Consider the following 268,880-nt stretch of genomic DNA (forward strand, 5'->3'; position numbering starts at 1 on the left):
TGCATTATGGGGAGTATGATGGAGCTGGTGCCCCTTCTTCATGCATAGACCCAAGAAAATTAGTCAAGCATGTAGAAAAAAACATTCTGACTCCTTGTTGATTATGAAATGACAACATGATAATTCTGATTATAAACTACAACCACACTCTCTGAATTCACCCTAGCATTTCTAGGCAAAACCGCCTAAATCAGTCCCATTTCTTACAGTTCAATTCACACACCTTCCTCTTTGGGAAGGTTCCCATGCCAACTGTTCCATCCACACTGACATCTTACAGTGTTTGGAGTATTGCTATGGAAAGATAGAATGAGTTGCCTGTAAGTCTTAACAGCTCAGGAGACAGAAGGCATGCAAGGGCAAGCTAAACTCATTTGATATTTGGTATTTTTCAGGTCCTGTGAGTTTGTAGGTCTCTGTCAAATTTGGAAAGGTTGTGCCTTGCACTGCTGCAATAAAGGTCACAAACTCAGAGATGAACTCCCTGGGCTAAACCCGGCTTTGCTGGCAGAACCCTTTCCATGCAGCACTACACGTGAAACAATGGTCTAATAGACTTACAAAAGGATTACATCTAAACATGATATTCAGCAAAACTGCAAGTAGAGATAGATGCCTTTTATTCCTAAATCACCAAGCCCTGATGACATAATACATGAGAAAAATGTAATGCTGAAGCACAGAGATACCTATTAAAGGAGAGCTTATAGAATCTCAATTTAATTCTTCTTCTGTTGATGTGAGTTTAGACATGGAATAACGTGTTCAGGACAATATGAAAAATGAAATCTGACCCTCCACATCCATCTTCAAGGTGGATGGAGGGTCATATTCTTTAGTGCCAGCAGATGGCATCCATACACTTTGGGATCCCTGATTCACACTTTCCACTGCAGCAACGCAACATTTTCCTTTCATTGGAGGAGCCTGAGTCTCACATGAGAATATCTCCCAGACTGGTAAGGAACTTTGTTTTTATAAGGGTCAGAATATTTCCTGTAATTTTCCAACCTGCTATTAGTGGACTGTGAGGATTAGATCTATTATCTCAGAGATGGAAACTGAATTTAGATCTCACAAAAATTAACTACTATATACAATCTGCCATTTACAAGACACTTTGATGGAAGCTGGGAGGTTTTCATGCAGCTACTCTTTCTTGCTCTTTCATATGAACTTTTCTAAGGTATGTCATTATTCTGAGTTCTTTGGATTAAGCAGAGTATATAGAAATCCAAAGATTTTACAAGATAAATAAGGGCATTATTTATCAAGCATTGCCATGGACAGTTTGCTTGGAGGAAAACAGCACAAGGATGCTTTAGAAGTAGTTTTTCAAGAGTGAATGCAAGACTAGAAAAGATACTATTGTGTTTCTAGTTTTTCAAGATTCCCAGAAAAGAGTAGGAAATAGCTGAGGTTTGACTGGCCAGCTGATTTCCACCTGCAGAGCAATGAATCTCAACAAAAGGAATTAAATATTAAAACAATTTTGATATGACAAGGCCTGCTGATAATATACTAGAAAGCAAAATGATTGATGGATCTCACAGAAACCAGACAGATTCTGAAGGACAAACTAAGTATTTGAAACACTCGTAAACGTAACATGAGAATACGTTATTTCTGCCCTCTGTATATCTTCAAAAGAACACAGTAATGAGGGAGACCAAAATTATTTCTAATCTTTTGGGGAGTGAATATTTCATTAACTTTAGCAAGCTCCAGGTTCGACTGTACACAAGCACAACCCACAAAGTCAAATGCCAGACAGGAAAAAGAGAAAAGCTGCCTCGAACTTGCCAAAGATGTGTCTTGGTAAACCCAGTGTTACTGCAAAAGGCTTAAGTGAAAAACCTCTGATGGAACTGAAAGTGAACAGTGCAATACTTGTGTATAGAGCTAGATGGCTCCAGTGGCACACTAAGAATGTCCAGATTTGCTAATTCATTGCGGATGTACTTTTGTTTTGTATTTTGCTTCATGTAAAATAATCTTTTCTGTCTTCATTTCTTGACATTTTTATTATGTACAAATTCCATCTACTTTTTTCCTCTGTTTCTTCTAAATAAAGTTAATCAGCTTTAAGATTTGCATCAAGTGGCTTTGAGTAATGACACTTAGAAGCTGAGACTATTTAATCTTAAAGTAAAATGTTCAGTCTATTTTTTTTTCTACAAAGCTGCTTCTTTAACTACAAAGAACAGAGAGAAGTAAAAAAAAAATTAAGGTAACGACACATATTTAGAGAAATATCTTTTTTTAAAGGGAATTTTCTGGCAGGCAACCTGCTTTTATCATCATTTTATAACGTTGACGAATATTATCTCCCAGGAACTCTATTATTACCTTAGGCAGTAAATTGGCACAAAAGAAACTTAACAAAAAGATGAGCAAAGTGTTGGTGGGTGTGGGAGGGTGAATACATTTTACTAGCTTACACAGGCATTTCAGAAATTTTCTTGGGAGGAGGGGGGTGTTCTGTGTTAGTTTAAAAGATTAAAGTTTGCAATCTGCACTAGAGGAGAGTTCTTGCTAAAGTCTGTATACCAAAGCTGGCTTTGAATTGAAGAACTGTTGTAATTAGATTACTGTAAATACAATAAGAAACTCACTCCTGGTGGTCTGGGGAGGAGTGTCATAGGGCACTGGAGAATTGTGTTGGCAGGATTTGGGACAGTTTGACTGAAAGCAGAGAGTACAATCTCAAAATCCTTTTAATCTTCCCCCCACCTCCCCAGTTCTTTGGAGATTTGTTTGTCATTAAATAACAGTCAAAAGATTAAGGAAGTATAAAATGACATTAAAGCTCACAAGTACTTCTATAAAATTATCAGTGCTAGCATAGTCTTCAGCAGGGTTTGCTTCTGCCAAGACTGTCTAAAGCCAGGCAAAATGGAAAGAAAAGAGGCAGGCAGGCACAAAAGCAAACACCGGGAATGTGGGCTGCGGTGCCCGTTGTGTGCTTGCGCCGCAAGCGCGAGGCCTCGCAGAGCTGTTGCTATGTGTCTGGGCTCAACAAGCTTAAACTTTGCATGGCCCATGCTAAACTAATTTGAGTCAATTTGTCTACATCATTTCAACAATCGTCCTGTGCATTTTGAATCGTACATACAACACTGCATGATAAAGGCCCACTGAGCAGATGCCGACTGCTCATTCTGCCGTGGTCTGGCTGTTGCTAGCTCTTCACCATGGTTTCTCCATATCCTAGTGACAATGTTAGTTTTTCCATGTTGAGGTTAAGTCTGTGCCTGGCTAGTTAAGACTTTTCTTTACAGAGGACAGCTCCTATAACAACTGCCAGCTCTAAGCATGACCTTTAAAAATGAAATGAGGGAGTGTTAACTGGAGTTTTTGGTTTTTTTTAATCTCCCAGGGGAGTTCAAAGGAATACAAGGAGATTTTTCAAGAGAAGTTTTAAGCCTGAATAAGAAAGAGACACCAATATCAGATGTTATCACAGGGAAAGCTGATCTAACCTGCTTACAATTAAATAGCTTCCATGTAATGGGGTTTAACTCACTTGTAAACGTGTACTTTGTAACACAGTTTTATTTTTGAAATTGAAATCAAACAAGAATAAAGAATTAAAGCAACTCTACTCTGTGCCTAGGTAATATAACAGGACTGATCTGCAGCGCTGCATGATCCCATTTTCTACCAGCTAAGGATTTAGTCTTTGAGAGCATCGTGTTTGGAAAACTCCAGTATTTGATGAGTAAAAGAGCAAGAAGGAGCAGTAAAAGTATACTACATTCTCATGTGTGATAAATCCCTGCAAGAGGCATTAAAGTCCATGTGTTCTGTAGGGAGACAAACCCTATAATTAATGCTTTTATTATTCTTGGATTGCCTTGATAGAATTTTCTGCATACCTCTGCTGAAAAAGGATTACCTGGTGAGACTTGCCAGTTTGGAGCCCTGGATAACTCCAGGAACAGACTGGTTGTTTTTCTCTCTATCTAATGAGCCATTGAGGATTTTTTGTGTCAACCACTAAATGTGGCAGCCATTGTCCTACAGCAAACTTTGAGAAAATTCTCAGTTTTGATGGCGTTTCCAAAATAACATAGCTCAGCCCAAATAGTCAAAATCTTAGTTGGGATTTAAATTTACTGGGTTTGCTGGGGGGGGGGGGGGGGGGGGGGCACGGGGGGAGTGGAGGAGGGTTCCCCCCTTTTTTTTTTCTTTTTTTTCTTAAACCTTAGATATTTAGGGTAGCCTCTCTGAGTTAACCAAAATTTTATTCTGATGAAAAAGAAACAAGGATAAGGAGTCACTTTTTCCCTGTGAGAGAAAAATGCCAGTGAAAATCTCTCAGATCTCTCAGTGAGGTCCATGTTTTGGAAACTGTTTTAATGCAGAGGTTTGGGTTTTTTCAGTATTTGCTCTCCACATGATAAAACCAGAGAGATGGGAGCATGGACAGCTCTAAAAAAAGAGCTCAGAGGCTCTTTTAAAAATGCACATCCTCCAGGCGTGCGCTCATCACATTATGATTTGAATTTTAGGCCTTAAAATAAAGTTCAGTACTTCATTCAAATTCAAATGAATTGTGCTATGCTCTGGCAGCCTCCAAGGATGCAGCAGGCCTGCAACACCTCAGAAAGTGGAGGGGGCAGCAGCAGCTTGCAGATTAAATCCTGGCTGCATCAAAAAAAAGGTATTCTAAAATCTCTCTTTTCAGGCAAGCTGAGCAAAGAAAAGGTGCACATGAAGATCTGAGATGTTCTTTCCTTTGGTGCTATAGCTAATAAAGATGCAGCAGAGAGGTACATGTTAGAAAATCTGAGTTTGAACTTCCTGCTGATGGTGGTGCTGTAGGAGTGTTACAGCATTATGGTAGTTCCTGAATTTTGGGAGGGGGATAGACACACTGGATATAGATGCTGAACTCCCCTACAAGATCCAAGGGAATAAGTGTCTGCCACTATTGATAGAGTCAGTCACACAAATAAAAGTGAGTTGATTGCAGATAGGTTTACCAAGAGACTTTGAAAGACAGTATCAGCAATAAATCTGAATCGAAGCAACATGGGTTTATAGGATAAATGTGGGAGATTGTGAGTGCCTGAAGTTAAAAAAGAAGCTGGGCACTGCAAGGACTGTTTTACACCTCAACCCAAAGGAACATCTCTGGCCTGAGCCTTGGCTCCCTTTGTAAAGCCCTCTGGGAATCAGAGACAAAAATTTGCTTCCATTTTTTCAGAGGGATAACTCAAGTTAGAAATGTTAAACCCTACCATTTCCTGGGCATAGATGCCATGACAGGTACAACTGCTTTCATCGTAGAGCAGTATCTCCCATCCTCATAAGGCCATTTTTGTTCCCATGTGTACAATGCAGTTCAGCACAGAAAGCCTCCATCCAGCCCAGTGTTGTTCTAAAACAGATCCTTTTCTTTCTAAGTATTACTTAGCAAGCAATATGCTTCTCAGTAAGCACTCTCTTTCAGACTGCTGATATTCCTGGTGTCAGTAAAAGTGTTCATGTCAGTATTAGAAAAATCATCTGAGCATCCATCTCTTCCAAGAGCTACCCAAGCACAATTTTTACCTTATTTATAATGTTTTTTCACCCAGATTGATTTCCCAGTCAACAACAGATGAAAGCAAAAGGAGGTTCACACAGGACGAGTTAGTTATTAATTATTAATCTACAAATTATGCAACATCCATAAATCTTACCAAGAAAAAGGTGTCTGGCCTTAGCACTGTGCTGGGAGCTGCAGGACCTGACTCATTCTGTCCCTGACTTACCCCTTCTGACGTGGGAACAGTCACAAATGTCAAGACAGAAAAGGAAAAAATTTGCCAGATTTTTCTCTGAAATGGACAAGATCCCCATAGGGAGCCATGGGCCGCCCAAGCTGGTCTCAAACAGCGCTTTGTTCCAGGGGGAGCAGCCCTGTCAGAGTGCCAGGGCAGTGCTGGCCTTACTTTCTGCTCTGTGCATCAGCCTCTTCAGCAGGTTGGGAATACAAATATGACAGGGAACCTCAATCCCATGAGCACAGATCTCAGCAGAGAGCTCTCTCTGTATCCCAGCAAGGGTAAACTTTATGCTGTAAGCCAGTGCTAAGTGCTTTTCTGACAATGTCACAGCCAGCTTGCTGCAGGCCAGGCTGCCACTCAGAGGTCACAGGGAGATGGGGACAGCCTTAAGTCTCCAAAACCAGCCAACCTTACCCAGGGCTGATATTGAAGTCACCAGTGGGGAAGCACTCCAGGCTGAGAGAAGGCTGTCCATCCACTGGGCATCTCAGCTGGCCACTGTGTGAAGCAGCGGCAGGAGCCTCCTCTGAGCTCCTGGTGCAGATCCTCATGGGAGAGGCAGTCCAGTGCCAAAAGAAAATGGACATCAGCCCTTGGGCCACAGTGCTTTGGAGGTATTATAGTCACAGGGGCAAGCAGCAGCTGGTTCTGCCAAAAAATGAAAATGTGTTGAGCATCTATGAAAAGGGAATTTGTTTTCACAGGATATTGCTCTTCTAAATGATAATGACTGCTCTGAAACTCTCACAGATTATCAGGTTTTTTAATCAGATTTGTCCTTACCTTGTAGCTTCAGTGTGACACCCCACAATGAGCAGCAGTTGTTACATAAGCAGTACCCCTGTCCCAACAGGCACAATCATGAGGAACAGATGCTGCTCTTTGGCGTAAACTGAGTTACCCTAATCTAGTTTTACAAAACAACAATTTAACCTGTTGGTGTCATTCCCTTTTTGTCATACAATGAGCATAAAGCCATGCAGTTTTGCACAATAAGGCTGAAGTGCTAAAGTTTTTAATGCTTCCTAAGCTGCCTGGGCCTGGTCTAAATGTTATATTGCAACTTATCTGGGGAGCAAAGCACTCCCAACTTTTCCCAGGACTTGCAGAAGAATCCTCTTGCACTGAAAATCCCCAACTAACCAAAGACTCACTTTTGCAGTTAGTGGCAGCCAAAGCCAAGAAACAAAACAAGATGGGAGACTCCAGCAAAAGCTCTCTGTTTACTGCTGAAGGAATGAGGCAAGATGGGGGAAGAATGATGGTGCTTTGAGGATGCTGAAAGGGAAAGGAACAGTATTTTGGCCCAAAATGGCCAAACCCAGGTGTTTCTGTCAGCCACTGCCTTGTCCTGTCCCACAGTTAAAGTCAGGTTTTAGAAAAATGCATTTGTGAAATGTGAAATTCCTCTTGGCATCTCTTGCTCTCTAGGCTAAGCTTTAGCAGGGTGTGTTCTTATTCCCAAGTGCTGGCCAGAGCACGCCTGGAGCACTGCAACAAATGCGTTCTCGTGCTGAGTTCCAACCCTGGTCTTATTTACACACACAACCCCTCATATCTGAGCTGTGTAAACTGCTTCTAATAGTTCCTTTTCTTTCTTTGCTCAAGCAGACAATGGTCTTTGGAAATTTATTTTAATGCTGCTGAGACAAAATTGTAATTTAATTTACAAATTAATAATTATCTTTTCCAAATCCCCTTTAGCTCTGCATGCATATTACTTAATAGCTTATCTTTATGACTATCAAATTCTTACTACTCTGAAAGAATATAAGTGACCTTTTGCTTGTACAGCAGATCAGGAGAGGGAAACAGGGATATGGCTTCTCTCTTTGTTCCCATCTTGCAGAGAAAGGACAGAGTTTGGTTTCCTATGGACCTGTTTGCCTGCTTTTTAGATGGCAAATTAGGAGCTGCTTCTGGGAAGACCTTTGTGGTAAAGAATGCAACACATGAAACCCTGCTAATTGAATAAATTATAAAGCTACAACTTAAAACATCATTCACCTTAAAAGTTACTGTGTTCTGTTTTCTGCATAGAACTCTCCACACCATCTTTTGTGGCAGCACTAGTGCTGGGGAACTTTGCTTTCCAGAGGATCAGCCATCTACCCCCATAGCTGAGCTGGGTGCCCAGGCTGCAGTGAGGTGAGTCTTTTCTCACCTAGTCTCTGTAGCCTTTGAGTTCCTCCACTCCTGCAGATGAGGGCAAGCAGGAGGGGATGGAAGTGTTGGGTAAGCTAAATAAGCTCTCTGCCTGTCTGGAAGGGATAAAAACCCAGAGGTTATTTAGGGATTCAATAGGCTGAGTAGAGAGGATGGGCAACACAGCTCAGCTGGGTGAGACCTTGTTGACTTGATATGGAGCCTGCGTGACTGTGGTAGCTTCTTAGTGAAGCCAAGTGTCAGGACACCTGGCATCTTTCATGTCTTTACTAAAAGTATTTGTGGGGCTGAGCATGGTGGAAAGCAGCAGCTGAGCTGCTCTGCAGGTGTTTTAGGCCTTGAAAGGGTGAAAAGGTGTCTAGGGGGGGCCCAAGGAGCAGCACCAGGAGAGCTGTGGGTACAGAAAGCACCTCAACCACTGAACTGCAGGGTTTTCCTTATCCTTTCACCTCTCCAGCTTCTTTTCAGTCTCAGGCCAACTCCTGGTTTCATTCAGCCCCATTCCTCAGATCAACAGAAAGCATTTTTCCAAGGCTTCTGCCATTTTCCTTTGCCATTTTAAAAACGGCCTTCTGAATAAGTGAGACAATTAAATAATACAGTAGGACCTACCATGTCAAATTATAAATTAATTGAAAACATTTAACTTTGAGAACAAACACCCCATCACACACACACACACACCCTCCACCCTGCAAAAGGCAGCATTAAAAACATTCTTGTATTTAGGTAAAATGTGAGGCCCAAGCAGTTAAAAGGCAATGTGCTCCAAAGCCTCCCTAATCTATTTTCCTCCAATTCTTTCCACCTCTAAGAAGCTTGTGGAGTTAGTTGTCGATTAACATTCAGGAAGATTGTACTCTGTCTCCAGTTCATTGCTCTCTTGTTGGCTTATTGTTATTCAGAGCCCATTTATTGTAGATGAGCCATTCATTTTCCTCTAATTGGATGGGATTGGATTTCACTTTCATTGTTGGATGCATTGAAAACCTGGAGGGGCTAGAGGGATCAGCCCAGGGCTGGGGAGATTTAACTTAGCACAAAGTTTAGATTTCAGCTGAAAGAAGCCACATATTTTTTTTTTTTTTTAATTTGGGGTTTTTTTACACACAAATGCCTCATGGCTAGATTTTGCAAGGTCTCCCCTGTGACCTCAAACACCTCACTGCATAACATAATTTTTGTATTTTTAAACAGTTCCTCACCAAAATACTCATGACATGGGGACTGTTAGGAAGATTTCTGAGCATCAGAGACCCAGCAAGGGCTTTGCACCAATGTCCTTCCTGTGAGGATCCAACAGGCTGACTCTTAAATGTTTGGATTAAATCCTTTCACAGTTCTGGGATCCTGCACTGTAACATCCTCCCTTGGCAATCTCCTCAGATTCCTTTGGGGCGACACAAGGAAGAAAGAATTTTCAGAACTGCAGCTCCTGCAGCTGCTCTGTCCCCATCTAAGGGCAAGCTGAGGGTGGAAGAGCCTGCCCAGCATTGATTTACAACCTGGATTTGTGGCAGGGACACAAGTCTGGACCAAATCCCTCTTAGCCATCTCATATCTCGCTCTGAAGGGCTGGCAGCAGAGCTAAAAATATACCTGGGCACCCACGTGTGCATGCATGTGTGTATCTCTCTCAGGTTCCTGTGTATGGGAGCTCCCTTCCCAGCTGGAAACATGGGGTGACCATGGCAAGGGTGGCACAGTCACTCTGGGCTCCTTGCTTGCAGCACCTCACACCTCACTAGACAGCTCAGGGTTTGCAGCGGGGCAGAACGGTCCATCTTGTTCACCTGGAAAATCTGCTGGGACCAGGTCTCAGGACTTAACTACCAGAGTTAGAGGCAGTATTAAAATTAAACTCGAGGGTTTGATTGTCAGAAAAACAGGTCTGTGATCTGCTGCAGGTTGCTCTGGAGCCAGTGTTGAAATAGGAAGCCTTGGAGGATGAGTAGTTCCTCCCAAGACAGGTCTCCAGGTGGGCTGACCTACATTCTAGAGCAAAGAAGCCAGGAGATCCCTGCCTTAGATGCAGCCCTGAGCTCTAGCACATCCCCCAGGTGTCCTCTAAACATCTCTAAACTCCTCTCTAAACAACATCTGGCAAAGTAAAGCCAGTGACTGTCTTTGTGGGAGAGAAGTGAGATGAAAAGGAGCAGGGAGGAAGTAGAGAAAACCTACTGTAGTGTGTTGGAAGGGTTAACGTCCAGCCTTCTGCAGATGTTTGTCTTATGGGGGACCTGGGGGCTGGCTGAGTTGGGGTATTTGCATGGGAAATTCTCCAGCAAACTGCAAGCATGTACTGGAGCCTTTCCCTTGGAGGGGGCCTATTTTGCACCTCTCTTTTCTTCTAGGGCACAGATTTTTATTAAACGTGGGGTTGATGTATTCTGACATCCTCACTGTGCTGACAGATGCATTTTAAACTGGCCAGAAGGTTTAAAACCACCATAAGGTACACAGGAAAAGGGTGGGAACACCCACGTGCCTCCACACAGTGCTGGTGTTATTAGCAGGATGAAACAATTACCGAATGAACTGTTGAAAAAGACCCTCTGCCCCTGCGCACAAGAAAGCAAAACCATTTCCTACAAATCTGTGCCCAGGTCTTGATGGCACTTAAGGTACCAGCTTGATCCTAAACCCTTTCTCCCATTTTATAAAGGCAAAGGGCATGCTTGAACCCTTCCATCCCCTGTCTCTGGCTCCTTTAGTATCCTTTAGATACCTCTGAGAAGCCCTCGTGCAGTGGAAGGAGACCAGCAGAGAGCGGCAGAGCCTGGAGGGGGACAGAGGCACCCACACACCCTGTGGGTTGAAAGTAAGAGAACTAACACCAGTCCCAAAGGTCAGGCTCTGACCTGAAAAACAATATACTGACAACCTTAACCACTAAAACTGACAGACCCAGAAATGAGGACAACATCCAAAGGTGCCCAAAATTATAAATAAATATTAAAAACAAGAGGTAAAGTTTCATCTGCTGCTTGCTGAGATTTTTATTTTGAAGGACTGTGGAAGACACAGTATATGAAAGGCTTTAACACAAAAACCTGAATTAGAAGTCTCTGGTCAAAAGCACAGATATTTTGAGGGTCTCCAGACCCCTCACAGGATATGGAACAATGGCAGCAGCAAGCAGGGCTGCCCAGGTTCAAAAGTGAGTTGACCAACCAAAGAGCTTCAGATGACAGCAAAGTCCACCAGAGCTCACAGTCTGTCACCTCAATGCCTAATTATGCACATGAAATATTATTTTGAGCAGTTTTCAGCTCCATTAAATAAACGAAAGTTTTACATACCTTCTTCCTACAGAGATATTTAGTGGTTGTCAACTTCTGGTTCTTGGTGGCTCTTGGGGTCTCCAGGCCCCTATTAAACAGTCTGCAAATTATAATTAAACAAAGCAAGTCTGTGAGCTCAACACCCATTATCCTGGGATTACATCTCCCCTGGAAAATTGTGCTGATCTACAAAGAAAAAGTTACAAAAACCCATCTGCTCTGGCTCCCACACAGCCTCCTCTCAGCCTTCCCCTGAGTGTGCTGAGCACCACTATTGTAAGTCATCTCCTTGGGTTTTCCAGGCCTCTATAGATCCATGGGTTATGGGCAGAGAGCTGGTCACGGCCAGGGTCTCTCTCTGTACAGAAAGATCAATGTCTCCATGGCACATTCACACTCTCCCTGTGCAGGGACTTGTTGGCTTTTACCCTCACACACCAGCTTTGTGATATCTCCAGCCCCTTCAGGTTGTTTCCCAAATCATAGGTACAGGTCTTACAGAACCCTGTTGGACATTTTCCTTTGGAGAATGTTCTCCAACATCAGCTCCAGCTCAGATACAGCTGAGTTACTACTTTACAGTCATGCTACATGTGCCACACCAGCTTGTGCGTTACTTCTCATAACAACCCCTTAGTCCAGCAGAGCTCATGTGTTTCCACCTTTAGCCCAGCTGCAGGGTTACCTTTGCCTGTAGAATCATCCCAACCCACACCAGTGAACACACCTGTCATACCCCACACTCAAAGTTCAGGCATTTCTCTCTTCTTTTTCTCCATTTTTTCCCACGTGTCAACTTCAAAGAGGCAGTAGGACTCACAATGAGTCACTGTCACAGGCAAGGTTTGCTTCCCAAAGTCAGTCCCAGTTGTGGGTGGGGGAATCTCTCAACTCTTCTGTCCTTGGGCACAGCAACCTTTCAGTTTTTCTTGAAAAATCTGAAAAACTGTGGATACAGCACATCAGCCATACCAAACTTCTCTCTCTGGAGAAAACCAAAGCCAAACTGGTCATCCCAGAAACACAGCATCACTGGGAGGCATTGATCTCCAATGGTGCAAGAGTTTTACCATGTGAAATCTAGCAAGAATAGTAAAAATTATGGCCTTTGAAAACTCTTTCAAACAATTACAGAAAGAAACAAGAACTTTCTATGTCATTTTAATGTCCTGCTGCTTTAGTAAAAATTTGACATGACTGGCTCCATTTAACTTCAGGATTTTTTTCAATTTCCTGATTTTGCCTTGTCTTCAGTTACTTATTTTTCCTTCCTCCCATTTTTAAGAATTTGCAGAGGTTAAATACACAGATGCATACACAAATGCAAAAACTGAGGAACTAAGAAAACAGATAACTCCTATTTCCCATTTGACTACTTTTTCCAGATGTTCTTGAATGGGAAAAACATGCCAGGAAAAAAAGGCCTTGAATTAAATTTTAAAAAGTGGTGAGAGTAAAGAATGACAGAAGTGGGAAAGTGAAAGAGAAGAGTACACAGTTCCTCAAAGCAGGATATCCCACCCCAGACTGCATCTCCTACCCACTGCAGAATCAGAGGCTATCTGCAGGCTCACCAGCCCTCCTGGTCTTCTCGCCTGCTGCCAAGGGTTTATTTTCCAGGAAGCCTTTTGCAAGGCCCAGAACAGGCAGTGGTTATGCCTGGACCCTGGTTCTCAGCAGGTGAATATAGCAGCTCTGGTGGCACTGGTGCAGCCAGGCCACGCTCTCAGGACACCTCTGATAAACACAAGCCACACTTACAGAGGCGTTTTGCCTTAGGCGAGGAAAAACTGTCCTCATCTTCTATAACTGTCCAAGAAATGACAATGAACAAATGGCTTCCTGCCACTTGTTACTCTATTAGGAGTTTGCCTCCATGCAAACCAGCTGCCTCATGACCTGGGGAATGAAAAGCGCCTGATTCTTGCATGTTTGCACCCAATATTGCCATTTCCTCACTGCATCAATTCCAGCTGCCCATCCCTGCACCCCTTCCAGCCCTGCTGTTGCTCTCTCTTTGCCTCAGGAGCGGCCCCAAGCTGCGACTCACTGGCCGAGCGCAAGTCATGGCACAGCCCAGCCCAGCTCCCCCAGGGAAGGACATCCACCATCACCCCACTGCCCTTGTGTTCCAATCTTACTGATTTGATATGAATAATTCCAGCTCCCCTTTTCCCTCCCTGGCACAAAGCTGCCTGCTCCCCCAAAGGCGGTGGTGTGTAAAAGTTGCTGCATCACCATTAAACTGTACGAGCTCCGCCCGCCGGCCGCAGTGCACTTCAGATAATTCTTTGATGCAATATATTTTCCAGGATAGGCTTTTGTTTTCTTTCTTGGCTGCTCACCCTCTTTCTGTGGTCAGTTTTTCTCATTTCTCTTGTAAGCTGTCTAGAGGCAGAGAAAAGGCTTTCAGTTTTAAGCAGTTTCCTTTTCAGTTCCCTTTTAATGAATTCCAACCTCCATTTTTTTTTTTTTTTTTAAAGCATGGGGACATCATTTATCTTGGACTTTAAGTTGCAGGGGCCTTCAAGGGGCTTCTTTTTTTCTTTCCCAGCTGCATTTGTTGACACACAGTCAATCTGTTTTTTGCCTTCGTTCCCCCTCTTCCCCCCAGCAGGCCATAAAGTATCGACAGCTGTGCCCTTTATTAGCATAGCCATTTTAAGCACAACAAGGGGGAAGAGACTAAATATATTACAGCCATTACCTCTGTCAAAAAGTGACAATTTTAAAACATTTTAGCTTTTCACTGGGAAAGCTGGCAGCACAAAAGAAAGTGCTATAATTTTATTGTAAATGCTTTTTAAATATGGGTCACTTGGCCATAATCAATAGAAAGGATGGAAAAGTTCAAAGCTTGAGAACAGTCCAGGCATATAGCAGAATTTTTCTTTAAAAGGCTTGTATTTAAAATATGCTAATTAGGGCAAAAATACTACAGTGAGAAGCATGCAAAATAAGATCTTGTTCCTGGTGGTTTTGTTTTCTTTACAGCACTGTTCATGCTTCTCCCATCTACTTATAAGTGTGTTTTACAACTTGGATGGGAATTATTCCTCCCCAACAGGGTATTATGAACATTTGGGGACTGAGAAAACAGGAGGGAATCCATACAGTCACTAGTCTCTTCTCAAAAAAGTAAAAAAAACACTAATAAACTACTGTTTTTTTCTAATGCCTTTGGAAGTGTCACAGCACTTTGATTTACCAGGCAAGCTCCCTTCTTGAGCATAAAATAATCATGAAGCCACAGAATCCTGGTAGTTGAGGTTCGGGTTTGAATTCTTGTTGGCCGAAACTTGTATTTTAAGTTTCTAGAATGAAGAATTGGGCTTCTTGATTGGACAAGGACTAACACCCACAGTCAGCATCTGTTGCAAGCTCTAAAATGTAAAAGAGAGCTACAGGATGTCCTGAAGCCTGACAATCTTGCCTGCTTCTCTTTCAATTTGTAATGGGTTTTTCAGGCAAAGAGGAAGAGGCAAACTCAGCAGGGTTTATTTTGAATGGTTTCACCTTCCTCTTCATTTGTTAAAAAACCAGGAGGGAACTTAGAAGTCTTTTCTGTTATCTTTCCCTCTCAAAAAGTTACAATTTTCGCTAGAGGTTTCACTTTGGTTTTCAAATTTCAGAACATATGTAAAACTTAGCTTATACCAAGGCAAGTTTTTAAACAGGCTCCCAAAAGTAAAGCTGCTTTAAAGAACCCGTTCAAGCAGGAAGCCAGTGAAATCCTGCACACAGCATTATACAGTACCTGCCAAGAGATGTGATACAGCCTTTGTCTTGTGGTGGCCCCTGGAGGTCCGTATCCCGCTGCACTGAGCAATCTCCAAATTTGCAGGAGAGAGCAAGCGAGCACACTGCTGTGGGAAGAGTGTGGCCCAGGGCAAAGGGGAAACTGGAAGGAATTCTCACCACCCATCTTTTGGCAACCAATTTAGCAGTTAAATGTAACCAGCTGGTCTCCCCAGGCTCCCTCTGTGGTCGAGGGAGGGAAAGCAAAGCTCCTGCAGAGGGTCATTCAGTGCACCCAAATGAGCCTTACTCTGAATTGTCCTCCCTCTCATCTGTGACTGGAAAAGGAGTTAGAAGAGACTACCGGGCAATTTAGCCAGCTAAGATGGGTGGTCTGAATAATTCCTTCCCCACCAACCTCTAAAAGCCTGCCTAGGTACCCCACAGAGATTGGCATGCTGTTGGAGGGATCCATTCCCAGGCACATCAGCAGCTCACGATCTGTGCTCTTGCCTGCTCTGGAGAAAGCCGGGATGCTCGAGGATCTTACCTGGTCCTGTTGGACCTGTCATTCCCAGACACGACAGAGCTGAACCTGCCCTTGTGCTGCCAGCGCGGTGCTGCTGTAGGACTGCTTGTGGCAATGGTCAGATTTGGGGTTTGGGGTTTTTTCTCTACCTGACAGACTGCATCCGCTGTCCTCGAGTCTGGCCAGAGACCACTGTGTGGCAGCAGCTGCAGGCCAGCCTGGCCCTCAGAGCTGTCTCATGGCGGAATTGAAAGTGGCTCCAATGCTGCACAGAGAAGACAGGGCTGCTCCTACCTCCTCCCCAAGAAATTGGTTTGGTCCATCCATCCCTGCGGGACCCCGTCCTCCTCACTTGCACAGAACCAGGAAGAGGGGCTTGCTGGCAGGGAGGACCGAAAGGTACAGCAGCACGGGCACCTCCCAGTGAGGGATTGACTGCAACACCCGCAGCGCCACTGCGGCCTGAACCGAGGGCGATAACCTAGGGTGGCACTGTCTTCCACAGCAACAGGGAAAAGCAGGGGAGTAACAGGACTCACCTGCATTGCTGTGGTGAGAGGAGGAGCCCTGACAAACACTCAGCTTTACTACAGTCGCCACCTTTTGCCTCACCTCACACCCACCTGGGCCTCCCGGCAGCCTCATGCCTGCCCTGCTTCCCTCCGGCAGCAGGGGAAGACGGGATGGGCTCCCAGACCCGGCTCACCCCAGCCTCCCTCCCAGGCACTTCCTCCAGTGCTGAGGGAGCTGCTTTCCAGGCACAGATGGAGGATACATGGAAAAGCCAAAAGGACACTGATTTGCCCCAAAATTCCCAGTCTAAATATTGCATCACCAGAATGACATGTATTTTGGAGATAAACAACTTCAGGATGAACGAGAGCTTTTGCGTGGAGAACAAATGGTCCCTGACACTTTCCATAAGGGCCAGATCCATGCAAGTAACTAAGATGTTAATGCAAGAAGAATTTTCATTTGTAGGATTAAATAGCACTTTTTTTTTTTTCTGTGTAAAAGTGAGCCACATCTTTGCACTACTACTGAATCAGTGCTTTTCCTTGCTTGATGAGAAAAGAATCTGACCTTGGCAGCTGTTTAACTTGCTGCTCAAAGACCAGCAAAGTCTGGCTCTCAACTGTTTGAACAGTGGAAGAGACTTTTTACAGCCAGCCTTATTAAAGCACAGGATTTTATTAGCTGTTTTGTGGCGATAAGTTGAAGTACAATGTTGTGGAATGCTCCTTCAGTAGATTTGGGATCTTGTGTACTTTGGGGTTTACTTTCCTCTTTCTGACTAGGGTGCTTAGCAACCCACTAATGCTACAGCTTCATTGTAATGTTCTCTTCCTTAAAGACACCTTTGTCAACTGATTTTTCACCCAGGTAGGGGAAATTTACCATTTGAAGAACGGTTAGAAAAATATGCTATTGCCTGGGGTTGTTCTCATTGGTTTTGTTTTGTTTTTGGTTGTTGGTTTCTTTTAACCTTTGCAGATTTTCAGGTACTTGGAAACACTCAAAATATAGGCTGAAAAACCACACACAATACAGCACTGTGGGACACTCAAAACAAAGCTAATCTGGTTTTCCTCTTTGGCAAATTTATTTAAAGTTCTGGTAATTATATCACAGAATTTTTAACGACCCTTTTTCCTGAAAACCACTTTTGGGGCACATGAAATTTCAATTAGCATTTGGGAATACCTGCCAGGAAGTTTTCACAAACATCTAAACAAATATGTATTATTTTACAAAAGGACAAAGTATTCTGACAAATTTCAGCAATTTCCCATAATCTTTTGTTTCATAACTCTAATGGGAAACAAAGAGAAGCAAAGCTTCCAAATAATTGATGAGCTTTAACGAGAACTGTGTTGCTTTGGACTATTGATGCCAAAGTAAAGACTGAAAAACAAGATTTTGGGTTTGGGACTGACTGTGGAAGACTTTTTGCAAGTGAAAGGTACATGTCCTCAAAACCCACTGGGTAACACCATTATGGTCACCACTAGAAAACCTACTGACATTTTACTCAGAAGGGAGTAAAATGAGACATTTCACTTAGAGATACTTCCCAACACTGCCCAGGTTGCCAGTTTAAGCAAGACTCAGTTGCCCAAGCCTCCAGTTTTGGAGGTTCAACTTTGAAAATAAATTAAGGAGCAATATTTCACAGTATATAAAAAATTCCAGGTAGTTCCTTTTTTTAACCTCAATTTTTTCCAGACTCCCATCCACGAGAAATCCTACCACATGCTCCATTACTCTGAAAACACCAGTAAGCACAAAAGGAAGCAGAGGCATTGCTGATTTGAAGGACCTTGATCCCACCATATTCCCAGATCTCCAGCCAGTGCAGCTTAGGTTGGACCTATATTACATTGCAAAGATAAGCCAAAGCCAAAGCAGCAGCCTTTTTACAAACTATCCCCTTGGAACAAGAGCTGCTCTTGCACTAGTGCAAGTTGTTCATTTATCTACATTTACTTGCACTAAAAGAAACCCAGCTATGACAGCCACTTGAGCTGGAGGATTCAGGCCTATGCTTGGTCTTTACTTTTTTCTTTTTAATTTAAACAGCATCCATGTCTGTAGAACCTTCTACAAGCACTTGTTTTCCAAGACAAACTAAACAGAACTATATCTTGCAAATGTTGCCCTGTGCCAAATGACAGCAGCACAAGAGCCTCATGCTTTGTAACAAGGTCCCTGGAGGCGTTATTGTTTTATTAATCTCTTTAGCCAGCTAATTGTAGGAGCATATTCTACAGCTTGTAAAGCAGCAATTGAGATTTTGCTCTTTTTCATGCTCTGTACTTAGTGCTCAACAGCAAGAAGCCCATGACTGAAATAATTCCCTCCCCAGCCCCAGCTGATACAAGACAGTTCCTTATTAACAGGGCCAGGGGAGTTTTGCTCCTCAGAGAGGGAGCACAAATTCTTTGCACCTGTAGGGCACACAATACTTATCTGTGCTGGGCTCAGAGTAGTCAGTGCATGATGCTAAACCCAGAATTAATTTTTGAGACCCAGCTTAGATGCAGCCAAGCACATTTCTTGCTCTTGGACAGTTGGTCCCTTCCACTTTTGGAGTCATAAAGAAGAGGTATGACATAACATATTACATATGTACCAAGAAAAACATTTCTGTGGCTGGGCAGTGTCCTTTGGAAACACAAACTGAACCACTGAGAGGACAGCAGTGCATTATTTTTTCTTTTCAGTTCTTTTGGAAGACTAAGATCATCTGTAGAAGCTCCTCACATAAGTAACCACAGCACAATTTCATACCAAATCCCCATTTACAGGGTCTCTGAACACCAACTTCCTCAGTTCAGAGAACCAGTGCCAGGTCATAGGAAACAAAATGGAGAACCAACACCAACCTCTGAAACATTCCCAGTGAACGGCATGTTGAAGCTGCACAAAACACTGAATTCAAACTAGGGCATGGATTATTCTTTATGTAATTAATGCTGGTAGAAACACAGAAAGAAACCAAGCAGGCAAAGAGGCAACAACAGCAGTGCAGCACGCCTAAAACTTTAATCTTTGTTTTTAAAGAGTACAGAATTGAAAGTGACGCTTTCTTCTCCTTTCCACCCTCCCCATTCTCTATTCCATTGCTTCCTAAGTTCTCTCTAAGAGGAAATATTTCTTTGTTGATTAGTTTGACTTCCCTTCAAATGAGGCATAGCAGTTAATCTCCAAAAGTAGGCCCCAATTCAGTGAAACACTGGCATATGCACTCCAGTCCCCTCCCATTCATGGCATCACTTAAGTGAATTCTTGAACACCATTTTCAATAGGGATGTTTTTACTCAACCAAAGAGGGGAGGAGGAGGTATATTCGTGTGGTCTTAACCAGGGAGGGAGGGAAGACATAAAAAATCCATCATCTTGTTTCCCAATTTAAAGGCAGTTTCAGAAGCAGTCTGTCACTGACACATTGTTAAAATCTTATGCAGCAGCTTAACTGGAGAAGTTTGTAGCAGTAAGAAACCCCAGGGCACTTCAAAAACAGTACCTTTGAAATCACTGCTCAATGCCAGCTAAAGCAGCCTCACAAGGTCAATCAGACTTCTAAGTCTAAACACCCTCTGCTCCTAATGCCATTAAGTAAACACACTTCATTAATACAATTACATAAAGAGGAAGACTGGCAAGACAATACAAAAGGTTATCAAGAATGGGAAAACCTACAGAGTTTAGAAAACAGGATTCTGGAAAATGAAAGTGGACTTTATTTTACACTGCTTTCACTTTTTATCCTTTTGAAACTAATTTAATTTTAAATTAATAAAGATAATAAACTAATTAATTGATATGTTCTCTAAACAGACATAATAAAAATTCAGACATTACACCACAGGACCCATCATTTAAATATGCCAATAATAGAACAGTAAAGTGATGTTGGCTAATGTGAGGATAAAAGATGTGGCTCTAAGGAGAAGTGTGGATTAGAGGAGAATTGAGAATAAAGCAGGCGATGCCTTAGTCTGAATCTGAGCTCTCTTGCTTGCTGATATGGTACTGGCTGACTGCTTCCTCCAAAGGAGCCATTGTCCCATCCGGCCGCACTCCCATTGGCTTTATGAGCTCATCTCTGTGAGGGATTGAAAGAAAGAATCCATATTAGCATGCACACACAAATCAATTCACATGTGTATAATGCAGGCACATACAGTATGTGCTTTGGTACATAATGAGCCTCTAAAAGGAAGTTATTCCTGCTAAAGCCTTCTGTTTTGAAGAAAAAGGCACAAAAACCTTCCCAAATAGGTGGGAGGGGAAGAGCAGGACAGATAAAGACTTCATTCATGTAGGCCAAACCTACTTAGCCAATTAAAGACACCATGAAAAGTCAGTGCCTAATAGGCTTAAGACAAGGAGCAGGTTCAGTGCTTTGGATACACAAACTAGCTTTTCTTCTGAGAGTTCTCTAACAGCCAGTTCTTCCTAAAATTTCACCTGCCATTCTGGCTAATATATGCCCAAGCAATTAAAACAATGACTTTATACATATTAATCTTGTTGAAGGAAATAAATCATTTAAGAGAACAGACTTTGCCTACACCGCGACTAGGAGTGTGTTAAGGACTTGCTGATTCATTTAAAAATAGCTGACTGATTCTAATACTATTGCTTTTGTTTGTGGCAGTTTAATTACAGGATTTACAGCCATTTTAATCTCTTCAAAGCTCCAAAGGCCGCTCAGTGGTTAATCCAATTATACCTACTCCAAAAGCTACAGCCTCATCTAAGAGATGATTAATTGATTAAGCCAATCAAAAAGTATTAGCAAAGATTTATTTAATCCTTACTTTTTATCACCTCATTTATATGTAGATTATGGCAAAAGCTGTAAGGGCAAAGATAACATTTTGATTTTATGCAGAAAAAAAGGGAAAATACCTCTAAATATTCAGGAGTCACCTTAAATAAAAGAGCAGAGGTTTGATGTTAATGTACCCCTTGGTTGAATGGCAGCCCAGTAAAACTGTCAATTTAACACACATCTACCACCCTCCCAAGCCACAGACAATAAAACTGCATCACTTGGTGGGGAAGAAAAGCCATCTCACCAGCTCTCTGCCTGGTCTGTACTACTACCTTGGTTGAAAAAAGGGACAACAGTTCCTTGAACACAGCTGGCAATCAATCCAACCTTGATGCACCCACAGGAACAGCAAGAAAGGCAACATCTGAGACACATGGCATGCATACGCCAGACACTGTACAGTCAAGATGCAGTTAAATCACATCTCAAAAAGAGACCAGCAAGATAAATACAGCTGTTTGTGCAGATGTGACAATCAGATAAAGGATAAAGAATTTGTTCATGAAAAAGGAAAGAGAAACACATGAAAACAAGGTCCCATGGTCCCTTTATGTGGGGACCTCCCTCTCTTCCCAACAATTCTTAGGACTCTAAATATTGTCAAGAAGTCCTATCTCATCATTTGTCAATTACAAAGGCAAAGCTCTTTCTCTGATGCTTCTCTTTTCCAGCCTCACTTTCACATCCTGCTGAAGCTTTAGGCTTTAACCATGGGAGCCAGGCTGAGCTCACATTGCAAGGAGTAACAAGGCTGCTTATCAAGTACCTTTCTGTTCCTACCTGAGCTTCCTGCTTTGCAAGTCCCTGAGCAGGATGGGAGAGGGCTGGTAGGGGTTTGTTGTTCTCTGCATTAGGAGGCTGAATTCCACTCATCCTTCCTCAGTACTTCCATAAGTGCTACACAGTAAAATTGAAATGTGTGAAGACAGAAATATGCCAAGCCACCAAAGGAAGAAGGAGGGGAAACAAGGATCAGCCTATTTTGTTTCTAACCACAATCTAGACCTCATTTGTGCTTTGACACCCTCGGCTACCTGAGGATGTGCTCACTGTCCACAGAGAGAGAGAAAGGTGGGAAAGGAAGTGCCAGGAACTGACAGGCAGAGCCTCAGAAAACAGGTCACTGTCCAGAAACTGGATGTTTATAGCATATCCATAGGGCAGAACACTGCTGGCCTCAGCCCAGTAGATGGCAGTGGGAATTCTTCCATATCTATGAAGTTCCATACAAGCACACAGTGTGTGTATTTATACATGTTTGAACATCCTTAGGTGACCTTCCACATACTCAAATGCAACTTGTAACACTCATTTTTCTAATGCAAATAAAGCATTCTAGTCAAGTGTACTTAGGAACACACCATAATTAAACAGTTGGTAAAATGCATTCTCTTCTTCCACTTGCAGATCTCCCAAGAGTCCCTTCAAATATATCTATACAAGTTCAGCCTTCCTGCTTGCCATTTAGCTTGATAACGACTCAAAAATTGCCTTGTTTTGAAGGGTGACTCTCTCCTGCTCGCTGTCTGTGCTGCAGGGCAGCACTGCCACACAGATTTAATGATAGTGTCTGTAATCAAACAGCCATCATGTAAACACCAGCCTGCCCCTTTGATAAAACAGCATCTTGGGGACCTATTCACCTCCTTATAATTGAGTGCCACATAATAGTTCTGATCCTTTCAGGGAACACTATTTTGTTCTATGATTAAAAAGAGGAAGAAAAAAACAAACTCGATGTAGCATGGCCTTCTTCATTGATCCTATGATTAATTTTGTGTTTTTAATGAGTACAGTACCTTATTTAGACAGGTTCTCTTACTCGTTTTGTTGACTTCTGTTCAATGTACAACAAAACCCAAGCTGTGGTAATTGGAGACATTTTATCAGCAAAAGGATTCTTGCTATTAATACAAGGTTGGCTTGGAAAAAGCATCCTGACATTCTAAATTAGTCAATTAATATACAATTCTACCTATCATTTATAATAGAAAAAATGTTAGCATTTTTTCCAGACATTTTAATTAACATGGAGTATTCCAATAATCTATTATATGGACAGAATATCACACAACACTGACTTCAGGTGGCTAACAAGATATTCTGCAAAAAAAAAAAAAAAAAAAAAAAAAGGAAGGCTGAGTTAAATCCTTGAGGATCTGGGGACTTCTTCAAAGGTCAAAGATGTGCATCATGTGCAGAGGACACTGATTTAAAGTCATCAAATAGTTCTCAAAGATATAAGACACTACTGCAGACAAAACCCACAAGTTACATCAGGGCCAAGTTCAGGCATCCAGGATCACCCAAGAAATGCAGTAATCAAGATTTCTCATGTTCATTTATACTTATAATTTGTATATATTTGAGGATTTTAAAAAAGTAATCTCACTCAGTCAAATTTCATCAAAATACTCATTTCTATAAAAGCCTTTGCAGAATCCGACTCTATGTTAAAATACTGGCATGGGGAAATGGGTTCACAACAATATTCAGCTTTCCTACAGGTATTTTGAGAAATCAAAACTGGGTGATTAATTTTAATTTAGCCTTGTTGATGGTCGATTACCTCATGAACAGGCCCAAACACCAAAAACCTAAAAGAGTAGAAAAGCTTGGGAAATATGACCTGAAATGACCAAAAGAGTCAATCAGTTTTACATGATCTCAGAAAGTTTCGATTTTTCAGTGCCAATGATGAAAATAAAAATAAACCTGAAAAGTAAAAATCCACTGGCATATTACAGAACTAGGAAAAAGATGTCTCTTTGTACTTATAGCTTCAATAAAGCTTTAGAAAGGGTACAGTGCAAACATTCAGCAGCCATTAATGAAGGCTATAATTTCCCAATGAAGTAGTACTGCCCAGAAAATTTGTTTTCTGAGTTCTCATACTCAGCCAGTCAAATTCAAATCTGAAGTGCCCTAGTGACAAACTGGCCTAATTATTATCATCAGTCAGGGAAGGAAGTTGACAAGTTTGTCAGTCCTTCAACTTTTTTTTTTCCATACTTTATTTCAATAAAAGTGGGGCAGCTCTTTAAAGCTCAGCTTCCACTGCTGGGACAATACCAGTGAACCAGTAAACCTGTTTTGCTGTACATCACACAAGTTTACTCTAAGCTCCTGTTCAGGTTACAACAAATTATATAAACTTGCTCAAGAGGAGAAGAAGTTATTTGTTCCTGTTCCAACTTCCTCCCCTCTGCAAAGCACTGCGTCAAACTGAACTTGTTCATGGCTCATTTCCCCTCCTATGATGATGAGAGAAAAGCAGAAGCAGGAAACCTGCTATGAGCTCCCTGCCTTAAACCCCAGAATCAACCAAAAACTCCAACCAAGCAACCTCTGCTTTGCGTCTGCAGGGTACAAACCAAGGGTAAGAAGTGCATTCCATGTACATTTAAGTCTGCAAACTCCCAGCACTCCTCAATATGGAGGCAGCACAAGTGTGTTATTCCAAAACCATGGAGGGACTCCCACTACTATCAGCATGGTACTAACTCTTTGTGGTATGCAAGACTGGCAACTTCCCATGTTGTTTAACATCTGCAGGGCCCACAATTGCAATCAATTATATTCATGAAAAACATCCCACAACTTCCCCATTCCAAGTCTTACTTTCTTTTTCCTTCCTGCCAGCATTTCCTCCTCCCCTATTTTTAGTAAAACAAAAAGTGTGGGAAGAACAGTGAAATGATTTTATTGATGTTATCACAGCACCTAAAGGGGTCACATCAACAACACTGTCCCACAGTAACCACAATACAAAACAAGAAAACAAAAACCCTACCACAGAATGCCAGCCCTGAAGAAGTGTAAGTGCTGTAAAAGAAATTACAGGTGGATGTAAGGGGCACAGAAGGCTCAAGGAGACAGCAATGCTGCTGGGCCAAGAGGATAAGTGGTGACACAGGGACAATAGCACAGCAGCTGCTCAGGCATTGTCAGCCTGTGGCAGGCACTGCAGCAGGTGCCTCCAACCCTCCAAACTGAAAGGGCTCTTGTGCCACAGTAACCACTGGGAGTTTTTGTGTAACTGCTGCAGTGACAGCAACTGCCTTCAGTCTCAGCTTGTCTGCAGCCTCAATCTTACTTTCAAAGAATGTTTTAGACCATTTAGTTATTTTATTGTGGTACCCTTGATGCTCAGCATCTTAATTCTCTAGCTTAACATAGCAACGATTCAATTAAAATTACACGTGCAGTGCATTTTCTTCTCTTTCCTAAGAAGACTATGACATGGTACAGTTGTGTTCCCTACAAATAATGAGAAAAAATATCCAATTACTTCGTTGACAGTCTCAGATCAGTTGCTCTAAGTTCCTTCCCTGCTTTCAGTCCTGCCTGTAATTCAGTTTTTGACAGCTAATGTAAAATCCAGATTCTCCTGTATCTTTTGCTATACTCCTAATCCTTAAAAGAGATGTAAAAACTTGTTTTGCTGAATTTCTCTCAATAGATCTTGTTACCTGACCATCTACAGACTCTCACAAAACAAGCACATTTCTAGCTGATGAGTTTTTTCTACATTTGGAGAATGGACGCCCTTAAATATTCACCTCCTACAGCTCAGTTCATGGCAAATTAGTATCACATAAGTGTTTCTCAAGAATGTAACTTTACTTATGAATCAAAAAAAATACATCCAATATGGCTTGAAGTATGGGGAAAAAAGCCCCAGTAATTCTAGGCATGTTGAGCCAAAGAGAAAAAAAACTAGAGATAACAGCACAGGTCTATGTTCTTTTTTACATAGAAAATTATGAACTGAAGATCAACTCTCTGTATCAATACTGTAACACCATTGTGTCACACTAAGTACCCATTTCTTTCATGGCATTACCTTTGTCACATAAAACAAATTACGAAGGCTGATTTGTAATCCAGTCCACACTTAACCTAATCAATCCACAGTAAGTCTTAACTGTAATTCCCCTTTTAATTCCTCCATTATACAATTTATTGTTTCTGACAACAACTATTTTCACACTGTATTTGCTCTTCATACAAGCAGCAGGCATGAGTAGTTACAATGAGATGCTGCTCATTAATTTGGGGAAAATAACCATGCTTGTCTTGGGCCTAGATTGTTTCCCATACTTTAAAATAAGAAATTCTCTTCATTACAATCAGCCTATCTATTTAGGAGGCAGGTCCCCTGACCACCAGATCTTTCCAATTCTGTCCAATCCTCTCCAAAAGAGGTTTCCTCTGAAGTCCTACAACATATCACTCTTTCCTTTGAAGTGCTAAACATTTTTTCTGCATTTAAAGTGGTCCTAATTCTACAAAGAAGTCGACTCTAGCACTATTTTGAAGCACTAGACCTTAGTAAAGAGTCAGGATACAAGCTGCCTCTCCAAAGCAGCTATAATACAATACCTGGAAAGTTTATCAAACATGTTGACAAGCTTCATAGCTTCATATTCTTTTTGTTCTTCTGTCATTTCATCCATTGGATTGGGCATTGGTTCTTCTAAGTGACCAGTTATAAGGTTAATGCTGGAGGTGAAAAAACAACACAGTTTACATTTCTGCAGAAATAGGTACATTTTCTATCTTCTTAATAGCAGGAAACAGGGAGAAGTCATAGAAACCATCAAGACTAAAACTGTCTGAACTGCACACAGAAGCTTTTGTTACAAATAGACAAAGTTCATATTTATAGCGTATTTTCTCATAAATCGTGACTGAATCTTTGTGTGGATTCACTGCAATGATGTCTTGTCAGTGCTCAAAAAGGCACAGGCTGGTAGTTCTTGTTGTTGGAACTCAGAGAAGAACAGTTTAAAACCAGGAGAATGATGATGGTAACAATGACAATGTCATTAATATTAATGACATAAATAGGGAACTGGATGACAGATACATGTCTGAAACTAATTCTGTACAGGCTTAATTTTAAAAATATAGACAGGTTCCAGTTAATTTTCCATTAAATTAGTTAAGTGTTGCCCTTCCATGATGATGTTTTTTTGCTCAAACCAGATTAAGTTATTTTACTTTGAGCATTTACAGAGCCAGCTTTATTTTCACTGTTAATACAAATGAACAGTGATACAGAAATGGTAAAGAAAGCAGAGAAGTAGTTTTAAAGAAAACTTTCAGGGCACATTATCCTTTCAAACATTTTAATCACAGATATTTAAGAGCAATAGAGAAAATCAGATGCATAAATCAATTGACAGTTATCTTGAATTTTTCATGTATGTGCTAGCTTTTAACTAAATGGATGTTATAGCTTTACTTATATGCATATAAGTCAGGCTTTTGAAAGAAGAGCAGAGAGGAAACAGCAAGAAAAAAAATCCAGAAGTGCAGAAATAAAAAGAAACCTCCTGGTTTAGAGCTAATTTCTTTGCACAGAAGCAACGTAACTCCTAAATATCAACCATTTAATCCTGTCCTTTATTCATGTACCTTAATAGGGATTTTTCAATAAACCACAAGCACCCACTATACACCTAATCATGTCTGTGTAATTCAAGGAAAACAGAGTAAAACAGAAGAATAATGCTAACACTTCAGATGTCCACGAGCAACAATTTCAGAACATATTTAAAATGGCACTGAATCCTAGACTAAAACGACAAACTAAAACCTACAGCACCCAATCAATTACAACTAATAAAAATAAACTAAGCTTCTACATGGTCACTGAATTCTTCAAACAAATATATTGGATTCCTGTTGCATGACTTCTATACAAGTTATTTTGCTCCTCCCATATTTACCTATGTGACCTACTTGGTTTTTCAGGAAAATTTTAGTACCAGGCAATCTAAAACTCAGTCAAAACCAAAACTAAACCTTACTGTTTTTCTCCTTTTTAACAAAGTTCTGGCTAAAATCTTTAGCCATATCTGACACCATTACTTTCTCCATTACAGAGATATACCCCACAAACTATAGTTAGCAGCTTGGCAAACTTCATGTGAGTTCCTCAAAAGTCTGATACAAAACCCATCCTTGCTAAGTTTGCTACTAAATTTTTTTCCTATCAGTTCCTTAAAAATCTCTTTTCACACTTGAATTTTAAGTAGTTATTAAAATGTTAAATGATTCTTGTAGTAACTTTTTTTCTCCCCTGCAACCATATCTGACTACATGATGGTCACTATTAGAGGCTATTTCATGGTCTAATTATTTTCTCAATAATTAGACCATGAAATCAGCAGAAGACAGGAGTTAATATAAGCACATATCATTCCAAAACTGGCCTCTCTGAAAAAGGCAAAAACCCCCCAAAATCACATCAAAAGAATCCAAAATGCAACAGGATATGAGAAATTGAAAACAATACCATACTTTGGCTTTGCAGATTTGTATTCTTCTGTGTCTGTATCCTCATCATCTGAGTACCAATGATCTCCTCTTCCTCCTGCTAGCAGGCCCCTGGCAGCCAGCAATCCTGCTGCGTTACCATAGCCTGTGTATTTCAACAAGCTATCAACTGCAAAGAGGATACAGAAAATTATTCAGCTATACTCAGCTACGAAACAAACCCCACCAGAATACTACACAAATTAGGAGTTACAGCAAGAGGCAAATATACCAATTACAGCAAGACCTTATACAAAAGGGAGAAGTAAAAGTAATTTTTACCTCTCTCTTTACATAGAACAAAAAGAAATTCAGCTGCAATTTGCTTTACTCCAAGGTCAACGTGTGTCATAAGGCGCACAAGTTTGTTCCTCACTGTTGTGCCAACTTCAGGACGGTTTGAGACATCTCTTAATGGGGGCAGTACCTGGCAGCACACAAGAAAGAGAAGAACAGCATTAAATGCATGGAAATATCTTGCAAAACCAATATTTGCAAAAACAATTGTAGTCAACAGAACAAAAAAATACTCTGTCCTTCAAAAACAAAAAAGCAATAAAATCAGACAACTATGCCCACATGCATTAATGGTGACTCTTGCTTCTTATTATATTTAAGTTTTCTCGTCTGTCATTTTGGGCAGAAAAATACTGTCTCAAATGTAGATTTAAAAATGCAATTATTAGGAGTATATGAGCACAAATGGGTGTCCCAGGAGAGTTGGTCAAGAGGCAACCATAACCTCATGTTCTCTGTTTCTTCTTCTATGTTTTCCTTATGTATCTTGTAAAAGTATTAGAAATACCAGTCTAAGGAAGCTTACACTCTTAAAATGCTCTGTAGTTTATACAGAACAATGATGTGCTTAATGAAAAAGCAGGAAAATAAGTACATTGCAAGTTCTACTACTGTATTTCAAAAATAGGCTCTACATAGAGAGGAAACATACTTCAACCACAAAACACTTTTGAAAGCTCAAGCTAATTTTCAGAAATATTTTGGAGAAATCACTATTTAACATTTCCTCAAATACACTATCTTCTCATTAGAGGTCATTAATATTGTTAACTTCAACCCTCAAAAAGTTTGCATCATTCATGCACTACCTGCCTTTCTTATGCCTCCTTGTGTGAATGCCTTCAGACTTAAAATCTATGTACATTTTTTCACACTCAAAGGATATATTACATGATCTGCAAACAAATCTGGGCCATAATATGAAATATTTAATGATCTGAAGACTCTAATAAGAATTATGGATCTTCAATATTTTATTAAGGAATAAAACAAGTGTGTCACTATAATAAGAAATTGCAAGTCCTTTGTTTTCTAGGTGTCTAATGTAAAGTGTCATGTCCTGTGCAAAATTACAGCACAATTACTGAAATTGGACTCACTAGGAACTGATCCTTACATTAATGCTACAGTACTGACTGCTTTGGATTAAATAGACCCTCTCTTTTTCAAACCAAGTATTCAAACAATTAGCAAAACCATTTTACTTTGTCCCTGCTTACTTCCCCCAATGGGGATAGTACCATGACTGCCATTTCCCAGTGTGTTGTAAGAATGAATTAACGTTTTAAAGTACTCTAATACTAATACAGCGATGAGTGCCATAGGACAGTCCATGAGGAAATCAATCATCCTGTCTTCAGATCACAATTTGAATAGCACACATTAAATAAAGCCCAAGGCCAGAACTTAACAATGTGGGTAATTCAAAATATCAAACATCCAGTCATGCTGTTAGCAACATCCATCCATTCTCTACACTATTTGAGGCAGTGGTCCTGTGGCAGGAGTCAGCATGCAATTATATCCTGACATTGAAATGCCCAGATGTTGTAAAAACACGCAGACAATTTCATTTTCTAGCTTCTGTACACTTGGCTCTGAAACTTTTTTTTTTTGGAAGCTAACAGATCAGCAAAGTATCCTAAAAACTAACTGCTGTGAACAAAAACAAATAACAAGTTTCTTAAATTCCTCAAGAACACTTTTCTGGTATCAACGAAAGAGGCAGGAAACATATGCCCTTCTTAATTTTAAATTCTATTTATGAATTCAGGCACAGCTTTGATCTGGGAGCAGCATCTAGGGTGCAACTCTAGGATGCAGCTTAGGAGAAGGACAGCAGAAACCAGAGAAGCAATTTCTTTCTTGTGCTCATCTTTTAACTTCTTTCCACTCGACCTCAGGAAAAACAACAAAACAAATAGAAAACACCACACTCAACCACCAAGCTACACAGATCCTTCAGGTCTTTAACCATGGCACAGAAATCTTCCCTCTTAAAAGCCACAGTCCATACTGTAATAAAGAGCTCTTATAAGAGACAAAGTGATGAAAGTGATGGCCTCTGTCCAGGGACACTTTTAGTTTGACAGGATGGCTGATATACACTGGTACACAAGTCTTAATCCAAACAACTTCCTGCTGAAGTAAAACTAAACCTCAAGCAGAACCCATCAAAACACCTGTATTCTCACTTGCCACCACACAGCTCTGCAAAGTCTAATTAACTGCATTGAAATGTTTCTTATTTGCTGAGTGTAAGGGAATAGACCTTACTGAGTTTTTTACCCATCTCATCTGATCCATGGTGACTCACATTGACACAGCTTTACAATACCCCTGATGTTATTATTTAACAGCTCTACAAAATGTATCATGGAACTCAGGCCATAATATCTAGTGATTTACATGACTGAAAAATTATTTCTATAGCATTGTCCTGCACTGATGTACAAACCTCAAAGTTCATCACCAGCTTCATACGCAAATTTCAATGGATTCTACTTACCTGAGCTTTGATAAACTTCCTGATATTCCTGTGAGTTCGGCAGCATTCAGTTAATAAACTAAGAACTGGAGTCAGACCTTCTCTGTAGCTGCTTCCCTAAAATAAGGCCAAATAAAAATAAAACATTTTAAGAGCAAACTTTCATTTTCAAATTCTATGAAGGCTTCAATAAAGTTGTATATGAGAGCCAAAATATGAACTTTACACAAAGAGCCAAATGTTCACCCTCAGACACACAGCAAATAGCTTCAGATATTCACAGGAATTTGGGAGTGTTTCACAGTTTAGAAGGACATCCATATTTGTGCTAAGTACTGGCTGAAAGGTTTATACAAAATTTGATATATGTGCACTTTTTCCTTAGTGAAAGAGGCCCCTTTTGATAAAAATCCCTGCAGTCCATACCTTGTCTATTCTCTTCTCCATGAAATCCAGTAAAATCTGAATTGCTCCCATATTCATACCATTGTATTTTATATCTGTTTCCTCTTGGGATGATGGATTAATAAGAACATCCAAGCAAGAAACAGGAACATTGCTTAAGAGGTTGACTGCATTGCTGAAACAGATTTTAAAAATTCATTATTCATTTGGAAGAAAGAATTAAAAACAGAGTACAACTCACCATAAACTGCTTGTACAACTGCAATCAAAAAGAGGCCCTACAACTCAAACAATGCTTTATTTTCTCCTCTCTGGGTTTAAAAGAAGGTGGCCTCCATTATCGCCTGAGTTCTGGCTCTTGGAACAAACAAAGAAAAAGAAAGACAAAAAGTTCCAAAAGCAGCAGCGCAGGATTACTTCCAGCCCCCACAGTGTCTCATCCCCTGGATAAGGCACAGCTTCCAGCAGCAAGCTACAGCAGCTGATCTTGCAGGACAGCAGGGGGAACTCTCACATTGATTTTCAGTAGTCAGAGTTTTTTTCCTCCTTGAAACTTAAAACATTTTACCATACATCCACATTACCAACATTAGTGTGGCAAAATACAATATGGACATTTCCCCCTGGTGTAACAGGGGGGCAAAGTGGCCTTTTCTTAGGTCCCCTGAAATATTTTTGTTTTTATTTAGCTTGCAGAAGGCTTTTAATACATTAAAAAAAGACTCAGGTTTATTTATCAAGCACTACCCTTCAGTAAGTGGTCGTGTTCTCATTCTAGGACACAAAGAGGACCGTTCCCAAAGAGCCATTAAATTATTTCAATTAGACCACAGGGTCCCTCCCTCCTCTTCAACAAAGTAAGGTGGGACTTACTTTGCAAGGATCTCTTGCAGGGTACACACGCCTTGAGTTTGCTATCTACCCTGTTCTCATTGTACAGACTTGGGCTTGTACTGTTCCTAAACACTGGGAGAAATTACGCAGATGCTTCAAAAATTAGAATTCCATCATTATTTACTTGCTGATGTCCAACTAAACTTAAAAATTGATGTATTTAGAAATAGCATGAAACTATTCAGGTTTACCCATGCAGACCTCAAAGCTATCAATGAACCAATGAGCACTCATGTTTCAAGGACTGGTGAAGTGCTCCAAGAATGGAGAAACCTTTTCAAACAAATTCATTTAGGACTTTTAATAATATCTACTTAGAAGCTGCCCTGTTTTCTAAGTTATTAATACAATTCTAACAAAGAATTATCAAAAGAGAAAGCAAACCATGGCCATCTGACCGTAACAGGATTTCTAGCAAATGTGCTGGTTCTGGTTTGATCAGACTGGGTGGCTGTTCCCCACTGTGCCATCTCCTTTTTGCTCTTTTAGCAATTGAAATTCAGACCACTATTACTTTTGGGAATGCCTGTTCTCTTTGTTTGGTTTCTAAATCCTGCTCAAGATATGTCTTTTATATCACGGAAGTTATTCCTCTCCAATAATTCAGAAATAGTCAGAAACAAAACAGAAGAAATTCAACAAATATTTGATGGCTTCAGGCCTTTCATCAAAAGTTCTCTTTTTACCAGTTTTTTATTAAACAACCAAGTTCCCTAACACCTACAAAATTAATTTTCTGGATCACTGTGCCTGAGCTATTCTTTTCAATAAATGAAGCCCAGCTTTCTGATCTTTGTCACTCCACTGACAGTTTTATTTGTGGCAGAGGAGTGTATGAAATTCTCCAGCTACAAGGAAGTCAGTGACTATGCACAGATATGCACAATAGTGTTTGCATTCCTACTCCAGGGGGTAGAAATACTGCTTATATTACTCTCCCCTTTTTGGCTTCCTACAGATCATTAATCACTGGGACATGACATCCACCCACTCATGCTCCCAGCACCCTCCTGATATGCAAATTCAGAAGCAAAGGCCTATTTAGAGCCAGTGAATGCCTTGATTAAAACCTTGTTAGTGGGGAAAAATGGCACTCACTCTAACATGTGGTACTTTTAAGTTGTTCATATTCAAACATTAAGCAATGCCACAACAGAACCACAACAACAATGCTGGGTACTAAAGTAGTTAAGATATTTTATGGCTAACTTCTGCTTTTTTATTAGAAATAGTCACACTGACAATCAGTGCATCGTGGCTCAGGGCATGTGTCCAACACTCACTGTTCACCTAAAATAAATCCTCAACTTACACATTCAGAGCACAGGCATTCAAACTATGCGCTATAACAGGCTGCCCAAACCTTTCACTGAAGCATCTTAGGTTCTGCAGATTTACAAACTTCAGGAAGTGCAAGTAATCAGCAATCCTGAGAAATATATTTATATCTCCCTGATGCCTCACACAGTTTATTCTGCATTCACAACTGTTTGTATTTAATTTTATTTTTAACACAGTTTCCATAACTGCCTTAGTGATAGGCTCCAGGAAGAAAGCAGAGCTGGAAGTTGTGCTCTGCTGTCTGACTCACACCTCATCTCTAGCAGTAAAGATTGCATGGTCAGAGTCCAGCATGCTGAATGGCCCAAATGATGACACAGGCCTCTCTTTTAGCTACACAGTGCTAACAGCAGTTTACTCATTTCTTAGTGCAGCTCCTATCAGGAATTGAGTTTTGCTTGTTCAAATAGATCAGCGGACTGAAGTCGGGCCCTTGGATGCAGGCCCCAATCCATTTGAGGATTTGCAGGGGCATTACTTCTGAGTATAGTTTTTCTATTCCAGAGCTGCCTTGTGATGAACAGTCTTGGTGGAAAAGTGTATTCAAATATTCAGCTTTTACTGCATCCTTGCAGCATTCAAAGACAAAACTCAGGTTCAGCAAAGTGGCTGAACTATTCGAATCGCAGCAGTCAAATCCTGCATGGTGCTCTTGCAGCACATAAATCAAGATCAAATCCACAAGCAAAGATGCTATACTTGCAGTCTTTATTCGTCAGCTAACTTAACCAGCTACAGTTTGGTAACTGAGGGACAAAGTTGTTTTCTCAGCATAGCAGAAAGACTAATGCAGTGCTACACTGAGTCTCTGCTGGAGAAGGGGGAACAGCTGGCTTGATACAAGGCAATGATGTGTGTCCTCATTTCTTTCCTGCTTCCCCCTCTCAGAATTATGGAGAACCTTTGCTTTGACTTTGTGTCTCCATAAGGCCCATGTGGGCAGCACGGCGACAAAAAATCTCCCTTGACAGTGAAAAAAGCAAAGACAGAAATCACACCAACACTACATCAACTTCACAGCTGCCTACTTCTTTATGTAAAGCCCTCTTCTGGATCTCAGCTGCAAGTGTGTGCAAAAGCTAAAACCAAAAGGATCTGCATAACTTGCATGTTTTGCAATAGCACAAGACAATTAAATTTTACAGGGCAATATATTTAACAGGGTGATCAGACTAGTCAGATTTCTGGACAAGGGAACAGATCTTGGGAAGAGCATCAGCTGTATAATAGTTCTTGTAGCTCTCTCATAACTGTTGATTTTATCCAAAATTTTTAAATTCTCCCAGCAGTAGAGATTTTATTCCTGCCAGTCCCTCCCTTAAAGGAGGCTGAGAGCACAAAGCACCCACCATAAGCAGCAGGAAAAAGAAAACACTAACCGCCCTTTAGGACACAGCACTAACTTCAGTCATGGCAAGTACTGCAGCAGTATCCTAAATTATTCTAAACTAGTCCGCACCAACTGAGAAGGGCTCTGATGTAGGAGTTTAGTAGTCACCTCCTAAGAGTGTTGATCTCTAAGAGCTTTCCAAGATTTTAATCAAGGTCATTTAACACTTTCAAGACTGCTGGGTATAAAAAGCTGTATCCTTCTTCCTAGAGACTGGCTCAGCAGACCTTTTAAAAATCCTACAGTCAGATATACAGACATCTCTGAAGAAGAAAATGGCAACATTTTAGCGGTGAGGGAAGCTACTGTACTGTCAGGCCCAGTGAACAGCTGACGTACTCGGTAAAAATAAGGGTGTCATAGAGAAAGAACAGTAACACTAAACAAAGACCCACTACCTCACCACAATTAATCTAAATTTTGATTGATTTATTGGCTGCCAATACGTAACAGTTGGGTGCAGGACTGAGGAAAAAGAAAACCAAACCACACACCTAAAACTGTGTGATTCACTCATCTTTGAAAAAAAAAAATATTACCAAGGGAAATTATTGGTACTTCCAATAAAGCAGCCTAGAACTATTGGGATAAAATATCAACTTGTTACTTCCACCCCAATTCATCAGAATTGGAAAGCTTACATACAGAAATCTCAAAATGTAGTGTTTTCATTAGTTTCTGGGCAAAACAACAGAAGTTGCATTCCACTTCAGTTTGAACTACACTTACAACTTCCACCTGTATTTTCATCCTCAGATGCACACACGTGAACATAAAACCAAAATTTAAAAGAGGTGAGCTTCATTATCAGTGACAGAAAATAACAATCTTACCAGCCACCTTCTCTGGAAAACTGGATATGCTCAAACAATGTCTGAAAACAGCTTTCGTCAAAAAAAAGATCAACAATATTAAATCAAAATAAATTAAGTTTTCATTGTTTCTCAGATTTCTGCTTTAGATTTTAGGCAAAGAAATTTCTATTTAGAAAAACTAACCAAACAAAAACCTTTTAACATATATTGGTTCTGCAATTCTACCAACCTGTGCAACTCTTCAGTTTTTTCTTCAGTAGGGCCCGTGGTTAATAAGCAGTGTCGAAGGATGGCAGCCATGTAACGAAATTGATGAGATTCATTCTATATAAATATAAATTATGAAGATATTTTTTCATTTTGAAGATTGCAAGTAAGGCTTTCAGGTCACTAGAATAATAAAAGTTAAAGATGGAAAATACCTATTAGATCATAATATCCATCCCTATCAAAAAAAGGACTGTACCTTAGTTTCACTGAATGCTTAATGCTACATAATTCTTTTAAGGTGACTTTGAAAAAGTCAGGCCTTGTAAAACTCACTGGGGAGGTTTTTCCAGTTAAATCAGCCTTCATTAGTAGAAAACCCAGTTACAAGTGTTTGCTCAATTCCATACCACTTTTCCTAACACACCACTCTCTTACTTCCTGTATTTACACCAGGTCACCTCTTCATCCATTTAGATTATGCAAGTTCTTCACTTAATTTGTCTTCTCCTCATCCAGGCCTTTTGCTGCCAAGTTTCACTTCCTCCACCTAGTCTATTTTTTCTAATTCCTTTGATACCTTTCCTCCATTCCATTAATAACTTCTCAGAAACCTTACTTGCCCTACCTTTTCCTCTCTCCAAGCAATCCCCCCCTCCCAGTCTCCCACCAGACAGCAGCCACACAATAGTACACCAGTAACTGCAACCATTTAATTCTGTTTCACTGTCCTCACCCTTTTCAACAGCTCTTCTTGGCATCTGTCCTACGTTCTAGAGTGTCTGACCTGGCACAAAGCACCCAATGCATCTTTTGAAGGATCAGCATCAAAATCTGCCAGCTGTACCATCTGCAGCTCTTGTCTGGCTTTGCTACTTTGAAACCATCTCCAGTCATTAAATACTGGTGTTTCAAATGGTTGTCTCCACATTAGGATAGATCTTGCTTAGCTTTCACCCACATTCCCGACCTCTCTGCTCTCCTTTTATTTCCCATGTGTTCCGCTGTTTGGAATTTCTTCAAATTCTGTGTCTTCAGCCCACTTCATTCACATGCCTTTCACTCTTCTACCAGACCATTAAAATTACCACTGGAATATTCACTAAGCAGAATGTCACGTAACATATCTGGCTAACAGCTGAAAGACGCTAAAAAGATAATTTAAAAGTTCTCTGCTTTTAGGAATTTCTAGTAAAGAGTTATTATCTAAGCTTTATCTCAAAATGCACATAAGCTTCTCCTGCATTGGGATGTCTTAAACTCTCAAAAAAAACCAAAAAAAAAGTGGGGGGGGCTACATGCATGCTCGGGATATTAAGGAGGAAAAGACAGTGAACTGGGCTTTATATCTCTCCAGATTCTATTTTTTAAGAGTAAATCAACTTCCAGATATCAGGAGTTTATCTCTCAAGAGGTGAACAAGTAATACAGTTTCTTTTTCAAACTTTCCATATAACTGTGTTACATGCTTTTTTCCCTCCAGAACAATGACTCATCTATACAAGGAACTTTGACAAAGTTAAAGATATTTTTAATAAGGGTCTAAGTCAGGAATATAATCAGAAGAAAGAAACCTCACTTTCTTTATATTTCCTTGAAACTCAAATATTGGCTTCTCTGACCCCTCCACAAGGTTATCTTAAATTTCAGGATTTCTTATTTAGTATATTCTTGAGACATTAAAGCAAAGAATACAAACTTCCAACTTTGTTCAAGTCTTAAAGTTATAATCAATATCTGATTTGCTGTTTAGTCCAATGCACTAAAAAGAGTAATTATTTGCAAGTTTTAACTAATGCAGAATTTTGATCAGCTTTATATGCTGCATATTTACCATGTCTAATGGAAAGTAAATAACACTGTTTTAGAGACTATGATGTGTACTAAAACGAAAGATTCCCTATATAATTCTCCTGCTTTAGCACAGACTCAGATTATTCAGAAAAGTTACCCTTGTAATTTCTGTTTATAAGTTTAAGGATGCAACATATAGGAAGCATATATATCTGAGGAAAAAAAAAGATATGACATAATAACAAAACAAACCAAGATAAACCTTATTCATAAGACATAACAATGAGAGTGTATTTTGTTCTTGTACTTGATCTCATCTAAAAAGACAATGTTGAAGTCCAAAGCTGGTGTTGGGAGGATGGGACAAAGATTTTAACAACAGTAGCACTCTTTCATCAGAGTTATTTGTTAAAAATAAGAATTGATGTACTTATCACGCAACAGAGAAAACCTAGAGAGTTCTCTCAGCTCCATCTATTGCCCTATTGCCATAGGCTCCAAAGATGCAGCCATCTGGTACACTTAGAATTTTTTCCTAGCCAGCTAATTAGTAGTGAACAACATTTATTTTCTTTTGGAAATCTAAGACTTTTATGAAATAATATTTTTTGCATTTTTGTATCCAAAAACATACAGTTTAAATTTGCATTAGGCAAGCCAAGCAGATCTCCCAATACACAGAAAATGTATGGATAAGATTTTCTGCCCAAGTTGTAGCAGAAACAACAACTGCCTGCTGTGTATCTACCTGCTGGTTCTTGCAGGCTAAACAAAATCGATTGAAAAAAGCACTTCAGCTAAGCCTTACCTTGCTGTGGACATTCCAACTGTCAAGTGTTACATTAAATAGAGCCTTTAGTGCCTCAATGGCACAATCTGTCTCTTGCAAAGAAAGAGGAAGCCTGTCACGATCTTCTGCTGCCTTATACTCTTCTGTCCATCTTACACTCAGAGAACTCTCCAAAGCCTGAGTCAAAACCTGCACCCCTTGTAGCTCCTGACGCAACTGTGCTCTAATATCTGTGTGCAGAAGCGACAAGAGGAAGAGGAGACGCAAATCAAAGCATTTAATGTCATCAACAAGCTGCCGGTCCTTACATTTCTGCAGAAGATTGCAGAGCATTGCTGCAAGATTCAGTTCCAAACTGAGCTTCTGTGCAACTGAACTATTAAAAATTATGTTACAGAGGCATTTTAAGGCTTCTACTATCACAGGAAATTCAGATACTCTCTCCAATGGATCTTCCACAGTGTCCAGCTTTGCTAGCTTCATAAGGATCTGCATGTTCCTCTTTGTGGTTACAGGCACTAAAACCTTCTTGTCCCGGGAGAGAATCCGGAGGGCCTCCAGGCAGGCAACTTGACATGAAGTTTTTGTGTCTTTTTCAAGGATGTTTAGAATTCCTTCGCACAGTTTCTAGGCAAACACAACAAAGAAAAGGGGAACAGTTTTAGTGTCAAAATATTGGTGGCAATAAGAAACTCATTTGCTAAGCTTCCATATAATTTCTGAGGTTTTATCTGACTTGAGAAACTAGGTATTCCATATTAGCACTTCAAAATACGTACTGTTACCAAAGGCCTCCAGAAAGCACCAAAAGCAGCTTTCCTCATGGACACAATCCAAATACATCAACATCTGCAGAAGCATTAAGCCAAAATGGCAGCTGCTACCCACCACTGCCAGTTACAGTATCAGGACTAAAAACTCCAGAAGAATAACAAAGCTAGAGAAAAGTGAAAGCAAAAATATGTCCAAGTACAACAGTCACACCTACAGCACCTGGAGAATTTTAAGTCAAGGTTGTTGTCAGAAGGCTGGGAGAAAAAGAAACCAAAATAACTGCCACTTAACACACAAGGATTAGTATTCCATGTTTGGTAGCAGCTTTAATTTATGTGGCCTCTTCAACCTAATTGACAGACTTCTCCCATTTTAAGTACGACTCTCAGAAATAACACCTTTGACACATAAACATAATGCAGTTTTCCTTGAAGGCAGACTGCAGCAGTTCTACCAAAGCAGCAAAGCTGCTGCTTTATCAATACAAATTGTTCATGATGTCAAAATAGTTCACAGATTCCTTATACCAACAGGACTGCAGGGGTAAATCATCACATAAATGCAGCATGGGAAAATACAACACTCCAATAATCTGCAGGTCAGAACTGTAACATCTGAATTACAGAAGCATTACCTTTTATAAGACAGAAATGGACAACCAATCAATCAAAGGGGAGAAAAGAGAGGCCATAAGAGATTTCTTGATGTGAGAGGACTGTGTGGGTTTTTATGCCTTACGCTCAACACTACTACTCATGGGTACTAGCATCAGAAGTATAGTAACAAAGAAATTCCCAATACAACAGAAACTGCACTGTACCTCCTAGGACACAGTTTCTCTATGCTCCTCTCCTCCCCAGCTTGGTGTCTTGACCATCAACATGAATAAGTTACTGAAGAAGCCAGAGCAGCCACTGAGTGGAAGAGCTCTAGTGCAGAAGTCTACTTAGGACCCAAAATTCATATTGTGATCTCAGGCAGTCTGTGTCAAAAAATCATTACAAAAAGCATAGGAATACTAGTAAAGTATAAAATGGTTCTTGGTGAATGGTCTCTGGAATTCCACTTTGACTATCAACACCACAATGAAAAGGTTAGGAGCAGAGAAGCCCATGACCCAGACACAAAGTTCAAAACAAAGGTTCCACTTGGAACATGTAAGCCAGTATTAATACTGTGATGACTTACACCTAAAGTCAAAATAAAATAATGAACAAAATCAAGAACAAACATTAAATCTAAAGCATACCTAGAACAGACACTCCAGAAGAATATGAGAGCAAACAACCCAGGACTTAAACTTGTTTTCTTTTAACTTAACAACAAAAATGTGTAAATGAAGTCAAACAGTAGAAACTCACAATATGACTTCTAGGAAGCTTGTCCTAAGGTTAAGACCATCCAAAAGCACCACCCAGACAACCAAGATCTTGACTGCATTTCCACAGCCCTGACTAGACAATCCAGTAAGAGCCTGAAAACAAGGAATGAGCCGCGCCTCTTATCACATATGCAACATGAGAAATCTTTTATCAGAATCTTTTATTAGAGACACGACAGCACTAAAAACCCCACATGTGACCACCTGTACAGGCAAATAGGTACTTACTGTGGCTGGAAAAAGACACTGAAGTACAGAGTTCTTCACCATTAACCTAGTGCTGCTCACACAGAACTGCACAAGTCCCTGATTTAAGCATGGTAGACCTGCACTAAATGTTTCTGAAGGTGGCAGCTTTGGAGTGTTTTTAAAAATGCCCAAAACAAAAAATGACCGGTCTAGATCCACAGTCAAATTACCTAGTCACAGCTCAACTTCTTACAAGAGTTCACTTTCCATTGCTGAGAGTTTTCCATACAATTACCTCTGCTTTGCAAGCTGAAGTGTGGAGTCTGTTTGGTTTTGAGGAATCACATAATCACAGAATAATGAGGTTGGAAGAGACCTCTAAGATCATCAAGTCCAACCTATGCCCTAACACCTCAACTAGACGATAGCACCAAGTGCCATGTCCAGTCTTTCTTTAAACACATCCAGGGATGGTGATTCTACCACCTCCCTGGGAAGAGCATCCCAGTACTTTATTATTCTTTTGGTGAAAAACTTTTCCTAATATCCAATCTATACCTTCCCTGACGTAGCTTGAGACTGTGTCCTCTTGTTCTGCCAATTGCTGTCTGGTGGAACAATCTCCCTTCAGGAAGTTGTAGAGAGCAACAAGGTCACCTCTAAGCCTCCTCTTCTCCAGGTTAAACAACCTCATTTCCTTCAAACATTCCTCATAGGGCTTGTGTTCCAAGCCCCTCACCAGCCTTGTTGCCTCCTCTGGACGTGCTCAAATGTCTCAACCTCCTTCCTAAGCTGAGGGGCCCAGAACTGGACACGGTACTCAAGATGCGGTCTCACCAGTGCCAAGTACAGGGGAAGGATGACCTTCCTGCTCCTGCTGGCCACACAATTCCTAATACAGGCCAGGATGCCATTGCCCTTTGGCCACCAAGGCACACTGCTGGCTCATATTCAACCGGCTGTCAACCAGCACCCCCAGGTCCCTTTCCATCTGAGCACTGTCCAGCCACACTGCTCCCAGCTTGTAACATTGTAGGGGATTTTTGTGGCCAAAATGTAGAACCCGGCACTTAGACTTATTAAACTTCATCCTGTTGGACTCTGCCCATCCATCCAACCAATCTAAGTCTCTCTGCAGAGCCCTCCTTCCTTCCAATAGATCAAAACAAGCCCCCAGCTTAGTGTCATCTGTAAATTTGCTAATGAGAGACACAATGCCCTCATCCATGTTATCTATAAAAATATCAAATAGAACTGGCCCCAGCACAGACCTCTGAGGGACACCACCGGTGACTGGCCGCCGGCTGGATGCAGCACCATTCACCATCACTCTCTGGGCCCAGCCATCCAGCCAGTTCCTAATCCAGCAAAGAGTGCTCCTGTCCAAGCTATGGGATGCCAGCTTTTTCAGGAGTATGCTGTGGGAGACAATGTCAAAGGCCTAGCTGAAGTCTAAATAGACTGAACAGACAGTTCACAGAATTTCAGAAAAATGCTAGTTTATACTGTATTTAAGCACTTTTCAACCAGACTTAGCAGTTATTGTCTTCCTTGTTGGTAACAGCTGCTACAAGGTGGTCTGTAACAATTTATCCAAATTATGAACACTTATCTGTCAAATTCTGACTTTAGGTTTCACCCACCTGCGGTTATGAAAGTGTCACTGGAAAATGTCAAAACCACTGCAGGAGGGGTGCCAAAGGGCATCAACCTCCTGGTGAACTTGCTGTGAGAGGTGGAAGTCTAACCTTCCCTCCCTACAGTAAATGACATGCAATTTAATTAAAAACATATAAAATCATCTCTTGGCTTCAAATCATAGTGAAATGCAGCACCAGAAGAGTCTTAACTCTGAGTAGTTGTACTAAAGATAGATATTAAATATAACTTTTTTTTTTTTTAGAGACTTAGCAACCTGATTACAACTTAACTGCTAAAGTTCTCTGGAGTTAAGACCCAGTAAGACATCAAGAGTGATTTTAGAGGAAGCAGCAATCACTTAGGGTATCTGTGACAGTGAACCACTATTGGCTGATCCCAAGAGCCATCAGCAGCTTAGGAAAAGCTAGAGTATCTGATTATAATTGCAGAGCTATCCATGGAAAGATTCACCCTATTAGGAAATTGCCTCGGAGACAATTAAAACCAAATGTCATTAGCACATTTTCTGTTTTAGCCTTGATGGCACAAGGGAAATGATGCACAGAGAGACGAGAAACAGGAAGAGATGTGACCACAACAACATTATTATGCTTTTCATTTTCTTTAGGTGGTGCTCTTTCTACCACCCTGTAGGCCATTAGCATGGCAAAAACTAAGGGGCACAGATTTCATTTATGTGGTTGGAAATGAAAGCAAGTGAAAATTCAGACAGGAAGGTACTTCCCCCTTTACAACACATATGATGATTGTTCCAGTTTCAGGGCCTTTGTTTGCTGCCCTTTAGGTTGCTGCAAGATTTTAAAATTTCTTTGTTTGGTGTTCTATCCTGTCAACATCGAGATAACATTTTGACTTTCATCAATCATGTTACAGCAAGCAATGTTTTTCATATACTTTTTCTAAGACTCAAGGCAGTTTCTAGTTTTAATGTTTTTTATTGTAAAATCCATTCATTTCGCTGAAATTCAAGATTTCTCAGCTTCTGTGCTAGTATTAACACAGAAAAATGCACACCATTCCTTTTGTCTAGGCTGTAGTATTAAATCTTGTATCAAAACAGGAAGGCCAGAAAAATCCATTTGTCATCTTGTTTTGACAAATAAACTATTAACCTATTTTGGTCCTTTATCCTGACAGCGTAAAGTTTTGATGCTAAGAAGCAATACAGCCCAGTAGAAAAAGACCTCACCTGAGACACAAGAGATCTCTGTTTTCTCCCTTGCTCAGCCACAGACCTGCTGTGTGACTCTGGGCCGAATGCTTCCATTATCTTCCACTATCTTTGTTCACAGGTTGATTAGGCTGGGGTGAGGGGAGGAGATGGAAAGGAGAGCATAACTCTTCAGATTCTGTGTTTAAATGTCTATTAGGTTTCAGAGCTAAGCATGCTGGCAGTCAGAAAGCAAGCCCAAGAATATTTGAAATGTTAGTTACAACTTTCATTTCTCTGAAAGTCAAGACAACATTTATACGACAAGTATCATCAACTGTGCTGAGTAACAGGACAATTAGATAACCTCCCCTGAGAGGACTGTGCCAAATTTTTGCCTAGTCTTTGTGGACAGATGTGCATGGGAAGGTGTATACTTGCATTCCTTGAGGATTCAGCCTGCTTTATTTTGAGCACTTCATTGTTGAGCCCACACTGACAGCAGGAAGTTAGCTGCTTGGCAGGAGCCTGCTAGCTCTGACATGGCACAGCTCCAAGCTGAAGGTTTGAACACATGAGAGCAGAACAGTTTTGCAAGTGAGGTGAGGAACACACTGAGCAACCCCTGTTGTCAGAACTGGTGGATTGAACACTTGCTTCAGAGTCACAGAAAGGTTAAATCCTGTGTAGCTGCACTCACAGTAGCCCCTCATTGGACAGGGAGAGGGAGAACCCTTTTATCTTCTGTAATCCCATAGTGAAAGAACGATGTTAAAAGGAGAGATGGGTTTCAGGAACCTTAAGAGGTTTCAGTAAAAGCTGAAAAATGCTGGATGGGAATGGGCAGGACTAGAGGGAATTAGAACAAATGCTCAGTATTAATGCAATATACTTAGTACTTTTTTTCCTCTTACAGATTGGTACTCCCTTAAAGGGGTCTTGGAGAAGTCAGAACAGTAACAGCAGTGACTAAGATACCACACAGTGTGCCCACAGGAGAACCTGAGCTTAATATTGTTACAGGACACTCACTAATAGACTATAAAAGCTTACTGAAGCATTACAGCATCAACAGCACTAACTTAAGAATGAGGTTCTCTAAGATTTAGAGTGTGACGGCATCTTGCTCCATCAACATACTTCACTCCTTAAAATATGGTACTGTACAGAGACTTTGAGAATCACCCCTCACGATGAATTTAGCTGGTAGAGAAAGTCCTGCATACATTTGATATGATTTACCACCAGCTATTTCAACACCTTGGAAACACTCAGCAATGCAAGACTGTTTCGGGCATCTTCCCACTGAATTTCAGATCTATCATGTTCAAACTGAACCTAGACAATAACTCAAGAACACTGGTCTCAAATTCTCAAGATTTCCATTAAGAGAACCAACACAGTAAGCTGAACCTAATACAGCAGAAACCTGATGCTGCAAGTACTACAAGAGGTGAAGCAGACAGAAAGGTATGGAGCTAAAGAGGAAATAGTTCAGTCATGTCAAGTAAGAATATGGCTTGTAAGTCATATTCTTACATTGGGCTACTGTTTCCCTTTTTTCCCCCTTCCTCTTGCAAACTCAGTGCCTTCATCCAAATTAAAAAGCCCTACTTGCCATCTTGGACAGATTTACTTCATCTGTTATATCACAGCAAATGGTGCTGTGGGAACTTCCAGCTGTGGAATACTATGATCAACCAGGCAATCAGTGCTGAGAGACATTTCCAGGGCACAAACAGTACTGTAATTTTCTTACTATCTGAAGTCTGTAAACAGCACAAATGTGTTGCTACTTCAGAAGCAGCATTTGGCCCCAACAAAGTATAAATAATGGAGAGCAAAGCTATTAAATACAGATTAAGTGGTCCAAAAAACCATTTCTTTATTGTATTAGCATGGGAGCTTGAGCTGAAGCACCTGCTCTGCCAGAGAGAGCGAGACACTATACCTGACAACTCTTTCCAAGGTGACTGGTCAAGTTAATAGATACCACTTTTCTGGAGTGGACTCCAGAACAGACCAACAGTTTGTCTCAACCATGGCATGGTGCTGTGAAGTGTTGCAGTTCTAGACACTCAACTTTTCCCAGCAGAACTGTCAAAAACTTCTTGACTGCTTGAGACAAATATTGTAGATTTTTAAGTGCTCATTAAACTCTTCAAAAACAACACCACTGCCTTTATTTCAGTTGCTATTCCAAAACACATTTACTTCTGGTTGGCAATTTCTATACTGTTTACATACAGAAACTGAAAACAGGCTTCCATAAATTCTTTTTTTTTTTTTAGTATATAACAAGTTCAGAAGGATTGATACTGACTTGATGTGCCTGGTATCTGAGTGGATCTTACAGTACAACATAGATTGCCATCTGATTTATATCCAGAACACTCATGACAGATAAGCCAAGGCAGACACATACATCATGAAACAACCAGGAGAAATACAAGGACAGCTCACATTACAATCTTGTGGTTTTATCACCCTGTGATGTATTACAGTTCTGTGGCTATGTTCAGACAGACAAACTTGACAGCATTACCTCTCTTCCTGTCTTCTAGAGAACACAACCTACTTTCTCCTCGAATTCAGTATCACAAACTCACTGCTGATTTAGTTAGGTTATAGCCTAAAAGCATGCTTTGATAGTCATATATCACTGCAGAACAATTTACTCAGTCCGATTAACCAGCTTCTAGTCAAGCCATAGTTTTGGCCTTTCTATCTTTTGTATTTTCAGCATGTCACTGGTGTGTATGGGTTGCTTAAAAAAATAAAAATCCTTATACTGTGTAACTTACATTCACCTCTCCAAACTCATTGTCTTTATTTGGCTTTTGCCAATTTCGCCTCTGCTCTCTTGTCCTTTTCTGTGTTCTGCAGCTGGCAATCCATTTTTCAGAGCAGAGATTCACTCAAGCACAGTGTAAAAAGGGATGGGAGGGATGGTGAGGGAACAGAGGTAAGCACCACGTCCAGATCCCAGCTGAGTTCTTCTTCAGATCAGAAGAGACACACACAGTCCATCACCACATCACTGAGTGTCAGCTTCCAGTAAAGCCATAGATAAAGCAAAGCTAAGAGGTCTTAGAGTCCTCTGTGTAACAAGGAATTGCAACTGAAGATTGCAGTACAAACAACTGATGGGTTTGCCAATGCAAAAGACTGACAGTCTTATCATCCCATCCATTTCTACCAGAAAAAAAAAAAAACACCTTAAAATATTTAGATTTAGCATAAGATCATGGAATTAAACAATGTGTGCCCAATTTCAGACAAGCTATCCTTGTAGGAACCTTGCAATTCTGATTTCAAGCTTTGAGTTTATTCCAGAAATAGCACAATGATACAGCCTCATTCACTAATGAACGTTTTCTGAATAAACATGCAAATCAGCCTCAAAGCTAATTACACAATAGAAAGGAAGGGCCTTGTTATTACATCTAACATCCTAAAAATAACAGGAAAAAATAAAAAATTCCATGTCCAAGCTTTAAATGCAAGGCTGTGAATGGATCCCAAGGGATGTGCTAAGCCCTATCACACCTGGACAGCTCAATTCACATTTCCCAGCTTTGACACCTGACATGCATGTACCACATCTCACTGATACTGCACTTTTGGAATAACAGGCTTCTGCAACCTTGTCTTCCTTACAGCTTAATAGCTTTCTTCTCTACTTATCCCTTCATCTTAATCCCTAGTGTTCTTTAAGCATCTCACGTAGACAAGAACTACATCTGTTACTTGCTGAGAAGAGAGAAAATTGAAAAATCTATGGCAAAATTTTACCTCAGTAGATATAGAAGAGTATCTTTACATTTATTCCTCCACATCATCTCAAATCTGTACCTAGCAGAATAATTTCTAGGCTTTTCTGTAACTACTTTCATTCAACACTGGGGGCTTTGCTAGGGGCATTTCTCTTTCAGAGAAAAAAATGTGTAGTTGTCATGTTTATTGGACTGAAGAAGCAACAATTAAAATATAACTTCATACTCACTGCTTGCACCCTTTTACAATGGCAGCTAAGTTGAGAGACTGCCTTTACTCTTTTAACTTCTACATTGAGGTATGCAGCATAACAGCCTATTTTACTCACCTTTCTTTTGTCTTCATCTGCAGGGTCAAACCTGAAAGTGGCCCGATTCTGTAAGCAAAGACAAGATTTTGTGTTTGTTACATGCACAGCAGCTGCTGAGGATGTAATACCTGCAAAACTGTTCAAAACTCCAGGGGTCTGGTTAAACCCAGCCTCAAGATAATGAGGCTACAACCATGCCCTCCTCTTCCTATCCTCCGCAACAGAAAAAGCTTCAGTAAGTGACTCCAGCAAAAAGTTTCACAATTACTGCTGGTGCAGAGCAAGCTTTTAGCTGTAGGATGTGAGTCAACCACCTCACACATGGCACTTAACAGGGTAAAAAATGAGAGAGATTGCCTTGTGTTTTACACATACCTCATTACCAAGATTCTTCCCAAGCAGATCTAGGTTACAAGCTTTTGACTGCTCTGACTGTTCCAAACCAGAACCCCCATGGCATCATCTTGCCCAGAAGACAAGTACTATAAATCAAAGTACTATCAATCCTTGCTACAAAAGCTATGAGTTTTCGTGTTCTGGCAGCTTCCAAAACACCTTTAACAAGGTATTTGTTTCTCTGGTACAGTTAAGCAAAAGATAGACATGGTCTAACTACAAGTCTTTATTTTTTATTAAACACTTCAAATAGCAGTCGGGCCTAGTTCCACCCTGAAGTCAGGCCTGTTAGCACCCTGAAGAACGCTTTTAGTGAAATATTACTCATCAGACAAAGAAAACAGTATTAATACCAGACAGTTCTCTTAACATTTTAAATCTTCCAATCTAAATGATCAAGCATGATTAATAGCTTCCAAAAAAATAAAAATATCAATTTCTACATCTAACATGCAACTTGCTACATCATGCAAGTGACTGGAAAACAAAAGTAACTTTCCATAGCACTTTCTTGGGCCTTCTTACCTTCCTTGACCCAAGCTCACAATTTCACATAAAGGCCTTGGACATCTACCCAACCACCAGAGGTTACCAACATCAATTAGAGCCTTGAGGATGTTAGGAAAATCATTACCCTCCTCTCTCAACAACAGGCAAATAATCCTCTTCCTCTCTCTTACAACTAGACCACAGAAGTTCAGCAACACACCAATCAAAAACAGGTGAGCATTGAATGATGAGCAATTAACCAAGAGAATGCAACCTTTATGTTTGCACATGAACATTTTAGCAAGTTTACAAAAAAAAAAACAATGTAGTGAGAACAAGCCTAAGCAGTAAAGCAAGAGAGATTTGGAATAATCGCTGCAAACTGGACAGCACAGAGAAGCACCAATAGACCTATTAATTTCTCTCATTATGGTTATTCTATAGGCACTTGCACTTTGGAACTACACTTGATCCATCCTTTCTTTTCAATTAAAGCATATTTAATTCGGTATTTGGAAACAAACGAAGGAAACCTAAACCTCTGGAACCTGGAGTACTCTGCCCAGTCTTTGCTGGCCCATAGACAAAGTGTCAGTAACAAAGTGTACAAAAAAGAGGCGGAGGAAAGATGATTAAAAAGTTTGAACAAGAAATGCAGTTGTGGTTTTGTCTACAAGGGTTTCAGGATGAGGGAAGAGACGAGAAAGTTGACTCTATGTTTCAGAAGGCTTGATTTATTATTATATTATAGATATTATATTAAAACTATACTAAAAGAACAGAAGAAAGGATTTCACTAGAAGGCTAAGCTAAGAATAGAAAAGGAATGAATAACAAAGGTCTTCTCTCAGACTGAGACCGGCCGGACAGGTGAACTGTGATTGGCCCGTAATTAGAAACAACTTAATGAGGCCAATCACAGATTCCCCCTGTTGCATTCCACAGCAGCAGATAAGAATTGTTTACAATTTGTTCCTGAAGCCTCTCAGTTTCTCAAAAGAGGAAAAATCCTAAAAAAAGGATTTTTCATAAAACATGTCAGTGACAGCAGTAAGTGTAATGTAATACTGAGACACCATTAAAGCTTCTCACCCACTCCAAAAAAGTATTTAGCTACACACTTAACTCCAAGACTTCATGCAAATATTTGAAATGTCAGAACACAAGGTGCACAAGCTCTCACTCTGTCCTTGTGGATTCAATTCAAGCCTAAATAATTCATCTGGGAAAGCTGCTGAGAAGACATAAAATCCAGTACAGCAAAATTAAGATATTATGCTTGTGAGTGCTTTTTGACAGAACATTTAAGACAGGGTCATTTTGAAGAGTAAAGACAAAGACAAAAGGCTCCTTCAATCAGAATCCTTCCTCTGTACCTCAGAGGTCAGCAAGTTAAAACAGATGTGTCCATCAACTCCTGATCTACCAATCCTTCAGATAGAGTGCCCTGCAGCTGCATCAATTTCTACCTTTGAATCTCACCCGCACAATGGCAGCTTATGTCAAGACTCAAGGTTCTTCTATACGCCCAAGTTTGAGTGAAGAAATCAGTTATTGCCATTGTTAGGTGTAAAACCTGTTGCACTTGAGAGAGCAAATTTCAAGACACCTCTTAGAGGCTGAATACCCATATTACATCCACATTCATTTGGCTTCTCCCCTAATCACAAAGCAATTTAATGAAACTTTAACTAAAGATCTGAATGTTTGTTCCTGTAACAGATTCCTAATTTCAGTCAATAATTAGTTCAACATGACTGTATTTAAGTTACAGCCAAAGCCAAACTCTGAGTCAGTATCAGCTTTAGAGACTTGTGTACCAGTCACACAAGCACCTATACAAAGAGCAGACACCTTATGGGTTGAGACATAATCTTTCAGAAAGGACTGTGCTGCTCTACCACAATCTAAGTGTAAAAATGCCCCGGGGCGGGGGGGGTGTGGGGGGGGGGAATAAAAATATTAACCCAAAATGTATTTTCACTCTAATTTTCACGTCCCGACATCCGCAGGAAACACCTTCACCTCTTGGCTGAACATACCCACATCAGACTACAAAAGCAGCAGACCCTTACTACTACTTTGTACCCGCCAGCATTAAAAGCTCAACCTGATGTAAGCTGTCTTCCCCTTCCGCTTTGCTTGGCCAGAAACATTGAAAAATGAAGCGGGGTCTGTCAGCCCATTTCATACACACCCTCTGCCCCTGCACACTGACACGGTCTCTATCCAGGCGATGGAAAGCCCTCTCCGTTCCCGGTGACAGAGGGCTGCCCACAAAGGGCAGCACCTCAGGCAGGTGGGCAGGTACCAGGAGACCTCAGTGTTCTTCTGTCCAGCCCCAGCCTAGCGGTATACGTAGGTTAAAAGACTTGTGACGCAAATGAACGCTACCGAACAACTCCTTTTACAGCCCATCACCGATAACCCACACTACCCACTGGGGCGCGCAGAACGCAAGACCGAATGTGCCGGGACCCGAGCCACCCACTGGGTTTTGTGTTCCCTTGGAAGTCTGCTTTTCTCCAGCTGCTGCCCCGGCTCTCCGCCCCGGCAGTGCTGCGGTGCCCAGCACGGCCTGCGGGCGGGGAGCGCACGGGAAGGGCGGGAGGCTGCGCCGGGCAGGGGCCGTGAGGGGCAGGGGGCATGGCGGTAGAGCGGTGAGCGCTGGGGACCCGCAGCAGAGCCCAGCCCGGGGGGGGGTCCAGGACGCTGCTGCCGGGGCGGCCGATGGCGGGCGGGGCGGCGACAGCGCCGGCAGACAGGCGCAGAGGGGAGGGGGATGGGACCCGTTACCTCCTCGTTGTACCACGCCAGGACGCGCTCCACCGCCTCGGCGCCGCCGCCGCGCCCCTCCACGGCCTCCAGCACCGCGCCCAGCTCCGGGCCCGGCTCGGCGCCCCGCTCCATACCCGACCGTCCCGTCCCGCCCGGCACCGCCGGCAGCGGCCGCACCCCGCCCGCGCGCCGCAACCCGCGCCCCCTGACGCTCCCGACGCTCCCCGCGGAAGCGTCCCGAACTGGCAGGCAGCGTCCGCGCGCCATTGGCTGGAGGGGCAGGCGGCGCGCACTCCCGAGCCCTCCTATTGGCTGCCATCCCGTCTGCCGGCTATTGCGGAGAGAGGACTCTATCTCCCAGCATGCCCAAAGGCGCGGCGGCCGGCGGGGTGTGCCGTGCTTGGTTGCCGCGGGGCACGATGGGTGCTGCAGTCCGTGCCCACTGCGGCGGGGACTCCCACTGGGAAGAGCGGCAGTGACGCGCTTTCGGGACGGTCGGCGGCACCTGGCAGTGCCCAGCGCTTACCTCCTTCCTTAGGCTTGGCCGATTGTGTGCTCTCTGCGGCCTGCTCTGTGCACACCTTGTCAGTCCCAAGGCGAAGGGCTGCCACAACCAGGGCTGGCCGCTTTTTCTTAAGCTTTTACACGTAAGCTTTTGAGCTCCCATTGCGGGCGAAGTCTGTGAGTGTTCCCTAAAGCGGGACTTCGCCACAGCGTCTGACGGCAAAACCAGTCTCAAGTCTAACCCACCAGAGCAGTGGTGGTACACAAAAATTTTGCGTTTCGTTCAGGAGGTGGCAGGAGGGGAAGGTGCATCGGCAGATCCAGGCAAAGGTGATCCGTGTCTCTATAAAGGTTTTGCAAGACCGGAGTGTTTAAACCACTCCGAGTACATGCACAATATTTCCATACTCAAGGTGCCCTGTAATTGAAATTCATTGTCCAGATAGCAGCAAATGATATATTGAAGTTAACAAAACCCACCCCTCCCCAAACATGTTCATACGGAGCTGTGGCCGGTCTGTCCTCAAAATCTTTATTCCTTCAATTCAGGAATCCGTGAGAAAGAGAAACTTTTAATCTCACAAATGACTGGTTCCATAGCAGAGAACGCCACGGAGGTTGCACCTGCAGATGAACAGGGCCCCGAGGTGGTCAGAAGTAACAGTGCTTGTCTGCAGTGTTTAAGATGCAGACCCAAACGAGAACCTGAATTTTCTCCTTAGGGGTTTCTTGCCACAAGAACTGAGATATTAATCCAGAACAGCACAGTCACTGGACTGCAAGGAGTAACATAATCCAGTCATCCAGTGTGCAGTTGGATCCATCTGTAAACTAACGGAGCTTTGGAGAGAAACCCAATGAAAAGAGTCTTTTGCTCTTAGATTTACAGCTCTATAAAAAAGTATAAGCCTGCTTAGATTTACTTCACAGCACAGCAAAACACTCATTTTACTTGTGCATAGCCTTTTTTTTTTTTTAAACTTGAAAAATAAAGATTAGGAAACTGTTACTGCCCTTTAAAGGCACATTGTTATTCATTATCAGCATGTTTTAGGTTCCACTTTATGTAGCATATGAAGGATTAGGATTTCAGTGAAAGAGAAGGACAGAATAAATTGCATCCTCTACTAAAGAATTGCTAGACCTTTTCAGATGGGTGCATAACACAAGTCCTTCCCATGTTAGTCAGCTTTATCTAAACCTTCCAAAGCAATGTCTGCCCCTGAATTTCATGGGTTTCAGGGTCAGTCACAACAGAATTGTGGGGCTGGGGAGGTCAGAGGCCATTTTTGTCAAAGGGTAGTGACCTTAGCAGCAAGAGGTAGCCTGACAAAAACAGAATCCATGCTACTGAATGGAGTTCTCACTGCTCTTCCCCCGCCGAGTCTTTTTTCTACCTGGTAATGAAAAATCTTGAAGAATTGTAGTGGATTTTTTTAGGCATACATACATATATACATTTGTATGTGTGTGTGTGTGTGTGTGTGTGTGTAGATTTTTTAAAAAATATTAAATGTGTTATTTCAGTTATACTGTAATGTATTAGTTTCTAGTGTACTGTATATATTATATATCTATGATTTATTATATGTTAAGCCTGTGAAAAAGATCACATCTTTATAAAAATGTGTATTTGTTGCTAGGAAAAAGAGAATGTAAGCAAGAAATTTTTAAAAAAGGGAAAAAGAAAAGAAAAAAATAGAAAAAAGAAAGGAAAGATAGGAGAGAAAGAAGAAAATAGGAAAAAATAACAGAAGAGAAACTGCAATTGAGACTGAATATTTCAGAATGTGGTATAAAAGTTTCATCAGCAATGTTTGCATAGTCACATATTTACTTCACATGCACATAAATGCATGGCTAGGCAAGAAAACCCAACTTTTACTTTCCATGCTCAAGGGAAATAATTAAATAACAACCTGCAGACTCTGACTCAGGAGGTTTGACAGTTTGTACTGGGCTGATTTAAGACATTCTTGCCCCTCACCAGACATTCTGCCTAGAGGTTATGGTGCTCTCCCAAGCTGCTGCACTCTGCAGCCTGGTGCACAGCCTGCCATGGTTTGTGCTGCTGTGGTGGGGTCTGAGCTGCAGTGGCCCAGGATGAGTTCTGCTTTACTTCGCAGCTCTTCTCATGTAGGAGGTGGCCTCTGTTACACCATTCAATACACTGCCCCCTGTGAATGTCTGCTTTAAATTTCAAAGACCTCATCAGGAAACAGTTCAATGGTAGTCAGAAGTGCGCACTCCTGAGGCATCAACATAAGTTTCTAAATTAATTTTTAAAAAAAGAAAAAAAAGAAAGACTGTGGAGGCTTTTTCGTAAAAGACTTTCCAAGCCCTGTTTGACTGATAATGTTCTTGCCTCTTTTTTATGAGCAGATTTGTGGTGCTGCTGTTGGTCAGAATTTCCTCTCCCAAGATGCCCAGGACGTTGCAGTTTTCCATTCAGAAATGTTTTATTATTTCTGGGTCTCATAGTGTGTCCAATATCCCTCCTCCTTCCTGAACAGTCTGCCTGAGCTCTTGAAATCAGGGTAACAGAGTTGTCCCCAAAGGTGTTGAAGGATATGGAATATTTGTATGCTAAAATAGTCTCATTTTGTCCTCTTTTATCAGTCAATAGGGATTAGGCTTCTTTGGTTTAAAAATTTACTATAAAAAAGAGCAGAAGTGCTTCAGGCTTCCCTTGAGTGGTGCTCACCACCATCCTGATCCTTCCAAAGATCCAGGCTTGAGCTACTGGTTAGTTCTACCCACAGATATCTCACCAAGGTATCTGGTCTTTGGAGGGACCTTGGCAGGTCATGATCACCAGTCCATCAGGCAAGTGGAGGTGCATCACCCATTTGCCACAAATTGTACCTGTTGTCCAGTCCTTCCTTGGATAAAAGCATGATGATGTCTAACATTTTTTGAAGGTCTTCAGCTTGTAGAAATTTTTGTATTTAAGTAAATTTATCTGGCATCTATTTACTTTCAAGAACTTTTTTTGGGTGTGAAAATCCCTCATATATTTTGCACAACTGTACAAATAACACTTATGTCCATTTTAGACATAAACATGGTTATTGTCACACTGAGTGCTATCAAAGATTTTATTTACAAAACAACTACTAAAATGCCTGTTGTCATATTTCCATTTATTTATTTCTTACCCATAGGGTAATAGGTCCACCATAATTGCTTGGTGCATTTTATAATACAGAAGAAAAAGCTATGTTAATAAAAACTAACAAAAACTCACAAATAGCTACAAATCTGAAGGAAAATGTCTAAGAAAAATTCTCCCCAAAATACAATACATTTTTCCACACATACACAGTACAGAATAACTTCAAAGGCACAGCTTTGAATTTTGCTTTTGTAGACGTATAGAGAATTATCACCACGTGAAGGAATTGAGAGAACAGTTTCATACCTGACAAGAGATAATTAAGCAAATAATCATGTTTGCATTGTCATTTTCTTTATATAATTGCTTCATATCATCATATTTAACATACGTGGCTCTGAATCCAAAATCTTCCCAGTCCCCAAGTCCCTTCTTACCATGTCATTACTGACCAGAGAAGTTAGATTTTTCCAGATTGTGCAAACTCAACACAAATACATATATAATAAGAACAACTGTCAACTTAAGGCAGTGTATAATTCAATGCTACATGTCTTCTCTTTTGTAAAGATCAAACTTACTAGATCAGCAGAAAGGTGCATCAATATACAAAGTTAGGTGTAAACTGAAATCTACAGCAACACGTGTCCTTTTAAGGAACCAGACAGAGGAACTGATATGAGTAAGTGATGACTTGGCAGAATGGTTTTTAAGGAAAGCATTAAGAGTTTAAAAGAAGAACAGATGACGGAGTTTTGCTGAGGGCAAATTTCCTGTCTTTAATTCAAATTATAAATAGGTCCTCTTTCAGTACTTTTTTTTTTGTAAGACTCATTGACGTTTGTCAATAAGAGAGGGGGTAAAACTGGCTCACTCAAACTTAGAGTACACAGGGTTGTGCCAGAATTAAAAAAGGCACCGATCGGCCCAAAAAGTGGTCTAGAACAGCCCAAAAGTATTTTTCGGCTACAGAATGTTCTGTCATACTGGTCTGAAATCTGCCCATGTTAGGAACTATATTTATCTGCCCGGGATCTTTTCCATTTTCACCTCCCTTGAAAAACGTCCACAAAAAGTCCCACATGGCACGAAGCTTTTGTAACTCTTGTAAGTGGGTGGGCTCAGCTGATACCATTTATCTTCATTTAGCCCAACCTGTAGTGGCTTCCCCATTGATGTATGCAAAGCCAGGAAAGTGTTGCATGTGCTCGTATTCAGAATTCCTGCGTGTTGTCAAGGGCGCGTACATGTCACTGGAATTGCTGTATCTTGTGGAGTGCATGGAGGAGCTTGTGTAGCAGGAGTTGGCAGCTGGGACCTCTGGCCAGCGTGGAGTCACTGGTGTGGGATGCAGCCTGGGAGTACTACTCATCAAACACGGCTCCATTCTTGATGTTGGGCCATTGAAGGGGTACTAGAATTAAAAAAAAAAAAAAATGAAATTGAAGAATCATCTGCCACATCCTTCATTTTAAAATAAGGGCTGGTGGTGTCACGATTCCGTGTTTAGAAAAGCCAAAATCATATGAATTAGCAGCTATCCAACAACAAGGTACCATACTGAAGGTGAAATATCAGATAACCATTGTCTGCTGTAAACTGAAGTTTCAGGGAAAGTCTTGCAAAACAGTCACTGATTTTAAATACTTAATTAATTTATCGAAGAGCTGAGTGTATCTGGGAGGAAAAAACCAGACTGAATTAATATATCTTTTTTCTACCACTTTTACTCAAAAACTTGATATTTATTAATAATCATAAAATAAAATGTCCTAACTCTTCCACACTCAAGTGAGTTTTGAGGGAGAGGAGCAAAAGAATCTTTATTTCTGGGAAGGTGCCTTCCCTTTAAAGTGTTCACATGACATCCTGACAGTTTCTTCAGGAAAACAGTGTGGTCTGGCCCCAGAACCAGCAGCTAATTGGAGAACTTATGGAAAGAGGCAGGCAGGAGGAGAATCCTTCTAGTCCCCAGCTGTTCACAGCGACACTTGGAAACTAGAAATCAAAGTCTGACAAATGGATTCCACTAAGGAAGGACAAGATAGGAAGGAAAACAGAACAGCTTTTGCCCTCTATAGCTACAGAATGCCCAGCAACAGAAAGTAAATTGTGCTTATGAGGGCTTGCTTAGCATGTATTTATCTTATTGCCTGTCCCACAGGAGCAGATCATCTGTGTGCTGAGGAACAGCTCTCTCTGTTTTGTCCCCCTGTTATCCACACGCATCACAGAGACGGTAAGGATCCCTGTTACTCTTGGCCAGCCATATATCTTCAGAGCTTCTACATTTTACATCTTCATACCTTTTCTGGAAAAAAAGATCACATTTAACATTTCTATATCTTGGGTTGTTTGACACTGTGGTATTTCTTTAACTGGAAAGCTGTCACCAAAGCAGGACTATCACTTCTGATGCTTACAAACCTTACAAGCTGTATGCCAAAGCAGGGGCATCACTTCTCATGCTTTCAAGCCTTGCAAGTTGCATACCTAAGCTTTCTACAGCTGCAAAACCCCTTCCTCATATTTTGGAGGCTTATGGAGAGAACAGCTGGAGTAGGTATTCCTAGGAGGAGAGGTAGCAGAGATTCCCAAGGGTCTCATTACATTACCCACAGTGGATGGGCCCAGGGTTAATCAGTTGCATAAGCAACTGTTACATAAGCCCAAGGCAATTGCTGCAGTGTCTCCATGAGGAGTTTGTGCAGTCTCCCTTCAGACCACAGCCAGGAAGGCAGGCCAGCCTTGACAAACATATTTGAACAGTTCACAAGCCTCAGGCAGCTCAGAGCCACATGCTGGCCACTCCTGATTAGACAGGAGAAAAAGACTTTTTGACCAACATACTGTAGTTAGCGATTTAGCACATCGCAGCATGTCCTGGGGACACAGGCCAGTAGGCAGATGAGAGGGAAGACATCAAAGGTGTTAACTAGCCTGTACTTCTTCCCATCATCACACAGGCTGGATCTACCTGTGCTGTCACAGCTGCTGAAACGGGGTGTTAAACTTCAGCACCACCCTGGAACACGTACATTTCAACACTCTTCTGCTAATCCAGCTGCCAGAATAAGCTGTCCTGGCAACACTGACAACAGGTCTCTACAGCACCATTTAAATGTCCATCTTCACCCCAGAGAAAGTTTTTTTCAGTAGGAAAGTTCAGCAGAGCTTACATACTGAGCGGAAAAAGCTTTATATTCCTTTGAAGGAGAACCAAGTCTTCAGACTTGTTGGCTTTCCAAAAGCTTTCATTGAAGATGAGAATTTCCAATGACCAACAACGAAACTCAAGGTTTGAAGCAATATGTGGCCCAAGCTAAAAACTTTCTTTCTTGTCTTCAGTAGTGTTTTACTTGATACCAGTTATGGTGGTCTTTGCCTTTATTACCCATTGATCCATACATGAAATCACTGTAGATTCTTGTACTAAAGAGTGGTTACCTAGACTTCTCCCATAATACACCAGTGATTCTCTCTTGTCTTCTTCACAGTGAGATAATTGAGCTATTCTGTTGTTAACCGTAACAGAAGCCTTTGCCATCCTGACTCAGTGCAATTTTCCTTTGAGGTTTTGAAACAAAGGTTGTGACTTCTAACAGGGGAATTACGTGCTTTCATATTCCTTACAAACGCCAAAAGAAATCTGTCTTCAGCCTCGATAATTTGCTATTTGAAAATTTGTAGACTGCAAAAACATTCACCTACCATCAAGAAGAAGAAAATGAACTCTGGGAATATTGTGGTGGGTCCCCTTGTTGTACACAGCAATATGTGGGGAAACCACATGATGTCTTTTTGGTCGTTTGGAACCACAAAACTTGTGCCAGTGAGCCAATGAAATCTTGGCTCCCAGAATTAACTTCAGGATGCACCAAAAAAGAAAGATCTTCTTCCTCCAATGTGCAGCCCAGAGGCCATGCTTAGGCTTACTGAGAAGGCAGGGGAATGGCTCTGCATGAGGGGACAGGATACAGTGTTCTGCTTTTCCTTTTCATTGAGCACACCCGATGCAGCTGTGTTTATGAATGTGCCATGAATGTAAAAAGAATAATTGCTTGGAAATAACATGGACTCTAAATATCCAGCATTTTACAATAAATTCTGTTATGACTGAATGCAAGATGGAAAGTTTTGTAATGGTAGGTCAGCTAATCACAAATGACTCAGTGGCTTCTTTTTCCCTACAGTGAAGAGACTATTGAAAGACAATATTTTTAAAGTACTCGTTGGCCCCTGCCTGACTATTAACTCACCCAATGAAGCATCTATTCAGCCTTGTTGGAGTGTCCAAAGCAGAGCCATCTGGGCGGATGCCTGCCCATGCTGCCTGTATCACCTTTCACACTCTACATCCGGTTTAATGAAGAGTGCTTAAGCTGAACTCAAAACACTGGGGCCTAGTGATCTTTGCTAGATATAAAAGCGACATTTGTTGGAGGACTCTTGACAGGAAATTACCATTTTCTGGGTTGACTCACACTTGTTACTACTGCTGCCATTAGACCTAGACAAGAAGCCCTTTAAGCCTGTGAGACTTTGAGCAGATTATTGTTAAGGCCGTGCCCACAAAAGTAAAATTAATTCAATTTATTTTAGTATTATTTTAGAAAATACAACATTAAATATGTCTTCCCAAGAAGTGAAGGCTGAGGTTCTACAGTGAAAGGATGGAGAGTAATCGCTTTATTCTTATTTTCAACTCACCAACCAATTATTAATGGAAGTGAAAAGCTTCAATGTCCAAACAGCAAAATATTTTCCTTATGAATGTGGCTCTGACTTTACATTGTATTAGCTCCCACTTTGCTGGATGCTGTAAATTAATGTTGCATGTTAGCCACTACTTTAGGACTTGCAAGTAACACATACCAGAAACTACTGAATTGTGGAGAGCTGGCTATAAATTAACTTCATAAAAATATGCTTAAATCTTATAAAATGACATAATTGAAACTATTGATTAAAGGCATCTTTATCACCCTAAATTTACCCTTTTCTCCACAAATTGAACCTTACTGAATCTGTTAATTAAGCCGAGTGAAACTCTGAAGTCCATCTAAGGGATTTTGGTACTTTTAGGAGTGGCATTTGGAGCCTTAGAAAAATGCTATTTGTAATTATCTCAAAAGAAGACATCTGTTTCCTGTTGCATTCAATACATAATTACTTCAATTACATGCTAACAGTCTCGAGGCCCTTATGAAGCCATACAGTTGGGGAACAATGACTCTTGCTGCATGGGTGGTATTTGGGCAGTATTTCTGTCTTTCTGTCATTACCAGCTGTTTGATGACAGAGTGGTTATTGGGGAGGGTGTTATTCTTACTGCGCTGGTATGGTCATGAGTTTATAATGTGTATATGCTGGAAGATTAAGAACTTTTCCCCTTTTTTTTTTCCAAAGTAGATGAGCCAGAACAACATGAATGGACACTGAAGCATGGGCTTTGTCTGAGAGAGGATTTCTTTGGCTCCCCCATTGTCACAAACTACTGTTTTCCAGTACTGCTTCTCTTCTAGAAAATCCTGCTGCAGAGGTCTATGAAGACATGATTTAGTGGAATTGCGGCATGCAGTATTTCACAGAAAAACTGAGTAGTGCTGCATGCTGCATCCTGGGAAGTTATATGAGACCACTGCACTCCCTAGAGCAGTTCAGGAGAGTCAGAGTGATAACACTGCTTAAATTTCCTTTAACTATGGCCCAAACACTGTGCTCTGGGCCTCTGACAGGTGCAGACCTGATCTACTGCTGAACTGCTGAACAGCAGACTGTACTGCTGCAGCATTTTCCAGAGCGATTTGTTCTGCCCACGCCATGGAAGTAAATTATGATCTTCATAAATGCAGCTTAAAGGCAGCAAAAATAAACAAACAAAAAATAAATAAATAGATTCATTCTTGTCTTTAAGATAGAAGCAGCATGGTACAAAAGAAGGAATGTTGCTATGCTGCTTCTATGGCTCTCTGTCACCTGAGATCAATTGTTTGGAGATGGTTGCTCCATTTTGGAAGCGGTAAAGGAGAAAAGGTAAAATGAGGCTGTCTTTAGTGTGGCATCAAGGAGGGATTCTCAGATCTAGCTGGCTAATGTGGCAGCTTCTTGGCTGAGTCCCTCCTACCTACTCTGAGAGTCAGGTTTGCACAGAAAAGCTGGAGGGGAGCTCCAGCTCTGTCAGATTCCATGCTCAGCCCAACTGAGAGAACAGGTCATTCACAGCCTTCCCAGACTACACCTGCCCTGTAGTCCTTGGATAACGCCTGTGCACAGAGCAGCTGTCACAACAGAAACTAAGGAGATGATAACTCTAAATTCTGCAAGAGATGACAGAGAGGAGGTGAGGAAGAAATGATGCAGAATTATAATGTCTTGAATGGTGAGAGTAGATAAACAGGGAATGAATATTCACTATTCCTCATCACCCAAAAAAACCCAGGGCACCCAATGCAATAACAAGAGAATGAGTGTTTCACGCAATGCCTGACAAAGTCCATATGTACCAAAAAGCTCAAAGACAGGATAATGGAGAGTGGTTTGCTACAAAAACATCATTCCAACTGCTGCTTCCTACTGAGGATATCCTTAGGTTAGCTCTTGCCAAATGCATCATAGCTATGCTGGTAAAAGGACTGCCTGTTATTTACCCTACTTCTAAGACTTTTCCCCCACACACCTGTTTCTGTTGTTGCTAGAGATTAGACCTGGATAACTGAACGTACAGTATGATTCACTACAGCTACACATTAGGATACTTACAGTTAAAGATGTGCATCTTTATATGTTACCAGATATGTTAAGATGCATACTGCTGCAGATTATTCTAATTGTTAGTAGGTTTATTCTTCCTACTAAGAGTGTTAGCATTGAAATTTACAGATAAAGGTTACTGCAGCATGAATTAGTTTGTATCTAAGTAAAAGGTAGAACTATGTGAATTGAAATACTTTGGATAGCCTGAAAGAGGATTTAGACCTGTCCAGCCAGGATGAATGTTGCAGATAAAAGCTGTGCTCAGAAGCCAGTCAAGCCTACACTGTGACTTTGTGAAGGTGTTGTAACTCTCTAAACTCAACATAGGTTGATGAGACCTCTCAAAGGCTTACGCAAGAGTTGTTGAGTATCTTCAACCCTGGAACCTGGTACCTAAACTACAGAAGCAGAAGAAATAAAGAAGTGATGAAATAAAATCTCTGCATAGATGTGTTTATGTGCACACACACACACAAAATAATCCTCTTTTATATGATGGTGGAGTAGCATCAGAATATTGTATGCAATCCTGCACTATGACTTAGAGAATTAGGTAGTAACAGATCAATCTGTAGATCACTTTTCAGTTGTCTGCCAGGCTCCTGGCCAGTAAGCCAAGTCAAGAAATGAGCAATCAGGCCTAGAATTACAAGTAAAGAACTGTTCTGAGAATTACTCACAGATGGTGAGGGAAGAAGAAAAAATTTGGATTAAGACCAAGGTTTGAACAGACTGTTCCTGTCATCAAAAAGAGTCTTAGCCATCAGTGGAAATTAGTCAGCCAATACTGCCAGACCCCCACCTGCACTTTTTGAGATCTGTAAAGTAATAGTTAATGATAAATATTAAAGTAGTAAATACTAAAATATCTACATCTGTGTGACTTCTTCCCCAGCACAGCCTCACTCTAAAGATTCCAATGACAAAATCAAAGTTCTCAAAGTAGCTGATAAAACCTGGAGTGTGTTACTTTCTTTCATAGAAAGAGGTTGGATATGATGTTCTTCAAGACCAAAGTAGTTATTAATAGCTGCAGCTTAAACCCCACCACAACTACATGCCACCTGCTTTGGATCCTTGTCTGGGACAAGGGTTCTCCCTGAATCTATGTTTGTAGAGAATTCACCACACACACACAGATATTTTTTTTTCCCCTGTAGGAGTTAATCCCTAGACACTGTCCTAAAGAGCATGGCAGAATGGTTGCTAAAGTTGAGCCAAAGTTCTATATCTGGCCAGAATGTAGATTATAGCAAAAATTCTTTTGAAAATTATGGTCAAAGCTTCCTCTTCACAGCTGATTATACTCCCACAGCTCTGCACATTGCAGTCCCTTTGGTTTCAAGTATAGTGGCAGCTGCTGATATATTAATTGTAAATTTGGCTTCCTGTATTTTTATTTTGCAACATCACAAGTCCTACTGCAACTCCTTTCAACATGTTCCCCTCACAAAGACCACTAGAAAAAGAGCAGTTCCCTAACATCTTATTAGGGACATCTCCTGAACTTTTTTTTTTGTTAAAAGTAGTTAATAAAGGACTTATTATCAGAGCAGGCATTTTACAGATGCTAACTTAGCTTTAAAAACACTGTCAGCAAATTTTAATCAAATGTAAAGTACTTTGAAATAATTTTTCAAAAATAAGGTTCCAGATTGTAACTCTTCTCAATACAGAACAAGCACATTGATATGGTTTTTTTGGCTGTGTCCTGCTGTGTAATTCCATCTCAATTTATAAGCAGAATGAGAAAGAACATACCACATAGAAATTTAAATAATTTTTCTTTAAAGTGTGATCATTAAAGTGTAGCTGTTCTTCATATGTGTTCAGGACAGTTCAAAGACTAGCAAGAGAGGAAAAAATGATCTGACGTCTGCACTTGCAGAGACAGCCTACTATGGTATGAAAGATATTTGCCTGAGTTCAATGTTTGCTACTGCTTGCATACTGCATGTTAACCAGGATATGAGTAAACTAAAAATGTGTTGATCTTGATTTGCTTTACTTGTTTCTTGAGATAACAGGGTAAGACCTATACTGACAAATGGAGGAACACAAACCTGTCCCAGGACACTGCACTTCAATGTTCATTCACTTTCCTGCTGAAGATAGAGCAGCTGCAAAAACCCTCAGACAAAGCCAGACACCTCATGTAATCTGACAGACCAGGTGCTACACAAATGGGTGAGAAGTTGAAGCTTGTCCTTTCCATAAGCCATTGTTGAGCCGCTCCAAATGAGCATCTTGGGTTTGTACAGATCTCAAAAAGCTTTAAGGAGATCAATACCATGTTTCTTATATTAACGCTAGGAAAAATGAAGCAAAAAAAAAGAGAAATAACTCCTCTAAGGTCATGTGGCAGATTGACTCCGAAGACCAGAATAAGATGCAGCTTTTGTGTGCTCAGTTTCAAAGAGCTACCAAATTCATTTGCATCTGGTATGAAACTGTTGTAGTCCCGTGATGACAGTTAAACATGGCAGTGTCTTATACTCTTTTTTAAATTTTGGGCAGAGGGTAAGTGGTGCTATGTGAGTGGAAGTGGAATACCCCGATGCCATCACCTTCTGCCTGTGTCTGCCCTTTGCCAGTCTTCCAGCAGAGAGCAGCTGCCTACACTGAGGAAGCACCAACTGCATGAGGTACTAAAGCCCTCCAACAGGGGCACTACTTTGGAACTCTTGCCAGATTTGATCTTCATACCTCATCTGTGCTAGCTCCTACTGGCTCAGCTTTGTGAGGTGGAAGAGTTTTTGGTATAATTTCTAAGCATTTTAGTAGGAGACCATAGGATACAGATTAAAAAACCTCTGCAGTGGTGTCCTGAATTTATTCAAACTATATGCAGAACTCACTGTTATGGCAAATTCCTAAACATGGGGCAGCCTCAAAAACAGAGACCCCACAAGAATTCACTATGGCCTCTGCATATTTAGCTAAATGAAAACACTTTTATATCTTCTTAGGGATTTCTTCCTGCTCCCGACTCCTAAGAATTATACAAATAGTTATATTTGTTTTTGCTTTAGCTACTCCTTAAAACAGAAACAGATCCAGACTACTGGATTTTAGAGTTAACACTTTATACTGACAATCTAAAGCTACTTCTGATCTCCACTGAAATTAAAAGATACCTAGGTAATATTAGAAAATCAAAAAAAGAGGAGCCATCAACAACTAGATAGCTTATTGATTCAGGCAGCTAATATGCTGATAAATTTAAAAACTGAATTATTTGAAATGTTATAACAACTATCATCAAGTAATAAATGGAGATTACCTGTGAAGAGCTTCTGTGGTAAGCTGAGTAGTGAAGTGGTCCAGAAATAGCTGTATCATGTGATAAGGATGGATACTGACTCTGCATTGGATGAGGATGCTGGTTGCTATAGCTACCATAGTTGTAACTTCCTGTGTATCTAAAATACATCAAAAACCACTTTTAGTATGCACAATAATTTATTCCCACTAATCATTCCCCAACTTTCATGAAACATACCTTTTTATTTTTTTAATAGGAGGATGATATTTAAATCTTTTTTTAAAATTATATTTTCCAGCTCAGATGGGAAGCAGATGCCACTAGTGAAAGTGTGTGTCCAGCACAACATCAAATAGAGAGATTCAGCCTGTTTCTGTGACTAATTTTAAACTGCAGACTCAGTTCTGCACTTTCTGAGAAGAAAGTGTCTTTCCCTTTTATCGTTATCTAATGCCATGTTCCCAGTAAATTGCTATCCTGGCTGAGGAAGTATGGTAAGCCCTGACTTGAAGAACTACAATGAGTTCAGCCACCTCCTTGTACTTTAGTCAGATGTTCCTTTTTGGGAGGGAGAGAAGTGAATTAGTTTGGATCTGAAGCCTACAATCTTCAACTTTAGCACAGCCAACTCAATAAGGGAGAGTGATGTGAGGTTGGAGAACCTGTCTACTTTCTTTGTTGAATCCCAGACACCTGCCTAGAGACATCCAGAGGCATAGGAGGGAGCAGTTTCCTTAGCTAATAAGTCAGTGTTAGCTTCTGTTGTTTGAGCCATTCACTAGCAGAAGATGCATGAACACTTTCTGCAATCTCTCCAGTTTTGTGAACGTGTGACCATCTAATCTTTGTTGTCTTTCAGAAAAGACAACATTTTAAACACCTAGATTAAAATCTTTCATCAAATCACCATAATCCAACACCAGAGGCAAGAGATACCTGCAGAAGCAACAAATTCTCACATATACACACAGATACATGTAACATAGACACTGCCTTACTGTGGTCTGTTCTAAGTCTTGAACACTCTTAGCTCCTGAACCTCTGTGCTGCTCTATTTCTGCCTCCACCTAACAGTCATATTTTTGGATAAGAAAGATATTCCCTCTCTCCTTATCCAGGTTTTCCCAGTAAGAGCTTAGTAATGACATTCAGATATCTAAACCTAATCACATCCAAGATGGAATAAAAAGCAAGGTTCAAATTAATCTACCAATACCCTTCCAAACAGTTTAGAGTCTTTCACACTGGGAAAACACTTCTGCAAAGTTAATGAGTTTGCAACAAGACTGAGGAACACAGTAAAACCTTTTGAACCTCTTGCATCATAGCACCACCTGGGCATTTGCTGATCTTGCTACATTGTCTATTCCTTCTCCATCAATCAGTTTGTGACTTGTGTTTTAGTTATGGATATCTGTGAGTTATGCACTGAATCAAATGAGGATGGCACAGAAGAAATGCTGCTAACTGAAAACAGCACTGAGAGCTTTAGCAACTGTCTGAAGTTTTTCCAGAAGAAATAATGTTACATAAATTTATACCTGTAATTGTTTTCATGGAGAGCCTTGAGCAAATTTTGGTGATGGAGAATATTAGAATATTATGGTGATAATGTGTCTGTATGATCAAACTGTGGACATTTTTTATCTGCAGGTTAACAGTAGTCATTGAATCACAATAGTAGTCATTGAATCACTGAGGTTGGAAGGGACCTGTGAAGTCTATCTAGTCTAAGCCCCCTGCTCAAAGCAGGGTCCATGAGAGTAGCCTGCCCAGAATCATGTCCAGCTGGAGTCTGTACATCAGCAAGGATGGAAACTCCATAGCTTTTCTGGGCAGCCTGCCCCAGTGTTTGATCACACTTATATTAAAACAACATTTTTTGTTTTATGTTTTAACAGAATTTCTCGTACTTCTATTTGTGCTTGTCCTGTCATTAAATATTGCTGAAAGGCACCTGTCTCTCTCTTCTTTACATCCCCCCAGCAGGTATTTATATACACTGATAAGACCCTCCCTAAGCCCTCTCTGCCTGATGCTAAATAACCTCAGCTCTCTCAGTCTCTCTTTGTATGACAGATGGTCCCGTCCCACCATCATCACTGAAGTGGCCCTTTTCTGGACTTAGTCCAGTATGCCTGCGTCTGTCTGATACTGGGGAGCACAGAATTGGATCCAGATGTGGTCTCAGCAGTGCTGAGCAAAAGAGAAGAGTCACCTCTCCCAACACATGGTAGAGTGGGGCTGTTCTCTAGGCACATCTAGTTTTTTCAAACATGGCACAGGAAAACAGGAATCAGAGTAGAAATCTACTTAAGCCTTCTCTTTTAGAAAATATCCTCCAGGCCTACTGCAGTTTTGAAGAGAATTAAATGAGATTATAAAACTAAGACATAACGTAATTATAGAATAGCAACAACAGCCAAAGAATTATGATACCAGCTACATCAAGAAACAGCTTTCACTGTACTTAAAAAAAACACTTAAGCAGAATTTCATCCAAATCCCACCAAAAACACATCAGAAAACCCGAGGCACTGGGAAGTGCCTTACCCATGTTCTTCTCTGTGGGGATAAACAGGTATGCGGTGGGTGACGGATGATGAAGGTACGTGTGGGCTCCTCATGCAGGGCAGCTGTTGGGAATTCTCAGCAGGTGACCCAGCAGCTGTTGTCACAGTGTAGGTGAGTGACCATGTGTAGGATTGCATAGCCCCTGCAGACAGAGAGGAGCCAGAGGAACACAGTAAACATGGGCTGTCATCCACAGAGGTGCCATGCCTTGAGACAGTTATAGGAAAACAACCAAACAGGCAATGACCATGGAAAGTGCACTGACCGAAGTTAATAGACCAGTCGTATCTGAGGCATACATATCAACACATATACATCATTTGGAGCATGCAAGGATCCAGAAGAATGAAATGCATCTGGAATGCTCACACTGTGGACTTCCAGTGTGGTGTTGAAATAATTTTGCAGAAAAAAACCAAAACCCTAGAATAGGACTTAGAAATGGAAGAACACCAATGCTAAGATTTCTCAGGCACGATGCACCAAACCCTGGGGTCTCTCTCATATGGAGAGGGCTGCTGGCCTGCTCAGCTCTGAGGCCTGGACTGAGGCAGGAAGTACAATCAGAACAATGAAGGGTTAGAAAAAAATTAGTGTTATGCAAATAAATATCTTGAATCCTTTTGCAGTTTGTGTCTGTTCCACCCAACGAGGTACCAGCCCTTGTAGTGGCAACACTACAAAGATCCCCAAATTAGGACAAGTAGACAGACTTGGCTAGAAATAGCTAGAAATAGCCTAGTCATTTCCTTCCTGCAAATAATGTTTCTTTCTTTTAGTGGCAGTAGAGGCTGGACTTAATTTGTTTTTGTCATGTAGAGGGTTTGTGGGAAGAGCAAAGCAAAGAAGTGGGTTTTCCATTTGCTTAGAAGGTGCTGAGTTTTTTAATCATCCTGATCCCTTCCAGGCAGGAACTCCAGTTTCATGAGCCAGCTGCTGAGAAACCTTTGTCCTTTGCACACACCCCTTTCACTCAGGAGGCTGAGAGATCCATTGTTCCAGTATAACATAGCTCTTGCTGGAGGTCATGACCATACTGGCTGAGATTACCCTGCAAATGAGGACCAGAACACTGAATTTAACCCAATAAGAACACTAGTTTGGGGGTCTCTGGGCATTCTTGACTCTTTTTCTTCAGCTAATAGGAATTGCAGGAGGTGACTCAGTTTTTTTCAGTATGGATTCTAGGACTTCCTGTAGCATGAAAGGGCTTAATTCAGAGGGGGAAGTGATTTTACTCCCAGGTCTGTGTCTACTCCATGGGTTTAGGAAATGAAAAGCCTTTCGAATTTGCATAATTTTCTTCAGGTGTATGTGATTTTATTTGACAAAATCAGGCAATTTTTTTTTTTTTGTGGGAAATGCTTAATTCTGCAACTGAGTGAAGGCATTCTGAGCTTTGCAATGTAAGTCCAACTTGAAATACTTTAGCAGGATGTGATTTGGTGCTCTTACAATACAAAACCTTGGATGTGTTATGGCCAAGAGTATTTGTGATAAGTCTGTTGTCACATGCCTGCATTTTCTGCCACTGACTCTTGAATTTTCTGTCTTCATCTCCTCCCAGTGCAGAGGACCACTGAGATCCCCAAGACCCGAGAAGAAAAGCTAGCTCCTGTTGCCATGGTCAAATAAACATTCATGGCTCCTTTAGTTGGGAAAACATTTAAGGAAGCCTACCTTTACTAAAAAATACAGTTTAGGTGCAAGGGACCAGATGTACTTATGCAGTTACCAAAGAGCTTCATTTGAAAACAAAAGAGTTTTGAAACTATCAACAACTTGTCTACAGAATATCTTAATGAAGTATTTCAATTTCAAAAGGTCAACATATTTTCCCAGTTTTATCTTCCAAAACAAAATTTGCAACGCTCTTTCAAAGCAGGCCTAAATGCAAAAGGCAAAAACAAAGAGAAAGGAAAGGACAACAAGGAAAGAGGGTAAAAAACCCCAAATGTTTATTTTCAGGTACCATTATTGTTTGGGGGTTTTTTCCTACTTTTTCACTTCACTATAAAACAAAAGTTTTACTTTCACCTGATTTTATTTTTTCCAACAAAAAACTGGCTAATGATCCAAAAATCTCATGACCTTCCTACTTCTAGTAAGTAATAGAGCCAAAAGACCCTTTGCATTTTATCAAATATAGTGACTTGTTTCAGACATTGTGACAATCACCTTTTCTTTTTTTGAAAAATAGTGGGGATCTTATCATAGTCTAATGAAAATGAGAGAGTCCAGGACAGCAAGTTGTTTCATGTGTGACCTGTCAGAAGTCAAATTCCTTGGATGAGAGATGTCACTCCTGGTGTCAGCCACCTCAGTTCAACTTTAAAATAAATGGTTGGAGAGTAACAAGCTTTGTGCTTGTCCAGATGTCACAGAAACAAATGTAGAAAGTAGGTCTTGCACTGGGAGAGCTGTGAATATCTTTGTTTAATTCTCCTAACCAAAAATTGTTTGAGGTACTACAGGATAGTACCTTACACAGCTGCTTGAGGGAATACTCCCTTTCTTTTGCAAGTTATGGATTAGAAACAAAAGTACGTTGGGTTTTACTCTGGATTTACAGAATGACAGAAAGCAGTGCAAATATTTTTCTCAGAATGTCCCGGTGAACCTACAGTTGCCTCACCTCTCTTTGCCTTTGTGGAAGGGATGGTATTATTTTCAGGGACCTTACTATGAATACAGTCAGGAAAGATGGAAGATGGCTACAGATTTCCAGACTGTGTGTAAGTACATATGAGGTCAACCAGGATACTGCCAATGTTGTGGTGGGTGGAAGAGGAGGAATGAGTTAAGTGTGAAAGGTTTCCATAGTTAGCTTTCTAATATCTGCCTAGGTCTCGGTCCTTTATGACTAATCCTCAGCTGGTTGCAGAATTGAACTCCAAGAAATGAAGTCTCTTTTAGATATGACTGAACCCAACTGAACTGCTTTTTTGAAATAAGCAGAAACAATAGCGATTGAGCAACGATTTGCTCTGCTTTGTGTTCTGAACATGCAGGGTTTGATTAAAATAGGAAAACTCATTTATTATCACTCTTTTTTCTTTTCTCCTAAAAAAAGGAAAAGTTATTTTGAGGATACTAACCAACAGGCCATTTGATCTGTAGGGGAGCCAAATATAAATGGAACTGCTATTAGTCCTACAACAGCCCTGTTGACGTTGATGCCATCATGTACACCAGTGCAGAGAAAACCCAGAAGATGCTTCACAATGCTGCATGTTATATCTGCTTTAGGCTGGAACAAACGACCACCAAGACACAGTGAGACACTCCCAGCACTGTGCATTATGCCTGACAGTCAGCAGTACTGCCAACTTCAAGCAGTCAGAAATCCAGAGTCAGAACCCCATTCTGTTCCCACACAAAAAACACATCACCTATAAAGCTTCAAAAAAACACAAGCCCTTCCATTTGAAGGGAAAAATTGCCTTTTGAAATTGAAACCTTAGAGTTTTGCATTCTGCAGCTATGAGAATTGAATTCTAATTGTTGAGAAAGAGCTGATGTTCTCAAATACTCATATGAGTCCAGGAGCTTAAGCTTTAGGAAAAGAACCAAAAATTTGTTCTACTCATACACACAAATATAAGAGGGGCTAGATCTGTGCCAGTATTCCCAGAATTTTAATAAGGCCAGACTTGGAAGAACAGTGACTTTTAATGACCATTGCTGACCTGATGACTTATTTCATGCATAGATTTCTTAAAACTGAGCAGCAAACTGCACAGATTACTAAGATATGAGGAACTAACAATTTAGAGTTCATTTTGGGTTGCCTAAAAACAATTGCATTGGCAAATGAGTAATCAGAGCTTTAAGAGAGAACAGCATAGTCAGCCCTATAGCTATCACTTTTACTACAATATTGTTGCAGTTTCAACAATCATTAATCTGGCCTTTGTAGCTTCGAAGGGAAGAAGGCTAATTAGCCTTTTAACTGTCTAGTAACCTAACAAAAAGTTTTAAATAAGATGTTACTGGTGCCATGAAGGATGCCACAGAGTGATACATAGGATTTACCTTTCTTTTGCTCAGTATCATGTCATTGCAACAGTTTAATTTGTTGGTTTTGTACTGACCACTGACTGAAGGCAAAAAGGTTAAAATACAAGTTTAATAGTTAACTTTTATTGCTAATGTCACAAGCAAGAAAGAGTTAATGATGCCCTAAAGAGGGAAACTGAGAGCTAATGGTGACCAATGGAACTAGCTCTCAAGATCTGCAAAGCATTTGTAGAATTTTACATTTACCTCATAAAAGACACATAAGAAAATAAATAGTGTGGTATTTCCAGAACAGACATTCTTGTCTCAAAATATTCTACATAATGCCACAGATCTGTATGTAAAGTAGTTTGAGTGTATGTAATACATCTCAGCACTCCTATTTTAAAGTGTAGCAATCTCCTTTAGTTGAGATACAGTTGTTATTTTTGTGTTGCTTTATGTGAATATAACACTGCATTCCACAGTTTACAAACTAAAAAGCAAACAAAAACGAATCCATCTATACGATGAACATGGGAAATAGAGGTACTACTAATTAAGAAAAAACAAATAGCCACATATTCATATTTAATGTTAACCAGAGCATTACTTGCATTGACAAATTTGGCTTGTGCAAGTAAAAAATTATTTTCACTCTCTCAAAAGTGAGACTGCACCAGACCATAGGAGTAAAATGCAATTCAACCAAATGAAAGCATTTAAAACAAACTAAAAATGAAAAGCAGAGAAAAAAAGAATGAAGATGATCAGAAATAGCTTTCTTGCCTAAAAAGTTCTAGTATGGGAACAACTGTGGTCTTTCAATACCTGAAGGAAAAGATGGAAAGGGACTTCTTACCAGGCCCTGTAGTGACAGGACAAGGGCAAATGGCTTTTGGTTAACTGTTATATGACAGTCACATGGAGTTATGGTATCTGCAGCCCAAACACAAGTCCCTCAGACCTCCATTCCAGTCAATGGCCCTGGAGAACACACACCCTTCTTTCCGGTCCTTTCTTTCTGCATATAGCCCTGCATCATACTAAGTTCTGGTTCTGGCACCACAACCATCCCACAATGCCTACAGATCAAGTACCACACAACATGAATGTTTCAGCAAGAGTCAAACAACCTCACCACCTTCACTGTCACCTGGACCGAAGCCGTGTGGTCACCTACCCTGTCTATGAATCATCTGTCTCTTGTCTATTTATCCTGAGGGATAAATACTTCCTTTCCCTCCTAACTATTGTATTGCCTCCAACAGTGAAAAATCTTAAGTTGTGAAGCAGGGACAAATATTTTTAAATCTCATTCCAGCACAACATGCATTGTGCTTCCCTGTGGCGCCTTTGAAAACATGAAAAACATTTTTCAGAAAGATTTATTAGTTCTTTAGCAACTGCCAAATTCTCTAACATGGTAAATCATCACTTTATGACATTCTTTCAAGAAGATCTTGTAACTTTTCTAGTACATCACAAAAGTGATAGTTTCCACATTCTGATTATACATCCTATTTAATGAGGAGCAGCAAAGCTGGAATTTCACTGCCTGAAATGCCTTCTGAAAGTCACTCACATTTTTGGCTTTTTTTCCACGAATTAAGAGAACACTGTCTTTTGATCATACAGAAAGACTGTCCTACCCACATCCAAAAGGTAATGAGTTTTGCTCTAGAGGACAGAGGATGTTGGCCATTTATGCAACTCAAACAAAGAGCTGGCTTTATTCTTACTATTTTCTGTCAATCCTACCCACAAGTTTAAGCTGTCCCTTAAGTGCAGATTTTTCTCATTTGTGGGCCCATCAGAATACAACCACCTTATCAGCTGCTGTAATTAAGTATGACACTGAAAATAGGCTTCAAACATGTAATTCCTTATCTCTAACATCAATTGATGAAAGTTGTCAGCAATGTGATTCCCAAGAGAAAAGTGCACAGCTATTTAAACATATTTGGATGTTAAATATGTTGAAAGATACCCATCTGTCCCTTTACCAGCCAGGAATTTCGGAACCATTAGTGATTTTGGATTTTGCAAACCTCACTAAACTTGCAATATTTGGCCTGCTTCCTTCAGGCATATAAAACATCCAAACATTAGATCTTTTTCCTGGTAGACTACACATCATGTGTGGATACAGTGAGAACAGATTTCTGTCTTCAGAAGGCTTCTAATATCTTGCAAGCCAATACACCATATTCTGAGGCTCAGTTTTAGGAGACCAAGCGCAAAAGCCCTCAGGCAGATTTATCTGACAGAAGCCAACCTACCTGTAGTAGCTGTTATGCTGCCATACTCTGGGGACTGGTTATTGATGGGTGATGGGGCAGAGGGCACGTCCACAGAGGTGGCAGATTTAGCTGGGGAGAATGGCGCTGGTGAGGGAGTTGGAGCAACTGGTTCACTGAGAATAATTTCTTCTCGTATTTCTGCTGCAGAACGAGAGAAAACCCATCAAACATAGCTAAAGGTAGAGTTAAGGAACACTGAGAAACTTAAAAAAATAATGCAAGCAGTTAGGTACTGCAGTGTGTATTTCAATAAATACAGAGCAGGAACAAATCTTTGAAAGAAGTACTTCCATAATATTCACCATTACAACCTTCATTGTACCTCCAGAAGACCTCTTAAAGGAAAGAGCAATTTTTCCTGTTGCATAGGCAGGAAACTGGTGCATGGACAGCTCAAGTGTTATACTCCTATAATGTACTATTACATATCTAAAATTAGGAGTCTGGTCTGAGTTAGGCATTCCTATGCTTTCTAGAGACATTGGAAAGAAACAGAAGTCTCTAGAGCATTCCTGTGACTTTGGGCCATGATCTTCTTCCTTTGTTGACTAAAAAAGGAGGATATTCTGGATAGGTTAAACTGCTAAAAGTATGTGGAAAATATGTAAGAATAAGCAACTTGTTTGTCAAAACCTCAAGAGGTTATGGCAGGGCAATGAATTAAATTCAAGTGTTGCACCATTCAGAAGACAGTACCCTAATCACTGAATTGTTTTTCTTCCCATAAATCTACAGGGTGATAAATTAAGCCACAGCTAAAATGGAGAATGAAACTTTCAAAGATGACAGAGATGCTTAATGTGCCAAAATTAATGGGAGATGGAAGTAAGGAAGATCACAGAGGACCTCTCATACAAGGGGTTGCCCAGAGCAGAAAAAACTAAAAACGATCCCTGCTTGCTTCTGTTCTGGCAAGGCATTGTAGAGTGGAGCAGGACTCAGAATCTCCTCCTGTACAGCCACTTAGAACGTAAGTGTACCAGAACAACAGCTTTGCCATTTGTCTTTTCTCAACTCCTGCTACCTCTTCCTCTTATTTAGACTGGTACAAATCCACTGATATCAGTGAATGTATTAACACTGAGTCCATTGAAATTCAATGGCGGCTTAGAAAGATTAACTAAGATAAAAGGTTCAGTACAAAAATTTCTTACTGAAACACAAAGTAAGTGCTTAGGAATGGGGTTTCAGACATCCAGAGTGACACTGTGAGGCAGGCAGTTCTCTTTCAGAATTAACCAGGGATGCTTCCCAAATAATTTATTTCATGACAGAAGTGCTTTGCTCCTGGATAAGCCTCAACAGGTTAGATAAGGATAAAGATATGTCATAACATAAAAAGTAGAAAAAACAGTGGAATAAAACAACAAATAGTGAATGAAAGAACAGATTCACCTGTGCTTCCTTCTCCCTTCATTGCTCTCATTAGATCATTAGCTTTCTCCTGACAATGGAGTGATTCTAGCAGGTACAATACGTAGTCATCGAACATCAAGTGAATAAGGTGAAAAGACCCTGGTAATAAAGTGAACAAATAAAAAAAGCCATTGACTGTCTCAATACACTCATTAAACCAATTATTACAGTACTCAACACAAACAGCCCTGAATAAGGCTCTCTCCATGTACTGAAATATCTCTCTTACTCAAGGTAAGAGAGGTCAAAGTAAAACAAGGGAGTAGCAAACTGTTCATTCCTAGATTTATACTGGCTTCTACAACCAGGTGTGGTTTAGGGTGCAAGAAGACTACCTAACTGAGAGCTGCCACTTGAAGGATTCTTCTTCTCCTACATTAGCACTGAATTTTTTTGCCAATTGCACTACAGTAGAATTGTTTCCTACTGTTTAAAGGACGTATCATTTTCTGTCAGAAGTAGAATCTCAAGCTGGCTGCCTGGTATGAATTTTGGAACTACCTGCACAGAAGGAAAGTGAGTTGCTTCCCATAATTTATAAAGCATACGTATCAGAGATGGTGAAGAAATGTTTGCCCTAGATCACAAATCACAAGGAAAAAAAAAAAAAAAAAAGATGTGTAAGAAGAGACCGCAGATATATTTTGGGGGACAAAGTAAGAGAAGCACAACATCAGAGCTAAGAAGCTAAGACATTGTGCTGTGCCCTCCTGAAAGGACTAACACCCATCTGCAGGGGGACACTGACAAGTATCACTGACAAGTATCAATTTATGCAACAGACTCCATGACATTATGTACCTGTAGTAGTTCCAGACAGGACTTTATCATACAATGGGTTTGGTTTTTTAAAGCTCTTTTGTTCATTTAGACTTTCCCAGAGTATTTAACACATGTTCATTTACATCACTAAGTAACTCTGACACATAAAGTACAATGAGGTTAAAATAATAGCTCATCCAGCAGCTAGCTTAAATCAGAGGAAAGTTTCTATCTCATCATCTGAGACAGAAACAAAGATCAACTGCTGCCAGACCAAAAAAAACCCCAAAGTACCTCATGTGGAGGTATTCCTTTGCAAATTCCGTTATTGTATTTGAGGAGAAATATTTTCGTGGGGAAAAAAGTTTGGTTTATTTTGAGATATTAGCTTTTATCACAATGAAGCACAACTACCCCTACTCCAACTAATGTATTCAAACATGCTGTTGTAGGGCAGAAGTGGTTTGAAAGATCAATAACCTTATTCAATTCTAGCAGGCAGTTCAGCTTTCAGAGTAGGTTTGAGCACATTCTTTTTCTTTGTGACCCTGATGGTCTTTGTGTTTCGTTCTCCCCTTCCATGCCTGCATGGTTTTGTTGTCACTGATATGAGCTGGGCACACACACTGGGACATGAGCATGTGCCCCTGTGCTTTTAGGAAAGGCAGCACAGAAACAGGATACACCTGACTGCAAGACCTTTGCCAGGGGGAGGCAATCTCTGGCTGCTGGTGAACCTGAAGCATCCAGTTATTTGTTTCATGTGACTAAGCAGATCAAAATGGTAACAGGTTTCGCCAGACTTTCAAGGGTAAAAAGTGGGGATCTTCACTTAAGTACTGCAGAGAACCTGTTTTTAAAAATCCTGTGGGCTCAAAGTCTTGCTGAATGAAGTCCTATTCAATTTAGCAATGCAATAAAGACAGCAGACATGGCTGAGCACCTTGTTACTGACCTAGGATTTCCCCAGTTGAAACCGAGATTTTCAAGAATCTCCACAAAATGCTCACTCTTCTCTTGACTTTACAGTTTTTCAGTGGGAAGTTTCTATTGACTCTAGTGCAGTTAATACTGAGAAGTAACTTCAAGGTAAGAAAAACAGGCTAAAATCCTGGCAAACTTCATGTAGTGGTATAAAGCTCAGGGTGTTTAATATTTTCCATCAAACATCTTACTCACCCTTTATTTGAAAAAAAGGAAAGTTGCTTGTATTTTCATAAAAATATCTGGAAGTGCAAACTCTAAACACTGTAGTGCTAGCAAGCAAACAACAAGAACCCAAGATCTGGTATTTTAAAAAATGTCTTTGTTTTTGGGGGGTCTAATGCTTTATGTTGAAGACTTGGGGTTGGCAATAGTGAATGCAGCATTTAAAAACACTCCAGTGCCCTTGTCACTCTTTTGAATTTCTCTCTTCCTCCCCTATTATTTCTCCCACTGTGTATTTTTAAGCTCTGCAATGGGTTTTTGAGCCCAGAATTTGCATGAAAGACACCAGACAAACAAGGTTTTGGTACTGAGTGCAATGAATGCAATATTTTTATATTTTTGAGTAAGTCAAATGAAATGTAAGCTATAAAGTGAAACTGATATCAGGGCATGCATTTCAGTCTCACAGCGAATGGCTATTCAGCACAGTGTACCATAATTTATTCTGTGTTTGCAAGCTACTGTTTCTCACATGAAACTGTCGGGTTCTTTCAAGACTAAGTACAGAAACAGATCCGGTTGTAAGCAGCAAATCAATAATTTCTTTAGGAAAAGGTAAGAAGTCATTCAAGAGACTGTAGGTACAACAAAAAATAGCACTTGGCTCCAATTTTCAGGGGTTAACAGAAATCATGGCAATGCCCAGCTAAGGCACAGTAAGTATCAGCATCTATAAAGAGATACAGCAATTATGTGTAAATAGCAAAACAACAGTGAGCTTTCCAGATCTGGAGAAAATAATGGAGTTTCTTACTAATTAGTTACTTTATACACTGGGTGTATTACCCAAACATTGCCACCAACTGTGCCTTTGATATGCATATACAGAAAAGAGGGAGGCAGGCAGAAAGAGAAAAAAGAGAGAGGAAGCAAGAGAGAGAGCAGCTTTTCTTTTCTGCCAGAGATTGTTTCAACCTGCCCATGTCACATTGCTTAAAAGCTTTGCAAATCAAATCTTTGTGCCAGTCACTCCAGTGCCATTTCCTTCAATCAGATTTTGGGATCATCTGTTTCAAAGGTAACAATATACTGTACTGTACATAATAAAGATCCAACCATCTAACACATTATTTCACTTTAAAAAAAATTACACTGTGAGCATCTGAGTCTACATTTGTTTAAGGTAGAAAAATTAATTACAAATCAGTCCACTGAAATAGTTCCCAATGCAGTAAAAATGCAAAACTTTTTATCTAAGTTAAGAGCAAAGGTATATTATGTGTGAATATTTAGAACAGTAAATCAGTCTTTGTTTCTCTCCACAGAACTCACTTAATAGATAAATAATTCAGAAAACCTAGAAAGAACTGTATAAATTATGTGCAGGAAAGTTTCTGCCATCTAGCTCTGAGCTTTTTACATTCAGGGGTTATTCTTTTGGAACTTGCTCAACTCTAATTCACAAACAATATGTCAAATGGCTTTGCAGTGAAAGAATAGCATCATTAATGTAGATTATTATAAATTTGTGTCCATAGCTAAATAAAATTTATGGCACTTGTGTAGGGATAACCCAGGCTGCTGCCTGATAGGATAAGGATATGGTTTTGATGTTCAAAACTTCAGGGCTCCTCCTGCCTCCACTAGCATTGCACCTGAACATGTTTGTGGTTTTTGCTGAAAATTATAATCACCTTGGGGACACTCACTACCCTGATGTCATTAATGCCTGTTTGGAAAACTCTTTTACAGTGGAAATGAAAAAAATTTATATATATTTTATAATATATAAACATATTATAAAAATAAATATTACACGTATTATAAATATATAAAATGTATTAAAAATTTCATATTATATCTCACTGAGAGTACCCCAATTTATACTACTAGATGGTTCTAAAAGCATAAAGGACACCAAAGCTCAGCCAGCAGAAAACCTTGCAGCTGTTGTTCAATGCAATACCCATATAAAACCATTCTTTATTGCTCTTTCTAGAAACATATTCAGACAAATGTGCATTTGTAAAAGGCATCCCTCATGCAAAGTCTGGTCCCGAGTGACTAAATGTTCACACTCATGGCACACCAGTCGAGTCATTCTTGCTTCTAACTGCTTTTAATCTGAACTTTTGTATACGAGGACAAAGCCCCCTTTCAAACAGGGTGGAAAAGCAACATGATTTTTCATTCAAAAAGTAAAAACCTATTTTTTCATCCTAACTGACTTCTTAAGAAATGGAAGACACCCTCTCCAGGTTATAGAAGCACACTCACGTTGCAAAGACCAGTTTCAAATGCTATGTCCTTTAAGAGGAGAGCTGGCAAAGTGTTTCACTGGAGAGCTTTTCATCCACTTCAGCACAAAGTCACCTCTCTTGGCTCAACACGTGGCCAGAGTGTTTTGGCTAAGCAGGCTCACTTTGCACTGAAGTGCATTAGTGAATGCTCCTGTAATGGACTCCCCCAGCTGCCATGTGACTAATCCCTGCAGCTCCTAACAGCAAACAGGAGGAAGTAGCAACATTTTCATCTCCCCTGGCTGCGGCTTGCAGACAAACATCTGTCAAAGTGTTATTTCCAAATGTCAATAGCCCCAATCTATTTTTCAGTTGAGCACTGGACATGTGAGAACTGATTATGTTTTCACTTTAAATGTACATTACAAGCTGGCATAGAGATTTTTTTTGACTGTGGCATGCAATTATTGCAACAAAATCCAGGTACCAAAGCTGGGTGCACTGTGCAAAGTCATGTCCCGGATCACTCGAGTGCCAAAACAGGACCACATCAGGAGAAACTGCTGAGCTACTTTCTTCAAAGAGCCTTGTCTCTTAGCAGCTACCTGCAAAAAGAGAGATGTGCCTGACATGGAGAAACTGTTATTTCTACCAGCAGAACAGCTGAATGATGCATATATCCACCTTCTCTTTTTACACTGAAAAACTACTTTCCACTATCTTCACATTAAAATATACACTACAAATTAGAAAAGCCAAACTCAAAATGGCCTTAAACAGAAAACCACCTTATAACCATGGACAACCTTCAGAAAGAGGAAACAATAAAGTATTGTTCAAGACTGGATCTCCTTTATACATGATAAAAGGACTGCAAAAAAATTGCTCTGATCTTCATCTTCATCTAACCTAATTACTAACATGTTCCTTCTCGCTTCCTAGTCAAGGAAGAAATTTATAATCAATTTTTGATCTGCACTGCAAATTTATATTACTATTTCAAGTGAGATTTAATATTGAATGTAAAGTTTTTGGTTCCTTCTTGCTTTTATTTTTGTGAATTCACTTAGTCATTTTACTAAGAAAAATATTTTCCAGAAAGCACACTTTAGGCATTAACTCTTCAAAAATGTATTTATTATAGCCATATGTGAGTTAAAAGATTCACCATTCAGCTACTAAAATTATTTTATTACAATTCATGCCAAGTTCTTTATTAAAATTAACAGCTCTAGCCTGAATTTCAAATTGCATTCCACTGACTAGAAGAGAAGTTCCCCAAAACAATCATAGTATTTCAAGTAATCTGGACAATTATTTGTTTCCTATATGGCTATTTTGCAGCAGAGGGAGAGGCAGCATATTTTGGTTTGTTTTGGATTTACTTCAGAACCCTAACAACTGGAATGAAGAGTTGAAATTCTAACAGAACATCCTAATGCAAAGAAGTAACAAAAGGTAAAATAGTCAGTTATACATTTTCATACTCTATGTAAAATTATGGTGATGCCGGATCGTTTTTGAAAATACATTTTAAAGCTTTGTTAGGAGGTTTCTGCATGTACTTTACTGAAAATAAAATACAACTCTATGGTATTCCTTATCAGCTCAAAAGGAACATAAATGTGTCCTTGACTGGATGGTAATGTAGACTTTCATTCTCACATTTGACTGTATATAGATGAATTAGCTAGCTTAAATATCCTTTTCATTAAAATCTTAAAAGGCCAGATTATGTTTTTCTTTGCACTGTACCATTAGGATGACTCTGACTCTGAATTCAACTCTCCATATCCCTGGAAATATTGATTTGATTGGAAACCTCAACCCTGTTCAGTTTTAAATACACTCTTTTGGAATAAAATAAACAAGAGCAGAATAAAGCAAAATCCTGAATTTGAGCTATTCTCCATGAAAACCGGTGAGATTTTGCCCACTACTGCTTTAGTCCTGCTCATTACCAACTCTATTGTTGTTGTTGTTGTTGTTATTTTTGCTTTTTCTAAAAATGTATTACCTGAATAGAGATCATAATGCACATCAGTGACTCACTCCTCCTTACCAACCTTTACAACACATCTGTCCACCATGGAATCCAGCCACTCAATGTATGACTCAATGGGGGATTGCTCCTCCAAAAGGTGATCAAACTCCTGATACACTGGCACACAAAACAAAACAAAACAAAGAGCCCACCTTAGAACTTGAATTCTGTTTCAAACAAAAGAAAAACAAATCACAAAAGGCTACCAAAAGAATCACAAGTTTACTGTGGTTTTTTATAATAGATTGCTTAACTGAAATAAATGCATCTTTCCTGGTGCTGGCCCAAAAAGTTTGCTGGGTCTCTTATTTTGTATCTACTGAAAGTGAATGCGGTCACTGAAAGTTTTTTTAATGCAAGCCAATCAGAACCTATTTTTAAATTAGTGGTTTTAAGTTGTCTAGTGTGCCCAGAAGTTAAATGTTTGTGGTGTTCTCTATGAAGAGTGAGAAACTAGGCCTTGACCCCAGTGATGAAAAAATGTCATGCATAAAATTGATTAAGAAATGCATAAAGAATCTTCTCGGCACCAAGTGAATGAGTATTGTTGATAGGGCGCTCATCTCTATAATGCTGTAGTTGCAAAAATGATTTAACTGCTGCAAATCATCTATTTGCAATCTCAGACACACACACAAATGTCCATAAACTTCTTCAAAACAAACTGCTATCAGTGCAGAAATACTCTACTTATTATGAAGAAGAGTTGCAAAAGGCAACCTGTGTACTCTTTGATGTTTTCCAAGTACACATACTAATATTTCAATACAAAAAGTTAAAAAGTCATTCAATAGCAGTCCTTAAAACTTCAAGCCTCATTTACATATAAGAACCAATGGCCGGAAGACAAAGAGTCATGGGCTTTGACACCTTAACAAACTAATTCTTCAACTCAGCTAAGATAAAAGGCCCAGTAGGTCAAGATGAAAGATACTTCCTATCTACTGTGTTACAGGATGATTTCAGTGCGCTAAGCAATTCCATTTACAACTAATTATAAATAACAGGAAAAAGGAATTTCTCTCCATAGGAAAGATAGTTAAGGGGGTGTAGGAGGCAAAGCATAGAGATGATAGCTAAGGAAATGAGCCAGAGAGGCTGTACAAAAATAATGCAAAGAACACCTCCCTGATTCTGTTGGATCAGGAAGATGAGCAGGAATGCATTTGCTAAACACCTGACTACAACTTTGTTTAACTGAGACTTGGAAAGGCTGAATTACCAGAAACATTAGTGGAGGAAGAAGGGAAATGATGTTTGTGCCACCCTTATCTTCTTTCATTCTTTTATTGAATGGGCAACTTCCCTTTATTCAGAACAGGATCACAGAGAAATCTAAATGTTGTCTCCTTACCTGAGTATTTGGCTGGACAAAAACTGCCTGATACAACAGATGAAGTAATTCATATGCTGTGCAAAGAGGGGAGCAAGAGCAGAAAAACAAATCAGTTGCCTGCTTTGCTGCTGGAGCAATGCAACCGTGTACAACAACCTATTTGAGAAAATTAGACGTTTAGCCTTTAGTGATTGCTAAAAATACCTCAACAGGATCTGAGAATGAAGGAATAAAGCAGAAATCATGTCAGAGGTAGGTAGTCCAGCAGAATAGGAAAGAGGCTGTTTTATACCCGGTGATTTTTCTCTGTTTCTTTATCAGTTTGTTCATAGGCTTATAAACCTGGGAGTTTTTTCTCTAGTTATAGTAGCTGAAATTGTACTTCCTTGATTCTTAGTAAAAAGAGTATGAAAATAGGCCTTAAATTGATGCCATATAAGTCATACTAGGCATAGTGAAAAAATTTTTGGTCAAGCAGGATAAACATCAAACATGGGGGGGAAAATCTTAAGTTCCGGAATATTCTCTATACATATCTCAACACCTCATTGGCATCCCATCTTATGAGCTATTAGCTTCCCATTTCTGAATAACTTCTTATTGGACTATAAAGGTCTAAAATACAGAAAAACTTGCACAAATCCAACAGCATTCAGGAAAATTCTGTTTGGTTTTATTACGCTAATAGCACATAGGCAAGAAAATTCCTTAAACATTAAGGATGCTCTGAATGCCAACCAAAAATGTTGCTGCTACTAAGGAATATAACTTTGAAAACTCTTTTTTTTCTTTTGCCAGTGGTAGGATGCTGGATAGATCTTGTAAACATAACAGATGGATTTACTCAGCTTCTGGACTTCAGTCTCACTGTATACTACCTTCTTTGCTGCCATGTCGAATTCCTATCTCCTCAAAAGGGAAGAAGGCCATGAAATGAATCAAGAGTGAAGAAAGAGAGGAAAGAATACCAAGAACCTCTCCCTGGAAAACAGAGCTAACAGAGAATGCAAAGCCCATCACTGAACAAAGGAGAAGAATTCAAGTGTTAACGCAGTAGGATGACTGCCACAGTCAACCTTGCAGGGTCCAGGGTACATGTGAAGGTGTTGCACCTTGTCTTCCTAGCCACTTCCTGAAAGAGTTACCTCACTAGCAGACCCACCCTTGCTGGGCTCCCACAAGTGGTTGCCTGGGTTGTGCCCTGTTCAGGCAGATTCTGGGTAAAAGATGATTGGTCCTCTTCAGGAGAGAGATGGCAATACAACAGGTAGGTTCACAGGAAGTGAGGTTATGTGAAGGATGTTAAAGACATCTGTTGCCTCAAAACAACAAAACTCAGAGTGCTTTGGGTTACACCTGATCTTATAACTATGCAACAGTTGCTGCATGCTGGAAGGAATATTTTGTATTTGCAAAAGCTCTTTAATTGTAAAACCAATTTGCCAAAATCTGCAAAGTCACTTTCAAGTCCATACCCTTCACTATACTAGACAGAAACTAAATTAACCAATGAGCTTGTCTGATATGGGACTTTTATTTAGTCATAACAGTTCAGGGCAAAAGCTTAACCCACCAAATGCTCTTGATTATGAAAACACTGTGTAAAAAGGAGCTTTTTATAAACAAGTTTACAAGGGACTCAGATACACAGCCACTTAAGTATCAAAGCCATTCAAAAGACAATTCTCCTGCAATTCTATAGCAGGAAAGATTGGACTTTTACACAGTCAATGGTTAACTCATAGATTTAGTCAGGTTCATGGAAAAAAAAAACCTCCTGAATTTGGATGCTAGTTTTGTGCCATTGTTTGTTCTGGGTACTAGAGAGGAATGCATCATGGAATGGTGCCCAGATCTTTGCCCCAAAACATAAGACCTTGACAGGGCTTTGCCTTACATTTTGGTAAATGTCTTTATATTTATCTTAAGCCTCCAAGCAAACCAATGGCTGAAACACCAGCACTACTTTCTCTGAGCGTTTTTCGCAGCAGGAAGCCAAGTTGACCTGGCTTTATTTGAAGATTCTGCTCTTACATTGTATGATGAGCTTTCTGTGCTCCTCCCGTGAATCCTCCATAGTATAGAGGGTTTGTTTGGTAATGCTATTCAGATCCACATTCCTCCAGTCCTCCAGCATTTGAAATGTGATGTCTGCACTGTGGATCACTGTTCTTGATGCCTGTAATCCAATTCAATCTATTCATTAGTTCATGCTTTATTAGGTTAAAAAATAGGCTTTATCCCCTTTTATGCTTCCTTAGCTGGGCTCACTAAGTTCATTCTCCTCATGGACCCCCACCCACCAAATTGATGTCTTATGGATATTACAGGGCCCTCTAACAAGAGAACTCTTCAGTCATTTTGCCTGCTTTAATCAACTGCAAGTATTTTGACTGCATCCACCACAAACCATAATGAGCAACACTAATCTGATGCTGTCATTGCTAGACCTCTTAATCTCTAACAGCTCTGCTGGTTATCATTTCAAGCTTCAGAAGAAAAAAAATCAAACCAATACCAAACAAACCCCACTCAGGTTTGCACCCTCCCCTCTCCCAATCTATGAAGACTCTCATTCTTCCCTCAGGCACATGAAAAGGTTGTAAGGCGTCCTCATCAGGTCTGTGTCTTGGCTGATTGAGACAGGGATCTGCTGCTGGTAATGAGGAGGATGGACAGAGTAAAGGAACTGACACAAGGCCATGGTCATATACACAGATCTCTGTAAGTTAAGCAGAGATGATAACACACACCAAGGTTATCAGCTTCCCCAAGGGAGTGATGCACTTGAAGAGTTCTTCACCTAAGAGATTTGATCCCAGGTTTGAGGCAGAAGGTTGTGGTTTCTTTATCTTCATTTCCTCTGAATGGGTATGGACCTCCAGGTTGCAGTGATGATCTATGGTATTTGGGGAACGGTAGCTCAAGTATCTTTGTCTCCACCACTAAAATAATGGCAGAAGAAACCTACAAAAAAATTCCTTGCAGGAGTCTTCTCTATTTCCCTAGAGCTTCTTTCTGTGGGATTCACCCCTCACAAGGTTAACCTGGGGTTTTGGATACACCTTCCAAAAGTGGAGCTTTTAGGTGACAGGGAAAAAACCTATTCCCGCCAATAAATGCATGAAACATTATTGAATTCAACGCATTCTCTCCCTCTTTATACTACACAGAATTTGGCTTCATGACTTTTTACAGGTAATTCTGATGTAAACTGGGGAAAACCAAACACTTTGGAGCAGCTTCTCTATTCACTTGCTGTGGTTACAAGAACAAGTCTATTTAAAACCCAATTCAGCTGTTTTCCCTTTTACTAATTTGCATTTTATTTATAACATACAATTAGACTTGGAATGTATTGTTTGGCATGTAGAAATTTTTCTTGCTTTGCAACTGGCCTAATACGAGCAGCTCTGAATTCAATGGAATGTCTCTAATTTATTTCCTGGAAATGTACCATCTCTTCAAATCAAATAATAATTTTGTTTCATGAAAGTACCCTGCTGAATTTAATGATCAGGGGTTGCCAGTTGTCTGGAAAAGCTTTTTTCAGTGATTACTTTTGATTTTGTAGAGGTAGCCACAACAAATATTGGAGACAAACTGCTAATGTGATCTCCTTCTCTGAATAAAGTCCAATCTGTCAATTCATAAAATTATTTGAAAAGTCTGTAAAAAGGACATTCATCAAACCTGAGAAACTGAAATACTTACTTGGCAGAGATGATTTAGTGATGTCTGTCGCCGTAGTATTTGTGAAAATCTTCTGGACACTGCAGAAAAGATGCATGTTTACATACTGTGCTAAATAAGGATAATTACTTCAGAAAGTATTAAACAAGAACAACAACAAAAAATATATATCCAGTTTCCTATACAAAATTGTGGCTACATGAAATGCACTCAACTAGCCCAGCTTTAACTTAATTTAAACCTTGACCTAAACCCTTAAATCTGGATGCTCAATCAATTTTACAGAGGCATATTACAAGCAATTATTTATAGATGTTGTGAATAATGACATGACAAGAGAAACAGAGGACAATGGAAAAGCTTTGCTTGTTCAGCATAGCAAATTTTCTCTTGCTACACAAAGGAGCTAGAGAACAGAAAGAACTATTTAACAGAAAGAAAAATGTTGGTGCAAGAATAAGTGCACATAAAATAACAATGACTACATTATGGGTGGAAATGAGAAAAGGTTGCTAAATCTTCATGCAATTAAGTTTTGGAGGAGTCTTTTGACTGGACTAGTAGGGGCTAAACTCTGATCCAGTTTCAGGTAGAATTTGATCAAAGTTTCTGAAAACAATTTGCATGACATACTAATACATTATGGGCTAAAATGGTCCAGGAGGTACTTGCCAGTCCTCTGTTCCCAGTTTAGCTCTTTGTTTGCAAGTGATAGGGACCTTGTATTAAAATATTTCCTATTCTTGGAAAATGAACATTCTTTTAAAATGCTGTATTGTGCATTTCTTTGTCTGAAATCAGTGCCTTGGGAACTGCAAAAATGACCAAAGCTTGCAGTTCCTTGTGTCAGTACCTCCATTGGCAGTGTACCCTATCACAAATTCCAATGAGGAGGAAGCAGCTGCAGAATCAACAAAGGCCCGTGTAGAAGGCAGGGAGCACACAGTATTTTCCTTATATCAAAAGGACCATATTTGCAGATCTATCCAAAGAGAAGCTAGATGTGGTCACAGAGTAAGCTTTCCCTCCATACTGTGCATAAAGGCAGTTAAAAAATACAGATTGAGGACAACTAGAGAGTATACTGTCCATCTCTTTCTGTTTGCCTGTAAGATTGGCAAAGATTTTGCTGTTGAAGATTCTTGATATTTTTGAATGGAAAAAAGATGTGGTAAAGCGTATTTTCAGTTCAGACTGTTTAATTTTTAAAACAAATTAGTAAACAGTTCAAAACACCCTGAAATTAGTTGTTCCAACTTCCATCCTGACTGTTCTCAGTAACATATACACCCAATTTTCCACACTGATCAAAATAGTTAATCCTTCTCCTAAATTAGTTTTTTTTCCCCCCTTTAACTTTGTGGTGTGGAATTTAGTGCTCATGAAAGGCGAAGAACTGAGAGCTGTGAAATAAAGCAGGCTTTATCAATAGGTGATGTGCACTGCAGGCATCTTACAAAGCACATTTGAAAAGGACTAGTGCCCTTTCCTGTGGTGACAGGGTAATTTGATCTCCTTCATTTCTAACTCTGGCACTTTTTTGAGCAAGGGCCTCAAGCTGTATTCAAACTCTGCTAGCCTAAGGGTTTGTTTAATAATTTTCTTTGCCTAATATCATCCTTAATGTTTGCTTACTATCAACAAAATTAATTTCTTATCAGAATACACAAGAAAGGAAAATAAATTCTCATTTTGAGCGGTGCCTCATTTCACTAAATGAGATTAGTTCTCATTAACGAGTAGAGATTCTAAGTGAATGCAAGATTTATAATGATGACAGGTTTTAATTCCTAAAAGAACACTAGTCTCACTTCCAATTAATTTGTGATCAATAAAGATTATCCTTCCCAGTTTAACAGGAGAGATATTGGGCAATACATACACTCAAATTTAATATTTCGTAGGTTTTCCGGTAAATCATGAAGAGCTACTTTCAGCCACTCATCCAGTTGCTTCGCAAACTTTCGGATCACCTGTGTCAAACTGAAAAAAGAAGTCACAACATCACACCGTGTTTACTCTGTGCATTGCACTACAAAAGCTGTGAACGTGTGAAGACCATGAGTCATTTATTTACACATTATTATGCAGAGTTGCTAACATATTTTGGTTTGCAGGCATGAAGAAAAATTTCTGAAACTTCTGACAACTTTTGCAAGAAAGGCAAAATTTATCACCACGGTCAAAACCTCCCATCTCCGTTCAGCAATTTGATACTTACAAACAGTATTTTTATTTTAAATACAATCATTCCCACTCTCTACAAATATGAATTCACAGCTGTTTAAAGAAGACAATAAATCAAAGCTGGGATTTCAGCTCAGTTATGCCCACATTTACATAGATGTACAAGGGGATATTCAAGTGGAGCAACAATCTGCTGCAGGCCAGAGCCAGTTAGTGAGCGGTGATGGCGGTGGGGAGGAATTTTCAGGCCAAGCACACACAGGTGTGGGAACTGGAGGTAGAGCAGGACCTGCCTGCTTAGCCCTGCACAGGACTGGAACCTTCCCACACAAGTGAAATTTCTCTCTTCTTTCTTGCTACAGTTTCCTGATGGTTCCATTATTTCCTATTAAACTTGGTAGGCAGCTCATTCTGCCCTTCTCATAGGAATTCTCAGTAAAAAAATGACAGTTTGCAGGAACAGTGGCAGAGTGTTGTGCAGAGGATCCTAAGAGTTGGCTCTGACAGACAAAGCTGCGCTGCCTGTAGCAATGCTAGGAAATGCACAAATGAGAGAGAAAAGATACAAGGAACTTCTCCCTTTCAACCAAGAAGCTTTTTCTGTTTGTACTTCTAGCACACTGCATGGACAACAAAGCGGTAAAATAAACATGGCCATCAGCCTGCTCTGCTCCATAGAAACACCCATAGAGAACAGAGGATGGAGGACAACTGCTGGGCTCACTAAAAAGTGCCTTTTCTGGATAGCCAGAATTTGTTCCCTGGAAGTATCTCAGAGGATTCTGGTTGAGTCAGCAAGATTTCCTTCAGGAGCTTCCATTGCAATGAGACCCTTCTTCACCCCCTCCAGTGCAGGCTATGGCTTAATAGCCACAATCTGGCCCTTTATATGCATTACAAAAGTCTATATTCACACTCAAGTCTCTCCTTATTTGCTATGAAAGAACTAAGCAGCTTGAGAAAAGGACTGCTGTTCTGTTTAATCCTTCCAATGAAATAGACTGGGGAGGGGTGAGGGGCAAAGACTGTAAAAATGTATACGTCTTATCAAGAACAGCCTACGCTTATAGCAGATGTCTTGTGTAAAATACTTTCACTTTTGCAGTCATGAAATGCACATAGGAGAGAGGAACAACATTGTAAAAACATTTTCCTTGATTAGAGAAACTTTAAAATCTTAAGGGCTAAACACACAGTACCAATAAAAAACTCCTAGAGCAATATTCTTAACAAATTACTCCATGTCAAGAACACATCAGTCAAATAATATTAAAGGTGCACAAGACTATTTAGAAAAAGATGGCTTCCTGAGAAGCACACAAGTAAAACCAGAGGGGAAAACATGTTGACTGCACTCAGTGATTACACTTTTTGCTGTAGATTATCGATCTCTGTCCTGCTTTACCTCTATGAACAAGAATTCTTAGACTTTCATGAACTCCAGGTAGGAAGAGACCAGCTGAAATCTACTACATGAATTGGAATAGTGAATTTAGTTTGGGTTTAACTGAACATTAAGAAACCAAGAAGAAGATGGTATCCTTCATCACATAAAACCCCCCAACACTCCAAGTCTTTCATAATACAAGTCTTGTTAAAATCTGAACATCTTTTCGGGAACATGTAAGCTCTTCAACTCCTTTCAAATGACACTGTGATTTAAAGTCAGAAAACGAGTGGCAGCAAGCAGCTGTCTGAGAACTGGTATCATTCTTGAAGAAAAGGAATATTAACAAAGACAGCTGAGCTAGAAGGGGTCAGTTACCTGTCAGGTAAGGCTTGTAGTACCGTTGGCATCAAAACTCCAGAAATTGCCTTGTACAGAATTGAGTCACAAACTCCCACTATATTCACTACGGTTGAAGAACCCAGTACGGGCAGCATATGAGGAGGCATCCCTTGCCAAAAGTGCAGAAGAAAACTTTGAACCTGCAATCACGAGAAGAAGCAGGAATGTTAAAATTAAAATAATCAAAGGCCACAAATACCATTCCCTTTAAATTATCATGCTTATACAGCTTTTGTTTTAGAGATGGGCTAATGGGGTGCAACACAGGCAAGGCATGTTCCTTGACTACATAGGCTCATACTGTAATGCAGCACAAAATGGGATAATCAGCCAAAGGGTGAGGAGACACTCGAGGTTGGTGACAGGGAGTCTTTGTGTCACTGCAGTAGAGACACCCATGGGAATCACTGGATTTTTATCTTCCATCAGTGGCTGATGAGTTTAGCTCTTTGGCTTCCACATGTCAAGCCTTTTTCTCTCTCTTTGCACTACGTCCCTGTGTACAAAGGAATGCAATCTAGGACGGGAGGGAGGGAGGGAAAGATAGCAAATGGCTTACAAGGGTCAATATATTCTGTCTTTCCTTTGGAAAGAAACACTACACTTTTGGATTTTATCTTTCCTCCACTATGAAGGAAAGTGGAGAAAAAGCGGTGAAAGGCAAAGAAAACAAAAAAAGGGGAGAGATTTTGGACACAGCAAAATATACCTCTGAAAATTTGAATGTAGGATATAAAGGTGTTATTAAGAGAATGATATGATCAGTTCCACAGGGGTCAGAACACCAGCACTCACGAATTATAACTTTCTGCACACACTCTGTAGCGAAGTAAGCAACCACACCATGTGTAACTGAGAGTATTTGCCATTTATATATCGCTGCTGCTCAGCCCCTTCCCTACCCTAGATCCTGATATAACTAATAAAATACAGCATCTTGCTCTTAAGAAACTATTCTGAGACTCACCCACCTAAATGTCCTGAATGAGTCAAGTATTTTTCTCACATGGAAAATTCTAGACTCAGCACAGTGGTGCAAAACACGATTTAATCCAGAAGAATGTGAGAATTAAAGAAGAAAAACAAGGAATTTTCTCCTATTGTTCAGAAGAGAGAGTCAAAAGACCCATTTCCTTCGATTTGTTTTTCTCCAGGATCTGAACATCGTATTTTAATCAGGTCCTCAGTATCTCCCTAGCCAGATTTGTTATGCTAGATAAGAAGCCATTTTCCCATGCAATATAAACCTGCTTGCATTCCAGTAACATTTTATTTTTCAGGTCTAATTATAGAGCTGTCTGCGTCGAATGCCAGCAACCCCTCAGATTCAGTAAGATATGAACAGGCACAAGCCTTATCCATCCACAAGAGATGGTATTCACTGCTGAGCAGTGTGTGTGCGTTCCTAGCTGCACTGCAGTACAACAGAGCAACTGGAGACTTCCACTATGGCTCTCCAGGATATCAGGGAGGCTGTAATCCCCCCACCACTCTGCATTGCTGTTAACAGACCAGAAGAGCCCACTGTTGTTGCTGTGACACCTGCCCTGGCTCTGCTGACCACATAGAAGAACTCCTTCAGACAGCTCAGTCCCAACAAAAAGCTTTGAAAAGTTTTGGTGGACACACTTCTCAAGTTGTAAGAAGTGGATTGTCCAATATCTTGTAAGGGGATATTGCTACCTTAATCCTGATGGAGAACAGAGAGCAAAAACATTCTCATTGCTTTTGTTCCTCCAACTCACCCAGCATTATAAGTGAGATTTAGTGCTATCAGTCACATATTAGATACTCAAGTACAGCTACTGTTCCTTGATCCTGAAAAGCACTGAGCATCACAAACCCCTAAGTCCGTAATATAACATAAAAAATGAGGTCTAAAATCCATTGATACCTTATGGATCATAAAACTGCAACTGCATTTTCTAACCATACCTCATCAAAGTTTGCTCTTATTACAGTGTCCAGTATCCTCTGACAGTGAGTCCTATACATCATAATAAAGGTAGAAACCTGAAAAAGAATGAAGGAGACACACAAAAGTTCATTCTGCTTTAAGAAATCCTCTTTTAAAATACCAGAACACAGAGCACAGAAAAAGCAAGTTTTTTTCCTTATTGATGTGCAACTTGATGTGCAAAAATAATCAGTTAAATTGTATTTAGATTAGCTGCAAGATGAGTTTTTTTCTCAAAAGTAAATTCTCTCTTTGAGTTAATGGATTTTTCTGTCAATAGGATTCTTCAAACGTAAGAGGAGCAAAAAGCCTCAGTGAGATCAAAGACGAGAATGTGGCCCTAATTAGGACATAAAGAACTAAAAACCCTATTCTTTTGTCCACTTCACATTGATACTACGCATGTGAATAGAACCAGAAACCTAGCAAGCTCAGCCAAGAGGAGCCAGAGCACTTTTGTCATATGTGTGGATAGGATTCTCTGAATTTCTACTCTAGAAGAAGAAATTCACTAAGTCCCTCTCTACTCAAGAAAGCATTAGAACTGTTTGTCAGTTTGCCATCAAGTGTGTTCACAGATTAGAGGGCTGCAACATATTTTAAAAGTTGCCCTCAAACATCACATAATTTTAAAAGTTGCCCTGCTGTATGTAATGTAACTTAAAAAAAAACTTGCACAGGCATTAGAAATATTGTACAGCTGATAGTGTCAGCTCCCTTTTTTAAGGGAAGATATTTCTTCCTATTAGATGAAGTAATTCAGCCCCCCATAAATCAAGTCAAGGCATTATTAAACTTACTCCTGTTTTAAGTCTTTATATATTAAACAAAGCTTTCATCCAGTGCAGGGGAAAAAAAGAAACCAAGACAAGCTGAGAAAAGATTTCCAAAGTGTTACCTTCTCCTCTGGCAGACTAGCTGGCAGATTTAAATCTTTGACATTTGGAAACTCTGGCAGCAATGTTCCCAGTTTGGATCGTGGTGAATACGCCACTGTCTGTTTGGTTACTTCTTTTTTTCCCGTTTCGTTGACCCAGGCTGCTCCTTTTTTAGAATACATCACATCATAATACTGGGAGTTTTCTTTCACTGCAATCCCATAATAATGGTACCTGATACATAGAGATGTGTATTTTATAAAGCATATTGTTTGAAAATTAAAGAAAAATATATGGAGGCAAGGGAAACTGATCATGCAAATGATTTCTACAGCAAAAAAGACTGAGCAATAGTTTATACTTTATTAACAAGCCACAGAACACGGTGGTAATTATTGACCTTCCAATCTTCATTCTTTATGGCAAAAGTAAGGTGACTCTCTTGTAGGGCAGGAAAATGATGTTCTTCCATTTTTTTACCTTAGTAAAAAAAAAAAAGGATCCTAAAGCTACTTGTTAGCAGAGCTCTGCTATGCAGCTGCTCCTTTAGTTCAGCAATAAGCAGAGGTACAGACCCTCTTCTGCTGTTATTTCAGCTCCCTGATTCTTAGGCTGTTGAGGGCTGGTTTGGTCCTTGAAATGCACAAGTCTTTAATGCAAACAAGTTGATCAGAAACATTTCAAAAATTGAAAACACCTAAATTTTCAAAAAAAAAGAGGGGGGGAAAGGCTTGTGCTGGAAAGCAATGAATGGCAGGAAATGTACAGTTCCAATTATTTGCTTCACACCCTAGCATCAGCAAGGGGCTTTGATCAGCAAGAGATAGGACACAGCATTAACTCTGTCTGTGAGGCCACTTGGGAATTACAGTGTGGCTGTGCAAAGGAAACAGATCAGTGGGACAAGTTTGTACTACTACTCAGCTTTATTAAAGGCGCTGGTGGAAGCACTAGTTATCAAGCAAAACTCTTGCATCAGAGCAGCAGAGATTTTATCTTAGTCCTTCTGTAAATTCCTAACTTTTATTTCAGTTTCTCAGCCGCAGGCACCCAACCCAAATTTGTAGTGATTACAAAATGCACCACAAGATTGTACTGCTAGTATACTTTTGCTTCAGCCAAATCCTACACAGATTTTTCAGTGATCCTCCACTTCTCTCCTTACAGCCTATCAGATCATCATGAGACTCTGTCTTCTGGATCCCACTATGATGGCACAAGAAATTTCCATCTCTGGATGCTTCTTTGACTCTTCAGTCAGTTACTATTTCAGAGTGCCGACACCAAATCTGTTCATTCAAACAGACACAAATTCACTTGAGGCAGTTCTACAAAGGTCATCAATTAAATTAATTAAAGAGTAGCATGTAAGTGATGGTAGTTTAAAATAACTGGTGACTTTTCCTTTTCCACAGATCTGTGCATGTCATAATCCCAAGCAGAAAATAGTGGTAAAGAGCTGGAAGCCCAAACTCTTCTATCAGCAGACGTGGGCTGAGAGGAGGCCTAGGGTGATGCAGGAAATTTCTAGTACATGGTTTCTGGCCATACCTACTGAGGACATTCCCTACTTTCCATTAAAAATAAAAGCTATCTTGAACTCAACATTGAAGAATCCAAGTGACATTTCTTAAAACATTCCACTGACACGGTATGAATGGAATTTCCTAGCTTCAATACCTGAGAAAGCAACAGTATTGGCTCCAAATTTTCCCATAAGAGCTTAGATCAAAACATGCATTCCATACAAGAAACTGGGTTCCAGAATGTTCCTGTTAGAGGTAACTCATGGAAAGGGGTTACAACACCAGATGTAGAAGTTTGGCTTTTTCTAATTTATTTTTAGCTTGAAGGGTTAACACCTCCAGCTCTTGGTTTAAGTGCCCAATTTAGTACCTGACAGCTGCCAGTTGAGCACTGCACATAAGGGCCATAAAACTCACACACGGCCTGTGTGCTGCATCTGGGGTAGGGGAAGCCAAAAGGAAATGCTGTGGGGAGCCAGCAGCACAAACTGCTCAGGGAAGGGCTGGAAGAGGGAAAAAGTCAGAACAAGTGGGACTGAAAGGCTTGTATAATTTAAACTTAAATTCATTTAAACATAATTTGAACTTTAAAAATTCAAGGGGTCAACCTTGTATGAAGTTTTGTCTAAAATCAGTGAAAGAAAAAAAAACAAGCCTGGAAAATGGAGTAGATAGAATTTCACTGTGCAGTGTTTGATTCCTGGTATATTTCATTTGGTAGTAAACTGCATGAAAGAGATTTCCATGTAGCTTCAAAATCACTTAGACAGCAGCAGCAAAATTAACTCAAAAATTTTTCTACATGGCTTCTTTTTTCATTAGTTTTACTATCCTGAAGTGCAAAAATTCACTGGAGTAGTTGACACAGATTATTTACCGATTATTTTTTGTATTCCTATCAGTAAAAAAACCCCTCAACTTAGTTCAATAAACAGGGCTTTGATATGAAAGTTTGATATGTAGAAGAATAATATGCAGACAACAAAATCATTTTTGCGTTAAAGTGAAATACTTTTTACCCTCATTTATCTCTTATATACATCATTCCTTTAAAGAAAGAATAAAAATTCCCTTCACACCATGTGGCTTCCACTCATACCTTGTGTACCAAATTGAAGAGTTTCAGAGTACAATCCAGAAAGAAATTGGTTTTTATGCTGAGCTGCCTTCTCACGTCTCACCTGTGGTGGAAATGTTTCTAAGCTCTGTGTGACAGAGAACAGCTGCATGCTCACATCAATAAACCAGCTGCAAAACAGAAAGCTCTCAGCTGATGAGCATGAGTACAGCACCATTGCAGCTCTGAACTTAGTAATGTTACAAGGCAGCTGTGCTATAAAAAGACTGAAGGCGGAACAGTGTGAAGTGAGATAATCTTAACCACTTCTATGACTGAATTCCCTTTGGCAGTTGCAGGGAGGTGGAATGAAAATAATACTGGCAGCAATTGGTCAGCACAGTTGGTGATAAAGGGACTGAAGTGTTAATGCTTAAAGTAATTTCTTTACATAACACTTAACTGGAATGCAGTCAGGTGTTTCTGAAAACAAAACCAGAGCTCAGTTACAACTCTGCTGGGTCTACCAAGGAGAGTATTTATCTTAAAATAAAGCATACAGGTAGTCTCTGTGTGTATGACAGAAACCCCTATTTGCTAGATAGGGAGCAGGACCATTGCACAAGTGGCGTGAAAGGAGTATGTGACCTGAAAGCTGCTCTGACAGGTGGGCAGGTGAAAGGGAAATTATGCAAGAAATATTAAGTCTCAGTGAGAGTAAAGAGACAGCTTTTGGAGGTGCAAGACATCCCTAGTCAGCAGATGAAGAGTGTCTTGCCCTCTGAGAGACTCCTGGAGTGGGGGGAGCTCTGGTTTGGAAATAGAGCAGTGCTCACTCCTTTCACTAAATGGAAGGACAACTAACAAAAGCTGTAGCTGATGCCAGGATGATTTGATGGCCAATAGGGGGTACTCACATGAATGTGCCCACAAAGCATCTTGTACACACTTTCACTCTGTCTCCCAGAACTTATATTCAGTACAAAATCCTAACTCTCTTATTAAAGTCCTATCATGCTTTCCTAGTATGCTGTTGGGCTAGCTCAGAATTTCCACCTGAGAGATTCCTGGTGGCTTTCATGAGTGGTGTTACGGCAACTCTGAATTTCCATTTGGAACATTCCTGAAATCAAATTTCAATTAGCTGCTTAAATATGTCTGCTCTAGAAAAAGAAATCTTAGTTATAAAAACTAAGGAAATATCAGTCTGGGGGGAAGAACATTTTGTCCCATCAAAGAAATACTGCTTTGCACGGACCACTTAGTAGAAGAGCACAGTAAATCTGTCTTTAATGGCATTTCTTTTAGCATCTTAGTTTCTTTTTTTCTTTAAAGAGCAAGTCATTCTAGCTTCAGTATCTAAGCTCCATCCTAATAGCATATTTAATTCTCAGCATTTAGCCATATTGTGTTTTACAGGCTTTATTTTGAAAGAGAAACTTTACCCACAAAATTTTTCAAATACACCATCTCCCATTTTCATTTCCATAGTTTTTCATTTGTGATCTATAGACACTGCACTTTTGCTACTCTGTAGGATTCTGTGAAAGCTAACCAAGAAAAGCAGATATTATTATGTGAGAGGCCTTATGCTTGCTACAAAAAGATTCAAAGTTCCTCTGGAAAAATTTCTTGGAGTCCACAAGCAGAAAAAAAGTGTAAAAACACTTCTGTATCCTCTACATGAATTGGTAGGATCACAACTTATAAACAATTGGAAAAAGTCATATCCAGACTTTAACGCAAACAAGTTGATCAGAAACTTTAATGCAAACAGTTGATCTGCAATCCCAGAAAGCACATTTTATATTCTGAATCAGTTTATCAATCTGGAATTAGGATGAACTGTTTTCAGAAAACATCATCTTTTGGGCAAGGCAATAAGTTAATTCTTTAATCACCCAAAGGTATGTTGGATTTCATTACATGGGAAAAATGGTGGTTAAACACAGGTTTGTGGGCAGTTTCAGTTTAGGTCAACGCATGTTCTTCCTAAATTTTAAAGAGCATTCTGACACTTGTTCTCTAGCCTGAAACACAGTGCTAACCAGTTGTTATTTCCCAGCCTCCAACAGTAGGCTCCATTACTCCTGAGTGTGAATGTCCTTTACATTGTGTAAAGTGAGTTGGGATGAAAAACAGTATGAAAAATATTGCTAATCAAATCAGTAAAGGGTTCCCATAGACCACCTTTGCAGGATCACTGCTGAACCTGTAAGACAATGTAAAGACTACAAGAGAACCTTCAAAGTTGCTTTTAAGTTCCCAACTGTACAAATTATTGTCTGTTCTCATTCCCCATTCAGTAAAGCCAGAGAGAGATGGGGCCCTGTGAGAGATGATAATAATACCATACACTGCTTACTTTGACTGGCCTCTGGTTCCAAGTCTTCTTGTGGTTAGTTGTGGAAACTGTTGTCTTATTATCTGGAAATAGATAGAGCTGATATTAAGACAAATGGAAACACACACTTAACAATGCTTAAATTAATATGAACTTTTAAGACAAAAAAGCAGAAAAACTGTACTGTGATGTCTACAAAACATGTGGTAGGAGAAACAAGATATAAAGCTCTTGTTTATTCCATTTCTGAAAGGGGGGAAAATATTTTAAACTTCACTATAATTTCATTAATTACGAATAATTTAAATACTTTCAGAAGTTACTGAAATAGAGCATATTTCCTTTAAAATCTAGAGATCAGTTCTGCCTCTTAACTAAGGAGCACTGTAATTAGAATTGGCCTTATGTCACTTTGCAGGATCAACAAAGTTCTCTACAGACCTTCACAAACCAGCCACTAAACACATCTTGTTCTGAAATATGATTCTCTAAAAGGTTTTGATGCTTGACAGGGGCATCACGTCTACCAAGGAAAACTCATTATGGCATTTGTAAAGATACCTCATAGTCAATTTTTCCTCTATGGAAAACAAGTGGATCTCAGAAACAGCACTCTAGTGTGTCCGCAGACATTAAAAGAACGTTGCTACTGCAACCAAAACTTCTTCAGGGCCAGTTGCATTTAAGGAAATAAATCAATGAATGTAGATTGTGCCTTAAGTCACCAGAGCCTCCATCAACCAGGCTAATCCCGATGAAAAAGCTTTGCTGTTGTTGCTGGAAAGGAGATGCTCAGCACCACCCAGGACTGAACCAGATTCTCACTGGGGTCTGCAGTAGGAGGAAAAGTTTTCTGCCAGAACAGTCATGCAACAAAAACTGCAGTAAGCCTTGAAGATTTACTTGCAAAGGAGCTCCTTCCTTTTAAAACTTGTAATCCATTTTAATTGTGGTTTTGTTACATAAATCACTAAATGCTTCCTCTTTGGGGTGTAACCCCAACCCATATTAAAGGAAAACAAGCCTGTAAGATAGATAGAATATAACTGTTCAACTAGGAATAAAGTCAATTAAAATTGATTAAATAATATAGATTTTTTTTCTCCATTGCCCATTTTGCCCCCATGAAAAATATTTAATCCTGATTGATGACTGAAAGCTTTGGAACATGCATTCAGATCAAAAGGTGCTATATAAATAAAGACATTACAATGTCACATATTTGACCATTTCTTCAGTACTTTTTGTGGGGTTTTAGCAAAGGTACATCTTCCCTTAGTATCATGTAAAAATTGACCTGTGTTGGTTTCAAGAGGTTTGCACAAGGTGGCTGATGTCAAAAATGCAGCAAAGACTCACAGTCGTTAGGTTGTTCAGCTTTAATTTCTGGAGCAAAACTTCAGCAAACAGTAAAACACTTTTGTGGAGCTGTGAAAGTTCAGCCTAGCTGTTTGATAAATGAGCAGACAGGCAAGCAGCCCTTCTTTCTTTTTTTGTATGGACTCAATGAAGCCTGCCTAAAGAACACCACATGCTGTTCCAGCTACTGATCTAACATTCCGCAACATCTCAGCCTTCCAAATTCCCTTTAATTACACATTAATCCCACCCCTCTCTCTTTCATTTTCTGCAGACAGGGTTGGGGGCTCCACAAGACTGTGGGAAAAAAAGCAGTGTTGAAGAACTGCTTTCTGAGGATGGTTTTTTTGGGCTAGGGGATTTTTGAAAGATTGGTTGTGTTAGTTTTTTGATTGGTTTTGGGGGGGTTTTTTTGTGTCCATTTTCATTCAGAAAATACCACCTCTCTCCAAAAATGGCTCTTACAGCAGTTTATTTAATATTAGAAATAATTTTACTCTATTTTTCCTCTTGGAACAGCATCAAACCATATTACTTTCAAGTCTTTCTAGCAGCAGTGAAGTGTTACAATGCAAACTGTAAATGCTACTTTATGAACCGTATGCTGTGGGAGCTACTGGGATTTAAATAAATCAGCCAATTTCTATATACCAGGGCAGAGGTGATCAGGAAAACCGAATAATAATGAAGCAGTGTATCAGATGATCTCTTTCTTTTCTTTGTTTCTTGTTTAAATCCAGCACATTTGAAATAACTACACCTCTCAGAATGTATCTTAAAAGTATACATCACTAAAAACACTATTTCCCATAAATTTACAAAACAAAACAGAAAGAAGAGAATAACCAAGCAAAGCTTTGGAAAAAGAGCCAGGACTATTTTATCTAATGATGCATATATGAAATATAATATGGTATACTTACACCTAGGTGCTTGCACACATATGTGTGGTTATTAATGTCTGTGTTTGAAATAAAACAAGTCAGGTACTAAAAGAACTCTCTGTTCATACAAATGTTTATATTCAGCTATGCTTATGCAAATCTCTCTGCAATGATACTGGTAAAGGCAGGAAGATTACCCTCAAAGGGGAGAGGAAATCAGATCAGGCAGGACAAAGTAGAGTTCACTGTGTGCTGAAATCGGTGGAAAAAGCAGAGAACCAAATATGTGGTTTTTAAAAAACTCATATAATTGTCAACGTGAAAAATCACTGCACAGATATGTCATTGTTGGTTTAATGTTCATCAACTTTTAAAGAGTATAGAAAAAATGTGTTTTACCTTTACAGTTGTGGGGAGAGAAGTGAGTTCTAATAGCCAGACATGAAAATTTAGGTTTGGATCCGCAAACCAAGTTGGATCATTTTCCTCTCATCACAGCAGTGAGGTTTGCACAAGCAAATGAATCAAGACCAGACCACACAGTCTGAGCTACTTTCTGAACCGAAAGTCCCTGTTCTCACAGCAGTTCTGGCTTCTCAAGAGAAACAGTGGTAAAAAGATCTCATGGGTGGTATCCAAGGGAATCTTGGAGTGAATGGATCTTTAACCACTGTCCTTCAGTGGAGCTAAAATTTCATCTCACACTTCTCCAATGTGACCATAATTCCAGCTGCCCTGTAAAAACTGCTGAGTAAAAAGGTACAGGTTTTACATTTTCCAAGTTAAATTTCACCTAAGTCACATGGCAATTTTGACTTTTGGGCATTATTTTAGGCTACTTGATTTTTGGTTTTGAAACATATGTAGACCAGGAATTTCACATGGAAATAGCTTCTGTCCCTACTATGTTAGTCTCAAAAAAAAAGTTCCTTCAATTTCTTTCTCAGTTACTGAACTTCAATGTGTTCTCCCTCTCTTTTCTCAGTACTCTGCTTAAGACATGATCTTGCCTTCTGCCTACCAAAGATCTTCTATGCCTTTCTTGATTAAAAACAAAAACATGAAGAACTGCTGTGATGCCTCAGGATTTAGCTTTTATATTTTTCAGATTCTATTCTGCTTTAGTGTGTAAGTTTAGGCTTCATTTTAGGGGATAGTAAGCTCTCTCCACAGAATAGGTAGACAAAACAATTCCTTCTCTGGGGACCCAAGGACAACCTATCCAGATCTCAGGCCCAAGAGCATAAACAACGGTGGACCGAAGAGAGAAAACAAGAAGGATGGGACTTCATGCGCTAAAGCTGTAATTGGAAAATTAGCTCCAATATGCTAATGGACCAAAACTTATAAAAGTGTGAGAACCTGCAACCTGTCGTCCGTTTTGTGGCCATTTTGGGTTGTGCTGCCCAAGGTGGACCTATTTGAGGCCTCTTAATAAATACCTACTTTATTCTTTTGCTCCGTCTAGTCTCTGTTCTAGGTCAGCCTTCACAAGGCATCACTTTATCTTCTGGTGAGTGCTTACTGCATACATAAGGTGAAGTCATTACATTATAAAACAACATAAAAATAGTTTAGACTTTTGTCAGAGGGCTAGTATATCCAGGTCAGCATTGATTGAACATTGCTTCAGACAATACTGACAAATGGTTTTTGGAATGTCTCTGCAAGTCGATCACATGGGAAGAAAATGGAATTTTTATCCCACTTCAGCTTTTTAAACCTAGCAGAGGTGTCTGAATAAACTTAAATTAAATATCTAGTTACTTGGTTATTCTTAAGGCAATAAAATTAAATGGGCTTCTTGAGTATCCATGTTAAACACAGAAAACTTTATGAGCAACAACTAGAAAAGTTCCTCTGTAAGGGTCTGTATTAGAGTCTGCACAATCTATTCAATTCACTTTAGACACTGCTAACGGCAGGAGCTGTTCTGTTACCCACAAATGGCTGCAAGGGTGCATTCCTTCAACCTCATTACTGCCAGCTGTCATTTCTGCCACTGCCTCTTTGCCCACATCTCCAGTACTGTAACATTACAACACAAGCAGATCCAGGCTCAGCATTTAAATTAGGAATTACAGAATCACAGAATGTCTTGAGTTGAGAGGGACCTTAAAGATCTTCTTATTCCAAACACTCTGCCATGGTCATGGACATTCTGCTTTCACCACTACGCTGTCACTCATCACTCCTCATTGCATTCACTATCAAACTGTGAACTCCATGTTTCCAAATTATTGCATCTAAAATCATCTATGATATGTCAAAACAAATCAGGGAAAAGAAATCTTATAAAGCATCTTATGTGTCTGTTTTCATACAAGCAAGGATGGAAGAAACCAGAGATGTCTGGAAACTTCTGAAATAATTCGTTTCCTCCCTCCATTGTCAAAATATTAAATTTTACTTTGGGGCAATAGATAGAGGATGGCTTTTAAAAGTCTTTTTGCTAGAATGTTTTAAATTTCTGCTTTTCAAAAGGCATGATGCACCTGATCTAGAGGAATGTTATTCTTCATTACTCATGTTCTTTTCTATTTGACATAATTCTAGCCTTGCTTCTAAAACTTTACAAAGTAGAGAAATAAGATCAAATTAACTTGCAACCCAGCAATTGCACACTGCCAGAATGACAAGTGGATTCCAGGCTCTGCACTCCCTCGCACTGTAAGATTCTAGAGAGATTCTACATAACGTGGAATAAATTCTCTTTCCTCCCACAACAATTCTTCATAACAGGGCCTGGTTCTGCTTCTCTCAATTCAGGTTTCAGGTCCCATATCTGGACAGCATGCTTTTCTTTTGTGAAGTGAGGCATAGAAGATGTGTGTTTATTTACTGACTTCTATAGTGGTGTTTCAGTCTTAATATTCTTTGCCATGGCAGCAGCAAAGAAGTCAGTGATAACAAACATAGCTATATTCTCACAGAGCTATGCTTTCCTTATTCTCACTGCTATGAAACACAAGCAATACTGATGTCCTCAATCTTTTAAGTGAAAGGGTCTTTGGTTCATTTGTCTTTGACCCAGTACTGTTCCGACTGGGTCTTTCCAGGGTTTCCCCATCAGCTTTAGTGCTTTTCAAAATCCTCCTCTGAGACAGGTGTTATTATTAACACCTGTGTTAAGAGGTTCCTTTTGGCTCAAAATGGCTTGGGGCTGAATCAGCATCATATTGTCTTGAGGAAACGGTCAAGAAAATTTGCACCTAGAAACACCCATTGTTAGGAAAGAGCATAATCAAAAAGTAGCCCAAAACACCATTTCTGTCTCTCAAATCCACCAAACAGTGTAAACAAAAGGAGAATGGGCATGACTGTGTCAATATCCCTTGACACAGGGGATATTGACACAGTCAATGTTTACCTGCATGGCCAGGAGGGAAGGCTGCAGCGTACAGGCTCAATACTCTTGGCTGCAGATCCTGTTGTCTGTTAAGATTCAATAACCTTCCCATTTCTCTCCGCTTACTTTCCTAAGTTTTGGAATAGGGCATGGTCTAGCTCTAGAATAAGAACTTATTTCTAGTACTGATATGGCTCAACTGATACTGCAAAGCAAGGCAGAAAAACCTGCCGGCCTTTTCTCTGATGTCCACGCCCAATTCTGCTTGCTGTTATGGAGATTAGATTCTGAGAGGAACTCAAACTGAACTGGACAATGCAATGAAGATTGCGAGACCGTTTCTCAAATTCATCTATGTAAAACAATATCCTCCTTCAGCAGTTCTTCTGGCCAGATAGAATTCAGCCCAAGGCATGATCAAACAGATTACTGCATCCAACAAAGCTGCAAACACTGAGTGCTCTGCCTCAGATCCTTAGCTGAGCTGCAGCCACTTTTGGTGCTGACTCGCTGAAGCCAAGCAGATCTAAAACCCTGCTCTGTACTGGTGCCAGCACACTGCCTGCCATCACCCAACCTATCTGTGAGAAAAGGCTGAGTGCCAGGATCCCTGCACTCTGGCAGACCCTGAGCTGTAAGCACAGCCACTGGGACGTGTTGACAAGGCACGAGGTAAAGCAACCCTGGGGCCACTCCATGCTTAAGGGCTAACTGAAAGCCAGATGCTTGAAGTGGCAAAGACACTAAAAATCCCATTGCTGTAGGGCATTGAGAAAGGAAAAGTCACTCCAGAGCAACTGAGGTGTCCTCACTGGTTTTCTTACTCTCCAAGCTCAAGAAGAAAAAGGCAGTAGTCAGCAACCTGCAACAGTACTAGAACCAGCTAAGTAGAGCCAAGGGAGCAAAGACCTTTCCAGCTATACTGCAGGATCAACACATTCCCCACACCAGCATGACTGCTTGCTTCTGCAGGCCTTGTGTCATTATGATCTCATCAGAGGATCTTGGCCTAGAAGATTCGGAGTTGGGAAGAAAACTCATACTGGTGATAACTCCTCTTCAGTCAGGAGTCCTAGCTGTGCAAAGGGCTGAAGGGAAACCGGGGACTGCTCAGATAGCATTGACAGACTTATTCAGTGCAATAAGAGAAACTACATCTTCACATTTGAATTGATTTTTTTCCCCCAGTTCTATTTTTGTATTCGGTGTTGTAGAAATTGCTCATATTAAAGCAAGTGCTGTTTTAATCCATCAGAAGAGAGCATTAAAAGTAAATTCAACTTTGCTATACCAGCTACTATTGAGGTTACTTAAGAGCAAATTGAAAGTAAAGAAATAAAAAACACATTTTCAGAAGAAGTATCTCCTTATGAACAACAGCAGGCAATTTCCTGATATGTGCATTTCAATGCAAAGACAAATCAGAATGCAATCACATCACAATGTCATTAACAAAGAGGATTAAATAAAGGTCTTTTCTGCCCTTTTCAAACTTTAAAATCACACAGTATAACAGCAAGAAACAGTAAATTTTATTTATCCTAGTCATGATTGGAGGAACAGTCCTGAAAGCAAAACTTCTGGGCATAGAGACAGTGAGTGCATCATGATGAAAAAGGAGTCTGGCTGGTACAGCTTGTACCTCCCTGGAGCAAAGTAAACTATTGGGAAAAAAGGGTTCTTTCCTAACCAATATTACAAGTCTATTGTGGACTTTCCCGTTATCTAGTGAAATGCATTCACTGGAATGTAATTTTCACTTACAGCAAAGCCAGTCGGAGCAACAAAATTTGTGAGAGCATGCACCCACGTTAAACCTCTTTAAGATGCCAAAATTATGTTAAGGGGCCTCAGATGGGGGAAAATCACCCTGAGAAGTGTCATCAACCTTCGTTTTCCTTTTCAAATATTAGTTTATTACTGCTTGTCAAAAGACACGGCAGGAAAGCCCCAAAAGAAAATGGAAAAAAAAAAAAAAAGAAACCAGAAGAGGAAAGTATTTATCCTCCAGGGGGCACATGGGAATTGGGAATAAGTCAGCTTCATGAGGATGCAAAGCGATTTCACCACAAGTCTCTCAGTGTTCTGGGGGAGAGACGTGGTGGGGCACAGCAGGGGAATTAGCACTGCCCAGTAAATTTAAAGCAATGAACTGAGGACACGGAGAATGGGACAGATAGCTGCAGTTGAGGAAGATTACATCTTCAAGGGTCCTGACTAAAATACAGTGTACATACAGGGTCACAAAAGAAACAAGAACAAAAATCAGTGTTGGAAATAAAAGTGAAAGAGAAGCTCAAAGAATTGCCAATGCAGCGAACAGCTGGGAGGAATGGTAGAGCCAGGAGAAGCCTTATGGCACCCACCCCTACACAACAGCTGCTGAGGGCTTTGGAAATGCTCAAAACATTCCTGCTTTTTTTGATTCAGTGAAGGCCCTTATTAAGAATGACTTGGTTTTTGCAATTAAACTCAGTAAGAATTCTTTGCACATAGTGTGTTAATAATCACCAGCATTTTATATTAACACGTTGCTCGGATAAAACCAAAACCAAACATACATCTACACAACTTCCCCTGCAGCAGGCAGAGGCAGAACTTTCAGCTACAAACACCTTGAACTGCTCTCCAGAGACCTAAGGTCCCGGAGCAGAGACCAAGGCACTGGCAGCACAGGGCTGAGGGGCACAAGGCTGCCATCCTTTTTAAGTGACCTCAGCTATAGGGCTTCCACTCCTCCTGCCTGCAGACTAATTCATAGCCTGAACACGTTCGCTGTGAGAGAGCTTGTTCTCATATGCAACATTTAATTGTTAATAACTCAGTGACACATCTGCCCTGCCTCACTGTACCTCCCTGTCTTCTCACTGATTCCGTGGAACATTTATACTTTTTCTGCCTCACTTTTGCATTAAATCAAAATATAATGTGCTTGACTGTCTACAGTAAGAGCAGGGGTTTCACGCTGGACTCTGCATCTGATGCTGAGCTGTAACTACCAAATTACAGGGCCCTCCCTAATTACTATTTAGTCAAGGTATATAAGAGAATACTAGGTCCTGTCGTTAGCATGCAATAAAAAGTACTGTAATGACAGACTAGGTAGCAGAGGTAAGATTGGCAAATGCTGGTATAGAAAAAACTACCTGTAATTTTTGCATGTTAAATGAGTGAGTAAAACACTAAAATCTTGACTAACAAAATTACAGCTTCCCTTTTCATATGAGAAATATGATATTAATATTCCATAAAGAGACACAGTAGAGTATTCCTGATTTTTTATATTCTTATGTGGCTTAGGAGTACAGGTTGTTTTTTCAAAGGTTATTATTTATACAGTATTTGTATTCTTTGTTCTTCTTGTTCCTTTAATTGCTATTTGCTTGGCTTCCCCAGAAAACAAGTCTGTATTACTCTCTGTTAATCTCTCTACTCCCCAGACCAATTTTAGTTTCATTAGCGCAATATTACCAAATGTCTGAGGTCCAGCCCATGTCCTAGAGGTTTAACAGAAAACACTGTTACTTATTACAGTTTCTTTTAATGCGCTGAACTCTAAGTCTCTTTCTATAAACTACCCGTTTGTTAAGGAAAAAGCCTTAATATTTAACATTGTTTGCAGAGCTAAAGTTCGGAGATGAATTATAAATTCAATGTGATCTACTGAAAGGCGAACTGTCTACAATTTTACAGAACAACTAGCTCCTTTCTCTGGAGGAAATGACAGCTGCAGGGCTCCTGATGTTTCCCAATGAGGACAAACATGTCCAGGGTCTCTGTTGCAGCAGCTAAGTGCAGAATGCCTTAAATGGCACCTATTTCACTGCACTGCTTCAACTGCCTCCAAGGCATTTATGCAACTCACCTTGCTAATATAGTATTTAAGTCACGTGATAACCAATGTCGGCTAAAACTTCATATATGTACATGCTCCAAAGGAGAAGCTGACTGCAAGCTACTGAGAGAAGGCAGATGTGCCTTGCAGATCTTTATACCTATGCAGTACATTTTGTTAGCAGGAACAGGCTGGAAAGAATCAGTGGGGTCTGCTCAGGTTCTGCAGATGGAGAAGCTGGTTTCATTTCAATATTTTCTTCCTGTTGTCTGAAGTTCCTGGGCGTACCAGTGGAGAATTGCCAGTTCCCAGATGCAGAAGTTATGGCCACCCAAAGTACTAGTGTGAAACAGTACCATGATGATTGTGTACATGATGATTGTGACAATTGTCCACAAAAAAGGTAAAAAGTTTCATACAACACTGCTACAAAACTCTTTTGCAACAGAGAGGAAAACACTTGGACCACAGCGCATGAAAAACACATTGGAATGCTGTGATTTTTGGATGGAAACCATAGTACATGTCCTGCTAGGTCAAGAGACTCCTACCAATGAACAGGTCTATGTATGAGAGGCAGGAGAGAAGGGGGATGAAGTATTAAACAGGGTAACAGAACTGCCACATGCTGATAAATGGTGAAAATCCTGATACATTTATGTTCTGATGGAAAAATTGTGGAATATTTACACCTTACAATTTACAGAAGTTTTTAGCAGCAGCAGAAGGAGCATTGTGTAAACTTAAGCCATGTTCCAAATGTGTGAGCCTGCATGAAATCTGTTTCTTATTTTCACTGTTCCTAAACTACATGTTGCCACTATACTTATCACTTGGTAGCAATAATGTGTACAGCGATCAACTTCATTCACAGTTCTGCAATGTATTTGAACAGAAACCTGACACAGAATCTACTGACTTATGCAGGTCTTCAAGACACAACAAACATGGTAATGTTACAACATGGTACACTTTATTTTCCTTTCCAAACTGTCTGACTTAAAGATGCACTATAGAAAATGTCACCTCATTAAATACATCCTTCACCCACTTTTTACACAGGCAGTTACCCTAAAAACATTTTTCTTTCTTTGAATACCCAGAAATTCTATAGAACAAATGTTTCAAACACTAAAAGAGAACAGCTTGCAGGACAATGGACTTCAGATTCATGCTTGCAAGCATTTCAAAAACAGTGGTAAACTCTACATTTCATTTTTTTCACAGTGGTAAATTCTACACTTCATTTTTTTCACAGTATACAGGTTTTAAAGGCCTGTGGCACAATCTACGGTAGAATTTCAGTTTTAAATATTATCCTATTTTTCACTGAGAGGAAAATATCTGACCAGCAAATCCAAAATACAAACTATATGTAACCTTCTAGCCAGCTATTAACATCTGCTACCAGTGTAGAGCTTTACTCCTCACACCCAGATGATGCACAGCTATGTCTGTGCTAGGAGTGCATCTCCACTGTGAATCTGAAGTTAACCAGAGTGGCTCTTACTAGAGCAGGATTGGAAAGGGAAGCACAAGGAATCACAGTGAGAAGATAACTTGGATAGCTTGGCAGCCTGTACCTGCAGTGCACACAAAAAGCAGCTAGATGTTTTCTGGACTTTCAGATCTGGAGGCATTGTACTCTACCACATGAATCTGCCACATCATTTGAGATCATGAATTCAAGTATCTCCATATTATGCTTACAAGAACAGCACAGACATGCTCCAGAATTCAATTTTATCCTTCTGCTTTTAAAAATTATACATTTGTTTAAGCAGTGCAGGTTGTAATTTGCAGATGCTTGTATTCAAATTCCAATTCAATTTTAACTGCCAATTTTTTGTACCATATCACCATCAGCTAGGCTGGGGACTGATGTACTCTGGAGCCTAGCCATGGTTAGAAGTTATTCAAACTATCAAAATACTTACAAACTTAGCCTTTGTCCAAGAACTTGAATACACAAAGAGATTTCATTCATACACCTCTGTCTCTAACAGTAAAAGATTTAGTTCTTTTCAGTAGTACAAATTGACCTGAACCAGGTGAGATTTTAACGTGTCATACAGCAGTTTAGACTTACCTTCCCAAAGCTGGCAGCATTAACAGGTTGTGTGTCGTTTTTCTCACAGAAGTCCAAGTAATGCATGTAGAGAGCACTTCGAGGAATGCAAACACCTTCTGCAATCTCATAGTTCTCCTCCAGCCTGAAAATGCAAAATATCAAACAGAGAGAACTGCAAGTATGTAGGATGTCCTGTATGGCAAATAATATACAAAGCTTCAACTTTTAAGACCAAACATTCTGACTTCTTGTCTACTAAATTTTGTTGGCTTTGATCCTAAGTACTCCTTCCAATTCATTCCCATAATACATACTTGCTTCATTTGGTTCACACTTGTTATCAAAACCATAGGCTGGAGTTCCCAGCAATCTGTTATACCCTGAAAGCATCCTTCAGTAAATAAATATATGTACAACTATGAAACAATAAATACTCACTGAGGGGAAGCATTCTCTCCTTTACAGAACACATCACCTTTGCTTCATGACACTCTTTTCACTCTTGTCCAGCTGCAAAATTGCTTACCTTGAGGAAGCAGGTATAGCTAAAGCAAATATTTTGCTGCTACTCAAGAGTGTCCACAAGATCCTATTGTGTAATAGTTTCTTGGTATTGTTTATGGGCAAAGTGAAAAAACAAAAAGAAACCACAATCTGGATACAATGCTGGAAAACCCCCAGTAAATTAACATTCTTTTCTACCTTTTAGAAACTATCCTTATTTTTTCATACATTAAAATATAACCACAAAATTTTAGATTATATGTCAAATATATGAGCAGGCATATGTCTCATCTTTAAAGCTTCAAACTGGTCTCATTACAAATCTATAGATTCAAATAAACATTCTTTTGAAATGCCATTTTTTTGACTGCTGACCCAAAAAATCTTCCAGAGATATTTACATACACACTTAACATTAAACCATAAATAATCTTGTCATTGATGGCGTCAATCATAGGCATCTACAGTCACAACTGTGCTTGTCTGCCTTGCTGGGAAAGGGAAGAGGTTAGGTGCAACTTCCTCTTAATCGTATTAAAAAATAAATACGTATTCTCAAAAAAAATCCAGTTTTACATTAAATAATCCCCTGCCATTTGTTAGCTGCAGAACACCTTCTAAATATCTTGTTTCTCTCCTTCACTGCCTTTTTCAGGACCTACCTACCTTCCATTTCAGTTATCGTGATCATTTGTGACTGCAAACTATTTTAATAAGATATCCGGCTAGATGAATGGAATCAGTTTGTATGGGCAACATCTATTCTTCCCTGGTTTCTACAGAAATATCATCATGGCATCTTTCCTCAGTTTCATAGTGGTCTAACAAAACCTCTTTTCAAAACCTGGAGAGTTCATTTGTATACTATAGCTCCTAATTGGAATGTCAGCTTCCGTGACCAAGACAGGACAGAAAGAAAAGCAGTTAATTATTTCTCTTCATATCTGATGAATTTTTCTCTTTTTCTCCTCTCTTTCACAGAGAGTCATTAGTCTGACACTGAACAATGAAATGCCCCATTATACCTGAACTTTTTTTTTAATGATCAAAACCCCATCTTGCTCCACTTCTTTTATTTTCTTGCCTTTTATTTAACAACTTTATCATATTTTGAATCCAGCTTCATTCTACAGTATTTCAGAAAAATAATGAATGCAATCTCCTACCTAACAAACCATTATCAGTTATAAAATATACTTACATATATATATAAACATTTTATGTAGTGCTGTAATAAAGCAATGTGAAATCCAGTAGCTCACAATGAGACCTTTTGTGCCACTACAGTATAGAAGTAAAGCCCCTAATCCTTGCACAGGAATGACAATTTTATCTGTCCCTATTACTGCTTCCCTCCAAAATACACTTACATAGTTGCAGATTAAATGAGATTATTCTATATCAGAGTCACATCTGTAGTGTTGTTACAGATTTATTTTTATATTTCAAGACTACAGAACAACTGTGATGTTAACCACTGTTAATCACATAGATTCTAGAAGAGATTAATTTTTATGGAGTATAACAACATGTAAGGAAGTGAGAATCTGGGGAGAATCCATTCCCTCGCTATGCTTTACCTTGCTCTTTTAAAATTATTTTTATAAATGAAAATAGAATAGTTTTGTTGACTTTAGCTTCAAAATACTGTTATTATTCAGAGTACCTATACTGTAAGCCAGGAAACTGGGGCGAGTAGGTTGTCTGTACTTTGAGTAATTCTGGGTTTGGGGAAGTAAACACATACATACACCAAAATGAAGTAAAATAAACTTTCACACTTAGACCTTGGTCAACCAGTTCACCACTGAAATAAACATGAACATTTTAGAGCCAAGCTATAGCTTTATAGATGATAATGATATACATATGATAAAGAACATGGAATAAGCACAGAATACTAGGTATTAGTATATTCATGCCTTAACAGTTCAATTCAAGCTTGTGTAGTTTCCCAAATTATGATGTATTTGGCAGTTTCCTCAATTATGATGTATTTGGCAGTAATGCTACATTTACCAGGCCTTTCACTTCATTTTGTGTCATCAATGAAACAAAACAAAAGCATCATTCCTGTTTCCAGGAAAAGACCATTTAGCCAGGCTGACAGTCATCTAGTCACGATTCTTGGCTTCTTCAGCTATTCTTCATCCTCCACATTTAAAATGTTCAACATATTTCACCTTTGGAGAGGCACAGACATTAAGGATATCTCCCCATGGGATTGATACAATTTGCTCTTTACAGCACTATTCCAGACAAGGAATAACTAATAAAGCTGATGGCAATATGAACCAGTGAGTAAATGTACTTATTTCACTTATGTCTTTGCTGTGCTTTCCCTACTCCTTTCTTCCTCTTTTTTTTTTTTTTTTCCACCTGACAGTTCCTCACTTTCTGGTTTTTTGACAATCCATCGCCTTTACTAGCTCTAACTGGTAGTAGCATCTAACAGTAAAAACATGACCAGTTTTGCTTGGCAGACACCAGACGCTGCAGACAATTGTGAGGTTTCCATTTGCCAGAACAAGGGCAGTTTGGCACTGAATCCTGAAAACAATAATTTACCCCACCAATTCCACCTCTTGATCCAGCCGAGAGATCATTAGAAAACAGGACACATGCTTGCCCAAGGAATACACAGATACATTTTTTAGTCTTCCCTGAGTGAGCAAATACTTGTTGTGAGGCCTGATGTTCTGCTTTTGGCTGGGAAAGAGTTATTTCTTTTCCTAGTGGCTGGTACTGTGCTGTGATTTGGGTTTAGTATGAGAATAATGTCGGTAACACATTCAGGTGTTGCTAAGTTGTGCTTACCCCAAGTCAAGAACTCTCCAGTCTCCCACATTGTGCCAGAGAAGAGCAGCATAAGAAGCTGGGGGTGCCCACAACAAGACCAGCTAACCTGAAGAGGCCAAAGGAATATTCCATACCACAGAACGTCACACCCAGTAAATAATCAGGGGTAGTTGGCTGTGAGGTGCTGATCACTGCTCAAGGACAAGCTGGGCCTCGGTCAGTGGGGGGTGAGCAACTGCATTGCACATCATGTTTTTTCTTGGATTTGATTATGCTTTTTCAGTTTCATTAACACTATTATTATTATTGTTGTTGTTATATTTTACTTTAATTATTCATCTTTAATTATTATTCTTACCTCAGCCTATGGGTTTTACCTTTACCTTTTCTCCTCCCCATCCCAGTGAGAGCAGGGAAGGGGAAGGAGTGAGTGAGCAGCTGTGTGTTACTTACTTGTTGGCTGAGGTTTAACTACCACACCTGAGCAAGCAAAACTGTCCAGCATATAAAGCTACACCTCCAGGAAGTGCTCTGTGCAGCAATTCTACAGTGCTGATCACAACAGTTTACCAAGCTGGGTAAACTGGGTGCTGGGTTCTACTGCAGTACAAATTATGCAGTGCTAATGTGTCTGACTTCCCAGAACAGTGGAAACGGCACATCTTCACCCAAAATAAGCTTGCTACTTTAGCAGTTTGACCCTAATTTTGAGCTTCTCATTTTATTTAGTATATCAATTTCTCCAGGGAATACCAATTCAAAGCTGCAGTACATATGTTGAAAAGCATACAGAAACTACCAGAAAACTGTTCTGTAGTCATGGCTCAAAAGCTGGGAAACTTTTAACCTATGTGCCTGTTAATAAATTCAGCCAATTGTATAATTCCGTTTGACAGCAGCTGAAGATTTTAAACATGAAACTTCTTTGCTTTCTGTTAACTCATGGAATTTTGGGTGGAAGATGAATGGAAGAAATTGCAGATACTCCAGAAGACTCAAAGGGGAGAATATGTGACCTACTTCAACATGTAAGAAACATGTTGAACAGACAGGTAGTAAGCCAGTACACTAGCAAGAGAGAAGGGAAGAAGATGCAAGCAGCCTTTTCAGAACCAGAATTCTAGAATTCTACTGCAAACACAGCTGAATGAGCATTAGTGTTCACACTACATTCCAGCAGGGCTCAATATCCCAGGAGTTTAGGGATTTACTAACCTTTATGACTGACGAAGCTTGAAAGCATTTGGCAAAAGACTGTTTACAGTATTTGCATGTTTTCTGCTGGGAACAGTATGGCTGGATGTTCTAATTAATGCCAGCTTCTTGGCTATGACATTATTTGCTTCTGTGGAAAAGGCTCTTAACTGACTTCACTGCAAAATAAACACTGCTCTGAATCTGGGACTGGTAAGAGCTGATTACTATTTTATTTTAGCTAGATAGTTCTTTATTATCCTGTTTGAACTGTGTTGAAGCTGTGAGAGTGAATAATGAAAAATAATAAATTATCACTATGACATTTCATTATTATTTTAATAATTTTCTCTCTGTCTGTAGTTACCTTTCTTGAGTGTCTGTTAAAGAAAAGTCCTTAACTTTTCTTGAACTGCTGAAAAACAGGACTTTTGTGATACAAATAGGTACAAAGAAACAATAGCTCCAAAGGAAATGCCTTTATTTATATTTGCCCATCTCATTATTTGCATTGAAAGTGTCTGTAAGTTTCTGAATACTGGCAGCAACCTATTTAAAATCAACCCACAAGTCTTGAGATTTTTTTAGTCTAAAATCCTCACCAATCAACTTTAAAAAGCAAATAATCTAAATTATTTAAGAAATAATGGAAATAATTTTTGCATGTTTCACAGTCATGTAATTTCACAGGCAGAAAAAATGGAGTAAAATACACTGAATGAATTACTCTTTTCTGTTTTTTTCAGTGAAATCTCCGGAGAGACTGACAGAAGCAGAGAAAGAAGTTTGCTACCATTTTGCTTTAAAAAACACACATTTTTTACCAATAATCTTATCTTTTCATCCAGAAAGTACAAGAAGTACTTCAGGTACTTATGGATAAAGTAAAGGCCTTTCTCTAAAAAGGCTTAAAACAAGCTAAAGACTATGGGCTTTCAGATAAGCGTGCTCAGAGGCTTCTCTGTAAGAGAGCTCTGCTCTGCCAGATATATGGAACCTCTCGAAAGATACTTGATGACTTACAATATTAAGAAATCTAAACAAGAATTAAATATCTAAATCAAGGCAAAAGTCAGCAAAAGTCTAAGAGAAAGCCCTATAGCAAGGGATGTCAGAATTAGAGGTACACATCACAGAACATGCAGACTAAAATACTGCTGCAAATCACAGGGAACAACATTTATTTATTTTTATAGCACTGTAGACTAACTCTCAAACTATCCTCTCTCTCTTCCCAATTACCCTTCCTTTTTTCTCCTCACTAACTTTGCAAGGAGATTTTGACAAATTAATCAAACCTCAAACTCTTTCCTTTTGTTGTCTTCTATGTTAAATTACAGAGATCTCATGTCAGTAAAACAGCTGGTATGGGTGGGCTTCATCAGACAGTGAAACAAATGTGTCTTGAAAAAAAAAATCATTACTACTACTCAGTACTGTACTTTCTTTTTACAACAGACGTAGCAACGATGACAAACCACAAATAATCAGCAGGTAGGGTGACAAATAAATACATGAAGTAGATTTTCTAAACTGTATCAGAAGTTTCCTCTGTTCAAACAAATCCTGTAAGACATTTGTTGAGAAATGCTGTACAGGTTAAAAACAGGCACAAGAAACACAGTGAAAGGATCTTTAGAACTCTAAGATGGCCAGGAGCTCTAGTCCATCATCTGGAAAATGCATTAGAAAAAGCACTAATAGATTTTCTTGATCTTTTTAAAAGGCATCTTACCATTGCAGTGTAGCTGGAGTTGAATGCGGTTTTGATGCTCTATTATTTTCTTTTTCCTCATCTGTTAAGAAACAAACAAAAAAAAAGCTATGTGATTTAATCAGGAATTTATCAGGAATTCATGAACTGTTTTTTAAAAAGAAGTAATTTTTGAATGGAAAGAATTTCTTTAACTAATTAAAATGTGCTCAAGTGCCAAAGCTTTCTCAAATTCTCTAAAATTCAGAAATGTAAATAATGATGTTCCCTAAACTACCATCTGTAGATACTGGTTAAGGCAGTAAACGCTGCAAATATCACTGATAGCAGGAGCAGAGTGGTGCCTAGGAATATTGACATTGAAAAGGATAAATTTATATGGAAAAAGCAACTCTTAGATCTCTACCAGCATATGAGAACATGCAGACAGTTTCACTCACTGTTGCCTTAGATAAGTTTTGTATTAGATAAGGCATTTAAACTAATGGGGTACACCCACTGTTTGACCCTGTATAAGGTAATTATTAGATGTTTATACATTTGCAGGGGCTAATTCTGAAAGAGAATAAGTGTATATTTTGTAATATACAGAATATACACTTATTTCAGGTGATTTCTCTGATAATTTTCCCCATTAAATGTTTTCAAGGCAACTCTGGTTTGCCAGCTTTCCAAAAATTCAGATTAAAGATGAATAAAGAAAAAGGTAATTAAAATAAAACTTCAAATATTGGATTCTTCCTAGAAGGCATTTGTTCTTTTAAAACAATTTAGAAATATGTATAGAATAATACTGACTAAATCGTGTTTTATTAAACACATAAAATGTTCCTGGGTGAAAGCTGAGTGGAGCACAATCAACAGCTCCAGAATGTTATTCTTTGGGAAACAGTGTTGTATCAAGCACATTTTGAGATTTTAACAGCTTTGTCCCCGATGAAAGCATTCAGCATAGATGGCTTTGATACCTAAACAATAGGGTAAAACTGTATACCACGCTGCAAGTCGCATTTCTTCATGAAATTAAATTTTAGAAGTAATTTAAGCGAGCCTTTAGGATGCGGGACCTTACGGGAGCAGCGCTATCTCCTCTGCACATTGGACCCTCTTGGGAGGCCTTTTGAGCTGTGCGGGGAACACACGCACACAAGTAACACCCCGGCTTGGAAGGCTCTGCTTGCAGCCCTTGTCCCCCAGGATTTCTTGCCTTACCCAAGGGAAGCTGTGCCAGCCGAACATCCTTTATCCCGCGGCCGCTCCCCTGAGCGCCAGCAAATCCCATTCCGAAGCCCCCCCGCATCTACACGACAATACAGGCCCCTAATTATTGGGCCGCACACTCCCTCCCTGCCTTTCAGGGCCCGCTTTTATTCAGTGCACAGGACCAACATACACATCTCAAATCACTTTTTATATTGTGGGTTTCGTTTGTTTTTCCTAACCAGGCGGTCGGCGTGCAGCAAACGCCGGCACACGGGGCCTGGATGCCGAGGGGCCGTGGCTGCCGCCTCGCACGCCCAAGGACCTGTCATGGGATGGCTTCCACCTGTGCTAAGGGGCTGAATTCCCCTCTGGATACGTGGCAGACATCAAACTTCAAGTCAATACCTAAGTTAGACAATATCTTTACACTCTTTCCATCCCCCCCCCCCCCCCCCGCTGTTTTTCACTTGCACTAAGAGTGACCTGCTGCGAGCAGGTGCTTTACCTAACCTGCCCTCAGACATACTTTAAGCCAGCTATACTCAGCTCCTCCCACTCAAATCCTCCCTAAGGATTTGTTTTAACGACACAAAATAACAATTAGGTCATAAACTGCAATTTATGTCTCCTTCCTCAGGTATGTCTGCCTCCTGGGGATCCTTCTTAAAGACTCTTCAGCATCTCCCTCCCCCCCCCCCCCCCCGACAACTGTACCTTAAAACCAAGAAGAAAAAGATAGATTTCAACTGTAACTCAGAAAATTTCTTTAAGCATTAATTTCCATTGAACAACTGGATTTTCAACAAAGCTAAATTTTTCACAGAGTTAGTGCCTGTCACCCCATAGTTAATTCTCTGTACAAGAAAATAGTGCAACTTTTTTTTTTCTGTCAATGAACCAGCTGCCAGCCAAACTTTCACTTTTCTATTAAAAAGATGGAAAGGGTTGCAGATGGTACAGGAATAGATGGGACCTAGAAATACAAACTTTCGGTATTACATATAAAAGCTCTTAATTCTACCTTGTGTAGTTTAACAATATAATCTCATCAGATAATTGACTAGCAGAAAATAATAGATAGCTTTATACTTTAGCTGTCAGCAGGGCATCTAATGGTGTCCATATCAAGCAGAGAACGTTTAAATCTTGACTCAGGTCTGATACCAGATCACTTTGTTTAGCATGAAAGAGGGAAGGGAAAATAGCATTTCTTACTTTTTGGCCTGTCATTTTATCAATTCACATCAAAACAACACTGTAGATTAAAATAAAAGCATACCTTTTAAAATGCAATACTTTTAAAATCCAACCTATTTTGTAGGAAAAGGAAATAAAGTCTCTGAAAAGAAGTCCTGCTTCAAGGTACGGTCAAAGAAGAGACATGACAATTCTTCTGTGACAAATCCAAAAGGTCTTGAAGTCACAAGGAAAAATCTTATTCAATTCACAGTTGCAGGGATTCACACAAAGTACCCCAGGGAGAAACCCATGTAGTGTGCTCATGCCACTGCCAATAGGAGGACTACCAGCATCCCAAGGAAAAGTGTCTTCAAGGTATCTGATAAGGTGGAAAACCTGGTACTCATCTCAAACTGAATGCAGATAATAGCTTAGACAACTGCAAGTAAAAGTGTCAGCATAGAAGGGGCCTTCAAACATAAGAAAACTACGAATCAATGATGTTCTAGAAAAACAGTATTTGTTGGCTCACAGAGATACCAGAGGATCCCTTTGACACAAACTCCATGGAAGTTCTTTTGCTAACTGCTCCATCTTACTTCCAAAATTCTGTTTCAAAGCCACTCGAGTCCTGGTTGTATCTTGTGCATGTTTGTATCTTTGTGGCTTTCCCAAAGCTCTCAGTGGGATCCTCTTAAATTTTGCTGTCTGATTCTAGGCACAGCTCAAGGGATTTCTTTCTTCTTACTGCCAGACATGGAGACAACAGAAGCTGTTCTCAGCAGCTTTGACCCTGCTGCATTAAACACAGGGAGTGGAACAACCTGAAGCGAAGACACAGCTTTTTTGTAATGTGTTGGTGTTAGTCTGTTTATCATAACTAAAATGGAGCTAAGTTCTTCTTTCCACTGTGGAGGTAACTGGAGAGCCCTGTACTTTCCAGAGCTGCCTGCATGTGTCTCAAAACCAAGAAAGAAACTAACATGCTGTTACTATCTTTATATAGATAAAATCCTTCCCTTAGTTCAGGTAGCTGCACATTGTTCAGAGGAATATCCTCTTCCTCTGTACCGCCTGCAGGCCAGATTCTGACTGTTCTCAGAAGTGATTTGGCCTTAGCCAAAATTAAATTAGAGTAGTAAGCTATCTTGTCTCCTATTTACATGTAGCCATAAATGAGATTCAGGGTCATTAGCATGTATTCCATGCTCTTAGAAAAGTAGGAGATTTTAAAAACCTCTGAGAAATATGGGAGCATAATTTTCACTGAGTAGGTATAATTGAAAAAGAAGGAATTTTCTCCAAGGAAAATTTCAGTGAAAGCAAGTAGCTCTTTTGTAAACTTTTTTTTTTTGTTTGTTTTTTTTTTGTTTTTTGTTTTTTTGGTTTTTTTTTTTTTGTAATAGAAGAATAAGAGGTTTACTTCAAACAATAAACAAAGCTTCTGGGTAAGTCATTACATCCAGTATGAATATGGGTTTTGAACACCACTTTTGAAACACAAAAAGTAGTCTGAATATTTTCTTTTATCTCATAGGAAGGTTATACATTCACATTTCCAAATTAGCAAGACAATTTGGACAAGCAATCCTCCCACTTCATCAAGAAACATCATAATTCCTTCCCCGCAGAACTCAAGTTGAAACTTTTGTTAGCCTTTATTTGTGTTCTTCCAGATCTCTATTTCAATTTGGATAATCTGGTTTAATGCACAGTACACAGAAAATGTTATTGAATTGTTTTTTTTCAGTTATTGGCTACAAGATTGTACTGTTCCCTTTTCCTGTAAATTTTTGACTAACATGGAATATGGAAGTGGCAGCAGGAAAAATGTTTTAAAAGCTGGAAAGTGAAATAAAATGTAGTGATAATTTTTATATTAGAATGTAAAAACTGTGGTTTGGAAGACGTCATAAAACATTCCAAAAGGGTAAGAAGCACTCCAAGAAGCACAGAGATGATGTGAATCCATGGCTATGAGTCATCACTTCCTTTCCCAGTGTAATGCAGGTTCAAGAGGCCTGGGGGTATCTGGATAAGAATGGAAGATTGCAAAGAATCCCTGTGGCTTAAAGTACGGTTCTGTAGCATACTTCAGCGGTAGAAAAGGAGACCAGCAAAAACTATTACTACTGTTCTAAACCCCTATGAACTCTAAAATTATCCAGGAAAAAAAGAGTCACAAGAGCAAGCATTATGCCCAGGAAGAAAATTAATGGTTCACAGCACAAGTTCTCAATCTTCAGAGAAGCCAAGGCCAAAAAAAAAAAACAAAAAAACCCACCCCAACTGAAAACCAAACCCACATTTTCCTTGGTAGTTCAGCCAACAGCTGCCTCATGTATGTAGAGACAAAAAAACTGGTCAAGAGAAAGGTGGTTTAGACTTTATTTTGGTTGCAGATGAAAACTGGACCTACGCTGACAACAGCAATTCGGCCACCATTCTGAAGAATTCAAATAGGGTTATGTGGGTTTTCTCAAAACATTTTGCCTCCTGCTTTTGTTTGTAAAATATATGACAGAGGCTGGACAAAGAATGACATGATGGCTTGGAAATTTCTGGTTGGTTTTTGGGTGGTGTTAAAAAATGTTAGAAAGACCTCGATGGCTAGAAAGGAGCACATAGGACAATGATTTCTACAGTGAAACTTCTAGTTTGTTCTGGATTTCACAGATTATTGCTGTGGCTTATTTTGTTTTCCTACTTCTTCCTCTTCACCTTCTCCCCTCCCTCACCTCCCCCTCAAAACAAGGATGACTTTTCAGGTGAATTAATTCTCTTATCTGCACTGCAGAAATGCTGGTAATCAGTGCAAAGGAAACATCTGGAAGAACTGGCTATTAAGAAGGAAGCTAGATAAAAATCAACTCTGCCTCTCATTTGGGTTTCCATTATATGCTGTGACAATGTCTTCTGCACACAAATAGAGGAACAAATTCATTTATGTATTTGTTTTACCAGTTCTAAATTCACTGCCTTTCATCATCATTGCTTGCCCCTTATTTCCAGAACCAGAAAACAGAATGAGCCACCATGCCATCTTCTCAATGCCACTGTCTGAAACACCTGCTCTTGTTAATCATAGGTCCTCATTTTACTAGCCCCAGCTATGTGGAAGTTTCTCATGCTCATATTTAAAGCACATTTAACAATCCTGAATTCTGACCCTATAAAGAGTCTGAAGACACATCTCATTCATTACAGATTCCTTCCATCACTTTCTTAGTAGCATCAGAGTGAAATGAACTTGGAATATCTCACAGGTTCTCAAAAGATTCAAAATTACAAGCTACCGGTTTTATTTTCACTATAATCCACTATAATTTTTAAAGATAAATTAATTTCTATTCCTTAATTTTTAAAAACAGAAAACCCCAAACTTCTCCCAGTTTCATTGTCAATTTTTAAAGATTCTTGTGCATGGTTTTTAGCTTGCAAGTCATGAATAAATACCTTTTTTCTACTAACATCTTCCTTCTCCTTCAGAAATATTCCCTCAAAAGATATCCCTAGACAAATAAGAGTAAGGCCCCAATACAGCAAGTTTCATGATCCATTACAATATTGTGCTACAAGGCATGTAGTTTTACCACAATGTCAAAATAAATAATTCTCTTAAAATGAAAAAAAAAAAAAGGTAAAAGGGAACTGCAGCAATGACGTTATTTAAAATACACTTTTAAAACACATATTTATGAAATGTAAATTACTAGCTACTGGATTAAGAATTCCATCTGCATTAATATCTTATCATGTGAATATATGAATTCTGGAGATGAAAAGTAACATGAAGAATATTTTGCTTTAGGCAAATTAAGCAGAATAGAAATTGCATAAACAGGGAAAACTAAATGGTAGGCTAGAAATTATCCTGCAATTTTAAAAACAAAAAAATTGGTTGTTCTAAACTACTTTGAAATCATTTTGATTACATGCTATTTTTAAAAATCAAGATCTAAAATTACTATCACTAGAAAAGAAAAAAACTAGTCGATTTGAAATCAGATAAATTGATAAATTTTCTCCCTCTCTGACTAAAAAGAAAACAATACCATGTTTTAGTAAGTGATTTTTAATCTCACAATTGTTTAATTATTAACGGAAAGATTTTTTTAATTTATGTTTTGATATAGTAGTCTTGGAAAACAGCACATTTTTTCCCCATATTTTGACCACATGGTGTTCACCAGTGAAAAGCAAAACAGGTGGTCTTTCTTCTAAGCTGGTCCTAACAGCACATTTCAACCTCTATTCAGTGACACACAAATTCTTCATATTGTTTTAACCAATAAACAGTACTAATTCCTTTCAAAAAATGTAAATATCCCAGAAAAAAAATTTAATAAAACTATTGAGTATGTCAAGTGAGTTGACTCCTTAAAATACACAGTAATAAAAATTTAATAGAGTTGTAGCAACTTATGTAGCAGGAAATGAGCACTCAGATATGTTCATATTCACTTTAAATGAATGACAAGTTACTTACTTTCATCATTAGAAACATTCCCCAGAGAGGTATGACTGGAATAACGTTTGTTTTCACTTTCATTGAGACATCGTTCAATCCAACTCTCTGCAAAAAAAAAAATAAAACAAAAAAAAACCAACAAAAAAACCCCACTCTTTTGTTTTTGTTTGTCTTTGCATAAAATATAAACTTGCAACAGATAAATCTAAATAAAATGTCAGCATTCAGCAGATTATGATCTTGAACATTTGTATTAAAATATGCTTGGTCTGAGGATATTTAGCAAGAAAATCAATCTTGCTTTTAAATTTAGCTGTTGCTTTCTAGCTTAATTTTTTGTTTTTTTTTTTTTTTTTCTTTTAAACTACAGAGGCTGAAACACTTCTGTGTACAAAACAAAGGTCCTCGGGATATTCTGTCCCCCATCACATGATACACTAAAAAATAAAAATCAAATGAAACACAGAAATCACACTAGTTTTCAAGTATTAGTCTGGCAAAGGCTTATATCCTCAACTATTCCTGCTGGTTTAGGAAGAAATCTTACTGGGTATAAAATCAATCATTCATGTGAATTTTGGTTATATTGAGGATCAAATGGTGCTCTGTGAAGCCCAGTCCTACAACCTCATTCACACTGGTGGAGTCCCAGGCACTGAGATCTTTTCCTCACTGGTACAAGTCCAATGTAGCAAGTTAGCAGCCACTGCGATGCTCAAACCTTTGTCATCCCACAGTGCAAATGAAACCACTCTTGTTCCTCCCTGTTTTTCAATACCAGTCAGATGAGTTGCCTACAGCATTACATTGATTTGAATCCACTGTTCTTCCTGGAAGCTATAACTTATGTCCACTGATGACTTTAGAGGATGCACCAGGCTCAGCAGAATATACTGTTACAGGTCTTCAGGGCAAAAGTCACACCTTCTTATGTGTTTCCTTAGACAAAATATGAGCTATGAGATCTTGAGTTTGTCTAAATCCCTAGGTATTGCTACAATAAATTGACCTCCCTTATAAGATTATTTTTCAAGGGTATGAACGTGGGCAGAAACAAGTTTATGCTCAGAGTGGTGGTCAAAGCAAGAAAAAGAAGGGATAGATGGAAGTCTGCAAGGCAAGCCTGCAAGTTATGACAGAAAGCAACCCCACTGAGTGAAGAGATGCACAAGAAACAAGGGGAAACAGGCCTCACTGTCAGCAAATTGCCAGAGCCAGAAACACCTTCAAAGACATGGAAATGGCTCCAGATTCCTTTCCATAACCCCCCCACCAGCCACCAAGCTACCTGCACAGCTTAGGCAGCAGTCTGCCAGCCAGCAAAAGCCCATCACAACAGCAGGCCGGGAGGGAAAGCAGGAACCCACCATCTTGGGAAAGCTGCCCATCTGGTTTATAGAAGATAAAAGTTGGTATGACCTAATTTCAGCACTAGATGACACTAAACAAATAAATGGTCATGGCCAAATACATCCTGCATGAAAAAATGCTTTTTAAACCCAGGCAGTTGTATAAACCGGTGCATATTCCTCTGTACACATCCCCACCACTCCCATGTAAACAAAAGGGCAATGGCACCCATGCAGAACCTCAGAAAAGGCATGCTGAGAACCCTTCAGAGCTGATCCAGGCCCTGCCACGGGACTCCAGGTACTGTTGCTTTGTGTGCTTGTGGTTTTCAGGCATTGTTGTGGCAGCTCCAGACTATATGTGGCCCGCCCCCGCCTTCCCTTATTCACAGTAGGAACATGCTGCAGTGCTGCCTTCACCAATATAAGCACGTCCCTGTGTGCATCTTCTTCATTCACCATCACATTTGTTCCTAAGAAGTCTCAAAGGCTGCTCCCTTAAGGTACTTCTGTGAAAACCATTAAAAACCCCACTTGTTGGCAATAGATTTTTAAAGGATATTTCTTCTCCCATCAAACTCAACACAGCCTTGTTTAAAAATCAGTGTAAGGCTGACACCACAACATAAAACCTGCCAGCAGGGCCTGTGCTGTGAAATCAGCCCCTGCTCAGTTACAAACCCACAAGCCAGCAGTGACTCCAACCTGGATGCTTTCCCTGCTTGTGCTGCTCAGCTGCATAGGGTTGGGATGTATCACCTCCTTGTCTGAGGGCCAACACAAGGATATGGCTGCTTTCTGCCAGATTTCTTTTGCTGCCCTAAAAACGAGCTCACAGCATCTTCCCAATCCCATTTAGTACTGTGAGCTGTCTCACAGGTGAAGAGAAACTTGCTGCTGGGGGCAACATCAGAGAGAGGTGCAAGAAGGCTTGGGAAAGATTACCCTACCTCCTCCTCCTCCTTTCAGCACACAGCCATGGCTGTATATAATTCCCTTGGCTCCAAGCCCAGCTGCAGGGAGTAAAAGCAAAAGCGGCTGCCATTAGCGCCAAGGGGAGACCAATGCCCAGCTCTGCCCTTTCTTTTCCTGACGGCACTGAGAGCTGGGAAGCTGGGATGCATCCTCTTCCCTCAGCAGCAGGGAACTGCCAGCAGCCATCTTTAGTCAAATTCTCTGCCTAAGTAGTAGGAAAAAACCCCAACTTTTTAAGTGTTACTCCATAACCATTTTCTCAATCCTTGCTCACACAGTGTCTGCGATAGCTGCGCACATTTCCCCTTCTGACGGGAAAAACAGCCAGTTTATACTGCTATGTATAGAGCCTGGAGCACGGTGCAGTTACAGTTTAATTATGTGCTGCAGCTCCTTTGGTCCTGAATCACCCCAGTTCAGCCTGCTGCAGCCTAAGTCTGGCTTTCTCTTTGTGGCTTTGCATTTAAATAGCTGATAGAAATTCTTCAGGCCTGAAAACATACACGACCTGTCTGGCAGCAAAGAATGAAGAAAACTAACTATTTTGAGCAAAAATGTCAGGGAGTTTATGGCAAATTTGTCAAATTATTTGGCAGATGACAAAATGTGTCAAAACCAGGTGACTATTTAAAAGCTGTATTATCTCATAAACCAAATTATGCAAGTATAAATAAATAAACATGATAATATCTAATTTCATTTAAAAAGTAGCTATTCTTCTACTGTTTGTATAAAGAAAAACATTTTTACAAGGCTTTTAACTCCCAGCATTAATAACAGTGTCTTCAAGTATTAGAAGAAAACACAATTACAGTTTTGAGAAAATTTAAATATTCCCATCAGCCCACAGATCCCAGGCACAGTAATACCTGCCCAAAATAAGACAAAAGGAGAAAGAGGCAGGGCAAACAAAATCAAAAGTCAAATTTAGGTTTGAGTTTTATAAGGACTTTCACAGTTAATAACATTAGATCTTGTTCCAGACCTAAGGAACACACTGGGTTCCCTCTACATGTTGAATGTGCTTGTCCTCATGACACGTGGGTGTGCCTGCCCCAGCAAGAAAAGGCCCAAGCGGAAACTCTGGTGTCTCCAGGCTGTGGTTCCATCCCAAGGCTGACACCAACCACATCACACCAGTGTTCTAAATATGCATTGAGTCTTGTGGGATGGAATTTTTTTTGTGATTAAAGCTTAATTATTACACTTGAACCTTAGTTTTCACAGGCAGGATTTCACAGCAGAAAAACTCACAGAATGATGGAGAGTTCAGGCAGCAACTAAGCAGAAGTGTGTATCAGACCTGATAACAATAATGAGTCATTAACACAAGATGAGAAACCCCAAATTTCCAATGGGAAGTGCTTGTGAGAACAAAAGAAACTACATCCTAATACAGGCTGTATTTTTACTCACTGTGTTTTTAGTGCATCCAGCCTTAAGGCATTTCCTCCCCCTCTAGGACTCCTTCCCATCAGGAGTCCCAGCACACTGTACCCTCAATTGTACTGAAACAAGGATGAGCACTAGTGAAGAAGCAAAAAACCAGATTAGGAATAGCTGGTGGTAGAATGTAGTATAGTCACTTGCTCATAACTGTGACACAGTATGGAAACCATCACAATCTTACTAGCAAAGAAAGAAAATAATGTTTTTAATGGCATTTTGAGGATCCATCTTCAAATATCATAGCAACTATTTAATTTTGCACAGGTAAAGAGTGAACTGTGCAAACACAGAACTGTGTTCCTCGGCCTTAAATTTTTTGTTATATCATTTTGCATACCACTAAATACAAATACACCGTATCTGAGGTGGGATTCCTACATGATGGAAAGGAGAACATTATCCAAATTACAACAATTTTCCCAGTGTAAATTTTCTGAGAGAGTAAGTTACTGTTAGACCAACAAAAAAATTAGAAATCCTTCAAAATTAAATACTGAAAGATGAATTTAAAATAACTATGGAACTATTTCTGCCCCTAATTTTGCCTCTGCTCTTTTTGATCCCAATCTTTCTACAGCTGACACATCCACTGAGACTCAAGCACCAGACTATTTCACTTCCATTCCATGTGCCACACTTTTACCAAGAGAAGTTTAAACTGATTTTTTTTCAAAAGCGAGCAGAGCAGAAGGTGTGTACCTTCACCATATCTCTACCAAGCCACTTCTTTTCAACAAACACCATATTTTCATTTGTATGGTGTTTCAAAGATTGAGCTGGGGAGGCAGGCTTGGGAGCTCTGAGACAGAAACATACAAGAGGTGTTTAGGGGCAGGAGCTTTCCTGAACTATCAGAAATAAGAGGCAGAAATGTTCTTGAAATTTATCTTTGACAAATTATTTTGACATGTTATCTCTTTCAGAAGTAAAAGCTTGCTTCTGGAACACATCTTTGAAAGGCTTCTCCTCCAGAGCCTGAGTTGAGGTGATGCAGCAGAGGAGCCTGTGTACTGCCAATACATTTAATGAGAAAATTACTCCCTGTTTGTGAAATAGTTATTAGCTACCTATATTTGCAGCCCACAGCACTCGTTACTCCCACATGGGCATGCCATAGCAAGAGCAGGGCAAGAGCCACTCAGGCTCCTCTCTGCAGAGAAGATGAGATGAGTCTGATCACAGCCTCAGTGGCTTCTGCTCCCGCTGTCCTGCCAGGAGGGTCAGGAGTAGCTGCAGTAACAGCACCATCTGTAATCACAGCCTCTTCTGGCCTTCGTGAGCCACTGTGGCCACAGGCGCTGGGGGGCTGTGCCACACAGCTTGGAAATGAGTGTACTCAGAGCTGCTGGCTACAGCCCTGTGGGCATATGCATGTGCCCTGAAGGCAGATAAGGAGGGTTTACAGGCAGAACAAAGCCCTGTGGCCACCTAATCTGAGCTGCATTTTGCTCACCTCATTCCCTACAGCAGTATATACAATATACTGGTTTTCCACAGTTATCTCATATTCTCTGATCCACGTATGGTCACAGCACTGGCATAATTGGGAATCACTTGTTTTTTGAAAGTGTATGAGATGAGAATCCCCATGTCCTAGAGAGACAACCAAGGCTTTGATAATGACAAAATTTGCACAACCATTTATTTCACAAAAGCCATAGCAATTGCATGAAAAGCCCTCTTCTGTGCTTGCAGCTCTAGACTGGCACTCATACTCCAAATTTTGAAGTCACCAAAAATCATGGCAACTTACTTAGGGAGCTGAACACGGACCAGTTCTTCTTTCACATGAGTTTGCTTGTCACTGAAATAGAGTTGTCACTGGAATAAGAACATAAGATTTGCTAGAACCCAAACCACTGCTTGAGCTATATACTAACTTGGATGGCACAGCTGCAACAGGCCAGCTCCTTATCTTTATCCCTGATTGCTCTTGTAATTTTTTGCCCCAGTTTCTCGAGGCAAATTTAATTAAAAAAAAAAAAAGTTGTAAGTAACTGTGAGAAAAGATATCTAAAAGTAAATAATGTAAATATAAAAGATTTTAGAGGATTTATACAAGGACCTGCTGGAAAAATTTTATTTAGCAGTGAGGACAGACTCAATTTTACAGTTCCAGTGACAGAAGAGGAACTTCTCTCATGCATATGGAGTCTTAGCACCCCTCTGAGTTAGCTGTTTGATGTTCTCAGAGGGAAGGGTTACTCATCTCTTCGTGCAGCATGTCTTTGTCAAGTGTCTCAGTATCAAACTGGACAGCAACACTGTCTAGCTGCTCATCTGATCTGTAACCACAAGAGAAAGTGGTTGCTAACAGCAGATTTAGCAGGTAAACACAGTAACTCAAAAGCTCATGACTGAAGGTCATGGAACCTTCCATTTCCATTTTGATAGCTCATGGTACCAACAGGAGAGTTGATGGGATGACATTCTCTATCTTCTCTTATTAAGGAAACCATCACTGCCCTGACAGCATCTTCTGTTGTCTGTTTCAGAGAAAGTGCTGAGGTTTGCAAGATCTATTGAGCTTTTTTCTCCAGAGCTGGTCTTGCTGAACATGGCCTGAGACATGCCAGCACCCCAAAAACTCTGTTCATGCTCTCCATGTTGCATCACTGCTGTGGACAGAGAACTTCTAAAAACCTCTACAGCTGTAAAATTCATAATGTCTGAGCAGCTTGCCTGCTTTGGCCATCCCTTAGTGTGCTGCAAATCTAATTTCTAAATGCTATCTGAATGCAAGTAAGGAAAAATGAGACAGTGCATGTAATATATGGACAAATGCAAGTGAAGACTTCACCTTGTAACACTTCAATGTCTTGGAGCAATTGGCCATAGCTTATAAGAGAAATCACTAGTTTAAAACAGTCCCTTAAAGGCAAAAGAGATGATCCCTTTCTCTCAGGAATAACGATTTGGAGATAAACCTGAAGTCTGACCCTAAAACTACTAAACACCTATTCTAGTACCTGCTGTATACAACATCTGGCCTGAATAGAAGCAGGATTCATGTTCTGTATCTCTCTCACACCTTGCAGCACAGCACCACTCGTTACAGGCACATCTGCCACCTGAGAAGTGCTGCTGGAGTGCTGAGAAGTGCTGCTGGAGTGCTAAGAAGTGCTGTGCAGGTTGGTTACAGCAGTGCATTTCAAGCAACACACTGCTTGAGAGAAAGCAAACAAAAATCACTTTATCTTGAAAGCCTCAATGTACTGCGAAAGAGCAAGACCTAAACAAGATTTTGCTTAGCCTCAGCACATTGTTACGAACAAGCGTGTCTGTGACATGACAGGGCTTGGCAGCCACTGGCTCCCATTGAGGGCATTGAACTTACCAAAATCTACTAAAATCAAGCAGAACAAGTTACTAGGGACAGCCAACCACACAGTAATTTTCTAAGATTTAAGTTTTCATAGGTGATGAAAACTTCATCACCTATGAAGTTTCATCATTTCCTCCTCTCCACTGCCAAATGAAAGGTTTGTGAGACCATACAAGGGTCACTATCCAGCTGCTGTTCCCTGTGACCACCTCAGCACATAGACACTACTAGTCCACAAACCAGCTCCTCTCTAACCATCAAGGGGGACCTGCCACACAGGGCCTGGTTCAGCTCCTTGCTGCCTCATTCAGTGCCATCAGCTGGCAAGGCACACACCCTTCAGTCAGTGTGTGCTAGCTGTCAAGAACATCTTCAAGCTCCACAGGAAATCATGCCAGTGTCCTCCTTGGTCCTGCACAGCCATCTTCTGTTCTTCCAAGAGACCTGCTCCTCAGGGATGACAGTGACACATGGCCTTGGTGCAGATGGCAGAGCTGCTACACTGACAAGCTGCCAGATACCTCGGTGTTCTGTTTACTAATCTAACTTTTTACTTCATTTCCAACAGGGGAAAATGTCAGGCACTCTTGTTGCAGTCCTTTTGTTCTCATTTCTTGGCATACAATTCTATTGCATCTGTTTCAGGGTTAATGGACATAGATCCAGGGCACTTTGTAGATGTTGGCAGGAATGTTTTTGTTCCCTTTCTTTGACTTATGATTCTGAAAAAGCATTGTGAAGATTCACCATGATATCATAAGCATGCAAAGAATAATTATCTTTGAGTATGAGAGAGCTCTTTTGTTTTGTTTAGCCAGATCTTCACTCCCAGTATTGACTTTCTGCTAAACTATTTGATAAAATATATTAAAAATCAACATGCCATACTTAAACTGATAACAAAACGCACCACAGTTAATAATTTTTTAATTCCTCCAGAATACTTGGGCAGAAAAGCTGGAATTTATGAGATGTGCTATTCTTCTGTGCAGAAGTTAATCTGAATGTGATTCTTTCATTTAAGTATTCTGTCAACAATATTCCTTGTTAAGAAGGTGCATCCCAAATGCAGATAAAACACCCCCAGAAGCCCTATAATACAAGATGTTTCTGCATAGTGATTCTGGTGTTTAGGGCAGCCTCTACCCTGGATCAATTAAGGGTCTCCTATCTGCCCCCTTCTCTGGAATCACATAGCATATTGCTATTGCATTTCCAACTCAATATGCATGTTAATTAAAAGTAGCTCTGTCTCGCTCCCAGTCACACACAGGTGCTATCTATTATTCAATTTTGAAGAGCAAGTTTCACCAGACCAGTAATGGCTGCTTGGTTCTTGCTCCATCAAGGCCATACCTCATTTAAGTGGAAAAGCAAACCTCACTTGGTCCGATTTCAGTGCGGTGACATTTCCTCACATTCCCTTAGTGAGCCGGCAACTGACCAATTCAGCTCTCCCAGTGCTGAACTTTAACTTACATGGTTGTGCAACATGCAGCCAAACTTTTCATCAGTAAGATCATCACACACATCACGTGCCTTCCAAATACCAACCCTGCAGGCAGCAAAATGCACCCTTCATGCTTCCCCAGCAGAACGATTTACGGCTCCTCGGCTCCTTGTTCCTTCACGGCCTGATGCATGACTCAGTGGAAAGGCTATCAGTGTCTCCAATTTAACTGCAATGCTTCCTTCCAAGGAAATGCACACATGTCTCTTGATCATTGCCAGACCTATTTTTCCCCAGAACAAAAGCTCAGAGTCAACTGACACCCCTTTTTGCCCCAGATTCCATTAACTTATTATGCTATTAATGTGAGTCACACAAGTGAGCTCATAGAGCCTTAAATTCTAGGTACCTCTCCCATCTCTTACACCCTGCAGCAGTCTCTTCTCCCAAGCTTCTAGGTTAGACATTGCCAGCTGCTGCCATGGTCTCTCAGCTCACTAGTGTGCATGAGAAGACATGGAGTTTTCAAATCCTTAATTCAGCTCTGCTTCATTATTACACAGGGCTGGAATCATTTGGCTGAGCAGGAGAGTTGTGGCTCAAGAAACAGAATTTGCATCAAGTACCCATGAAATGCTTCCCTCTGCCTCAGAAGCTGATGAATCCAGCAGACAGGCCAATTTGGCACAGAGATGGTAGTACATCAGTAAGACAGCCCCACAAAGATGACAAAATGAAAAGATGTGAGATATGGGTGGGTGATACACAAAACACTAGTTGTGGGGCTCAGGGGAGAGAGAGAGGAGGGGCAAGGCTGGTTTTTGGAAAGGAGGTGAGAAGAAAAGGAAAAGGAAACAAAAGAATGAATGAGAAAGAAAAAGGCATGGTCAGAAATAAAGGCTAGGAGAAAAGAAAGTAACTATAGAGACTCTTTTTTTTTTTTTTAATCAGGAGAAAAGAGGTCAGGTCCTAAAGGAATGAGGCTACAGTAAATATTTCTCATTAGAAACAGCATCCAGTTGAGCAGACTGAAAGAACATGAGAAGACAGACCGAAGTGTGCATAGAATACATGACTCAGGTGTTAGGACATAATCACAGCAGTAGGAAAGAGACAATCATTTGACTGAAAAAGAATGTAAACTAAAGTAGAAAGCAGCTACATTGACTCAAATGGTGACCCCTTTTCCTCCCATTATGGATATCTACTCCAAATCCATCTGTTGCTCATTACTGTCAAAGGACACTGCCATCACTTCATTCACAACCATTTGGTGAGTAAATATGACACACCAGACAGAAACAAATGAATGCTGCTGCTCTCAGAATGAACACAGAGAGTATCTGCCTACCAAAACTAGCAGAGAGGACATTATTAAATCATCATAACATCCCCCCACAAAGATTGGTACCCCTCAGAATTTCATGCTGTTAGCTTTACAGTCAAAATATGGCTGACAAAAAGTCTTTGCTAAGTCCTGATGTGCCTACACTTACAGATTTGTAAACCTTGTATGAATTTAATCCCTTCCAAACTGTCTTCCCTTCTTTTACAAAGTACTGTGAAAGTAGACCAGTGCTTTTAAAACTAGGAGCCTGGCTCTTCTGAGAAGACTCCAGTCTCCTCTGAATAATATGCAAAGCAAACTAAGGGAGGGAGCATGAGAAAAAAGAGAAGTCTTCTTTCCTCCTTCTTTTTTTGCCCAAGACTCACCAAAACAAGAGTCTAGTATTGAATATTCAGCACTGAATACTAACTACTCAATAGATGGTCTGTTTGCAGAGCTTAAAGTGGAAATGACCCAGCAAGGAGGAGAGGTGAATACACTGCTCCATCCATGTGATTAAACTGCTCTGTAAACGCAGTCCTCCCCACTTCTCCCCACCTCATTACAATGGAGGCCATTTGCTGTCCCTACCACAACTCATTTAAAAAAAAATGTTTGCATTAGAGGGGCCCCTGCACCAGTATTGTCCCCATGACTCTACATTTAAGATAGGAATGTGAGTCCCACAGGTTTGGGAAAACCTGCACTAGCCAGGCAGTCCAACCAGCAGGATGTGCTACTGCTACTGCTTGAGAAAAAGGAAGCACAGGCACAGTTTACAGTGGAGCAGAGCAGGGAACAGTCTCTGCTTTCAGCCTGCACAGGGCATGGAGTGAATCCCACCTAGCAGGTGCCTTGTTCTGCCATGGACCTTGGAAGTCTCTTCAGTGCTCCTCCTCTCAGTTAAGGCATTTTGGTGTCACACAGTGAACACCCAGGAGGCCAAGCTGTGACAGAGGTTGGTATGCAAACACAACACCATTTAGCAAACATGTCATTTGCACCATGCCTCTCATAGGACCAAATTTCCCTTGATAACAAAACCATAGCTCATTCTACCCTTAACCCCAAGAGGTCCAAAAGAAGCAGCCTTTTACTTACACAAGGTGCACATTTCAGACCCGTCCTGCCGAGAACTCCTTCTCCCGTTCTTTGATCACATTGTCCCCAGTGAGACGTCTGTCTCACAGCACTGGGCACAGCTCCTTTCATGGTGGCCCTGGTGTGCCAAGCTTGTTAGCCAGCAAATCTCTATCCTGCTACTTAGCCTGGTCTGGCAGACAGAGAGCTGGAGCTGAAGAGCTGTGCTGATGGGTGGGTGAGTCCCTCCACCACCACATGAACCTGTGGACCCAGGAACACCCACTGCAGGAGCAGGCATCTCTCATCACAGAGCAGCACAGGTCTGTCGTGCCCTGCCACACAACACCTGGGGACCAGGACTCCACTTTTATATACTCTGCTCTGTATTTTTTTTAATGGTGTCTATCAGGCTACTGTCACCTTAAGGATCAGCCAAGAATTTTTGTTTCCCCTTTTGCTTAAGCTTTTTGGCATTAAGCAGTCATCTACTTAATTAGGACATCCTGCCACAGGCTTGTGTTTAAACTGAATGCCAGATGAGTGTGGGAACCACACGTGTCAGGTTGTTGAGGATTTTTTCCCCTTTGAAGGTTAAGGTTTTGTCTACTTTCTACAACCATCCATTCATTTTATTCAACAAATGGTCTGTTTCAGCAAGATCCTAGAGTATATGGAAAACATACAGCCTTTCCTGCTTGGCCTCTAAAACAGCTGCTGGTTTTTTGCAGCAGATTGCACCTTTGTCATAGGGTGCTGAAGTGTCCTTAGTAGTAAAAAAGATGTTCTGTGGGGTCTTTTGAATCGGGTGTCACCATGGGAGAGCCAGTTATGAAACACAGGTGATTCCACCCAGCCCCAGATGACCAGTCATGAGACCCCAGTAACGAACTGGGCTCTCCCTTCAAATTTCCCTTCCTCAGCTGCAGCTGAGGTAGTTCAAACATTCCTGAAATAGTTTAGCAGTTAAAATGGTTCTAGAAGGGAGGGAAAAGGAAAAAAAAAAAAAAAAAAAAAAAAAAAAAGTGTGTTAGTGGTTCTAACATTGTATTTAGCGGTACCTCTACTTTTTGCTTTTTCCACTACATCTAAATTTCCTTTGTCACTGCATTTCTGGTATTTTATTGCTTTACAAGTATAGCACAAGCTAGATTTCAATATACAGACCTCCATAAGAACAGAAATGAACTTAACTCCTGTCTTTTTTTTTCTTTGTTGACCTGTAGATCTCATTTGCAAACTTATATTTGTTTATAAGACATTTTTCATTTAATGAATGTTGCCTGCCTTAATATGAACATCTGTTAGTCTTTCCCCAAGCAGCCAAACCAGCTGAAGAAACAGGAGTCTGATAGTATTATTCTACGGAGTGGAAGTTTAAAACGAGAGGAAAGAGAAGGTGAATGACAAGAAGTATTTCTACTTACAGTATTCTTTAATAAAAAAAAAAAAAAGTGATAATTTCTAACACTTGAAACTTGGAGTCCTTTCTTCCAGGCAAATATCACTTTTTTTCTAGATACAATCTCAGCAAGGAAATGAAAGCCCCTAGAGAACAGGATTTTGTGGTTTTAATTGTTTCAGTCTCTCCCATGGGGTTCATGAGCGCCCAAAGTCTGCCAGAGTGATGATTGCAGCATCAGACTGTGACTACAGCCAGTCTAGAGAACAGAGGAAACCCCAGCATTTGTCCTCAGCCTACTACTCTGAAATGAATGCCTCTAATTCCCAGGGCTGTAAGTTTCAGGGAATCAGTCATTCAGAGAATATTCTGGCTATCTGAAATATATTGTTTGCTCTTATGATAATATTTGGTATACTGCACAAAAATGCTCAGCATAAGCTGCTAATTGTGAACACATCATTCACAGCTTTGAATCAGCTCCTTGGTTCCTGTAACAACTTCCATTTCAGAGAAATTAAGTTCAATTACCAATAAAAGAAACCAAAGTGCTTAACTGTAGCTGAAAGGAAGGAAACAAGACAGCACCGAGCCCCGCATTTCACATTTCAGACTTGCGGCAAATTAAGCTACAAATAAGCTTTCTCTTACTGCGTGCAGTGAGAACCAAGGCTCTGGTTAGCCCTCTCCACTTTTTCCTGATTTCAAATTTATCATAAAGGGAAGAATGGTCAAAAGCATTTAATCCAACATGTGTTTATATGCAGCTTGCTGCAGCTCTTGCAGCAAGCAAGAAAGACTCTGATACTGATTTTACGCACCATTTCTAACACTGGCTGGTATTTCATAGCTAATAAACTACTCTTGCTGCAAATCTCTTCAGAGAAAAATAAATGTAAATGAAGACAGGCCAGTACTGCTAGTTATGCATGTAAAATAGCTACAATTAAGTTATTACACATTCCCAGCTGTGGTGAGGGATCATTACATGTTAACCCTGGTATCTGCCCTCTCTCAGGCACACACATGGACTTCAACAGGTGTTTCCCTTGTAGAGCCGCTGCAGGATCAGGACCCATCTCTAACAGCAAATTTTATTAGCCTCCAAAGTTCCCAGAAAGTCCCTGGCACATATATACAATTCTACAGGATCTTAAAGAGGCGAGCAAACATGTCAGTGGTGCAGATATCCTAAAAAACCCACAAAGGCCTCTACTGGCTTAATCATCGCCACATATTCTTCCTTCCTACACTTGTTATCCATAGGATCGCTCAGCCATTGAATATCCTTTATGCTATCCATCTTCCTCATCAGTATGTCAGCAACCAAATCCCCTCAGCTGCCAGCATGCTGGGCTCCAGCAGGGTGGGATCGGTATTCATTTTCACACACAATGAAACAAACAGAAAATCCAGCACAGATGCAGGGAAACAGACAAGAGCATGAACTCAGGAAATTCACAAACCTCAGCACTCACAAAATTTTGAGCTAATTATTTGGACTCCAGTGTCACATCAAGTATCCCCAAAGGACCAACCTTATATTTGTATTAATTACATGACAGCCCACCACTGCTCTCAAGGCATTGTTATGAACAATCAAGCCCCAGCTATATAAGGCCACCTCTTCAAAAATCCTGATCTGAAGAGATACTAACATTTCATCACCAAGCAGATTTCAGTGATCCCATGGTTTGATCTTCAGTTTGCTATACTAAAATCCTATGTTCGGAAATAGTACTCCAGAGGATGCACCTCTTTATGACTGTCTGAACTTGCAAACCAGCTGAAAATTATGCTAGCAAAATGCAAAGGTGTTTACATTCAGAGGCACTGCAGATTTTACTACTACACTAACCTTCTTCCTTGCCTGCATGCTCTCTGCATTGCCAGCTGAAAATCAGCCTTATTTTCTAAAGGCAAGCAAGCCAACAACCCTGATGGAAGCAGGATACTCTTCTGAAGACTTTCTGCGGGACATCTGTAGCAGCTTCACAAGCATCTTAGCACAAATTGTCCTTTCTACATTTAAGAAGGTCTTTGCTCAAAATATATGTTTACTATAGTAAAGGTGCGCCTTAAATAGACCAGTTGAGGCTACAGCTTTCTTTACAGTCCACACCCAAAAGTTCTATCTGTCAGAATCCAGAGCCTCTTTTGTAATGAGTATTACACTCAAATAAAATCGTGAGGACTGTAAACCATAAACTGCAACTTAAATAAATGAAAGTTTCCTACAGTTCCATGGCTACTCTTATGCAAAACCTTGGTTTAGTTCTTTTTCCTTTCCATCCTTTCAAAGAACTTTACTGCAGGTAAATACTACAGAGCAGTGAAAAATACCACAATTGCCACTCCCTAAGAATTTTAGAATTAATTCATTAGCAGACAAGGAAATCATAAAATCATTATTTTCTTTCAGACGAACTTAAAAGATTAACTTCTTAGGTCAAGGTAATTTTCATCACATTTCAAAACCTCTAAAAAATCCCAACAGATTTTACAAAGTTTTTTAAACCCCCTCAGAAATTAAGACCTGATCCATTGACAGGACCTGGGTTTAGATCCTTGTTTTGCTGCCACTGCTGAAGGTAGAGGGAGATGCCAGGAATTGGGCCCTGCCATGCAAACATTGCCCACACAAACTCTGCAGCTCACAGAAAAAAACCCACTTTTTTATTGTTGATTTTTTGTTTCCGTGCTCCATTTCTTTAATTTGCAAAATCTTATAAGATACAAAATCACACAGGAGAAATACTCAGGTTCAACTATATAAAGGACCAGTGGTGTTTCTTCTGCATCTCCATATTGTATCAAATTTAGGATTCAAAAGAATCATTGGATCATCCTAACTGCTCAGCAGGTTAGAGCCTTTATAAACACAAATTCTAAAATAATAAAGAATGATTTTTTTCCTTATTGGAGAAAAAAAAGTATGGAAAAAAAGGAAAGTAAGGAAAAAAGCCAATAGCAAGTTTACTCTTTACTGTGTTGCAATAACCAAAGCAAACAGTTTTCAGAAGCAAAATCAACCATTTGTTTGGATTAAGCAAATCAAGACCTAGGATCACACCCACACACTTTAGCATCAAACATACATTCTGAAATGTCACAGCTCCACTCCCAACTAGCATTCAAGTATTTAGTATCAATACTGGTGGTTTCTTTAATTGAACCAGGATATGAAAACCATTAATTCTCTTCAAACAATGCTTAATATGCTAGATCCATTTTAAATGGCAAGCTTGTAGCAAAGGTCACCCACCACTGCCGCAACACCTGTCTATGTTGATAAGAAGATAGACTGAAATCTGGCCCACTGCCACAAAGTTTTCAACCCAGGCAGTGGAAGCAGTTTTTCGTGGTTCAAACTGCCTTAAGGACCTAATCTCGACGTCCTTGACAGCACTGGAAGGCTTTCTGCTCATTTTAATGGGCTTTGGATCAGCTCCTAAGTCTCAGCTTCAAGTCCCAAGGATCTCGTCCATCTAGCGCCTGAAAACCAGCGGAGGTTTTGCCTGGCTCCAACACAGAAATAAGGAGGGCTATGTATTAAGCTGTGCAGGAAAGCTGCGCTTCAACAACGCGCCTCTGTTTCCTTGGGCTCCTGCTCCCTGAGCGGCGCGGCGGGGCCTTCCCGGGGGCTCCGCGGGGCATGGAGTTTGGCAGCCCCCCGGGAAATCCACGGCGTCCCGCGTCCCCGCACGCTGCTCCCGAGCGGGCGGCATCCTCCTGCGCGGGACGGCTCCTGCGGGGCGACGTGGAGGCCGGGCAGCGAGGCAAGGGCTGTGCCCCTCCGGCAGCGCCCCGCACTCACCTTGCCGATGTCACTAGGGGGGGCTGCGGCTGAGGAAAGCCGCTATAAGCGCTCTGGATCGCCCGCAAAGCTTCCCCCAGCCGCCCCTCGAGGAGCCCCGGGCGCTGGCCCGGAGTACCCAGCCCGCCACGGTCCTCTTGCCGGCCCCGACTCCTCCGGGGTCAGACGGGGCGCAGTGCCGCTGTCCCAAGGCAGCTTGCGAGCACGGAACTGTCGGTGCCGACGGGGCTGCGAGGTGAGGGCAGGGCCGAGCGCAGGGCAAGCCCCAAAAGCCGGACACAGCCCCATGGAATGACCCCTTAGTGCCCCACAGCGAAGGAGCGGGGAAATCCGGCGGCGGCTCGACGGCTCCTGGCCCGGCTCGGGGGAATTACGAGCTTGAGAAACTATACCCGGGGACAGGCGGCCGCCTGATGGGGTTAAAGGCGGCGGAAGAACCATACGATGAAACATATAACAGACCCAGCGAGAAGGGCGCATGGCCCTACTGTGTGGGTGCCCCACTCCGCGGCCGCGGGAGAGCCCCGAGGGCAGCTCCTGGCCAAGCCCCGCCGCTCGGGTTGGGCCGTCGGGGGCGGGCGCTGCTGGGGGTGCGCTGCCGCTGTCCCGCCGGACACCTGAGGTTGGGGGCTCTCCGGCCAGAAAATCCTTTGGCCTTGGTGACAGCCCCCACGGGTCACTCTACAGGTTAGAGGAGCGGGAACTAAACTCGATGGAAGCACACGGCACTGTTAAGGGAAGGTGAAGGAACCAAAGTGTTCCCCTACCTTAAAATTAGAATCGCGGGTGGGTTTTTTTTTTTTGGTTTTTTTTTTCTTAATCCCGGTGGTTTAGGGAAAAATTGTTGAAGATTAATTAAAACATGACTGATTTTTTTTCAATGAAGCCATATTTCTCCACAATGCAAAAGGATCTTTACATAACAACTGAAATTCAGGAGAAAAGCTAATTGGATTAAGTCCTGTGAAAGGGAGGTTAAGGTGTCTGAATAAGACAACTGCAAAGCTCCACTTTTCTTCCCATCTGCTTAGCAAGACTAAAGTGTTTTCTGATTAATATTATCTTAATCAATCATGCTGCCACTTATTACAATCTTACTGAAATAAGGAAACGAATAGTAGGGAGGCTAAGCCCGAGAACGGACTATTCTTAAAGGAGAGACAGAAAATGCGGGGGTTTTTTTGTTAGGTTTCGTTTTTTTCTTTCTCTAAAGACCCCTTCCTCTCGACAACGAGATGTTGCCGGCAGTTTCCTTAACCCCGCCTAGCAGCGCCGCCGGACAGCAAGCGAACTTAGTATCTAACACCCTCTGAGCTCCTGCACACACTCTGACCCGAACTCAACGATTCCTTCCCCGCCGAACACTTCCTCCCCGCTACAGCTCTCCTGGGTTATGTCCCGGGGACCCCGCAGCAAATGTGGCCCAAACCCGGCTGGTGTCGCCGGTAGCCGGCGAGGGGCCAAGCCTACCCGGTGCATCAAGCGCCCCGCGCCCGGACCGCGGCAGGAACAGCCGAGCCGGGTCAGGCAACACCCCTCCCCTTCTCTCTTTCCCTCCTTGTATTTAATCAATATTTAAATTTTACAAAGCGCCCATCGGCCGCCTTGGGAACTAGGGATGAGAAAGACCTTAGCAGGTTTGTGGCGGCACAGAGAGAAGCGGTTCCGAAGCGGGACTGCATCTCCCTGTCGCCCCTTGCTCCGTCTCCACCCGCACCAGCTTCACCGGCACAGCACGAGCAACACCGAAGGAGCCGGGACGGAGCGGCGAGGCCCCGAGGGAGCGGCGGAACGCAGCCCGCCGAGGCCGTCGGGGAGGCGCGGAGGGGACCCGATCCTTCTGCGGGGCTGGGGCAGCTCAGCTCCGCGGCCACCTCGCCGCCGGGCACGGCGGTCACAGCCGGCGCAGCGGCTGCCGGAGGGGACGGGATAGATCAGGAGCGGGCGGCGGGAGGGCCATCCCCGGGCTGAGCCCTACCTAACCTGCAGGCTGTCGGCCTGGGGAACGCCTGGGCGGGAAGGCAGGGAGGGAGGGGGAGGGGTGTCCTCCCGTACTAATAAAATAAATTTTCAGAGGTGACTGTGGCGGCCGGCCGCCCTCCTCGGCACGCGGAAGCCCGGGGGCTGCGCTCTGCTCAGACCGCAGGGGCTGCGGTGGAAACCGCGGAGGTGCGGGCAGGGAGGCGGGAGAGCAGGGGCCGTCGTTTCGGGAGGCTGCCGGCTGACAGCAGGAAGACTTAGGCCTGAGGCCTGGCTCACGTCCCCCGCTGCCGTACCCGGGCCGGGCCGGGCGGCAGAGGCTGCTGTCGGGCGGCGGAGCGCGGGCCGCGGCCCTCGGGGCGGGCGGCCTCTCCTCTGCTTCTCCCCGCTGGCGGCGCCCGCTGGTGGTACTTCGGCCGCCGTTCTCCCGCCCGGTTACAGGACTGGCCAGAGCATCTTTTGGAGGTGCGGGGAGAGAGACACAGTCCTGCCTTTCCCCAAACTTCTTCCCTCCGAATCGGCCCAGTCCCGACTTTGCCCGTAGGACAGGATGACCTCGGAGCTGGGTTTGCCCTAACCCACCAACCATCTTCCCATGTGAACCCAGTTTACTTGCCCAAACTGTTTTCTCGCCTCGTTGCTGCACTAACCTAAGTGAGCGCCTAAAACTAAAAGTGGAGAGGCAATTAGTTTGCTGGCCGACAGCCTATGATGAAGGACGAAAAAAAAAAAAAAAAGCAAACCAAAACAAACAAACAAAAAACAAAACAAAAAAACACAAACAACCAAAAAACCCACCCTCTGCTCCATAGGGCTCCTCCAGCCCGGGAGCGAGATCTCCCCCTCCGCGGCCCCCGCACCCCACTCCTCCGCACACACCCGGGCTCATTTGCCTGCGAGGCCGGTGCGGCGGGCGACTCCCCCCGCTGCCGCCCGCGCTGTCCCCGCCGCCACGGTCAAGTTGAAAAGTTTTCCCTGACGGGTGAAAGGAGCCCGCTGCCTGCGGGGGGGACTTACCTGTGGAGTCCATATCGGGTTCTTCCAGCAACCCGCAATGCATGCTCTTCCCATGGACGGACGGGAGCCCCAAGGTCCCGGGGTGTGCAGAGCCCCTATCTCAGAGATACACGGGGGAGAGGGAGCAGGGAGGCGGCGAGGGGGTGGGGAGAGAGGACAGAGGCAGATAGTTGGGGAGGGGGGGTGTAGAGCGGGAGAGAGGGACACTCCGTAATCCAGCGGGGCAAAGCCAGACCCGTCAAAATGTTTGCGGATGTTTCATGGGAAAAAGCATCATTTTATAGAAGCCCTGATGGGAGAAATGTCATTGATAGGCCAGCCAGCCTGATGAATGGCTGCTACTCAGATGGGGATGTGGCAAGGCTCAATGTGAAGCCCATTGTGATGCTGTTTTGAATAAGAAAAGCTTTCCTCCAAAAAGGGGGGCCTTAGATCTACGCAATCCCAACACTTCGACTTCCCTCTTCTATTAGAGCATTAGAAACGTTTTTCTTATTTAAAGTTCCAGCGGTCTTTCCACTCCTCCTTTCCTTCCCCCAACCCCCACCCAAGGTCCTTGGCTCATTACAGACCGAGATCAAAATTGGCTTAGATCTTCAAACGGGCAGTAGGTTTGGGGTTGTGCTCTTTGGGGCTCCCGGGTGTGCGTGCAGCGCGGCCGAATTCCCCTCCTCCTCCTCCTCTTTCTCCTCCTCCCGGTGGGCTCTGGGTTAGGATCCTTCGCGGGCACATGACATTGGAAGCTGCACAGCTTCCCAAATATCTTTTAAGCTTAGTTTATTGGAAAAAAAACCAAACCAAACAAAAAAAAAACCAAACAAACAACAACAACAAAAAAACACAAAAAACCACACAAAAAACAACAAACAAACAAACAAACAAAAACCGGCGATGTGTGTGGGAAAGAGGAGTGTGAGGACAGAGAGAAGTTGCCAGTATTTTCTGCAAGCGATGCTGGCACTGCAGACCTGCAGCAGGGACTCCCGTGCGTCTCCCCGGGCTTCAGGGAGAAAGAGCAAGGCGGGGTGGGGCCGCTCGCCACCGGCTCGTCTGGCAGCGGAGAGCGGCTGACCCGGAGAGCTTTCCATGGGGCTGGGCGGAAAGCAGGGGGGTGGGATATCCCGATTGCCAAGAGAATTGAAGAACTAAACGGGTGCATTTTCGAACTGATGTTGCATCCTAGCTTTAGTCCGAGGATGCGAGGATCCCTTTTCGAGTTAGAGGATTGCGGGGGTAGAGTGGGGCAGGACAGAGGCTGGAAAAAGTTGCTTATTCTGCATGTGGTTATATGTGTTGGAAGTGGAAGTAAAAGTGCAAAGCTAGGGCTCTGATAAAAGTGGCTGGTTTAGGGAAGGAAAAGCTGTGATTAGAATATGAATAGAGCTCCAGGAGAGGAAGAGAAAGGGGGATTATAGCTGAATTACTTTGACCATGGACAGAGCCAACGTTTTCCACTCTTCTCTCCCTCTCCCCTCCCTACACCCAGACTACCAGCTTCCCTCTCCCCGTCGGGTTAAAAAAAAAAAAACCAACAAAACCACCAACTCCACACAGCAAAACAAGCGCTGAGGTTCTAAAGAGGAAGTTCCGTGGCGCCTTCGCATCCCCAGGCGGGCCAGCGGCACGGGAGCCGGCGGGGAACCTCGGTCCCTGCGGGCCGGGCGGGCACCGGGGCGGCCGCTGCGCACTCCCATGGGCCGAGTTTTGGCGTGGGGGGCCCCCAATATGCACGAAGTAAAAATAATACCGGAGACAGTATCAAATTGAGTACGCAGCCGGCGGAAAAGCCCTCGCGGTGGCGGCAGGGACGCCGACCGGCTCTGCCTGCCGCAGGGATGGGTCCGACGAGGCGAGAGCAAGCCCTTCGTGGCTGATTCTTCTCCTCCCTCTGCCCTCTACCCCACCAAAAAACAACTCCAACCCAACGGAAGGGATCTGCTCCTTCCCGACGGCCCTGGCAATCCCCACAGGGAACTTCCATCTCTGTTCTCCGCAGCACCCGGTGCCGCCGGGCTGGCTCTGGTCCAGGCGGCACCGCACCAGGGCCCCGACGGGGCGGGCATGGCCGGCTCAGTGACGCCGCCTCCCCACGACGGTGGGCCTGCGGCTCCTGCTGCCGCCCCGGCCTTGCCCGGCAGGCCCCATCGTCCCCGGCCCGCCCTCCTCGGGGCTGCCCGGCCACTAGCTGCCGCCCCCGCGGGGCTCTGGCCCGGCCGCCTCGCCCACACCACGCGTATCGGGGAGCGTTTCGCTCCCACAGCGAGTGGACACGCTTAGCCCCGCCGCTAAACACCCCAGAGGGCCATGCGTGTGGGTTTTGTTGTCACCGCCAAAACGGTGACATTTCCTCACCTTTTAATGGGTTTTTCCCCACTTTCTTTTCCCCCAGAGCTTTACCGTGGACGATGCAAGCCCTGAGGGGAGCCCGAGGGAAGGCCGTGGGTGACGGCCCCTCGGGGCCAGCCTGCTCTTTTCAGGAGAGCTCCGGGCCCCGTGCGGAGGCAGAAGCCCCCGAAAAACCTCAGGGACATTTTTGTCTCAAAGCAGGGCTCGTTCTTCAAGGGGTTTTGAAACCCTCGTTATCTTTAAAACCCAGGAGATGCCGCCGGCGCTGCCTGTTCGCGAGGAGTTACCTGGTGCCCCCAGGACTTCGAGCGGGTGGTCACAGCCCTCGGCAGACCCGGGGCTGAGGCGCCCAGCCCTGGGCCGGCACAAGCCCGCGGGCGCTCGCCATCCATCGCTCCGTGGCGCGGGGATGTGCCCGCAGGCAGGCTGCTGGAAATGTGGAACACCTGCCGTGGCAGCCGCAGGGGATCCATCACGGGCACCCTGCACCTGTAGAAATTTCACCTTCACCGGTGTAAAACTTCAGAGATACTTTCGTGTTGCTGGTATTTCAGAGATGAGCAAAATGAAAATACAGGATTTGTGAAGATAGGCATATGCTCTTTCTGGGCACGATGAGAAAGATGGGATTTAGCACAGCCTGGATGTCTGGAGGCTTGGGCTGTTGACAGGATGCAAAGGTGTATGTTCTCTTGCATGGGCAGGATCAGCAGCAGCACTTTTGTTAGACAAGAGGTATCTGCTGCAATATGTTTACTCCCTGCCTCTCCAGGTTAGTTCCTGTCCCCATATTCTTGTGGAATATATCGATGCTGTTGCCTTCCAGCCTACCTAATGCCCCCTCCAGTGTCTCAGCTCTATTACTGTTTCTTGTTTGGGTTTTGCTTACCTATTTAAACAGAATCTCATGCTTCTGGATATTGCATAGGACACTTATTAAAGTACTTTATTCTTCTGAAAGCAGAGAGCATCTCCTTTGCTGCAGGCTGGCAGTTTTCAGATGGAAGGACTACAAGTCACTACCCACAGTTTTTGATTTAATACAATGGGCACGTCTCAGCAAGGATGCACAAAGTATACAATTGGGAATTTTCACTCCAAGATCCTGCCTATGCAGATCATCCACAAGCCATAAAATATATGGAGATTAACACTGCGCTGCATCAGATGATGCATTTTTAGTGGATTGGGATTCTGCTGCTATTCTGAAAAGAGTATCACCTTTATTCAAGAAAGAATACAAACTTTTGTTGGTGCAGGAAGGGAGAGCAAGATCATCAAGAAAAGACAGATTCCAGGCTGCTGAACAACTGCATGCAAAGCTGACATACCAGTTTAGGTGACCAACAGATAATGAGTTTCTTTTGATGGTTCAGCAAAACAGAGGCAGAATGGACAGTTTGTATCAACTTACCATCCAGGTATTTTGAGATCTTTCAGAAAAACACATTTCTAGGACTGTCTGTGCCAGTAGGCTGTAACCACACCTTTTTTGACATAAAAAGCTCCTTATGCTGGTACTACACTCTGAGCATCTGTACTGAACTCTAACAAATATTTTGGGGAGAAACCCCAACAGGAACAACAACAACAACAAAATAAACTGTTATATATTAATTTAGCTAATTCTACTTAAATGCAACTTTAGGCTGAAGTTGTACTGAAGTTTTCCCATAGATTCCCAGGCAGCCTGAATTAGTTTTAGGAACAGATGGGAATTGCTTGTAAAAGGAGTTACATAAGATGGCTCTTTGCAATACCAGGGATTTGAGTTCAGTGACTCGGGGGATCCTTCTGGATCTGATGTATCTCTGAAGACTCTAAGATTGCTGGCAACAGCCAAACACACAGTGACACTTCATTATTTTATCAGTGGCCTGCAGTCTGTGAGTGGTTCCATATTTTCTCGCCTGAGCCAGCAGCCTCCTCCTCTCAGTGTGAACCCGTGCTTCTGTCAACCTTCCTTCCCAGCTCCGTTCCTGTTTCTGCTATCTTTATCTTCTGGGCAAATCCCGTGGAAGAAACAGAGAAGGATCTTCTTTCTTTACTGGCCTCTTTCCCACTTCCTCATCTTTATTACCAGAGCAGGAAATGTTAACTTTATTTTACATATATTAACAACCCTGAGGAAGATATACGTATAGGTGAAGGACAGGATATGGAGTAAGCTGACAGATGACTTCTGGAATCAACTCTGTGTCTGTGCTTGGGGAACATGATGCTGACAGATGCAGGAACTGGGAGAGGAACATCAAAAGGCTGCCTAGGTAAACAAGTGCGTCAATTCCTTCAAAAGCCTTTAATTGACACAAGCACCATGAGAAAGTGGCTAGGGCAGACACATGCAGGTATCTGGGAGGAAACTAGCAGAAGAGCAGAGGCATGCAAATGATGGATTGCACATGCACAGGGCAGGGGGCACCTTCCTTTTAGTTGGAAAGAAAAGTAACATGAATTGCAGCTGGCATGCTGTAACTGTAGACATTTCTGAAGCCAAGTTTTGTTGAAGATGAGCACAGTCGGCCTTGGATGATCTTCCGTTATTAATGTCTGTGAAAGGAATTTTGCTCAGCCCAAGCTCTTTTCTGTTTATTAAGTAGTGCAGTGACATGCACTGACACAGAAGAGACCAGTGGAAATATCTGGTTCACACTGGTCACTGGTCAGTCTACATGGAGGAAGGGAATTCACTCTCCTGGGTAGTATCAGCATGTGTAGGAGTTGAGAAGAACCACTGCCCCCAGGGCTGCTGACCAGAACACTCAGCCTGGGAGACACTTGCTGACCTGAGTTTGAGAGAAGAAATCATCAATTTCCGAGCTTACACCAGATTTAGCTGGCTTTTGTTGTGTGTGGCTGGTACTAGTTACCAAGACCAGATTTGTACTGTGTGTTGGAAGAAGAGCCAGCCCTAAAAGCTATTATAGACAACAGACACAGAAAATATCCATTCCAGACTGCATCTCAGCTGCCAAACAACTGGATGTGAAGCAGTCATATCCTTTTAGATGATCAACTGATAATGAGCTTCTTTTGATCTGCCTGGAGCACAGAGAATTACCTTCAGTGCCTGCCTCTGACTGGCAGGGGGAGGCTTGAATGCAGAGTTTAAGTTTCCAATTCACCAGGAGTTCAGGGAAAAACTGTTTCCATTATTAGAACATAACCTTAGCAAGATATTGAACTTAGCTGTTGAGTATGCCAATTTCTTTCTTAGTTCTTGAGCTATTTCTTAGTTTATAATGTTTTATTGTCAAGTAGACAATAACAACAGTGCACCGTCTGGAATGGTATAGCATATGCATAGGTCAAGGAGCTCCCCAAAACTCAGGCTAGTGAAAGACAAAGGCTCTGCTGCAGTTAGCAGCAGGGAATTGCTTTTGTTTTGGATCTAACATGCTGACTGGGAGGAGGGGATAAGGACACGTGCAACAAAGTTATTGGAAAAAATATGTGGTCACCAGAACGACCTCAGAGTTACCTGCCTCAGGAAACACACAAATAAAGGGGTAACTGCAGTTAGGAGAAACAGACACTTGTTTTTTTTCCCCAGCAGTGAGATGCAAAGAGCAACAAGGAGCTCATGAGCTTGGAAGAATTTTTTGGAAGGTAGACAACAAAAAACTTTGCTGTTGATTTTGAGACAGAAAGAATAAAGCCAGAGACTGCTTTTTAAAAAAAGCCAACTTCAAAAATTCTCTGTATTCACTCTGACCTAGGTTTGGAGAGTTTAACTGAGTTCCAATGTTTTGGGATATATGTTCATACGTAAGGAAGGGAGAGGGGCTGTATTTGCCTCCCATGTTCATATGGTGAGCTCATAAATGATTGCAGAGAGGCAAAATTCATTCATGCAGTCTTCCCTACCTGAAAGCACAGGGTCTGACTGGGGCCACGTATCCAGGGCAGAGTAAGATTGATGAAAGCAAATGTTCTTACTCTTGCATCTTTCTACCCCTTCCCAAAGAAAGGAACCCCTTTCCTCCACTGAAACTGGTGGGCCCATGCTGAGATGGAAATATTTCATGAGAAAGATGGACTGAAGTCAGAACTCGGTTCAAACATATTCAAGTTCCTAGCAGCATTTAGGTCTAAAACATGGGTCCATTCCTGGGCTTCTGAGCCTTAGACACAGAAACTGGAATCTGGATCCTGCCTAGCACACGTTAAGCCTCCCAGCACTGGTCCAGATAATAGCAAAGAGTCACCATCTGGCTGGATTTTACGGTTTGATGAAGTGTTCAGTTTTAAGGCAAGCACGCGTCTGGCACCTGGGGACTGTGGAGCCCTGATCCAGTTCTGGCACAGTTTTTCTGTGGCCCTGGGCAAGTCACGTCCTCTTCAGAGGAGGGAATTCATCAAGTGCCCCATGGCCCTGCTGAAATGGCAAAAAGCTGTAAAACAATCCTCAGCTCCAATGGGAGGAGAGGCCGGCTGGAGTGGCTCTCAGCAGTGCTAAGCCAGCTCCCTGCCACAGCTCCAGAGGTTGCTTGTGCTGAGACACGGCTGAGGAGGGGTCCTGTGGGAGGGCTGCAAGCCAGCGACCTTGTTTCTAGGCTTATGCTCCCACTCACTAGGGCCATCCTCATCCTCAAGAGCCTTGGGGCAAAGTACAGATATATTTTTAGCCCCTCTAGTTTCGTTTTGCAGCTGTGTGACACCAGTTACTGTCAGGTTTTACAGGTGGTCTGAGTGGGCTTGCAAATCCATTGTCAGGTGCACAGAACTTTTCATTAGTTTGCCATTTGTTACCACAAATCGGTGAAATATTCTTCAGTCTTTATAGGTTTTTAATGATGATGTATTCCCATTTTGTTATAAATCACAGATATTTTTCTGTTTACCATTAGAAAACATGAGAAAAGACACAGTAATTTCTCATCATCATGAGTCTATGTTTTTCATTGTTTTTCCTCCCTGTTTAAGCAAGAAATAAGGAGCCCAACAAATTAAAAAGCTCTCTTTGCTGCACATGGAAGCTTCTTTGTAAGGAAAACTCTTAAGAAGATATTGGCATTACAAACAAAACCAATTGTGCATAGTGGGAGCCCTTCCTTTACTTTCATCTTAAAATTATTACATCTCAGTATGCCTTTATTTCATTATATATCCTCTTTGAATGGTTTGCAAGTTGGCCAGTCCAGTTCAATTTTCCTTTCCAGTTTGTTTTTCTTAATTCTATGTTTGGATACATTTACCTTACGGGGAGGAGGGGGGGGAAGTTACATACCTGTAAGAGTTACATAAATGATTTGAAGCTGTTTCTCTGAACTAGTGACCTGTGTTGCTCTCAGCTCCAGAACTGGCCAGAAGTCCTGTGCTTTGCTCTCTACCCCACAGCATTCTGAAGCTCAGCCCTGACTTCATTCTGTTTCTCACAACCAAGAGTAGGGCTGGACATGTACAGTATTCATCAGGATACATAACATTTAACCCTTTATCTGCAAAGCAAGTGATAAACTACATGGAGTAAGGTATCTTTTCCAATAGCAGCACAAACCTCTAGCTCATATCAGAAAATGGACTGCAGCTGGTATTTCAGCTGGGACTGATGCTCAAGACCTGGGCACTATATACAAGGAATAAAGAAGTTGCAACGGAATGGAAACCTTATGGTACTTTTCTAGCCACAGCTCTTAGAGCTAAAGCCTTCAGATTTTGTCAGGTGTTGTTCAGAATATGGTATCTAATTCAGCAGTTAGACAGTGATGGCAGGGTTGATCTGGGCAATACCAGCTCCAGCAGTGCAGCCATGACCTGACATAAGACCTTCTTTCTGAAGGCATCCACAGTATAAAAAGTGGGGGAGTGGAGGTTGTCTGGGAAGATAATTCAAACAGCTGCAAAGATGAGGCTCACCAGAGGAAAGTAATGTGACAGCTCTGGGGTTCTGTATTTTACCTCATCAGTCCATGCATGATTATTTTTTCCTGACTACAGTAAGATTCCTTCCATGAATTGCCACTTTGACCAACCATATTCCAGGAATCCATAGCCATTTGTTCTGTTTCTGCTGCTGGTTTTGTAATGCTTATTCCATTGCCAAGAGATTACTTGTAGGTATCAATTATGATGGAACATAGGCTGCCTCTGACAGAGACATAAGAAGTAAGCATCAGAGTTTCAACCCAGATCTGCACTCAGATAAGCCTTTAGTGTAGGCACAGGCTAAGGTCAGGCAGCAGTGATGTACAAACACAGCTGGATGTAGGTATCACCAGAGTAGCTGATAGTGGGTGACCCTCACTTACTGCCAGACATGTCTAGTTTTTCTACTTCACTGGGACCATCATTTTTAAGGCTGCTCCTTTCTTCCTAAACCTCAGCTATTACAGGATATCCTTCACCCTCAAAAATCCATTCATCCCCATGCTTCCATCAGCTTGAGGTGAACGAGCTGCAAGGTTCCTCCTCAGGGCTACACACAGACCTTTTCTCTCAATGAGGTTACTCATGAGTACATTTTTTGTTCCTCCTCCATCTCTGCTGTAGCTGCTTCAATTTCCACACGTGAAATATACACATTCAGAGTCTCTCATGTCCTGCAGCTCTGACCACCCAACCTAGGAGACCACCTCGGAGAGGACTAGGGAGCAAGGACTCATCCTCAGCGGGTTTCTGTGGTGGCCCCCAGCAGCCATAACCTTAGAGGCTCACTCCCTCTGCTGGTGCTCCTGAGCCGCAGCTGGGCATCTCAGGCACCAAAGCAGAGGTTGTTCATTCAGTTGAGGCTTTTGGTTAACCTCTTCCTCCAGTGTGGAGGATGTCACACTCTCACTCTCTTAAAACTCTTTTGTAAATAACCCTGAGCTGTTTGGATCCTGGAAGAGGTGCTTCAAGAGCTTCCAATCCAGCTGTGCTGTGTTGACATCTGGGTTGTCACCAGTCCAATTGCAAGAAAAATGGGGGGAAAAAAAAGAGAAGGAAAGTAGAATGTATTTCTTCAGGCTTGTTTTTTAAGCCGAAACACAAAAGTTTAAGTTTAAGCTTTTAGTGGAAGGCTAAAAAGAAATCTGCTCAGCTGATACTCATCTAAGCTCAGAGTTAAGAGAACAGAAGCAACATTATTGCATGAGCAGTGTCAGGATCAGCAGGATCGTAAGGATCAGCACACAAATTTCAGCCATATGAGGAGCCAAAGAGCATCTCAGGACTTCTACATCATAGGCAGCATTCTGTATCCTCACCCAGAGTGCTGCTTTTCACTGAAGGAAGTCTGTGCATGTTGATGTCCTTTGCTTAAAAAGTTAACTGCGTGCTTTTCTGAGTAAGGGCTTGTCAGTTTAGAGGACTAAATGTTTCTTAGTTCATCCACTGCTTTAGTTCTAGGCCTTAGACCTCATGAAAAAAAATCCAGCTGTTCCTTTTCTAAATCCTTTCAGGTCATTCAAACCTGCTTCACTGTCAGAGAACAATACATTCTTCTTCCTAGGTTTGGTTTTGTTTTGTTCTTAAAATGTTTTGGCTATGTTAATATTTTAAAAAAAGTTCTAGAGTCCTATGACAGCACACTAGGTAATGATCATTACCTTTTCAGGACTTTGAGCCAGTGTATTTTATCATATCTGCTACACTCAGTAGGAATGGAATGGATATCTGTGTGCTGTATCATGCATTTGCTACATATGCAGTTACCTGCTCCCCCGAACTTCACAGAAACTGCGTACACTTAGTTGACAGCATACTACCTGTACAAGCACACCACTGCTGGAACACAAATGCACCTGCGTGTTGAAATCTCACTCAAAATATCTGGTCTCAAGCCCTTGAGAAAGTAGTTTTATTTCTCTAACACTGACACTATTTTAGAAAATTTTAACACTGTAATGAATATGCTTTAGGAACAGAAAATGGTTTAGACATTTTAACACCTTACCATCCTTACAAAACTGTCAATATATTCAGCCACTATCATTTAAAACATTTATTACAGTGGTTTGGAAAACATTTTAAACCTCTGTGAACAAGATGTGTATTTAGCTCTGCTTATGACCTAGCCCAGCAAAGACCTTTTCAAACACAAGCATGGGATTTTTTGAAGTGATCCAAGTGCTTTGCTGGACCATGGCCTTATTCCTCCATTCCCATATGTCGTGTTCATGACTAATCAAGGCTTCAGAACTGCTCCTATTTCACTGACAGACTCTTCCATGTCAGCTTAAAAAACAAGGAGGATATGTAAGAAAGATTTCCTACTGTCTTGCATCTCCCATCACTCAGGTTTTAGAGTTTATTCCTGTTCACCAAAAACTCTCCCAGTTAGATATGCTGGATTTTCATACCATTCCTAAAGGTACATTTTGGGGTCTTTTTCATCTTGTTCATTCATTGTACTTAGCAAGTTTTAGCCTAGGTATGATGTTCATGGACTGCAGTTCTTGGAATAAGAGTTTACAGGCATAAGGTATTCGCAGCGAAGACACATGACATGAAGATTTGCAGTAGTGGCACCTAGGGAAACAAACAAAAAGTTAAGAGTTGGTCAATAACTTCTGCTGATAAAACCCAGTTGCCACTAGCCACTGTTGTTCTATCCATCTGCATTTAAACACTCGCCACAGTCCTAGAAGCACCAAATGCTTGAGACACATTTTAGTGCTTAAGTCACAGCTTTAAAGTCCTTAAATAATGTGACTGAAATCAATAGGAGTTTAATGTTAAACCTGCACTTTTGAGTCAGTGCAATGGAGCTAACAGGACTGACTTCTGCTTCTTCAGCACTCAAATAAATGTCAACAAATTCAGCACTGCATAGTGACAGAAAGGAGGTGAACAAAGCCAAGTGCTTCTGAAAAAATGGTTAATGGTGCAATTTCTGTGTTACATGTATGTCACAAAAAGAAGAGTCAGGAAGAAAGAAGGTTTTTAATATGCAATTTCACCCTATAATGTCTCAAGTCATTATACTTTCCAGAAAAGAGGTCTTTCTCATCTTACATCTTTAAACTTTAGTCAGCATAGAAACTCAGTAAAATTGCTTTAACACATATTCTTTGTGCTCTTTGCTCTAATGATCTTAAAATTCAAAGAGAAAGGGATTTTTTGTCAAATAGATATAACTGTGACTATATAAGGAATAAATAGGCTAGTCAGCCATCTTTACAGTGTTGGGACTCAAATTCAGTGGTGGTAGAAAATATTTTTAATAAAAATCCATTTCCAACCTCCCTATTTCTTCATTCTCCTGTACGTTAAATTTTCTGGTTTTGGAGAGTTGAGAAAGCCACTCCTTTGGGAACAGAGAGTGACTCAGCACTTCCTAATGGTCTAATTTTTGTTCCTGAGTTTCAAATTTATATTTCTGCCATAAAGTCATAACAGTCTGAAGATCCAGTTAAGGAGGAATTAGCAAAACTCCTGCAGGCTTCCATGGTACAGAATAAGGCTCACAGTCAATGCAGGTTTATGAACTCCCCTAGTCCATATTTATAGGAATAGGTACATTTTATGGTGGGAGAAAGTGACCTCAAAGGGAGCCGTTCTCCAGAGATGGCAAGCAAGCAATTGCTCTCTATAGGAGATATAGAATTCCTTGCAGGCCCTGGAAGCCTGATGAGACACAATTTCTCTGCTATGAGCACACATCTGCCATCTGATTACACCTCCTAGGGACTGAGGAGCAGAGACTTCTCACTGCACCCAGGCTCAAAACTACACCATTCTGGGCCTGCTTTGTACTCAATAAGGACCACCCAGAAAGGTGCAGTCAGTACAAAACTCTGTCAAACAGAGATCACAGAAATAAGTACATTAAAGACCATTTAGTATTAGAATTGGCACTAAACTGGTCAGGAAAAGGCAACTATACCATTGAAGGCTGAATCTGAATCAGAAATAAAATTTTTCTTCATGTATAGTTTAAGATGCACATACTAGAGAGAACAGAATAACTTATCATCAAAAAAGGACCACATTTTGCTCATTGCATTCAGTGCAGTTCTGCTCCTAAGCACCTGTGCAACAGCTAAGTTGGAAAATCTGCATAAACCCAGTAAATCATAGTAAGTTTCAACCACATTTTTTACAGGGACAAATTCTATCACTGCCACAAGAATCCCTCTCCCGTGTGAAAATACCAATTCAAGCCCCAACACTGATCTGCTGTTCTATCTATCTTGCAGAAAAACTTACCCAGGGGCTAGTCCTTGTCTGAGAGGAAGGGCTCATCTTCCATAAGACAAGTGCCCTTAATGCCAGCCACAAACAATGTTTCTAAAGGTTTCTTGCAGGAATGTCTTATTAATGCCTGAGTCACTAAAAAGGCCCATTTGGAAGTTTCTCTTAATGGCTTCATCTCAACTGTGATGCTCATTATAGGGCCACTTACCTCAGATACTGGTAGACACAGTATAAAATTCAGCAGAAGCTCTCTTATTGATTACTCTCACACATCAGACAGCTTTTCACAGAATCAGATTGCAAGAATGTCTGGTTCTGTCTGAGACAGCAGCTTCTTTCACAATTATTTAAGGAGTTACTTAACTTTGCTACAAACTTCAAAAAATTAATTGTATTACCAACAGCTTAAAAATAAAATGTGGTATTACTTCTAAAGTTCAAATTCATAATTTTCTTCAAGGTACTTTCACTTCCTGTGGATTCTGAAAATCTTCAAGGACTGCTCTGAAAGTCAAGGTCTTATTGAAAAAATAATTGAGCTACATCTGCATGTGAGATTTTTTAAGAGCAATGCTTTACAGAGTTAGTGGTTGGTTCTTTGAGTTATGGCATGTCCTCCCTTTAACATTACTTCCTACAACTGTCATTTGCGTTACAGTAGTTTTAAGAGACCTGGGTCAGAAAAAAGCATCCCTTCTTACATACACTGAACACACCCTCAAGAAAAACAGGATTTTCAAAAAGGGTTATGGCAGAAGAGCCAACAGGACCATGCCCAGCTGAAAATCACCAATTTCAGGATGCCCAGAGAAGGGCTCATCTCTCCTCTGGATTACATGTGTTTACCCCCTCTATCTGAACATCTGCTTCTCCAGGAGCAGAGCTACTGCTGCAGTGAGCAGACAAAGGTGGTGCTTGGTTTCTGGCCAGAAGCCACATGCTTCAGAAAAAAGGGTCTGAGCAAGGACAGAAACAGTAGCTGCCAGCTTTACACATCTACAATCTGAGAATACACTTTACTTTCCTACTTCATTACATCATGGAAAAATCACACTTGAGACATTAAAGGGAATAAAGTCCAATTTTCTGCCCCTCCCATTAAATTAATGCTGATATCCATAACATGACAAGTTTTCAACTGTGGTTTTTTGAGGTTCAGAAATTAATCTTTCTCCTCCTCCTTTTATTTCTCTATCTTTTCCCAACGCAAATGTTAGAGTACCTTGTAACTTGAACTTGCACCTTTTTTTTTTTCTTCCCTTAGTCATGGGATTTCAGATCACCTGTTTTTGCAAAGCTTGCAAGAACGTTGTATCTCAAACTCCTATTGGTCTCACAAGTCTGTTTTCTGCTTGCCTAAAACAAAACCAGGTCAAAGCAAAACATCTCCCTCAGAGACCTCTAGACCTCAGACTTCTCTAAAGAGAAATTTGTTTATCTTCCAATAATAGTGGGCATTTTCAGCATGCTACAGGACAACTTTAAATCTAACATCTCAAAATTGCTGGAGAGAAGAGACAGTTAAAGCAAAACCCAGTGAGTTACAAAGCAAAACACACGGTGAGTTACACACAGCTTAGACATTTAGTTTTATGCTTCTCCTACATGAAAAACCAGTTTGTTTTCAGGAGACCAACTCAGTACTGTGTTAGGCCAGCAAGACCATTAGCCAGTCTAGAGAGAAGTTTCCTAGAGACAAAGTATTCAGGCAGAAGCCAGCTGAATTTCCAAACAGGTAACTGCTCGTCTCTCAAGCTCCAACATGGGATCAGTGCACTTGCCTGATGCTTTGAGGAGGAACTCCTTGTTTCACAAGATTCCAAAGCAAAAGGCGTTTGGGAGGGGGACATCCGAAGAAAACCAAGTGCATGGGATTATGAACATCATAGCTACAGAACAAGAAAGCAGGGGATATTGCTTTCTTCTCCTATTCTTCTGGGCCCACTCTCACTCTTCAGCCTTGTGAGGTTCAACATGGCATTGTAGCAGGAAGATGTGTGACTAGCCCAACCACTATCCTCATTTCTGCTGACAGAACCATCAAGTACATTGACACTGCTGTTCTCCCCTTTTCAAAATACAGATGATATATGGGACTGGGTGCTTAGTAGTCCCTTGCAAGGGTGGGAGAGAAGGTCAGCACTGGAATGGAAGGTCAGCAGACAGACTGAAGGGAACAGCCTGGCTGTGGAAGAGAACACCTGTGCCCCCACAACAGGAGAGATCCCTGGCTCATTGACTACACACGCAATTCAGTCCTAATTTCAATCAAACCACAATAAAGAACCATCCCGTCACCATTTTTCCAAATGCCAATTTTGAACTGTTTAAATTAAGTGTATGAGATTGTTAACTGGTTCCTGTGAGCTCTTGAAAACTGAGAAGCACTGCAACCAAGGGCAAGGTTCTGTTACACAGAGGCACTTGACAACTTACCATCCAGAGTACCCTAGCAAGCCACACTGGCCACAAACATCCACTTCAAAGGCATCACTTGAAATCATCAGTCTCTCCAACAAAAGCATGCTGGCTCCATAACCGATCAAACAATCCCTTTCCATCTCTCCAAGACGTAAACCACCATCACGGGATCGACCTTCAGTGGGTTGCCTTTGAAATAAATATTTGAGAAATGTAGTAAGTACTACAAAACATACATTCTATTGACTCTAGGCTGTCTACAAACTGTAGGAACAACACAGGGTTGATGGACTTTACAAACCAGAGCTGCTGATCTCACAAATGTGTTGCTACTGTATCTGCACTACAATGCAGTTCTTTAAGTGGCAACTGCAGTACCAGGCTACATCTCTTTACCTCTCAGAATGCAGCTGAATAAGTGAAAACAAGATGTTTAAGAGCATCCAAGACAATCCGGACACAGATTTGGCACTCTTTCTTGATGAGACATTATCATCCATCGCTAACAAAATGAAACTATATTCAGCAGTTAATGAATCAATCATCAACCTAATGCTTCAGCTGAACTACAGCTAAGACCAATTTCTAAAATAAAGATGGTTTTGATCTGTGAGAGAACACCAAAATAAGTCAGCAACAAGTAGTATACATATTGCTAACTCATTACTGAAATGCTATTTTTTTAAGTGACATTTATCTAGTTTATTTTTTTCATGTATGATGGTTAATAGACTGATTTTTGTGATCTATAGGTTCCTCTACACAAGTCAAACTCTTATTTATTGTCTGAGGAGACTTCCTGTCCTTATGGTGCTAGAGGAAAATTTTAATAAAGCAATCAAGTATACATTAAAGATTTTGAAGCAAAAAAATAAGGCCTGTATATAATCTAATATTAAGACTGCATAAGATAATCTTTTTGTTGGACACAATCAAAACTTTTAACCTCTTGTTTGTCACTCTGCTAGTTCACAGTATCAGTTCTACTCTCATGCACCAGCACAATGATGTAGTACTTCGGTTGCAAATGTCAGAGCAAACTATGAAACAAAAACAATCCTGAATTCCTACAGCACTAATATACTGCATGCATTTTAGTGAATATTTCCATCTTAGTATATTCCCTGAAACATGACAGCAAAGAGAAGGAATTTAAAAGAAGTTACTGAGCTTCACTGCTCCCTGAAACCTCATGTTTATGTGATGATTCTGACACTTGTAGCAGTGTAATCCACCTACAGTATTCAATGACAGATCTGGCCCATTACTTTTGAAATATATTTTGTTTCTATTATTTCTAACCACTGAATTTTTTTAAGTTTTCTACAGATAATAAAAATAAGATTTTGCCAACTTGCTGCATATTGCAGGAGAGAACTTATAAAAGCCCTCAACAGGTCATAATCTTTTGTAACATGTAAAAACCAAGCCTGATTACCAGACCAAAATACCTTCTAAAGATGCAAGTTGTATTTGTTTTTAGGGGCAAGTAGTTTCTCTTACTCTGACCACACTGGAACCTTAAAACGAATCTGCTTGTAATTCAAATTGTCCTTTTCATTCATATAACCTTCTGTTTTTGCAACTCTTGGGAGAATGGATAGAATTACATCCTGATTAAACTCCCCAGGGCCCCCTCCCCACATGATGGCACCGTCACTGTTCAGATGCTGTTTTAAAGGCTAACCCTGTGCTGAATGCAGTTTCTCTTGTTAAGGGCCAACAGGCAGATTTTAAAAGCAGTCTGGACCTCCAAGGAATCAGGCATTTGCTAACGGTGCTAGAAGTGCCCGAGTTGTTTTTATGAACTGACTTCTGTAATATTATTTATACACAAGTCTGCTTTCAGAGGTTTCACCTGGTGCTGTTGTTCAGGATAAAAGAGTTTTACAAATGTAAGCCCAAATAAAGTCTCACCCCAATTACGGCAAGATAAAACCTCTGGAAGTAGTATGGGGCCTCAACTCCATGCCTAGATATGCCATAGGTCTTCCACCAGATACAGGGTGAACATTTTTAAGGCAGATGAAATTCTATAAAAAAATTTACAAGAAGTCCCCCAAACAAAAAAATCCAACTTAAACTTTTAGCTGTCAAGTTTCATTCCCGCTGTCTATGACCTCATTCAAAGAAAACAAAACAAAATTCTGCCTATCTAAAAAACAGTCTTCTCTAAAGTACCAAAAAATTTCAATATTGAGATTGAGATTGAAATGAGTCTATGTTCTGCTTCCTAAGATTATCAGATTTTTCCTCCAGCTCACACAAGTTTTACAATTCCTCATTTAAAAAGTTCTTTAAGATATTAAAACAGTACTTATAAAGCATCTGTGCTTCCCCTTTCCCACTATACACATGTACACTGCAGCTGTTGCCCTGGGCAACTAACTTCTTTCTTTAGTCTAAATATAATAAAACACCAGAAAACAAACCAGACTCTTGAAAATAAAATTGGGAATATTATGAAGAAGAGATTTTTTTAATATTAAGGAAATATATAAGTTCCTAAAATCCTCAAATGCTAAATAAAATGAAGTGATGCTTTAAATAAAAAAATAAGTGATCTTCATTCAATTTAACTGTTGCTTTTAGAACAAAAAAACATGAAACAATTAACTTCAGTGTTTTTAAGCACATTAAGAATTTTTTTGCATTAATTCTGCATTTTCTGCAAGAACAGTGAGTTCAGCTGAATGGTCTTATTCCTTGTTTCACTGGCCAGTGGGGCAAATAAGTCTGCCTCCATGGTCTCAGCAGATCTCCTTTGTGCCTGCTAGGAAGAACAAGTGACTAGTTTGAATGGAGTTGTTTGCTGAAACACTGATCTCCAAGAAGTGGAACGTTACCTAAAAACCCTGCCTGAAGGAGGAGGACATCCCATGCTCACAGAGCCCCAGAGCACAGAGGGGAGCCCTGAATGTTGTTTGTCCCATTCCTCCCCTGCAGCACAACAGGACCTGGCACATCTGACATGTGACAAAGACACACAGGTGGCAGCTCTGACAATGTCCATCAAAACAACTCTGCATGCAGAAAGCTTACATTGCTCTCTGGTAAGAAAAATTAAAAGCAGTTTTTTTATTAAAAAGATTCAGCAGGACTGGGTATCTGAGCAACACCACATGTAGAACTGTCTTACACACTGTCAACTCCCCATGGCATTGAAATTAAGGATTGCACTTCACTTCCAGTACCAGTCCAGAGGGCAACCATCCTGGTGGGTTTGACCATGGTTGACAAAGAGTGCTGCTTAGCAATTCTGCAAAGTCTTGTTTTAATCGGAACAATAGCTAGAATCAGTGATGGTCAAGAAGCTCAAGTATTCTGCCTTATTCCAGATGGAAATACAGCTTTGCTCTGTCACTTAGGGTACATTTGATATATAATAAAATGCATTTCAAGACAATGACAGCCAAATTCCACATTGGACGCTGTTACAGGATTACTTTTAAAATCAAAAAAGAATGTTAGATGCAATCTACTCCCCAGGAAGTGCAGTGGATGATAAAACAATAGCAAATATGAAAGCTGGCAATGCCGACTCTCTCTGCAGAGGCAATGGCAGTAACAAATGTTTAATTATTTCAGGAGAAAAAAGAAAATTCCTGAAAGACTAGTCAAGAGGCAGCATAAATTGAACATCCACTAGCTTTCCTCAAAGTCAAATAAGGAGCCCTAATTAAGTAGTATGATGCTACTGACTGAACAAAGAAATTGCAGAAAGGAAGGGATGGGGGAAATCACACAACCTTCATCTTTACATATAAACATTACATTGACTTGGTATTTAGGTTTCATTTAAATTCAGTATCTCTGAACAGCTGAGAAGTTGGGCAGGCAATACAAAGGCAGATCAAGGGATTTGGGTAAGCCAGGAGTTCCAGTAAATCCTGTGTACTCTTAGCTAAGATAGAGAGTCTTCACTTTCATGTGAAGGACCAATATAATGCTTAACACACTGAAGAACAGAAAATAGGGCAGACAGCCTATTATTTGGGAATATCATTTATGTTCATATAGGCAAGGAGCTGTGGTTGTGCTACACCTCCTTTTCTCAATGTGGTTGATGAAAAAGTTCAGACAAGAATTACAAAATCTTTTCATGATTTCTTTCCCAGTTCAACCACTGGCATTTATTTCCATGGAAAGCACAAGTTTGTCCTATAGACAGTGTGAGGTTGGAAAGCAAAAAGGCATAGAAAATAAAAAGAGGAAGACACCTCTGTATCAAGTACAGCAGAGACCTGCCCCTCCTTTCTCTAACAGCACATCAATAGGTAGAAGCTGCACTTACTAAGAGCTGTTGTGCAGCCAGGCAAAGCAAGAGTGGTGGATCCTCACACAATCAGAGGCATAAAAATAAATGAAGAATTAAAGAATACAAATCATACTTGTTATAGGGAAGAGTAAGGGACAGATATGACTGTGCTTACATCCTACTAACAGTGGAAAGATTGCTACAGTCAGAATCAGTACAAGTTTTGACTGGTCAAAAAGAAAAGTGCCACCATGCAGGAGGTGAGGTATAAGTGTCTACATAGTAGCCCAGAGAGACTGGCCCAAAAGACATTTGGAATAATCTTCTAAGATTAGCTGGAATTTAATTTTCTGGCAAGTTTCAGTAAATAATCCTATTGTGATGGAGAGAGGTGAACTAAATCACACCTTAGAAGCATGCCCAAAGCAAGGCCTGTGCCACTAAATTCTTTTTTGTGAGCAAAGAATATCAGAAACTTTGAACATGAGTGCAAGGAGACACAGAGCTTGGCTTTAAGGAGAAAAAGTAAAGTAGCACCAGTAAAACCAGGAGGCTTCAATTTCCCCAAAGGGTTTCTCAAAGTATGTTGAAATATTAGACCGTACTTTAAAATTTCTTACTTCTACTCATAACTGATTTTGTAAAAGAAAAATACCTACAATATGAGCTAAAATACCTAACAAACCTCTTAAAATACCTATGATATGAGGAATTTGAGAGGAAGGGCCCACAGTGTGTACTGTGAGTCAGAGATGACTTTTTATCAGCTGCTAGCAGTAGTTTGAGAAGCAAACTCAAAACAAAAAGTTTTGAACTACATAGAGCACACCTGAACCTTCAGAACAACCTCTTGCCACAGTCTACTGTCACGAGTTTTTAGTCTGCAACAATGTAATAACAGTTCAGAGCATTTCATGCCAAGTATCACAAGGAAAAAAGCTCAGTTTTATAGCAATCAGTCAGCTGGGCATACTTCTGCATGTACACAAGAATTTTGTGCTTAGCTTGTAATAATACCTGGTGAGCACTGCTCTGGGTCCTCGAGCTCTTGCATGCATTTTATCCAACACCATGTGCTTCAGTTTCTGGTAATACACGGGACCAAAATAGATATATGCTTCCAAAGGCTCCCTGAAAGAATAAAAAGCAAAGCAAAACTGACAACCACAGTTAGCACAGCTCTACCTGAAGAGAGGCAAGGGTGTCATGTACAGGAGAAATGTGAAACAATTTGGAAATAATGAATCCTAGAAAAATGTGTTTAGACTTTCTGGGCAACCAGTCTGAAACCTCTTTCAGGGAAACCTGAACACAGAGGCAGTACACTGCCAGCACCACATGCTGCTGTATCCACTGCAGCAAGGAACAAGCTCCTGAGCTCTGGTCTTATGTTGTGCAGACATGCTGCTACAGCTGCATGTACCTGTGTCAGCTGTAACATGGTAAGCCCCTCCTCTGTATCTGTACAGGAGTGTTTCAACAATAGCCAGCAAGGACTGTAAATGTCTCAGTCTCTGAAGAGTGACTTAGGGTATTTCTGTTTACATTCCTTCCCAAAGGTAAGCATATATGTAAGCAAATACATCCAGCATAAATGCTCAAAACATCCTTTTTGTAGGAGCACTTTCAGAATTTGCATTTGCAACAATTGCTTATCACTGGCACACTGCGAGCCTGACAGCTTCCTCATTCACTAATTGTCCCTGCACAGCACCCTGAGGCACAACCCAAGGCCCAGATGGGTGAAAGCCCTCCTTAAGTGGCTGTGCATCAGCACAGCTGCCTTGACAGCACTGCCCAGCAGCTGCATCCAGGGGACAAAGCCTGTTGCCCTGGCTGGCCCTGGGGACTCAGATGAGCTGGGTAAAGGGCTCTTGAGAACTGTATTTAGGCACTTTCATCAGCTTGAGAACATCTGTGAGCAGTACAGAGGGTGTTACTCCATTTTGTGAGCTGGAGTATGGCTAAAGATTTCTGTGTATAAAACACCCCCAACTGTAAGGAGAGTGTAAGCACCTAAGGATCAGAAAGCAACCAGTGAAAAGCACTCAGTCGTTTCCCAGCTACCACCTTCACCCAGCTACCACCTACAGCACTAAGAATGTCGAGAATTAACACTCACAGACTCAACAAGGCCTTGCTTGAGGGGAGAAAAAAAAAAGGTAAAATGCAATGTAAAAATAAGCAGGAGACAACAGTATGCAGTGTTATTATTGACATTATGCAGGCTATTGAAGAAAATAATAAAACTTCATTAGACATTTGAAATCTGCAAATTTTAACATTCTTTCTGAAATCTGAAATCAAATTTCATAACAAACAGATAAGGCCTGTGTAATTTGATTGGAAAAAAGTATCAGTATCCTTAAACAAAATCTCTAAAAAGGGCCCTTCAAAGTTGAAGTTTGGGGAGAGGGGATTTTTAGAGCTAGATAATTTTATTCTCCCTAGGAAACATGATTAGTCAGATTTTTTAAAAGGCTAGCATGATATACAAACAGGAAGTGTTTCAAGCACCAGGATACTTGATATACAATTTATGAAATATGGAGTGAATAAGGAAAATAAAATTGTATCTCTGAAACAAAAAGAGAAGCAACATATGGAATAAGTTGGTAAGAAAGGCAATTAAAATAAAAAGTATATTAAAAAAAACTTGCAAAAGAGACCTAAACTTGCTTCTTGAGAAGAAGGGGATTGGAAGTATAATAAAAATAGCAGGAATTAGGTAGGATTTAGATGCATTTTGGAAGGGCAGACATGTGAAGCCATATGGCCTTTTCCTGTTCCTTAACTATCTTATGTTCTTTGAACTCTGTGTCTCAGAAGCCAGACTGATCAACACAGCAGGAAGTTTGCAGATTAGAGTATTATGCCAGACCGAAACATTTTATAATCGAAAGAAAAAAAAAAAAAAGGAAAAAGGAAAAAAGAGCACACACAAAATATTCCCAAGAACAGATGCTTGGCATCAAATCCATATTTACAGTACTAATAAAGTCAACGTGAAAATGCTTATCTGATTCCAAGCATATGCAAGACTTTCTGTTGACAGAAATCTGAAATTTTTTCTATCTCTCAACAAGAAAGCCTTGGTTTAGCTTTTTTTTTTTTTTTTTGCCAGAAATTGAGAAATGTTCATATTTTTCATATTTTGCCAGAAATTGAGAAATTTTCATATGCACCACAAAGGCTATTCCCATTACAGCCACACATACACTAGCAATTTTGAAAATGTGGAACCACAAAATGCTTATAAGAAAAAAAACCAAAATGCACACTGCTCTTCAGCCTCTTTTCTCAGTCTCACAGAGCAGTTTTCAAACAAGAGAAAGCTCCCGAGCTCTGAGACGTGACAAGATTTTTTAGATGTGCCTCAACAGGATTTTCCCCACTCTCCTGAAACACCTAAATCTAAAGAGCAGATTCTTACCCAGTGATCCCAGATGTTACATAGTCTTTCCCTAGGTAGTTATAACCATGGCGAATAAGATCTTCACACACATCCTTAACTTTACTGCCACCAAAAGCTGTTCCATAGTGAAATTTGCCATCGAGCACCCCAGCCTTTCCAGCCAGGAGTTCAATCAATTTTCCTACCTGTGAAAGAAAAGCAGAGTTAGCAGCCTGGTCATTGGGACAAGCACATTGCTGGATTGCTCACAACACAAGCTAGTCAGAGAAAGTGTCCCAGATTACAGCCTGGGCTATTGCATGCAATGGGAGGAGTGGAAGAAGCCTAAGAGCCAAGAGTACTCCTGTGCGAAGGGGAAGACTGGACTCATCACAGGGTCTGGGAACACCCTTAAGGTACCAAGTCAGGCAGCTCCACTTCTTCCAGTTATCAGAAAAACAGGCAGGATTTGTGTGGCCTTCTGCTGTAGGAAACAGCCATGGAGACTGATTTGCTGCAGTGCAACAGGGGGAACAGAAGGGAAGATGCTAACAAAGGAATAAAGATGAGAGGCTGTATGAAGGAAGCACTGAGGTCCCACAAAAGGGTCAGGCAGTGAGGTGTTTAGCAGGCAGTGACTCTGCAGCACAGGTGCAAGACTCGCCTCAGTTCCAGGGCGGTGCGTATAACTTAAGAAGTTTTACAGGTCTGGATCTATAATTGAAGCTCCTCTCCAACCCTCACCTCACAGTCCACCCCAGCCACATTAGTAGGCACAGGCAATAGGGAAGGGAGTGCAAGAAATTTTCAAACACAAAGGGTGCAAGTGAAGTATTCAGTAGCATCCCTATTAGCTTGACACAGAACAAACTGGGAATGATGCACAAAGAGCCTGCAACCCTGCTCTTTTTACAGTAGGATGTTTCATAACAGTGAAACAGGCTGACTACTCAGAGCAAAGCAAGTGCTGGCATAATGACTGGAGAATATTCTCAGTGAGATCACACTTAAAGCTTTTTTGTCTCTAGTGGCTGATCCCCTTCTCTTTCCCTCTTGGGGGACAGTGTCATGTGAATGTAGCAGCCCCACTCACCGTCATACGCGATGGGAAGCCATGAGGGTTCATTATGATATCTGGGCAGATCCCTGTATCACAAAATGGCATGTCCTCCTGAGGAACAATCAGTCCACACACCCCTGCAGAAGAGAAAACATTTCAATTCACAAAACAGCAAACCACCAGCAGGGCTGATGCCCATCACCAGATTTTCTTTAGTGTTTTCCTCCTCCTCTCTTTCTCATGGATCACTTTTCACCCAGACTCATTACCATGACCAGTACGCCCAACCTGCACACTAGAAGAGAGCTCTTGTGACAGGACTGGCAAAATTAGCATACCCTAATAGTGCTCCCAGTGATTTGTGAGTTAGCAAATTAGGGAAGAAAGCTCTGGATCCTATTTTCGGAAGCAACTAGAACCTTCTGTCCAATCAGAATATCCCAAGAGAGACCCAGGTTTTAAAGCTGATGCTATAATTTCCTGAAAGAAAAAAAATTCAGAAATTTGGCCTCTTAGGTTATGCCTTTGGACATACAAAATTATTATTGATTTTAAATTTATTTATCATATGTATCTTTGCTAAATACTGTCAATAAAGTCACATCAAATGGGACTGTGACAGGGATAAGTAGGGGAAAATAAATAAAAAATAAGATAAAAAATAGGATTTTTTTAAAATAAGATTTTTTTCAGGTAACATCAGTTTGCAGAGTAAAGACTGCTATCAATGAATTACAAAGTGCAATCCAGTCCACAGGCTGCTTTTATTTTGTCAGTCCATGAACACAACCTGTCCTTTTAAAAGTTTTGGAAGCTTTTTTCAGTCTCTATCAGTAATGGATATAAAACAAAGAAAAACCTCCAAACTCTAAAAATATTGCAGAAAGAATAAACAGAAACATGAAAACTCATTTTAAATATCCATCACACATCTCAAAATTTTCCTTCTAATCCTTATAACTTTCTGTAGTGAATTCTGCAGTTCAACATACTGCAGCTATAAACCATCAAGAGATCTAACATTGAAATTCAGGTGCTAAAATGCAGCTGCTTAAGCCCATACTCCTTTGAACCAAAGCTACTGTTTCAGCTGGACAATTTCTTCCAGAATCCCTTAGAGCTGAAAAAGTCTGCAAGCTATTTGAGATCAGCCTGCTGCAACTGTGGCAGAGCATGCTTTGGGAACAGTCCTGGAGTGGAGGGGGGCTCCTGGAAGACTGAGAGTACTGGTTACATCCCTAAAAAGGCATCCCCCGACCAGCCAGTTCACAGGAGGATATCGGCGTCTGCTCAGGAGGGAGCTCCTCTTCTACTGTCCAAGCAAGACAGGGATAGGTGTATGGGACAGTAGTTAATAGAGTGAGAATGGTAAGTATGGGGGAAGGGAGCAGGAAAAAACTGTCTGGGGCAAGGGTGTGTGTGCTGCTGTATTTCATTTTTAAACCTATTGAAAATAATTTTCATTGTTCTACTGTGATAAATCAATAACATCTTTCCAGCTCTGTCTGCCAAGGAGCAATCTTTTGTTGGAAATCAAAAAAAAAAAAAAAAACCAAAAAACCCAACTTAAACCAACCCACTATCTCTTCCTTGCACAACTTTTTTTTGCCCTAAAATTTTATACATAAATACTCTGTTATATGTGTATTACCAATGCCTTATTTGCATTAACATCTAAGAAAGCATTAGGCTGCATCTGGACTTCATGGCACCTATAAGCCAAGAATTAAATCTCAGCTAACTTAAAATTACTTTAGGCTCTGAAAACCTTTTATATGCCAAGCTGGTTCCCATAGCAGACAGCCACTGTGTTGTTTGTTTTGTGTGAAAGTGAATGATAAAAGATCCATGAAATCGACACAGAAAGGCAGAACAGCAGAAAGAACTGAGGGCTCTCCATCATAGCGGCTTCTACCCTCCGCTGACTTGTGTAACAATAGGTCCTACACACCCAACTGCAGATCTAACACAGCTGTGCATTTCATTAGATGAAGAGCACTAGTGACACAAGTAAATAATTAACTTATTATGGTCCGTTGACTGTGGTTATGAGACCAGTCATAGCTGACAGATTTTAATACAAGTTAACACAAAGACAGCATAATGAGCTTAGAAGTTAAAAACAAAATATTTAGACAGAATCCAGAAATGTGAAGCTTACTAGGCCATTTATAAAGTTTCTATTTTACAGAGAGGAAAAAAAAGAGAGAAAAAAGAAAAAAGGGAAAGCTATAAAGCCTCAGTTCTAAGCTTCTGTATTTTAAGAAGTTGCTGAGCCTGTAGCAGATCTATAGCATGTCTCTGTGTATTTGGAGGTCAGAGAAGCTTCTTCCTACCCTATGTTTTAAGAAAGTTCATCCAACTGTAAAAAAAGCTGAAAGATACCTTTCCTATCTACAATGCTACTTCTAAAAGTAAGTAACTGCAATTAATTCAAAATTTAGACTTGATTTTATTCTGCAATCTCTTGCCTTCAGAAACTCTTTAGGAGACTAATGCTCGCAGGTCTGCACTTTAGGCTCCTCAATTTGCTACCTTTTTTTTTTTTTTTTTTGCAGCAGAGCAGTACCAGGCAAGCCAACAGCTGCAAAAAAGTGACCAAGTGAATTAATCCATGTAAGTGGAATTACCACTTGCAACTAGCCAATAAAACAGTAAAGGAGAGGAAGCTGTATTTAAAACAGCCTAAAGTTCCAGACCCTGTTCAAGTATGAACTGCATTTCACAACTGAGCTGCTCAACTACACCCCGTAAAATATTCATAAATAAGGCACACTCAAACTAGGAGGCTGTTTTGCTCTGTGGTTCTTACCAGAGGTGAGTATTTCTTAATTGTTATTGATTTAGACATCACATGAAAATTGATCCTCAGCATTCATAGAGGACACATGGAACAATTTGGTTTCATTCACTTCCCTTCCTCTCACAATTTTATATGCTGCATCTGGAATTGAGTAATACCACTTGAGACTAAAGTCTGTATTGCAGTGGGACTGAATGGCTCTCACCTATACATTGTGCTGTCTCATCTGGGACCAGAATCAAGTACTAACAACCAGAAAAGGCTGCAGATAAAACAAAAACCAAAATCTGTTATTTAGTGTGGATTAACAAGATGGTTATGTGCTTGAACAAGAAAGCTCCTAGCAACTTGCTACATCCAATTTATTTTCATTTGAAAAGCAAATTAAATTCTAGAAAAAAAACTTGTGTATCCATTTTATAATGTCACCTTAGAAAGAAAATCAGTGAAAATGCTAAGAAATTCCTTTACAGTATCAAAAAGGAAAAAAAAAAACTGGATTAATAAGCATGGCAGCTTAATGCAAGGGTAACAGTTTAAATTAGAGTAACCTTAAATCAGACATCCACAGTGGTTTAACATGCAAGTATAAAGCAGCCATAGGCAGTTGTTTTTCAATGCTATTGTATGGCAGCCAATAAATGACAGTCCCCTGACTATGCACAATGGCCCCCAGCCCCACACACGCTACCAGCATCAATGCTGACAGCATCTCAAACCCATGTACCTCCGTAAGGAACTGACAGCATAAAGAGCCCCTCTCCCCGGTACTTTTGTCTGAGTTTCTTTTCCTAATCAGAAGAAACTCAGGTTTCCAGAGCTGGTACCTTTCGTGTGGCTGCTTTTACAGTTTACTGACAAACACGAGCACAGCCAGACTAAAAGCGCGGCTTGGCGCAGAGGGGGAAGGGGGGCGGCCAGGAGGGGGAAGGGACAGAATGCAACACTATGGGAAAGTTTTTCACCAGGCTACGATAAGGTGCCTTCTATACACACACATGCCAAATGAAAAAAAAAAATCATCAAATAAGTCAAAACAACCTAATATAGAAAACTAATTACTACCAGCAGGAGGGACATTAGAGAGCAAAGGAGACGACGTGAATAGAAGCAGCAGCAATACCAGTTTCTATCAGCAAGATAAAAAGAAGCACATTACTAAACATGCTTGTTTACTTGTCCTAATGATATGGTGGTAAAAGAGCTCAAACTGACTTGAAAGGCATCTATTTTAGCTTTACCAGATTTGCCAGAATTTGAAAATACTCTTGAGAAATAAGACAACATCACATAATTAAGCAAAGTTGTAGCAGTAACACAGCGCTGCATGTTACAGACAAGTGACAGATTTGCAAAAATTTGCAAGGCTGAACAACAAATGTACAGCTGCTTCAAAACTCTCTAATTACATAGTGTGTTGGCTAACTAAGCATAAAAGAAGTCTAGAAGAAAAAAGTGCTGCATCACATAAGCTTTGTTCAATATTGAATCATTCACTGATCTATCATATCACTTGCTACATCCCATTTGACATAAGAGGTAAAGAACAGAATTAAAATTAACAGATAAATAATGCATAAGTAAACTTGATTAGTTTTCTTATTAAAAACATCACTCTAAATGAGAGGAGGTGCTAGAAGACAATACAGTTTGAACACTGCTTTCCCATGAGCTGCTGAATGGTCTGATGTGATAAATTTGCATAGTCTGAAGCACACAAAGAGCTGATTAATTGAAACCCTTACAATGCTTCTGGAAGCAGCTATTGTAAAACAATAACCATAGGAACTTTACAAAATACACATGGCTGAATGAGTGAAGAGCTTAATAAAATGTGTGTTCAGGATACACTACTTGGAGACAGAATTAGAGATTTTTATTCTGTACCATAAAATGCTGTATCATGCTAATTTCAGAAGTTCAGTTGAGAATTTACTGAAAAGGTCAGAAGGTTACCTGTTTGCTGCTTAAGACAAAAAATGCTGTAATTTTCTTCTTAAGACAGCACGCTAAGCATCAGTTTTGTTAAAAATAAACAGGAAAAAACAGTTTGGGAAGTTTTAATGGCATTCTGACGTTTTCTCAAATTCAGCTTCGGAAGATGAAAACATGGTAGGAAATCCATACCTTCCCTGATGCCTAATAACTACTAATCATCCAGCATTCCTGCAGTTGATTAAGAGCAAATTCTTTTTAATGCCACTTCAACCATTTAATTACTATAAACCCACTGACATTCTATTAGAGATAAAGTACTAATTCTGACTTGTAACATGGGGGAAAATTACACAAGTAGCCATTTAAAACTAATGTTTTATTTTAAATGTTCTGCTTATCTGTACTGTTCAAGTACCCATTAAAAGGAAAAAAGATAAGTTGATCTCCACGATGAAGTTAGGAAAGCAGATGGCAGATGCTCAAACTATTAAAAATTTCAAAAAGTAAACAAGGTCAGACTTCGCTACATGAGAGGGATTGTCATGAAGTTTATGTAGTTGATAACGCAGTGAATGGATTTTATTTTGACACTAAAGTACATGGTTCATTTAGGAAAACAAAGACCATTTTTCATGAATTTAAACTTGCTTCCTTGTCTTTAGAGTTAAGTGCAGATACTTCAGAAAGGTTTAATCCTTTATGTTAGATCTTCAGCTATTAAAAAGCTTCTGTTTGCCAGTTCAAACAATCTCTTGCTTAAATACAGTTTTTCCACTCCTCAGGAATACTGTTCAGTATTGCTGCTTAGTTCTGTGATCTACAGGACCTTTGTTGGAGGTGTTAATCCTTTTTCACATGAGAGACTGAGAAATGTTCTTTCAGAGAAGTGTTATATTGCTTTTTTCACATCAAAGGAGCCCAACTTTTTCCTCATTGTGACTTGTAGCAAAGCAAGAGGAAATCTGGAAATATAATAATTTACTTTGTATGGAACTCAGATGAAGCTTTTTAGCTTAACAATCCTTTTGCCTTCTGTGCTTTGAAAAGTGACTTTGCTTGAAGAGTACAAGATTAAAACAACAAAGTAATTAACCAAAAGATGTTTTTTTATCCTTCTGGAAAATATATGATGCAACATACTGAGAACAAAGTCCTGCAGTTTAGGATAAACATATAACTACCAGAGAGGATTTACAGACTATAGAGACAGTCCCAGTGTCAAAGATCTTGCTGCAACATCCAGTTCAAAGATGAATACGAAAATAAAGCAAAATATCTGCATTTCAGAACACATCTTGGTGGCCTCATTTGTTTGGTTTTTTTTTTCCTTCTCCCCATATACTTCTTTCTGAGAAGCCCTGAAGGACAGGCAACCTTTTACAGGCAGCTTGGAAGGGGTGTACTTAAAACACAGACTCACATGAAAAGAGGGTGCAGTGGACAGGCCAGAAGTGGTGACCCTTGCCAATACCATGATGACATGTGAGAGGACACAAACACGGCAGCAAATACAGAGGCAGTGACACAGATCTGTGTTATTATAGAGGCCTACAAAAATCTACCTACATATTTAACAGAAGGCTTTTCTGTAACAAAAGGCTAAAGCTGGTTTGCAAGATTTAATCTGTTGTATCCCAGACACTTTCTAATTCCTTTACTCTGCTTCCTTCTGCTCCAGTGACAAAGTAGAGCTTTGAAATACAAATCAATTTGGAATACAGGAAAAAGACCATCAAAAAGTTTGAGACATGGTTTGTGCAATCTCTTATTTGCACATATTTAATTATTTAAAACCCACTACTACTAGGATTCCATGAAATCGAATCTCATCTTCATGCATTCCGTCTAGAAAATAAATATATTCCACAAAAGAGACTGACAATACAGACAGACATATGCTTTTTCTCCTTCTCACTGAACCCAGGTTGCAGTATGGCTTCAGGATGTTTAAGATCATTCTATGTTCAAATGGCTCTATGGCAGGCTTAAAGCTAGCAGTCACAAATGACACTTGAAGTTGTCATTGCCTCCATTCAGACCAAGATGAAAGAATAAATTCAAAGCTAATTAAAAATTCTCTCAATATAAAAAATTGAACTGTTAGTATTATGACTTCTGTTTCACGATTGTCTATATTTTTCTGTTAAGACTGATCTTTCCCCAGTTTGATGTCAGAGGATGATACTAGATGTAATGTTAAAAAGCTATCAAAGGAGGTTTTCCCTTTCCTTTTCATGACTTTTCTCCGGTTCTGCTATGGTCAGTATTGGCTTCATTGTACTGTTAAACTGCAAAACAGTGAACTGCACTGTTCTTGTCAGTTATTTTTCTTAGTATCTATCAAATGTATCTTCTCCATATTCCTCCTTTCTCCTGTTTACTGTAACATCTTTTTCTATAATGCACTACAGGGCAGTGAACTGAGAGGTTTACTGTGAGGAAGGCTATGTGTCTTAGTAAAACGTAGTAACTTGGAATTTGATGACTCCCCTGATCACAAGGGATTATTAGTACAGATTGATGTATGGGACAGCTACAAACTCTGGGAACATTGCAACAGTTGTGTTACACTCATGTCTCCAAAACCAAGCTGAAAGTGACATTCTAAATAATTTATGGGTTTGGCTTTTTATTAGTATTATTATAGTCCCAAGCACAAATAGAGGGTGATCAGCCACTGTTAACCTGATGCAGTGCCAGGCATAATTATGGGTGCCCTCAAAGTTTCCTACGGCATTTTAAGATACTGCTTTTCATTACCATGAGATTTCCACAGGTAGCTGCTTGCTCTACAGTGTGAGATGTCTTATGTACATTTTGTCATATGGAAGGTCCTCAGCACCCTGAAGCAATACTGCAACCTGCCTAACAGAATTCTGTTTCCTTCTGTCATTCTTCCTCTTCCACTCACGGTTCTACATTTGAGGAGCACTCTTTTTATTATTTTTTGGAGGGATATGAAAAAAAAGTTCATTTACATTCTGTTCAACTATTCCAACTGGTGCACATTAATAGCCCAAACTAGGAGAAAAAACTAACCTATGTAAATTTTTCAGGTAAATCCCTATAAATATTTATCATGATTAATCAAGCAGCTTCTTTAATATAATTTGGAGGCTTTTTTTTTTTTAATTCTGATAAGAAAATTTGTCCTGCACAGTACTGATTGTATTATTATAAAATAACTTGCTGCTAAGATACTGCATGCCACTTATAAGGAGAAGGGTTTAATTAGACAAAGCTGAAATTGTATCATGAAATAGTCATTGCTCTAACAGCGCTCCTAAGTTTTTAAGCACTGTACAACTTCACTGTGTATAAGACTGAAAAAGTATTAGAAAGGGAATCTACACAAAATCTTCTTGAAGGAAGATCTTCCCTGAGAAAAGGAAGAATGGGGCAGTTGAACATTCCAATTGCTCAACTTCTCCTGGTTGCCTCTATAGCTCTTTCTCTCCTCACTTATCTTAACTATCCTATAAGGCTGCAGTGCAAGACCTAGACACAGTTTTATAGGGAAAGTCAAGTATGTAATGCTGCTTCTTTACTTTTTTGAAACCTTCAACAGTACTGATTTCCAAATCACTTGGGAACTCAGTGGGAATAGCTTTGTATTTTTAGATCAAAAACCATCTTGAAACTACAATCAACAAAAACATTTCAATGCTTATAAGAAGAGTTTCTCTTCCTTAATTACAACAGAAACAATGGAAGTATTTCCTGAGAATACAGAGTAATTATAATAATAATAATAAACAAATAAAATAAAAAGCCAGCTTTGTGGGTGCGTGGAAAGACACGCACAGCAGAATTACAGGTGATTTTGCACAGAGCGGGATGTACTGAGAAAGGCTGTGTTGACTATTCTTATCAACAACACAAACTTGAGGAAGTACCTGGTAACAGCTGTCACTGTGATCAGCTACTTCCTTCTGCACCCATTTTACCTCTTCGGATTGACAGGTCTGCTGTAGGTAGATGTCCTGATCCCCTACCCTGGACACCACAGAAATGCGGATTACAGTGGTTAGCTCTGCATCTCACGACAGGGATGCAGTCTTTCACTTCAGTTATACCTAGCCAGGAGTTATTAGGACAGGACTGCAAGGGATGTATGGGCTGCAATGGAAAGGATTTGTTAACATTAATGTCTTTGCCTTTCCATCACATCTGACAAGAGACAAAGCAATATTCTCAAGCCAAAATAAGACCTAAAAATGTAACAAGTTTACAAAACTGAGGTAATAGCACGGCACATACACTAACACAGAAGGTCGTGGTTCAAATACTACAAATCTCGATTTTCCAAGTGTACAGAATGATGAGAACGTATCAAAAGCTGTCCCATACTGACAACAATGGGAACAAAACATGCTTTTAAGTTGGTAACAGTCAGGCTATTTTCAGTCACTTTTTTCTTAACACCCTTAGCACACCTTCCAACTCTTTGAGATTCAGAGGATGATCTGATACTCATATTTTTTTACATTCAGGTCAAAGGGAGTTCACTGCTGTTTTTCAGCAGATATAGAAGTAGGTTCCTGATTTTCATTTTCCCAGTAACATTAAAACTTGAGAACTGCATGCCACCAAGCAGCTTCCAAATGGGCACTCATTTTCAAGTTTTGGTCTGAAGATCCAGAGCTGCTCCAGATCATGTCCCAGGTGTATTTTTAAAACATTTCATTTCTTTCTGCTCTTTGCTGGTACACTCCTAGTTGTGTTCCTGATTTGCTTGCCTTTTACTCCTTTTGCTCTGACTTATCTACCTGCAGTCTTGTGTTTAGAGCAGGATGCCTGCAAACATTCTGACCTGCCAACTTCCCATTTCATCTGTCTTCTTTTCTGTCCGTTCAGAACCTCTCCAATCTATGACATTCCACTGACAAATCGATCACCTAAATCCAAATTGTGACTTCAAAAAAAACCCAACCAAACCTCAAAACCCCTGTACTTGTTTGAATTGGGGGAAACTACTGTATTTTCCAGATTCATAGATCAACCAAGAGTAGTTTTTGCTAACATGTTTTTGTTTCAGAAACATCATTGCTAAATTAGGTGAACTTAACAAAAAAAAAAAGGGATATGGCCTTCTACCACTGTATTCATAAAAGATCTGAACCAATCAATGGAAACATACATTATGTACGTACAGGCATATACAACAATAATTTATTTTTATTAAATGTGTCCTTTACCTTTCTGCCCATGACGACTGCTAAACTTATCTCCAATTTCTGGACGTCTGGTTTGCCTCAGCAACATTTTGATCAAGAAAGCATCCTCTGCATTTGATGAAATCATTACTTTTTCAATGTAAGAATCAGTGGCGCCTTTGTACCTAGAAAAAGAATCCAAAATTATTATTTTTTACTTCTATGAATGAAACACAAGTTACAGACAACTATCTGTGTCTTGGTAAGCTCCTGACCAAACTGTAATCTGTATGGAACTTATATATATATATTTATATATATATATATGTAAAATCTTTTTTCCTCATATATATTCACATACAAGTTCCAGAGTAAACTATGTTTCTGGAAAAGAAAAGTTTAAAGAGTTGCAATAGAAACTATTAGAGAATTAAGCTGAATTTGTAAAGGACAAGGTATGGGGTTTTTTTTCACATGGGCTCTTCTCAGCAAAAGCTTCCTCATATATTACCAATTCCTTGATCTTCAATTAAACAAACAACAGCCAAATATAGTTATAGTTGAAGAAGAGAGTTTTCTAGAATTGAGTATATTTTTTCAGACAACTTTCCTTCATGTAATTTGCTCAGCTCTGAAGTTATATTGCAACATACGTTACTGGCACATCTTTGTACTGTGGCTGCTGAGGCACACTGCTTCCTTCCAGAGGTGTCTGGGTCACAGTTGGCATAGATTTGTTCACAAGAACTTGCTTATTTTCTACTTTTTCACCTACAGAGAACAAGAAGAAAAAGCACCATGATGATGTATCTGACTTTGTTAGAAATACATTTTAAGCTTTAAAAAAAAAGGTGGAAGACAAACTGGAAGGAACATGCCCAAGAAGTATGCTCTGCTGTTTTACTAAATATTGAATGATAAGGGAATCAGTAAACCAGTTTTCTTTGGTAAACCAAAGCAAAACAGCTTGCATGCTTGGGTGCACTGGGAGAACAGCTATTCAACATACCCTGGGTCAAAAGTCTGCACAAAAGCATCTGAAGTCATATGCTCTAAGTATGGAGAAAATTAACAGGGAACACTTTGTCATGACTGAACTGACAAATTTTAGAAATTCACACCTGAATTTGGAACAGCCCATCATTCCACAATGAGCTGTGCAAAACTACTGTCAGTCTCCTTGTATTTACGTATTTCTATTGATACTGGTGTCATATATAGCTTCTCCCTGCTCCATTCCCTTATCTTGTCCTTTGCATTGAAAACCAGATCAGGAGGATGCCCAGTGTTACAACTGCACACCAAGTATCTACCTCCCACCTCCTCCACTAAATTACACTGATCTTCGGCCTGTGTCTCTTCTGTCCACATGAACTATCTAAAATAGGTTTTTACCAACATGCTGAGAACAGTCCCAGTCTGGAGTCCAGCCCAGTCCTATCTATCCTAAAACTTCAGAAGACTCTTGCCTTTTTTTTCCTTAATTAACTTTGAAAGCTCCATTGTGATGTGTTAAGGATCCAAATTAACCCAATTGTGTACTATAATGGAATTAAGTTTAATGCCCTTTAAAACACCTTTTTTACTAGATCTTAGCAGGTCTATTAAGCTGTTTTCTAACTAAAGGATGACAGTACGGGATTCTTCCTCAAATCTATTACCATTGGAAAGTTACACACCCCTCTTTACATACCTGTTTATTTTTCTTATCTCTCTCCAAACATCATTCTAAAGTCTTAAAACCATAAGGTTTTACTTCCTCAAATAACTGCATTAACTGACATCTTGCTAGGAGATTTTGATGCATGAAATCAAAATAATAAGGGGTCTATCTCTATCCTTAAGAAAACAACAGCATATGACAGACAAACAGGGAAAAACTACAGTATTAAAAGCTTGTCAGCTTGGGAACATTAAGAATACAAATTCTAATGCTTCAGTAGATTCACATTATTATAAACTCACTCTTTTACTTAAATATAAAGCTACTTTATTCATGCGCAAAAGTCTCCCCAATGATTAGTAACATGCTGCTTTCATGAACTAACTTCTTTTAAAATTCCCATCACAACACTGCTGTCTGCAAGTCAAAAAATCTCCCAAGAGGCAAAGTATAACACAAGGTGCACAAGAAATACTGACAGAACATTAACTTCCACTTTGACTATAAACAAGCCCTGAGCGAAGATGCAGTCTGACCTACCCGGAGAGCAGATACCATCAGCATCTAAAATCTCATGGCGCCAGATGGGTTTACGGGTAGCTGCATCCAGCATTGGCCCCATCACTTTATCAAACGTCTGATTCGTGTATCGCTTCAGCGTACACTTGGCATTCTTGTAGACAAGGCACCTTCCAAAACCTAGAATGGAACACAAACTCATCTGCCTAGGAATTCAAAAATACTTTATAACACATGATCAGAATAAAATCTGAGCTATGGAATATAAAACATTATTTATTAGTTAGATTATTAATTGGCTTGAATATGCATAACGTTGTACACATATACCGTGCACAACTTAAACATCAGATCATGTACACTACTCTTTTTTAGACGTCTTTTTAGCGTCTTTTTTAGACGCTGGACTACAGTCCAATTCCAAACTGTACTAATCTGCTTCTGTATCTTTGCACACATAATTTCTCTTGAAATCACTGAATCTCTTGAATAATTTTGGTGGTCTCCAGGAAGATGTAACAGGGGACTGTAATAGGGTGAGAGGAGCATCTCTTCCTTTCATGAGTTCTAAGAAACCTAAACTTTTACTCATGTTTGTGGCTGGCATAAGCTAGTCTACCAGGAAAGTACTAACTAAGTGTACTGATTGATTAACTGTTTAGTATAATCAACCCATTATTCTTTTTTTTGCTCACCTGAAATTACATGTACTGTTACAAAATTAGTGGGTTTTAGATGAGAGAAGTAGCACCTGTGGAATTCCTCTCTAAGTACTGCAACTAACCACGATACTAAAGACTGTAATCACATTTAGAATTACAGAGAGCCAAGAACAAAGCTTGCTAATAATCCTGGGTTGTTTTAGCTCATTTGAAAGATGGTCATGGCCACATACAGTACATCTATATCTTCAGATTATGTCAAGTAATTCCTGACAAGCACCACAGCTCTCCCTGTAAATGTTACCAGCCCACCAGAAAAGAAAACATTCAGTTTTAAATCATGTCTGTTGTTGTTTTAGAAAAGGAGGCATAAATTAAATGCAGCAGACATTAATGCCAAAGATACATGTCTAGGAATACTATTACTGCTGCCTAGCAACTAGAAGGGTGTTTGGGGAGGGGGAGGGAATAAAGTGATGGAAGAATCTGATTTTGGCCACCCAAAAAACTAAAACCAGCTTGATCACTGCACTATGCCTGCTCTCCAAGGAATTCATGGAGAAAAGTGAGAGAAGAGAGACAAAGTTTTCAGGCAACTCTCCTCCAGCCTTCAGCAGCATTGACATGAAGTGCTGAAGAAATGTAGAGAGAGTCAGACAGGCTAGACCTACACAAACATGGGTCTCTGTTAGTTAACCTTCCCTTTGGTACTTAAAATACACTGCACCACAGAATTGGTATAATTTTTTAAGGAAGCAGATCATTAGTTTAGCTCTGGATAAACAATAAATTATTTTGCTTTAGGCAACACAATTATTTTCTCTCAGAAAGTAGGCAATACTGCTACTGCCCCCTCAGAACACCAAGCTCACAAAAACACAAACTGCCTCAGGTTCTATTTCTTTCCTAAATACCTTCACAAATCTAATTTCATCTACTGCTTTTGTTACTGGTGGAAATAATGAGAGCTCTTTGTTAGTAATGAACAAAGGTTCAGGTAAACATCTAAAAAGCAAGCCCAAGAGAACAGATTAACTCATGCCTTATGTTTTTTGTAAGCTAAGTATTTACACCTTTTTTATTTGAGGTCAGAAGTTAGCCATTTTTTCTTATAATATCCAGACTCGGAATTTGAAATGTATGTTGGCATCTTCACCACACTATTGTATGCATGGAGTTATAATCACTAATCATACAGAAAACCAACAAAAGCATTCAAAGCAGTTTGGGAATTCAATTTCTTAACTGGAGATCTAATGCTTATAACCACAATAAAATTTACTACAGGATAACACTACGAGAAAACAAGTTTATTAGAGTATATATTGGAACACACACTGGAGAAGTGCGAAAGAGTTGATGGATATTACCTCTGTCCAAAGAGGCTTTATTTAAGACAAGGGCATCTTCAATATCGTAGCCACTGTAGCTCATCACAGCAACTGTGGCATTCTGTCCAGCAGGGAGTTTCTCAAAATCAATCAGTTCTATTGTTTTTGTTTTTACCATTGGTTTTTGTGGATAAGCAAGGAGATACATCAGAGTATCTATCCTGTTTCTTTGATTGTATCCAATAGTACCTGCATGTAAGAGGGAAAAAAAAAAAAAAGAAAAAGCAGTGAACATTAGTGAGTTTTTTAGGAATGTTTTGGCTAAAAAGTTACCAAAATGCAAATTAACTAAAATCAGACAGAAATTCTTCAAGAAAAGAAGGGGAAAAATAATAATTCAAACCAAAACAATTTTACATTATTATATTTAAATAAATATATAAGTAGTTTCTTAATTTAAGCTCCCAGAAAGAGTTATTTATTTTCTCTCGAACAGAAAAAAACTAAGCATCAATATAAAAAGAAGAACAACAAAAGAAATAAAAGCCACTTGAATTAATACAGATAAGATGGTTTTTTCTAATTACAACACTGAATCCCTCAGGTATGAAGCTTGCTTTTATTGTTCTCATAGCCACCGGGTTTGGATTTTTTTGTGGAGTTCAACTGTTGTTTCAGAGACCTGGTTCAAAATTTCATTACAATCAACAGAAAGACTATCACTGAGTTCAGGAGAAACCTTGCATCAAGGTCTTCAACAACTTTTTTTTCTTCCTTTTTTGGGCAATAATTAGTTCAACAGCAGCCTGTGTTAGAATGGGACAAAGTATAAATGAAGCACACTGCTACCAGCAGCCAAGAGTGATTTACTTTCTAAAATTAGAAGCACCACTGATAGAAAAACTACAGTAGAAGTCCACTTCTGTACTTGTCTATTTACATGAAATTTATTTTAAATTTACAGTTCAGAATTCAACCCTTTATATAGACCTCACAGCTTGAGATTGAAATTTCTGGCCCTGTCCCATCAGAATGCCAAAATGTCTCTTGAAATCTGAGGAAAAAATAATTAAGACCCAGCAGGGAAACATAAACTGTTGTGTAGCAGAACAAACGTTAAGACAATCATATATTATTAGAGTCTGCTGTACCAGGACTATGCTATGTCTCTAAGCAATTAAGAAATAACAGTCTGAAAAGTTAACATTTTAAAGTTGTAAGTGCTAAACATTCTGCAGTAGTTTGTCCTTAGGATGTAAGTCTATCAAAACCTTTCCATTTTGTCCTGCAGTTTCAGAGCCTGGCTGCATTCTTGGAAAGGTCAAAGCAGTCCGTATAGAAGGAAGATTTCACATGGCCAAGAAGTACATCTGAACACAAACCTGCTCACTGGGGAGGTCAGCTTCACAATTTACATGCATCTACTTGCAACTTCCATTTACATAAAGTGTCTAGAAAATCAAACTCTAAAACCAGGCACTTCCAAAGACCTATCCTGTGCTTGGCACTAGGCTCACTCTCCTAAATCACAACAGGTCTACCCCTTCCCAAGGACAAGAATGGAGAGATAGTTCAACAGCAACTGTCTGAAAATTAACTGCTACAGCTGGCCTGGACTTTCTCAGGTTCTAGAAAGGAGATTCAATGACACAGGCACAGAATTTTCAAATTACAAGAAAAATCTGGTAGAACTGACAGGCTTGTCTCTTGCTTTAAAGCAGTTGTTCTTCTGTTTTTTCTTGTATAAGGAAACAATCTTCTAACAGTATTTTTTGCCTCCAGTAAGACACAAGCTGGTAATGCCTGGATTCCTCAAGACTGAAGACCTTTGCAGTCCCACTCTGCAAGGCCCATCACCTGAAGGCCTCACTATTTCTGAAATACCCTGAGATTTCAGTTAGACATTGACTCAACTCCCCTGATTCTCCCAGTACACAGCTCAGAAAATATACTTCCAAATGAAAAACTTAAGAGGTTTAGACCATTATTCCCCTCTGCATCTAGAATTTGTATGCTTTCAGAGTAGGTTGCAGTGAAGCTCAGCTTAAATGTTGCACAGATAGGTACATTTTCCTGATGCTGAGAGAAATCTTTCTAAGAGAAAGTCACGCCAAATTTAACTTTCAAACTAAATGCTTGCATTTTTTTCCTTCTCTGATATGCTTAGATGCAACACCTGCTATGGTTCACTGGTTAAGGATGCTAAGATAGGATGAAGTCTGGAGCACCAGTTTTATCTTTTACACTTCAAGGGTGTCCTTTACATCCCAGTAACAATCTGTGGAAGTTCCCTATATAGCAAAGATTTCAGATGACACTTTAACATATTTCAGGTAGCACAGATTATTTCTCTTCAGGTGTTTCACGTATTTCAAAACTGGCATTTTTATCAGAGGTTCAGATAAGTCTAACAGAACTGCTACTGTCTGGGAGCCAGAAGCAACTGATATTACTGAGATTCTAAGCCTCAATAATAAACTGTATTAAGGCTACTCTTCAGGAGATGAATGCTGTATAAATGGAAAACATATACATATATATCCATGACAAGTACCCTAGCAGGAAAGAAACTGGTTAGAGAATGACTCCAGAGCACAAATGAAATAAATTAGCCAAAAAACATGGCAATCAGCAATATTATTCCTAATAGCTGGGATTTAATGGTTATACAAATAATCCTTTCTCTAAGCTGGGGTAACATACCACAGCCTGAAACCACAATCTGCTTATTTAAAATAAAGCAGTAGCTCTCTTCAGAGGACTAATGTGCTGGGATGAGCCCTCTGTGTAGGTGCTGAAATGAAGCAAGTCACTAGCTTTATTTCTGCTTTCTCTCTGAAAGAACAGTGCCCTTGTTTGCTCCAGCCAAACAACCAAGCAAAAGTAAAGTATAATTAAAGTTCAACATAACAAACCCTGCTCACAATGACTCACATTTATAATTATCCCACCAGCAAAAATCAATTTTTTTCATTGGTAATTAGCCCTAGTTAAAGCAAAACACACAAGGTTGACTGGGATACAATGAAGGTAATTTTCTTTCTTTTCTCAGTACTTGATATATTGTGAGTGCACATGTGCATTCTATCATTTTTTTTCAATTTCCTGACAGTTTTTTTTTTCCTTTTTAAGTGTCATTTGAGTATCCTTTAGTGTGAAATAATCACTACAAAAACACCATCTACTGATATTTAGCATAAATGAGGCATTGCTATTCTGATGCTGAAAGTTTTGAGAACTCACCAGAACAAACAGCCAGCTAAAATAAGCATTAATCCAATTCTCTGGTGTATCGCTTACAACAACATTAAATTGTACAATCAAAATTGACAAGGACACAGAAATCAATCCACTTGACCCAAAAGGGCTATTGCTACACATGTCAAGAAAAGAACTGCTTTAATTCTGTATTTCCCCTGTTTTCACCATGGATTTTCTAGGATTCTGTCCTTTTATACGAGCACAAAGCAAGAGAGGAAGTACAGTTTTTAAATGCTGCGATAAACCTTGTGGAGGGGGCCCCGACTCCGCTCAGACAGACTGTCACAGTACATGCATTAGGTGATCTGGATGTTAAGTGTTAGAAATACTCTTTTCACAGTAGAAAGATTAAGGAGTGGTTTAAAAAGATTATGGGTAAAATGTGTGTGTGTGGAGGGAGTTAATTTCTGCGTCAGCATTTCTGTGCCTACTACCAAGGAGAGGAGAGGTGTCAAAACAAGGTCATGTCATGGAGCACAAACAATCCTCAAAGAGCAGTGGCAGAACAGAACTGCGGCCACAGTGCTCCCAGATCCAGCTGTGATGACCAGCAACAGCTGGTTTTGCTTTGAGGTTTGTTTGGATTCTGTGCCCCTAGGCTAGCTGTACAAAATCTGGGAAGACTCTGGCTCTCAGTCCACCAAAGAACTTTCACAACTGTCAAAACCCCCCAGCACTGAGTTCCTTGGAGCATATTTATCTTCTCAATTCAATTTTAACACATTCAGCTGGCTACAGTACAATGCAGAACAGTATATAAAGGGCTTTGCTACTTCACAGAAGCAAAGCAGAAAGTACATGGTACAGTAACAGACTTTTTTTCTAATATTAAAGTTTTTGCTTCATTATAAGCTTCTACAACAAAGCTCTCACCACCTATGTCTGTCGGCTCAAATATTTCCTTTTCTTTCAGAGGTTACAGTAATAATCAACACCCAAATCCCCCTTTTCTTAGTCAAGATTTGTGTTATGTCTCATGGGTTGAAGCTGCAGGGCACAGTTATGCCGTGAGTGTACAGTTTGCTTTGTGTATCCCCACCATTAATTACACAGCAGCACATGTGCATGTGCAATATAGGGGATTACTGGCAGGAAAACTGTATTTTTTTATTCTTCAAATTATGCTTTTAGACAGTCACAAATGTACAATGTGTAAAACTGACAAGGTTTTATGTCATAATGGAATTAAGAAGCTCAGTTTAGAACTATTTCTTAACTGTAGAAGCCTTTGATCCTCTGAAGAATTATTTTACCAACACATTAAATGCGAACAGTATAGACTCTTGTATTTTCATCTTAAGTACTTCTGAAATTTTAAGCTACAACTGTTAACCTTGCACTGAAATGTCAACATTCAAGTGAGGTCTTTGCAGCTGCTGTTGTATTTACTACCTAACTTCCTATCAGCCTTAGAGTTCAACCTGCAACATATGTAAATAATCTATGCCAAAAGTGAGGGGTTTTATTTCTATTTAATTTTACTGAAATCCAGTTTGGTCATTAAGTGCAGCTCTAGTCCTCCAACAAAATGACTCATCTATCCCTGAAAGGGAGATTTCAGGATATGTAATGCTCTCCAGAATAAACATTACTATTTCAGGACCTACTACTTGTCAGGGACATTGGATTTCAGACCTCATTCCAATCTCTGATGTCCACTTTCCACTTACTTGTGCTTTCACACCTTTCCTAGGCTTGATGTTGCTTAACAATGAGGCTTAGAAAAGACTGTCCAAAGCTGCTGGCACAGCCCTGTGATACGGTCAGAGGGGGTGGGTCAGTGTTGACAAGCACAAGGCTCTCCTGTCCCAGACTGAACCCTGGGCTCCCTTCGCCGCTCCAGGTTTTGACAGTCAAGGGAGTGACACAGAGGACTTGGAGATGGCAGTGTTGGATGAGGAGCTGCTCTGCAATTTTGGTATGGAGAAAGAAAGCAATAAAGCTGGATGGTAACTTAAAGCTTGGTGTTTGAAGCTACACTACATCACATCTCTTCACAAAAATAAACAGAAAAAAAGTATGTGCAATGTTTCAGGAATACCCTCTGGGTCTCATTCGATCAGTAAGTGTAGAGAAAATCTCTGCCCCTACATATTGCCACTTATGGTGGCTTTTTTTAAGCAGTTATTACAAAAAGCTTCAGGTGTTTGAAGATACTTCAGACAGAGCAAAATAAAGCTCAAGTAATGTGCCAACTTTTAAAATTTACTTTTATCTATCTGCTTATTCTTTGAGTCAGGTGTTTTGTCATAACAAACTGAAACAAAGGCTTTTTTTATTGCTCAAGATATTCAATGGCTTTTGTGTTCCTAGCATCAGCAGGAACGTCAGAGGATTGTATCCAAGGAGCTAAATGTGCAAGACCTAGGGTCAAAGCAGCTGAATACACCAACCTCAGACAACACAGACAATGAATTGCAAATGACACTCAAAACAAAATGGGGAAAAAAAACCTTCACACAGAAAACTACAAAAGAACTCCACAGATACTGAATTGGCTTTCTGTACACACTGATCCTGCTTAACTGTGTGTGGTAACTTACCAAACCTTCTGAGACTAATAGTCATAAAATAGAGACTCAGGGGTGGGGGAAAGATAATGGGATGGGGGAGAACTGTAAGGAAAAAAGATTGCATTGCTCCTCTTTCCACCCACCCACCTTTTTTTTTTTAATTTAAATGGAAAACATGCATCTTGCTATTTTCTGTTTTCATGTGCTCAACATGATGGTTCAGTATAAGACAGTTACTATGCTACTAATTCTGCTGAAGAAGTCTCACAGTGTAGTGTTTAAGCTTTGAACACACAGCACAAAAAAATGGTTTAGTAAACCTAACTGAAGTGGCAGTTCATGAAACAGAGCTGTGCTACTGTAGTTCCCAACTTGCAAGCAAGCCATCAATACAAGCCACAAAACCAGCCTGTAGAGCACCAGTCTGAATGCAGCTGTCGGAATTGATGTATGACTGTTCAGGCTCCTCTGCCTTGATCACAGGCCACAGACTTGGGCACTGTAATGCTGGTTTCACTGAGTATTAAAGAAAGGATTAGAACTTAACTGCTGTTAATTACCCCCAGAAGCAAATTTACAAAACATGGGTTTTAATGACCATATATGACACTGTCAAATTAAATAATAAGTAATCAGAAAATTAATTTTGTTTCAGTGCTTGCCCTCTTCATCCAAAAAAGCAAAAGCAAAAAAAAAATCTAAAATATGGCTGTGGAAAGTGTTCAAATTATTAACAACTCTTTCACACTTGAGTCTTCTTATTCTCTGATGTCAACGTTAACTATTGATATATTTATTTTTAGGACACTAACTCAACCAGTCAAAGAAATGCTCCTCAATTTGTGCTCTGTTTCTCTTTGTGAGAACAATTTTTAACCCTTTTTTTTGTCTGGAAACCCACAGTACATTGCAGCATAAAGAGACCACTCTGCCAATCCTGCAGATATGCTGAAAACTTGAAAGTCATGGTAATTTCCAATAAAACGCAATAGAAAATGCAAAAGTGTCCCAGTTTATTAAAATTTTCTTTTAAGTGTTAAGAATTGCAGATATAGTCTTCATTAAGTGAAACTGACTGGTACTTTTCTCACATTAATCTTTCCAAGTTTCAGAGGTAAACTCTTCCTTCTCAAAGTTAAAGAAGTGCTCTTATACTTTTCCCAGAAAAGCTTTTATGTGAATCAGGAAAAAAAGAATTTTTGTTTGTCACTTTCACTACATAGCTTCAAAAACCACATAACAATTCAAAGAGGAATAAAAAGTGAAGTCTTACCCATGGCTTGTTTCCCCATGGCACACTGGTAAGTGTTTCTTGGGGACTGGTTGTGGTGAGGATATGGAATCAGCCCAGCACAGACACCCAGAAGTGTGAAAGGCTCAATCTCCAAATGGGTTGTATCTCTTAAAAGAAAGAGTACCAATCATGGCAAGCTTGCGAACAAACAACTTAAGTAGAATTTATTCAATTTAGCAGTATCTCATAACACTTCAAATTCAGTTCTGTTCAGGAGAATGTAAGTCAGTAGGACCTCAAAACACAGATTCACTAAAGGATTTTTATTTTTATTACAAAAACCCAACAACTTTCTTTTAGTTATAAGTGTTTCCATATAAAAACAAATGAAGAAGAAATAAATCCAAGTTTATGAAATTCCATAATGGAGGAAAAGCCTCCACATAATGACAACCTGAGGGAGCTCAGTAAAACAATAAAACATAAGTTTATACAGTAAGACCCAAAATGCCTTGAGCAATGTCTTCTCATGTAATGAGAGCCCTCCACATCAAATTACTAATCTCAGAGATTCAGAAATCCACTGGGGAGATGGAAGAAGGAAGACCACAACAGATTCAGGTATTTAAAAAACTGTTTTAGTTTTCCAAGGTCAGCTACATCAGTTAAGGAGAAAACATCTGTCTCCAAACCGGATCCACTGCCATAGGTAAATGACATAATACAACACTATTTGAAAAGCTCTGCAAATATTTTGGAAGTGATTATGTTGTTAAAAAACAGTACTGATGAGAAATAAAAAGACAGAGAAAAGGAGACAATTTGTTCTATCTGGCATGAGCTTCAGAAGAGAAAGTCCATGCTCAACAAGGACAATCATAGCATGCATTGGGATGCAAGTGGAGAGACTAATAACTAAGAATGAAGTGTATAATAAAGCTTGGCTGGAGCAGATATGAATTTAAATCAAGATAAGTAATTAGGAAGTGAGGAATTATACAGATGATTATAACTCAACCTATTCAAAGCATATATTTCATGTCCTGGATTTATTACAGAGACCTTGGGTTTATGCATACATTGCTTCTCCCACATATCTAAACCCAATGCATTCTCAAAATCTCAAATTTAATGTTTGACTTCTCTTGGAAGTCTTTTGGCAGAGTTTAATTATTTAAAGAAATTAATTTGATTACTTAACTTCAGGATCATGCCAAGGAAGTGACAGAGAAGTCTTTATTATGGAAACACTCAAAAGATAGCCAAGCACTGTAAGCTAAAAAGGCTAAAGAATTACCGACAAGCACATAGAGACTGAAGACAAGTGCCAGCAGTAACTTTACAGATAAACAATATATGTACTACTGAAAGAATAATGAAATCTGAAAGCTGGAAAAAACAGACCTGGAAATGCTGAGGATTAAGCCAACGAAACTACCTATCAGTCCTAGAAATCTTTATAAATCACAAATACACTGGAACAACCTAAAAATCACCTCTGGCCCGAGGACAGCCACTGTTTTTTCTCCACTTGATAAAAAGCAGCTATGTTATTTAAAGCCTATCATAAGAAAATAATAATGGGAGAATCCAAACTGCTGTCAAGTAACTGCAAAATGGTCTCAAGAGCCAGTAGCAAACTGGAAGCAGAGATTGCTTCCCCATCTGCAGAACTTCACAGAACTGGTGACACTTTTCAAACAATAAAACCAGAAAAAAACAGAAGCTTGACACTTACTGACAGTGAAGTTTGCAAATTTCTTCAGAGGGTACAAGTGCATGGAAACAGATATACATTTGCATAGGGGTATTCAACAAATGTCTTCTTGCAGTGAGGTCAATCCTATTTCAATCAAAGATGACCCTACTACCTTATGAAGTATTCCAGAGAGCTAATGGGAGACATTCAAACTTTTCAGGGCAGTTCAATTTCTGCAGGTCAAAAATGTCACTGCCAGAACCAGGCCCAAGAAAAGAAAGGCAACCTCATGAGTTTGAAAAGCAGAATTACAAATGTGTAACGAAGAAACTGAAGGCATTAGAGTCAAATACTCCAATGAAAACCTCTCTTATTGGATTGGAAAGAGGGGATACTGTAGCTAAAGGAAGCCTGTATTACGAAAGCAGCAGTGCTTCTGAGATACAGCCCACTATCTGAAGTATCAGTGGCATTACCAGAACAAGATGTACCAACATGGTCACACCATTTAAATGCAAGATGATCATCTGGGGAAAGGGGGTACTCAACTCAGCTATTCAAGATTTAGGGAGCATCATTACCAAACACAAGGAGCAATGTGCTCATACGATACAAGCTCGGATACTTTATGGCACAGTTAGCCACCGTTAGCATTGAAGCCAAACTCAAAACGATTGAGTTTGAACAATACAAGAATCTTCTGAGCTTCCTGGGAGTTGCTGAGGAGTCCTTTCCTCACACTGATCCGTTGGAAGTTCACTTTCTCCTCCACTTTTAGACTAAATAATGATTTCATGTGATACATTCCCATTAACCTTTCTAGCTGAGTCAGTTGTCCTGTAACTTAAATTTTCAGCTCTGGTGCTTTGTGGAAGTTATTTAATTTTGGCACTAATGACAGCAATTGTGTGCGCTCTTCTTTGCTCATGTATACAGAACTCAGTCAAGAGCATGCAAGAGTAATCTCTAAAAGTGATAAAGTCTTCAAAAGCCTGGGTAGGAGCAATGCAATTTAATTAGCAGAGTTAATGCACTACAATTATCTTTAACCTTTGTTAAATGAAGAGCTCACCCAGCTCCACTGAAATCAATGATGTATTTCTATTAGCTTGCAGGAGTACTTGACCAGGACAGATTATTTAGAAAAAGAATTTTCTGCACAAATCTACTGATCAAACATTCACAGAGATAAAGTCTAGCATTTCATATTCAGGCTTCAGTTTACAGGATACTGCCAGAGAAACATTAAAAATCAGTAAAAAGATAGGAGGACTCAGAAATTTTAAAAAATTGCAACAGGTGCTTCAAGTATGTGGAAAACATAACAGATCTGGAAATCTCTCTGAATTAAAATCACATATCAAAACTGGTTTTAAGATGTGTGGTAAAGAATACACAGAAAGATGCTGACATTTTTATTGGGACCTATTGTACATCCAAAAGTCAAAGGGAAGGTCTCATTCCAGCCTTCTACTTAATGTAAGGTGGGTGTCTAGGGTCCCTTTATGGCCAGAAAAGAAATTTCCAAACAATCATGATTGGATTGTATGGAAATTATGCTAAGATAATCAAATAACATGTGGAACCATTTGCCTCTTGGATACCTATTGGATAAGATTATTTATGATGAGCAGCCTGATGAGCAGCCCAATGAGCAGAACAAAGAGCCACATCCAGAGAAAGAAAGGATATACCTTTAAGTATTTAATATTTTTGAGAGTTAGCAGCAGAAACAGCTCTCTCAAAATCTGAACCATTTTTTCTAACTTCCCATGGATAATTTAGGATGCAGACAGATTTCTCTCTTCAGCTTTTACCTGGAGTAGTTTCAACCATTATTGAGGTGTGTACATGTGAAAACAGTAACATTATCTATATGTCTGCATTTCAGAGAGTTACCCTATGAAAATTTTTCTTGTATACTGAATGCATACATACTTATTGATTGCATTTTCATACAGGGCAATGTTACAGTCATTTTCTTCATTCACATCCAAATATTCGACGAGGCCTTCATGCAAGAAGTCTTCAAAACTCCTATAGATAAATCAAAAATTACATTAGAAGTACTGACCTTATATTTCTGCAAATATAAAATACTTAGTACATATATTAAAGGAATGTAATATGTAAAGCTAAACCAGATACATATTTCTACATGTAGAGTTTTGTGTATATTACATATTGAAGAAGAATGTGCTTTCTAAATTAATCCTGTTGCCCTTTCACTGCTTCACACTCTGACAGATGAATGTTACTTACTTGAACAAATACATAAAATCTTCCCATATGTACTCATCATCACTGTAAATGTAGGCAAATATAAGGATAATCACATACATTTTTGTGATTTGTTAGACCTAAATTAGACCTAAATTTAAATGCCTTTGTATTAGTGTGGTTTAAAAAAAAAATACTAAGAATTAATTCTTAACTAAGAATTTGCAAGGACTTTCAAAAACTCTGAATGTGCCCAGTTTAGGGTGGTTAAGTTGATACTCCTGTGAGGTGTCTGATTTTTCAGTCAGGAGGATGATGCTGCCTCAAACCTTCCACTTCCAGAAAGATGAGGCTGTGAGATGTATTTATTCTGTATACTCACCAAATCTCACAGCAGTAACAAAATAAGAACATCAGCTTTAATTTAACTTTAAACAGAAAATCTCCAGTACAAAGATTATGAATTTATACAGGAGAGCAGACTTCTCTAATTAGCTAACCCCAAGACTGTGAAATATTGACTGACGGAAGCATCTCCACACAGTATTTACTTGGTCAAGATGAATATGGCCTACTTGAATTGCGTACCTGTAGCCCTGAGCCAGTTCTTCCATATGTTTGTTGGTAACTGCAGGTTTTTGCTTCTTGACAATTATGTAAGGCCTGAAATTAAAAAAAAAAAAAAGAAAAAAAAAAAAAGGGATGGTCATAGCAAATACTTAGGGAGGTAACCTAATTTACTCTTTCTCCAAGAACCCTGCCTATGCAGAACCTATTCTATAAACTGTTCTTAAAATTTATCAGCCTTTAACTGATAAAACCACATAAATAAAATATTAACTATTCAGACCTTAGTTTGATATAACTTAAAATGTGTATTAGAAAAATCAAGACTTAAATTTTGAGGTGAAAGCCATTTTTTCCCCTTTAAATCATTCAACTAAAATTTTATAAATTTTACCTACAGATTTTGATGATGGCTTTAAAAAATTTCAGATTTCCCAAACTACAAAGCTAAGAACAGCATTTAGTACTGTGGTTTTTACAGAACACTAAGTTCAGTTTGTGCTCAAGTGTCCACATGCAAGGCTGCATTTTGCAATTGCCTACATGCTGTAAAGTACAGGCATTTACTGTGGGTGATCTCTGATGAATCCATAAATTTCAACAGCACATGGATCTCTGAAGACTTCCCTACCACACAAAAGCACTGACACAAAGGACAGCATGCAAGAAGGCTGTTGCTATTTGGACAAGTTGCTTTGATAAAGAGCAGCAAATAGCTACAAGATACTTGTGGAGTCCCCTCTGAAGTCTAAATAACTGTTAGAAGACTAATAAGTACTTTTAAATGGTTAATAGGGATAGCTGAATAATTACAGGGTGAGGGGTGCTACAAAGCAAACTTGGTAAAGCCTTGCAAATCCACATGATTTCCCTTGCTTTTATTTTAAAAATACTTTTAAAATACTTTAAAAGCTTTACTGCCATCTCCCAAATGCACGTATTAGCCCTGACTGGAAAAGTGGTTTCTCTGCCACTGAATATGGCCCTACTCAGGATCTCTTGACCAGGTATGATTAATTGACGGTTTGTGCATTTACTATTTTGGAGCCTCTGACATGCATCTAACTGCATTCAACATGCTCTGAGATTCAATTAATGAACCAAGTAGAATGTCAGCAGTAGTTGTGACTGCTGCTTTGTTAAAGTGAGCACAGAATATGCACACAGCCTAATGTGCATATTCTAAATGCTAAAATATGTATATATTCATTAACCCATTCTGTCTCTTCCAACCTCTGCCTATTTTGAATGAGGGCTATTTAAGGAGAAAAGAGATGCTCAAGTCTTATTGAATTTGCTTAAATCTGTTCCTGTGAAAATCTTAGCCCAGTGCATAGAAATTTAAAGCCAGTTCAATAGTGAGGTAATTCTGATGAGAAGTTTACCTGCACAACCTCCCTCCATCAGAGGAAATGTAGACACATCTGTCAGACAGATTTGTAGAGATGGAAACAAATTCGTTGATATAACCCGCTCGACGCAAGATCCGAAACGTGTTGACTAATTTCTGGTGATCACGTATTACACCTAGGATGTTACCTGGTCAGAGAGACAATAAATACCTGGTGCATTCTTTGCACATCCAAAACTATTTACAAATTCTGATCATATGTGGCATGCACAGAAGTACTTCTGCTTCTTGTAAATAATGAGTTGTTGTAAAATCCCCCTTCTCTAACATGAGTAAGAGCTAGCTCTTTTTTCCTCTCAATTCAAAATTCACAAGTCAGAATTTCACAAGTCATCTACCTGCATGCTTCCAAACCTGAGAAACGAAATTATGTGGTTCTTCCAGCTTTCTTCTAGTATGTTTCTGCTGAGGTGCCCATTAATCAGTTGGTACATAAGATAACAACTCTCAAGTCTGCAATTTCACCTGTACTGAAATGGATCCAAGGTTTCCAAGAACAGACCAAGGAATGGCCCTGCTGCCTTATCAGAAATTTTAAAGTCCTGATATTTTGACGTATGTGATCACTCACAACAGCACTAGAATTTCTCTTTTAGGTACTTAGCTCAACTTAGCTATCTCAGCAGGGCACTTCAGCTCATACTTAAATATTCTGATGCATGATGAGCAAACGAGAGGGTAAAATTCATTTAAAGAGTCACTTGTCCAAAGTAATCTTAACATATAAAATAAACATCTATGCTCACATTTTAAAAACTTTAAAGGAGAAGACAAAGAATGATAGCTTAGGGAGTTTATAAGACAACAGAAGAGTCTTTACAGCTTAAAGAATTTGTACTTAACAGATCATCTACCTTCTTAAGTCATAAGTTTAAATCAGGATCAAGTCACCTATCCACAAGTTTGAATTTTTTTATGGATTAAACCCACAAACCAGTGTATTGAACTGATGTTTCCTTTCTGTTTTTAAAGGCTCTTTAAAATGCACAAATATATATAAAACATATAAAGTTTACAGAAAACTGAACACTTTCTGCAAAGGAAGATCTGAATTTGTAAATTTATTACAATATTACATATTAAAAATTCGAGTTATTTTCTTCTAAATGTACTTTATGAATGGCATCTCCTTTGGCCAATATCTAAAAAACAAACAAAGAAACCCCTAGTTAAAAGTACCTATTTGTGCAAGTGGGCTTAAAACAGGGCTGAAATTTGAGAAAGCTTCCATTTCCCAGCTACATACATCTGCAGTCAGAATTCTGAAGACACAACTTCATGAAACTAAGTGCCATCATCTGGCCCATCTACTTTGCCCAACCCTATAAAAATATTTACAGAGGAAATTATTTGCACGTGGAAAGCAGCATCTGCTGTTGACTGTGATCCAAGAACTACTGGAGGGTTTCTGAAGCCTAACTCTCCATCAGCAACAAATAAGAGTCAAGACTGGTGAAAAGTAACATACCATTAAGAAAAACCAGGAACACATTTGGGTATGAAAGTTCTTCACCACAGAGCAAGTTGACATCTTCAACTCCAAGATTACTGGCTAATTTAATAATTGGGCCATCTTCCATATCTGTAGTAATGTGTGTCATGAGGGCAAGGTTTTTGACCAAACCACAGGCCTAGGAAAAAAAAAAACCAAAACCCACTAATTTTATCCCTTCTCTTTCTATGTGTTAATACCATACTTGCATTTTTCTCTCCAAACTGTATTTATGATTAACAAAAACAAAAAGATGACAAAGTGAAAGGAATTAAATTAATTACCCTGGAAGTATGGAGGAAAATAAAGGCAGAATTTTCTATATCACATGGAAATGTAATGTTTTAGCATTTAACAAGCTAATAAAAAATATAGGCACTGAAACAGATTTTAAGTTAACCAACCATGTATAACCCCATGTTTCTCTCCTCAGCTACTCAGCAACATAATGGAAATACAGGATCAGTCCATTGATCAATTTTCCATGTATCCTGTATGTTCTAGCACCAACATTAACATCTTTAAATGAAAAATTACCTTATACAGTGTAACTTTATTTCAGCTGTATAGTAAGACTAGCTTATATTGACTTGTTCAAAAAGTTGAGAATTCCTCCCCCAAGAGTATCTTCTATTCAGAAAAAAAAAAATAAAGAAAAGGAAAGCCAAACAAAACAAGACTGTCAGAATCAATTCCTGATTGAAATATGTACAAAGATGGTTTTCTTCCTCAAGCTGATGGCTAAACAAATACTGGTACATGTTTCCAGAAACACTGCAGGTTGATGCTGCAACTGGAAAACAGAATGTTTATTACAAGAACAAAGGGAGACGGGTTTAGGACTCCTCTCTTTCTGCTCTCACCAAAAGAGAACAGGTAGTTCCACTGCAAAAATGGGGCCTGTTCATGTCATTCTCATATAGCCAAATGATTTCACAACTGTTTCCAGACAGTCTATGCAGGAATAAAAAGACAATATAGTAAGGAGGACCAGGATGTAAACAGGTAGGATGTAAGAAGTCACACAAGTTGTGTTACCAGGATGAGGATAATTTATCTCTGCAGAAACCTCTTCATCAAAATTATTCCTCTGATCGAGGACCACCTGCTTCAAATTAAACAGTGTCTTCATTTGTCAGGGCAAGAAACACAGAGAGCAAAACAAAAATTCCTCACCTCTCCTTCAGGAGTGTCAGAAGGACAGAGCATCCCCCACTGAGATGGCTGTAGCGATCGGGGACCACTCACTTTCCTTGTCTTTTCAAACTGAGAAGAGATCCTGGTCATCATTCCCAGAGCAGATATGTAAGACAAGCGGGACAAGACTTGTGTCACGCCTTGGCGGTCCATCTTGAATCTCTTTAGAGACCAATTTCCCTGTAGAATAAAATTAATGTTTCAAAAGAACTTGAGCAGTTTGTCCTTGTCTTGACTTTTTCCAGAGTCTAGACAGAATGATATCTGAGGAGCTTTGCAAAACAAAGGTTGCCCATTTATATTAATCAAATTTCCAACTACCTATCTGCCTATAAACTCCTAGTTATAGCATATCTGTATTAGGTATTAAAGAGAAGTTGAAACAAAAGGACTGCTCTTTCCGATGAGCAGATACTTTTCCTATTACATATTCCATCACACAAACAGTCTTTTTCATCTGTCCATCAGAGGTAAGTTAATACTCAAATTTAGCTAAATTAAATTATTTTGGTTTTGTTTTATAGATTTTTTTCTTTAGCATTTAAGAAAGAAAAAAACAGTCTTTGGAGTGATATAACACTTTTACAATAGGTCCCACAAGCTTTCAGTTTTGCCTTTTTCATGATTTGTTACTTTTGTAGGAAACACAGACATTTATGCTGGAGAAGTCTGACATCAAAGCCCTCTGTACTTTTTTGAAGCCTTCTGTTTTTGGAATCCAGAGGAAAAAGACACACTGATGCGTCTTCCCAGAGAAGAGAGAGTGTGTGTGTGTGTGTGTGTGTGTGTGTGTGTGTGGAGTAGGTCCTTCCAGCTTCTGTTTGGATTACACCAAATATAAAAGATCCATGAACATCTCAAAGGTTTTGTGTTTCAGGATTGTCACAGGCACTCTCACTTATGGTTTTAATCACAACAACAGAGGAGCTCAGAGCATGTTCAAGGACACAAATATGCTTCCATGCAAGATTTAATAAACTCTACTGCAATCTTGAAATTTGGTGTTAAAGCTTTTGCCTTTGTGACATTTACTCCATATCCAGTTCTCAGCACCTGAGTCAGTGTATACAGCAAGTTTCTGTCTGAAATACTATTTACTGCAGGCACCATGTTACTGTTCAGTCCAAAGACAACATTTTCCCCAAGGACGGCCTTCTGCTAATTCTTGAACCCTTTCTGGCAAACTTGGCTCACCAATAATAACAAATAACTTGAAGCTTGTTTGCTGTTTATAATACACCAAAACCCTTTCAGAGGGTGATTTGCTTGGCTTTTTTATTTCCACTTTTAACAGCACAATCCCGTTCAGTGATCAACAGAAGAAAACACCATCCATATGAATGGTTTTGTTATTTTGATAGTTTCTAGTCTTCCACTGGAGACTATCAAATAGTCTCAAATTTGTAATAGCAAGTGGGAAGACATCATGCCCAATGGCAAGTCAGTCAAAAGAAACCTGTTCATTTGTTCAGCATCTTTGGGAAGGGTTCACTCACTGGCCATCTCATTCTGTAAAGACTGAGAGTTATGGGAGTGTAAGTGGAAGAATACAATAAGTCAGTAGTTTTTCTTCACACTAGAAAGTATTGCATCTGTAGGCTAAATAAGTATGTGGTTTCTCCTTTGCTGACCAGAAGAGTCTAAAATAAAAAAGACTGGGAAAAAGGGGAAGTAAAAATGCTGCCTGAAGACGTCATACAAAATATTAGTTGTGCTTTGGAAGAGACAGAGTGGATCCTTCAAAAGTTGTCCACAGAAAAAGAAAATCAAAAGAGGCCAGGGCAGTTGTGAGACCACCCCCGTTGAGAACATCCGGTTGAGAACTCTTATGAATGGGAAGTTGCCCCCTCAGTGGCATCAGGTGATTCTTCAGATGCTGAAATGTCCATCAGGCTTGTGGCATTACTACCTGCCCTACCTTCTCCTCTGGGGTTTTCCAGGGTAAGGAGAGGACCTGTAGCAAACATCACTGAGCACCACTGTAGAGCGGATGCAGTAGGGCTATGAATTCTTTTGCATGCTACTGGTGTAATTATGACTCTGCTCAGTTATTTCATGCTTTTTGAGACTATCATTGAAGCATTCTGGTGAGATTGGAGATTGTAATTTCCAAGAATCATTTTTGTGGCATTTGCTTAATCTCTTGAATGGTGTGCACTGGGCATTGTTCCTAAGAAATTATTTTTCAATGCTTAAGAGCAGATGGTGTTTAACTGCTTATGTGGCAGTAAAAAAAGAGTCCAAAGACACAGGAAGAACGATGACTTTACTGAATATGGACTGAATACTTGCAGATTTATCTCTGTCAGTCCAAATGGAAAAACTGGCACAAGCTAGAAGAAAGCACTAGCATTTAGAGAAACAAATCTGTCAATTGTTTTGGTTATGTGCACTGTGGAGATTTAACTACATTTGGGGCACTCATAAAATTAAACAGTGATAAGCTTTAACACTGGGATTTGTAAGTTACAGAGTGTTGGTGGTTTTGGATGCAATATGTGGAATTAATTTGATTACAAGAACCAAAGAAAAACCTCAGTTTCATGCTAGGCAGAAAAGCCCTCTCAAGAGCACCAAAGATTAAAAATTAAGTTCCACATTTTTTACCAGCTCCTAAAATACTTAAGTCTAATCTAATTTATTTTAAATAACATGCATTTCAAAGTCTTTTACAAGCTACTAGCTGGATTTCAGGAGCAATCTCACAAATTGCTCTTGCAGATGTCTGAGGTGAAACACAAAGTTAGCAGCTATTATTGCAATTGTCCACTGGCATGAAGGAAAATATCTGTTCCAGCAGAAGACAGAAACAGGCTAAAATCCAACCAAGGCAAATATTTAAAGGGTAATGATCAGGGGTTTTTAATATTATGGCATGCAGCATATTTTCCTGATAAACAGATCAGTACCATTAGCAGAAGGACAAACTTCTATGCTGCAAATTTGTTCATTTCATCAACTTCAAAATAAAAAAGCACTGCCCTGAAAGACCTCAAAATTGAGGTGGAGAGGAATTTTTTTTCCTCCTGCTCATGATGTTTTCCTGCTGTTTTTCAAAAATCTTTTGTACAAATGATGTAACCTGACCCCAGCTAAATCCAGATAATAAAAAACCACATAGTCAAGTAGAACCTAGAAGACAGCTGGATAAATACAACCATGGCCACTATTATAAATTTGCCTGCTTCTACAATTCCTTCTCAAAAATTAAAACATCCATTTGAAATAAAAGATAATTGATGATTACTGATTCTTCAGTGAATTCCAAATGCCCTGTCCCTGACAGAGTTTTCCAATTTTAATCTATAACAAACATTAAATAGATCTGCTTTTCAAACCAAAACAAGAAGATTCATCAAAAATAAATGTACACATTTCCATCATTCACTGTGGTGGAAAACTCTGCATCCTAGAATGAGAACAGAAGTACTTACTGTGGAGATGGCATTGACCATGCCGTTGGAGATCTGGTCCTGCCGCATGTGCTTCACGACATCAAACTGAGCTGCTCGCTGCTTGGGGATCACCTGGTCAGCAATCTTTTTCAGCTCAGAGTTAAATTTTTTGAACAAATCTTCAAACAGAAGAGAAAGAAGCTGGAAATACAAAATGGTTAAGAGAAAAATTTTACTTCTTCAAGTCTAGGAAATGAGGAAACAATATACTTGTCAGTTAAAATGTAACTTTTCTGTTTCACAAATGATAATTTTACCACAAGTTTTTCCTTGTTACAGTATTAGAGAACTCTTAATAGAAATTAACTAGAATGGTCTAAGTTTTTGCACTTTTCCTCTTTTGCTTTGCTTTAATCTTTCCTTCACACTTTTAGCACAGCCATACTTCGCTATGCTATCCAACTATCTTCCCTAACCTGCTACATTACAATCCAGCTGATTTACTTCCTCCCTAAAGTTACAAACTATTTTAAAGATTTAATACCCTAATGTACAACTCTGAATTACACACAAGATTTGGAGGCAAGACTGGTTTTTACTCTAATACATATCTCAGGTTTCATAGGCAGCTTCCTTACTCATACACACTTTTATCCTGCTACTGTCTGCCAATCACAATCTGTGGAAAACTAATTACACCCACAGAGAGTTCACCTGTGGAACATCTGTCACTGTTTTCTAGAAATGCTACTATCTGGAAAGTGCAATACTCTTCACATGTCCCTCTTAAAAAAAGACAAACCAACAACCCAAAAAGTCTACAGTTTAGGCAATAAACAAATAAAAATACATATCTCAGCTAAATAGGGAAAAAAACCCAAACAATCAACCCAAAATGAACCCAGCAACCAAACCATTCAAAAGTGTGGCATTTTAACACAATTATTTCCTGTATATTAATTACTTTTTAAAATAGCCATAAAAGGAAAAGGTTACCAAAGTTGTGATCTGTCTTTTTTTGCTCTCCAATCTGCTTTGTTTCTGCAGTTTGCTCAGCCCCCCCTTCAACTGCAAATTTTCCAAAATATTTAAATCTGCACTTCATGATACATTTTAAGTGTTCACAACAATTAGCTTTCCAAGCAAGCAATGTAAACTCTAAAGCCTGGCATTTCTGTCCTGAGACCTGAGTCTACAACAACTCGAAGTGTCAGAAGAGCCAAAAATGCAGCTGCTCTCAGTGCCAGGAATGGTAGCTCCCAGTGTGCAAAGCACCCAGTGTAGAACAAGCTATGTGTTCATCCATCACAAGTTAGGACATTCTGGAGTAATTTGTACCATGCAATTTTCGTGTATGCAGAATTAAACTGTATTTTACCTGTCTCCATGAGACATAGTTCCCACCTTTCCTTACCTTCTGGAAACAAGAAAGTAAGCCACACTCTTCTCTCCCTAGGATGGGCCACTAGCTTTCATTTCCATTCCTCTACCTACATGCTCCAGGCTGGGCTGACCAAAGCATTTGGCAAATGACACTGAAAAGCTGGTGACAACACACACAGCATGCCAACCCTTGACAAAAGTGGAATCCTACTGCCACTCTGGACAGATAGGTTTTTTAGACCCGACCTTGGAATGAGAGGAAGGTGCTGTAGAGCCTCTTTTCCTTCCTGATGCTTGTAATACCATTAACAGTTGCAAAATGATACTCTCTCACCACTGTCACAAGAAATCCAGTCACCTGCAACTCACCTGTGATATCACAGTTAATTTAAATTAGATTTCCACCAGAAATAAAAGCTCTTATAAAGCATTGTATTAGGAAGGAGAATGCACTGCAGTTACCCAAAATAAGATTATGAGGGAATAGTTTCAGAAGTAGGGAAAAAGTAAGAGGAGGAAAGGTGTCATTTTAAGATGGCTGATAGTCTTATTTAATAAGAACTAAACTCTTGAAACGAACTACAGAAAACACTTGATCTAAACCGGTTTGAGGAGGATTGAAACATTCAACTAAACACTTGAAAAAATTACTCAGAGCACGTTTTCATATTTGATTTCTCGATCAAAAAATTGCAAGAATCTCATTCCGTATGTCATGGGGATTATAAAGCCACACCACCCTTCCTCTTCTATAACTAATAAAGTCAGTTATACCCCATGTACACCAACTTGTTACTACTTGCCAGTCTGGAAAGCCTCGTACTTTGCTAATTTCACTCACAGACTCTCTAAGAGCTCTGACTATCTGGGAAAGAAGAACTTCACAATAACCACATTATTTAGGTCAAGAGCAAGAGATTAAAGAAAAAGGATGGAATGCCACTGATAATATTCAATGGATTTCATAGTTAGTCCAGGGCCTTTCAGCCTTCTTCAGAGAGGAGCACTAAAGAGCAAATTATATGTAAGGAAAAAAAATACTGACAGCTCACCAACTGATTTTCATTGAAAATCCTAAGAAAAATTAATAAAGAAGTTAAGCTGCTGAAATACAGTTTCAGCAATTAGCTTAATGTCAGAGAATTCTAATTAGGTGCCTTGAGATTGCTATTTAGCGTTTAAGCCTTTAGAGTGCCAAATTCTCCCTTTCACACAAACTGGTTGCAAAATTAAAGACATTAGGCAGTCTTAATTATATTATCAGAACAGCTGGGATTAGGCAATCTCTGAAGTCAAGGCAGTATTCTTTTGTCACAGGGTAGAAATCCCTTGCTTTCCAGGGTGCCGGATTTTGGTGCTGTTCCATATCTCACACATACAAAGCAAGCTGCATTAGAAACAAAAAAAAAAAAAAAAAAAAAAAGAGGACAAAGAACAGAGTAATGCTTAGCAAATAATGAACACATTAAGGGAAGAGAAAAGGTAGGTGAAAAGATTAAGCCTGAAATCGGTAGGCTTTGCTAACACCTCAGCTGGCACCTGGCCTACCAAGCCTCTAGTGGCAGACAGACTAAGAGAAAGCTCTGTAAACCAGCTTGGCTAGTGGATACAACTCTGTTATCTAAAGCTAAAGCACATTTCGTACTCTCTTGTCCCATGGGGTGTGAAATTAGCAGCTATTGTTTTCACACATTTTTATAAACACAATGCCATTTATGTCTTTACACTGTTTAGACTGCTGTGTTTTTCTCCTTGCAAGGGAACCTTTTCTTTTTTTTTTTAATTTATTCAGATTTTAAATCAACAGTATTTTTATTCCAGAAACATGCTGGCATAAAAAACAAAAAAACCAAAACACTGGCAAAACTCGACACTACTTAGACTGCAATCCAACAAAATTAGTATTTCACCAAAAAAATAGTGGAGGGAAATTAAACCACTCAGCTTGAAATGAGCATTTAAAATACCACAAGAGAGAAAGAACTACTCTTAATCAAGTGTTAACATCATCCTCACAACCCCCAACAGGTCTTCTTGATATAGAGAAAAATATTCATTGGCTTTGTTGTGACGATCCTCTACACTTAAAACCTTTTCCCACATAATTTAAAATAACTTTGGTTGTTAACATCTGTGTGAGCAGGGCCTTTTATTTATAGCTTGTAGAAAATTCTGTGCATGCTCTACTTTCTGCTTCTGGAAGTATTAGGAAAAAACAAACTACTTCTTTGATCCAGTTAAATAAGAACAATCTGATGACAAAGCAACAACTAATTTACTGATTACAATCATACTGAACTACAGCAGTTACAGCAGAAACATAAGAAATGCATCACAGCTTAAAATATTGATTCTACTGATATGTTGCACTAATGTCCATTTACTACTCCTTACACTTTAGAAACATATTCTGCCTCAGCACTGGTGCAAAAATTTGATGAACAGTAAAGACATTAATTTCAAAAAAACCTTTTAGGATAAGAAAATTCTAAGTTTTTTTCATTGCATTTGTGCTTTGAATGTGTTCAAGAGTGCCATTTTAGTTTCTTCAGAAAACTAGGAAGCAAAGCATATGGTTTTTACTCTAAAATAATTGCTCTATGTGTGTTCACACATGGGTATAGAGGGCAGGGCAGGTTGGAAAAGAGGAATAGGAGACAATATGCAAGCACACATCTTAAAAAGGGTAATAAAATGAGAATTTCCACTGGATAGGAACAAAAAGGAACAAATATTGTTATGTGTGCTCAAACAGAAATCCCAATACAAACGCCGTGAGCAGCAGATATGCAGTTTCTGCAATCCAGTGCAATCAGAAATTTAGAATTCAGAAATTCTGAATTTCTGATGCATGATCAATAACCACAGGTGATCCCAACTACTGAAACTCCAACTTGCGTTAGTAATTAGCACAGCAAAGAAGCCCAATCCTAATATAAACTGTTTAACCAAATAAGCGCACGTGGCAAGGAAAAATCCATGCCACATTAGCTAAGCAGTTCCTTTACCTAACAGGCAAATTCTTCCAGCATCAGGAGAATGCAGTTTGGCCAAGAGCTGTGAACTGCCACCCTCTGCAAAACAACAATGCCAGACACCTCAAACCGTTCCCTCCTTTGCAGCCCTTGGATACTGCTTCTGCCTCCAGGGCCAAAATTCTGCAAACAGAGAACTCCACAAAATCCACTTTCATTAGCTGCACAAGTTAACTCTGAATATTTCGTTAATTCATGCCACCCTAGAGGCCAGAGAGGCAGCTGACAAAAAACGAGCAATCTTATGGGCACTAAATTACAGGAGGCTTGAGTGACTGCTCTGTTAGCTGGTACAGAAGCTGGGTTCTCCACAGTGGGACAGCCTGGACATGGCATGCAGGCACCTCCTTTGTCCCAGTTTATTCCCTTACCCAGCTGCTTAGAGGAGAACACTGGGGAATGGCTCTTACTGCTGCCTTCTTGACACCAGCAGTGTTATGCCACAACTAGGACTGATGGTCTATTTGCACTGCTCTGTCCTTTCATCTGGTATAAAGAGGCAATACAAAAGTGAAGATACAATGTATTAGTCTCAATCATGAAAGCAGATATATCAGTAAACATAGAAAAGCCAACAAAAATAAAATGAGAGGGAAAACACTTCAGTTGAGAAGACAGGGATACTCTTTATTCCTTATTCTGAGTCTTTTAAGAGGAGACAGTAACAAAATCCTGAAACACTTGGCTCTGAAGTAAAAACTCACCTGCCCTGCCAGCTCCAATCGTTTATTTCCATAATAGTCTCTGTCATCTACTTTATTTTCTCCTTGAGCCAAAATTACTCTGCGTACCATCACTGCTGTGTATATGCACTTGGCACGGAAATTGAATTCCTTCACCTGTAAAAAAAAAAAAAAAAAAAAACCAAACCTAAACAAAACAAAAACATATCAATGCTTCAGGATCACTCCTTTAGTTCTTATTCAGACAAAATGCATCCATTTAAATCAGTCGTAATCCAGGCTGAGTTACAAAAGGGATTTCAGCACTTTACTTACTTTAAAAATGCAAAATATAAACATTAGTGCCTTTGAAACAGATAGCAAATGAAAGTAAATCAGAATAAAGATATAGGTCATGAAAGTCCTGAAATCACACCTGATACTGTCTGGCTATGTAGAAAAAAGTGCATAGTTTGATTAGTTCAATGATACAGCATTTCACAAAGATTTCTTTTGACTCAATCCAAGTCTCCCCCTTTATTTTGAGGATGATTTACTTTATCTCAGCTACAAAGCCATCAAAGCCGTTTTTCCCTGCCAACAAAGCTTGCACCATAAATAACCATACAGGCTTACTCCTGTTTAAAAAACTCCCAGAACGTTACATACAAGCACATGCGTCAGAATGGTTGATGCCAGCAGTTCTCGGGCTTCTTCCATCTTTGTTTTCTTTGGGCCTCCCCACATCCTTTGCCTTCGTACTTTGTTTCCAATGTATTTCAATGCCTGTGAAGGGAGGAATTAACCTGAGTTAATACCGGAATTGTAACCTATACAAAGACACACACACACACACACACGCGCGCACACACACACACACACACACACGTGAAATTATGTGTGTATTCCTCAACCAGTGCAATCTCACCACCAGTGGATGATACAAACATCAACATCAACTGCAAAATAACAAAGATGTAAGTGATACTAACTTACAAATGAAATTTCCCTAACAAAAGAATTCCCGAAAAATGACACAATTAACTGTGCATGCAATGTGTTTGTCACAGGTTCGTAACATTTGGAATGGAAAGTGTTGGAAATTCATGATTACTATGATACTAAAAGAAAGGATATGGCAGAGACATAGGAAAAAGGATTCTATACATTCCAAAGATATCCAGTTTATTTAGTTAGACTTTTCACCTTCAGTTCTTTTGCATACTTGCTAAATTTCATTCAGATATTAAACCATTAAAATTCACTGTTTAATATCCCCAAAAGCTACTGCGTGGCATCCACATCTGTATCCAGGAATGCCTTGAAGTGGATTCTTACTCTCCTACCAGCTGTCAATCAATCTGCAGAATTCCTAGTTAGATGAGTCAAGAAGCAATCCAAGCCCACACAGGAAGTTTCTGCCTCGAAGTCATGAAGCTGTGTGAAAGAGTCACCCTCTCCACTAAACGACAGATTATCCTTTCCATCAGTTAGCTCTGTGAAAGAGTGTATCTCTCTATTAACTTCATTTGACATTTCTTGCACAGAATAACTTCTGTATTTGTCTGTTTTTCTAACTTTCTAAATACTTCACATTCCTCTGTGTTGCTCCAGCTTACTTACTCATCTGACACTGAATTAGGAGCTCTTCAAGCTAACTGGAACCCTCAAAAGCCCCCAAAGATAAAAACCAGAAAGATGTTCACTTTAAAACACTAAATATCACACATGGAATGATATGACAAAGTTTACAATGAAACAGCAGAAAAAACATTAATCTCCAAAAGCTTCTTCTAGCAGATTAATATATATACCCATTTGCTCCCAGTAAAATGGCCCATGTTCTGGCTAACTAAATAAGGTGCATGAGCTAAGAGAATTCTGCTGAGTCTTTAGCAGGACAGGGGGTAGTTGCTACGTAGGCTTCATACAGGAGACTAAAACAGAAGAACATCTACTCATGATTAAATGGTCATAGCCACATCAACAGGGCTTCAGCAAAATGGGGCATGCAATTCCCTTTTAAAAAAAGTCTTCAACAAACCCCTCTAATTTTATGGACATTGCTACTTTTTATATACAGGGTTATGCCATTAAAACACAACCTTGGGCTTCTGAAAACAAAGCATTGCTTGACTTTGATTTTTTTCTTCTCCAGTTAGGTTATGAAAGCCAAGTTTCACATTTGGCAAGTCCTGATCCTTTAAAAAGCCTCAGCTTGTAATAAACCTCCAAAACAAATCTTAAAAAAAGTCTATGTCCATTGCTGACAACAGTAGTGGTCAATACCCCTGTCTTGATTTTTATGGTCTCTGGCCATGTGAAAAGACACACCTGCATCTGTGTAAAAATCTGAGCTTTTTGGCATTCTTCCAGACTAGGAGCAAATGCAGCCATCACATGTTCCTCTGTGCCAATCATCTGTACAATCTCCTGGTCACTCTCAACACCCATGGCCTAGGAAAAGAAGAAAAGACAGAAATAACACAGGCTTTATGTTAACTCACTGACATTTGCTTATGCTAATTTGGTATTGTTTGTCTGCATTACTACTAAGCAAGAGCTAGTTCTTCTCTATGAAACTGTGCCATCTGGCACTGGCAGCACATATTCCAGCTATGGAAGAACGTTAAATGGAAATCTTGATAAGCAGCAGGAACACACACACTTTTTGGAAAGCCTCTTTGGGGTTTTCTTTCTTTTCTTCACTGGCAGAAGTTAAATTCTGTTGGTTTTTTCTTAAGGAAAAAAAAACCTCAGCAAAACCAAACCAAAGTGTTTAACAATGAAAGCCAAGTCAGAAGCTACAACAAAGGAAGGTGAAATTTCTTAAAGGAGAACTCACAGTCTCTTACCACAAGCAATTTTGCAAACTCTGTTGACTGTTCATCATATTTGAGAAATGGTTACACTTTAACCCCTTTGCAGCTCTCTGCATTTAAAAGATGACTTCACTACACAATTCCACTTGAAAGACATTCTGTTATTTCACTGATCCATGCACACCTTGTTAGATTTTATACCATGGAAAAAGCTTAATAAACTAAGAAAGCGCTTAACTGGTTTAGAAAAACCTCTCTATCAGTAAGTGTTTCAAGGTGGCAGCCAGCAGTGAAGGACTCTGTGGGTTCCAGATGGTGCTAAAGCTCCCCCCCCTTCACACATTTGCCTGGAGCTCAGCCATATCAAGAAATGGAATAATCTCACTAAACCTCTTCTGGCTGAGTTATGTTTCTCAGAACTTTGTGAGGAAGTTACGTTCACATTCACATTATTCTCCAAAGTGCCTGCCACAAAGACCATTGTAAATAATGGCCTATGCAGACTCTAGTATTCTGGTTCTCATTAGAAACTGGCAGTACCCCAAAAACTCACATTTTCCTCAAAAATGCAGAAATACCTTCCCTTCTTATTGCCTTCACGGAGTGTCACTTTGCTTAACACCTAGCTAATGCTGTTCCCTTGCAAAACTGTTGCTCTGATTCAGCTTCTTTTTTTCTTTAATTTCCTTCTTTTTCAACAAAGAAGTGGCTGAAGTTCCTTTAAATTCAAACATTGTCTTTTCACATTGTGGTTTATTAGAAATTAAAAGTGCTGCAGAAGTATCACACACCCAGAACAGTGTGAGGACTCTCCTCTTTTAATGCAAAGCCCAGATCACAATTCCAGGATCTCAGACAGACCTGAGTGCCAACTCAAGATACAGTTACTTCACCAGGTATGAGTGTTTCATCTTAGTTTGATCCCATTAGTAGTTACCCCTCTGAACTCAAGGCTCTTTTCAGAACCAGAGTTTGGCTGTGTGATATTATAGTGGTTGAGATCTTTGTTTTTCAAATATTATTACACTTCCTCACCCTTTTAAGGTGAGGAAGTGTAATAATAATAAGGTCACACAAGGTCACACAATAGTTAAAAAATCTCAGCAGAGAAGTTAACAAAATTCCCTCCAGACCTGAAAGCCAGACTCAAAAGATAAGTCTATAAAAGCATGAAAGTTTCACAACAGTAAGGTTCCATGTGTCTAGAATTTAACAGCTGACCAGCGAACTAGTTTAGGAACAACAACTAGATTAAAACAATTATTGCACTTAGTCTAGAAGTTTTAAGAACAACAAAATTTCTGTGCCATTCTAGGCACATATAATATAAATATATTTAACTAAAGCACATAAACTGCAAGCTGGTATCACTCTATTTCTGTCCATCAGGTTAATTCTAGGATGGCAACCAAATCTTAAGTCTCACATAAACAACATGTGTTGTTTAATATGTGCAAACTGAACAAAATTAATTTATGAGTATTGACTAAAATTCAGGAAAATGACCAAAAAAGATGTGCTAATACAACAGCCTAAAAGTAAACCTATTTATTCTCCTTTATACTGTCAACCATCCTGAGCAGAGTTGTATACACAAAACCACCTACAACACTGAAAGGATAAGCAGCAGGCCCGTCCTGCCATCACAGATCTGTAATCTTAACACTTTAGTTTTCAGTAAATTTGGCCCTGATGTTACCCTTCCAAGAAAAACCAAACAAAGAACTAAAAAACCAAACCAATACAAGAGAAGTACTCCAGAATTAGCCTGTAACATCATTAGGACAGTAACAAAATATTCCTTGGTTGTTGCCTGTGTTACAGAAACATGGAGGACATGCAATATAGGAATGGGCCCTACACTTAAAACACTTGCAGTCCTAGGACAAAGCTGAGGGAAAGGGAATTAACATAGAAGCAAAGCAGTAGACAAGATGCCTTGTTTCTTTTTGATTGGAAGACAATGTCACAAAGGGATAATTTTACAGGGGAGGGGGGAATGAGACACTGTAAAAGCATAATTTCTTAGTGGCAGTGAAAGGATGAGGAAGGAGACAGGAGCAGGCTGCTGAAGACCACAGCTGAAGGCTAGCAGTCAATGTACATAAAACAGACAAGGTAAAGCAAGCACTCAGAATATTCAGATTCATCCTGAGTTCAAGTGGGAGAGTGATCCAAGTGGGCTCAACTCCCTCCTAGGACTGAGGAGCTTCCCTCGGCCCAAATGTGTGTGTGTACATCTTTGTGTGTGCATACACACAGGTACAGATGAGAGTATGAGCCCAGCTCTTCCTCCCCCAGCTCATGTCTTAATGATGATGTCTAGGTGTTTCCATGGTACTTCCCTAGAATGTAGCTCTGCACTCCGTCAGGCTAAATTACAGCACAGAGACAGGCAGATGACTGGATTAAAAAGATGTCAGGGAAGTTCAAGGTTGACATCACAGACAGAACTGGTCTGGAGCTTTCATAATTCAAAAGATACAAGCTATGAAACAACAGGCATGGGAACCCATAATCCTGCAGATCCAGACAGACCACCACCCAGGTGTTCCTCTACAGCTGCACCGTAACAGCTCCAACGCTAAAGCAGGTTCGTAAAAATGAAACTCAACTTCCCGTTCAAATCTTTTGCTGCAGGTCCTAGAGCAGTTTCTTACAGCTCCCACATAAAATAAAAATACTTCATCTAGTCATTCAGGTAATTAAATTCAAGTTTTAAGTCCCTGTAGGTTATTTATAATCCTCTTCCTTCCCTAAACAGTTTGGATGCAGCATGCAACCTTCACTTACTTCAGCTCCCAGGGCTCACTCAAACCTACCAAATCCAAATCACAAACTCAAAAGAAAAACAGCCCTTACCTTTAAGCAGCTCTAACTCCCTCCCATGTAGGGAGCTTCCTGCAAAAGCAGCAGCACCATCTTACCTCCAACTCCAATGATTTTCAGGATAGAAACACCTTTACATACCACACAAATATTCCACACCTCCTCCAATGCTCACTGCTACCTGAAACTGTCCAAGCCCCCCAGGTAAAGCATGTGTACCTCCTAGCCCGACATATTCAAAAGAGCACTGTGCACAGTTCAAACAGCCTGATGAGATGGGCACAAATGACAAAGCTAAAACAAAGATCTGTCAGGGTTGCAAAGCAGCTCAAGACACCCTAAATACCTCTGTGGTCACATATGTATATTAACTAAAGAAGAAGTATCACAAAGTAAGCAGAAAGCAAATTAGCTGTGTTTGTTTCCCATTACAAGGCAGTTAACAGCCCTTTAAAAACTGCAACAGACACATGCTTCAGGGGCAAAATTGTCTGCTTTATGTCACTTCTTCAAAAGTAAAGTTGCATTTCCATACATAGGCACTGCACAAATGCTTCTGTTACATATAAAAAGAAAGGTTAGGGAAAACTGTTTAAGCTAGTACAGCGACAAAGCTCTAACTCCCCCACATCTAAAGAGCAGATAGCCCAAGTCTGATCTAGAACAGTGCCAGGCACACGCCTTTTGTAGCCTATCAAATTTCAGTTAGTTGTGGTCAATGTGCTAAATTTCACAAAACCACAACTTACACATGTTTGGCACAACTGGCAGTAAAACGTCTGAGCATGCCCATTCCCAAGATCCCTACAGGTCTGGATGGCAGGAAAAAAAAAGCAACAGGACAAGGTAATTCTGGCTTGCAGTTATGGAGGAGGATGAATTGAATGCAGATGCCTCCTCTAGGGTGACCCCACTGTCCTAAGGAGACATGGTGATGCTTGTATCTCCATTCGTGTGTTCTGTTTATGCTATGTTCTGTGCCTTCAAGACTGGCTCTGAAGAGTGAATGTTTTGTTTTGGTTTTCAGCCGCTCCCCCAGGGCTGGCAGGACACAGAGACGGGGCAGTACATAGTGCTGCTTTTGCTTTTTGCCTGGCTTTTCACTTTGCTCTTGCTCCTGCTTTGCTCTTGCTTTTTGCTTCTGCTCATTAGTTAGTTTAGCTAAGCAGTCCGAATTTTCTCCTGGACTGTTTTTTGTTTCCCTTTTTTGGAACTACTTGAACCTGCTCCCGACTGGAACCTGGGAAACACCAAGAGTTTGCACCTTGTGGCCTGCACAAGCTACCCCAAGCACTAGAGGGACTAATAACAGAGCAACCACCCCCAAGAGAGACTTTTTGATTTGTCATATTTTTTCAGAGTGAAAGAGTGTTGTCATCTGGTATTGTTCATTTTTTGTGCTGGGGGTTGCTGTGCCTGTTAAATAAACAGGCTCTTTCTGGTTCTCTCCAAGGACTCTTTCCCAAACAGGTTGGGGGGAGGGGCCATGTGGGTTTGCTTTCTGAAGGGGCCCCCTTTTGGAGGTTTTCTGCCAAATTTGCCCTAAACTAGGACACCACATAATCCAGTCCCTATCTATCCAGATCAAGGGACCTTTCCACAGCTCCCCACAGCCCAGGTGCCCGGGCTTCATTCCTCACCAAAAGCAAGATTGAGAACACTGTGTTCAGGTCTTCCCCTAGCATGCAGCTCTGTCCATGACTTTATAACTGAAACACAAGGACAACCTTAGATTCTAGTCTAGGGAGCTCTAAGAATTCTAGGCCTCAGCTCTGTCAGTTGGTGGTGTTTGCAATGTTTTTTATTTCCCAGTCCTTGCTTTCAACAAAGATGTCTAGAGGATATACTAGTACACCTCTACCTTACAGATGCAGAAGCTTTAAATACACATTGGATTATAGATCTGCAATACTTGCTTTCTCTTCTATAATGATCCAATGATTTTCTGCACCTGATCTACTTTTCATGTCACATGCAGAACATCAGGTCAATTAAAGCTAAAGGGACTAGAAAGACAATTCAAAATTGCTCACTGTCTCTCAGGTAGTCCCTGACAAACTGTCCCCTCTAGCTGGCCAATGCACTGAATGGCAACCAATTACTATTTGTTTTCTCAGTCAAAACACAGAGGTCTGTGGAACTTGGCTGGATGCTGGTTTGGAAGGAAATGCAGAGGAACAGATTTTTGCCATTGCTTTCTCATTTTAGTTTTTAATTAGAAATTAAACATGTAGCTGTTTTAGTACAAGTTAAGGATTCAAAGACAGTCATAACTTCAGACCTTAGATTGTCTATATATCTTAATTTTGTCCCTCACAGATGTGGATCTCTACATCACAAGAAGCAGAACAGCTACTAGTAACAAGGAAGACACATGCTTCATGCCCAAGGTTTGGGTGTTGGCATAAAGGAATCCTCCTTGCTTTTCCAACAAATATCCAGTGTATAACACTGCCATGTGAGAGAGCTGAAGTTAGACAGGCATCCCTAAGTTTGGGATTCTCTAGGCTGAGGACTATTGCATATGTTATCTTGCTTCTAGTAGTTAAACAGAATGAAGCAATAGCACATTACAGCAATGGCCAAGAAAGGAAAATTGGGAGACTGGTGACTGCTTCCATTTCCAGCCAAAGAAGTAGACAGAAGATCCCCGAATTTCATGTCATTAAAGGAAGAGTAAAAAAGATGACCACTCATGAGAACTACTGGAATGGAACATTCAGAATAGTTAATGTGGTTGTAGCTAATTTGATACTGTATTAAATCAATATAAATAACTGAAAAGCACTACAGCCAAGAGCTTATAACAACTGTAACCCCTTATTAAATTAATAAATGAAAAATTAAGGAATATTATCTAAAATATAAAGGATACTTATGAAGAAGGGGATAATCACAGCATGCATTGTCAGAAGGTAATAAAAAAGTCAGTACAGTTTTTCTTAGATAAACAAGCCAACAACCATCTCCTCAGACAACAACCCAAAGCAGTTACTCTACGTGAGCAGATATTTATCTGTACCAGCAAGGGTGACAAAATGTAATAGAAGTCTATAAGATAAGGTGGAATCCAGCAGTTTGGTATTGGAGTAAATTGATTAAGAGCCACATTAACAATTTCCTGCAACACAAGAGCTGTGAGCTTAATTCTGGTACTTTTATGTATATTTCTGTCCACAAATACCTTCTCAAACTACTTTAATCCCGGTCACTAAAAACAGATGATCTCCTCTCTTATTTGAAGAGATTTGCTTAATCAGAGCTAACAGCCATTTGCTTCTCAAGTCTAAACCCAATGAGTAAACTATTTGCTGGTATGAAGGCACACCAAGCACTGTGGTAATTCAGACAAACTTGTAAATAACAACTGCACTGCAGGCATGACCAGCTCGGATGCTGTGACCTCATGCTGCCCCCTCCTGGCACATCATTTCCCGTGACCACCTCTCTGAACCTACTGGGCTGTAACCCACTACAGAGAACACAAAAAGAGAGTTTTGCCTAGATCCCTCCAGCCAGAGGCTTTTATGTGCCTTCAAGAACGCAGCCCAATTTCCTCCTGCACACGCAATGTACCAGGCTGTAAGCCCACAGGCAGCAGCAAAGCAGGACAGGACAGGAAGGAGCTCTAGCTGTTGGCAGGACAGCTCTCAGCCTAAGGCCTGGCCATGCCCTACCATCTTCTCCAGCAGCTGGACAGACCATGTCCACCCACCACCTCTCCTGGCTGTAGTCCATGCATTTGATTCCTGAGACAGAAAACCAGAAACAACAACCCTTAACACAACTTCTGACATAGCTCATAACAAACCAGAATGCTTCGCACCTGTAGCAACAGAGGTACCTCACAAGGCAGAGTAAGAAGGTGGCAGGTATTTGTCTTGGCCCAGCAATGCTCTCCTTGCAGAAAAATACAGCACTTATTCTCCTTTTTGCTGTACAACAAAGATTACTTCCCAGTGGAAAAAAGCATGCAGTTTCTAAGCCCTGCCAAGTCCTTCTGTACATATTAATCTGAGAGCTGCTGTCAATCTTCATTCTTGAGCAGCAGCACAGCATTTTTCCCCTTTTCTTTTTTTTTTTCCCCCTCAAACAAACAGCTGTGTTACCTTAAATATGATAGCAATGGGAATATCTTCTGACAGAGTGTTGTGCCTCAGGTAAAATCTTCCTTGTTTCACAATCATATTTGTTCTGCTCTTCTTCTCATGAGTGGAACTGAAGTTAAAAAAAAAATAATACTATGTTTAACAGAGTGTTTGCACTGACTCCTAGAATCTTTTGTATAGAACTTAGCAAGCTTGAACAATCTTTCAGCTGAATTAATCCCACTTTTTCCTCTTTTAAACATTACATCAAACCAGCCAGGGAATAGCCTGAAACTTCAAGGGTATTATCACCTGAGCTGGGGACACTTAGGAATGTTTGACTTAAGCAAGTAGAAGTCTGTACTTTTCAAAATAATCTTTACATGCTTTGCTAATCAGTTTTGATATAACCAGCAAGGTCAAACTGAATAAGTATTGCAGCAACACTGGTAAGGACGTAACAGCAACTGGTGGCCCATTAATCTCATCCAGACTTACTGAGAGACAGCAGAGTATCTAGGAGAGATGGGAGGCCTCTGGAGTAGAAAACACAGATCTCACACTGAACAGTGACAAGTACCATAGAAAAGACCACAATGCAGCTTAAAAAATAGAAAATAACGAACCAAAGGCCGAACAAAATAGAAACAAAACTTGATCAAGGAGGAAAGGTCAAATTTAGACTACTTTGCCACTTTCAGTAATTTGTGTTGTACAAAAATATTTGTTTCCTCCTCAGCTGCCCCGCCTTTAGAAGTTTTTATGCCAAGTTTATGTACAGAGGCAGACAAAAGGTTACATCCAATTTCCACTGCAGTAACTTCATGTTACTTGCTGCAAACTTGGACCAAACACCATCAATTACAAAGTGACTTTGTTACAGTAAAAATTAGAACTTGCTTTTCCTAATCTGAGATGAATCCTGAAACACATGAGCAACTCTCACTGATTTCTGTAAGAATACTATACTGTTTAGGGATTGAAGCTGTGGCATACAAAATGACAGTAGCAAGACAGGAGCATTGAATATCTACAGCTTTTTCTGGTTCAACTATACTAGGAAGAAACCTCCACAGCTATTTCAACTACAACAATGAAGTTCCAAAGCTTTGGGTTTATCTCCTTTATGTAACAGTAGGAATTTACCATACCTGGTAACAGAAGCGCCTACTGTGCCTTTTCTATCAGCTTCAACAATGATTCTGTTTTTGGATAACTGCTCTTGAATAAGAATGACTTTCTCTACACCTTTAACAATGAAATAGCCACCTAGTCAACAGAAAAAAATATTTTGCATGTCAGTACCCTTGCACCTTACTTGCCTCCTTCAATATGCCTTTGAATATAAATTATTAGAAAGTAAACCATAAGTACACAATGGGAGAGTAAATCCTCCCGTAAAAGAGTAATGAACAAACTTGACAGAAAAAAACCAAAGAAGCTGTTTGGTTTTTAACCAAACCAACTCCTCTCTAGATATCAAATAATACTATTGTCCCAGGGTGACTGTTATCCCCATTCGTGTGTATGTAATTCATGCTGGATATTATGTTCTGTGCCTTTAAGACTAGCAGAGTGAAGGTTTTGTTTTAGGCCTCTTATCAGCCACTCGGAGGGACATCCAGATAGCACCGGTGCATGTTGCGGCTTTTCTGCTTTTTGCCCGGCTTTTTGCTTTCGCTCTTGCTTCTGCTTCGCTTGCTCTTGCTTCCCCCCCCACCCCCTTCTCATTAGTTACTTTAGCTAAACAGTCCAAATTCCTTTCTAGACTGTCCTCCCCACCCCGTTAGACCTGTTAACTGCTCCAGACTGAGATTTAGAACACAGAGAGAGAGTTTACACCTTGTGACTGCAGCAGCTGCCTCAGCGCCAGAGAGACTGATAACAGAGCAAACCCCCAAGAGAGACTTTTCTGAATTTGTCATCTTTCTCAGAGCAGTGGAAGAGTGGTGTCATCCAGTATTGGTCATTGTGTGTGCTAAGGAGTGCTGTGCTTGTCAAATAAACAAGTTCTTTCCACCTCTCTCCGAAGAATTCTTCCCAAACCGGTTAGGGGAGAGACCGTGTGAGTTTGCTTTTAGAAAAGCTCTTTTTTAGAGATTCTCTCCCAAATTTGCCCTAAACCAAGACAATTATGTAACACTTTATTCTTGCTTTAAAAAAGGCAATGACAAAGGATAGTTCCCACTCTGGAGGACATCATACTCCTCTCTTTCCTTACCTGTTTAATTTTCAATAAATGAACTCCATCCTTCTCCTCCCATAGCACTTCACTATACACAAAATTTAAAATAAAATACTCAAAATTTTGGTGTGTTGCTTTTTGGGGTTGAAACTTTGTCTGCAAATACCAACCATTCATGTTCTCAGCCAAAACCCTGACAATTTCTTTCAGTTGCAAGCAGACACTTGAGAAATTTCCACAAAGACTTAATGGTGGCAGGAAACATACCAAAGGGGTATTTCTTTGCTGAAAAACATTTAAAACTCAAAGCACAGATGGGGGAAAAAAAGAGCATGAGTGAAAATGTACCTGGATCTAATGGACACTCATTTAGTTTGGCAAATTCTGCTGGAGTTTTCCCAGTAAGTACACAATTGGAGCTACGCAGCATTATAGGCATTCTGCAAGAAAACCAGTTACAATTTTACTTCAGAAAAATATGAACAGCCAAATTCAAAACAAAAACCAGGCTGAACAAACTGGAGATACATATTTAAGGTAATCAGAACTCATGCATGCTGTAAACCTACAGGTTTTCATTTAAGCCCCCTTATTTCATTGAACATGTAATTGAAAAGAGACCTGAAACTGGACACCTGCAAGCAGAAAACACAGACTTCCTATTTAATTGTTATGCAGCTACTCAGGCATTGTGACAAGCAGAGGCACCAAGGCCAATGACAATTAGTGCAAAGACTCCTGGTTCCCAAAACAGTCTGCAGAGAAGAACAAGCCACTGGAGATCCACTGTTACCAGTTTTTATAAGATAAAGTTAGTTCATATCTCATTTCCCACACAGGAATGACACCTTCTGGCTGCAGAGAGATAGTGCCTCTAATTCACAAGCATGAAGTTACTCCAGTAGTAACTGATTTCCCCGGTGTCCTAGCAGTGAAGCCTGCAAGCAAGCATTTTGTGAAGCAACATGTCGTGGAAAGATATTCCAAGAAATTTTAAGAAATTCAATGCTTAGGGAAGCAAATAAAAGAGAAACTTAGATTTTCAGACTGCATATGAGGCAAAACTTCTTCACCATGAGGGCAGTCAAACAGTGCAAAAGCTGCACAAGGAAGTTCAACAGTCTGCATTCATGGAGGTCTTCAGGACCTGACAGGATGAAGCACTGAGCAACCTGGTTTGATCACAGAGCTGACCCACCATTTTGAGCAGGTGGCTGTACTAGAGGCTGAGAAGGAGATCATAGTTTTTCAACCTGAATTGCTCTATAAATAATAAATCATGGAATGCTCACTTTCAATTTGGCTTATTCAACAACTAACCAGAAATGATTTTGCAGTTATTATTGAAAAGCTTACTTTCATAGTCAGCTTCATTATGTACCTTTTCACTCTCAGATTTTTCATTAAAACTTTGGAAAGAGAGCACAGTTTACTTCCAAAGAGAAAGCCGTATTTCGCAAAAGCAAAAAACAGTTTACTACTATGTCTACCAAAAGACCTCCATACTCTTTAGCCTCTTCTACAAAAAAGTAGACTTTTGATCCAGCTTACAGAATTTCACTCCTTGGTGGACAGCCTTTGTAAAAAATGTGTTCCAAGTGTTTTCTAAAACACACATTGACAAAAATTATTTGTGAGCTCTACTACACAAATATTTTCAACCTCTGAGATTTTTCATTCAATTTACTTGAATAATAAACAAGATTAGGGTATTCTTCTTGTATTCAAATCTCATAAATTATTTAAAATCTTAGTTGTTTTCATATTCTTATATCTTAAAAGTAAACTGATGAACTCAAATTCTGTACTTCATCAGACTAAAAAAAGCTATCTTGTCACTGTATTTCACTGAGAAAGTGCTTCCTAGAGATAAGAAGCTTCATATGACAAGGAAAATTCATCACACAATATAAGCTTAATGCATTGGCTGTTTATATGAGAAACGGGAAGCAGCTGGCATAAGGTAAAATGGAATATTAAATGCCATTACTGAAAGCTCCAGTGAAACATCTGTCCCAGTCCAAACTGCACGTCAAGCAAGAGCATTGGCCAAAGGAAACAAGTATAATCCTAGGGACAGATAAGCAAAATTATTTCCCATGGAAATAGTAACTGGATATTAACAGTTTTTAACAGCAAAAACTTTTTTGCTTGTATGCCCTTAAAGGCAGTCTAGAAACGTAACTTAAGCAATTTTAAATGAAAGCTTAACTTGTGCAGCAGAACTAATGCTTGCTTTACTGGTTTTATCATCCATCTTCCACAGATGCTACTCTACATACTATGTATGAAAGACTGAGTAATTTGGCTACAAAGCAAACATGCTTGATTTCATTTTACAATAATGCAGCTTGAAGCTCTAGGCATGCATTTTCCTCTGTGGTTTTATATCAACAGAATCGGAGACAACATTCATCCTTATATCCATCCTTCTCTGGAAGGAGACATTATCAGAAGCTTTTGCAAAACAAGATCTTAGACCCTAAAAATCTCATACAGCTGTTTATGGATATTTGCCTGCTCATTGTTTCTTTTAAGAAGGAAACGAGGTCTGCCTACATCTGTTTTGCAGCAAAAACACTTCCCAGCATGGCACCAAATAAAAACCGATAGCAGCAGCTCAGCACATGGTGTCTCACCTGCCAATAGGTAATGCATTGCGGATGATCCTCTGGCTGCCTCGGGTGTATTCAATATCCACAGTAATTGGCGCAGAATAGGTCATGTCCCTCAGGCGGCACTGAAAGGACAAAAGGCACACAACAGGTCAGGTGCTGACTTCAAGCTCAAGAATCTCTCTTAAAACAGCCTGTATTTGCCCCGTCCTTTAAATCCTCACAAAGAAATCAAGCAAAACAAAGCTTCAGCAAGATCTTCATGACACCTAAAGAATGTTTGACAAACTCTCCGTTTTGTTTTTGTTTAAAACAAAGTCCAAGAAAATCCAAATACAATTTCTCTGATTTACAAAAGTGGCCAGCAGCTCTGTGCCTTCAGAAAACAGCATTGCAGAGCTTAACTCTAAACTCTCTAATTAAACCAACAAGTCTAATTAATCAAACAGGTCTAATCAGCCACGCTGGCATAAAGACCACAGTGTGTCTGAGCAGTGCTCAGCTCAGGGACATTTCTGTATATGGACTCCCAACAGCTGAAAACTTGTGCTGCCATATAATGTCTGACAAAATGGAAAGGCACAAGACTGAGAGACACACAATTACCTTATTATCAGAATGAGCAAACCTCAGCGTACGGTACCATTTCTAATGATGACTTACAGAAGGCTCACTACAGAATCACTTCCTGCAAAGATTCTCAGAATTTGCAAGAATCTGCAAATTCCTTGGAGACAAAGAGAAGCAGAACAAACATATCTAGAGCATTAGATACCTCAAGGCTCAATTATTTCTAATCCAATCTTTCTGATCTGCTCTCTCCAGCATCACTCTAAGACGTTGCCAGTCCTTAAGGTATTGTCTCTTCATGCAAAACAGGCCTTACTGCATCTGCTGAACAGAGCAATTCACAGCAGGTCATTTGTGACCTCACTGAGCATGCTTTACCTTTCAGCTCCAGGATTACAGGTTTCACAGCAGTCAGACTTGCATATTTATACTTCTGCAGTATTTCAATGTATTGATTATGTACTAATAAAACACAATTAAGATCATGCTGTGTATTGAAGATGCAGCTCTATGGGAAAACATGCCACAAGAATCATCACAAACTGGATGCTTCTCCTCTCCACACTACACAGTAAACCTATTCTCCAGTAATAAAATACTGATATACACCAGCAGCTTTCAAGCCATGCCTTGCAGGAAACTAGGTGCTATTCTGCTCCCAGCAACTATATCCAATTTAAAAGTAATTGAGAACATTTCCATATTTTAATTACTTTAAATTCATCTGTATGAATAGTTCATGAAACTCCCATAAGGACTGAAGGAAAAAGAAAGTTAAACATCCTCTTTAGTACTGCTTGGGGGAAAAAATGCCTTGGGATTCTCTGTGTGTGCTTTTTTAACACAGGATAGAGATATAAAATACAAATTACAGTGTAATATTCCAGCATGTGTATTTTTGTATCACCTTCCTTAAGGTAACTTCTTACTATAGACACCTGAAAGTAAAAGACAAGCATAACTTGATATACTCTCAGACTCTCATAAAAATCTAATGATTTTAGGTGGTTTTGGGAAGGAATTTTATGAGCTTTCAACAGAGAAATACAACAGCAGACTCCTAACTGTCTAATCTTTTTTTTTTTTTTTTTTGGCACCCAGGCTTGACCTGACCAACATCTTATTTAAGAAAACCACTGTGGACTCTGTTTGTGTACAGCACACTGAAAATAAAGAGAAACTATGCGCTAGCATTAAGCGCCAATGAGAATATATGAGAAACAAGAGTATCTTATTCTAAACTCCAGGTCAGTATGCTCTATAAGCATTTACTTTGCCTTCTTCTGTATGTACAATCACTTTAGCTATGCAGTAAACAAGCATATCAATACCTAAATTCTTGAATATGAGTTGTTTGCCACAAACATTTTTTTGCATGCAATTTCATTCATATGAAAGAAAGGATTCCTGTTACATTTTTTTTGCATGTTCACATCTACTGATTGAACATTAGCTACACATTTATGAGATGCAGCAACTATCATGTATTACACCTGGCTGAGTTATTAGCTTTATTTCAAAGCTTTCCATCATAGCAAATGAGATTTGAGTCAGGTCACTGGACAGAAAGTGGCTATGCCCAAGTGGCACAGCTGATTCTTACAGAATTTCTCCAAAGCACAGAATATATTTCATTATAGTCTACACTGGATGACAAAAAAGACATTTTGTCGCAGTGAGGGAGGCTCAGGACAGCTCAATATGAGAGTTCAGCAAGCTTCGTTTATTGATTAGAGCATCAGACATTTAAGCCCAACACATAATAAGCTCATGCATATTCTGTAAGCTAAACAGTCTACTGGTTATTCTTACTTCTTCAATCTTTACAACTTACATCTCCTTTTTCTCATGCCTGCTCTCGGCTACATCATCTTGCTATCAGACTACAGCTATACCGAAGGCCACTGCGGCCTTGCAGGTGCAGGGACTCAGATTAGCTGGGTTTGGTACTTTTCCAATTCCTGGTCAGCTAACCAGAGCATGTCTACATGACTTTTGTCATGTAACTCCTCCCTAACAATATTTCAAGTGTTAAGTGGATACAGCAAGGAAAAAAGCATCTGATACATGAACTGAGTTATGAGGTTGACAACAGGCTGTATGCAGGTAAATAAGTGCAAGTTCTAAGCTCAGTTCCCCCTCCAGAGGCCAAAAAGAAGTGGTCACTACTACCTCTGTTGCAGTGGTATAAATCTCAAAGCACAGTAACAGGAGAGAAATAGTGTTCCTGAGCCCTTTAAGGGAACTGGATGGCTCTAGATACATGAAAGCAATCCTGAAAAGTTCAAAGCTTATGTCAGCATAGGCTTTCTCATACATACAGAAACTATCTCATATCCTGTTGGTCAAAACCAAGAGACTTTCTGATGTCAGTCACAGCAGCATGTCCTCCAACCCACATCTTTATTCCAGAAGTACACAGTCCATTTGTTAACCTACATGCCTACAGCACTGCAATTAAATTAAATATACTCCCCAGAAGGATAATGTTCTTCTGCAGCTTCTTGTAAATTCAACAATTTCCATCTGTTTCTGTTAAAAGTTCGATGTTTGCTTTCTGAATCAGACTTTTAAATGTGAGCAAAAAATCTAATACAAGGTCTCAAAGACTGGAAAGGAAACAGAGACTGAAGTGACCTATGGTGCAGAGAGTAGCACGGCTAATATTAAAAAGATGTAAATAAGAATATCAAAGAACTCTACATTATGGCATGAGGAGTTCAGCTCTGTAATGAGGAGAGCCGTAAGATGAAGTAAGAGAACTACTTTTCACTACTTTCATGGAAACCCACTCAAATTCAGCTAACATAAAACACTGAATATAGCAAAAATCCTCAACAATTTAAAATAAAATTAAAAAGCTTTATTCAATGATGTTTAAGTCTCCGAAGCTTCTTTTACAGTGATGGTGGAACGCAATGCACTACCTAATGTAATGTACTCAAAATTACATGCAGCTATTATCCAAGACATTCCCAAGATAAAAAAACTCAACAAGATAGATGCAAACATTAATACCTCATGAGGTGATACGGGTCGTGTCACATTGAAGCTTTCTTCCACATCTGGAGTACCCACATAGATATTGAGGTATCTGTAATACAATTTCAAAATAAGCAATGAGGCAAATTCTTGTCAGGCAACCTAAAGGAAGCAAAATTTTACATGCACTGAAAAATCAAATTACTTGATGAACACAAGTTGATTAATAATGAGCAATGGTTCTTCCCAAAGTAACTCATTGTATTTGGGCTGTGGTCAAATAATAAAAATTTAGCCTGCCTGCGAAATAAACTGTTAAATCTTCCCATCTTTCATTGCATAAAGCAACAGATAAGTCACAGAAAAGACCCTCTTGATTTATACCTACACAAGTGCTTATAAACACTTTATAGCTGATAACAAACCCATGAGATAGTACTCATGCTGCCAGTGATATGGAAAGCATCTCATGCTTACTTCAGGTACCACATTGGGTCGGCATCACTTGTCACTTTTTCATTGGCCTTCATGATTTTCTTTATCTGGAGGAGAAAAAAGAACAAAATGGAACCATGGCCTTTGAGTACTAAGAGCCACTCTCCCCCCATCCCAGGAAAGCCTACCTCGACATTGATGAAATAGTTGAATGAGTCTATGTGCTGCTTCACCAGTCCTTTCACCTGAAAAATAATGCACGCAGTAAATAAAATCAGCTTCAGTAATGTTAATCACAGAAGCCAGAAACTAAGATACAAGCATTTATAACTGGTTTTGGATAACTGTGCTAAATTTTTTCAGCTGACAAACTTCTGGGAAGAGGCTGGTTGCTCACTCTGGTTCTACGCTACATTTCCAAGCTTACACTGGAGCTGCCATATAAAGAGCATGGATAGGGTCTCTGAGAGCCAGCAAAACAGGAAAATAATCTGGAAACATTATACATATACAGTATGGACTGAGAATAACCACACCAAAATGCAAACCTCTAGGAGGATGTCTCCACAAAACAATCTGTAAATTAATCAAGAAAACAATCCATGAAACAAGTCTATTTATAACCGCAAGGAACTAAAACAAAAGGCAAAATCCTCAGGAAAGTGAGGACAAGTATTCTGGGAAACAGTACAAGCCAGAAGAAGGTAATGTAAAGTTAGAAAGGAGATTAAACATTCCCACCATTAAATGAGCGTGTAGCACTAACCTTTAGAAAAGCTGGAAGAAGTCTCCATTTTTCCTAAAAACAAAAAACAGTTTGAAACATCTTACCAAGGAGTAGCCAAACCTCCAACGTGCTGAGCCTTTTTGTCTGCATGTTTAATTGCTATTGTTGTTTTCTGAACAGTAACATTTTAAATCAGATCCATTTAGGAAAAAAAAACAAACAACTGTCTAAAGCCAACAGAGATGGATAAAAACTACCTGGATCATCTCAGTAAACCATACATGCAGTATTGATTGTCTCAGGATGCAATGGCACACTGCCTTCTCTAAGAGCAGATTATGTGAAAATATATTTTTCTGAGAAAATTCCTTAACCCCATGTCCTCATTTAAGATCAACTAACATTTTTTTGGATTTGTTCTGTTAACACTGTAAATTAAATTCCTAGAAAAGGAAGACTTCCTACAACTTTTACTTTAAAAAATACATGCAAGAACCTGGGAGCAGCACTTGCTCTCTGTAACATTTATCAGGACTCTAAATCCTACAAAGATTTAGCAAAAGTACTGACAAGTGCTAATTATATCAAGGTTCCTACAAACTTTCCCCAGTTTCTAACTTTTTACAAGCACAGGGATCATCTCCTTATATCAGCCCCACTTTCTCCCACCACGGCAGTACAAAAACTTGCATATACCTTTGGCTGGAGACAAAACCCTTTTAATAAAAGGGCTGCCCCCAGCCCTCATATGCTTCTCCTTCTACTACCATTTAAAAATACTACAAAGTTAAATAACCAAAAAATCCCGTAAAAATTGTTGGCCTTCTTCTATCCACAGAAATGTTGACAATGCTCTTGGCTTTCAGCCTCCACTGCTGCTGTTAGTTAATCTACTAATCTTGCTTGTGATCCCAATTTAACACCTAATAACGGCAAAGCTAATAAAGTAAAAAGAAACACATGCTGTATGGTGTGGCTTTTAATACTGGTCCTTCCTGGTTTATGCGCAGTAGCGTTTACAGTCTGCAAAGCTGCAGAGTGGTTGATTTCAGGTTTTTATGGTTTAAATGTTATGTCTAAAAAAAGATATTTAATCTGTTAAATAGTAATGCAATTAAACTGATGACCTAAGGATGAGACTAATGATTTTAATCTTAAGTAAATACTGCAAGGCCAGGCTGGAAGGGGCACGAGGCAGCCTGGTGCAGCGGGAAGTGACCGTGCCACGGCAGAGGGGTGGAAGGACGCGTGCTGCGAGGTCCCGTCCACCTCAGACCGCCCTGCGACTGTGCGCGCGGGACATAGGCGGGGCACAGACTGGGGACAGGACGGCACCTCAGGAGGCCGGGCCCGGGTCCATGAAGAGCTGCCCAGGGGCAGCTCGGACCAGACAACCCCCCCATCCCACACACACAAACACACACCGAGCGGCGCAACACGGGCAGGGGGGACTCCACGTGTGCGCCGGCAGAAGACTCCTTCCACCCCACCCCAGCTCAGCTCAGCTCAGCCCGGCTACGCTCCGGGAGAGCCCGAGACGCGCCCGGCCGCTTGCCCCTTGCCCCGCTGACCTCCACCGTGTTGACCGGGGCCGACGCCTGCTCCGGGGTGAGCGCGCCGAGCCCCAGCGCCTCCATCGTCACCCGCGCACTGCGGCGCTGCAGCACAGCGCGTCCCCCCGCGCTCCAGCGCGGGGCCCAAAGGTTCCGGCCCCGCGCAGTCCGGGCGCCGCCGAGCGCTGTGCGCAGCCAGGTCCCGGCAGCCTGCCCCGCCGGGACTGGGGGACTGGGGAGCTGGCAACGCCCGGAGGTCCCCCCTGAATCCCGGAGCTGGTCACCGCCCCTCGCCGGCGCAGCCGGGGGGCCGGGAGGAGACAGGGACTCGGAGCAGTTGAGCTTTAAACGGCTTTCCTGCAGTTTTCAGAATGTTAAGCAAGGCGGGGCACCAGCTTTTAGCGTTATTAATGTTATTGTTATTGAATGTTGTAGCTGAATCACCTACAAATTTATTTGTTCTCCTTTACAAGGGTCGGGGGTACAGAGACACCAAAATCGCAGTCAGCTGGGCAGCTACTCATCTGCCCCAGTTCAAGATTAAAGCAGAAGCACTACTGATCTCTATAGCTTCCTGTGGCAGTAAGGTTGTGAGATATATATTTGTAAATATAATAACTGGTAAGTTCTAAAAGAGTGTGAAAACAGCATATACAGACGTCTGCTCTGGCGCAGGTTCCACAAGAGTAGTATTTACGGGGTTGGGTCTGGGCTGCCCCCATCCTGGACACTAAGGCCCCTACCCGAAAGAGGAGTAACATTTCAGACTCCTTCCTTTGGTTTCCTGCCTAAAGCACACAGTCAGTGTAGAATTTAATACGTGGCAATCCATGTTTAGTCTATGCAAGGCGTCTGACGGGCACAGGGGGAAGCTTGGAGCAGCTTCTCACAGAAGCCACCCCTGCAGTCTACTCCCCCTCCAACTCTGCCATGCCAACCCAATACATTCTTCATCCAAGCAGTCAGATTTAAGCAGGCAACTGTTCTGAATATTATTTGTACAGATGGGTTAAAGTCACTACTCTGCACTGGAGCTGCATCGGGGAAGTAACAGAAAAACAGTCACAACAGAATATTAGTGGAGTTATTTATCGTTGGCATTTAAGAATCTGTTGCATTTAATAACATTTGTGTAAATTATTTTTCACCACCGCTGGTATCACAAACAAAATTTAATGCATACAAACCCTCAAAGACTTGGTTTATAACAAAGCTGCTACAGAATGGCATCTTTTTTCACAAGGACAACTTTTGAATAGAGTCAAGTGCATTTCAGCCACAGTAGCATAAACAGCATGCAACACATGACATTAAACAGATTGTAATGTCCTTGTTTGAAACACTAAATTAAAACACATTAAGCAATCACTTGAAACACAGGCCATGCTATAAAATGCCCTTTGCAAGTCACCTTAATCACCAACCCCCTATCCCCCCCACCCCCCCTCCCCCCAAATGCTATGCTTTGATGCTTTAAGTATTTACTGGTAAAAACTAGTAGGACAGTTTTTCCAGCTCATTAAAGAGCTGAAGTTTGATAATTATTTGCACAATAGAAAAGACATAAAATATTACAATTAAAAGCTCATAATCACATTATCACCTTCAAATGTTCATAAAATCCTTTTTTGGCTGAAGCTCAAAATCATGTAGGTATTTCTAAAATTGTAAAAAAATCACTAAGATTCATTCCCTCTAGCTGTTTTTGAAATGCATCCTTCTCTTCATTATTTTGAATTGCCTACCAAAATTTCATATTCATCTGAACAAGCCTGGCTTACCTAGTGGCACAGTTATGATGGTCTAAGAGTTCCTTTCTCCTAGGTTTCCCAGGAAACAGTTCCCTTTAAAACATGTATTCATCTTTATTTTGTGCAATGTTTTCACAGGGGATAGAAGAGAAGTGCACTAGAGAAATTTCTCTAAAAAGGCATTTTGAAGAAAGTTTTCCTTAACATTTACATGTGACCAAAGTCCTTGAACACAGAAGAACAACTGAATAGAAGTAATTTCCTTTGCTATAAAGGGTACACATTCCTGTAGAAATGTACTACAAAACCACAGTGCTAATAATGCCCAGGTTTTTTAGACCTTTATGATAGACACAGTAATGTACGTAACCAATTTGTGTGACGCATTATGCTTTTACAGGTTATTTTTGTCTCTTCATAAAAAATAGGCTGTAATATAAAATATTAAAAGCAAGTTCTATCTTGTACCACACCAAGGTTTTCTATATATGACATCGAGTATTATATGGTAATATATTAAAATATCATTTTCAAGTAAATTATTCAATTTCATAGACAAGAACATGTCTTTAATATGTACTCCAGCACTATCTAATCTCAGTAATCTGAAATATGCAAGATAAAGCCTGAGTAAACTTAAAGTAGTTCACTTCCACATTTCTCTTTTTCAATTCTATTAATTTTCTGTATGCAAGATTCCCAATGCCTTAAATGGGAACCAAATATTGGGGCCCAGTTCAAAGAAATTTGAGGAAAACAAGAGCATTTCTCACACACCCCGTAAAAAAAGTGAGTATGATAATATTTTCAAAAACTGCTAATTACTCAGGTTCTTGCTTTCAGATCTAAGAATATCTTGTGAAAAATTTATATTCTGTTGGATAAGGGCATGAAAGAGGCAGTTCTTCTGTGGTACACTGTGAGGTCAGGGTTAAGTGCTTTTAAGGGAATAAAGGTTAGAAAGACCTAACTTAAAAATACTTTATACCCACCAATTATGATCAAAGATCAATACATATACATATTAAAACTCTGTATGACCTCCAATGAATAAACAAAATGCTTTTAAACAAATTAATTATATACAGAAATTTACTCCACCCCCAACACCACGTTTCTCAGGTGTTTATCCTTAATCTCACTTAGAGTTGAGAAGTTCTGAATGATTCATACTTGAAGTCAGGAACACTGCTTCTGTAAGTGCTATCCTGCAAACAGCTTGTAACACTGGCATTCCTTAACGTAACAGAGGCAAACTTCTGGGTCCAGTAATTGCAGGAGTACCTGAACTTGGCCTGGTTTAGTTACTAAAGCAGTTATGCAATACTTTCTTCTTCAAAGTATTCTCAGAAACATAATTGTTGTCTGAGGTGTTACTCTACAAAAATACAATGTAAGCATAGTACATTTTATCTACAGTTGTTTTCTCATTTCCTTATATGCATTGCTACACGTAAATATATTTGAGTTGAAAAATAACATTGTTTTGATGGTGGCAAAAGAGTAAGTATCTTGCCAACTCTTTCCCACTGCAAGTCATAATAAATGCTTGCTATGGAAATTAATAATTCTCTGGCTATTACAAGTGACAATCCATTAAACAAATATTTTTCTATTAAAATATATATATGACCCCGACATTAATTTCTTTACAGTGAATTTCAGAAACTATCTTTATACATTTTACAAGACCTTTCCCCATCAACAGTAACTGTAGTAGGCTGCTCTTAGAGTTGTGACTTCCCCGCTGTCTTGGAAGATTAAAAAAGGGTACATTTTTTAATTGCTAGATGTTTCTGCTTCTGTTTTCTCCATTGCTGCCTCAGGAAAAAGCAGTTTTCTAAGTATGTTTGCATAGAATGGTCCATATACTTTTTTATTGAAGTTTACAATGCTTGCATACTGAGATCCCAGAAACTCTATCTCTGTCTGAATCACAGAAAGGCCTCCTGGCATAGTAGGTGTACACTTCTGAAAACTCGGAAGAGCAAGCAAGCTTCTCATGAAGAGCTGGATTCGTTTGTCTGAAATGGAATATAAAATATGCTCAGATAATGTAAACAAATGTAAACCCAAGATGATGCCATAGTCACTTTGTAAGTACCCGGCACATCAGCACATCGAAAAATGCAACAATGTAAGCAACAACTCTTTCCTAAGATTGTTTTGGGGTGGGAAACAATACTGTAAGCTTCTTCAATTTGTCTACTGCAAGGTGGAGACAGCATAAATTTACTGCAACAAGTTACATTAACTAATATGAAGTAGACTCAAAGGAAGGAAAAAAACCACAGCAGGTTTAAACACAGAATGGACAGAAAGAAGACTAGACACTCATTTTATCTAAATTCTTCTCCAAAATACTAGGCTGCCTAGTCTGGTCTCTACATGCACTTTTACAGTTATTTCCAGCTGTGACAAACCATGCATACGCAGAACACCACTTCCAAGTAAACACCATATCCTTAGTCTTAGTTGAGCAAGTATTTTACTGCAGTAAGAAAATACTTTTAGAAGATAATGAGACAGCTGATTAAGCTTGCTGGAAGTAAGTTTATAAACAGACACATACAATACAACAATTAGGTAGACTCTTACTAACCAATCAAGGAACACACAGGATTATTCTTCTCAACAATATGAGCGATTTGACCCATTAAATTATTCTGCATTTCTTCACTAAGAATGGGAAGACCTCTTTCACTTAGAGACTTGTTCACTATGCTGCAAATCTGGACACCAATAGCATTCAGAGCCTCCTTCAAGTCAAAATTTCTGCAAGAAAGAGAAAAGCATTAAATTCTGAAATTTCTGTGGCATAGGTTATAAAGTGCCCTCACTTGACTCCTTTCCCTTTTATTTTCAACCTGCTCTCTGCCATGAGAATTTTGAAAAGTTTTCATCTTTTGCTGCAGATTTACATAAATCTACATATACAGGAAAATTTCTATGTGGGAGATAAAATAAGGACCTAGTTGTGATTCAAATGGGAAAAGTAATTTCATGCATGCAGCAGTTGACTTTATCCTTTTGCCTAGGTGTTTTTCTGGGCCACATGCATAGCATTTCATGAGAAAAAACAGAGTGGAAAATTCTTTTTAAAAAGACAGTCACATACATCAGATTTGCCAATAGCACAAGCAGCCAAAGAAATAGGCAGCCAAGTAACTTGAACTACCTATAACAAGTTTGAAGCAACTCCAAAGAGGATTTAATGAATGTACTGCCACAGTCACAGTATCAGGAGTGAATGAATGAACTTTACTACTAGGTTCCAAAATTTGTACATTAACATCAAGACTAAGATTTCATTAAAACACGTGTCTAACATACAGTGGCCTTGTATCAGAAAGGGAATATATAAATGATTAAAATTCAGTATCTTCCTGTTAATAACAAGCACCAGCTATGACTAGAATTGTTTCCAGTTATTTACCGTCAAAAAAAGAGTTAAAAAAGGAGTAAAAAAAGACCTTACTTCTTATACAAGCACCAGCTATGACACTAGAATTGTTTCCAATTATTTACTGTCAAAAAAAAGAGCTAAAAAAAGGAGAAAAAAAAGACCTTACTTCTTATTCATGCCTTCAAGTAGAGGAAGGGAGATCCTTTTCAGCTGGTCAGCGAAATCAGGCACATCTACAATTGCTGCACCCACCATGTTGTTTGTTATGAGAGAAACACAAGCTATGACTTTTAACTGATTGAGCTTTTCTCTCAACTCCTGAAGACGAACTTCATCTGTTATTAGAGTCTAGAATTGAAGCAATAATACTAATTTAGGAATAAGGAGAAGATCTAGGGAAGGACAGATCTGGGATGTAGTCATGAAGCACTACTATTTTTAATCACAAATACACAAATCCAGAGGAGACAGCAACTGAAATACCCTAAATATGTAGTATAGTACAAAGTGGAATTATGTACAAGTATCAGAAGTAAACCTGTGGCGGGGAGAAAAGTAATGAGGAAACTGAGGACATTGCACCTTATACCTCATCACTGCTTACAAATCTGTTACCAGCAATTCAGCTCATGACATGGAATGCTCAGAGGACCCAGAGGACATTGTAATGACCAAGTTACAGACAGAATAGGCTTCTGGATTTGGGTGTCTTTTGAAAAAATGCTAAGATTTGTAATTGATGGGTAATAATGAACAACTGCGCTTGACAATCACCAGTTCAACAACCAGAGCAGGTTCTGCAAGTGATACATAACCCGCTCCAGGCAAAAAGCCAGCTGATCATACCAAGAACATAAGTAATCCCCACAGCAAGATGTAGCTGGAGTTCATTTCAGGTTACAAAGAGTTCATCCTGAGCAACACAGGGGCATTAACATCCAACTGCAGTTGCAATTTCATAGTACGGCAAGCTAGATCTACGAGAGGACATCTGTAGGTAGATCTTACTCAAAACTGCTCACAGAAAGGTAAGGAAGTGGTTTCCCTTCTGTCCACTGACTGAGAACACCAAGAGCATCCCCATGTATTTACCAAGTTCTGTGCCAGGCCATCCTACATGTAGCTAAGGCCCTCTCTGGAAACGCAAATTTTCACCCTGACTGGTGACAAATTTCCCACTGGCTTTATGGAAAGTTGCAGAGGTCAGTAATCAGGAATTAGAGGGAAAAACTGAGCACTGAGTCTTGAAGCAATAGTTTACTCTGAAAGGAAAAATACTTAGAGAACTCGAGTTTTTTACTCATTCTGTTCTGAAGAGCAATCCCACCAATTCCTGCTGCTGTTAGGAAAACAGAGTGCTACAATCAGTTCTTTTAAAGATTGAGAAAGCCAAGTACTGTCCATACAAAGCCCAGCCTTTGACCACAACAAAGACTGCTCTTAGGGTGGAGCTGGTGAGGTATGATTGGAAAAAGGGAGAACAACCTTTACCTTGTTCTTTTCTGGTTGTTGACTTGCCCATCTCAAATCTCAGAATGTGGACTAGAATATAATCTCCAAATTTCTGATTTACTGTGCAGAAATTTAAGGAGTGCAAAAGAGTACTCACTTACTGTCATCAATAGCAGGTTTATTGTATCATACCAATGATTTCATATAGCTGGTAATCTGAAGACACCAAAATATATTTCTTACCTCTGGAATTGTTTTGCAATAATCCCACTGTAACAGTTTCAAGTAGCCATTGTTTAGCACCAGTGTAGGACTAATAATTGGTTTTGAACTCCTATCAGCACCAGGGCATGATGAAGACTCATCAGAAATAGAGGACAATTCATCTTCTATTGATTCCTTTATCCATTCTGTTGTGAGATTCAGGGCACCTAAGCATTGCAAATAGCACAGATTTACTGCATACCTTCATCAAAATAAGCACTACCTTGAGGAAAAAAAAATTTGTACACAGAAGAGAATTCAACTTCTGAAGACTTAAACATAGTGGACAGCTGAGTCTTCACAAATGGTAATTCTCTCACTTTCTTCCACTGGTCACCTTTAAATTCTACGTGGTTTGTACAAACCCAGCCACAAATTGTTAAGACTTCAGACAAGATTTTTAGGTAATAGAAGTCTCAAAGTTTGAGTTCCCAAAGGATTGTTTTCCCTTTTTTGGAGAGGCCTCTTATCAGATAGGGCATAAGACTAAAAGGTAAAGATGAAGGAAGATCAAAATGTTTGATTTTTTTTCTGGTAGAGTTCTTCTCAGGCTGCATAAATGAACACTGCATGCCCTATCAGTGGCTCAGGGCTCCCATTTTAGAAGCCCCTGCTCCAGATGTTAGTATGCTTACTTATTCTTCTTGGAAGATATATTTCTGAACACTATTTAACCAAATCAAACAAAATGTGTAATGGTGGATCAAATTGACTTTGCATCATCTAAGAAATTTTGTTCAGAGCCTGCCTTTTGTTTATTAAAAATAGATCTTAGCCCTCCCAGCTTTCAGACACACTAACTGGTTTTACATGTTTACTTCACACTAACAACGGAACAGTGGCACACAAAAGAGAAAAGGCTCATCTTATGGAGGGCTTCTGCATCCAGACAGCAAGAGTCACCATTTGTTTTTCAGACACCATCCAATTTGGCAAATATAAGTTTGTCTGAAAGTGCCTCAGATAACAGACAGACAAACTTGATGGCAAGTTAAGCAATCATCCACTGATAGCTTGCTTGTCAAAAAATTTTCCCATTACCTACATACAGACAAGAAATTGAAGTTTTCCTCTAAGTTAACTGCAACTTGCAGAGTTTTCACAGCATGTATTTAAATAGGCTTCTTTTCAAAGAAAGGTTTGAATTTAATATACCATGGTACATACTTGGTGTTTCTTCAAGAATTTCCTGGAATTTTGTTCTTTCATAGTCCACCAAGTTGTGCCACAGGTATGGTCTAAGGCTTTTAATTGTGTAATTTGCCATATCCACTTTCATCAGGTCCAAAACATGGAATATTTGTCTGAAAAGAGGAATTTAAAATTTCACAATTTAATGTAGTCTATTGATTTTCACCAGCACACATGAAGCACATGTACATTATCACTTTAATTTCAATTTTGGAGAAGTGAATGCCTTCATTGGCATTTCAGTGCAACAGATGTTACTTCTCAACTGGAATTCTTGAAGATAAGGCTTGGCCTAAGTTAAAAAGAACAGCATTGATGTAGCATCACGAAACGCTACAGCCCTGTTTTTCAAAAACTACATGAATTGGTATATTTCAGTCTAAATTAGCAGATTTTAACTTTTTGGTCACTGACTGCATTAAGAGAGACAATCTTTCTGACCCAATTGTTTTGATCCCCATATAGATACACAGCAGAACAGCTACCATTTAGTCTTAATGTTTCAGCATACCCCAGGAGCACGGTTTTCTGCCCTTTTATGCAAATGTTTTACTCAGGTTCAAGTAATAAGATCTTAACTAAAGAGCTTTTAAATCCGAAGTCTGGCCTTCCAGAAGAAGCATGCAATTAACACTTCAAGAAGAAACAGTATAACTGTGCTGTTTACATTTTGTAAGAATGAACAAGACAGAAAAAAAGAGTTTCTGAAACAGATTATTGCAAGAGTTGTTGGCTTAGATATTCAGAGCTGCCTGGTTTCATCTAGTATCCTACTCATTTCATTACTAAGTGAGAAACACAGTCTGGTCAGCATGTCAGAGCTCTTCCTCTTTAATGCTTCAGGAAGCTCTCCTATAGTTTGAGAACAGTGTTATGCAAACTGATACAACTTTAGACTTCCTTTACCCAGCTCCCCACCTTCCACTGTCTACTACTCTTTCAGAGAGGAGTTTTTTTCTCCAAAAACCACACTCAAATACTAACCTCAGTAACTCTACAATATTGTCAGTTGCTTTTAACTGTTTTATGTCGTTGTCTCTTATTGGAGCACATAACTTTCCCATAGTGTTGATGACATAGTTAGCTAGCCCAGGAATATCAATAGCATTGTGTTCTGCCTGCTGTCTTATAAGATCCGTATCGAGAACTTCACAAATTTGATTGTGAATCCTGTTTGCTCCAGGAGTCAGGAAAGAAAGAAGAATCTAAATTAGAGGGAAGAAAAAAGAAAAAGCTTATCAATAAAGACACAAGTAAGCACATTTGAGTGAAATTTTAATATTCATGCCAGGCGTATATAGCTGACCGATTATAACCAGACATATTATCAAAGGTTGTGGGGAATAAAGGACTGTCTAGGAAAAAAATAAACCAAACCAGTACAGTTCTGCAAAAATGTTCAAACCAATAAAACAAAAAGCAAGTCAACAACTAGACCTGTTCAAAAGCTGGGAGGCTACCCTGTAAAACAAACATTTACTAACCTAAAGTTCTGAAGGACTTAGTATTGTGCCAGGATTGAAGGTTTGTATGCTCACCTGTGCGATAATCAAACAATGAAGTTTAAGTGGGCAGGTGCAATCATGTTTATACTGTTGTTCATGCCCTAAGCTCACAGTATGGTTCTGGAAACAGGCTAGTAGAGATGGGAAGCTCTGGGAAAAGAGATGACTTTCAACTGATCACTGTGCAGTGAAAGTTGAGTGAACATGCCACTGTTTGTTTGTGGCCCTATTCCTGGTTAATATAAATATACTACAAATAGACATCTATTTTCAGTTCTGGATAATCATAGCTTCATAGTATAAAAGGAAAACCAGAAGGTGTTGGCTCAGCTAAGTTAAGCAGATCCTTCAGTAAACTAAGGGACTCTTAAAGCTAAGCTAACAAATCAATACAGAGAAGGAAGAACATTACCTCCTTAATTTCCTCAAAGAGCTTGATAGCATGTTTGTATTCTGGAGGATCTTCATTCAGTTCTGATTCCAAATGATCCCAAAATGCCTTGTGTACAATTTGTTTCACTGTGCCTGCAAAGCTGTGGAGTAAGTCAATTAGATACGGAGAAGACTCCAAACTAGCTTTCATCCTTGTAACTGTTTCAGATGAGACAGATCACTTGTCAGGAAACACACCTCCCCAGATAACTATGCCCTGCAACCACATCTTTCTTGGACAGCGGATCATCATGTCCCAAAACACAGTCTAGACTGCTCCATTCATTTCTCTTCTCTTTCCAACACCAGCACTGCTTTTTACAAAATTCAAGCTCTTACCTGTTTTGTGGGTAGTCGTCATGTTTTATGCAAAAATTTGCATTTACAGCAATTTCATGAGCTAGAGTCCAGTTTGACAGATTTCTTGTAGCTGCCATCAGTTCATCAAATGTGATAACCTTGGGAGGGCTAGCTGCTGGAACAAACAAGATCAATTCAAGCCACCTATCTATAGCTGATAAGTGCAACTGAATATACTAAAACCTAGAAATTTTACTGCTTGCTAATTGGACTCCAGTACTCTGGAAGACGGGACCCGAGATTACCAAGTCTTTATATCTTCCTAAAACACTAACTCAGGAAACTCCCCAGCTTATCAGGGGTGTGCGTGTTTGTGGGGAAATAGCACACAAGCTTCAAAACATTCTGAGGAGCATTTCCATATTTCTGCATCTGAACTAAGATATTTTCTTCCTTTAAAATGGGATCTTGCATTCCACTGGTTTCCTACTAACTGTTCTGTCAAAGCCACCCAACCAAAAGTATGGGCAGTAAGAGATACCAGATGTCCACTATAATTCCGAGCACATGATTGCTATATTGCCTGTTGAAAAGGTTCTGAAGTTACTGACTTGCCAACCCCCCACTTAAAATCAGCAGATCTTCAGTCTGCTGTGAAATTAAGTTATACTCATTTTTTTAAGAGTTAGCAGCAATGACAAAACAAACTCTACACTGGAAAACGAGCAAATTCCCAAAGTTTCTAAATCCTTAAATTCTATAATTTAATTTATTATTTGGAAGGCTGGTAACAAAGAAAGACAAAGAGCCAGCTGCCAACTGCAGCTCCACTAACAAGCTTGTTTTAATATAAGACTAAATTTACATAGATGTAAGAAGTAAGCATGGTCTGCAAATGCTTACAGACACAGAGAAACCACATTAAAACCAAGGTTTTATTTACCATTACTCAAATTATCCTCCCTGTGCAAATGTGTTTTTTCTGTTTGATTCTAGTATTTATGAAAGAAAAATGTGAATTCAAGATTAATTACATGTCACTTGGTGTGGTATTACAAATCTCTAAGTTACAGAATTAATTTTTAAGTGCAGGGATCAAACAGAAGAAACCCACCCTTTGCACAAAAGCGTATCTGGTTGAGTGGGAGGCTGCTACCAATGTCAAGGCTAGGAAGACCATGGTGACACACTTCTTATACTTCCTGAAGGGAAGGAATGCACAGGGAGACCCCCATGGATACAGCTGCTGCTGGTATTCCACACACAGGAGATGCACTGCTTCACAGCAAAGAGAAAGCCATGCCACTCTAAATACTCTTAAACAGATTCAGAATACCAGGTTCTACCCATGACAGCAAAGAGAAACAAGGTAAGTTAGCTTTATTGGTCCATGCACAGTGCAGGTAAGGCTGAAATAGGCTTACACGCTGGGGAGCTGGGTTTGCTTGAAGAATCACTGTTAAAGCTCTGCCTGGAATATTCTGAGTCACTGGAAGAAGCTGTGCTTTCTGAGAGCCGTGAAGAATCTGAGTCACTATTCTGGTCATCACTGAGAGGCATTCTGATTCCCTTTACCTTGTTTACACAGTAAACAAGACCTGGAAAGACAAACACAACTCCCATAAAACCAGCACTTAGTTTTGTTTGTTTCTCAAAAGTCAGCTACTGATCATTACATTGTGAATGAAGATCAAGTGGTTGCCTTTCCTAAACAGGAAAAGCAGAGGAAAGGATTTGGCTCAACAAAAACGGCAGAATCATATAGTTACCAACAAACTATACCTGTTCTGTAAGAAAGCTTTGCACCTTCAGCTGTTTCATACCTTAATGATTCTGAGAGAGACAATCCCTAAATTGGTTGTATTTAAAAAAAATAGAAGACTACCCACAGAAACCCCTGAAGCTACTTGTTACACGAATTTTGGTAGTTTTCAATATCCATAAAGGCATTTTGTGATGTCACCATCCCCCAACCAGACCTTATGAAGAAGTGGTGTTTAGCAATGAGTTTCCTTCCACAAACAGGCTGCACAGAGTGTAACAACTGCAAAGCAAACACAAAAGTTGCAGGGGGAGAACAGGCAAGTAATTCAGAACATTACACTTCTGACAGAGTGTAGCTCCAAGTCTGGCCTTTAGGTGGGTCTGTGCTCAGAATCAGATCAACAATGGCATACACCCAAAAACCAGTCCTCCTAGGGGTGAAGGAGGATGGATAGGTTTTCTGGTTTAAGTCAATTGGCAACTCCAAGCCTCTAATATTCTATTTAGCAAAGACAACAACCTCCACTGACAAGTGTTGTACTTCATAGTGTTTCTGTCTAGGTAAAGAAACTGCCTCCCAGGCAGATAATCTACAATTGCAGAAAATATGGACAGCTGCACAGTGTGATACAGATGATTAACAACTGCATGACAGGAAGTGAAAAATATGTCCATTATAATATTAAAATGAGAACCTGGAAGTCAGCTGTAATTACTACCAAAGGAATTTGGCCCAGATACCAGAAGTAGCTGTCCATCTCTGATTATGGCCATGAAGCATTCTACAGTGGACTTCATGAAATGACATAGGCAGCAATGGTTTCCATCAGCAAATTTATCTAATATATGATTTCATTTATTATTAAATCACATCAACTTCAGTAGGCAGAGAATACCACACTTTGCAACTGCTGAAATTGGAAAAAAAAAGACACTTTTAGCAATAAAAGGATGATCTTTGTACTTATGTGAATCAACATATTGTGCGGCCCTGGGATAGACAAAAGGTAGTGAAACTTAAGATTTCTTTATACTGGCACCTAGCTACAGCTTAAAGCATTTGACTTTTTGGGTACCAACTCATCTTGAAAAGGCCTTTATAATTTGATGAGCTACTACATTGATGAGCACTCCCCTGTTAATTGAGATTATTAACATTACTTAAGTGTGTGTTTACTCTTCCTCCTCTCACAAGAGGAAAGAGGATGCACTTGAGCACCTTATTTTTGTAATACTTTACACTGGGTGTTTCTGTGAAAAGAATTGGTAACATTAGCAAGAACAGAGATAAAAGTTTATCACAGTACTGGAGGAGCCAGTGAGAGATACATGACTAGAACATAGAGGTCATGCATTGAGAACTTGCAACATTACCAGTGATGCTAAGCATCACAACTCTTATTAGAACAGCAATTTCTTAATTTCTAACAAGCAAATATTTAAAACAGTATTGTCTAAACAAGACAGAGTTGCAAGAGAACCTAAAAAACAATACACAAAGATATTTTGCCTTGGAAATTGTAATAAAGTTACAATTAGAAATGGGTCACTAGTTAATGCTAGAGAATAAACAAACTATTTCTTCAATTAAAATCTGTGTTACAGATCTCAAAGTTAGTGATGATCAAAAACTAATTGTGACAAACTAGTTATTGAACATACCTGAGGGTCTTCATGTTGAACTGCTCACTAAAATACATTAACACTGTACAAAGCCTGCAAAGTTTTTACTAACCTCCAACTATTTTTTTTTAATCAATATAAGAACACTGTATTTCCAGACTTTATCTTGTACAACACTCCTATATTTCCATATAAATAACTAACCTCCAAAAGATTAATGTTGCAGCGTGTGGTCCATCAAAATATTTGATTAATGTTGTTCGCAGTGTAGTGGCCCAAAGTCTTGTAAATTGCTTGCGGAGTGTGAGCAATTCACGGCGTGTCTACTGCTTCAGTTCAGGTGTTAAGAAGATGGAAGAAGGTAAATGACCATTAAAACCCCAAATTCTCTCACACAATTTACACATCATCACTTCATGAATTACCTCTTACTTCTAGGTATGCCAATGTTAATAAACTTCAGTTTTGCAAGGTCATTCTGAGAGAAATACTAAACCAGCCATGAAGGTGAGTCAGCACTGCCATTTTCCACTCCATCTTGATCTCCAAGAAGATCAAGTGGTTAAGGCAGAATTAGAAGTCTATATACATTAAGTCCTTAAGCATTAGTCCCAGTAAAGGATCAATGCAAATAGTTGCATTTCAAAGATGCACATGCATTTTGATGTATCTAGACAATACCTGCTCCCACAATATATGCACACAAAAGGACAGCAGAGCTGTCAGCAGGGTGCTTCAGAAGGCTTAATTTAAGTAAGAAGTTTCAACACTGCAACAGGAGGTGACACAAAAAACCACTGCAATCTTTTGCCACACTAAATACATTTCCTAGTAGAATGCTTCAAGCACAACAGGAAGTAAGAATGGGTGCACTCTGCAGATTCAGAACATTATTGCTAAATTCTATGTTTAAAAGATAAACACATCAAACTAAACATACATGAAATATACAAGCAGAACCTGCAGGGGCCATCTAAAACACTTAGGCAAAAATGCAGTCATTGAGCATATGAAAGGTAAGTACAAACCAAAAATGGCAATTCTAATTAGTTACAACAATAATTAACTGAGTCACTTTGTCTTTGCTTTATAGCATACACTGGAAGAGCTGATTTTCCTTACATTTTTGTAGATAGCACAGAAGTTCTCATTATTAAAACTAATGGCCATGTTCATTTAGAACTTTAAATTAGTATAACAGTCACATAAAAATATGTCAAAAAGCCCTTCAGCCTTGCAGGATCTCTCTGTAACTCACCATTTTGGATAAACAATACCATCTTGTTTTTTTTTAAATTTGCTTATTAATTATTACATATTAGGCTGTTGTTTTAATACATATATTAATATACCAATTGTTCTATTAAAGGGTCAGCCTTAAGTTACAACCTGCTTTACTCTGCTGCATTAAAGACTACACCCACATTTACATTTATATTAGGTTGGACACCATCACAGTGGGCTTCATCACACCATTTGCTTTCTTTCAATCAGTACCATACTGTAGGGTTTTTTAAGGATAAACTCTTTTGAAGACCAAGCTAAAAGTATCTTCTACACGTACCAACCCCAAGATTCCAGCTAATTTAACAATGAAAATATAAATTCTCACACTTCCGCTATTTAGACAGGTGAGGATTATTCTTTTTAGTAAAAAGAAAATTAATACAAAACGGCAGATGCTTAAAGGCATCTTGTTCTTAATTGGTTACTTCATCCCCCAACTAGAGTCTTAATTTAGAACTTATCAAGACTGCAAGATTGGGTTAGTTTTAGAAGACACTAACACACTTTTTATTTCTGTAGGTTTGCTTTAGAAGTTATTTTACAAAGCGCCTGGGGGGAGGAGGGAGACAGTTTAACAGTTGGGTATTTTCTTCAGGCACCATCTTCAAGCAAAGGTTTTCCACAGCCCTGCTTTGTTCAAAGGAAGTGTGCAGGGACACAGAGACTTATGAGTGCTCTGTCCAGTTTTACCACTATGAAAGTCTTAACTTTGTTTATTCTGCTGGGTTCACATTCTTACTATCTTCAAGCTACCACCGACTGAATCTCATCTGGTCTCGAGTTTCCCTTCCACTGACTGCACCTCTGTCAGCACTCACCACACGAGAACAGAAAAGAGCCTTTGTTAGGAGTTAACTGCATTTCCGCCGCTATTTTTCACAGCTTACAGACGACATTTCTCCCCTTTAGCTTTCTAGTTTCACAGCTCTTGGAAGAGATACTTCTCTTCGTGAAGGCTTTAAAAACTCGGTTGGCGAAAAGCGAGCTGGGCCGAGCGCCCAGAGCGTTGCCCGGGAGAGTGACCTCCGCCCGGACAGGTCGGTGATGGGACCAGGGGCCATCCTACCCACTGCCCTCCCCCGCAGGGGGAGCGACACCGAGAGGATCCGGCGTCTCCTCCTCTTCCTCCATCTGTCTCACTGCCTGTCTCCTCCCCCGGCCCCATGTTTTTAACACTTAGCAAAGGCAGGAGTTTGGCACCCTCCGACCAAAACAAACAGCGTCTCCAAGGACAGGTCCGGGGGGAGGGAGTCCGGGGGAGAAGCAAGGAGGAAACACTCCCTGTCAGCCCCCGAGAAGTCGAGTCCGGGCACCCATCCCTAAGCGCCCCAGCCCCCATCCATGCCCCCGGGAGGTCTCGGGGTGCCGCTGCCCTGCTGACCAGGGCTGCAGGGGGGGACTCTGCGGCTGCGCCCGTCGGGGCGGATCGTCCCGGCGGACACTAAGGGAGGGCGAAAGCCCAGGAGACACGGGGAAAGGGGAGAACTACGGACCCAGCGCAGGAACTGCAAAACCCACCTGCTGCAGCGGGTGCCCCACCGAGGCACCAGAGCGACGGGCCATTTCACCACCTCCCTGCCACCCACACCGCACAGGAGGGTAGCAACCCCACGACTCATCGCCCAGCGTGCCCGGACACCCCGCCGCCTGTCAGCTCCGCCGGCCGGCCGGAGCAGTCCTGCCCTGCTGTCCGGTCACTCACCGCTGCTCCTCGTCGTCTTACACAGCGCTCGCCGGAGCCGCACACAAACCGCCCCCCCATTTAAAGACCCAGCCCAGACTATTACTGTCTTCCTCGGGCACGTCCATCTCTGACGGTGGAAGCGGGGAGGTGCATCATCTTTTCCTGCCTGCCTGCGGCGAGTTATTCGAGGCGCTTGGGCTAGCCTCCGCTTATGCCAGTAGAAACTGTCCGCATCTCCTTATTCTGCCTGCGACCGGGCACTAAGCTTGGGGAAATATGCGGCGACACGGGAAGATACTTCGACGGACTCCCCCGCGCTGGCAGTGGGCCGTGTCGCCGTGCGGGGTTAGGCCGGGGGATGGGCCCGGTGGTGTTTACGGAAGGGCCCCGTCCGTCCAGGCCGGCGCCGCCCCCGCCCCGCCTCCGGGCCGCCTCGGGGACGGGAACACCAACCCCGCTGAGCCCGGGCGTACAGGTAGAGGGGCTATGTCCCGTAGGGGACGGGGCAGCGCCCCAGGCCGTGTGTGCCCGCTTTTGTGCACTGCTTTGCAAAGGGAGCTATAACGACCTTCCTGCCCTGGTTTCCTTACCCTCTCGATGGGGGGGTCAGTGTCGCGCTCCCCCACGCGCCATCTTGGCTCCCCAGTGCCACCCCCGTCACCGCGGCTTCAGAAGAGCCCCTCGGCCCCGTGCTGAGTTTAGTCACCCATCTCGCTCACGGCTGTGGTGTCAGGAGGCCTGCTGAGCGCCCACTGAGGAACGCAGCACGGGACAGTGCAGCACTATCATTACAAATGCTTTGCTTATTGCTGTATTGACCTCATGCACTGGCAGCTTCACGCACCCACTGGACAACAGTACCTGTCAGGGTCATCACCTCTTCCTGTCACAGAAGCTACGTGCCACCACTGCCTCACCCACCAGGAAGCACGGAGGGCAAAACACTGGCAGTCATCTCTGAGGCAAAAGCTCACTAACACGCCAGCCTTGCCCATCAGGAAGACAGAGCTCCCTTCCTGCAGATAACCTTTAGCACACGTGGTGAACTACACAGAACAAACAGATGTTGTATTCGGGTAGACAGCTGGGGACTGGCTGGCCATCAGTCAGTTGCTGGTGGGAAATTGTTTTCATTTGCTTCATTTGTCTTTCTTGGCTTTTATTTACCCCTTTGTTATTTTCATTTTGATTGCAATTTATTTTTTTTTTAATTATTAAACTTATTTTATCTCAACACACAAGTTTTCTCACTTTTACCCTTCTGATTCTCCCTCTCATCCCCCTGGGGACATGTGGGGTGAGAGAGAGTAACTGTGGTGCTTATTTCCTGGATGGAGTTAAACTACACAAAGGTACACATTTAGAATTTTGACTAGTGTTTCAAGTCGACTTTAACTCTTGGCCTTTCACTACAGAAACACTGTTAATTGAAATTAAGGATTAGTTTGTGCTCACACTTTGCAGCATAACCTTCCTTACTGTTACCAGTAAAACTGTCAAAGACAGTAAAGCCTATAATTAATGGTCTGCTTTATCCAGCAAACAGCAAGGCAGCTACTGAGTGGATAAGATGTGCAGCGGCATTTGGCCCCGTGGGTCAGAAATTTCCCAGTATGTGGCTAACTCATGGTTAGTGTGGGAGGAGAGGGAAAGGGCAAAGCATGCTATAGTTTATGCCAGGGCCCACGACAACTAAGGTGAGAATGTAACTTAAAGTCACAAGACATTTTTCCCTAATTCTAATAACTAAGCCAGGCAGATTGGCTTTAGTGCTAACAGATGGATGTTAAGACTCTGGGTTGACTGAGATCATCAGGCCCAGATTTGATAATAGGCTCAACGTCAAGACAGAAGGAATACAAGGCAGGTGTAAGGATGCTTTCTCAGCTTGTTCTTCTGTGGAGTTTTCCTATATTCCAAGGAGAAATAAGTCTTGTGAGAGGTAAATAGGGTTGCTACTTCTCCCTGCTGAAGTATTTGTCTTCAAATTCAAAGGCAAAGCAGAATATTGACATTTCTGAGAGAAAATGGTACGTCAGTAGCTTCCCAAAACACACCAGTCTGCAGTGCCTAGCAGCTTTACCAACTCAGCAAACTCCTAATGCATACTCCTCTCAGCACTAGTAATTGGTCTTTCTGTGGAAAGGAAATAAGAGTTTGATGCACAGTGTCAAATACAACAAAAAGCTATTTGTAGAATGGTACTCTTGGTCAGAAATAGCTTGAATTGGTTCCATGATGAGTAGTAGTACTTCCATTAGGTAGTACATTGCTAACATTTTCCTTGTCACTACCACGCAAGAGAAGGAGAAATAGTGGCAGTTACCTATGCTACCTTACTCCCTGAAACAGATTTACATCCCTTGATACTTAACATCGATTATCCTCTTGATTATTCTCTTTGGTGAAGTCCATATGGCTCAGTTCTTATAGTAAACTCTGAAATATATGGCTTCTGAGCTAAAATCCTGGGTCTTAGGGTACTGCTACAAATCCTAGCTTTTCTGGGCCTTTCTTAAATAGAAATCTGATATCTCCTTCTCATAAAGTGTGAGAGAACTAAGGCTGTGGCTAGATGTTCACAGTGGAAACTACTGTTGTAGCTTTCCCAGGGTGCTTTGCGACTGAAGATTTCTACTCATTTTTTTGAGGAAGACAGATTATTCAGAGGGTTCCTCACCTGCTTTAGTGCAAGCCTCCTCATACCAGCTTCAGCCACCTCTGGTATATATTTAAGACAATCTCCTGACCCCATGCAAGCTCTCTGTTACTTGCTAGGGTCAGGGCAGTAACTTCTGTTGTGGTGCTCATAACTTGCAGTCACACCAACATCCTCTCAGGTCTGTGCATTTGACAGAATTGTGATAAAATGCCTGAGACGATTCACTATAAATTCTTCTCTTATCACCCATTTTAGTAGTTACTAGAACATAATCTATAGACTAAACAGTTCAGTTCATCCAAAGCCTTGGCAGAGATGGAACTGTATTTGACAGGCTGACATCAGGGGCTGTGATCCAGCTGACTTTACAATTCACTGTTTCTATATAATACTCAACATAAAATTTATTTTTTATGTGTATATATATGTAAAGGAAGAATATACTGTAATCTAAGGAAAGACCAAGAAAAGAAAACGACTTCCAAGACAAAATTTTATTTAATTTCTTGCTGTAATCACATAGAGAAACAGATCCATTCAGTGCCTCAAGCTCCAGCTGGAGCCCGTAGCACAGGGGAAGGCCTGCTCAGCGTTTCCTTTCCTGTCCTGTGCCGGGACTTGCTCCGTGGGGAAGATAAAGGCAGTAGGCTCATGTTGGCGTGGGGAGGCAAAGAAGCATATTGGGAGTAGAAAAGCTCTGGGCAGACTCGGTGCTGAGCTCTCGGTCTGTCCATCTCGGACAAAGCCGTCCGTCAGCTGAGAGGGGCTTGTTTGGGGCCTGGAGAGCTCCTGCCAGCCAGGGCAGCAGCTGTTGGGTCCCCAGGGACCAGCCCGATGCCAAGTCTAAGCTCTACAGGCACTAGAAACGGGTTGGGGAGAGGGGTTGCAGATTGAGAAAATAATTTTCTCGCCACGCCTTTCACTCAGTCATTCCGGAGCTTGCTGCAGGTATTCCAGCCAAAATCACAACCAATCAAAACAGAAGTTGTGTGAGGCACAATTTCGCAGCGTTCTACCACCAAAACTACGAGGGGGGCCAAAAACTGACAGAAGGACCAGTCTGGGTTGGGGGACGCCTAGCGCGGGGGCTGCGGGGGTGGAGAGCGCTCCTCGCGCTCCCTCCGCTCCACAGAGGGTCGGGAGGGGGCTGTCATCGCGAGGCTGGGCCGGGGCTTCCTCTCCGCCCCGCCCGTCGCTTCCCGGTCCCACTGCTCCCCTGGGGATGGGGCTGGGCCCTGTACGCCACGTCTGCCTCCCGGCAGGGACGGAGCCCATCCCCGCGTGCGTGGCGGCTCCGCGGGGCGGGGCGGGGAGCGTGGCGCGGCCCGGGTCGGCGCCTCCGCCTTCCCTCCATCCTCCCTCCCTCTCTTCTTCGCCCACTCCCGCTCCTCCCGCTCTGCGTACGACGGCGGCGGCGTCCCGCTATGTCGGCCGCCAAGCACCGGGGCTCTAAGGGGGGCAGCCCGTCCGCCGCCAACGAGAAGAGCGCGCAGCTCGGTGGCGGCGAGGAGCCGCCAGCGAAGAAGCCGGCAGCGGCGGGGCACGGCCGGGGCGGCAGGGCGGGCCGCTCTGGCGCCGGCCCCCGCCGCGGCTGGGGGATGCTGCTGGGCGCCGCGGTGGTGCTGGGCGCCACGCTGCCCGCCGTCTGGTACGTGCTGCAACTGCAGGAGGAGGTCGGGCGGAGCGCCCGGGAGGTGGAGGCCTCCGGCCGGCAGCGGCAGGAGCTGGCCGCTACACTGGACACCGTGGTGCAGAAGGTAGCGCGGCGCCGGGCACCGCCAGGGGCGGGCGGGCTGGGCATCGCCGGGGCACTCGGTGCTGCTCGGAGGGACGAGGGGCAGCAGCCGCCCGTGCAGGAGGGACGGGCGCGGGGATCCGACCCTTAAATAAGGAGCTGGGTAGCTGTTGGGTGGCCGTTCTTGGGGGAAAGCGAACGTGTCCCGTTGCCTTCCCCTCGTCTTCCGTGCTCCCTCAAAGATGCTTTCATGGCATTAGAGGAGCAGATGGAGTCAGGGCTGCGGTATTCCCCGTGCCTGCAAACGTGGCCCCGGAGCAGCGAGTAATCCCTGCCAGGCAGCGTCGAGCTGGGCGGGACGGGGCGGGACGGGACCCCGCGGCGGTGGCCGCAGTCCCCTGCTCGCCTATCCAGAGCGTGTGCCTGAAGCCATTTTATGGAATGCAGCCCGCACGCTGCATTAGGTGTTGACAGCGGTGCGGACCCGGCGTCCCGAAGGAGTCTGCTGCCCGTAATTCTCTATCTTCGAGGCCCGCAAATCATTTAACCTAGCGGGACGAACGAGCTGCTCGTCGCTGCCTGTCGAGTAAGCAGATATGCACGCCGAGGGACACTGGGTGGCAGTGCTGTCAGAACGGGGCAGGATCCGGCCTCAGCGTCTCCACACTCTAGAAAACAAAACCCATGTGAGCTTCACCGAACAACAGAGGCTGTGCCAGAAACACTGCTGCAGTACCCTGCCTCCCACGTTCCTGCTGCAATCTCTAGCCAAGGGAGTGAGACTCGCAGTGTCCAAGACAGTCCAGGACCACTGAAAAGCTGTGAAGTTGCTGGCACAGGATGTGGCTCGAGTGAAGTGAAATAAATGCTAATTTCTCTCATTTTTTTCACTCAGGGCCTTATTAGCCTCCCAGCTGTATTTTCACAAATAGCACTGTCCACTTGGATACATCCTAGGGTGCCTAAACCCTTTATAAATGGCATCTGTGATTACATATCATCAACATACAATTAAACATATTTCCTGGGAGTAGGTTAATTGGTTGGAAGACTGTATGTAAAGTTATGATTGAGTCAGATCAAGGAAAAGGAAATTCTTGTCTCAGCTTGACTGCTTTCTGCATGGCAGACCTTTCAGATTCCCTATATTCCCTGCAAGCTTGGGCCTGGGCTGGCAAAGGGCAGAGAGGCACTGGCAGAGATCTTTTTGCTGTTCAGTGCTTCCAGAAACACAGTGGCCTTCACATGTAGAGATTATATCGTCAGTCTTGGAGTTTCATGTCCCATACAAGAAGAAGGAAAAGGAAAATTCATGTCAGCAGGAGAGAAGAGTTGTAAACTTCAGGGCTATAGGGCTGTGTCTGAAGCTGGTTTTAAATCCAGGGGGCTTGACTCACTGATGAAAGGACAATGATTTGAACTAGCAAAGGTTGTGCTAGTTAAGGTAGTTAATGTTTTTTAAGCCATTTTTGTAGATTGTAAGAAGGAAGAAATTGAAATGGCAACATGTAAAACTACAATACATGAGTGTAGAACTTAGATGTACATGCAGTGTATAAGCCCTTCTAATCAAAGGAATGTGGACAATTTGTTGCTTCCCATCTCCATGTCATTGCAGAAAATCATAAGTATGTGTTACATATTATAGGAGATGAGTATATAACAGAAGTTTATAAATAGTTGGTTTCAAAGACAACTGAAACTTACTTGCCTTTGTATAGCAGATGGAGATCACAGGGTTTTGATGTAACCCATGGAAGTTTTGGTTGCTGTGGTTTGGTGACACAGGAATTTGCTGTATTTCACTGCTTCACAAAGGTGTAGGATCCTGCGTTGCACTTGCAGAGTGCCATCAGCACAGGCTGCTGTGTAGCTTTGCCCTTCATCTGACTGCAGAGAGCTTCTGTCAGGAGTAAGCATTATATAAACTCATCTGCTTTACACATCGAGGAGAAAGGAAATGATGTGGAAGTTTAGTCTTTAACATAGAATCATTCTCAGAGAGGCCAAGGTCATTTGGTGTTTAAACACAAGCTAATATGACCAGTTAGAGAAAACAGTAATCATTGGCTGAAGATACACTTTTATGTACTATGTGTAATGTTAAATCTTTCAAGGGCTATGGCTTCAAATCTTACCAGCCATGTATGCCAAATACCAAACTCACATGAAGGTTCACGCACAGACCAACTGCTTTGAAGCTGTGAGTTTTTACCCCTCTTGTGCAAGGGTATTGCTTTGAGCCCTGGTGGCTCTCAGTTAGGACAAATCCTATTAGAAGCTGGTATATTTTGAAGACTCCAGTCCATTTTATTATACCAGAGCTCTCTGATCTTCAGGTGGGTGGCCCAGATGGGGAATAGCTTCAACTTACACCATGAACATTACCTGAATGCAGTGGAGTAGCAGGTATAAAATACTTCCACTGTGTGTGGTGGGAGCCATCTCCGTCAGTATTAGAGTTACAGAGACCAAGCCCTCTGGAGAGTTCTGGCTATTACTGATTTCTTAGACTAAAAAGACAGTTACTTGCAAATGTGAATTTGGTGATTTGGTTGAAATGTGTCACTGTAATAGGAGGGGGAGGAGAACTTTCATGTGTTATCCTGTTAGATTTTTGACCTCCATTTACAGAAAAAGCTCTCTGCTCTCTGTGGAAATAATGAGAATGAATGACAGCTAAGATATAATGAAAATTAGGTTGGTAAGTCAGTCAAATGACTAGTGCTCAGCTGCAATGTGTATGGCAGTATTACCTTTTCCACCCCTTCCCCTTAGCTCAGTTCTAATTTCGTATGGGAGCGCTAGAGAATACAAGTGTAGGGAATGTAGGGGCATTAGAAACCCTTTTACTGAAGTGGGAGAACAGAAATCAGTGGGTATTGTTCAAACGACAGGGATCTGTCAAAGCAAAGGCAAGTCTCATGGCCAAACTCTACAATCCTTGCACAGTACAGACGTTCATGAAAACTAAGGAGGATTTGGCCAGGGATTTGCAAAAGTACATAGAAATAACTTAATTTCTAATTAGGATATCTGTTAGGTCTTTAGAAAATAATGTCTAGGTTCTGAGTCAGGGAACTGCTGGAGCCTGCTTCACTTGAAAAGAAGAAAAAAAAAGGCAGCTCTATGTATTTCTTTCTTAAACCATATAAAATAGACTTCTTTTTATTTATAGAATAAAACAACCCCTCCAGCTATGTATCTAATCAGTAAACACGGCAGCCCGTGTGGCATGGCTGATTAATATACCCCTCAGCCACAGAGAGTAGTATAAGGCAGGACACCGTGCATTACTCAGCAATTGCCATCCTGCCAAAGCCTTGAGGTATTTTCTGTGTGATGGATTCCTCTTGCAGGTAGTGGGAGTTCTTTTCATTGCATTACTAAGTTTAAAAAAGTACAGCCCACACATGCACAAAAAAGTTTCTCCACAGTCTTAAGACTGATGCTCTGCTTGGCCTCAAAATTGAGTAATGTGTGCTTCCCTGGCCTGGATCTTACCTTTAAATGTGAGAGTAAACAAATGTGGTGGCCACTCATCCCTTGACCTTTTCCTTCTGGCTGCTACTGAAACCAGCTGTAAAGATAGTTTTTGTAATTGGGAAGTTTAATAGCGTACCTGATGTAGTGGTAGGAACTTTCTGTTAACCTGAGCTAGATGCAAGGCAGGCTCTTAGCAGCTGCTCTGCTTTTGTTCTTTGTGAGTACATAGATGAGCCCTGCTCATTGCAAGTGCGTGGGTGTATGCAGGAGTGGGAAAAACAAGCCTCTAACTATGTAGAACATTAAAGACTTCCTATTTTTTTTCTTATCTTCAAAAATATTTAACAAAAAAAGGTCTTGTGTTTCTCTTGATGTCTAGGAGCAGCAAAATGTCATTACTACTTCTACTCCTTGGCCCATCCCAGCTCCCCTCTCCCTCTAATTTTTCCTTGTCTACCGCAAAACTTCTTTTTCATGATCAGGAATTGTTCTTTGGTATTCATGCCTGATAAAATATAATCCAGCTTTTCTGTATTCAGAAGCTGGTGCCAGATATTCTTTTGGTTTGGTTCCCTAGCCCCGCCCCCCCCCCCCCCCCTTCCTTTTCTAAAGACTTGGGATCTTTAGAACCAGGAATCCTATATGGAAGGGATGGTTCACGGGTCTGCACAGAGACTCTGGAGACGTGGGTTCCTTTTTCACTGCCACAGATTTCCTGGGTCATGAGTGGCAGGTCAGTGAGGCCGAGGACCCTTAACAGATGGTGTATGTACAATAGAGCTGTAAGGCTGAAGATGCTGGGTTTTTTGTGCTTTCCATATCTGTATGCCACGGGGTGGCTTGAGGTATGGGCACAAAGGATTGCAATGCAATCATTTAGTCTAGTAACAAGGACTATAAGGATTTTGGACAAAAAGGGTGAAATTACTAATATTAACCATGTGTATTTCTGGCCTAGGTACGTTCTCTTCAAACCACATTTGGAGAATTTGAATCCATGATGAAAATTGTTCAGCAGAAGCAGGAGGTGAGCGAGAAGGCTGTTAAACAAGGGGAGAGTGAAATAAACCGGATCAGCGAAGTGCTTCAGAAGTTGCAGAATGAAATTTTGAAAGACTTGTCTGATGGCATTCACATGGTGAAGGATGCAAGGGAACGAGACTTCACATCTCTGGAAAATACAGTGGAAGAGAGACTAACAGAGCTGACCAAGTCTATAAATGATAACATTGCTGTATTCACTGAGGTTCAGCAACGGAGCCAAGATGAAATCAACAATATGAAAGCAAAGGTTGGTTCACTAGAACAGGCAGATGTGTATAAACATGAAATTAAGGTGCTAAAAGATGCTTTTGATGAGATGCAAGCATCCATAAAAATGAAAGAAAAGGACATAGAAACCTTGAAGAGTACAATAGATTCCATGGAGTCTGATGTGTACACTGAAGTGAAAGAGTTAGTCAACCTCAAACAACAACATGAGAAGTTCAAAGAGGCTGCAGACACTGAACACCTTTCATTAAAAGCTTTACAAGAGAAAGTTCTGAGAGCTGAGGATTCTATTATGCAGATCCCTAGTGACATTAAAAGACTTGATGAAGATTTACTGCAAGTTAAAGCCAACCTCAACAAATGGGAAGATAATGAACTCTTCAGAAAAACATTAGAAACTTTTGGGAAAAACAGTGAAGGACTGGAGTCTCGATTGAGGCACATAGAAGACAGCCTAGAGTCTCTAGCATCTGTTGCTGCTCAAAACAGTGAAAAGTTGGAATATTTCCTTTCTAAGGAGGCAGAGTATGAGAATAAGCTCAGTACCCTAGAACAAAGCATTACCACTCTTCAGGGACTCTCAAATACAGATGTAACTTCAGTCACAGGTGTTCTGAAAAATCTTGGTGAGGCACAGACTTCACTGTACAACGACATGGAAAACTTAAAGAGAAGCATCAGTGACTTGCCATCCTCTGGTGCTCTCCAGGATGTCCAGAAGCAAATTAGTACTTTGTTGGATCAAGGAAATCTTCATGCTGGTCAAACACATTCTCAAGGTTACCTTGAAAAGTTTTCTTCTATGGAAGGCTCTGTAGATGAATTGAGATCTTCTGTTAGCCAGGTCGATTCTGATTTGAAAATGCTAAGAACTGCAGTGGATAGTTTAGTCGCCTATTCAGTGAAAATTGAAAATAATGAGAACAGCTTGGAGTCTGTGAAGAGCTCAGTAGATGACCTGAGGAATGATCTGGAAAGGTTGTTTGTGAAAGTAGAAAAAATACATGAAAATATTTAGGCAGTGGTGCTCCTTGGGCAAATAAGGGGTTAAGGAGAATAGCTTTTGTATACTCTGTTTTTTTTACTCTTAAAAAGCAATTTGATACCTCCAAAGAGAATAAGAACACTTTAATAATAGAGACAGTTCTGCTTATTTCCATTGTTTCTTTTCTGTGTAGTGTTTTTGGAGTTTTTGTTGTTTGTTTTTTTCTTTCCCCTAAATTTTGTTTTAAGGAAGCACAAGTTTAGTTGGGGGTTGAATTTCTTAAGGGCTCATCTTCTCTATGAAGTTGTACCACTGTTAAGGGTAGTGGTGTAACTACAGCCTTGTTAGCATGGGCATGTATTTAATGGCGTGAAAGTGTTTCACACTGACACAAGATATCCCACACAGAAGTGCTATAGCTGTTCTGGTACCCAAAGCATACTGCTGCGCTCATTGAGGATTTTACTGGTATGTTTTGGTTCAAGAAACAAAACTACATGCTATCTTAAACTGTTCACTGTGGTGAACTTAAGAGTGGAGTAGGTGTGCAGCATATAATCTGTTTCTGCAGTTTGGGACTCAGACGTGTGGTCAGTTCACCAAGGGTCAGCTGAGTTGTAGTGTATTCCTGTGAGACCTTAGTCTGTACCAAGGAACTAACAAGGTCTGAGGTAAGTGGCACTGCCTGGGGCTAAGGCCTAGGAGATTCATTCTTTGTGATCACAGACTTCTTTGCCAGCATCTTCAGCTGCTGGTGCAGCAGATCAGTGCTTAGAAGTGACATCTGAAGGACAGGATTAATTTTAAGAGGGTGCAGTAATATTTTTGTCTTATTTTTAGACTGTTTACGTGATTAGGCTGTGTCTTCCTTGGAAAGATCTAATTTGGTCTTTGATAAGGGATTTTTCTATAAAAATCATCACAAATTTGAGGGAAGAGAAGAACCAAAATTGCATCTTTGTGTTCCATATGTAACAAGCATGCCAACAACAGCGATAATACACTCCAAAACACACAAGAGGGAAAATCACCATGAAATCAGCAGAATTGCTTCTATGGAATATACATTTCCAGGTTTTCACACAGCTGACAGTGACCTGAACTCTTGTTATGTATTCAGGACTTGGTGCCTGATTCTTGTCACTATTTTTGTCACCAGGTGTCTGGCTGGCTGAGGCATTGGTAGCAAAGGATCCTTCTAGGAGACCTGGTCTAGGAGAGTGAGGAAAAAGTGTCATAATTCTGTAGATGATCTTTTAAAAAACACTTTCTCGTGGAGCTTCTTTGGTTTTCTCTCTTTTTGGAAAGGATTTGTAATATCCCTCCTTTTCAAGTTTACTTTTGAACTTTATCCAAATAATTGGTAAAGGAGTCTGCATGTGGTTACCTTGGAAATAGGCTGTGGGCATCATGCTCATCTCAGCTTGGACCAGACAGATCCTCACTGTGTTAGATGAAAAATTCCTTGAAATAGCATCTCCTAGAAGTGGGAACAGCACAAGTGAAAAGGAGTTCTCCTAGGTAAACAGGATACTGAACCATATCCAGTGTTCTTCCTGTTAAACAGGAAAGAATTGCTGTCAGAGAAAGAGCGAGCCATGGCATTAAGGTAACTGTTGTCACTGTTGGAACTGCACTGTTCTTTGTTGACTTCTCAAGTTCTTGAATAATGTTGTTTAGGTTACTGTGAAATGAACTGTATGGCTTATTTGCAGTATTTTTAATACATAATAAACATTTGGAATATTCTTTGCACCTTTTTTTTTTTGATTGCTGCTTGCTTATTCTTGTGTTTCCCAGGGAGCATCCAGTGGGGTAGAGGAAGTGCTTGGGAAAGCACCAGATGTGCTGCAGCCCTGTACTTGTTCTCAGCTTCCACAGAGAAATGTTGAGGCACTTTTGCTTGCTGTGGTTAAAAGCCAGCTCTTGGAAGCAGGGTTTGAGTCACATCAAGGTATTGCTGCTGACAAGGAGACTCAGGAGCCCAAGAAGGTGATCATAAAGTGTGAAATACCTGATCTGTGCCATGAATGAGTTTTGTGCCAGACACTGACAGCAAGGCCTCTCTAAAACTTCCTCAATGCCCAAAGCTTGTAAGACAGAAATAATGTGCAGAAAGAGCCTGTGTGATACTTCCACAGTGGCTGCTCCTTTTGCTTAGCTCGGAATGCTGGATTTCAAGGCCCATCAACTGACACCATTCTCATGATGGATATCTGCCTTTCAAAAGCTTGAGAAAGGGTAATTTCAGGAGTCTAGGCATCATGATATCCCGGCAATTCTTGAGGCCAAAGTCACAGAAATAGGTAATAAGTCTTTAATTAAACTATGTGTGCTTGACAAAGCAGGTGAGCACCCAAGCCCTTTTAGCTAAAGATACTTGAGATAACCCCAAGTTGGCAGCAAGCTAGCTGACAGCATGCAGTGACCTTATAGTAGCTGCATAATGTTGGAACTTAGGCTGCTAAAGCCAGCAGTGCAGCTGGGCTGCATTTGATCTCAAAGATTAAACAAAGAATTACTAATTACACTTCTAGTACTGAATTTGTATGGCAAGCTATTGAAATTATTTATCTCACTAAATGAGAATAATAATTCTCCGTAAATAATAAAATGAAGGCAGGCACAGAGACCAGGATCCCTTGGCAGACTAGTGGCTCAGCTTTTATATCTGGTTTGACATTTTCATCCAATACAAACATTTCCTCATTTCCTCATAAATGCTCATAGACCACATACAGACCTAATTCTGCTCTTTACTGTCGTTCTTCAACTTTGTAATAAAGCAGTAGAGAAGGTCTTAAGCAAGACAGACTGTGTTGCCAGTCTGCTATTGGGAGTTCATCAGTAACATGCTGCTACAGTAACAAATTTCAACATAATTTGTCTTACCTGATTGATGGGGTATTGATCGGGCCTGTTCATTAACACTTGCCTTCACTTTTGGCTCTCATAAATGGAGAAACCATTACACTGAGGCACTGTGGACTTGATCCCTCTTGAAAGGGCTTGCCCAAATAGCTGTGCTGGCAAATGTGATGGAGATGAATCTTGGGTTGCTGCAGGGACTTCTTCCAGTGGGAATTCAACCACTGCCTTGAGCTAAATTACTGAGAAGGGCATCTGGTGGTCTAAAAGCGTATGTTGGAAGTTTCATTAAAGGATGGATTAGTGATTTAGTGGTTTTACTACCTTTTTTGACATAGCTCAGCTGGTACCATAAACAAAGCTGCAGAGAGATGAAATGACTTCGGGAAAAAAAAGTCTGTCTGAGATTTACAACCACCCCAGCAGCCAAAAAATATCCAGTGTGGGCCCTCTGCTCGGCTGGGCATTGCCAAGGTGCTCTCTGTCCAGTTTGGAGCACTGCAGGACAGGAGTGGCTGGGCTGGAGCAACTCCCCAAGAGAACAAAGATCGGAGGCAAGATGTTGCAGGAGAAGAGCTGGAATGGACGGGACTGTCTAGACATCGACCAGCGGAGTGGAAGGAAGGATGGAAGGGGACGGAAGAACGAAGGAAAGAATGAGTCCTCTCCCCTCCCCGAGGCTGAGGGAGCAGAGCTGGGCGGCGGCGCCGGGCGCCCTCCGGTGGCGGCGCCGTGGCAGCTGTGCGGGCTGGGCTCTGCGCTTGCCCGTCCATCCGTGCCGCTGGAATTCCCTCCGAGCGCAGGAGTCGGGAACATGTCCCACCTGGCGCATCCAGCTGGCAAAGGACAGGCTCCAGGTACCCCCCGCCTCCTCTCCCCAGGTCCCCCGCGGCACCGGCCTCCTGCGCTACCACCGCCCCGAAAAATCCTTCATCCACCGCGGGGATCATTCTAGAAGCAACTGCCACTTACTCGTCCAGTTTTGCCATTTTGCTAAGAACTGGTCCCTGGCCCATTTGTTGTGTCACCACCTGTTTTGGGTTATAGATGTTTAGGGAGGAGGAAGCTGTGGCTCTTTTGCGTTTAATATCAGCTCTCTGTGATACTTAGCACTGTGAGATGGTACACTGTTTTTCCTCTGAGTACTCATACATTACTGCTACCCTGGCCTTCCTGCATGCATTTTAGTCATTGTTATCCCCCACCAGCCAAGAGTAGACATTCACCACTGTCAGACATGCTGATTCAGAATATTTACACTCAGTACTTTTTGAACACATATTTGTAAATCTTGGTATGAGGTCAAACAGTAAAATAATTATTCCTTTGCCAAGAACCCACTTAGTCTAGGGATGCTCAAAGGGCAATTCTGCCTTGGAAACCAAAACAAAAAGTATTTTGTCCTTGCTCACATAGGAAAACCTCTCCGGAGTCTCTAGTATACAATCCATTGCAAACTCCCAATATAATGTAATGTCTCCAGAGTCTGTGCTTGCTCATGCACTCAGAAAGTGAAAGAACTTGGAAATCTCTTTGTGTGAGCAGAGCTTGATAATTCCTGCATTTATAATGCAAATACTAAACCCCAGAGTTATTCAGCATAAATACAGCATCACAGTTGTAGCTTGCTAGACCTCAGACAAAGAGATGCCTAAACTCTGCTTTTTTTTTTGCTTATGGAGCAGGTGTTCCCTTGGTTGCCACAGATTTGCAAATAGTACAACTCAAAATATTTTCCAAGATGATGCTACTAGATGCTATGCTTAGCATCATGGGAACAAGTCTTTTATCAAGTGATTCCTATTTCAATGTGAGAGGAAAAAAACCCAAAGATGCAATTTCTTATTTTACTGCATATCCTGTTTGTAAAAAAAAAAAAAAAAGTTTTGAGGAAACACTAATTACACAATTAACTCCCATGCCACACCCTGGTGTTCATCTTCAATTCTAGAGGAAGAAGCTAGTTCAAATAAGGGTGGCTTTGTTCCACTCAGAGAGACTTTGCTTTGGCACTCTCTAAATGCACATATATCAAATTCCAGTGGATAATCCTTTCCTGTCAATACTGCTTAGGCTGGGGTTGGGATGGAATCCTAGAGTTATGAGTAAGGATGGAAAATATAACAAGTGGAGAAAGAATCAAGGTTACCTTGAAACTTTCGATTTTTTTTACTGCTCTGACTTTCAAAGTTCTGACATTTTTTTCTTTTTCGGTCGTTTCTCCCTTTTCACCAAACTTCTCAACTATATATACATAGCAGAGGGATACAGAATATTATGTTTCGATTTTAATTGATTTACAGTAAAAATCTGAAGTCACAAGCAAAACCATACCTCACAGTGAGAGCCACGGAAGAGCTACTTGTTTAGAGAGAGCCCTGCAAGAGATGTGATCCCAACACAGGAATTTATATCCTTGTCAGTGGCAGGTAAAACAAAAACTTTTCAATTCCCAGAGTGTGTTTGAATAGTTCACACTTTGGTGTCACTCAGGCCAAAAAAACCTTACTGACAAACTGGAAACTCAGGGAAACTCAAAATGCTTTTGCAAGGGAGTGAGATCCAACATGCAAGGTGGTGTTGCTGTGAGCCAGAGACCTGGGAAGGGCAGCAGACTACCTCTAGTCCTCTCAGCTTGGGAAGCTTTTCTTGGACAACCTCTGTTGCGTGTGCAAAGTCTGTAAATTGAAGCAGTGTGGTCATAAGAAAATTTCCACCCAGATGGGAAACCTATACAGAGTGACAAGGATCCTGATCCAGATCCCACTCAAGTCAGTAGCTACATTCCCCTTTTCTTTCCTGGTATAAAATTTATGCCAAAGCACTTCACCCAAAGCCACAAAGAAAATGTGTAACATACCTAACAATGGTTTCCAACACCTGAAATTCAAATAATCATCTCCTTTCCTATGAGTGCGTCAGAGTTGCTTACCAGAATACCTAATAGCTAAGAAATCTTCCCATCCTGAGTGAGTCTCTCCTTTTTCAAGATCCCTTCTCATGTTCTGGACACAGCAGCATAAGAACATTATCAGGGGAGGTAATACTGGCTTATATGGTTTATGGATTAAACAAATATGGTCTTTGGTGTTGGGGAAGCAGGCTGGGCCTCAGGACATGTTTATTAGGTATTTCTGTTTAAAATATTAACAATGTAGATAGCCCAGTGCTCACCATTAGGCTCTTCAGTAAGGGACAGCCTTCTCCATGCTGTTGTTTCCAGCTGCCTAGAATTTTAGACAGAGCATCTAGCTGGTACATATTCAGCTGATGCTTTCAGAGATGCCATCACAGCCCTCAGAGCTAGAAACAAAAGGGACATTGATTGATCTGAATGTGTGCCCTGAGTGAATGAAGCTGTTGTTATTCCTACATCATGCATATAACACCAGCGCCCAGAGGTTCAAACAGGTGCTGGATGAGGAGATTTATTTAGGCACCGGTCCACTGGAATGCTCTGGGCACCAAACCACTCTCCCCAGGGCATATATTTTAGGATTAAATGTGAGCTTCAAGCACCCATTCTGATAATTTTTGCCTCATCCCAGATTTCTAAAATAATACATTCATATCTGAAGATGGTATTGGTCTTAGCACATCCATTGAGGATTCCACATTCTCAAGGTGGTTTCTAGGTTCCAATGTGTTCATCATTTAAAAATAAGATATACAAGAGAAAAAAACATCTTTTTCCATTCAGAAAGGAGGTATCTGTATTGCTAATAATAGCCCTACTAAGCTTTTGTGACCTTGAGATTGATAGAAGGCTAATTAAGGTTTGCCAGAGTCTGAATCCTTACATATAATTAACTGAGGTGATAATAACCTCTTAGAGCCATGCAAAATACCTTTGTAGTTGAATGCATTCAGTGATCAAAGTGCATTACAGCATCCTAAAAGAATGTCATGGCCTTTCAGTGATTGCAGTTTGGGGACACTACTGGAAAAAGCCCTGTACCCCCTAAGTCACTGTGGTTTTAAAGGCACAGCAGCTGTAGAGATAGCAGGGTGACTCCTCCTGGCCTCCTTTGGGTTCAGAAGAATGTCGTTTGATTAAGTCAGGCTGGGAGACATTGTAGACATTTCAGAGTATATTACCATACAAGCACATTTGGGTTATGCAGTAACAACATGGGGTAAAACTAAGCTGTGGAGCTGTAGGAAGTGAGGGTGCAGTTGTCCTTTGTGTCACTGCTCCTTCCATCCACTGTGCAGTCAGACCCCAGACCACCTGCCCAAAGGAGCTGAGCAACCAAAGAACAGAGAGAGACAGAGAGGGACAGAGAAGGACAGAGAGGAGGCGTGCTGAAGCAGTGAGCCACACAGGAGAGACAGCCACCAGTCCTCATGGCTGGTGGCAACAATTGCACCTTTGACACTTTCATAGTGTTAACTCTGAGGTGTTTCTGCACCCTCTCCTATCTCTTGTAGAATCACATCTTTCAAGGAACATGATCCAAGACCTATGGACATAGATAGACAGATCCTTCTCTGTTGACTTCGATGGTCATTGGAGTAGTGTGGGTGGCACAAGGAGAGAGGAAGGTGAAGAAGTACCAAATAGAACAGATACTTGCTGCTTTCCAGCCTCCAGCCCCATTATATATTTTCCAGTGTTTGGGGAGCTTTATTAGTTTATGAATCTTCCCAAGGCAAAGAATCTCCTCTTTTTTCTCTTGATTCTTTTAGTATGGGTAAGGAATACTTATAATGAAGTTGGCAATAGATAGTGGTGTTATTTCTTAAATATAGCCCTTAAAAATAGTTTTTGGCTCAGGTCAAGGAGTACGATCAAGGACTTTAAGCATTGCAACTAAGTGCTCCAGAAGTGCTGGTAGCTCCATAAATGCAAGACAGGAATCACATATTTGAACTGCCTAGAATTAGTGTGTTTTACCCAAAGTCCACATGAACCACCAAAGTAGGGTGAGGGGTTGCATTCTCATGTGGTTCAGGGGATTACTACTAACCTGTAATCTTACTGTTCTTATGGATGATCTGCAAGTACTTTTAGCAGAGAATTGTGTGTCTCATATGACATCTTTGGGACCTGCTCCTTGCAGCACACGTGCTGACTCTCTTGCTTATTGTAGCTCATGAGCCAGGTCTGCCCCAAATTCAAACAGTTGCAGTAAAGGCTGAATCTACCCAAGAGCCCTTTGTCCTTCATTCAGATCCTGCTTTGCTTTCACTTGCCTTCACAAAGCTCTTCAGTTTCCTCAGGTTTAATGTTTCACATTCATTAGAATTGTTTAAATTTACTACTTTACCAATAAAATAAATTCAGCCACAGAGTTTCTGTTCCAAATGGTTGCACAGAGCTAAATCCCTGTTTGTGAAAGTATTTCAACTATAAAAAGAAGCACGTCTATTAAAAATAATTTTTGGGGTGCTATTGTTCCTTTCAATTTTTGTCATGTCACCTAAACAAAAAGTTCTCCTCCTCCTGAAAAGCAATTAAATAAATCTAAGTTCTTACAGACTTCACAGCAGAACCCATGTTCAGGACTGGGTTTTTTTGCAAATGCTTTCTTACACTGGCAAAAGAGAATTGAGAAAAGATGTACTGTAGCGAGTGAAGTTCAGTGTTTGCATTTTTGCCTGAACTATTTAGAGGCAGCCCTGATTTCAACATTTCCTGGACAGAATCTGGAGATAAATTTTTTATTGGGATGATGGTTGAGTCTAGAGATCAGCACATGATTCCTGCAAAAAGGAATCAAGAGTGCAACATGGAAATGTCTATTACCAGGTGAATCCTGCTCACCTCAGTACTCCTGCCTGCCAAAGGGAAGAGAGTTTTGGAGGTTGCAGCCACACTGTACCTTGAGTGTGAGCCCAAACTTCCTTATACCTAAAGCATGTGGGCAAAACCTTTGGACATGGAGTTAACTACAGATTTGGGCAGAGGAACCCAGAGAAATCTCTTTCCCTCTCTCCCAGCCTGCATTCCAGGAAGGAGAAGCAGGGAATTACTATGGGTTTATACAGGCAAAGAGAGGCTTGAGGACTCAGACTAGCAGCTAAATCTCCCAGCAGCAAGTCAAAACTCCTAACCAAAGTGCTGACTCCCATTTCAAAGTGCTTAGGTCCCTCTGAAGTTTGTACTGAGTAAAGATAAACACATCCTGAAGTGCTTTGCTAATAGCACAGGGATGGGCTTGACACAGGACCAGGTCTGAGAGAGGAGTTCTTCACTACAAATGAAAAAATCTAGTTACTGGGTGATTTATTAGTCTCTCTCAATTATACTTTTTTTTTTTAAGAGGGCTTCAGTTACCCTCTGCTGACTGGAATTTTTAATTTGTGTTGGAGAAGTATTGCTCCATGACTTGAAAAATTACTTCCAGTGAGCAATAAATGCTGTGGGCCTCATCCTGTGGATTTGGGCATGACAGCTCACCACTGGTCACTTTGCCACGGGATCCTTGCCATTCTTTCTCTGTTTTCTTTTTCTTGCCTTATGCTTTACACATGTTTGTAATTAACTCTTTCTCTTCTTTTCTTTTCTTTTCTTTTCTTTTCTTTCTTTTCTTTCTTTCTTTTCTTTTCTTTTCTTTTCTTTTCTTTTCTTCTTCTTTTCTTTTCTTTTCTTTTCTTTTTTTTTCTTTTCTTTTTCTTTTTCTTTTCTTTTTCTTTTTCTTTTTCTTTTTCTTTTCTTTTTCTTTTTCTTTCTTTTTTCTTCTTTTCTTTTTCTTTTCTTCTTTCTTTTTCTTCTTTTTTTTTCTTTTCTTTTTTCAGTTGCCTTGTTACATCTCCCTCTGTTCCAGACTGTCAGCTATGGGTTTCCCTGTATTTAAATCCCAGACATTCCTTATCAATGTACTTGCTGAAATGCTTTTACTGATGGAAGAAATCCTTTTCTCACATTGTTTCCAGTACATGTGGTAGACTGAGTCCTTGCAGTTAAAGAAAATTCCCTCTGGGGAAAGATCCTAAGTGCAGTGAAAGACTCAAGACCACGAATTAACCTACTTTCAAAAATAACAGCAACATTTTAGGTATAGCTAAAATTCTTCTTGTTCATTGTAGCTAATTCTTCTTGTACATTTTGATCTTATTTCCACATTTCTGACAATGAAACCTCTGTCTGGCTGTATTTTTGAGTTTTCTATGCAGTTATCAAGGAAAATGTTGGGTGTTTTGGCGGATCTCTAATGTAGATTCTATCACTAAGTTTATTTTAAATGTTTTCTTTACTGAGTCCTGCACTTGTGGAGAATCTTGGTATTGCTCTGCCTTATAATAACCCTTGGTAGGGATCTGTGGGATCTGTTTCTTCTTGCCCAGCCTTCTCTTGCTCCTTTTTGCATTTGGCAAAAACAAATATGTGTTTCAAGGCAGTTCAACTCCACTTACTCTTTTCAAAGTCGAAATGAAACCGTTTGAAAGTAGAGTGTTTACTTATAAAAGCAACTCTTGCATGCTTACAAACAAGCAGAAAACAGCACATTGTAGCAACGCTGTTATTGTGTCCGGATGTTAAATGTCTGTGAGCTGTGTGGGACACCTTCCCAGGGCACTTGGGGACAGCAGGGTGCAGAGCTTCACCACTGCCTGCTCACCTCCCTGCACTGCCTTCGCAGCAATGGCAAAGGAAAGCTGTGGCACCCTTTGGACGAGGTGTGTTGCTGAAGCCTCTAATTCTGCAACTTGTTTTGTTGACATCAGAGCCCTCTCTCATCACTCTGACAGTGTAAATGGACTTTGGAGGTAAAAAAAGTCCGTAATAAGTCAACAACTATTGCTGAAGATGTTGGGTAGAACAGGTCTGGCAGCGCCTGTCTTTGAGCTACACATGTTGATTAACTGCCTCTTGCTTCCCAAATGCCACAGTGTTCTCAAAGTGGGGCAGAATTTCCTGTTTGCTGCCCTAGCAATACATAGGGAAGCCAGCTTCTGCTTGACCAAGCTTTGTGTATAAACATATACAAGTCTCCCCAAGTCCAGTTACCTTTCTAGCTGACTCTCCTATACAGATTTGGACAGATCTTTAACACTTTGATAACATCTTCTTACAATGCCTAAAATTTTCCTAATTTTTCCTTATATCCCCTTATATCATTATACAAGATAATGAAAATTGTGACTTTCATATCATCCAGCTCAGCAACTGCAATAGCAAGGAGCAGAACTCACTCCTGTGGGAGTAACCTTGTCTCTTGCCTCATGCAAGATATAGGCTGCAGCTTTCTGCTGAGCCTTCTACAAAGGCAGCCAGGAAGAGCAAGGTTGCCAAACCTCACTGCAACCTTAATGGGATTCAGTCACCCAATTCCTCACAGCAGCTGTGAAATCCCACTCTCAGTTCCATATCTTGTCCTTTGCATAATGTTCACACCCCCATGCTGCAGCCTGGCTACTCAGTCCCAAGGCAGCACCTTGTCTTTTGTTGTCTTAAAGGGCTGCAGTTTAGGTTGATGTGCCCAAAGGAAAGACAGGAAACACATCAGATTAAAGAAGGAAATAAAGAGAAAATCAGATAATAACACTCATTACCCTGAAAGAAGTGAGACATAGAGAAAGAAGGAAATAAGATGTAGAGAACAGAAGGAGCAGCCAACAAATAAATAGGTCAAGTTGTCAGCATGAGGCTATTTAGACAGGGATAGCAGGAATGGTGATCAGATATGCAAAGCTTTTGAGACGTAGATTTAAATTCTCCTGGTCAATGGCTCCAGAGTTCTCTAGTATAGCAGGGCAGAATTTTTTCCACAGTAATCCTGCTTTCTCCTCTAGGTTTCACTGAACATAAATTTTTCATGAGTGCCCTTAACATGAAGCACAGAAGTCTTCAAAGTAATACCTGCTGCATCTATTTTTATAAGCTGTGGGACTGATCAGTTCTACAGGGGATTCAAGAATAAAACATATTTAGTAACCACAAAGGTTTTCTATTACTGTTATGTTTCTTTTCCTTTCAGAGCTTGGGACTATATAGCCTATATGTGTCACTTGCTGCCCTTCTTGTTTGGCATAAATACTTTTTTTTTTCTCTTTTAACTTGGTTCCAGATTCTGCTCGTGCTTGTGCCCTTGCAGTTCCAAAATAACTCCCTGGGCACTAATGGTGCAATTCCAGGTTCTCTCTAGGGTAAGTGAGAACAGGAGCTGGCCTTTGTCAATTCAAATTTAGCCTTGATGCAACTTCATTGAGGGTGAAGGAGCTGCCATGGTGGTATTTTGGCCTCACTGCTCCATGACACTGAGTGTTTCCTGCAAGCAGCAAAAGGAGTGCTGTCCAGCCAAATGCAGTGAGTGCAGCAGGTCACTTACCTCTCATAAAGCTCTGGAGCTGAACTGGGTCAGTGGAGGCATGATTGTCCACACCAGCTACAGAGAGGCTGTGTTGTTTACATGAAGCAAGAAAAGTATGTATTAATGCATCCATGCAAACCTGTAACTGGAACTGACAGAGGAGAAAGAAGTCCCCCACTCTGCTCTCTCATCAGATATCCTCGATAATAACCCCTGACAGAGAAAGCCTCTTCCTGGGCAGCTGAGGATTTAATTTTGCTCTTTGTCCAGCCCAAGCAGCTCAGATCTCTAAAGGAGTGGATTTTCTATACTATAGGGGTGGGATGCACCGAAGCATGAGGAGGAGGCGGGACACCAGGTGTCTATGAATGAGCTAACCAGGAGCCTGAAATGTCTCCGGAGCCCTCCCCTGCCCCTTGTTCTGCCCTTGGACTGTAACACAGAGCAGCACAATGAATCAGTATTAGCCCCGGTGCAGCTGCGAGAGATCAGGCCCGGCATCTTTAATTTATGCTCCTCAGGGACTCATTTTTTAAGCCGAGGAGAGGACTAATGCTCGAGCTATCAGGGGAAATTACATCAGTTGGTGAAAGCACAGGCTTTTAGGAAAGGCAGCTTGTACTTTAACCTCTCCTACAACACCCTTGGTGTGATGCTTAGGTAGCCTTTTCTGCCCTGATCTCTTTTAAGTAGCCTGTATAAAGTCAACAGTGCAGATCTGTTAACCTATTCTGCCACTGATCTTCAGGAATGAAAAAGCTAAAAAGCTTAAGAAAAGGGAATTGCATTTGGTGGCACTTAATGCAAAGTTAAGTCCAGAGACACAAAGTCTGACAGTAAAAGAGGCAGGGATAGATGCCTACTTTTGCTAATTGCATAAAGGGAGAGTTCAGATTATCTTCACTCTGGTCTACACTCCTGGCTGCTAAATATTAAGCCCTTTACTTTGGCTCTGATGCTCTACAGTGCTGCCTGCTACCTGCACTGTATTATTTTGTACCTAGTTTAATTGAGATGGCCCATGTTATTAAATGCAAGCTATTTCTCCAGGGAAAATCAGGTTATCCAGCCAATCCACAAGGAATAGAAGGGATACCTCATGCATTGAAACCGCTCAGTTTCTAGTCTTCAGGCAATTAACAAGCAGCATTAATTAACTTCTGGGGGAGACAGCCCTTCCTGTCTGGAATGGTGGTGGTTCTCACAGTGGCAGGAGGGAAATGCAGGTGAAGGAAATGTGGCAATCATTAGCATCAGGAATGGAATATGCACTGGGGAAAACCATTCACTCTAAGGAGCACTGGATGTGGGCACTGAACACCTGGTTGCCTTCTGTTTGAGACTATGCAAATCTGTAGTGCATGTAAAAAATCAGGGGAACAGCACCTGCAGAAAAATTACAGTAGGTTAGGAAAGGAAACAGGCTATGAAAGTTGTCATCCACCATCTGTGATGAAAAGCAAAAATAAAAATTTTCACCACTTATATAAATTAGTATTATTCCTAACAAAGTGGAATTACATTGGCATAAAAACAAAGAAAAGTGAAGTCTCATAAAGAGCAAGAGTCTCTAGATTAGATCCATTACTGGTGTAAACAAATGCATTCCACAGACCTCAAAGAATCATGCCTGCTTGTACACATGGTGAATTTGGTTTGTTTTCCCCAGAGGCTTTTTTCCATTTTAAGTGTAGTGTGCATGCAGATGGCCAGAGCTACAATGGGGTGTCTAGCTCTGTACCAAAACTGTCAGCTTGACTTCAGCTTGAATGTAGTGCTGTGCTCTGCTGTGATTATATTTTTAAAGTTATACAGGAACAATATTTCAACTCCTTGTGAACTTTGACTTTTAGATCCTCAAGAATCAAGATAAACATAAAAAGGCTTTTAATACTGATAGTTAGTGTTGACAGGATCCCTACTATAGCTGTTAAAGCAATGTGAGCTTGCATATGTACATACAGATGGGTACATAGATAATTCTGTTTTGATATATTCATATATGCAGGCTGCTGTTTGATATATCATGGAAAAATACAAAGAGTTAATAATGATTATAATAATACCTTGAAAATTAGACTCTGCCATGTGTTTTGCCTCAATTTATCTATCTTCCCTCTGGATCAATCTGCCCTTCTTTTCAGGAGTGTTGAATAGCCACTGCTCCTGAACACTGGCAGCTATGCATAATCACCTCCTCTGAAAACCACACTGAGCTCTCACAAGCCTGTTTCTGATGGGTCCTGGTGTGTTGGTGCTTCTTTTCAAATAAAAATATTCCAAATATTTGTCTGCAGTATTGTACTGGAGGATGAGTCCAATAATCATACTACTGGCAGCTGCTGTTTTTGAAACAGGGCTGTGCAAAACTCTGGTCCCTTTCATCTTTGCCTGTCATGCTAAGAAATGTATTTTTGAAAACATATCTCTGTCATTAAGAATGCTGAGTCCTTCAGCTGCTTTTCCAAACAGAGGCACCCCAGGCACCTCTGGCTGTGCTGCAAGTTTGCAGGCAGGCAAACAGAATGGCCACCAAGTACCTGCTTTTTTAATTACATAAGCCTTAGCTGGTTCAGAAGAAGGTGGCCTTTTATTCCTCCTAGGGCTCTTTTCACTAGGGCAGCCCCTGTGAAGGGCAGAGATACCTCTTGTCCCTGCCATTCCCGGAGGTCAAAAGGAGCTAATAATGCTGCTGTGGCACTGCACAAGGTCAGTGATGAACACAAGCCTCAGTGTCCTGCTTTTTGGCCAGAAAATGAGTGGGGATTGTAGGCTGAGACCTAATGATACCTACAACTGATGAATACAGCAATTAAAGGAGGACATGATAACTGAGAGGAGAATTACACCACGTGCCTTTCTAAGGCTAATCACCACAGACACAAAGGTTTTGCTCCTGCATTCAAACCTGCTGAAATCCATTTACAGAGATGCAGCCTGATGATCTGATCCCAGGAGCAGTACTTTTAGTCTTTCCTTGAGTCAGATTAGTGGGTTCAAAAAAAACCTGTGACCAGGAAAATGCCAGTAGCTCAGGCTCCTAAGGCTTCTTTCTTCTTTTCTCCTGAGAACCGTGTTGGGAGCCAGGCTTTACAAGGGACATCCTGGCAATCCCTTTGCCTGGAAGTCTCTTTTTTGTGGGGATGAGCCTGAGCAACCAAGATATTATAGGCCTCTCTCCATCATAAGAAGACTCAAGGCAAAGAAACCCTTGAGTAACAACCCTGAAGGTAGAACAGCAACAACTTATGACATATGACAGAGTTTCACTGATCACTTATCACTGGCAAAGGGCAATTTTACACCAGGAGTCTTTCATGGCACCAGGAATCACCCCCCATATTTATTTGTGATCATACACCCTTCACAGTTCAAATCTGATTTATAAAGTCACATAGATTTTTTTTTTTCAGTAGAAGAAAAGTAAATTCTGCTAAAAATGCATTACAGCATCTTGTCTACCACTGATTCCTGATACCATTTCCCAGTGAAAAAAGCTCTCAAAGAAAGACCTGTCTCTCACTCTGTGCCTGTAACATTCCTAATACATCCCAGCTCTGGTTTTCACAGCTCAAGACATCTGTTCACCCATACGGCATTAAGGTTTTGTCAGTCTTCTCCTGACAACTTTGAGTGCAACACACCTAATACTGTCTTCACCCACACTCTGGCCAGCTTCAGTGACACCAATTCCAATTTACATACAGGTTTCCTGAGAAAATCATATTTACCACTTACTGTAAAGTAGTTGAAAAATGTTGCTGTGAAGCACAGCTGAGGTTTTGCAGACAGATTTTTCCAGTGGTACTCAGCCGCTTGGTGGTGCTAAAGAAAGGGTCTGCTTCACTTTCTAAAGCAAAGCAGGTTTCTTCTCTTTCATCAACAGTAACCAGAGATCACATGAGATAAAGCTGTGGCAAGAAGCACCTTTCTTCCTTTTTCTTTTCTCATCTGAGTATCATCATTGCAGAGATCAGGTTGAAATCTTAGAAATTTAGCTATTGTATTTCTCCAAAGAATGTGTGTGTAAAGTTACAAACTCAGCCAATTAATTTCCCTCTGCTGGACATTTGATCTACTTATTTCCAATGGAGCTGAAAATTGGAGGACAGATGACGTCCTGGGAGAATTCACCCATTTAAAAATGAATGTGCCCCACACTATGCTTGCTTCTCCTGATGATCCAGCTCTTAATTTTTCTTTTTCTCTGTCACTACCACTGGCAAGAATCAAGCAGATTCAAGAGCTCAGGCTGCAGTGACATGGAGCAGAGGATGTGTGTCACTTGGTGTAAAACCAGTGAAAGCAGGGCAATGACACCGTTTCATTTTCTTGGAATACCCCTGACATACTTGTAGGTGCCAGCTGGTACACAGGGATGGAATGTGAAACCCTTCTGTTTTATCAAGCCAGGGCAGAAAGGTGATGAAAACTCCGATGAGACAAAGATAATTGAGCTTCATGTCTAGGTTCTAAGGGAGGAAACGTCCTCAACAAGCCTGCTGCATCTGTCCCAACAAGTGAGAGTGGTCTGGGGACTGAGGGAAGGGAACAGAAAGATGAGAGACAAGATTTCAGACAGTATTATGATGAGGGGGGATGCATATGGAGGGAGAAGATAAGTAATTTCCATCTGTTTTATAGCAGCATCTGGTTTATTCTAGGCAGCATAACTGGTCTCATCTTCATAAGCTGCAGTGCTGGCAAAGGCTCCTGTGTGTGGAGCCCTCACAGAAATTAGCACAAGCTGAGGTAAAGTGAGAAGGATTTGGTCTTGCTAAAGCAATGGTAAGTATGCAGAGGTCATGTTGCTCCTCTTATTAAATTTGAGTACTTTTTTCATCTAAGTAACAGACCTTCAAACATGTTCTTTTAAAATAACTGTCCTGTTCCATTAAAAATAAATCTGTTTCTTTCTTATAATACAATTAGTGTCAGCAAAGCATTCTGCAGATCCAAGAAGATTTATTTCTGCATAATTCTTGGGAGGCAGAATAGAGTATTCTAGTTCTTTAGAGAGATAAGGAGACACACATTTAAAAGTGTTTTTAGGCCCTGGGCCAGATTTTCTGATTGGCCATAAATCACCGGGGAGATGGAGGCATCTTCTCAAACCACTGTGGACTTGCTGGGGAGGGTGGCTCTTTCCTACAGCTAACATTGCCCAAAATGTTGGGCACTTTGCATTGACACAAGCAAGCTGGTGGCCTTGCTTCTCCCTGGGGGGTTGGGACTGAATCTTAAGATCTGTGTTGTCTTCTTGGGGTTGTTGAACTGTGACTGACTGTGGTTT

General features: G+C 40.5%; 5 protein-coding genes across 14 annotated transcripts; 1 reads left to right on the top strand and 4 right to left on the bottom strand.

Moving 5' to 3' along the window:
- Positions 1-17,073: 17,073 nt before the first annotated feature.
- Positions 17,074-51,671, bottom strand: RIC8B (RIC8 guanine nucleotide exchange factor B). 5 transcript variants are annotated; one of them, XM_050987281.1, is made up of 12 exons: positions 51,510-51,638; positions 50,911-51,059; positions 47,847-47,894; positions 43,781-43,893; positions 38,604-39,212; positions 36,024-36,118; positions 31,376-31,529; positions 30,971-31,066; positions 28,447-28,591; positions 28,150-28,294; positions 26,224-26,343; positions 17,074-20,103 (listed from the first exon to the last, which is right to left on the bottom strand). In XM_050987281.1, exons 4-12 carry the CDS (start codon positions 43,856-43,858, stop codon positions 19,992-19,994), a joined length of 1,554 nt encoding a protein of 517 aa, XP_050843238.1. In that variant the 5' UTR covers positions 43,859-43,893; positions 47,847-47,894; positions 50,911-51,059; positions 51,510-51,638; the 3' UTR covers positions 17,074-19,991. The 5 variants fall into 5 exon arrangements, with proteins under 5 accessions (XP_050843238.1, XP_030093833.1, XP_030093831.1 ...); XM_030237973.2 differs by lacking the exon at positions 50,911-51,059 and having other exon boundaries at positions 51,510-51,603; XM_030237971.2 differs by lacking the exons at positions 43,781-43,893; positions 50,911-51,059 and having other exon boundaries at positions 51,510-51,671.
- A 3,588-nt stretch (positions 51,672-55,259) lies between these two features.
- RFX4 (regulatory factor X4) lies at positions 55,260-131,688 on the bottom strand. Its single transcript, XM_050969917.1, has 19 exons — positions 131,651-131,688; positions 128,926-129,005; positions 122,966-123,052; positions 116,116-116,176; positions 109,902-110,025; positions 98,407-98,468; positions 93,479-93,692; positions 92,559-92,636; positions 90,600-90,763; positions 88,530-88,630; positions 86,669-86,727; positions 84,989-85,133; positions 81,641-81,735; positions 80,062-80,179; positions 75,403-75,522; positions 73,987-74,148; positions 67,685-67,847; positions 65,150-65,288; positions 55,260-56,524 (listed from the first exon to the last, which is right to left on the bottom strand). Exons 1-19 carry the CDS (start codon positions 131,686-131,688, stop codon positions 56,252-56,254), a joined length of 2,283 nt encoding a protein of 760 aa, XP_050825874.1. The 3' UTR covers positions 55,260-56,251.
- A 20,527-nt stretch (positions 131,689-152,215) lies between these two features.
- On the bottom strand, positions 152,216-224,830 carry POLR3B (RNA polymerase III subunit B). The gene is made up of 28 exons (XM_009086418.4): positions 224,682-224,830; positions 223,150-223,182; positions 222,572-222,628; positions 222,426-222,490; positions 221,985-222,060; positions 218,421-218,521; positions 216,130-216,221; positions 214,748-214,865; positions 213,618-213,726; positions 206,192-206,314; positions 204,527-204,643; positions 203,900-204,034; positions 198,817-198,978; positions 195,362-195,562; positions 194,162-194,324; positions 192,668-192,821; positions 191,304-191,378; positions 190,434-190,532; positions 186,836-186,963; positions 179,828-180,037; positions 177,817-177,975; positions 176,267-176,384; positions 175,656-175,798; positions 165,750-165,853; positions 164,696-164,862; positions 162,280-162,393; positions 157,020-157,193; positions 152,216-152,915 (listed from the first exon to the last, which is right to left on the bottom strand). The coding sequence occupies exons 1-28, from the start codon at positions 224,745-224,747 to the stop codon at positions 152,786-152,788; spliced, it is 3,393 nt and encodes a 1,130-aa protein (XP_009084666.1). The 5' UTR covers positions 224,748-224,830; the 3' UTR covers positions 152,216-152,785.
- A 906-nt stretch (positions 224,831-225,736) lies between these two features.
- TCP11L2 (t-complex 11 like 2) lies at positions 225,737-241,673 on the bottom strand. 6 transcript variants are annotated; one of them, XM_030238072.2, is made up of 11 exons: positions 241,341-241,672; positions 238,556-238,677; positions 236,389-236,562; positions 235,004-235,136; positions 234,645-234,765; positions 233,712-233,932; positions 232,704-232,840; positions 231,516-231,703; positions 229,987-230,168; positions 229,017-229,189; positions 225,737-228,438 (listed from the first exon to the last, which is right to left on the bottom strand). In XM_030238072.2, exons 3-11 carry the CDS (start codon positions 236,522-236,524, stop codon positions 228,194-228,196), a joined length of 1,536 nt encoding a protein of 511 aa, XP_030093932.1. In that variant the 5' UTR covers positions 236,525-236,562; positions 238,556-238,677; positions 241,341-241,672; the 3' UTR covers positions 225,737-228,193. The 6 variants fall into 6 exon arrangements, with proteins under 6 accessions (XP_030093932.1, XP_018765355.1, XP_018765358.1 ...); XM_018909810.3 differs by having other exon boundaries at positions 235,004-235,139; XM_018909813.3 differs by having other exon boundaries at positions 235,004-235,139; positions 238,556-238,680.
- Positions 241,534-253,217, top strand: CKAP4 (cytoskeleton associated protein 4). Its single transcript, XM_009086415.4, is given in 4 exon segments — positions 241,534-241,797; positions 244,841-245,122; positions 245,124-245,741; positions 250,164-253,217. Coding segments are annotated over 4 exon segments (2,496 nt in total). The 3' UTR covers positions 251,496-253,217.
- Positions 253,218-268,880: the final 15,663 nt, after the last annotated feature.

Source organism: Serinus canaria, chromosome 1A (genome assembly GCF_022539315.1).
Source record: "Serinus canaria isolate serCan28SL12 chromosome 1A, serCan2020, whole genome shotgun sequence".
Lineage (NCBI taxonomy): Eukaryota > Metazoa > Chordata > Aves > Passeriformes > Fringillidae > Serinus > Serinus canaria.

Bases quoted from the DNA above. Each gene is read 5' to 3' on its own strand.
- RIC8B (XM_030237971.2), bottom strand. From the start codon at position 51,623: ATGGAGCGGGGCGCCGAGCCGGGCCCGGAGCTGGGCGCGGTGCTGGAG. The intron at 39,213-47,846 runs GTGAGTAAAATA...GTGTTTGCCTAG, and splicing joins CAGATGAAGACAAAAGAAAG to AAACTGTGCGAAGGAATTCT. The intron at 26,344-28,149 runs GTATGGTATTGT...TTTCACCTCCAG, and splicing joins TACAAATCTGCAAAGCCAAA to CATTAACCTTATAACTGGTC.
- RFX4 (XM_050969917.1), bottom strand. From the start codon at position 131,688: ATGCATCAGGCCGTGAAGGAACAAGGAGCCGAGGAGCC. The intron at 93,693-98,406 runs GTAAGCAGTGTA...TCTATGTATCAG, and splicing joins GGAACCAGAGGCCAGTCAAA to GTACCATTATTATGGGATTG. The intron at 85,134-86,668 runs GTAAGTATTTCA...ATTGGATTACAG, and splicing joins CACTAAATCATCTCTGCCAA to GCATCAAGAACAGTGATCCA.
- POLR3B (XM_009086418.4), bottom strand. From the start codon at position 224,747: ATGGAGGCGCTGGGGCTCGGCGCGCTCACCCCGGAGCAGGCGTCGGCC. The intron at 175,799-176,266 runs GTATGTTGCAAT...TTCTTTTTCTAG, and splicing joins TACAAAGATGTGCCAGTAAC to GTACAAAGGCGCCACTGATT. The intron at 165,854-175,655 runs GTAAAGGACACA...TCTCTTCTGCAG, and splicing joins CAGTCGTCATGGGCAGAAAG to GGGTGTGTGGACTGATTGTT.
- TCP11L2 (XM_018909817.3), bottom strand. From the start codon at position 236,524: ATGCCTCTCAGTGATGACCAGAATAGTGACTCAGATTCTTCACGGCTC. The intron at 235,140-236,388 runs GTAAGCCTATTT...TGTTTGTTCCAG, and splicing joins CAAACCCAGCTCCCCAGCGT to CAGCTAGCCCTCCCAAGGTT. The intron at 232,841-233,711 runs GTTAGTATTTGA...TCCTCTTTTCAG, and splicing joins AATATTGTAGAGTTACTGAG to ACAAATATTCCATGTTTTGG.